Source organism: Anabrus simplex, chromosome 1 (assembly GCF_040414725.1).
Source record: "Anabrus simplex isolate iqAnaSimp1 chromosome 1, ASM4041472v1, whole genome shotgun sequence".
Classification (NCBI taxonomy): Eukaryota; Metazoa; Arthropoda; class Insecta; order Orthoptera; family Tettigoniidae; genus Anabrus; species Anabrus simplex.
In genome coordinates this window covers 581,556,536-581,831,567 of record NC_090265.1, presented here as the reverse complement: position 1 = coordinate 581,831,567, position 275,032 = coordinate 581,556,536, and the positions used below count along the sequence as shown (strand labels likewise).

At 38.1% G+C, this 275,032-nt stretch overlaps 1 protein-coding gene across 1 annotated transcript; it reads right to left on the bottom strand.

Moving 5' to 3' along the window:
• Positions 1–66,901: 66,901 nt before the first annotated feature.
• On the bottom strand, positions 66,902–259,193 carry RhoGAP54D (Rho GTPase activating protein at 54D). The gene is made up of 9 exons (XM_067144916.2): positions 258,745–259,193; positions 222,551–222,715; positions 211,577–211,746; positions 187,836–188,045; positions 179,519–179,742; positions 178,891–179,055; positions 114,128–114,394; positions 93,254–93,349; positions 66,902–68,336 (listed from the first exon to the last, which is right to left on the bottom strand). Exons 1-9 carry the CDS (start codon positions 258,861–258,863, stop codon positions 67,653–67,655), a joined length of 2,100 nt encoding a protein of 699 aa, XP_067001017.2. The 5' UTR covers positions 258,864–259,193; the 3' UTR covers positions 66,902–67,652.
• Positions 259,194–275,032: the final 15,839 nt, after the last annotated feature.

Here is a 275,032-nt window from a genome sequence, read left to right as displayed (position 1 = left end):
CCTGAATCTAGGGAATGGTGAGGGCTTAACATGTCAAAACACTTCCATAACCCTCTCAGGAGCAATAACAACAAAGTATGAAATTTTCAGTGATATTGTTGCAGTAGTTTTTGAGTCTATAGAATACGAACAAACATTCATTTTTATATATAAGACTAGCTGTTACCCACAGCTTTGCTTGCGAGGATTTTGTAATTTAATGAAAATTAGTTTTTGAGTCTATAGAGTATGAACAACCATTCACTTTTATATATAAGACTAGCTGTTACCCACGGCTTCGCTCGTGAGGATTTCGTAATTTAATGAAAATTAATTATTCCTCGGTACTGCACTAAGACATTATCTGAAAATACCTCAAGCATAAAAACTCACCGAAAAATTGTATTTCATTTACCCTAGAACCTCTTTGTAAACCACGTTTGTGGCATTGTCTTTTCCAGCTAAGGTGACCAGGCAGAGCTAAATCTGGAACATGTGACATGGAACTCGACATGTGAGAAACAGTCCTTTTTAAGTTGAAAAATAAGAAAAGGGGTTTCCTTATTTCTAAAGGACATTCCAAATACCAATTTTCACATCTGTAACATCTTAATTTTTTAAATATAAGTATCCTCATAAAGAGAATTAAACTCCTTCTTCAATTAGTTTCGATCTCCAGCTTAAGTTGATTTTACGAAAAGAAAAAAAGAAGTACAGGTTTCTTTATTTTTAAAGGAAATTACAAATACCAATTTTCACGCCTGTAACATGTTAAGTTTATGAGATCTACTGTAGATACACTCATTTTAAAAACTGCCCCACTTCTTGGCCGAGTGTTCAGCGTTGAGGCCTTCGGTTCACAGGGTTCTGGCTTCGATTCTGGGCTGGGTTGGGGATTTTAATCACGTGTGATTAATTCTTCTGGCTTCAAGGACAGGTTTTTGTGTTTGTTCCAACATTCTCCTCTTCATATTCACTCAGCTCACCACATTACCAACCACAACAGGAATATGCAATAGTAATTACATCCCTGTACATAGGGTTGGCGTCAGGAAGGGCATCCAGCCATAAAACAGCGTAAAACCCACATGTGTGACATAGTTCGACCCCACAGGTGTGGGAAAACTGGTAGAAGATAGATATTCCTTTTAAAAAGTCACCTGCTTTTTTTTTTCACCCCCTTAAAAGTGGATTTTCCAAAAGAGTGTGTTCATTTATTTTTAAAAGAGATTCCAAGTAAGGCCCGCCAATTTTAACATCTGTAACTTTGTGATGTTTGGGACATCACTGCATGTTTTCAATTATTGAACTATATAATTAATTGATAAGAGGTATATATTTAATAACTAATAGGTCATGTTTAAATTAATATATATATGGGGTTTTATCATCCATTTCAATCATCATTTCATTTCTTTGTATCGCGGCTATAACGTATTCTGAACGAACAAATTATTGGGTAAAGTATTTCAACATCATTCGTATTTATAACTTGCAGTAAATTTTCCAATAGCCGTTGTGAGGTGACCAGAGTCAGCAGGCTAAATTCAGCACATTTCAAGGAAAAGTACGTCATCTAGCTTACGAGAGATCTTACCCTCAGTTGATACATTATAAACGCCAACTTTTCGAACTTGGAGAGCTGACGCCTTATTTCAGCCGGAAAGTTCAGCCTATGTGAATGAACGTAATGAAGCAACTTGATGGATTCACAGCAATACATAGGAGTAGGGATGAAACCTCGAATCTTACTGGGCCATGTGATATGGTTGATGGAAGGAGACTTTTGAACCGATATATACCCGCCGACAAGAGCTGGAGAGGACATTTGGATATTCTTATTCATACTCGTGAGCAGATTGTCACTTGTATTCGGACATTCTGATTCTCACTCTTGGAAGACACTCTTACTACGATTCTACGTCTGCACATCGGAGAAGATTTTAATTTAGTTCAATTCGCATCTGAGTATATACTACTCAAAAGTTACTCTCATTGGGACTTGTTATCTCAATGACGAGAGGTAGTCAACGGGAGACCGGTTTTGACCAGTATAGGGGAGGAGAGCTTTTATTATGAATTTAGCTACGCTACTGTTCCGTAATACGGAAGAATACAAGTGTATTCTCTCCATGAACATAACCCATGGTGGTTTTGCACTTAAAAGTAGGACTCATTACGACTTTATGTAAAGAGTAAAGTAGGAAATGTAGAAGTAGGACTGGAATCCAACAACAGATGAGGCAGCCTGTACGAGAGATCCACCCATATTCAGCTTCAAGACAACAGAGTCTACATATGGTGAGCTTACGGCATAAGTTACTGCAAGTCTTCGCGCAACAGTTCATTTTCTTAGAGTTAATTTCATTCAATTTTTCTTTTCAGATTTCGTTAATACGCCGTTACGTCACGTTTTTCATCCTAATAAATAGCTGTTTTAATTTGTATGTTCTGAAATTATTATTAATGATCCTTAAATTCCAAGTTAGAGTACTTAATGATTTGTGTTCCGTTCACCTCACCCCTGGGAGTTTTTGAGTCTCATTACGTATTATTATTATTAATTATCAACTTTTGTTTTCAAGCCATAAGCTTGAAGACTGGCGCCCTTTGGATACTCTTTATGGAGAAACAATGACATATCATTTATTTATTTTAATATTAAAGTGACCCGCCACATTATAATTTTGTCAGACATCTGTGGGCCGAGTGGGTACGTCACATATTGTCGCCGCAACTGGTATAGAAGGATAGAATCAGTAGTTTGGAGGTAACTGTTGTGTATCCACAGTATATTTTTCTTGTGTGTTTGATTTTGGGGGTAGCATGGCTGAGCAAGAGGAGAAAGACATGACGCTGCGTAGTGGGCACGTGCTGAAGGGTAGTACTTTAAGTAATTCTAAGGAAGAGGTAGATAAATGTGTAGAGGAGGAAACTGATTATAGGAGCGAAGATAGCGAAGGAAATAAGAGTATGAATGACGAAGTTACGTTAGATTCAGACGATAGTACGATGGGGAGGGGGGGCAAGGCGGAGGTTAGCCCTAACATTGAGAGTAATAATAATCAGTTACTTGAAATGATGCAGTTAATGTTAAGTAAGATAGAGGACAGTAAATCTGAAATAAAAAAGAAATGGAACAAAATAAATTGAAATAAAAATTAAATGGAACAAAATAAATTTGAAAAAATGAAATAAAAAAGGAATTGGAACAAACTAAATCAGAAATTAAAAATAAAGTAGAACAAACTAAACGAGAATTAAGTAAGGCATTGAATGAGCACAAGGTCGAAACTAATAAAAGGATGTACGAACATAGCAAACAGTTACAAGAATTATTTAAGCAAAATGAAAGGTTTAACAAGCAGATAGAGGAACAGAAAGAGACAACTAAGCAAAACAAAAAAGAGGTAGAAAATAAATTTGTAGAGCAGAGAAGTGAGTTGTTGGGATTAATTGAAAAAGAAAGCAACAACACCAGAAAGGAGTTAGAGACACAGACGACAAGTATTAATAATAAAGTTGAGACCCAAAAGGAAGAAATAAGAGAATTTAAGGAACAGGTACAAAACAAGATCGATACGGTTAAGTGTATAATAGAAGACAACACTAGGGAACAAAGAGAAAAGTTTGCGATGGTAGAAGGCAATACGGTGGAAATTAAGACGTTGAAAGAAAAACAGAACACTGTAGTGAATGAAATTGAAAGAGATAAAAATGTAGAGAACTGCATAGCGATGGCAGAAGCACGCATACGACGAGAAGTAAGAGAAAGACAAGGTAACACTGAGGGGCAAAGTCACGGAGGGACTTGGTTTCTCAGAACTGACGCATGCGAGGTGCGAGGCCGACGTTGAGTACTTTCATCCCAATGACGCTGCGAGGCTCGTGGTTTCCCAGGCTGCGAAGCGGATCAGTTGCCGAGCACATGGCTCGCAGCCTGTGCGCTACTGTTGAAAGAGGAAGCGGATTATGTGTCAGTACTGGAGGGTTTTCTTCACCCCTATAGCAGTATCAATGGAAACTGTTGATGATCTTGTGATGTCAGCCTGTATCGTCCACAACCTTCTCCGGAATGAGCGAATTCCTTGCCCAAATTAACACTTTATTGGCTATTTGGAATTAACAGAAGAAAACATGATTCCTCTGGCAGCTGACAACGGAGGTAATTCTATACATGATGCTTTCATGATAAGAGGCAGGTTCAAGAAATATTTTTGTAGCAGGGAGAGAGAATCGGTATGACAAAGAGAATATGCTAACAGGGTGGAGTGAAAGTTTTTTTTCTAACTGACAAACATGTATTTGTTTACCTATAGTTTACTTTTTCTGTGACCCAATTAGCATAATAACGGAATGAACATCGTTATTAAAATAAAACACGTGATTTTATTAAATGAACAATACTGAACTCAAATTTTGTAAAATTATATATATCGGCATATTTGATATTAAAGTAATGGATTTATTGGTTTATATACCATTTCTAAATCTGTTACTTATTTAATCCTTTGAAACTGAACTCATTATATTTGTTATAAGTAACATCAATAATAAATAATAATAATAATAATAATAGACACCCTACCACCGATCCACAGAGGCAGCTACCACATCAATGATAAAACAAAGAATCTCAAGAACGGAGGTTCCAAATGACAGTAAATTAACATTAATCGTCTGGTACCTCCGTTTTTGGAGTTTCTATTTTTACGAACTCTTTCCTTCTCAAGACCATCGTATAATACATAAAACTAGCAATATTTATTAGCTGTTCTATCCAACTTTAGTGATATCATTTTCCATAAGTTGTCTTTCACAACGTTGTTTTTGTAGCTCTTGTGTTGTAAGTTATACAACACTGGGTGTATTCGAACTTCTTTAATCAGTTCCTCGTTCACTTCGTCCGTAAAGCTCATCGTGTTGCTTAAAACAGTAAAAACAAGAACAGAAACAATTTCGCCTCGCACTGCTGTCGCCTCGCACAAATCTGGCCGGACGAATCAGTGCGCGGTGACGCTGCGAGGTCTCACTGCGAGGTTGCGCACACTGCGCACCGCGCAGCTTGAGAAACCACTTGCATAAGCTCGTGTAGTCTGGATTTGTGCGAGGCGGGCCTCGCACCTCGCATGCGTCGGTTCTGAGAAACCAAGCCTTTACAGTAAGGAAATCGAATTACAGAAGTTCAATGGGAAACAAACTAACCCACTAGAATTTCTGAAAATAGTAGAAAAACGGATTGAGGAAGGGTTCATGGACTGGGAAGAGGCGATTGACATTATTGATCATGCTTTTGTGGGAGAGACGCGTTCCTGGTTTTCAGTCTATAAAAGTAACAAGAAAAGTCTGAAGGCATTTAAGACGAAGTTCACAGACAAATACTGGAACGAAAATGTTCAAAGCCGTGAAAGAGAAAGGGTAGTATTTGGGAAATTCAAACATAATGAAGGTGTCTCTATGACTGAGTACTTTTTGTCACATGTTATGATTTGCCAGAATTTAGACGGAATCACGGCTGATTCAGATGTAGTCAGATTGCTGTTACGACATTTTCCTGACAGGGTACGCGAAGCAGCGTATATGCAAAGTATTAAAACTATTCAGGAAATGGAGCAGTTATTAGGGAGTTTTGATGCACTAGGAAACATTGGGCATAGAACAGGAAACTCGCATAATTTTTTTCCTCATAGTGAACCAAGGGACAATAGGAGACAGCCAAATTACGAGAATCGTAATCAGTTTCAGCCAAGGCATAACGGTAGGGGTGGAGCACCTGAAAATAGAACGGGAAATGCCCTACAAGTCAGAGGACAAGTTACTAACGAGCCAAGTGTAGGTACACGATCGCTGCCTTTAAACTAAATGCAGGCTGTTATGATGGGTCAGAATTTCAGCCTTACCAGGAAGTAGTTAGGAATTGTGTTATGAAACTATTGCCATATGACCTAGATGTTAAGGAAGATCTTATGTGTGAACCAGATAATAATTATTTAGATTCGGGTGATGAAGTGATTAATCCTGTGGTTCAATTAGAAGTTTGGGGGGCGTATGTTAATGCGTTAATTGATACGGGAAGTCAGAAATCATGTATTAGTTCAGAATGGTATGACTCTTTAGTTAAACAGGGTATTATGATGGAAGAGATGCCTGTTAAGTCTACATTCATTATTACAGCTGTTGGTAAAAAGTCGAAACAGATATGCAAGCAGGTTGCGGTGCCGATTTGTATAGAGGGTTTAATTTCAGTACAGGTATGTTTGGTTATTCCTCACCTGGTATTTGATCTCATCTTGGGATGTGACTGGCTGACTGTGAAATCGGCTCAGTTAAATTACAATGATGCAACGGTAAATCTGAAGTGGGATAATAAGTATGTCAAACTCGAACTGAAAAATGAAATTCAGTGGAAAACGAATGTTTGTGCTATGTGGAGTGTTATTGAGGTTTCTAGATATGAGGAGAAACCCAGTGAGGGGTTTAATTTATCCCAGTTGTGGTTGAAAGAGGATCAGAAGACGCCTTATTTGAAGCTGCGAGTAACAGTAATTTAGAGGAAGTTCAGAGGGACGAATTGTTGGCAGTGGTATGTGAACACGCTGAGATTTTTTCTAAGAAACCCGGTAAAACACATGTTTATGAACATTGTTTTTCAGTGCTGGATGACAGTCCTTTCAGCGGGCCACGGTATGCTATCCCACACAAATATGCCAAGGCAGTTGACGATCAAATACAAGCTATTTTAGCTGATGGGATTATTGAACCGTCTAATAGCCAGTACGTAAATTCTTTAATCGTTGTGCCTAAGACTGATGGGAGCGTCAGACTTTGCATTGATGGGCGAGATATGAATAGACGTATTTGTGCTGACCAGTTAAAATCACAGACTATTGAAGAGTTAATTCAGGGCTTTGAGGGTTAAAAAAATGGTTTTACTTTGAAGTTAGATAAGTGTGTTTTTGGTAGACAGGAGGTTACATTTTTGGGACACCGTGTATCTGCGATAGGGGTTACGCTGAGCGTACAAGGATTGAGAAGATATTGAATACCAGTACACCTAGAAATATCAAGGAATTAAGGTCGTATATTGGAGTATGCAATTTCTTTAGACGTTTTGTACTAAGATTTGCAAACTTACTTGAGCCGTTTAGAGACTTGTTAAAAGCCGGCAGTAAGTGGAGTTGGACAGAAGATCACCACAAAGCTTTTAATGATTTAAAAGACGGTTTCAGGCAAGCGGTTGTTCTTAAGTACCCCGTGGCAAATAAGAAGTATGTGTTATTCACTGACGCATCTCACTATGGTCTGGCTGGAGTATTATGTCAAGAGGATAACAACGGAGTCTTAAGAATTCTGTCGTTAGCGTCTAGAGGTTTAAGTGGACCGGAGAAACGGTATTCCATTACCGAGCTTGAATTCTTAGCTATTGTGTATTCCTTAAGTAAATTTAGGATGTATGTTTTAGTTGTAAAATTTGAGATTAGGACCATGTGCTTATAAATTATCTGACGGCGATTGCATTTTAATGGGTTCGTACAACATTAGGAGTTTACGTAAATATATTACGAGTCCGGTGGACTTCTCGTAGAGCTGGTATATAGGTCAGTGAGCCAGGCCACGCTTATCTCTTATATAATATACACCTGTCGTAGCGGGGAGTGACTGCTCTCTGGAAGGTGGAGTTTCCCAAGTTTTGTTTTGCTTGCTACACGATGTGTGTGTATACGATTGACACGAGTTCATTACCAAGGTTACGTCTGTTTTCTTTAAGTAATGCCATGTATGAGCAATCTAGTATTTGATTTAATATAACGAGGATCATTAATATTGCAGTTTAAATTTGTAAATTCCCCGTAGACTATATGATGTCTTCATAAAGACTTGCAATAATTTTACCCTAGGCTAAAACCACGTGAATGTGTTAGCGTGTGTGAAGTGATAGTCATACAGCAAGAACGTGTAGCGTGTGTGAAGTGATAGTCATACAGCAAGGACGTGTGAACACTTCAAAGAGTAATACGATGCATTTTGTTTGTGTAAATTTTGTACAGATCTAAATTGAATTGTCAAGTGTTGCATACACTGGATTCATGAAATTAGCAAGAGATGACGAACATTTGAGAAAGTGAGACATCAGAAACTCGCTAAGTTGTAATATTGTGTTTTTAAAGGAAATTTTGAAGTGTTATATATTATTTGTTATTAAGTTGTAGGTGGAATCATCAAGTTGTAATTTTGTAAAATATTGTTATGTTGTATACAGTAATGAATGAATGTACAGTTGTTTTGAAAGCAAGTGAAACGTAAGTGGCAAAGTGTAGGTGTGAGCCATCAACGGAAGTGCTACTTGTTTCAGGCTTAGAGGGGCGAATGTGATGTTTGGGACATCACTGCATGTTTTCAATTATTGAACTATATAATTAATTGATAAGAGGTATATATTTAATAACTAATAGGTCATGTTTAAATTAATATATATATATATATATATATATATATATATATATGGGGTTTTATCATCCATTTCAATCATCATTTCATTTCTTTGTATCGCGGCTATAACGTATTCTGAACGAACAAATTATTGGGTAAAGTATTTCAACATCATTCGTATTTATAACTTGCAGTAAATTTTCCAATAGCCGTTGTGAGGTGACCAGAGTCAGCAGGCTAAATTCAGCACATTTCAAGGAAAAGTACGTGATCTAGCTTACGGGAGGTCTTACCCTCAGTTGATACATTATAAACGCCAACTTTTCGAACTTGGAGAGCTGACGCCTTATTTCAGCCGGAAAGTTCAGCCTATGTGAATGAACGTAATGAAGCAACTTGATGGATTCACAGCAATACATAGGAGTAGGGATGAAACCTCGAATCTTACTGGGCCATGTGATATGGTTGATGGAAGGAGACTTTTGAACTGATATATACCCGCCGACAAGAGCTGGAGAGGACATTCGGACATTCTGATTCTCACTCTTCGAAGACACTCTTACTACGATTCTACGTCTGCACATCGGAGAAGATTTTAACTTAGTTCAATTCGCATCTGAGTACATACTACTCAAAAGTTACTCTCATTGGGACTTGTTATCTCAATGACGAGAGGTAGTCAACGGGAGACCGGTTTTGACTAGTATAGGGGAGGAGAGCTTTTATTATGAATTTAGCTACGCTACTGTTCCGTAATACGGAAGAATACAAGTGTATTCTCTCCATGAACATAACCCATGGTGGTTTTGCACTTAAAAGTAGGACTCATTACGACTTTATGTAAAGAGTAAAGTAGGAAATGTAGAAGTAGGACTGGAATCCAACAACAGATGAGGCAGCCTGTACGAGAGATCCACCCATATTCAGCTTCAAGACAACAGAGTCTACATATGGTGAGCTTACGGCATAAGTTACTGCAAGTCTTCGCGCAACAGTTCATTTTCTTAGAGTTAATTTCATTCAATTTTTCTTTTCAGATTTCGTTAATACGCCGTTACGTCACGTTTTTCATCCTAATAAATAGCTGTTTTAATTTGTATGTTCTGAAATTATTATTAATGATGCTTAAATTCCAAGTTAGAGTACTTAATGATTTGTGTTCCGTTCACCTCACCCCTGGGAGTTTTTGAGTCTCATTATGTATTATTATTAATTATCAACTTTTGTTTTCAAGCCGTAAGCTTGAAGACTGGCGCCCTTGGGATACTGTTTATGGAGAAACAATGACATGTCATTTATTTATTTTAATATTAAAGTGACCCGCCACATTATAATTTTGTCAGACATCTGTGGGCCGAGTGAGTACGTCACAACTTCTTCAGTTTCTGAGATATTTGCATACTCGTATAAAGAATTCAACTCCTTCCTCACGTCTTTTCATCCCCCCCCACCTCAAGTGGATTTTCTGAAAACAAAAATTTTTCTTTTATTTTAAAAGAGATTCCAAATAGCAAATATTATGTCTGTAACATGTTAGGTTTTTGTGATATATTGTATATAATCTCGCTGCTGTAGACTCGTGGAGCTGACGTTGCCATTTCTTTATCCGATTCCTAGAGCAGGGGTAGTGTGGTGCCAATATTTCCATAACGGTTGATTTTAGGGCCTTAAAACATGGTTTTGGGGCCCGTGGGGCTTACCGAGTTTTCTTCTTTGCTTCAAGGGGCTTAAGTTTTGCTTTGTCTCGTCCTAATACGACAAAATCAATATTTTGCCTACATTAGCCTATTATTTTTGTATCTTCCTCCCTCCCCCCTCGAATTGTTTCAATAATAAAATACAGCCTATGTCCCTCAGGGATAATGTATATTCACATTAGTAAAATAATTTTTAGAATCGGTCCAGTATTTCCTGAGATTAGCTATTACATACAAACAAATTTTCTTATTCTTGAGGCGCCTTCTCCTAGTGGAGGTTGGCGGTGATATTGCAGCATGGAAAGCATCTTCTGAAGTGCCATTGTGCCATCTTCGGATATCCTTCAGCCATGAATTCCTCCTCCTGCCTCTTTTCCCTGTATCTTACCTTCAATGATGAGTTGTAATTATCGGTACTTCTCGCCTCTCATAATGTGCCCTAGATATTGGGTTTTCCTTTTTTACACTTAGTAATAGTTCTTTTCGTTTCTTCATGCAATGAAGGACTTCGTCATTTGAAATTTTCAGCACTCAAGGTATTCGGAGAAGGCGGCGAAATAGATACATTTGAAAAGCATCAATTCTTTTTCCTAGATTTTGGTCAAGGGTCCAGCTTTCACATCCAAAGAGAAAAGTGGAGAACACACAGCACCGAATCATTCGCATTCTCATTTGCAGAATTAGATCCGATTTTGTAAATAGCTTTTTCATGCTAAAAAATTGTCTCCAGGCCTGTTCTATTCTACTCGTAGATTTTTCTCTCTCTCTCTCTCTCTTGGAAACACATTCCTCATCTAGCACACTGCCTAAGTATTTGAAGGAGGTTACTTATTTAATCTGATTGCCTTCTATTGACAGAGTTGCTTGGATTTTTCTTTTAGAGAAGACTACAACTTTGGTCTTGGAAGCGTTGACGAACGTAGGTGGTTTGAAAAGTTCTCGGAATGTACTAGAATTAAGTATCTTACCTCGGTGGAACTGCTTTTATATAGCCTCCTTGTAGACTAATGCATTTGGTCCAGCGATGTTCCAATGCCTTGATCCCATCTCGAAAATGAGATTCCTCCAGGCCTGCAAAATACCTCTCCAATTCAGCTGTCAGTTCTTCCCTCGTAGAAAATCTCCGTCCACCGAGCAAAATTTTCAGCTTGGGGAATAGATGAAAGTCTGATGGTGCCAAATCAGGTGAATAAGGTGGATGTGGCAACAATTCGTACCTCAGTTCATGAAGTTTTGCCATGGCAACAACACTTGTGTGCGGCGGAGCGTTGTCCTGATGAAAGATGACCTTTTTCCTTGCCAAACCAGGCCTTGTTTTGCGTATCTTTTCCTGTAGTTGGTCTAGGAAGTTTGCATAGTATTGCCTCGTAATTGTTTGGCCAGTAGGAAGATTCAGCAGAACGCCTTTTGCATCCCAGAAAACTGAGGCCATGTACTTTCTGGCCGAACGCACTGCCTTTGCTTTCTTTGGTGGTGGTGAATCAGCATCTTTCCACTGCTTTGACTGCTGTTTTGTCTCTGGGGTATAGTAGTGGACCCAAGTTCCATCTGTAGTCACAAACCGGCGCAAAAAATCTTGTTGGTTGCACTGAAAACGGGCCAGACTTGGTTCGGACATTTCCAATCTGGTGCGTTTATTGTCCAATGTCAAGAGCCGCGGCACCCATCTTGCGGATATTTTTTTCATACCCAATTCTTCGGTAAAAATCTAGTATACCCATTCAGAAGATATCCCTACAGCTTCAGCAATCTCCCGCACTTTCAGTCGACGATTCTCCATGACCATTTTATGCACTTTTGCGATAAATTCTGGGGCCGTAACATTTTTTGGCCGTCCACTACGCGGATCATCATCCAAGCTCTCCCGACCAAATTTAAAATCGCTGGTCCACTTGGCAACAGTTGAAAATGAAGGAGCAGAGTCCCCCAGTGTGTTTTGAAAGTCAGCATGAATTTCCTTTGCTTTCATACTTTTCATTACAAAGTATTTAATCAATGCTCGAATCCCAGTTTTTTCCATTGTCACAAATCATTACGCGGGAACAACAGAGTCGTCACTACCACACTCCTGCAGCTAGAGCACTGACGCGCCGCGTGTTCACTCACAAAAGATGTGTGATTATTGCGCGGGAACCTCGTTGCTCTAGCACTGACATCTAGCGGTGATTCCGAGAACTTTTCAAACCGACCTCGTATAGATAATGTTGAACAACAATGTTAGTAGACTGAGGCTGGTTGAGTGTTCTTCAGCTATAACTTTAACAACTTCAGCATAAATTCTGTCTGGATCAGTGACTTTACCATTCTTCTGAAGTTTAATGGTATTCAATACTTCACTCTTTGTTAATTCAGGACTGGCTTCATTGATTCTTCCGTCAGGTGTCATCTTTGAAGATATTCGACGCATTCCTTCCATCTTTTAAGTTTTTCTTCAACTCCTAAAATAATCTCATTATTTGCGTTCCTTAATATTTGCCCGCATCGCTTCCTTTGTAGACCACTCAGCTCTTTCGCCTTTTTATATAGGTTAAAGTGATCATGTTTCTCCTGAAGTTCCTCTATTTCCTTGCATTTGTCAGACATCCAGGATTCCTTTGCTTCTCTGCATTTTCTACTTATCTCTTTGTGTAGATTTCTGTATTTAACAGGGTCTTTATATTTCCTTCTTTCTTTCATAAGCTCCAGGATTTCATCAGTCATCCAGTTTTGCTTTTTGTTACTGTTGACGTATCCAATGTTATTTTCCTGGACTTGAGTTATGCTATCTCTTATGGAGTTCCATGTGTATTCTCCTCTATATTTTGAGACTCCTCTATCACTTCCATATTTTCTTCCAGAGTAGCACCAACACTAGTTCTGATATCAAAACTGGCCAATTTTCTGATGTCTATGCATCTTGATATTTTAACACATCCTGTAGGGTTTCTAAAGCATTGCATTTTAAAGTCCATTTCTACTGGGTTGTGGTCACTGTTAATGTTGGCACCAGGGTAGGTTTTTACTGATTTCACAAATTTCTTCAGCCTTTGTTTCACTAGAATAAAATTGATCTGATTTCTGGCAGTCTTTTCTTCATTATCTGCGGGTGAAGTCCATGTGTATAGCCTCCTAGGGTGAAGTTTGAAAAAGATATTAGAAACAAAAACTTCATGTTCTGTACAAAACTGCACCAATCTGTCTCCCCTTGTGTTTCATTCACCAAGACCCTAGCTCCCTACAATATCACCTTCAGCACCGAGGCCAATCTTTGAGTTGAAATCACCCATGACCAATGTTATCTCTCCTTTCTTTTTAAGTTTCAGTGCTTCATTCAAGGTATCATAGAATGATTCTTTCTCTTCATCATCTTTGTCAGAAGTTGGTGCATGAACCTGGATGATATTCATAGGTGATTGTGATGTTTGCAACCTTACTAACATTACTCGATCACTAATTGGAACAAAATCTAAAACTGATTTTGCAAACATTGATGACACAATCACACCAACTCCATACCTGTGGTTAATATCATTTCCTCCTGAAAAGTACAAGGATCCTTCTTTTATAATCTGAATCCCTGATTCAGGCCATCTTACTTCACTTAACCCAAGAATGTCAATTTTCAGTCTGCATCTTTCTGCTTTCAAGTTTGCAAGCTACCGTGTCATATATAAGCTGCGTACATTCCATGTAGCAATTCGAACTTTGTTGTCATACACTTTGATCTTTCCAAAACTGTCAGGCTTTCTAGTCATAGCAGCATTCAAAGCATCCCCCCCCCCCGGAGATCCGAATGTGGGAATAGAAACTCCGGATAATAATTTTTCGTTGAATACAGCCATGTCATGTGAACTCCAAGGGATATCCTTCAGGATCTTTAAGGCAGTGGTTTCCTGTTGCCTTCTATATCCTCATGCCGTTGACCAGTTGTAGGTTCTTCTGCCTTTTGGGACCATTTCCTGTCCCAAGGACAATAGAGTGCCCTAACCTCTACCCGCTCATCCACCCTCAAGGAGACTGTTAGCACTTGGTAGAGGGGATCTTCTTATACCGGAACTCGGTCCCTTCATTCATTAGCTGCCTGCATATAACAAAATTGTTGTAAACAGTCGTTGCTCCCTCTCTACTGCGGGGAGGTGAATGTCAGAATTTCACCATCATTGAAACTGAGACCATAATGGCTTTTTTCAGTTTCTTTGGATCTTCAGAGAGAAAACAAAAGTAACTCCTTATATATTAATCCATATATATAAAACTGGATGTTGGTATGTTTGAAGCTAATAGACTCAAAAACTACTGGACCAATTTCACTGAAATTTTCACAGTTTGTTCTTATTACATCTGAGAGGGATTATGAAGTGGTTTGAATGAAATCTAATTGGTAGTTCAGCACTAAGGGGTAAAAGATAAAATAGGGGAAGATAAGCAAACCGCAAGACAAGTCCGATCAGCGGGTTGTCTCACCAACAGTTATGTGAAGATTATGTGTTCCTTAAAACTTATTTCTGTGGGGGCAGGACCCCTTCCCAGCCCAAGGGGAGAGGATGAAATGTAAAAGTAATCGAAACAACCGATATTAGTGTCGTATCCATAGTTTTCGTGATCACTGAGATGAACTATGACACTCAAAATGCTGTTTAAGTCAAGTTCATCCGAACAGTACCCCTAGGGGTGGGTGAAATATTAATGTAGAATCCATAGTTTTTGGGGTCGCTGAGATGAATAACCTGAGCGCAAAAATGGCTCCTAAATCAGTTATGAAACTCCATTCTAAGAGTAATCACCTAGGTAGGGCCTATGTCCCTAGATGCCATGACGAGTGCACATCTTGCACTCCTTGAAAAACGTTTTGTTGTGTATGGGTCGATGTAGTATTAACACCGTAAGTAGAATCAAATGTTTGATAAGTTTAACTGCAGTTTATAATTGTAGCATAACTATTCTTATTAGACAATATCTGGCTTGCTTTTTCTGTCTGCAAGTAATTGCAATAAAAATCTGTATACTGACTGGAGGGTAATTAAAACGTGACTATGGAATGAGTATGTGGGAAAGTGGGTGTGAAATTTGTTGATACTAGGGCTGATTGCATAAACCCTTTGATTTTAGAAACGAAATCAGATGGCGACGTTAAGCCTTGAGTGGACCCATTGGTGCTCTTAGATAGGAGCAGGTTATGTGCTGGCACCAGGTTTCACCCTTTCCCTACTATATCAGGTCATTCAATTCATCTCATGAACTCCTCTGATGAGGTTGACATCAGCAAGGGCATCCAGTTGCAAAACTTGCTATAAGGATTCATCTTGTCTCATACCCAACCTCGTAGAGAAACAAGACAAAGGTTGGACATGCATTAGAATTGAACAGTAAAGTGTACCAGTCTCATTTTTGTTACACATACTACAGGATAATTAAGAGAGAGAATTTTCATTGTGAATGGTCCGTATTGAACTGTGATTACAATTAAAAGTACAATAGTTCCACCTTTACCGAGTTTGATAGCTGCAGTCGCTGAAGTGTGGTCAATATCCAGTATTTGGGAGATAGTGGGTTTGAACCCCACTGTTGGCAGCCCTGAAGATGGTTTTCTGTGGTTTCCCATTTTCACACCAGGCAAATGCTGGGGCTGTACCTTAATTAAGGCCACAGCTGCTTCTTTTCCACTCCTAACCCCTCCCTGTCACATCGTCGTCATAAGACCTATCTGTGCCGGTGCGACGTAAAGCAAATTATTACAAAAACAGTTCCACCTTTTCCAATACAAATTCAAGTAAAGTGGCTTACTTTACAGAAGAAACATTTATCAGCCAAAAGCACGAGTCGCACAATATATCAAATAGTTCATAGAAATTGTAAAAAAAGTCGTAAAAACATAGGGAATTTGACACTATAAAGATGAAGAAGAAATAGTCACAATTGTGGAAAAAGTTTCAGATAATGCATAAATTAATACACTTAGCTGTCAAGGGAAGAACTCAAGATGATCAATTTGGATGGTGAAGAATCTTGAGACTTGTAATTATTTCTTTATGAAGTTCTGACACCTTGCACTGCGATGTATTGGACGTATTGCATAACTTATGTATACCGAAGAATCTTTAGAGTTGTGTATCACTCGTTATGAATTTCTAACAGCTGTATGTTATCAAAGGTAGTAGTGATGTTAAGAAAACAATTTACGCACACGTACATTGTGCAACTCATACTTTTGGCTGATGGTGACCCTGATAATAGGTCGCAAGTAGTACCTAATAAATGTTTCTTCTGTAAAGTAACCCACTTTACTTGAATTTGTATTGAAAAGGTAGAACTATTGTACTTTTAATTTTAATTGTAGTACAGGATAGGAAAAAGTTGTGTGTCACGGCAAAAGATCGTTTTTGGAGTGTTACTGTGATCTCCGAGTTTTGATAATCCCATCACAAGGGAGTAAAGAACAAAAATCTTACAGCACCAGTTTCTAATATCTTCAACCATTTCATTATGAAATGCCATCACGTACTGTTATTGATGGTGACACGCTGATGAAATGTTAATCAGTTTCTCAGGTACTTTGAGTTCAAAGTTTATATTCCTTGCAAACCAGGTATCAGAGGGAACTTGTGTTTAACACATGTAAGAAACAATAAGTTTTACAATGGCAACATGTACTGTAGTAAAACTTGTGATGAAGAAAGCGACCGGCCATTTTCTACCAGAGTAGTCATCCATCTTTCAAATACTACTGAAACATCACTGCAGACAGCTGGTTTGGATCAGGTTCTTCAGGTTCCACTTTTTTTTTTTAATTAACTGGTCTACATAATGTTTCCATTATTCCTCACTGAGCATCGTCAGCCAATACTCATATCTGAGTTTTTGTTTCTCACCTGTAGTTCCATAATCCTTAGTCCACACGACGAAGGTGGCACTGATGGCTTATCAGACCAATTCTTGCATAAAACATGCAGCCACACGTGTTGCATCTGATGGAAGGTGGGGGACATGGCAGTGTTTGACGTGGCTTCTTTCTGTGGCGAATTTCCTCTTCCTGTCTTCGATGTTCCTGCTCAAACTGTGCAACTGCAGCTGAGATGGTAGAACACCAGCGAGGGTGATACAATGCGAGAGTATGCCAAGTATCTGGGTTTATATCTACTCTTCTCGTGGTCTGCTTAAGTTGGTCTTTATATTGCTTCAGAGGAGCACCACGATTCCTCTTGCCAGTGCTGAGTTTACCATACAGGCTTTGCCAAGGCAGTCTGCTGTCACTCACACGATGGATATGGCCTGCCCATCTAAGCCAATGACCAACGATGGTGGCTTTGATACTGTTTAGCTTTGCTTTCTTGAGAACTGCTATATTGGTTATATACTCGTAGTCATCCCAATTTGATGTTCATGATGGATCTAAATTCTTGGTGATGAAAGCATTCCAGTTTCTTGATGTCCTGTCAATATAGGGTCCAGTTTTCACACCCGTAGAGTCATTTAGAAATAACAACAGCTTGGTACACCATTATTTTCATGATCATATACAGGATGTATCAGAACTATACCGACAAAAAAAATCAGTGATGCTCTTCGTGTTATGTTAAGAATAATGGTGCAATCGAATTGGCACAGAAAATTTTTATTTTCGAGAAAATAAGGTTACTTTGTTACTTCTGAGCGCACAATTCCAATTGATGAACTTGCCGTATTTGCTGTCCCAGAGAGCCAACTGCTGGAGTAATGTACAAGTTTCTAGTTTAGCATAGTCACTTCCCAGCCAGAAATAGCCACCAAAAAAAAAAACACCAACTTCCCAGCCCCATTAATCAGTGTACAGTTTGTTCACAAAATGACTACTATGCAAACCTCATAAAGATGAACTTGAACCAAGAATACAGGCAGCTTTCCAGGTCATTCGCAACAAACCAGACATCTTATACAGAGTCCAAAAGTCACTACTACACAGTTATGAACTGTGCATCGAAGTGTGTTAAAAAAGACCCAAGGTCCACATATGAGGAACCTCAGTTATGCCCTTTAGGCACATTACGAAGAACAATTTTATTCATGGTTTGCTTACTAATGACCCATATTCTCAGAAATGGCAATATATAAATATAAAAATTCCATTTCCGGAGTATTCAGTCCAGGATTGAAGAGGTTAATATGAAGAGCTTCCCTGATTATTTGCTGGTATTGTTCCAATACACCCTGTATATAAAATAAATTTATAAAATATTAAAATATGCCAAATTCAATTTCTGAGAGATTTAGGCTACAAAAGATAATAAATATCTCACAACTTTTTCTTAAGTGCCTTTCCATCTCTGGATTCTGTTTCCTGCTATCTACCCTTCTTCTCACATGCTGACAAACTGGTGTTCTGTAACAACATAGCTGGTGTTTTTAATGTTGTGAATGTCTCATGAACCTTATGAATGGAAACTTTTGATTGATAGTTGAAAAAGAAGTTTAAAGGGGGTCCTGTAGCACAAGGGCAATTTACTACCTTCTATTCCTGTGTATCATTCAGTCCATTTAAAAGAATCATATGACACTTTGAAAGTTCTGCTAGAGAAGGTGAGGTATGTGGAACATAAACAGAGCATTTGTGGTGATCTGTAAGTGCTTTCCATTCTTTTAGGCCGGCAATCAGGATTTACTATATATACCTATTTCTTTTTTTTGAATGGGATAGTAGAGCTAAATCAGAGCATTGAAGCAGAAGAAATTGGCCACAAAGGAGCAATTTAGTTTCTGGAGAAAAAAGTGTGAAGGATGAATCATTGATTTTTCCTTCTAATGCCCTTCCACCACTCCATATTAAATTATGCCTGATTAAGCAATTTGTTACTGCTGTGAATAAGGACAGTGATTGTTTCAACTTTCTTGCTACAAAGTTCCCACAGAAAACTGAAGCTGAGATAACAGCAGGTATTTTCAACAGACCCCAGATTTGTGAGCTTATGCACGATGTAACCTCTCCTCAGTCAGTGTCCGAGTTGGCATACAAAAAAGTGCCATAAAACTTTCTTGGCAAAAAGGAATCTGAGATCAATAAGGAAATAGTGGAGGAAATGTTAACATATTTAAAAAATCTGGGGTGTAGAATGAGTATTAAAATGCATTTTCTCCACAGTCATATTGATTACTTCCCTGTGAATCTTAATGCAGTAAGTGAAGAACAAGGTGAGCAGTTTCATAAAGACATTAAAACAATGTAAACCTGCTATCAAGGCCCATGTGGTGTTAATGATGGCTGATTACTGCTGGTGTTTGAAAAGAGACACTAGTGAGGGACATACCTGAGCTTCGGAAAAATGTTTTCTTCTCCCTAACAGTGAAAAGAGTTTAGAAATATATCTACTGAAACTTTTCTTTCTTTTCATTAAATTCAATAGGTATTTAATTAAAAGTAAACCTACAGAAACAGTTTTGTCTTAGTTACAGGGCTATGTGTTCAATACGTATTTAAAATATAAGTACAATCGAAACCCGTGTCGTTGTGGTCGTTGTACGCGATAGTCACAAAATCTTTTTTCTTTTGCTACAAATGTCCTATTGTAAGTTTTAGGCTGCACACTTCCATGGTTAATTAAGAGAATAAAGTAGAAACTTCCAGAAACCTAAGTGAAAAGACCACTGTATTTGCAATACAGTATTTTTGGAGTGGGACCAAGAGGAATGTTTCTTTTAATGTTTACACAGTATGTACAGCAATAATGTGTCAGCAAAATATAAAATAATAACTGAGGAAAAAAATATCAACAATGTAAATTTATCATTAATGTTGCACTCGGTCTTGGCTGTCCTTCCAAATTTTAGAAATCGTTGAGTGTGATGCACCCAATTTCCTTGCAACGTTGGCGTTCATTTCCCCCTTTTGTAACTGCCATATTATTTGTGACTTTTCTTCAATATTAAACAATTTCCCTCTCTTTTGCAACATCTACACAGTGATGCTTGCCTTGACAATTTATTTAACAGAGACACTAATTTGAAATCTACAATCTACTGAAAACAAGAGTTTGAAAATAAGCTTTACACTGTTGTCAGCAATCCCCAAACATAAAACAAAAATCAACATTGGACATTATAGTCTATTCATTTCACTGAAAATGTGATGAAAATACACTGTTTTATAAGATATGTTGTAATAAGCAATGTCGTACTAAGCAATTTTTTAAACACAGTGATTATGTAGGATTTAGATGGAGCCATTATATCAATAGGTCATTAAAAGTGATGTTGCAATAAATGATTTTTGACTGTAGGCCTACATTATTTGATTAGATTTTGTTTGAAAACCTAGCCCAAGAGTAAAATTGAAATCAGATTTGAATTTGGAGCATTCATATTATACCGTATATATCCAGGTGGTAAAATAAAAAAAGTAAATGATAGACCAGTGTAAACTAATGAGGCTCATAGTATCATCCTAGAATTGAAAAGCTTGCTGTTCAGACCCTTAAGTGTTGGTGATGATGGAGGTGATCATTATTTTAAGAGGGAGTACAACTAGGCAACCATCCTCTATTAACACTAACCAGAGGGAAAATTGGAAGAATAACTGAGGAAAGAAGTATCAACAATGTAAAGTACATTGAACACTTCAAAAAATCAACAAATTCAAAACAGTTGATCTACCATATTCATTAACCTTTTCACTGCTAATATTGTGAGCGACTATCAGAACCTTCCATGCTGAATTATTTTTTAAAAATAGAATGCCCCAAAATACATTAAGTATATGGAACCGAGCCAAAAGTACACTTTCGTATAAAAAGTTTGATATTCCTCTTTCACAAGTGTTAAATTATCACCAAATTTCACATTGTTCTTTCAAAAATTATGAATGTCAGACATTTGAGCTATTTTACAAATCAGGCTTGTCCATAATTTAGCCAAAGCAATCAAAGAACATTTCATTATTTAAGAATGTAACAAAAATGAAATCTAACAAGGAAAGGTCACGATGTCCGCACCACCGACTTTGTTCAAACTTTGTAGGTTGGTAGTACTGCATCAGAAAAACACACTGGCAAAGTAGTAGCGCGCAACTCTCAAGTTTTTTTGAAAAGAGCAATTTTGAAAATGTCGAAAAAAGTTAAGAGAGATTTAGCATGCCAGATACCATGAAGCGAGAAACTGTGGCGAGGTTCTCCACTTCAGTTATGAAGATGGCAAATTTGAGTCGCGCTGCTACCAGCTTTTTACACCCTCTCCCTTTTTTTCATCTATTACATATTTATTTTCTTCCATTACTGTCAAAATAGATTTTAAAATTTTATTTCCCAATTATTCGGCCGCTTCTATAATCTCTACAGTCACTGGGATCCAGTAAGCGATTTATACAAAGAAGGTGCTCGACGTATGCCATGGCCCTTTTCAACTGTTTATTTGTTGTTTGTTCTCCAGGGAACTCATTTGCTCTTTGCGTAGCTTCACACTCAAAAAAACTTCCGTTCGAACATAATTCAACATTGAAATAATAACAATAAGTTAATGTATTGATTAGGTGGTGAAATTAATAAATTAACTTATTGTTATTATTCCAATCAAATATTATCAATACGGATCAAGAATGATATTTATCACATGTAACATAATTCAACATGCGAGATCTTCATGCCGATCAAACTTATGATGATCATGTCTGGTTACATCGCACACAACCGTTACATGACACAACGCAGTCAGACAATGACTTTTCTCGACATTTTCAAAATCGCTTTTTTTGGAAATTTTTGAAAGTTGTGTGCTACTACTTTGGCAGTGTGTTTTTGTGATTTAGAACTACCAACCTACAAAGTTTGAACAAAAACGGTGATGCGGACATTGTAACCTCCCCATGTAAGTCAGGGTTGGCGAAAATAAGAAATGTATAGAAAACATTAAGTACCCAAATATCAACTCACATAATTTACACCTAAATGTTTCATTATTTACAGCAGACACTCCAATATGTCCATCTTCAAAACTTTACCAGTGTGTAGTATATTTCGAAGAAGGGGGTGAACACAGAGGGCCACTTCACATTTGACGCACGTGTACCGGGTTTCTCACCTCTTCCTCTTGCCAGTTGTTGTGTTGGAGCAGATATGGCAGCATCATGTAGGAAATTTCTTCTTTGGAGTTGGTTGTACAGGGTGTGGGAAATGTCAGTCTGAGTGGTTGGTCACCAGATATAGGACGTCCTCTTTCACTAGTTTGTCTAGGAACGTGGTACTTCTAGATGAGTTCCTTTATAAGCTGTAGCTGGAAATCTGCTAGGGATATGTTCTGTCAAGTTTTGACATTATAGAGGGCATGAGAATTTAGAACGGTGATGTCAAGCTGGTGGAAAAAAGAACTTTCGGTACCATTTCAATTACTTCTGCACATACTCGATAGAACTGATCATCATATCTGACCATTCAGCAGGACTGTTATAGTCAAAAACGAACTGGGATTTCTCTACAGGCTGTCTTGTCTGTCTGTCTTCCCTGTAGGTCTTATGTTGTCAGTATGTCCTGTGGTCAGCATACTGATAGCTCACTACAGTAATTAGAATGAAACAGAATTAAAATATTCATGAAATAAAATACTCGATCGTCGGACTATAAGGTTTCTCCTTGTACTGACCTGATTACTTACACATACAGTTGTTGATGTAACGATAATAGAATGAGAATCTTTAATATCTCTAGGGTGTAGGGTAATAAGCTTACTTTGACAGCATAACATATAGGTTCTGGGAAAAGGACACTGACGTCTGGTTTCCAAACTAAAATTTGAGGTTATCTGATCTACCATTGAAATAAAACAATTAATTGTTTTTGATACTAAACAAAATATATTTTTTAAATTTTGAATTTAAATGGTGAGACTTACTGCGATAATTTAAATGACAATATAAAACTGTGAAATAACAACAGGAGGAAACTCTAGGCATTAAATTTGATATCCTCTGGACCGGACATTTAAGAGCTGTACAAGAAATTTATCCCTCATTGTTTCACTTAACAGTACCTTGAACACCTTGAGTGTCATTATGATGTATTCCTTTGAATTGGTATCAGGTGTAAGTTTCTCAAACCTAATTTGGTGAAGTATCCTTTTAGTTTCACAAACGAGAAATAGCGTGGCTTGAAAATATAACCACACTTCACAATCAACTGAAAAGTAATTCACTGATACCTGTTAGTCTGCATTACGACGAGTCAATATTCGGCTGACACAAGAACTCGAACGAACAGATACACGAAGCACACTTCGAACATTTAATCCATCTGGTCACTGACGACTACGTATCCATATCACTGACTGTGGTAAGGCTCTGCCTCCCACTGACTCACTGACCAACTGTGGCCTCACTCTCCATATGACAGACTATCTCACTGTTCACCATCCATCTGACTGACCGCTATAGGATACTCCTCCTTTGTAGACACTAGGTGTCACATGGTATTACAACCACGTCATGGTTAAAACAGTCCATGATATCATTCAAACTTTGCTCCCAAGTGTTACAGATTGTGTTGAAATAGCCTCAGGCAAACTAGGAACTCCCTAAACTATCTCATGCTCCTAAATGCAGGTGATGATGTGCAGGTATTTAAACATGACTCAGCACAAACTGTGACAATTACTGCACCACGTAATGCAAGGTCTTAAAAGTTGTTTCACAAAATAAATACATATCTTATAATAGAAGAAAATAAAGAGAAATTCCATCAAGCCCTTCAACAAAGCCTACATGACACAACTGGTGAAAATCTGGCAAAAATGCTAATGGATACGGCTGAAGTAATTGGAGGGTTGAAAAAGAATAACACTCGTGATAAGAAACTCAGTGACGATACCAGGAACCTGCTAAAGAGGAGGAGAGAAATGAAAATTCAGTCTGACTGTGACAAAATACAGTACTCTGAGCTGTGCAAAACCATAAGAAAGAGAATTAAAGCCGACTTAAAGAAATTCAACGAAGATACTCTGAGAACTTGCTTATCTGAAAAAAACAAGTTTGAAGTCTGCTAAAAGGAAGCTACAGATCGGGAAGAAGCAATTAATTGCATTAGATGGAGACAACGGACGAATTACTGACAGGGGAAGAACTTCTTGAGTTCATCAGGAACTTTTATAGCAAGTTGTACGAGAAGGCTGATGATAACCTGTCCTTGCCTGACTTATCCAACATTTCCCAAGTCCCGGAAGTTCTCCCATCTGAGATCAGACATGCTATAAACAGTATGAAAAAAGAATCAGTCGCAGGTAGCGATAACCTTTCAGTTAGCGTTCTCAAACTTGCTGGTGATGAAACTTTAAGCCACTTGGCAAAAATATTCACGTCTTGCCTACACAATGCATTCATCCCTCCATCTTGGAACAGAGCAATGATAATTCTCCTGCACAAAAAAGGGAACATACATGACATCAGAAACTATCGTCCTATTAGCTTGCTTTCTGTCCTTTACAAGGTTTTCACCAAGGTACTGACAAATAGAATCAGTTTAACGCTTGATTTTGCCCAACCAATTGAACAAGCAGGTTTCCGCCGAGGTTTTGGAACAATCGACCATATACTCACCCTTCGTGAAGTTATCAGCAGAAGTAATGAATATCAAATGCCGCTCTGTCTAGCCTTTGTGGACTTCGAAAAGGCTTTTGACTCGGTGAGCCACGCTGCTGTTATGCAAGCCATAGCTGAACACGGCGTCGATGCTGCCTACATAAGAGTTCTCCAGCATATCTACGAAACCTCTTCAGCCTTCGTGAACATCAATGTGCCAACCACGGATTTTCCCATTCAAAGAGGTGTTAAGCAAGGCGACCCCATATCTCCCAAGATGTTCTCAGCCGTATTAGAAATGGCCATGTCAAAAATCAACTGGCAAAACACAGGAATCAAAATCAATGGGAAAAGGCTGAACAATTTAAGGTTTGCAGACGACATTACACTTTTGGCCAACGACATCGATGAACTACAAACTCTAATAAAAGATCTTGTCTCAGCCTGTCAAAAAGTGGGACTATCCATGAACCTTTCTAAAACCAAAGTAATGCTTAACAAATGGGCCCCAGGAGGATAGCTGCATGTGGGAAATACCACATTACAACAGGTCAATGAATTTGTCTATCTTGGGCAACTTGTAAACATGAAAGGGGACTTAAGACCGGAAATCTTCCGACGTATCAAACTAGGATGGCAAGCCTACGGAAGAAATTCTTCAGTCTTCAAATCCAACATGCCACCCCACCTAAAGAAGATAGTCTTTGACCAGAGTGTTCTCCCCGTACTGACTTATGGTTGTGAAACCTGGACATTGAGCGAGTTTGTTAAGCAAAAACTCAGAACAACCCAAAGAGCTATGGAACGGTTCATGCTAGGCTTGACGAAGAAAGACAGGAAGAGAGCAGATTACATCAGGTCCGTCACAAAGGTCAGTGACATTTTAGAAAGGGTATTTACCCTAAAATGGCAGTGGGCAGGCCATGTTGCTCGGAGAACTGATGGTAGGTGGACAAAACTTGTGCTTGAGTGGTGTCCGAAAGATCATCTCAGACCAAGGGGAAGACCACCGGACAGATGGGATAAAGACATCCGGAAGATTACTGGGATCAATTGGCAGAACATCGCTCAAGACCGTCCCAGATGGAGGGACCTCATGAAAACCTACCTTGCTTCGGACTTAAAGAGGCCACATCGTAAAAACGATTGAATATGGCTGATAGTGATAGTGATAGTGATAATAGGCAGCAAATCTCTTACACTATATTTTCTTAATGCTAACATACACACACACGTATATACATACTAAATTAAATACAATGAAGCAAGCGGTGATTAATTAATACATAACGAAATCAGATTATAGAATTGAATCAAACAATAATAATAGTTACAATAATAATAATAATACAGGTAAAATAATAATAATAATAATAATAATAATAATAATAATAATAATAATAATAATAATACAGATAAAGGTTTGTAACAGGATTTGAACCATTACAATACAAACTTCCCTATGATTGAACCACCTGATGGCAATCATGTTACCTGTCGCTTTTGATTCAGTTTATCCTTTCTACAATTTTTTAGTAAATTTCAGCATACCCCTCCTGTTTTTCCCGATGGTACCACATGTGTTGGTTTTGTTTTTAAGTAAGTGATCGTACAGTTGTGGACTTGAATACCAGTTATCTATCCACAGTGTATGTCCTTTCTGCAAGAACCTTTTTATTAGTGTCAAGACAACTACATCTGCTACCCCAAATTCACGTTCAGGAATTATTTCTATAGTTGACCCTGTGTAAACAATCAAATCCAGCACATATTTGGTCTCACAATCGCAGATAACAAATATCTTTATTCCAAATCTGTGTCTCTTTGATGGGATAAACTGAATGAATGAAAGCCTGCCTTTGAAAAACGTCAAACTTTCATCAATGCAAGTGTTTTTCAATGCGGTGAACATTTCTCTGAACTTGTTTCTGAGATGGTCAATTACAGGCTTTTTTTTATACAGCCAGTCACCTTCATACTGACTGTTGTTGTTATTGAAATGTAACAACTGCAATTCAGGTGTGGCTTCCCTACATTTCTGTAGCTTTGAACTTTGAGACGGTGACATTGTTTGCATAACAAGTACAAAAAACTTTTTTGTTTCAACTGCTATATGCTCCATAATTTCTTGTGAAAGGAAGCACTGAAATACATCTAAAGCCACTGGTTCATCATGAATCATACCGAGTGATATACCCGATGAACTGTAGTCAAAATTGTAATACAGAACTAAACATATTACTCGTGCACCATTGAAATATATCAGGTTCTGAACTAAATCTTTTTCTGGTTTGTGGAGCTGGTACTTGAGGCTCAGCACTATCACTGTCACTAGGACTATAATCACTGATATCTGAGTACTCATCTTCTGATAAAAACGCGCAGTCCACTACTTGAAGCCATTTTTACAAACCTTGGACACAGGTGCTTTGCGGGACTGCCAACCTAGGCTGCAAACTGAGCTGAGTGCATTATTTTGGATATTTGACCGCAGATAGCATTAAAATGCAGTCTCCGTTTTGATGGTCCATTATGTTGCTAAAAGATGTAGCTTGTTGCCACTCAAGTTTGAAAATCAGAAGGTATCCATTTCCTTTTCAGAAATTTAGCTGAAGTTACCGACGAGATATCTCGGGCGCATCAAGGACGTGACGTACTACCGCGCCCGAGATATCTCGGGTGTAGCAGTGTAAGGGTTAATCATATATGTTTTGAGAAATTTGTACCATTCTCCTTATCAGCAACATTATGAGAACTTGAAAAACATCCTTACTTTCTAGTACCCAAGTTGATAGTAACAATTATTAAACATACATTGTTACAAATCTAAAAACCTAGTGCTAAAATACATTCTTCTTAATTATGATTTTTTTAGAATATAATTCCTTAAATGTTGCTGTGTCCATTCTTGAAATTAATGTTTGAAAAACACACTTAATATGTAATGTAGCACCAATATGACGTGGATGAAATCATCTGATTATGAACGCATTAAAATTCATAGTAGTGAACTCTTATTGTTATTAAAATTTCAAAATGGGGACGTTTTGGATTCATACTGTTCTTATATTGGGCCAACATCATCACAAAATAAAGCCGCTTCGTTATGTATCTTTAAGCTTGTTAAAAGGGGCAGCACAAACAAGTTTTGTAATACATAGATAACTCAAAGACAGGCAGTGAATTTTTATGTTAAAAAAAAGTTTTGAATTCATCTTAGCTGGACTATAAGATTTTAATAACATTAAGCATTCACTACTATGTATTATAATCTAAATTCATTGAGGGCGTCATTATGACTCCTTAGGTGAGAAGTGTTTTTCAGAGAAAGCTGTATAGGTACACAGAAAAGGAACGAGAAAATTTTAATATTAGTGTAACGACAAGGAACTCTAGACAAACAGAGGAGAAAAGTTACCCAATTTATATACACTAAGCAGTACGACAAACGTAACACGCTATAAATGATGTGTAATTATCTATTTAATCAAAGTGAAGCACTTCAACCAATTTTTTATGACGTGCTTGCTTTGCGAGCAAACAATGAAGTGTTATTTGCTTATTAAACTAGCCTCAATTTTTTTTTCCACGCAGCCTGGAAATCATATCGCTGTACGTGAGTCAATAATGTTTTCCCACCCTTGTAGCGCATATTGTTGTACCTTTAATTGTTCCCCTTTCAATCACTCAGGGGTGTAGGATCTTTCTGTGGTTGTCTTCATCAGCTGCCTGGAGTAAACATGCCGTTAAGCCCTGAACAAGCTGTGAAAGCTGTTGCTTTGGTAGGAGATGGTCGCTGCATGCATTACATTGCAGAAGTGTTGAGGACTACACCTTCTACGATTTCCAGAACCGTACGAAGGTACAGGGAAACTGGAGGCTTTGCAAGGAGACCAGGATCAGGCCCAAGAAGAGCAACGTTGGAGAGAGATGACCGCTTCTTACAACTTCAAGTTCTCTGCAAACGTCACACCACCGCCGTTGAGGCACAAAATCAACTCCACCAACTAGTGAGAGAACCGTTCGAAGAAGACTGAAAGAAGCCAATCTTAAGTCCAAAAGACCTGCTACGGGTCCGGAACTCACCAGAGAGCATCGCACAGCTCGACTACGTTTTGCAAGGGAACATCTTGGCTGGACAGTACAACAATGGGATCAACTGTTGTCCACCGATGAGTTGCGATTTGGCCTCCGATCACCTGACGGAAGAGAGAGAGCCTGGAGAAGGCCAGGGGAAAGGCATACCCCTTGCACATTTTCATTCAGGGCGCCTTTCCAGGGTGGTTCTGTAATGGTGTAGGCAGGAATCAATACAGCTGCAACCACGGATTTGGTTTTCGTGGAAAATGGGAGCCTTATTGCACATTGATATGTGGAGGAAATTCTTCTAAAGCATGTTTTTCCTTTCGTTCCATTTATTGGTGATGATTTTACACTGATGCACAACAATGCATGCCCACATGTTGCAAGAATTGGGCAAGTGTTCTTGGATGAAAAAGGGATTTGTGCTATGGCTTGGCCTGCTCGAAGCCCTGATTTGAATCCTATTGAGCATGCTTGGGACCAGCTGAAGAGAAGAGCCTGTGAGCACTATCCAGAGACCCTAAAGGACCTACGAAATGACCTCCTGAAAGAATGGGAGATGATTCCTCAACAGGACTACCGCATTAACCAGGAGCATGCCTGAAAGGTTGAATGCCGTCATTGGTGCAAGAGGTGGCATTACACGCTTTTGAAGAAGCGAATAGAGGTCCCCAAGATCGTCTCTGAGGTCTGTGAAGTGTATCACATCAAAACAGAAGTACCGGGTGAGTTGGCCGTGCAGTTAGGAGCGCGCAGCTGTGAGCTTGCATCCGGGAGATAGTGGGCTTAGTTATTGTGTTCCGACATGGGCTGATATACATAAGCATTATTGAAGTTGAACCGTCTGATCTTCAATCTGTAAAATACATAATACAAATCGAATTAAGGTTGAAAAATGGTGACTAACAGGAACATTTTTTTTTTTTGCTATTTGCTTTACGTCGCACCGACACAGATGTCTTATGGCGACAATGGGATAGGAAAGGCCTAGGAATTGGAAGGAAGCGGCCGTGGCCTTAATTAAGGTACAGCCCCGGCATTTGCCCGGTGTGAAAATGAGAAACCACGGAAAACCATCTTCAGGGTGGAACAACATTTAGATTAACTTATGAAGAATGAAAATTAACTTATGTTATGTGGCCTGTTTGTATAACCCGTGTTCTCCGACTACAGAGTCCAGCTCTCGAGTGACTTGCTCCCATAGTCGAGACGCAAGGCCTACAAGGAAGTGCAATGGGGAAATGGGGCAGGGATTGCAGGAGAATGGGTGTGCGGAATAATGGGGGCGGTGACTGAAACCGAGTGTAATAACTGTGAGTTCTTATGTTCCTGTTTTTTTTACTACAAATGATCGGAATATAAGTTTGCCATATTACATTATTTTTTCCATTTATCTCATTTAAGTTGAGGGATGGGTTCTTATATTGATCCAGATTGATGTAAAAATTCTCTAAAATGTTGAGTAGTGGACCTTTTAGTTCACGCTGTAGTATGTTTAGATCTTCATCTATTGTAGTATAATTGTGATTATAGTCTTTGTGATGGTTACTCATGGCAGAGAAATGATTATATTTTAACACGGTGCGATGTTCTGTAAATCTTACGAGGAAGTTCATACCAGTTTGTCCGACGTAACTTGACCTGCATCCCTGACATTCCAGTTTATATATTCCAGAATTTGTGTATTTATTGCTAGTATTTACTGTGTGAGAGTTAAATAATATTCTTTCATTAGTGCTGCTGGTTTTGAAAGCAAATTTTAGGTTCTGTTTTCTTAGGACTTTGGTGATTATGTGTATATTATTATTGCTATATGTGAATGTGGCATATTTTTCTCTATTTTTGACTTTCGTTAAAGTAGTTATGAGCTTGTTAGTATGCTTATTGATTAGCTTATACATTTTGTGCTGAATCTGTTGTTCAAAGCTATTTCGCAAATGGTCCTGATTCCTTTTTTTCAAATTTTTCTTTGACAGCAGGATTTTGAAAGCTCTTTCTAACATGCTATTTTAAGCAGCTTTTTTGTGAGCTTCAGGATGTATTGCAATGATGGGCAGAATCGAATACTTCACAGAATCGAATACTATGCATCTGAGAACATTTAAGAATCAAAACTTGCATTTGAAACCAGATTCTCGAATCCTACATAACTCAAGTAATGCTACGAATATTTACCTATTATGTATTCGAATGCTTCTCTCGGATGGAAGAAGGAGAAATTCTTGAACACAATCTTATTGAATGAGCTTATAGGCCAATATCGTGTTGTAATGTTGGTTATACAAGGCTATTTGAACACAAATCACTCACAATCAATTGTTAACTTGCTTTATATTTCCTATAAGGATAAACAAAATGTTCTTTTAGAATTTATAATATGTGCCACCGACACACACAGATCATATGGCAATGATAGGATAGGAAAAGGCTAGGAAACGACCGACCTTAAGATATAGCTCCAGCATTTGCCTGGTGTACAAATGGGAAGACACGGATAACCATATTCAAGACTGCAGAAGTAGGATTCAAACCCATTAACTCCGGAATGCAAGCAGACAGCTACATGCCCCAAACCACATGGCCACTCTCTTGATGAAATAAAATGTTAGTTAACTCAGTTGATATATAATATATACATATATGAATGAAAATACACACTAGATTCGGACATTTTGACAGCAACCAATGACATCAAATTTATACAAAATAGCTGAAATTTAAAATTCATTATATGTTCATCAAGTAAGGCTAGATTAACAATAGTTAACTTATTAAAACACTTCCTGGACACTGAATATTTCCCGATGTCCAGAGTTCACTTACATTTCGGTAAGAATTTGTCCCAGGTATGCTTACTCACACATCTTGTAATCTTGAGACTCTTTCTTCTATTAATAGTCTGACAATTTGTATCTGATTACACACACACCATACAATGTAACATTATTAGTTCTGCATACGTAGCGCCACGGACTTGGCAGAGGACACAAAATAAAATATAGAAGCAAAAATGGTACTGACAACAGCGTACTCAAGTTTTACATGAAAGAGTTTTTTCAGAAAGATAATTTTGTCGACAATTATTGGAGTGAGTCTGTTTCTTTGGTGATTTTTAAAACACTCTTTCTGATGGAACAGATGTTCCAGAGATGCAGAGATATTTCAGCTGCATCCCATGTAACTCGGAAAAGTATTCTTGTTAAGTTTCCAAATTCCAGTGGGTTTTTAGATCTTTCAAGGTATGGCATTTCCATATATTGGTTAATGGTTCAATTAATGGAGGTAGCTGGAGTCACAGTAGTTTTAGTATTTGCTAATTTGGCGTCGAACTGAAGCCACAGGGAGTTGCTATCATTTACTTCAGCAAGCGTCAGATTAGAGTTGGATGAGGACATATTTCCTTCCGTGATGGATATTTTGAAATTAGAAATAAGTTCGTCTGCAAACCACTTCTGTGCATTAGAAGCATTTTTTTCTAGATCAAATGCCATTTTCTTCAACCTTGGATCTAAAAATGTGGCTTTTGCAGCAATTTTGTTCATCTAGTAAACCCCTAAACGTCTCCCAATAACATCTAGCAATACAGCCTTCAAATTATTCCCAGTTTCAGTCACAGATTGTTTCATCTTGATGCTGTACTGCAGTTCTCTAATTAATGGGATTACCTGTGACATTCATCATCATCATCATCATCATCATCATCATCATCATCATCATCATCACTGTACAGTTCCAGCTTCCCAGGTACTGTTAATGAGCCTCTTCTACTTCTTCCTGTCCATATACAACTTGTCATGGAGAACATCATCCACTGTCCATCCTCTAGTAACTAGATCAACCTTGATCATGTCCATCCATCAGGTTTTAGGTCTTCCTGTAAGTTCTTTCCCCTCCACCTGTCTTTCCAAATTTATTCTGGCTGTTCTTGTAGGCTCCATACTCATCACATGCCCGTACCACCATAGTCTGGATGAACCGATTCGGTCTTAACTTGTCCATCTTGGTGTTATGGATAGTAGATCTAAGAAATTTCATATTCGATGCTTGCAGTCTTGATGAATCTCTTTTTTGTGAGGGTGCACGCTTCAATACCATAGGTCAATATTGGTATGAAATAGCTGTTGAACATGATCAGTTTGGCTGGTTTTGGAATCATATCATCCCATAAAAGTGTTCTTACTTGTTGGTAGACTTCTGATCCCTCTTGCACTCTGTAATTTCCTTTCTGATCAAATTATCTCTAGCTGGTGGTCTCCTACTTTTACACTTGCTGGTCACCCTTCTCTGTCGACTGCCATCACCACTGTCTTGGTCTTGCTGATACTGAGATTATATTCCTGGAAGTGGGACTTCCATACGTTGAGTGTGATCTGTACTTCCTCTTTTGTTTCACCCCAGATCATGATATCATCAGCAAAGGCCACTGCATTCAGTTCACCTAGCTTTCCCTTGATATTCTTCATAACATTGTCCATAACAGTGATGAAGAGTAGTGGGGACAGTGCACTTCCTTGCTGAACTCCACTCCTGGTCTCAAACCATGATGATCGACCTTCCCCCAATTTGTACACAGCTAGTACAGTCTTTGTACAACATCTGAATTTTCCTTACCAGTCCTTCAGGCACATTTCATTTCCTCAGGCACTCCCAGCTTATCTCTTGTAACGCTATCATAGCCTTTTCTATATCCAGGAATACAATGACCAGGTTCTTGCCTTTCTCCCAATACTTTTCCATCAGCATGCGGGTGCTAAAACTTAGATCCATTGTTGATCTGACATTGTCAGGTATTTTTCTCCTGATAATTCACTTGTCATTAATTTCACAGGCTTCAGAAGTGGAATGCAATCTGCCAAGATGTTCCATTCATCAACCTCCAAATTAGATGGTGCCTTGGGAAGGTGCGATAGTGCCATGAACAATGGATCCTTGATTTTTAACAACCGTTCGATCAGGATGATGATGATCCATCGCGTACTAGTATCTTGTTTGACCTTCACCCCAGATCATGATATCATCAGCAAAGGCCACTGCATTCAGTTCACCTAGCTTTCCCTTGACGTTCTTCATAACTTGAATGCTCTTGAAATTCCTCCAGTTTTCTGCATTCTAAATCGATGTGTTTAGAGTGGTTCGCTAAATGTCTGCACTTGGCGAGCAAATTGTGTAGCAATATGATTTGATTGATAGCTTCATTCAAGCTTTAATTTAAGATGTGGGCAATACATGGATGGTGATATTTCTTTACATGCTCATTCACTGCATTCTTCATGTTAGCTGCATTGTCGAAGACGATAGTGGTGATCTTATTTGTAACTTTCCAGTCTTCAAATACGGCAAGCAGAATTGTTGCAATATTCTTTCCCGTATGCTCTTCTTGAAGCTCCCTAGTCGCTAAAACTGCTGAATTTAATTTGTCCTCAAAAATGAAGTGGCATGTGACAGTAATATAAGTTATATTGCTTTATGATGACCACATGTCTGTGGTGATAGTGACATGATTCACACAATTTAACATAGACACAACATTTAACTTAACTTCGTCATACAGTTCTGGCAGTAATTTAGAGGATAATGATTTCCGACTCAGTAATGTATAGACAAGAGATGTGTTTTTCAGTAATATATACAAAGGATTCAGTTTCTCAGTATACTCCACAAAACTACGATTTTCAACTAAAGAGAGAGGTTGGTAGTCCACTGTAATCATTTTAATGATGCACAAGTCACTTTCTTTCCTGTTAGCATCAGAAAGCACGTTTCCACTAGATCCAGTTAACCTTAATTGAAGTTGACGATGATGTTTCATAGGAGGGGAAGGAATAATTGTAGAATTTTGGTGCAGTTCAGTTCCTTGTGGTGCTGGAGCCTGTGGTTTAGAATTCATTTGGGATGAAGAACAGGTTCTAGGAAATGGCTGTTGATTTACCTCAGATGAACTACTGTGACTGCTAGGTGGTTGCGTGTTTAATTCTAATGTCCTACTAGTAGATGGCTGTGATGGCGTACCATCCACATGATTGAAATAATCAGATTCTGTAGGCCTACTACACAGCTGTAAAAGCAAAGTTGGGTGAAGTCTTTTCAAGTGCAATTGTAAGTTTGTAGTATTTCCAAAATATTTAAAATCTTTTTTACATACCAAATACGTCACATATTTTTTTTTTGCTATTTGCTTAACGTCGCACCGACACAGATAGGTCTTATGGCGACGATGGGACAGGAAAGTGCTAGAAGTGGGAAGGAAGCGGCCGTGGCCTTAATTAAGGTACAGCCCCAGCATTTGCCTGGTGTGAAAATGGGAGACCACGGAAAACCATTTTCAGGGCTGCCGACAGTGGGGTTCGAACCTACTATCTCCCGAATACTGGACACTGGCCGCACTTAAGCGACTGCAGCTATCGAGCTCGGTGTCACATATTTTTGCTCTTGTGATTTTTTGAAATAGTTCCAAACTTCAGATATTTTCAAACCTGGCTTTATTATGCACTAAATGTTTGAAAGAAATGTAACGCTAAATAAATTTCAATAAAAGACTAATGTTAATACAATACAAATCGTTACCAAAACAAATGAATGACACTCTTTGTTCAAACTCCAGAGAGAGACTGATTCAATGCTTAAACCGCCAAGAGCAGTAGACAGGAAGTAATAAATGTAATAATGTTCCAATGTTGATCTCAATACATGTTGCGCATTTCTCTCTTTACTCCCTGACCCCCCTCCCCCCATCGTGAATACATAGGTAGTTCTGAGTTATGTCCAGATATAGCGCTACTATCCTCACTGTTCTCGAATATTGTGATAATCCGAAACCGAGACCACATTGGTCTCTCTCTCTATTAGTGAATACCTTGAGTGAAAGTATTTGAATACTTGTATCAGGATTCGAGATGTCTTGAGAAATTGTAAGAATCAAATTCTTCGGCATTTTTGTCTTGAATACTCCTATCACTAATGTATTGAATTTTGTTCAATAGTGTTAGCAGTATAAGTTGGTTTCCAGTAAATGTTACATGCGAGGTGACTATTCTTATGACGTGATAGCGTTATGTCTAAATAATTAAGCAAGTTATTGTTCTTCATTCCCATAATGAATTTAATATTCTGATCTAAATTGTTGAGTAGTTCCAGAATTTCATTTCCTTCGTTAACGCTGCTATCTATGATGGCTAGCACGTCGTCACTTAACATGTCCAGTATTTTATAGCTTTGATCTTATCTATGATGTTTGTGTGTTCTAAGTGGTCCATATACATCTTTGCCAAAATACTCGAGGACAGGGCTCCCATAGGTAAACCTGTCTGTTGGTAGATTTTATTCTCAAAAATGAAATAATTATTACTTCAAGAGAATTTTAATCATCTATCTCACCAATGCTTAATTTACTGAACTTGGTTAAATTATTCCGTATCAAATTTATAGTGGTTTTAACAGGGATATTGGCATACATATTGACGATATCAAATGAAAGGATCTTGTAGTGTTTTGGTACCTTTATATGTTTTATTCTTTCGCAACTATGGAGTTCTTTATCGATGTATTCACTTGGTTGTGACAATGTGTGCTAAGGAAATCTTGAATAAATTGAGATAATTTGTATGTCGGGCTACCCCTAAAATTGATAATTGGTCATATAGGGGTGTTAGCCTTATGAATTTTTGGTAACTATTTCGCTACAGGTAACCTAAGGTTCATGACAATGAGATTTTTTTTTCAAATTCATTGAAAAGGAAAATACTATTATTGATTTCAATTCTTTTTGCAGGTTATTGAAGAGATCCGTTTTGATTACGTCAAATTTGTTTTCTGCAAAAAATGAATGCATTTTATTAATATAATCGTTCCTCTCCATGATTACTATTGCATTCCCTTTATCAGATTTAGTTGCTATTGGGTCATTAATCTTTAATTTTTCTTTGAGGTTTTTAACTTTCTTAATAATGGGGGTATAGTGCGCATTGGTATCACCTAAATATCACTATAAAATTTGTCACAAATGGAACATAATAATTACTTTTACACATATCAAGTGAAAAATCCCTGGCAAATTAAGAAATATATGTTTTTTGGAGAATATACGTACTTTACTACTTTACAAGTACATATGGTGTTGCGCTCACAGTGACACATGTCTTTTGTCTTACACTTTGAACAATTTCGTGTGTGATATCTGTGTTCACTGAAGTTCTTTGCTTTCGTTTCATTCTTCACTTGTCAATGACATCATTTCATGAATTGTATCGCGATATGCAGTATTTAATAGGCGACAAAATGATATGGCCAATGTACATAAGAAAAATTCAGTGGACTAGTGATTTATTGGTCCAGGGATCGAGCTACTTTCGTTCGAACAGAAATAAAAATATTTATTGGTCCAGGGGCTCCATTTTGCTGTTTGTACTGGCCTAAGGTAATGAGAATCTACAGACATAGCACTCCCATTCCACGGTGCTAGCCCTGGACCTGAATAAAGTAACAAAAGACGGCACCAGCAGCGAATGGACAAAGTTAATGAGAATCCACAGACATAGCCCTCCCATTCCACGGTGCTAGCCCTGGACCTGAAGAAAGTAACAAAAGACGGCACCAGCAGCGTAGTACGACATAAACCAGTCCTGTCTACAAGCCTTAAGTATGTTTTCATATTTCTCAAATAACGACGGTATTTTTTAATTTGCCAGGGATTTTTCACTTGATATGTGTAAAAGCAATTATTATGTTCCATTTGTGACAAATTTTATAGTGATATTTGGGTGATACCTTTGCGCATCATACCCTATAAAAGTTTGTTATATATAACATATTTTATCTCTTCCTGCTTAAGTGTAATTTATTGACTGCCATTTCTGTTTCTACTAGTGGTAATTAAACTATCATGTCTGGAGGTGAGGGTCAATTATGTTTGGGTCCACTACAAGTCTAGCATCAACACAATGTGACAGAGATGCCAACTTTCAAGAAAGGTAATTCGTAATGCTGTCGATATGGCAAGGGGGGGGGGGGGCTCGTAGATTTTTTTTTCCGTAATCTTACTAACTTACATATCATTTAATTTAAAGCTTGTAGTTCCTGTTTGGTAAACGTACACTGGTGACATGCTTTTTCTTTTCATATCATGTGCATCCTCTGCACTAACAGAGCACTTAACAGTTCGGAGTTCATATTAGCACGAAATTCAGTCTCGTTCGTCTTCATCATGCGCATCCGAAACATCGCGGCTACACACACTACAAAACACGTGTGAATGAGATTTTGAGAAATGCATTAAACAAGGCCATTCTTCCGAGTATACCTCCCTAAATTTTTCAACTATATTTATTACTAGCGTCACTAATCACGGTAACGTAATCACACGTATTTTCCTGCACAAGAAATCGCTTCATTGTTTCAAACCTTTCGCATTTCGTAACACACGATTAGCATATATACTAGAAGAGCAATATATGTAAATTTGGCAACCAAAATCGCAATAAATACTTCTTCAACAGTCACGCACACAGTGTTCACAATTAAACGGAGTTTGTCACCACTTTACCGCCAAAACAAAGACAAAAGAACTCGCATGGAAGTCTGATTATGTGACGATCAAAGACAACAACTCCGCAAGATATACCACTTCACAGGTGCCTATATTTCCGGAACTGGAAGCACACACTGCGTTCGGCGCGTGAAAACTCAAAATATTCTTAAACGAGGGACAGGAAAGGGGTATAAATTATTACTGAGAAATCCGAAAATAATATTCTGAGAATTCAAGCCGCCTTGTGTATCTTTTTGAACACTTCATACACTTAGATTTAAAAATCAACAAAAAATCGTAATTTGTGGTGTGTGATTCGTAAAGGCGTAATTATGATGGGTAATTCGTAATTATTACGATTAAATCGTAATAGTTGGCATCTCTGAATTGTGATAGTGCATATAGGACGGAGCTTGTTCAGAGGGACCGAAGGACAAGGAGCTCCTACAGACAAAAACGACTAATCAATCTGAACTAGAGATGGGCACTATCGACTGAAAACCGCTATCGACTAGTCGGGCGATAGTCCCTTCGAACTATCGACTAAATAGTCGAATGTTTTCAGTCGAATGAAAGTATTCATATAACGCACCTAGTCAGTCTATGAAAAAAATTCGAATGTTTCCAGTCGAAACTCTCCGTATCAAAAGTGGAGAGTCGTACTTTTACGAATTCGCCTCATTTTAACGCAATTTACCAATAATTAGAAATCACTTGTATAGACACGCATTAAAATCCGATTTACGCACTCGTTCGTACACGGGGCTAATAGACAGAGAGATGCCCTTAATACGAACCAACATCACACGAATGGCCTTTCTTGGTGCTAAATGGACAGTGAAACGTAGAAAGACGACAATGAGGCTCTATTCCCGAACAATGTTAACAATAATAATATGTAAAACGCGTTGCTGTAATACACAATCAAGATATACTGTAGATGAGAACAGCCAAACGCAATACTACTGTATTTTCTAGAATATTATTATAGTTATTCAGATTATTATTATTATACCATAGCGATACACTATGGTTATACCTTATGTATGAATAGGGCTTAACGTAATTAACGTAAACAAATATGCAACGAAATAAAGAGCACATAAACGACAAGAGAAAATCGCCATATATCGTAGGTACATATGAAGTTAACATAATTATATATTACATATCCGAAGTGACCATAAACCGATAGTTCCATTCGCTTCCATGTCGCTGTGACTTGAGTGCGACTGAATTCAGTCGACTTGTTTTGTGCTGACTGGACAGTGAAACGTGGAGATGCGTGGCGGGAATGCGACTGAATTCAGTCGACTTGTTTTTTAAAGTAGTCGACTGTTACGATAGTTTAAACTATCGACTAGTTCGATAGTTATCAGTCGAAAGTGCCCATCTCTAATCTGAACAAGTGATTTTTCCGTAACAGGCAGTCTACCATATAAGCTCCGTCCTGTGTTAAATAGAAGTCCACCGTGGCAGAAACAAGAGTTCTCATAATTAACTCGCCTATCGGTCCACTTCACTAACAGAAGCTATATTTTAAATAATGCAGCGCGATTTAGCATTAAGACTCACAAGTGGACTTTTTAAAATTTTCGCACTATATTTTAATAAACTTTTACAACACTATTTTATGTATCGTATTTTTCTAGTAATTTTTTTCCCTTTTTACAATTTGTTTTACGTCACACTGACATGGATAGGTCTTATGGCGACAATGGGATAGGAAAGACCTGGGAGAGGGAAGGAAGTGGCAATGGCCTTAATTAAGGTATAGACCCAGCATTTGCCTAGTGTGACAAAGGGAAACCAGGAAAAAAAAAAAACCATCGTCAGAGCTGCCGACAGTGGGGTTCAAACCCACTATCTCCCAGATGCAAGCTCAGCGCTGCGCGCCCCTAACCGCACGGCCAACTCGCCCAGTGGTAATGTTTTAGAATGTCTATTGTTAATTTGTAAGCCAGCTGATGATGGTCCTATGGAGATCAGAACATGTTCTGGTGTTATATAAAAAATTTCATTACCTATTAATAGTTTAAAGTCTTTGTTAACAGTGTTTTGAAAGGCGGAAAACTATAATTTCCTCGTAGGTGTCAATTTTTTATTATTTAATACCCCTCGATCAACGGTGTATGTGTGTATCAGCAATACCTCCTGGAAGGCACTACCACCCACAGTGAACAGCATAGTGGCCAACAGTGGATGTTTAACCCGCGGTTACTCGCATGGTGAGCAAGGCGCTCACCTCCGTAGCATATTACCTTTTGTTGGAGTTTTACGAGACCCCTACTTCTGAAACTTCCTATACCTTTCAAACACGTTAGGAAGGGAATGTGTCAGTCATTTCCATTATCTTTGGAAACGAAGACCCTCAATCCATTATTAGGTACGATAGTGCATGTTTGGTGAGCGGTGCGCTCAGTAGCAAGTAACAGTGCTACACATATTGCGCGCATTGTAATGAGTCAAAGTTTGTCTTACGATTGTGTTTAATTTGAAATGTTTATACTGTGACGGTTGTTAGTGAATTTACACAAGTTATACTGGCATCCACTGATCAGATAATTTTGTGTCTGGGTGAAACGGTGGAGGAAGTGGACTTGAACAACGAAAGTGATCATAAATCTGAAACAGAGAGTCTAGAAGTTCTGAAGAAGAAGATAAACTTTTGTTGAAGGTGTATTCCGCTCATTTTCAGAATGGATGGAATCACCAACTGGGGCCTCCAGGGTCCCGTTACAAATGTTCCAACACGGAAACAATATTTGCAAAGTTTTCCAGGAAAGATGCTGAAAGCAACAGAAGTGGTGACTGTAAAATTTTTTGTTTCCTATTATGCACGATTATATGTTTGAATTATTTAGTTCGTACTAAGTATACTCCTCCTACTTCAAATTTGTTTAAATTTAAGTATTCATGTTCCTAGATAAATAACTATTTGTTTAAACTTAAGCTTTCATGTTCCTAAATAAATTGTTTGTCTACCCCTTAGAACCACCTCTTGATAGGGGTCGGGAATGAGGCGAGGTGATTTTATATCGCTTGTTTACGGCCGAATGCCCTTCCTGATGCCAACCTCTGTAGAGGAGCTAATTAAGATGGAATGAATGATGGTGAATGAAAATGGGTAAGTGGGTGGAAGGTACAGGCTGTGGCCTATGAATATAAACTGTCCCTGCATTTGTCTGGAAGCATAAACAGGGAACCATAGAAAACCATTCTCAGGACAGCTGACGGTAGGGTTCGAACTCACGTGTCTCCCGAATGCAGAGGTTGGCTTCAGAACACTCCGCTCAGCCGTGTTGCTAACTAAATAAATATCTCAAATTGACATATTAAAAATACCTCTATCTTTATATGGACATATTATGGCCTTTAGGTGAGCACTGCACCCACTGGTGAGTAACAGCGCACGTAAAGACATAACGAGTAATGCTGGGTTAATGATCACGATTAAGGTATCTGGCTATAATTGTCCATGGTAACAGACAAGCCACACCGAATCCAATCACATCCACACTCAATGCAGGAGGTACCAGATGCATATCTAGCTGGTCGGTACAATGTTCTTTAACATCAGTGAGATATGGGAGCAGGTCTACCAGAGTGGCCTTGTTAACACCATGACACTAGATACAGCGTCTCACCTTGGCACGCAAAGTTGTTAACTGGGCCCTGGAGGACTAGCTGCAAGCAGCTGGGTCCGATGAGTCACTGTTCCAGTTGTTTCAAGCTGATGAGAGGGTTTGGATATGACTGAGGGCCCATGAAGCCATGGACCCCAGTTGTAAATAAGGCTTCATACCAGTGTTGCCAACTTATATTTTCAAAATCCGCTAAATACTAGTAAAAATCCGCTAAAATTCCGCCAAGAAATCCACTCTCAAATATTGAGTAATAAAAATTACCAATATTAATAAATAATAATAATAATAATAATAAAAATAAAAGTAAATGTCTGCACTCACCTGATCTGTGAGTTTCACTGGGATTAACCCTCTGCCCGCGACCCGGCGAGCTAAAACTTGTAGGCGTTTTACTGCCGGGTGCAAACTAGGTGAATCCCCTACCTCAAGTACCACACACAGAACAGGCCAGTTTATTAAACGGTCTTCCTTCATAGCATAAATATAGATGCTACTCTCTCACACTTTCATTGTCTGTTGTCATTCGTCAACGAAGAGATAAATAACCTTTCCCCACGCATTACAAATTTATGATACCATGATCTCATAACATCAAATCCAAATAACATGTTTTCCTCATGTCACTTCTAGCTCCTGACAAGAAATACGGAATAGCTCAAAGACAGACTGGAGTACAAATTTTAAAAGACGTAAAATGGATAAAACACTAGATTCCACTATAATAACTCTAGGATTCCGCCAAAAATCCGCTGTCCGCTAAATAGTATATTTCTCCGCCGACAGTCTTCTAATTCCGCCAAATTTAGCGGAAAATCCGCTAAGTTGGCAAGAATGCTTCATACAGGTCACCGACTAGTGACAGCTATGATGAACTGCTTGAAGACCGCTTGCAGCCCTTCATGGACTTCACATACCCCTACAATTATGAGATGTTCTGGCAAGGTAATGCACTCTGTCATCAAGCCCAAGTTATCTAGAATTGTTTCGAGGAACATTTTGGAGAGTTTCAACGATAGCTGTTGCTACCTCGTTTGCCTGATATGAACCTTGTTGAGAATTTACGGGAATGGGATCCATTCACACCCAAGACCTGCATCTACAAACAGGAGGAAGCTGTGGGTTGGTAGTTATTCAACTGGCATGGGTCAGATTATCTCCACAAGTGTTTCTTCCACTTATGGAATTGATGGCACGAGTTGCTGTACTTAGCTGAGCTAGATTACCTCTACAATACTGGATCCCTACCCCATGACTTTTGGCATGTCAGTGTATATGTCTCATCCCCCAGAATGAAGTTTAAAGGTATAAAAGAATAAAAGAAAGAAAAAAGGTATTTACAAAAAATGTTGTTTATGTAGAAATATTTCACTGAAGAGCGGTCTGGTCCTTACAGTCTAATTAGTGTTTTCTGTATGGAGTCTTCAAATGAAAACCACGGCCTTGATATCAATAGCCATGTTTTGAACCTTTTTTCTATTATCGTCCAATAAATGTCAACGAGACACATTCAGTGGCCACAAAGTCTTGATTTTTTAGTAAGTATTAAAGCTACACCTGTTCCTTTAACACTCCAGTAGGCTTATATCTCTTTCTTAACCCTGGAATGGTATGATGCTTAAAACTTACATCATTGGTATGATGTCGTATTGTTTACGATCTTGAGAAAAAACACTTTTTTTGGTAAAATGGAAATGAAAAATCAAAACTTATAGAACATATTTTAATTTTACATCCTTTTAAATATGAAAATACATTTAATATAAAAGAAAAGTTTATTGAGGAACAATGTCAAGCATTGTCTTGTTGTCGACGTCACCTAGCAGTTAAGTCCGTCTGAAAAAATTGAAAAAAAAAAATTGAAATTAGTATATTTAGTTTTTAAAAATAAATTGTATGTTTAAACAGAGGGCTAAATGATCAAAAAGTTTTGGTAACAGCTCAAAATAAATCTTACTTGCAATGATATGATGTCTTTATGATGCTGCAGTTGATTCAGGCGCTGCAGATTTTGCAGATATCACCGCGGTGCTCCGCGCAGAACGCAGTGTCGCACTTGTTGCAGTAGTTGGCTGTCATTCTTCGCTTGTCAGCTGGGCATAGTTTACAAGTTGTTCTCTTCTTATCCATCCTAGGAAGAGCTAGATCTGCTGCTTCTTTTCGGCCAAGAACACTGAAGACCATACTTCTCAGCTCCCTCGGAAGATTTCTGATAGTCAAGCGCTGTTCTAGCCATGGAAAAACCAACTGCTGATACAACTGATTCAAATAAGCTGATCTTGTCATGGTTTGTTATTTTCTAGAACTCAAGACCCTGTTCAAAATAATAAGTGAGTTGACTCCTCCGATGTCGATCAAGTCATAAAAAATGCAGAGTGGCCTTCTTTTCGTTTTCCTTGCACTAGATCTGACTGGAACCATTTGGTTAAGAGCATCTACTCCTCCTTTGGTCTGGTTTTAATGGTCAATCATAACTGCTTTACCATCTTGATTCACTCCCTTGTCTTGGTGCATTGTGGAAATAAGGCAAATTACCTTGCTCTTCTTAGCCTTGTACAATAGAAGTGTTGTCGTGTTGCTGAACAGGTATTTTGCGTTACCAATCTCCCTGTTCTTTGTTGATCTCATACTCAAAGGTACCTCTGGTTTGTTTAGGCGGATCGTTCCTAAAAGTGTCAGCTTGTAAGGAGCCTTGAGCAATTCATCAGCCAACGGAACGGTTGTGAACCAGTTATCCATTGTTATGTTGCGGTTCGATCCATGAAATGGAGCCGTTAACTTTTTCACATAGTAGTGGGAAAGTGGACCTTCGACAGTTGTGCTCTGTTTCCCTAAGTATGGCTCAGCAACTAACATATACTTAGAACCAGCATCACAGACCATAACAATTTTTAGCCCGTATTTAGCTGGCTTTTTAGGCATATGCATTTTGAATGGACATTGCCTCTGAATGCAAGCAGCTGTTCATCAAGGGTGAGATACGGGCCAGCCTCGTAATTGTCTATGCATGATTTCATGAAAGCTTCCCAAAGGTCCCTTATAGGTGCGAAGCGATCCGTCGCTACTCTCTCAGCTCGGGTAGTTTTGTCATCGAATCTGAAACAATCTAATAAAAACTGGAATCGCTTTTCACTAAAGCAAACTCTGTAAACATTACCACTTACAGAAGGATGAAACATTATTGCTGTATTTACGCTATTGTCCTTGTGGAGAGCAGAGAATATTAGAATTCCCAAGTGCCTTTATCTCTGTGGGAGAGGTTTGACCGTTTGAAAACTGAATTGTTTTGTAGTTGGCTTGCTTTCTCACTATTTCTTCATTTGTATGAGTAACGACTGAGTTCACCATAGTGTCAGTAATGAACAACTGAAACGCATCTAAAGGGGTTAGAACATCTTTACCGTTGCCTTTAGGCCGTTGTCGGATATTTACAATATTTCTAGGGGTATTTCTTGTACTTACGGTTGGAGGATTTTCAGTCCAGGAATAACAATTTTTTCCTTTGATTAATTTTGTCGTTCGTTGTGGAGTCGAGCTTAGAGATCCTGAAGAACCAGTAATAGTAGTAGTAGCAGCAGTAGTATTACTACTATCAGGTCTTGATTCATCAGATAGAGTTGTAACCGATTTTGTCCCACAACTACCAAAGGGACGAGGGGTGTCAGAACTAGTGTAGTAGTGCTGTGTGGGCCAACCACTCCTGATGTGTACATTGAATTCTTTTCATTTGTTGAATGACCACGACGTTTTCTCTTCAATTGTTCACAAAATTCATCATCTGAGGATTCATCTGAGGTTGAAGGTATATAGTCGTCACTCCCAGAGTATGCTAAAATGTTATTTTCTGACTCACTTCCGCTATCTCCTTCATCTTCATCGGTATCAAAACTATCACCATTTAAAAGTTTGTCAATCTCCGATGGTGACAAAGCTATTTTATAAAAAACTAGTAGTCTAAAAAACAGCGTAAAACTCAACAAAAACAAATAAAAAGATATAATTAATATAGCCTATGGTACTAATTTTCAACACACCAAGTCAACAACAACGACGAATATTTGATCTAACAATTAAACTTAAACTGAAACACATCTCTATGCAAAATAGTTACACCATCGGTATGATATCGTAACATTCACGAACTAACGTCAAAAGCTCTAAAACAAGAGCTTCCAGCACGATGGTTGCACGTGCACTGACCTTGTGAGTTGAGTGGGGGAAGACAATGGGAGGGCCGGAAAAGTCCGCGCAGAAACCTGTTCTATGCAATCAAATTTGTGTTACGTTTCATAAAAATTACGACATCATACCATTCCAGGGTTAACCAGCCCCTATATGATTACACAAGACATGCTAAATACATACATTATAATGTACTGTCAGAACACTGCTTGCCCAGGTACATTACAAAAATAGCTTGCCTTGGCAAGAATTAATGGAGATATAGGAGGAACAGGAAGACACAGTGGTATTAAATTCTTTCACAGTTCACAGTAAAAACAAAATGATCGGATCACAGTGCAAGCTGCACATTAAGGATCACAGAGGCACTTATTTTATTCACATATGGTTACAGATTGAATGGTGAAAGATATTACAATGCACAATGAAAATAGAGTAACTATCCCATGAAGTTCGGTAACTTATATCAAGTTTTATTTCTACCCCTTCACTTCCATTTCCGTTATGCAAAGTTCCTGATTTATTCTCATGAACTAAACAGCTTGAAGTACCAGTTGTGGGCCGATGACCTAGATGTTAGGCCCCTTTAAACAACAAGCATCATCATCACAATCAAGTACCAGTTTTGAACACACTGTGTCAATGGAAAACTACTAACAAGATTTTTTTTAAGATTAACTAAAAGATTGAAGCATACTAGATAATTATTGTCTTAAAAGAACCTATCTTCAAGGTCTTGTTCCCTGAAGTATGCCAGAGCAGTGTCAGTTAAAATACGACCGTATGCCATATCTTACAGCTAGTGACATAGTGATATTGTAACTGGATCATTCAGAAAAGGGCAATGTAGACACTTCTATATGTATACTATTTTATTACAGGAAGTAATGAATATTACAGACATGACAGAATTCTGAAGACATTATAAATACAATATAAACGGTATATAATGAATTTTCTTGAGCATAAATTGTAACTGTGAATATTTTGTGGGCAGTTATTTTACTATCATATACAGACCTAGTTCAAACAGTCTCAATTGTCTGAATACAATACAAAGGGAACATTCAAAGAAAATTTGCGAGGATAACTCAAAACAAACTGAAGACCCAGATGTTGCACATAATTCATTTAGATGTCTAAGATATCCTAAACAATAAACTAAAAGAACTACCCATAAAATATAAGGAAAAAAGTACAACCTCTTTAAAATCTTAATCTTCAACTGTACCCTAATGAAACATTCAATGTTAAATGACTAATGAGCAATCCTTTGGTCGACACGTGACAGACTAGAACTTTCGTGCAAAGTTTCATAGGAAAACGACGGCTCATGGGTATTAGAACAATAGAAACCATTCACAATGCACATAATATAACAAGTTATATACAGGTTATTTACTTTTCATAAATAACTTATGCTAAAGTACATAAGTATACTGTTGTATGTTTTCAAACCCATTTTTAATGACCAGTGATGAGGAGTGTAATGCCTCTCGAGTTGTATTGTGGATATTGGTAGTTACGAAGGTCGATCAAATATAAATGGGATTGTTGTTCCTGAACAAAAACAGTTGGCAGGACTGACCCCGCGCTTCGGCTACGCTTAGGCGGGACCGTTAGGAATGGGAAGAGCGTGCTGTTAGATATTTCCTGCCGTTTCATCAGTAACGCTCATGATGTCGGGGCAAGAGGTGCAACCCTCCACTGCGCAACGCATAATTATAAAATTTCTTGCTCGTGGAGGAGTTACAACAGTAGAAATTTGCCAGAGATTGACCACACAGTTCAGTGATCAAACATTGTCAACGATGCGTGTGTTTGCCCGGCATAAAATGTTCCAGGAAGGACGAGAATTTGTGGAAAATCAGCAACATGATCACCGTCCTCGGACCAGCATTACAGACGGAAACATTAGTGCAGTTAAAGACATTATTGACGACAATTGACAGGCGAGAGTATCAGAGATTGCAGAACAAGTCTGAATCAGTTATGGGAGCTGTCCAATCATCATCACAAATGACCTACAATTCTGTAAAGTGTGTTCCAGGTGGGTCCCTCGCATTTTGACAGAAAATCTGAAGTTGAGACGTTTGGAGGTCTGTCAGAGGCTTACAGCAAGGTTTGCGGATGGTGGTGCATTTTTGAGTCGGATCGTCACCTGCGACAAAACATGGATCCACCACTACACTCCTGAATCCAAACAGGCTGGTAAGGAGTGGCGGAAGAAAAGGGAGGCAGCACCAGTGAAAGTCAAGACTCGACTGTCAGCTGGCAAGGTTCTTGCAACTGTTTTTTTTTTCGATTGGCGAGGCATTTTGCTGATTTTTTTGAATGAGGAACGCACAATCAATGCTGCTTACTATTGCGAGCTGTTGAACAAGGCGAGGGTTGCATATCGTCGCAAAAGACGAGACCAACCGATTCGACAGGTCATCCTCCTCCATGATAATGCGCGGCACCATACTGCAGTTCTATCTCCAAGCTACAGGAAATACACTGGACTACACTTGATCATCCTCCTTACAGCCCAGACTTATCGCCCTGTGATTTCCATTTGTTCGGACCACTTAAATAAGCTCTAGGAGGGCAACGATTTGAAGATGATGAGAGTGTGGAAGACTTGGTGCGTAACAGACTGATGACACGACCCTGTTCATTTTATGATAAGGGCATCAAAAAGCTGCCCGTATGCTGGGACAAATGCATTTCCAAAGCAGGAAACTATGTGGAAAAATAAATTGTAACTGCCTTGTGCTTTTCAATACATGAATTTAAATAAAAAATAAAATCCTGTTTATATTTGATCCCCCCTCGTATGAAATCAGTCATGGTAACTATTCAATGAAAATCACAGCATTAAACACCGAAGGACACAGCCTAGATAAAAAGGTAAGAAATCAAATTACAATGATACAAGAGAAGATGATATGAGGTAAATACATTAAGGTGGTAAGGAACCAATGCTTACTAAAAATCATAGCATTAAATACCAAAGGACAATAACAATACGAAAGCCTGAAGACCAAATGTGAGAAAACAGAAGATTTAATCAGTACAAAATGCAATACAGAACTCTCACATCCTTGATATGCATGCTTATTGGTGGTAACATCTGCAGACAACAAGCAAAGTGCAGTGGCAGGAGTGGAGTGAAATGATACTGGACACAAGGTTTGGAAAGAACTATAATACTAAGAGGGCTAAATATTTAATTAAATAAATTTTTAAATGTGTTGTTGCTACATGATAATGGTAGTTGAATAATATTTCAAATAATTTATCATTTGCAAATCACAATGTTAATTTGTATACCCAACAAAATCTAGTTTTATGCCAGTAATTTGAATAGGGTAGTTATCCAATTTATTGGAATGAAATTCTAAATGCGATTCAACTAAGTTCATCAACTTCTTGCTAAGCATAGTCAACTAAGTTCATCAACTTCTTGCTAAGCATAGTAACTGAACCTTTATATTTTATTCTAAATTATAGCACGAAGCAGAGTCTAGATAAAACAATCATCTCCAAAGGATGTTACACTAAAAAGAAATCTAAACGTATTAATGAAAAACATTAATACAGGCCGTTTTATATCGTATCTCCTTCATTAAAGTAAATTTACTCAGTTCTGACACATCTGCGTATTTTATTTCAAAATTTGGTCTGTATAACCTTTGATATTCACAGACAGGTCTTTTAGCGATCATGGGATAGAAAGGGCTAGGATTGGAGAGGTGTTGGTCTTAATGAAGATACAGCTCCAGCATTTGTATGTGAAAATGAGGAAACAATGGAGAACCATCTTCAGGTCTGCCATCAGAGGAATTTGGACCCATCCTCTCTCAAATGCAAGCTCACAACTATGTGAACCAAAACATGTAGCCAACTTGCTCTGCATAACCTTTTGGAGTAACATTATAGGAATATAAATGACAAGAATCCAAACTATACTGATTAGACCTGCAATAAGATAAAAGGGCAATTGCCCATTCTCAAATCCTTGCTGACACAGCTGGTTATGTACTGAGTCATGTTGCCACTCTGTTGATTTAGCTCTCAGTGTTCAGTCAGTTGGCTGTATCAAGTGTGTTTCTTAAATCCAAGGATTAACCAAGTTTCATTTACATGTTGAGGAGCATATTTTTATATCTTTTCTATTGGTCGTTTTCTTACTACAATGTTATTAATTTTGCTGTTTTTAGAATCAGTAACAATAAGAACATATAGCTTATTAAATCTTATATATCTATACAGCAACGTTCTGAAAATGTTTTCCCAACAAAATTTAGATGATAGTAGGGACTCTAAAGGAATGACAAAATATTTGCACGGTTCTGTGCTCCTTTTTTCAAGATATACAGAACTTCCATATGAGACATTGTATTTCCTTATACTGGACACCTACATTTCTGTGTTCACTAGATCATATTACTACTAATGTCCTATCTGCCAGAAATGCTGTACTGTACAGGTCAATCATTCGTTTTTTGTGGTATTGTTATAACAAAGTTGTTGACTTGAAGCAATACACTTGGGCAGGGAAGAAGGACATGCATCTCATATATGGCAGAGCCTGGTCATGGATGTGACGAGCTCAGTGTCTTTAAAGGAGATTGTTTCTATTCGGAAGGTATCCAGATTATTGTGCATTAAATTCTTTAGATCGATGGAAGAAAGAAGCCGAAAGCAAGCATAATGATGGAAATCAACTCAACAGAGAACTTCTGGAGCAGCAGGTTGTGCTAAGATTTCCACTGATGGGGCCGTAGAAAGAAAGGGGAAGATAATGAAAATGAAAACCCACAGCCTGTGTCCAGTCATTCAACTGGGTCAGGAATGAAATTAATGAAGCCCCCATCTAGCGGCGAGGATAGGAATTGTGCCCGCTGCCGAAGCCTGTCGCACTCCTCTGGGGCAATGATTGATGAATGACAGATGACATGAAATGATAATGGAGAGTGTTGCTGGAATGAAAAATGACAGGGAAAACCGGAGTACCCGGAAAACCTGTCCGGCATCCGCTTTGTCCAGCACGAATCTCACATGGGGTGACCGGAATTTGAACTGCGGAACCCAGAGGTGAGAGGCTGGCGTGCTGCCGCCTGAGCCACGGAGGCTCACGCTTAATTAATCAGGATAGAATGTATTACTAATGTAAAAATCATGTAAATAAATTCAAAGTCTGGGATTTCCCAGAATTTTAAATTTAACAGTAAATAAAAGGTGAATGGGCATATGGTAGATTGCATATTATTAGATTATTTTCTTTGTTTGTTTTCGGGAATGCCCAATTGGGGGTATCAGACAGAGCAGGAGTTTCCAAATGGCGGCCTGCGAGGCCATATCTTGCGGCCCGTGAGGGCTTTGTCAAACAAATATTTTGAGAAATATGAGGAAAATTTACAAAAATATATTTCATAGCTCATTCAAAAATGTATTCATTTTTAAACCCTTTATATACCCAAGTCAGAACTAATTCATTCCTTAATATTAATTCCTGTTTTCAAGTATTCACTTGTCTGAAAAAAATATTTTTGATTTAAAAAAATGTAAAATACAAAAATATCAGCAGAAAATTACGCCCCCACAATGCTAGTGCTAGGTCTTGACCATTATAAAAATGGTTATGGGATCCATATCAAATCTTGAACTCCCAACAATTTGCTTTATGTTGTACCAACACAGATAAGTCTTATGGCGATGATGGGAAAGGGAACGGCTAGGGGTGGGTAGGAAGGGGCCGTGGCTTTAATTAAGGTACAGCCCTAGCATTTGCCTGGCGCAAAAATAGGAAACCACGGAAAACCATCTTCAGGGCTGCCAACTGTGATACGAAATCTTGAACTCCATGCCAGCCTCACCGTGGACATTTTATGCAATGTAGCATGCAATTAATAACAAGAAAAACTTTAATTGCCATTGGTGTAAGAAGCAGTTTCAATTATTCATTCTTTCATTGGTAGTACTGGGAAATACACAGTGCTGCACACTCAAATAAATTTTCAGTACTCCTGGAAGAACATTGCTGGGATTTTAGGCTCTTATAACTATACATCACTGTTCCTTTCACACTCCTCCCACTAAATTGTCCTTCTTGAAGTTGTGTTTTGACTACATTATTAAATTTCATTTTTTCCTTTACTTTTCTTTTTTCCCTTTTATGTTATTATAAATTTGTATGTCTTCCCCTCCAGGATTTTTAATGCAAATGCGTGTCCACCGACCCAGAACGAGTTTATAACAATGACTTGTGACTAGGGCCTAGATTCTCATGTAATTACAATTTCCACTCCTTTTTTTGTACATATCTAGGTAATTATTAAAAAAATTCAAAAATTGTGTCAGCTCGTTTAATTTTCAGGCTGTAGTAATATAATTGTGGAATTTCATCTCGTATAAAATATATTTCATTTGCTTAAGTTGGCTCTAGAATTCCTTTAAAATTAGGATTTCTAACCTTTGTCTGTGAAATACAGTAGGTCAGAGTGCCTCGACTGCATACAATAGTGCTAATCCTTTCTTTGAATGTGGGATGGCTATGTGCCTTTGCTTGGCCAGAGTTTCTAACAGACTCCATGCAGTCATGAAACAAAATCTAGGTTAATCAAACTCTCCATCTGTTTCCTTTGCAAGATCATTAGTGGTGAACAAGAAGAGCCTCATATCATAACCAGCTAGTTTCATCTTTTTAAAATACACAGCTGTGACTTCCTTCTCAGTCTGCGAGAGAATTTTATCGAAACAGCGCCACATCACAGTGGAAAACATGGAGAAGTAAGTACTGGGTGGCACACTGTTAATCACGATAAGCCGGGCTGAGTGGCTCAGACGGTTAAGGCGCTGGCCTTCTAACCCCAACTTGGCAGGTTCAATCCTGGCTCAGTCTGGTGGTATTTGAAGGTGCTCAAATATGACAGCCTCGTGTCGGTAGATTTACTGGCACGTAAAAGAACTCCTGCGGGACTAAATTCCGGCACCTCGGCGTCTCCGAAGACCGCAAAAGTAGTTAGTGGGACGTAAAACAAATAACATTATTTAATCACGATAAAAAAGTTACCATACTATTTGTGTTTCTTAATAGGAGTTTAAAGATAGATCTAGGCTATACTAACTTAGCAATATTTATTTATTTATTTAATTTTCAGAGCATGAGGGCAACAGGAAATTAGTTACAATAATACAGTGTGAAATATACTCCACGATTTACAGTGTATAACATTATTTTTAAATATTCAAAGTATTTTGATTATGCCTTTAATTTGATTATTTAATGCTCTACATATCGATTTTCATTAAATTCTGTTTAGCCATTTGCAAGTGGCTCAGCGTTGATATGGGCTTAGAATATTTCTGTTATCACAGCTGGTACAATAAAAATGTATAAGACATAAATGACTGAAAATTTAATTGTATATAACTTTAGTTATGTAGTATTTATTGACAGGACCACTAATAACAAATATTTGAGAATTAAATTTTAGGCATTCCCCTAAACTACCATTCTGCTCAGCATGAATACAATTATTTATAGCCTAGATTGTAGTGGCTCATTCCCTGACTTTACATACCAATTTTTATTAAATTCCCTTCAGCCATTTTCTTGTGATGCATGTACATACATACATACATACATACATACATACATATACATACATACAGACAGAAATGACTGAAAATTAAAAAAGTGCATTTCCTTGTTACTATGGACTCGTCCGATACAGAAATACCATTCATTTAAAATTCTGAGCAATGTACAGACAAAACTCTTATTTTATATACATAGATGTCACCCACCCTCGAGCGCCTGCCTTACAGCCTCGTAATGATCTCACCAAGTTATTTTATTCTTATACACTATTGAGGGATAACTATAACAGACCAGTTGTCTTTGTGAAGAGCTACTCTGAAAGAGTCAATATCCAAGGAAGTATGAATTATTATCCATTTTGTAGTGTCCAATGGTTGATAGTGACTGGCAAAATAAAATCTTTGGTGAAGATTGGTCAAGAAAACCAGGTTCAGTCCATGCAATGATTATTAAGGGTGAGATAATATTTCCTTGTGGTGTGTCACCGACCCATTTTCGGTTGAGAAAACTGAACCTTGGATTTTAAAGGAGGCTGACATTGAGGTTTTTCCTTTGGTTAGTAAAGGCACCTAGGCTGAAATATTGTAAGAATGTGTGAGCCAACAATGAAGAGAGTGATGGAGTGCAATTGAATATAGGATTCTCCAAAGTCAACAGACTCTTTCAGTGACAATGTGACGAACAATGTCTATTCTGAGCAGCTAGTGGAAAGCTGCATACAATATTGCTCTCGCAGAACTGGCTTAAGGCTCATGAGGGAAAGAAAGTGTCAGATACGGACACAACTACCGATGCTAAAACTATTCTTATGTGCATTGCACCAGTACAGGAAGGAGGATATCATTGAACAGTGAAGATATTCTTAAGTTGGTCTTCATGTGGTGATATTGCAGGACACAAATTCAAGTGATCTTAGTACTTAACCCTATGTGGACCAAGGAGTCAATTTATGTCCACACTTTAGAACTATTCTATTATAGTACAGAACATGTTCAGACCATAGTGTTCTCATTTTGTGTCAGAAACAAATTAGCAAAAACGACCATTATTTGTGGAAAATGCAACTTGTATGTTTGTGGAAAACACAGTCAAAAGACAAACATATGCTATGAGTGTGTGAGTGAGGTGGATGAATCTGAATGAAGATGTGAATGATGTGAAAGAATTTGTTCACGTATTAACCTTCATAAATTAATTTAAAATATGTATTTAAATTATGTATTTGTTTATTATTATACAATATTTCTTACTTAGTTCACTTAATAAAGAACTAAAACTTATGCAAAAATTGTAAATACAACCACACGGGTAAAATATAATGATGGCCATTATTTAGCCCTCCCTTAGTCCAGCATGTTAGGAAAAAAAAGAAGCAGCTTGGTCCTCCTAGGGTTAAGCTGGAAAATAAAGGTACACGTGGAGGGATGTCAGCCAGAACAGCGACAGGAGTTTTGTTAATTATTAGATAAATGCCGTTCTGGCTCTGCAGTGCTTGCGAGTGGACCAATTCAGTCTACCCCTCAGCAAGACTTCCCAGTTTCCAAGCTAGTGAGCCTGAATCTCACTTGTATACTACTTTATTTTTTAAATGCTATTTGTTTGGGGCGTCGACCTATAGAGATCTTTTGCCCCTACTTGCACCGTGTGATATGTTTTTTTTTGTTTTTTTTTTTGCTAGGGACTTTACGTCGCTCCGACACAGATAGGTCTTATGGCGACGATGGGATAGGAAAGGCCTAGGAGTGTGAAGGAAGCAGCCGTGGCCTTAATTAAGGTACAGCCCCAGCATTTGCCTAGTGTGAAAATGGGAAACCATGGAAAACCATCTTCAGGGCTGCTGATAGTGGGACCGTGTGATATGAACCTATGTGTAATTTGAATGGAGGAAGTGTAGTGTTGAATGTGAGGAAAGGAACGTTAAGGACGACACAAACACCCAGTCCCCAGGCCAGGGATATTAATCATTTACTGTACAATTAAAAAACCCTGACCCAGCCGGGAATCGAACCCAGGGCCGCCGGGTGAGAGGCGGATGCGTTGCCCCCTACACCGCGGGACCAGACTGTCTACTACTACAGAGCACCCTAGCATAGCATATAGAAAAGGAAGCGTAACCTCTCCACGGGTTACCGTGAAAATATATGGGGGTAGTGCTTCTGGTTTTAATTTCTACCACTGTCTTGGTATCTCTACTATTCACCGTAAATGGGTCTAAGTTATCGCAAAAATGAATTTCACACATGAAATAACTATGAATCTGTCTTCTGTCTTAACTTCGGACAGCCTTTTCCCATTTCAAGAAGAGAAGCGAGTCTAAAGAAATGCCTACCTGAAGATCGATCATATCCAGATCTACAATTGGGTACAAAACATGTAGGCATATTGCAGCAGTACTTCCTGCGCTGAGACATGGTCTTCAAGCACAACAGCGATGTAAATTACTTTTTTTTTTAAAACATAACACTATTTGCACTATTCAGTAATGAATACACCAGTAATATAAAATGCCTAAATCTCCTAACGATAACTATTGAGAGTAATACAAATTCCGATAACTTGACAAGTCTCATCTGCTGCTGGCACAGGCGATTGTGCTGCCACTAGTGGAAGGACCACCACTCTCTTCAGTCGGCTTATGGGTGAAAGGAGATGAACGTACACTTCCACTTCTATACACTAAGACTCTAGCTTAACAAACACTGTTTGCTCAACATTGCAAACAAGAATGATTTCTGAATCAGATACAAGTAGCACAACAGACCTTACTAAGGCTGTTATTAGAGCAATGATTAAACATTTTAAATTACATTGTCATTATGATACATTTGTATACAAAGACAGTAAACATATAAAGTAATGAACATCACTCTTATCTATATATTAATACAGAATGACCTCAAACTAAAGCTTTTTTTTTCTGAATACTGGCAGTAGTCTTTAAATATGCGTGACTAAACATGTTTAAATTACTGAAGAATAAATCACTGGTTTAATTATTCTGCATCACCACGAAACCAAGTGTCCACTACAGAAGTGAAATACAGTAGAAGTCCGTTATAGCGAGAATTCACAACAGCGAAATGTACTCGCTATAATGGATTCTCGTTATATCCGATTTTGTATAAAAGTCGGAAAACCCTTCATGCACTTTAAAATCGGTATGAAACGGCAATCAGTTTGTTCAAAACTTGCGTTTCCGTAGATGATATTCACACTACGGCTTACTTGTTTGTTCGTAATCCGATACTACGTGAAAGTGTATGTTTAATTTCATTCTGAAAAAATATAGTACCGTATATCTCCGAATCCAAGATGAACCCCACTTTTTCCTTCAAAAAATTTAAATCAGGCTCAAAAAGAAGTTTGTAAAATCATATGAATGCCTTGTCTTACAGTGGGCCTACGCATTTTTAGACTATTTTTAGACGCCGAACATTGACTTTCGTCACGCCGTATTTCTTTATTTTTGGCTGCTGCACAATTATTAATTTCCACGGGTTTAAGGACCATTAACTCAACATTGGCATCATAATACCGAAGAGAACTCGTTGAAAATTTTCCGGCAATACCTATTCCATGCGTCTCTACAATACAACGATCCATCAGGAAATTATTCTTGCTTTCTATAAAACTGTTACTTTTACGCAGCGTCAGATATAACCGGCTGCCGCTACATGCATGTTTCGCTTGTCGGGTTCGGCCAAATTCAGCGGGTAGCGATGTATTGGCCTAATCGCGAACGTTGAAAGTCAACGAACGAGTTTATTGCGCCACGGTATGGCAATTCCGCCCTTGCGTTTTTCGTGCACATACCTCACAATATCATCTTCGACTTCTTTAAAGCGTCCTTGTTGCGGACCACTGAATGCATTTTTTTGTACAGTACGCATTTTTTTTAGCTCTTTGTCTTCACGCTAACGCCAAATATTGGCTTTAGTTAGGCCTATGCCGTATTTACTTGCGGCTGCACAATTATTCTACATTTCCGTGTGTTTAATAAACATTAACTTATAATTGGCATCATAATATCGACAAGAACCCGTTGAAAATTTGCCAGCAATACCTTTTCCACGTATCTTTACAATACGACTATCCATCACGAAAATATTCCTGCTGTCTATAAACCTTAATTTTACTAAGCGTCAAGTACAATAGACGCGTTATGGCTTCGCCACTGAGTAGCCATGGCTTTTCTAAGAATTCGAAGGGTCGCATGCTTTGATGCCATTCTGCAGATTTGAGAAACACACAGGTTCTGTACAACCGGTTGTCGCGGCTAGCGATGTGTAGTAAAGTGGCGGTCGTTTATTGACAACGAGTTCAGTGCGCGTGTGAAAAGAAGCAGCGTGGTTACCGCGGTAGTTGCCAGTGGTATCCATTAACTTACTGGTGTTAGGCCGCGAATGCAACAACCCTTGAGTTCTCGCATGAGATTCTGAGAAAAAATCTTGGATTCGGAGAAATACGGTATCTCTCCAGAGATATCTGTGGCAAACACCTCAGGTTCCTTCTTCAAACAGTGTCACCTAACCTAACCGTATATGTAGCCTATCATGAAAACATATTTGAAACCCATGTAGAGAAATAACCTCCTCGCGAAAAATTGACATGTAAATAGCCGTAACAAGACGTGAGAAGATATGAAATATCCTCTGAAATCAGTGATGTACGGTACTCTGCCATATCTTGAGGTGTATCACATTCTTACTTAATTTCCGTATATAACATTAAAATTAAGATATCGTTTACTTCAGTCTTTATTTTTAACGAGTTAACAACTGCTATCGGCCACGTTATTTACTCATTTATTACGAAAACGTGTTTTCCTCTTTCATTTCGAATTTTCTTTAGAGGACAGCAGTCAATGGGTATTACTAATAAACTCCAACAACGCCTTTGAATGTCGAGAGAGCTCGCAAATGCACAAAGTGAGAAAACTATACCGTACCGAAGATGATCGATAGCATTTTGTTGCAAACGTTTCGGTTTTCTTATTCAAACAGCGTCACGTATCCTAACTTAACCGTACTATACGTATGATGAAAACACATTTCAAGCGCCAGTAGGAAATTAAGCACTCTGCCATATCTCAAGGTGTAACCCATTCTTACCTAATTGCAGATTTAGCCTCAAAATTAAGCGGTGGTTTAGTCAGCCTTAATTTTAACGAGTTAACAACCGTTATCGGACACGTTATTTACGCATTTATTACGAAAATATGTTCTCTTTCATTTCGAATTTTCTTTACGGAACAACTGTCGACGGATATTACTAATCGACTCCGACATCGCCTTCGAATGTCGACGAGAGAAATCGCTAGTGCACATAGCGAGGAAACGATGCCGAAGGTAATCGATCGCACGCAATATCACCGCTGGGGTGCATAAATATCGGCAACGGAAAAAATCGCGCGCGCTTTAATCGCTCGTAATAACGGATGCGCCAGTGATAGGGTTCTCGCTGTAACCGAAGGACGATACACAGTTTAATATAGGAATTTTGAAGGGACAGAAAATGTCGTCGCTATAACGGAGTTCTCGTTATATGCCATACTCGCTATAGCGGACTTCTACTGTATACATTGGCCAACTCCATGACCTGGGTATTTTACCTGTGGAGGTTACTGCAGCCAAACTCACCATAGCATTCACACCATCAAAGTGATGTAAAGAAGAAGAATTGCATGAACCTACAAAGCAGCAAAGCCAATTTAACTTCGCAGTCCTGTACAGACTGTTGTACAAGGTCATTTGTTCAACATGAACGTTGCATACTCCCAGTAGTTTAAACCTATTTGCTTTGGTGATATGTTCTTTGACCTCCACTCAGTAATGAACCACACAATTCCCATTTCAAAATATTAATAATGTAAATCTATTAACACAGAACTTTTGCACTTGACGAAGTGAACAATAAAAGCATAAATATGATCACTTCTGACAATCTTCAAGAAACTGTGGTACCCTGTCAAATTTTTATACAGCCTAACTTTAAGTGGCTTATCTCTCTCACATTCTGAAAGTAAAGGTCAGCACTGTCATCAATCTGTTGCAGAACACGATTAAAAATAATAAAAAAGTGGTGTATGGCTTTTAGTGCCGGGAGTGTCCGAGGACAAGTTCGCCATGATGAGAATGAAATGCTGATGAAGATAACACATTATCAAATTAACAAATTATGGTTAAAATTTCCAACCCTGCTGGAAATCGAACCCGGGACCCCCGTAACCAAAGGCCAGCACGCTAACCACTTAGCCATGGAGCCAGACACAGAAGACGGCGATTTCTATTGGTTTCATGAAAAAGCACACAGTACAAACAATGCACAAGAATTCTTTGCAGTTAGACATACTTAAGGGAAGCAAAGTGTGAAGTGTGTACTCCTACCATGAGTAGATGACACATCTGAATCATTTCAGAGAAGGCAGTTTCCAGTATGTTTACTGCGACAGTAGTACAGCCTATCCCTAGTTCTAGCAAACCTTCTAACGCCTGAGAGTGTTGGAGTCTCACAGAGACAGGCTGAACTGAGCAATATCCACTTAAATTACTGATTTATTACTAGATATCATTACTGTTGTTCAGAGTGTCCCCTTGGGACTTGGACTGTGTTAAACTTAGTTGAGAATTGCTTCTGTATTGGCATGGCACATACTGGGCTAGATTCTTTCGTTTCTAAGTTGCCACTACTGTCTGATTATGTCATTATCAACCAACCAGCCTGCTGCCTGTGTATGTCATCAACCTATCAGCACCCAGCTCATCTCTATAAATACTGTGAACTTGAACCTTAAGTATCTATCTTGACCTAATCTTGGAGTGTGAAAGACGTAAGGGAGGCTATCCTCCCAAGAGACGAGGCTGGGATAGCAGCGATAAGGTAGGCAGCAATCTTACCTAAAATTAAACTTATCTGCATGTGGCGAAGGGAAAATAAGGCTGTTCCTCTCTAGCATATAACAATTAGGATGTGCTGCGATTACCTTTAATTTTAATGTAGGCTTCTTAGTTGGTATTACCATATTTCTTGCATAATTAACGCCCTAGCATAATTTACGCATCCCAATATTTATCGGTCCAAAGTGGAGAAAAAGAAATGTTCCTGTATTTGACACACCCACTTCTTCGATCATCCATCACACAGTTCTGGATGCATTTCGAAATAAAGATGTTAACTACTCAAGCAGCAGCCTTCCTATTGCAAAACCGGGCATTCCAAATACTGCGCAACATGCTGTTACCAACCAGTAGGAAGTACCACTGCACTAGTTCAGTGAGTGAATCAGGGCACAAGTGACCAGTGATGCTCTATTCCAGTCTGGTGCAAACAATTTTACGAGTGTTTCGGGTACGGTACATGCGCAGTTTCGATTTGCCATAAAATCAAACTATCAATAAGAAAAGGACACTAGTGCTATTGTACACAATACCAGGAGCGTAAAACAATAATGTACTGAAATGCTGGCTGTAACAGTTGATGGCAGAAAGTTTGCACCTTACGTTGTTCTAAAACGAAAAACAATACCTCAAGTAAAATTTCCACTAGGGATCCACATTCATATCCAAGAAAAAGGTGGATGGACAAGTCACTCGTACAAGATTGGGTACAAACAGTTTGGGAAAATCTAGCAGGCTCCCCCTTTCGCTGCCCGGCCCTTCTCATGTTGGACAGTTTTCGTGGTCACCTGATGGAAGACACTAAGAAATTATTGGAAACCATGAAAACAGATTTGGCAGTGATTCCTGGTGGACTGACGTCAGTACTTCAACCCTGGGATGTTTTGATAAATACACCATTCAAGGACAATGTACAAAAGCTCTATTAGTGCGGGATGGTGGAGAGTGTGCACGAACTAACTCCAACAGGCAAGATTCGGACACCACCTGTGGAATTCCTTTGTGAGTGGATATTGCGTGCTTGGGACATGATTTCTTTGAAGGTGACTGAAAAGAGCTTCAAGAATACAGGAATCTCGAATTCGTTAAGATAGGAATGAAGATGACTTCTTATGGAGAGATGTGAGCAGTGATAGCAGTAGCAGAAATTTTTCCTGCAGTGCTGGTAGCAAACTCGAAGACGATAGCCTATAAAAGGTAAGACATTTCTTTTTTGCCAGTACGGTATGTCATTATTATGAATTGTAGTTTTATCAGTTAATATTTATTTCACTTCAGGACGTACTGTCAACTTGTAATGGGAAGAGTATTTTCCAGTGTCGATACTTCAAACCCACGTGTCCAACTTACTTAATGTACCTTATTAGACTTTTCAGAAAAAATGCATGCCGTAATTTTACACTAAATGACAATAACTGCAAATGAGTTGTGTGTATATTACATTTGGTGTATCTTTCTAACGTACTGTAAATAAATTGTAAACAATTTTTCAAATATCTGAATTCCTTGAATAATTTACACATCCAAAGTTTTTGCCTGTATTTTTTGTCAAAAAAAAAGTGCATCAATTATGCAAGAAAATACAGTATGTAGGCTTCTAAGCTGACTACAGACAGAGTGTAAAACCTTCTTGTGGGAACTATGTAAATTTAAGTCCATACGAGTGTGTACCCTCCTTTCCTTTATTCATTTTGCTTTCTGGTAACTAAGTTTTCTAACTCTGAATTTCTATTCTGTTTTGGACTTTAACTTCTTTCTGATCTTAGTCACCTAGTAGTATGGCTTATCCCCTGAGTCATTAGGCCTCCTGCCCTGTCAGGTTTCATGACAAGTCATGTCATGGGATTGTCTGAGGTGTTCAAGCATCCCATTTCATTTTGTTCTCAATTTTTTGATTATTTTTTTTCCATTTCTTGGCTGTTTAGTATGAACTTTGGCTCCTGTGTTTTCTGGATCTTTCGATCCATAATTTGTGGCAAATTTGCGGGTGGCTCCCCTACCGAGTAAGAGCAGCGAGTGTAAAAGCTAAATAGCTTCTAAGTATCATAATAGATGTTCTGATGTTAGCTCTTAGGTGTAATTGGAGGCACCCAATTGTAATTTGACGTGTGGCTTTTACAGCCATTGATACTGAAAATTGTGGTTCAGGGTTGGAGAGCCTTCTGACATGTCGCTCCTTAAGGTCAAGGGTTTGATTCCCCTACAACACAATGTTTGTTTTGGAAGTTCTAGCTTCTAAATATATAGGTAAACTCTAAGGTTCTATTACCCCTCTGGAGGGTAATCTTGTTAACAGAGGCCCTAGCCTCAGTTAGGTGACCAAAGATTAATGTAAAACCATTGTTCTGGTGAAGATTTTCAATGTCTTGTGTTGTTAATTGGGTTCTTCTTACCCCTGGTCATAGCTTATGATATTGTTAATATCCTTCTAAATTCTACTTGTTAAAGGTTGTAACTATTTGTTACATTGTTGTTGCTTTTAAAAGATTTCCAAAGGCAAAGAAAAGAACAGAAAAGTTAACTTTAAAAATACATTCTAAATTAGAAATTTTCTTGGTGTGTTTTCTTTCTTTCTAGACCAGTGGAATCCCAATAACATTTGGCATTTACTATTACTATCAATAAAAGTGAGAGGCCAATTATTGAGTTGCAGTTTCCTTAAATGAGCAAGTAATTAATCATGGACAGCTATAAGTAGCCATATCTCCCATGAAAGCTAGCAGAATATTAAAAAAATTAGATTGCCGGAAGGCAAAAGAACCCCTGGAGAGCCTGTTTAGGTTTCACATGCGGGGCTTTAGATACGATTTTGCTTTCACTCAGATCAGATGAAATATCACTTTCATGTCAAATCTCTTCTTCAGTGTTATTTCCGAATCTAGAATGATTTCAATTAACTCAGCTGTCACTTGCTTATACTACTATTTTTTTGCAAGCGGCTTTACGTCACACCGACACAGATGGGTCTTATGGCAACGATGGGATAGGAAAGAGCTAGGAGTGAGAAGGAAGCGGTTGCGGCCTTAATTAGGTGCAGCCCCAGTATTTGCCTGGTGTGAAAATGGGAAACCACAAAAACCATTTAGGGCTGCCAACAGTGGGGTTCAAACTCACTATCTCCCGGATGCAAGTTCACAGCTGTGCGCCCCTAACCGCACAGCCAACTCGCCCGGTTGCTTATACTATGCCTGGAGCCATGGCAAGGAGAATGACTGACACCTGATGAAATGTTTGTGCTTTCAGAGGCTACATTTAGGTAATAAATAACAGTGCAAGCTGTAAACAAGCCACATTCCTGTTCTATTCATAAAAGACCTATCTGTGTCGGTGTGACGTAAAGCCAATAGCAAGAAATTAATTCTCTAATCTAATAAACTAAAGCACATTAGATACAAAAGTGCCCAACATGATGACGAAGTCCCTTCTTTTTTAATCTTCCATTTTAATTTTAATTGTAATTTAATTTTAATTGAGCACCCTTGCAAGGGTGATCAAAATATAAGCTAGTACATATGGCTCGGCACGACACATGAATGTCTCGTCATTAGAGTTTAAGACCTGGCCAATGCTTGCGTGAACATCACGTCAAATGGGTTAATAGGATTCAAAGAGTTTTAATGGTCAGAGAGTGTCAAATTTCGCCCTGCAGTTCTGTAACCAGCTAGAAGCCAGTGAAAGGAACCTGCTGCATTGAAATATGAACGCTCGAAAAGTGCTACTGAAACAGCGAAATACTAAGCAGCAATCTTTGGAACAGAAAGCTAGTGACTAACCAATTATGCCACTTAGGCTGGTTTTCAGAATTTCTGTCAAAGTGTTTTCCTTCAGAATTCGCTGTTACGAATTTGCACCACTCAGTAAAAGCATTACAATTTATTTCTTTGAAAGCATTTCTATGCAAACTCATCAGCTAATTGTCATTATATTACAGTGAATCTCGATTATCCGTTCCAGGCAACTACATTTTCCTGGATTATTCGTTCAGATTACGGTGGTCCCGAAAATAAATCACGCTGTAAAAATCCCGCATTATCCGTTCCTCAAAGAAATGGTTTCCCGGATCAACCATCCAGAAATTTCAGTCCCATCAATGCTAAATCCTCGATAAAGCATTTTTCAAGAAAGTGTATCTCATGAAAGGACGGCTACGGCTTAACTATGGATCTTGGCGTTAACATTCCGTCATTGCGACAATTAGAGCAACAACTGTACTGGAAAAGTGATTGGCGGTGAACTTGCACAAAGGACCCTCTTGGCATCGCAATCGGGTGGTATTGTTTAGAGAATCCTCGGAAATCATAATGCAGAGAGTGGCCACAACAATTAGAAGGAGACGGAGTGCATTACGACAGCTCTACTTGAAGACGAAATGTGTTTTGTCAAATGTTCGTACTTGTAAAAAGTCTACATTATGTCCAGGGTTAGATGTTTAATTTTTTGTTTTTGTTTTTTGATTGTATCACCGAGCAGGTTTTCGGCACTTTCCTCGGGACATTGTATAGTCTCTGGGCTTTCAGGCAGGAATCAAAACTGCTCTTTCTTAACACAAATCTAGTATTTTAATACCATCGTATAGGCCTACGATAATGTTATCGAGACCACAACAGATGTTGCACCTTTCAGGCATGAGAGGTCTTGGGATTGCCTGTTACTGTTTTGGTCCTAATAAGAGACTGGAAATTTTACGTTTTTGTGTGAGAATGTCATAAAAACAGGTTGTTTTATTTGTGCAACTTTGCATTTAAAAAGTTTGTAACATTTCCCATTAGTAGTGACTTGTGCAGTGAGTCCGTTTTCCAGTTGAGTTCAAGGTCACAAATAACCGTGATTTCTGAAGTTTTGAGGATATTTTTTCTCCCTCCAATTTGATTGTGATTAGTGACGGACAGAATTGAATATCATGCATTCGGGAACTTCTGAAAATCGACACATTCTAAACCATATTATCGAGTTCAACATAACCTTTAAAAGTCGATGTATGCCTAATATACGTGGTACAAGATTTCCAAGAACTAACTACGAACAGTATGCCGGCGACCAAATTACAATGGAAGATAAAAAAAAAGGACTTTGCCATCATGTTGGACGCTTTTGTATCTGATGTGCTTTAGTTTATTAGATTAGAGAATTAATTTTTTGCTATTGGCTTTACGTCACACTGACACAGATAGGTCTTATGGCATGATGGGACAGGACCAAAAACCATCTTCAGGGCTGCCGACAGTGAGGTTCGAACCTACTGTCTCCCGAATACTAGATACGGGCCACACTTAGAGAATTAAAAACTACTTGCGGTCGATTGTTGTTTGGCTTGGTGTAATTTGAATTTTAAGGGTTTAGCTGATCAAAGTTGCTGATATAAAAGAAGTTTTCACAGGAAACAATTGAAGGTTTCCTGGTAAAAATGAATGTAAAGTATAGTGATTTTTTTTTTTTTACAAGTTGCTTTACGTTGTAAAGCGATTTTTAAATCGGGTTGCGGTAATTAATGTTTGATGCCGGCCCCGCGGTCTAACTTACCTGCCTCTCTCCTGGAGGGCCTGGTCAGGCACTTTTACCTGGATATAAGGGCTGGTTCCAGGTCCACTCTGCCTACATGATTACTTTTAATTGAGCAGGTATCTAATGGTGAGATGGGGACCCCGGTCTAGAGAGCCAGGAATTACGGCAGAGAGGATTCGTCACATGTTTTTTTTTTTTTTTTTTCTAGTGGCTTTACGTCGCACTGACACAGATAGGTCTTATAGCGACGAGATTCGTCACACTGACCATGTGTCACCTCGTAATCTGCAGGCCTTCAGGATGAGCAGCAGTCGCTTGGTAGGAAAAGGCCCATTGGGGCTGTAGTTTGATTGGGTTTGGTTTGGATTGGTTTGCTTGTAAGATTATAATTATACATTTCATTTTTGTGACGTTTAGCCAAATTGCTGATGGTTTCCATTTGTTCCTGGATTTTCTGTTTTCCCGTGTTGTACGTTTCTTTTTCCAGGGTCCCTCCAAAAACGGAGAATCGAGGTGCCGCTTTTATTAACACAGAGTGCCAAGTTATTTATTTATTTATTTTTTATTGTATAACATTTAGTGCTGAGAATGTCTCAGGACATGAACAGCTTGCCTGGTGCAGGTCTTTCTATTTGAGGTCCACAGGTGACCTGCGCATCTGGATGTGGGATGATAAAATAGGGAGAGGGCGAAACCTGGTGGTAGGCACACAGCCTACTCCTATTGAATAACACCAAATGGTCTGCCCAAGGCTTTACATCTCCATCCGATGGATGAATCGCCTTCAACAGCGTTATATGCTCTCACTCCACAAGAACACTGCGGAGAGGTTTGGAATGGTAAGACAGGAGAGGTATGATCTCCTCCTACATGTCAATATTCTGGTGGGGTGAAAGAGATTTGGCATATTACATATTATTATACCGTTTTCTTAAATGTACTGTTTAACAACATATCAACATATTTTCTATATACATCCATAACTGCTGATATGGCAGATAGGACTCCACAAGTTGCTCATTATAGTCAAAGTTATGATAACGGACCATTTAACAGGCTACTGTTCCTATGCCCCTTGGCTCTGGGAAGATTCACAAAGAGGAAGTTGGAATGTTTAAATGTGCCAATTTTTACATTAGTTGTACATGCTAGATGCACAGTTATGGACCACCTTAAAGAGCTAAATCAAACCAGTTACTTGAATTACATTTTTCAATTGACTTCTTTAAGAAAATAACAACAGAAGACGAACAACCTTCCTTTAACTGATCAATCCTCCAGGCGAGTTCACTGCCTTGGGTCAAATTAAATGTAAATGATCAGGCCTTTAAGCAATGTCTAAATTTAAGAAAAGAAAAAAAATAATACTAAATGCTCACTCTATTTATTTTTCTCTTCTTCTTAACTATCAAAAGGAAAGGAAGTAGAAAAAGGATCTGAACAAGTCAAGCTCAGGAACCACTGCAGAGGTCATATACCACCCCATCGATTACACTTTAAAAATACTGTATTTTAGTTACCAATGATGATAACTACCAGAAGTAGTACAGGTATAAATACCTACTGGCCACATACTGCACTGTTTAGTATTACTAAGATGCATAGCTTCTACAATACCTGTTTTATAAAGATGTTTCATGAACACCTTCTTTACAAATTCTTGACCTTGAAGTGGAAGAATACTTGTCACTGAATCCTGTTTCTCCAGAGCCAGAGATAAGTTCCCCAGGCAAGGAGGGGTCACATTCTTCTTTTTGTTCATTATCTGAACCATTTGAGCCCAAAGGGTCATTGCCATCAAGACAGTACATTAGAGAATCACTTAGCTGTTCCCCACTTAAAAGTTTATCTTCAGACTCAGAAGATGTATCAAAATCTCCTGTGCGACTGGAAAAACTAAGATCTACTGGACTGGCTGTCAACACACTACGGCTCATCAAGTAGGACTTAAATGTGCTTGTCAAGGAATCCCCACTTTCACAGCAATAACCTGATAGTTGACTACTCAAATCCTGTACTGATAATCCTGTACTGTTCGCTGTATTTTCAACACACGATAGATGATTGCAACTGCAGAAGCTACTAGCTAAGGCATTTTCTTTATCACTTAAGATGGCCTCTTCTGCATTTTTATTAGCAGTTTCACTCTTCTTACTACTTGAATCTTTAGAGGAAGAACAACTCCGATGCTGCTGTTTCACTTTAATACTAGATCGACCAATATTTGTTATGTTTGCCAAGTGACAGATGTTGGATCCAGATAATAGTACAACAGGCTTTCTGCATCTTGGAGTCATCATCGTTTCCTATGAAAAGACCAAAGTGACCATGTTAATCAATTACATCTTTTAATATCAAATTTCAAGAAATAGATATATAATACATAAACAAAAGAATGCTGACCACAGAAAGAAAATTGCCAGTCAAGAGAACATTTTAAGTGCTTCTAAAAGCAACTGCGAATGCCTTCTCAATTACTTGCCACATATATGCCTAAGGTTTTTATAGCTTACATTACAGACACACAAAAAATTGGTTTTTGAAGAGTTTGTTTTAGATCCCTTTGTCACTCAAATCTCTCCCACATTGTATACACATCTTCATTTCCCTTAACCCTGTGGGTGGAAGAAGAAATATTTCATAGCTTACTTTGGAAATGCTTAGGTGTTCGCCTACGCATTCAGAATGAACCATCAGATGATTAGTCAAGATAATTTTCTTGATTATGATACAATTGTAATTAAAAAATATGTTCAGTTTTACTTTAATAATGTTACTTTCACTTGAAATCAAAGTGAAAATAGCAACATTCTCTATAACAATGGATGTTTGTTTCCGAGTAGTCTATGCAAGCAAAATCTTTCACTTCATGAATTCCAGAAGAGAAAATGTGCGAAGTCATAGTTGATAATCCTCATATCTTTAAAATTTAAGACAACGCAAACAATAATGTGTGTCTTCACAAAGCTAAGAAAGAAAGTGTAACACTGACTTAGGGTTGCTGGAAGCAACTGTCTGCAAGGAATGTTTGTTTTGGTTTTCTAAAAGCAATGAGATGATCTCAGATCAAACCGAGTTATAATGGTATAAGGTTATATAAGGTTACAAAGAGATATTGTAGCAAATGTTTATGTCAAAAAGAGTTTAATTTATGTCAAGAGTTTACTGAAATATATGGACATTCAGCAGTATCAAAGGATGTATGTTTTCCACTGTCAATACACTGTATATTAATATTGGTTATTCAGGTTAACATATTAATCACAGAAAACAGAATGTAAAGTTGATTCAAGATGAGTACGGGTAATGATTTATTTAATATGTAGTTAAGATATGTCATTAATGTTTGAGAACTGTTAAAATTGTTATGCAATGTAGGCCCAGTTTTAAGAGAACGATTCTTTTTTTTTTTTTTCCATAGCCCCACATTACATCAGATTTTACACTCGTTAAGTAAGACTAATGTACTTTTGTTGCATCAAACGCCTGCTGAAATTTTAGTTGCTGTACCTAAGAGCACTGTTATCCTAACATAAGAAAAATACATATTTATTACTAGTTACAATTACTTGACCCTCATTATACAGTGTCATTTTCAAAGTGGCAATTACTTTCTATACGTGTTCTAGGAAGGTGCAAAAAGGCAATGACTCCACTGAAGCAAATAAACAATTAAAAGATTCCAAAAAAAAAAAAAAAAATGTTCAGACTAAAATATGCTCCATAGTAAAAGAAAAGTGACCACTCAGTCCAAATTCACAATTATTCTACGTGTCATAGTCTCCTCATCCAAAGGTCAGCAGACACTTCAAATTCACCTGTGCAAAAATAACAGAGGAAAAACAAAAATTCTTGTAAGAATATTCAGGTACTCCAGGAATGATTGTTAAAGAAATGTGCTTACATAGATTATCTATCTGGTTTTTGTTTGTTAAAATATTTGAAACAAGCTTTATTCCTATCATTTTTAAAAGGATGACAATGTCACAGAAGCATGATTTCCTACACAAAGTACAACTAGACAATCATCCTCTATATAACATTAATCGGAGAGAAAAGACAGAAGGGATCCGACACTTCAGAAAATGAAGATATCGGCCAAAGAAAGACAAGGGCCACGAAGGGGATGAAAATGAAGGACTCTCTAGGCCTATACGGTTGGGGTCGGAAAAGAACAAGAGTTGACCAAGGAAGGTCAAATATGATAGATGAAAGTGAGGAGCCTTGCACAAGTAAGTGGAAGCAATGTGAAAGGATCTTGACAATGTTGTGAGACGGACAGCGGGCAATGGTGTGATGATGAACGGAGTGAAAAGTCAGATTGTGAGTTTCACAAATAGGAAAAATCCTCTCAATGACAGCACTTGAGTCAGTTGCAGGGAGGAAACAATATAGGGGGTAAGTCAATTCACTTCAATTTCAAATGTTCTTCCACTTACAAAACCCTTTTTTCCATTATGTATTCTTTCCTTTTTTTTTTTTTTTTTTTAACAGACTTAAAAGAACTATATGTACCATATATCCACAGAGACATGTTGGTAAGAATATACAAGGTCCATTTTGAGAAGACCCCTATTCGACTCAACCATCTTTAAGCCCCATTTTAAGAATACTTGACATAGAACTCTTCAAGATTTTTATCTTTAAATCAAGATGAAGTCAAAGTTCCTTTTTACAAGTGTTTCTTAAATAAGTGTACTCTTATTTGAACTGTTACTAGCAAAAAGTTTTAGTATTAGATTTTAATGACTTAGACGTTTTAATCATTGTATTCTAGACAGGATGGCCTAAGCATCAGGAGTACTCCTTAAAAACCTGTGTTTTAATTGTTTCAATTTTAATATTAGTTAGTAGCTAGCAGCTGGTATCTCCAAATATAAGATGAAACATGTTCCATGAATAAAATGATAATGAAATAATAATCAATGGATTATTTTGTGTATTGAACAGGTGGGCCCTCAAATTGTACTTGCTCATACATAAGCAGTAAGTTCAGAGCTATATGTTGGAGAGATGGCGTGGAATGACATTAGAAGACGAATAAGTTTGTGCAGTGATGAAGATGAAGTAGGAATTCAAGATTCAAGAGGACAAATTGGAGAAAATATCCATTTATAAGAAGAGGAGTTAGGGATTGAAGTAAGTAGCTAAGGGAGATGTTCGATAAATTTCCAAATTCTTTGCAACTATTTAACAAAATACTATTTTATACAATTCTGCTTTACGTCGCACCAAAACAAATAGGTCTTATGGCGACAATGGAATAGGAAAGGGCTAAGAGTAGAAAGCAAGCGGCTGAGGCCTTAATTAAAGTACTGGTAATTAAGACCTGGTGTGAAAATGAGAAATGACGGAAATCCCTCTTCAGGGCTGCCGACAGTGGGGTTTGAACCCAACTGCAATATTTAAGAAGACTACGTAAACAACAGATCGGGAATCCGCCACCTGGGAGACTGCCCTAAATGCAGATCAGTGGTGGTTCATTGATTTATTAATTGATTGTCCGAGGATATGTTCGGCTCGCGTGGTACTGTCTTCCTATTCCATACCATAGGCATCCCGTGCATCCGCTTGAGAGATGATGATGACAACGTAGGGAGAGGGTGAAACCCAGCGTTGGCACATAACCTACTCCTGTCAAATAACACCAAGGGGTCTGCTCAATGCTTAATGTTGCCATCCGACAGACAAAATCATCATCAAGAGTCGTATGCCTTCACTCTATGTGAACATTCCAGAGAGGTTTGAAATTGAACCCAGGCTTTTGGCACGCGATCTAATGATTAGAATAGTTTTTTTTTGTGTTGTACTCTTCCCAGTTAACAACAACAAAATTATAGTAATCATGGTGTTAAATAAATACCAATAGGGAGGGTGTGTAGAACAAACAGTGTCCAATTTTTAACAGTACTTATGTTTTCTATGGTCTATATGGAAGTAAACTAAATCAGTGAAAACAGAAGACTTTAAATGCAGTTGGTCATTGGAAAACTTGTATATCCTTTCTCATGTCTTGCATTATCATCATCAGAATGTACATTTTCAAATGCATATCATGACAAAAAGTTTATTTTGAGTACTCTAGTTATGATATAAATAAGTATCTACTCCAAGATTACAACTGAGGATAGATTTTCCTACTGACAGACCTTGCAATTTCAGGTTACTTCCTGAGTACTCCTGTAATGTCTCTTTTGACTTATCATTAATCCATTACAATTCCTACAGCACAACTCCAACTGATACCTCACCGTTTGAAAATTAATTGTTCATAACAAATAATGATGATGATGATGATGATGATAATAATAATAATAATAATCTTAAAAATAAAACAAACAAAATTAAGATACTTCAAGACACTCACACCAGGCTACAGACCAAGATCAATAAAAGGTCTAATGAGAGGGTGTTTTCAGTTGAAGAAAGAAAGACAGCATCTCTCAGAATGAAGAAATAGTGGGCAGATAGGAAATCAAAATATCCTTTGTATAAATGACTAGAGTGGTCCAATGTGGGCCATAAAATGTTAAATAATAAATAATAAAAATACGGCCTCAACTACAATGTTGAGAAGGCCCTTTTTTAATATCATTTTGGCTCCCTATGGGTCAATTTTGTTGCATTTCATTTTATTCTACCAAATAGCAGAGAAACCAGAACTCTGCTGGGTAACCTGAGATTCTGGGAGGGTTCAACCATGATCTTGAGATCTGCAGGCCAAAACTTGACAACTGATCCAAAGAAAAAGCTCAATTTTTTTTTTTTTTTAAAAAAAGCAAGTCTTCATGTTTATCTTACTCAGATAAGTCATTGCCTTCCGTCATATTTTTTACTTTAGCTAACAACCTAAAAATTTAAAATTAAAAATGCTAGAAATTTTGTATATAAAATATTGTTACAAAAAGAGTGAAACAACTGTATACACGCTGAGTGAATGTTAATCAAGCCATGCAGATATGAACTAATGTACAATACATACATATGTTGCAAAATAACACATTCCAGTGCAAGCCAAATATACATTTTAAAGGAAGACCAACTTCTTAGAACAAATGGTTGCTGCTAAAAAGAAAACTAGGTATTTTATTGCTTGTAAGGCTCATAAGATACTTCTACATTATAAAAATGAAAACCAGCACCTCTTCTTTTGTATGCAAAACTTAAGATTGTTTTACATGGAAGACAGGGAAAGAAAGGATTCCTCTATTCAACACTACACAATAATGAAAATAGGGAGAAAAATACTTCAAGTATAATCATATTCACTAATACAAAATTTAAAACACAATTCTTAAAAAATGCATTTAAAGGCAACATTAAATTCATGATTATTAATTATATTTCCACCAATGACAAATATCCTAGATTCAAATCTTTCATGAAATTAAATTTCTTACTTCCCTCAACAGTACACTGCATCATGACGACTTAATGAAGACATACTTGCTCGCAGACATGCCACAGTATCACACACAGGGGTCTTCGGGTAACCTTGTCTTAAATTAAAGCTATTGTTGAATGTTACCAAACACAACAATCAGTATGTTAACTGTTTATATGAATGCTGATTATGATTCACTCACTAGTCCTATGTAATTTCTTCAATTGGAGACAAGTTTTGATTCTACCTTGATTGAACTGACCACCACACCCATATTTAAATACGTACAGCAGTGGAAAGACAATTTGGCCAATCTTCACTGACGAGAAATATACAGGGCCAACAATAGGCATTCTTTTTCTTCTTCTGTCACCCTTATCCAGGGAATTTCTGGGTCAGGTAGTGGATCATTAACCCTCTCCTTCCACCACACTTCTTTGTACACGGTTCCCACCTCCAATTGTCGCCTTCCAATATCCACCTTAACACATGGGTAACAGATAGATCCTGAGAAATCTCGTAGTACGCTCGCAAGGGGTTGGTGACCGGACCCCGAGAAATCTCATTTTTGTGCACCTCACATTTCCTTTATAGTTGCTACAATGTAGTGGCGAGATTATAAGTTTAAAATGGTATATTCATGGAATACAGTGTATAAGGTAGCTATTGGTGCAACTTTCTTTCTTTCTTTCTTTCTTTATACTTTCATGTAGTTAACAAAATAATATTGGAAATGTAGAGCTATTCCTGTGACAACATGGCATGGTGCATACAGCTGCTAATGGATACTGATATTTGTGATGATTATGAATTATGTACAGACCGGTTATCAGATGTACTGAGAGAGTGAAGTAGGCATTTCTAATGATGTTAGTGATTCTGAAAGTAATTTTGGAACTTCTATATCAAATCATAGACAAGTCTCGTGTGTTGGAACACAACAGTGACTCTGACACAGATGAAGACATATATGCAGGTAATTTAGGTCCCTAGTCACAAAGAGTACTGCTTTGAAAGTTACCATCACTCTGCACAGAACTATTAAACAACCTGGTGAGAACATATTATACGTTTGAGGTCGATATCTTGAATACTTTTCGACTTACAGCAGTTTGAATGCAGCAGTGTAATACTGTTTATGGAAGCTTGAACTATCCGGTCAACAGGGAGTAGCAGCCTCTGTTCGGAGCCTGTCACCAATGTGTCAATCTGGTCCTCCAATCTCTTTCTCGGTCTCCCTCTTGGCCTCTTCCTGTCACATCTCTGCTCCAAACTTATTCTTCTGATTTCATTCTTTTAACAATCCCAAACCACTTAACACAAACCTTCCCTATCTTGTCTCCCAGTCTTTAACACTGGACTTCTTTCTAAACTCCTCATTCCTAATTTTGTCTCTTCTCGTTTTATCTTCCATACTTCTGAGGAATTCCATTTCCAATGGCTGTATTCTACTTTCCTCCCTGGTTGTTACTATCTGTGTCTCAGCAGGATAGGTCAATGTTGGCACAAAATAAATCTGTACAAAGTTTTCTTAAACATAATTGGAACATCATCTTTCCACCCAAATCTCTTACCCTATGGTAGAATCCACTAACAGAGCCATCATTCATTATCATGCTTCCTAAGTACTTGAAGCTAACCATCACTTCCAGTGGTAATCCTTTCAGTCTGATTACCTAATTTCTGCACCTGTTTCCTCTTGTCATGATCAGGGTCTTGCTCTTGTCTCTACTTATTTTAAGACCCCAATCATTATTTTCTAAGAAGTGCTATATGAAGCATCAGTTGAGAATACCGTAACAGTATGCTTGAGGGGTTATCAGCCAATGACTATTCCTCTTATGTTCAACTTTGAAGTCCCTTCAACAGCATCTATCACAAGAAAACCTTTAGCCGCAATAAATCTGCAATGCTCTAACCTAACCCCATGGCACTACAGCCCTGAAGGGCCTTGGCATACCAAGCGACCGCTGCTCAGCCTGAAGGCCTGCAGATCACGAGGTGTCGTGTGGTCAGCATGCCAAATCCTCTCGGCCGTTATTCTTGGCTTTCTAGACCGGGGCTGCTATCTCACAGTCAGACAGCTCCTCAATTCTAATCACGTAAGCTGAGTGGACCTCGAACCAGCCCTAACATCCAGGTAAAAATCCCTGACATGGCCGGGAATTGTACCCGGGGCCTCCGGGTAAGAAGCAGGCACGCTACCCCTACACCATGATGCCAGCACACATTTGCAATGCTCTGCTGATTGCAAATTTCACTGAGTATATACTGAGTGATCAAAAATCATGGGAAGACATTGAATGTGATATTAATAACGAGTTGCTCCTCCATGAGCCCTCAAAATGGCAGCGATACGACGAGGCATAGACTCTGCAAGGAGTTGGAATCGTTCTGGAGGGATCTGGACCCAAGCATCATGCACTGCTACCCACAATTGGTCTTGTGTAGTTTGTGCAGGGTTCATGGAGTGTACACCAGCATCAACAGCATCCCATAAATGCTCTACTGGATTACGATAGGGGATCTGGAGGGCCAATCCATGGTCGTAATTTCACTGGAGTGCTCATCCAACCACCTGCATGTCACCACAGAGCGGTGACATGGCGCATTGTCCTGTTGAAACATGGCAACTCCATCAGGGTACTCTAGGGGCAGAAAGAGATGCAGATGGACTGAAAGAATGTCCACATAACGTGCACCTGTCAGCGTTCCCTACAGCCGGACAATGGGCCTAAAATGCGACCATGACAATGCCACCCCGACCAGAACTGAGCTACCTCCTGCCTGGACACAGCCTTGTTAACATGCAGGATCACAGCTTAATGGGGCATACGCACACCCTCACGTGCCCAGAAGCTCGATACAACTTTAACCGAGATTCATCGGACCATATCACACACTGCCACTGTTCCACGGTCCATTGCCAATGTTTGCGGGCCCATGCATATTGTTGAGCTCTGTGTTGAGGTGTCAGCAAAGGGATACGAGTTGGTCGTCGACTGGTGAAGCCTGTGCGATGCCTCCTTACAGTCCTAGCAGAAATGGGTTCCCAACTCCCGACATTCAACTGGGCGGTGATCTGACTCACAGTAGCCTGTCAAGCACCCAATATGGTTCTACGGAGGCAACGTGATGTCCGTTTGTTAAACATCTGTGGTCTTCCCATGCGGCGATTTAGGTGGGTGGTAACATTCTCTGAACGATATCGAAGATCCACCCTCGACACTGACAACTTCGGAAACCCGAATTTGCGTGTAATCTCCGCAATGCTATGCCCATGCGCCGATCATCATACCACGTTCAAAGTCAGTTAACTCGCGATGTGTTGCCATCTTCACGTCACTCGTGTTTGCGATAGACTGCTCAACTAAGCCGCAGCTAGCTGCAGCGCTCGGGGGTCATACACCTACCTTTCCTAATGGGATACCCCTTCCCATGACTTTTGGCCACCCAGTGTATATAGAATGTGATGAAAGGACAAAACTGCTCCCGGCTCAAAATGTTTAGACTTGGATATACCATTCAACAAACCCACAGAAAGCAAATCACAGCCTCTTGTACTGAATCCTGAAATGATTTTTTCACGGAACACAAAGGATCTTGGACGAGTAAAAGTTACATTGATACGCAGCTCTCTTCCATTAAGTAATGTTCATTACGATCATATTAACAAAGTAAAAGGAAGGTCACCTCCCTGAGATCTATGAAAAAGGAGGATAAAACATTTCACTTTCTATGCACATGACTAGGGGATAGTGTATGCTTATATCCCTAGAAAGTAATTATACTAGGAACAGCTCATATTTCAGTCAGGGGTAAGTAAATCCTCATGTAATGGAATGAGATTCCCACAGTTCTAAAGATCTCATATCAAACAGCTTTTCCAGTGAACATACTTCTACCACTTCCTACATTATTTATTCCATTGAATATATCAACATATACACATACACTGACTTAATAGGATATGATGATGTTGGTCATTATCTACAATCATCTGAATGTCAATCTTTACCTCATTGTGCATTAGCAATTACTAAATGAAATACAGACACCTAGTTTACACAATACCTTTAAATGAGAAAATATACACAAAAAGCAAGTAACATACAAACCGGCAAGCAAGCACTCCAAACAGCAACATTTTACAATCCCTTAGTATCCATTATCATGCAAAGTGCAGCATCAGGCTTGGCATGGAATACTTACCTGCATAGCTTTGGGCATTTTCTGCGTGGATCTGGTAATGGGCGACATAGAATTATTGCCATCAGCAATCGGGGTTAGCAGACAGCTACTGTGGTTCAGACTGGTCCTCAGAGAATCATTGGAACCCCTTCTAACAGCAGACACCCTCAGAATAGACTGAGAAGCTGGAGTACTTGTTAACAGAGTATTCCAAGGGGTGGTCAGTTTGTTATCAGCACTATTTCCCACTAGAATATGCGGGGAAAAGAAGCCAGGCAAAGCAGATGGAGAATCAATGGAAAAGTTACAGTAGGAGTTTGGCAAATATTTAAAAGAAGAGGAATTACTCACAGGCCCGATGTCTGTACCTTGATGACTTGAACCTTGAGGTTGGTGAGAAGGACTAGAGGGAGGGGACAGTGAAGGGGACAGTGAACTATCCAACTTGGTTAGCCGTGGCGATTTGGAAGGAGGACTGCCACCCTCTTCATAATAATGAGATGTAGTAACAGTGCTGGAGTCTGCAGTTGCTTTTCGCTTCTCAGCTATTTGGCCAGCAAGAGAGCGCAAAACAGCATTTCTCAGGTTTCCACACATATCATCTTGACAACTACTGCTCTCACTGTCCGAGAAAACCAGCCTATTGACTAAAGACATTTTACTGACTCTTTTAGTATGTTGAAAACGTCTTGTGCTCCAGTTAGTGTCAAATAAAGATTTTCTAAGGTCAGGCATACTATCCAATATACCGCTTGATTTTGATCCTTCTTCCGAATTACTCTGGTATAATTTCATCTTTGAAATTGGCGTATGAGGACTCTGAAATTTAAACAAGGAAGACATGCAAGGAGATATGATGCAAGTAATGAATGAATCAATCAATGAATGAATGTAAGCATAACAGTATTATTATAACTAAACAAGGGAACCAAAAAGTTGTTCTACAAATATGAACATACAAAATCTCTCCATCAAAAGTAATAATACTAAATGAAGAAAATAATATCTGGAAGATTTCTAAAAAAGAGATCATGTTTCCTCTAGGACACTGACACAACAAATAGTGATTACTGTCCTCACATTTTTATTCTGTAATAAAGCAACTTTTTAAAATTAAAAGAAAATAATTCTCTTCTTTCAGCAAGTTCTTTGTAATAATATAAAGCCATTCTTTCAATACAATCGATACATTTCAAACAATGCATCATAAATCAAGCCACAGTTTGGGGACATCCCTCAGCTTAAGCATAACACTCATAATGTAAGTCAGAATATCACAGATCCTAAACTATAACAAAAGCCAAAATAACTGAATTTAAAAAAAAAAAACCTTATTTCACAATTTCAAGTTGATAATTCTGTAGCCCAATTAATTAGTGCATTTATTGCGTCCCTGGGTGCAAAATAAACTGTCTACCCATAGTCACAATGTCATCTACATGCCTCTGGTATTCTATACAGATGCAAGTTACTAGAACAACCTCAACCTAATTAAGTTATATGAAGATATAAAATGGTTCAACCTTTCAATAGTAAGTTTACATTCCTATTTAATTAAAATTGATACTGGTTTCGACCAGTATTCTTGGTTGTCATCAGCTGATTTTAGTGCTTCACTAACAGCAACTAAGAATTATTTTAACTTCGCATTTTATTTATCTGTGCATTGTTTTATACTTACTTGTGATCGGCTGATGATGACCAAGAATACTGGTCGAAACTGGTACCAATTTTAATTAAATAGGAATGTAAACTTACATTTCTTATTTTAATAGTATTGAAAGGTTGAACCATTTTATATCTTCTTTTAACTTAATTGTGAACTCACTTCAATATGGAACACCATGAAATTCTTATCTTTTAACCTCAACCTACTCGCAGACGGTCTGCAACTGCTAAGAGCCTATCAAAATGCTGGTCACAGACAGTATGAACCAGAAAATCTAGAAACAGAGAGAGAATTTCACCATGTGGGTATTATTGAGTAATAGCTCACCTGTAAACTATCTGCTTTGCACAGTACAGCATCCTAAACACCTTCCTATATTCTTACCCCTAAACCTAGGCCTTCTTTCTGCAGCATATAGTAGACAACAATGCTATAATGCTCCTTAACTGCCCCCCCCCCCAGGGTGTTAACTCTGTCTCTAGCTGTAGAGTTGCCTCAAGCCCAGATAAAGGAGAAGATATTCTAAATAGTAGACCAATGTAAACTCAATAATCCTGTGCCAGGTCTTATCTCAGTTCCACAGAGTTAGTTCTCTGAGGTTTAAAAAAATGCCTACCACCACTAAGAATTGAACCCTGAATCTGCGAGAATTTTCAGAATCCAACAAGAACTGAACCCTAAACTTGAGCTCTAGACAACCTATAAGTCTACATACAGAAGTTCTTTCAAACACAAGTTTAGAGATAAAAGATCTCAAAGTCTATAGCAAATTTCACTAACAGAGTTACTGATGGGGACTCGAACCCACGTCATTCCGTGTGAACCGAGCATGCCTTTACCACCACAGCTAGGCAGATCTCAAACACTATTAACAATGACTGAATTATTGCATCTCAACATTGCTACTAAGAATCAAAATCAAAATAGATTTGAAGCCTAGCTTTCTATGTATGTATTGCTTTGAGATTGGAACATGCAGAATTATATCGTCAGCTGTTACATCTAGATTCAAGAAACTGTGAGTCAGCAAATTAGCTGGCGTGTAGTAGCATGTATTGCAATCACCTTGCAAAGCAAGCAACTCTTCACATATTCTGATCTCCTGATACTAACTGCATTAGCAAGTTCAAGCGGATTAGCTCTCTCACAATTAGAGTTCTTCCCCAACAACAGTCCGTGTATACGACAAGAGAGCAGTAAGTTCGAAACCTCAAATACCAACAGACTTAGCTGAGATCGAACACGTCAACTTGAGTTCACAATGCCAGTGATTCACCGCCAGAGCTACTTAACCTAGCAATAGGAAGCTATTAAGAGAGTTCAAAGAACCAAGTCGCCAAGTCAGAAGGATTCAAATCTGCAACCCAGATGAATCGCAGTTTCCCTATTAGCTCAATAACCCTTTCCCTGCCAAGCTAAAATGCTGTAGTACTGCTAAAACTGTCAACCTAAAGTAAGGTGAAACCTAAGGTCTTACTGAAAATTTTGTATTCGCCTCAGTTTTAAAGCTATATAGATGAATTTTTATTTTTAATGATTCATGATATATCCATATATATGTCCTGTGATTTATTTTGTTGGCGCTTATGTCTTTATGTTTAAAAAACTAATGAATTAGTAATTTTCACTTTCTGCAATTAATTTTGCAAATTTTAATTAGTATTTGGCATAGTAATAATTATTTCACATACATGTTAATGTCACTCTTAGAATCACTAAACTGTGTTGTCTTTTAATGTTAAAAGTTTTAAATTTCTATGAAAAAAAAATGTCTAAATGATTTTAGTTCTTGAAATTGAAAATTGATATCTGGTTTGTAGTCATGGTGACTTGCATTTTGCTGGTTAACATTAACATCATTGACATCTTCACTTTTGACAGTAGTAGTAGTTAGTAGTAGTAGTAGTAGTAGTAGTAGTAGTAGTAGTAGTAGTAGTAGTAGTAGTAGCAGCAGCAGCAGCAGCAGCAGCAGCAGCAGCAGCAGCAGCAGCAGCAGGAGCAGCAGCAGCAATTTGAGGAGGGAGGGATAACAGCAGTACGCCTAATATCTCTCACATGAACTGTTATTGTCTGTCTCACTCTTTTCATCACTAGAAGATATATCCTGTCACTTCCTGACAACATAGCCTGAATGTATTTTTAACACAAGCGTTCTAAATAATATTTTGCCATCTTACCCTACACAAATCCGCAGTATAACACGCAAAAAACACAAAATAAAAGCAATACCTCGCATCAAACAAATTTGCAGCGCAAAGTCTGTTGCGCACGTAACAAGGTTAGTGTGTGCCCACCTCTCAAAGAAATAAAAAATAAGAATGTTATATTCTCTTTGTCAGAGATAAAATGGTATTTACTTGTAGTTAGAGATACCATAGATCAGCCAACATGCATATGCGAGTCATCTGTTGCGTTAAACCTGAACAAATGGTATTTGAAAACCGGCCTTTATGGCATTGGATCTTGTAGTCATCTTCTGCGTTAAACCTGAACAAATGGTATTTGAAAACCGGCCTTTATGGCATCGGATCTTGTAGGATCACAGCAGTTTTACAGTTCACAGAGCATCGGCTTACATCGGATCTTGGCAGCTACTGGGTTAAAGCTCTTTAGCGTCTGTGTCCATAAGAGCCACACAGCACCCAAAAGAGTCCTATCGCCATCATAAGAGCAATCCAAACTCAGTAGCCTCTGTGCTTATAAGAACCCTTTTGCCCTGTGTAAGCTCCGTGGCCTTGAGGCAACCCTGTGCCAGATCTCATAAGAGCAACGTACATGCATTAACCCTTGCACCAACTCCCTAGGGTTAGTCCCATGAGAGCAATATACATCGTCTATTTTTTCCAGTACTCCTAGCTCAGCTCCGAGATCTTCAGTTAACTCTACATAGTTAGTCCCATAAGAACCCCAAGAGCTTCTATAACAAGGGTTCACTGTTCCCCAAGGGAGGTCAGACTGACCAGAGATGAAACTGAGGTGACTGGCACAAGTAAGTGAAACAATGCTGCAGTCAGTCAGAGGCCTCACGGTCACCAACCCAGGCTCATAAACTGAGAGGCTCAGTGTGAAATACTGAAAAACCTTTCATTTAACTCCTTGATGCTGACCTCCATGTCATATAGGCCTCCTTTTCTTCACATGCTGCTGACCTCCATGCATGCTATAGACCCCTGTAGGCCTAAGTATATTTAGTTCTAGCTTGTTTTAAAGTTGTCGAGATGGAAATGGCGTATCTTTAAAGGTGAAGATCTCTGTCTTCCTTGTATGTATGAATCAGCCCAAATCAGTTTTGTTTTTCTTTCCAACGAGTTTGAAAATCAAACCACTCTCTGCTTGACAGCATATAGACTTATATTTCTGCTGCATTCTAGCAGATGTATGTAACACCACAAAACGTTTCCTTATGCAGATTGATATTATAAATCACCTCCTTTTCACTGATATGCACGTTGACATCAACTGGTGAGGATTCCTATAATTCTTTCAATGCCTTGAAACCTAAGGTAAACAAAGTCAATGAATGCAAAGTACACTCTTTTGAGTCTCTACGTAAACTTTTGAAAATAATCTCAGCTAAACTGTTGTAACAGTGACTTTTTAAAGAGATTCTTAGTGCTCACACCTGAACCAGCCCTGTTCGCTGGGTAAAGCAGCTTTCAAATGTTCCCAGTAGCTGAGGGTTTAATGAATGTATAGTTGATTCCATCCTGTATGCTGCCATTTCCTTCAATTTTTGAACTCAAGCTATCTCAAACAGTACAAGCATCACTTTCAATACTTTTCCTATGGATATCAAAATTATTTCATTATATATTACATGTAGCACGGATTTCATCATTCATGGCAGCAACTTTATTTTTTTACAATCTGCTTTCCGTCGCATCGACACAGATAGGTCTTATGGCGATGATGGGATAGGAAAGCGCTAGGAGTGGGAAGGAAGCAATCGTGGCCTTAATTAAGGTACAGCCTCAACATTTGTCTAGTGTGAAAATGGAAAATCACGGAAAACCATCTTCAAGGCTGCCAACAGTGGAGTTCAAACCCACTATCTCCCGAATGCAAGCCAGCTGTGCACCCCTAACTGCGCAATGATCTCGCCTGGTGCACCTTTATTATTTGTTTTTTACTACTGCTGTGTCCTTCTATATTAAATGAGTTACAAAACTGTCCATTAACGTATTCCTTTTACATTGGGTGAAGTGCATAAAAAGTAGTATTTATTAATCAATAAAATCCCATTTAAGCATTTCTTACATGTACATTTTTTACATCTGTACACTACTTTTGAACTTTCTTTCGATTTTCCATATAAAAACTGTCCCACTTCTATGTTTTTAATTTACACATTTTTCTCACTTGTAAGTCAATTCTTCCTGTTCCTCACAAGATTTTTATCGCACTATATAAGAAGTTAAATTGACATTAAAATTTGCAAAAAAAAAAAAAGAAAGAAAATATTCTTGTATTGGATTGTACAGTTGCTCAATAAAAAGAATGAGGATATGGTATTAACAAGTTCCTCGCAGGTACACTTTTCTCAGAAACTACTGAACCTATAGATATAATGTTTGTTATAGGGTTTGTATTTATAAGGGGTAGTCAAACGTAAACAGGTCACCTGCTAAAAAATATAGAACATTTAGTACCTTGAAAGTTACCACTATAACTGTTAAGACATTTATCACACTGGGTGATGAGACAGTCAAACCAACTTTTGAAAGCTGGTGAGCTGTTGGCAGAACCACATCTGTATCCAGTAACACACATCATCGTCCAATGCAAACTGATGTCAACAAATGTCTTTCTTCATTTATTGATCGTGAAAGTCTATGTCTCAACAAAGGCATTATCTTTCAGGTATTTGTGGGAAACTCTTCAACCCCCTACTGCCCAGATTTCTCCCCATAAGATTTGCACATCTTTGGGGAGTTGAAGAAAGACGTTTGTGGTCAACAATTTGCATTGTACGATAACTTGTACTTTTTGGCAGGTGACTTGTTTTCACATGACTGGGGAAGTGAATTATATCTGATAACAATTTAAATTAGCGAGCCTCCGTGGCTCAGGCGGCAGCGCGTTGGCCTCTCACCGCTGGATACCGTGGTTCAAATCCCGGTCACTCCATGTGAGATTTGTGCGGGACAAGGTTTTTTCTGGGTATTCCGATTTTCCCTGTCATTTTTCATTGCAACAACACTCTCCATTATCATTTCATAGCATTTATCAGTCATTAATAAATCACATTGGGAGTGGCGACCCCATTGTAATAAGAGCCTATATATGTTTCATTCATTACATCCCTGACCCAGTCAAAGACTGAAAAAGAGGTTGCAAGGAACATACAATACCATGCACTCATTCTTGTTTTTTAGTGACTATACAGTTCTGCGACCCACTTACGGTGTGACAGCTTTTGTAGTTTAAATCTTGTGCATCAAGTGACCAGCACAGCAAGTGCAACAGGCTGTTTGACAAGACTGACACCAAAGATACAGACGGAAGGTTTATGATGCAAGAGGGTGTAAACTGTTAAACAGCACAGCACACACAGCATACTATTTGGCATCAATAAACACAAGGATACCAGCAGAAGGTTTATAATGTAACACGATGTAAACTGTTATAAGACAGAAAAGTGAAATTCATACCGATAAGTGATGATGGAAAATAAAAGTATGACCTTGTTCACAAAAATAAGAATGTAGCTGTCAGCTTGCATTTGGGAGAGAGTGGGTTTGAACCCCACCATCAGCAGCCCTGAAGATGGATTTCACCGTTTCCCATTTTCACATAGGAAAATGCATGGGCTGTACCTTAATTAAGGTCACAGTCGTTTCCTTCCCACTCCTAGCCATTGCCTCTCCCATCATTGCTGTAAGAGCTATCTGTCTTTGAAGATGTAAAGCAAAGTATATGTAAAAAAAATAAAGAATAAATAATAATAAAATAATGAGGAGGAGTGGGGGGGGATATAGTGCATTACAATAGATTATGATCTGATGCTTTTTTCTTTTTTTACTAATGGCTTTACGTCGCAATGACAGATAGGTCTTTTGGCGATGATAGGATAGGGAAGGCCTAGGAGTTGGAAAGGAAGCGGCCGTGGCCTTAATTAAAGTACAGCCCCAGCATTTGCCTGGTGTGAAAATGGGAAACCATGGAAAACCATCTTCAGGGCTGCCGACAGTGGGATTCGAACCCACTATCTCCCGGATGCAAGCTCACAGCCGCGCGCTCCTAACCACACGGCCAACTCGCCCGGTGATCTGATGTTACAGTAACAGTCTTTCTTTTGCATGTCTTGGCGTTGTGCAACAGGAGCCTATTAAAAAAGAGAGCCCTTTCATTTCAGGATAAATTAAAAACAATTGATGAGGTGAGAAACAACCCAAATGAAGCAAAGGTGAGCAATCCAAAGAGCTTTAATTTGGCATATTCCATAGACTATGCTTCTCCACAAAGAAGTTGAAATATGTTCAAAGCTTCTCAAGGGGGTCCTAGCAGTGAATAAACTCACACATTTTCTGTAAGTACATACATATATATGTAAAAGGGCTTTTTTTTTTTTTTTTTCAAGGTCTGATCAATCATGAAATTACAACCTCAGTGAGAATCCAATGAAGCGTTGCACAGTGTCGCTAGTATGCACGTCGATCACATCGCGTCACACTTGTCAGTTCTGAGCGTGCAGTGAGCACGTAAACATGCCTAGAAACATAGAGTCTCCCGCCAAGTGTGAAGTGTGTGCTGTCATTCGATTTCTTCATGCTGAGGGGTGCAATGGAACTGAAATTCATCGACGAATGAGTAATGTGTACGGTAAACTTTCATGAGTGACAGGAAAGTGCGGCAATGGTGCAGGAACTTTGAAACAAGATGTACAGACGTTCGCAATGCAGGCAGTCAGGGAAGGATGCGAGTGTCAACCATGATCTTGTTCAGCGAGTGATTCGAGAAAATCATCTGAATTTCTGTGCTGAATGACTCGTTTCCCAAAATTTCAAGGTCAGCTGTCTACACCACTGAGAGTGAGTGACTTCAGTACCGCAAACTCTGTACAAGATAGGTTCCCAAGATCCTGTCCAACAATCATAAAACACAGTGAATGGGTACTGCCTTAACATTTCTCCAGGGCTACCATGCTGAAGGAGATTATTTTAACAAAAGAGTCACAGTGGACTAAACATGGGTCCATCTCAAAAATGAAGAAACAAAAGAGCATTCCAAACATTGGATGTATTCTCATTCCCCAAGTAAACCAAAGAAGAAAAAGTGAAGCTTTTCCATCAGGTAGTGTATTGCTTCTGCATTCTGGGACCGAAAAGGAGTTTTGTTGGTGGAATTCATGGAACGTGGCATGACCATCACTGCAGCCTCATATAGCATGACTTTTTAACGTCTACGAAAGGCAATTCAGAACAAGCGAAGAGGAATGTTGTCATCAGAAATTGTCCTCCTTCATGACAATGCTCAGCTGCACACTGCAGCTGCAACAAAACCGCCAGACTTTGCTCCCTCTGATTTTTCTCTCTTTGCTCACACAAAACGCTGGCTACAGGAAAGCACTTTGGCAGAGACAACAAGCTGGAGACCAGCATAGAGAAGTGGCTGAAGGCACAGGGGGCTGGCTGCCTTCTATGAGGAGGGCATTGGAAAGCTGGAACCATGCTATGACAAATGTCTATGTCAAAGTGGCGACTATGTATATAAGTAGCTGGACGGTGTAGCTAATGTCGCAAAGAAAATACTTTTTATTTTCTCTGTGGTTTTAATTTCATGACCGATCAGACCTTGGGGGAAAAAAAGCCTTCATTCATTCATACATATATCTTTATTATAGACCATTATACCTTTCAACGTTCAATCTGCTAGCCTCTGTGAATTAACCAAACGTCTCCACAATCCTCTATTTGTAACTAGTGTTGTGGCTTCATTTAGTTTTGTAAATTTTATCTTTAAATCAAACCTTCATAGACTTATTCTCACTCTACTTCTCTTACCACCCCATGACCAAGTCCATTAATCTCCCAAGTAAACTATCCTCCACCCCTTTCATCTCATATGACTTGACCACCAAAATCTGTCGCTGCATACAGCTTCATCCATCAAGTTCATTCCTGACATAGCCCCCATCTGTTTTTACAAGCAAACATTCTCGCTACTTCCACGTCTAACTTATGAATAAACTCGTATGAAGATGGTTTTGCCCAGGAGCTTACTTCTTTTTTACAAAATTCAGTTCAACACAACTGCAAGCTTTGCTGCACCTTGAATCAATTTCTCTTAGTATAGTCTTTGGAAAATATACACATCCTAGACTTTAATACTATGCCAGTTTTATATTCCCAACCTGACTTCAGTCCTCTTAGGTTTCTTCCCTACTGACATCACTAGTCTTGGAAGGGCTGATTTTCATAAAATACTCACTGCACCATTTTCAAATTCAGGATATTAGATTGTAGGCTTTCAGCACAGTCTGCCATTAAGACCAAGACGCCAGCAAAGGCCAAACTTCTCATTACATTTCCACGAAGGTGAACCCCTTCCTGCCATATACCCAGTTCACATTGTTTCCGACCACCTGTATAGCCCATCTTTTCCATCATATCTGCTTCTGCTTACAACACGTCTGAATGACTGGAGCTGACTTTCTTAATTATTACTACAGTACATGCCTTGATACAGTCACTAAACATACAACTTTTATGAGAAATCTAGCATTCTTGAACTTGTAGTTTGATGTTTATACTGTAGACACTGCAACTTACAAAAGTTCTCCAGAAGGAAGCAAGTTATTCCAAGCCCTCGCAATAGGTTTCATACTTTTTCCTTCTGAAGAGAACTTGTACATATTTCAAAAACTTTCCTCATAGGGATGTTATTTTCTAGGCGCAACAGTAGATTTCTATTTAACTGTTCCTTTCAACATATTTTGACTAAACATCAACAATTTCCACTTTACTTAGTTCCTATCAGCTAAATGGTATTATCACTGATGCATGCGTTATTACGAGTGATTTAGGGTGCGTATTTTTTTTTTCCATTATTGATATTTATGTACTCCAGCGCTTATATTCAATGTGATCGATCATCTTTCGGTACCGTTTTCTTGCTACGTGCAATAACAAGCTCTCCCATCGACATTCAAAGGCGACGTCGGGAGTCGGTTAGTAACACCATCAAATGGTGTACTGTAAATAAAATTCTAAATGGAGGAGAAGAGCATGTTTCCTGTAATAAATGTGCAAATAACATGGGTGATAGCAGTTGTTAACTCATTGGAAATAAAGGTTGAAGTAAACTATCGTTTAAAGCTATGTACTGAAATTAAGTAAGATGTGATACACCCAAGATATGGCAGAAAGAATCACAGATTTCAGAGGTTAGTTTATATTTTCTCGTGTATGGTTAGATTTTGGAAAGGCTATTCCCATGTAAATTTATAGCGAAAAGTTTATTATTACTGTACTGGCGCTTGAAATATGTTTTCATGATATATATATATACAGTATATATACACATGCATACGTTTAAGTTAGGTTAGGTGATATTGTTTGAATAAGCTGAAATGTTCACCACAGAAGCCTCTCGAGTGATACTATTACAATTTTTTTTGGAAGGAAATTGATCATACACGTAAGACACAGTATGAAAAATCATCCATGAAAACACAAATACTGATTTGATGTGTGCGGGTTTCTTCCCCCAATTTTTACGGAAGATCAGATATAACGACAATCTGCTAGAGTGAGTAAATTTTTCACCGTTATGAATTCTCGCTATAACGGACTGCTACTGTAATTCCTGTAGTATGCTACTGTAACCAGAGAGATAAGTTATTTATAAGGTTCAACCTATTCAATACTAATTACGTGTTGTACAGATGTTATTCACAACATTTATTCAACATGGGACCGATTTCGACATTTAAATGTCATTATTAGCCATAAAACAAATCACAAACAAATGAGCAAGGACACATTAATTAACTGGTGTAGTGACACGTTGAAATATGTACATTAGAAGTCTTTACACGTCCAATCGCACCATGTGTTTGACAAATAGGTTGAACCTTATAAAATAACTCATCTCTGTGATCTCAGTTCAATATGGAAACAACAATGAAACTCTTATCTTTGAACCGTAACCACATTTGTACTTGATAGTGAAAGTAGATTACACTAATATAGGACGATAAAAAGGAAGAACTAATGGACTGAATACTAAATAAAGAAATGGGTACAGATAAATGTACAAAAAAAAAAAAAAAAGGTCATTTTAAACATTAATAGACTAATGAGCAGGGCTAGGATTTCTATGTAAATACAAACACGTTTGTTTTTACATTCGTTAAAGATAAAATTACGTTATATGTTTACGAATTAGGATGTTGGGAGTGATTTAAGACATTTGATTTTCCATATTTGTTCATATTTTGGGATAAAGTACATATTTTTACATATTTTAGAAAAACTCTCAGATCTTTACGTAACTGAACGCTTTATCTGAAACAAGTTCCATTTTGTTTTCAAACTTATGCTTGCCAGATAATCACTTAAAATGTATTTTATTAGCATCTCTATTTCGAAGCTGGATTCTTGAATTTCTATGGGATACCGAAAACAAGTTGTGTGGTATGCACATTCTTTTGTATATTGCTCAGCTTCGGCTTTGTCAGTCAACCCCCATGACGATAGAAATCCTTATACCTGACCAGAGTAGGTTTGGTCCAGACAATTAGCAGAGCATTAGTGCAAATTAAGTTAACCTGTTCTATTCAGTGGTTTACGAACCATCAACTGCCGTCTATGAGTTGTGAGTGCATCTTCAGTGTGGTTCATATATTTGATAATTTGCTATATTAAATAATTAAAATGCCCCCAGATTGTAAGCCCTCATCTGTAAAATTAAGACTGTATGTGATTTTCTGAATGAAGGAGCATCAACAGATGGTAACTTTTTGTAATGCCTGCCAGAAAACAGTCTTAAGTTCTCAGCAATTTCTAGTACAACACATTTCGACAAACACAAAGCCAACAATACGTTAAAAAGCAAAGAAAAACATATATTTCTATCAGATATACACCTTAATGTGAATAGTGAATTTAGTAAGGACCTTTGTCAAACCCTTATCGGTGCAGATATGCCACTCTACAAGTTAAACAACCTGGGCTTCAAGGAGTTTCTGGAAAAATACACAGTGCAGAATATACTAGACCAGTCAACATTACGGTAGAATTATGCACCATTGATCACTGAAGAAATTCTGGAAGAAATAAGGAAATCTATGCAAGACACCCCATTATGGGCATCACTTAAAGGAGAATGATTGGGAATGTTTTCAACGATTTAATGAACGGTGACCCTTGTAAAGCTGTTCTATTAACATGTGAGGTCTTCTTGTATACATATAACATCAGCATAGCCAAACTGTTCAACGATGCCATGGCAATTCTATGGCGGCATGGTATTAGATATGAAAATGTGCTTATGTTCCTGAGTAATGCAGCTCCATATATGGTCAAAGTTGGTGAAGCATTGAAAGCAAGGATGTACTTTTGAAGGCCGCTAATAGGATTCAGATGCTGAGACACATGTACCCTGATACACCATTGCCACCCAAACTGATTGCAACTCAATAGAGTACGTGGTTAGAAGCAATAGCATTCTATGGAGTTAACAGTGAAGCCATCAAAAATATGTTAAGTGTTTTACACTCTGACAGCACTGCTTCAATTGAATCTGCAAGGTCAGCTATTAGTGACAAAAACAGTGAAAAATGACATAGCTTACATCCAGGCAAACTTCTCATGCATCACAATAGCATAAAATGCTCGCCAAAAGCAAGAAGACAATCTGCCCAAAAGCCTTGCCATTGTAAGGGAAATGAGTGAACGTTTCAACTGCTTCAACAGAAAAGTTTGGAGAAGTTGCGAAAGTGCCGTTAAACACAGTGCTAGCCAAGAATCCAGGATGCAGTGATATGTGTAAAATCAGTGGAATTTTAAGTGGTGAACCAAGAGCAAAACTAGATCTGGTTTTATCTCCTGAAGACGTTACAATATTAAGAATACTCTCTATAACTTCGTTTGGTGTTGAGCAGAGTTTCGCTGAGTACAAAGCAATTTTAAGGGATAACAGATGCAATTTCACTTTTGAAAATATAAAACAATGTCTTGTAACTCACTATTTCTTAAATAGGCAATTCTCAGTAGAATTAAGATGTGCCCCACAATCCCCCCCCGCCAAAAAAGAATGTAGCAACAGCTGAAAATAAAATACCAATTATATATATAAGAAGGTTAAGCTTTTGTTTTGTGACTTTCCTTTAAATTGTGCGGCATTTATGTAATCCATATTTTGAGATTTTTAACCCACATTTTATTCCATATTTTGAGATTTATTAGCCCATATGTATGTACAGTGAAACCTCATTAGTGCATTCGTCATTAACATGTTTTCCCACTTAGCACGTCATAAATTCAAAGTCCCGATTCCCAGCGATTTAATCTATCGCATCACGAATTTTCGCTATTACCGCTTAGTAGTACGATCACATTTTTCCTAGCCCTAAAACCATTTGCCATCCCTTGTGAAAACGTGACTTCAAACTCGGGTAAAAAGAGCCCTCGCTACAACAGCGTATTAATAGGAAACGGCCTTGAATTCCTGAAGTTCGTAAGATAAGTTGCACCTTCAGGGAGCAAGCCGTTAGCCTCAGGAATGTTCGGTTTTGCTTGCCGGTTAGCAGTGAAATTGTTGAATAACACAGTGAGCTTGTTTGTGCTTGTATTTTGCATTCCATTCAAAAATTAGAAATTGATTTTGTGTTGAGTGGTACAGTGAAGGGTAGCTAATATTTGCTACCTGATAGCCTACATCTGGATTAGGAACATAAATGTGTGAAGTTAACCAGCATGGTGCATATTTGTCTTGTGACAGGGTAGCTAATATTTGTCGCCTGATAGCATACATCTGGATTAGGAACATAACTGTGTGAAGTTGACCAGCGTAGTGCATATTTGTCTTGTGACAGGGTAGCTGTGGATTCAGAAAAAATCGTAAAATTCCTTACTAATGAGGACAAAATTAAAATCCATCAGAAAGTGGACTGGCACCCGTATTATTAAGCATGCAGAGGTACCAGGAATGTTTGAACTCGCACCTTCGAGTTGGTCGAATCGAAGTTTTGTCGGTTTCAAAATTGCGGCCAAAATCGCAGTCGCACATGGTCAAGTGTAACCTCCAATTCATTGTATGATAGTATGACCTGAAAATAATGTAACCCATTGCTCCAAAATAAAGGCTTCTACCTTACTCATCTTGATCCCTTCAGCCTTGTGTTTATTGAAAGACTGAAATAATGGTAACTTCACTGTAATGATCTGCAATAATACTTTGATATTTTTATTGGCCTCTGTGCAAATGTTTTCATATTTTTGTTGTCTGGTGTTTTTCACACCTTTCAGTGCACTGTTGTTATTTTATAACCCAAGCAGAAAAGGTTTTCATATTTTGTTCTCTCGTCTTTTTCATGCCTTCTAATAATTATTCTCCTCTCATCTTTAGAAATGGTAGATATAGTTTTCATTGTACCCACGGATACAAGTCATAAAATACTGTCATGTTGGAAAAAAATCATATCTAGTGTTTTCATATCCCTGTTGAATAGGTTTTATTTGTGTATTCAGTAGTATGTTTTCTTGCTTAACATATTGTTCCTTGTCCCCTGCAGGAACATCTTAATGAGGTTTTACCGTATATATTTAACCATTTTTATTCCATATAAATGTCAGCCCTGATAATGGGAGAGTAAAATGCACAACAGCTTTTAAATTCCCCTGCATTATCAAATTAATATATGCTTACATTCAATCAAACATAATGTTAGTTGGAATATCTAAATAATGTATAACTGATTTATGTTAGTTACACCTTAAAAATACACAACACACTACTGACTTCAACCCACTTACACTTACTGATTCCTGGCTTAATGATCGCTGACCACCAAAAAGTCTGATACCATGGAGATTTTTCTGGCGTTTCACTGATTTGTTGAAAATATGTTTCTGGAATAAAACATTGAATATGAATTGGCTACCCTCAGATAACTGAACAGGTACGAATAACACTGGGATATAATAGTTGGCAAACTCAATATGGAATCCAATTTTCTTTGAGGATCAAATACCTAACCAAGATTTCTTTCACTGGATGACCCACATGCATTACAGAAAATCATGCAACTTACCTGTATTATGTAGCCAGGAAAGAGTTCACACTAAGTACAAGCTGACAATTTTAATGCAAATCCACACAAATATTTACAAAGACATGCACACACACATACACACACAAACTGAAACAAGCTACTTTCTGTGTTATATGCTGGATGTAAGTATTATCAACAGCGGAGACAGAAGAGGTTTATGGATAAAATGAAACAGATGATCTTACGAACGATTTCTATAAAGTCATTCTTTCATTCTTCACCCTTTTTTCTATCACATCATACTGACATGAAAGCTTCTTATAACTCCTTTACGGAACATCTTAAGATGTTTGGTACTCCAATTACGACAGTACAGCCTAAGCCACTGACGAGCACAGACGTGTTAAGTGGAGGGTCCCGGGAGAGCGAGAGGGGAGCGCAGGTGCTTGAGTGCAGGAAAGAAGTGAAGAGTTTACTGACAATGATTGGTGTGGAGCAATATAAGGCGTTCAGAGGAAGATGGCAGGGAAGAAGAAAGAAGTGAAACCAGGAGGGTGTAGAATGGAAATGGGAACGAAAGGAGAATTAATGCTGACAGCGGCGGTGATTACAGTATTGCTATGGATTGGGGGAGTCGAGCTGAACCCAGGTCTGACTTTCAGTGGAGATATGAGTTGGGAAGACATGGAAGCAATCAGAAGAGTTGTTAAAGAGGTGGTTGTAGAAGTCTGCCCCTTTGAGCAACTTAAAAACATGATACAAGAGCAAACGAGGGAGCTCGAAAAATGAAGGAATGGTTCCGAGAAAGGGCAGACGACACAACATCTCAAGAGAGGAAAAATGCTGAAGAAGTTGTAGCATTAAGGGAGAAACTAGGACTAGAAGAGGAGACGCTGAAACTGAAAGCAAAAGTGGAAGCCAGCAGTCTAAATCACAGGAAGAAGTGCCTATTTATATATGGTGTGCCAGAGAAGGAGAACAAAATGCTCACAATTTAAGTGGTGGACCTAATTCAGGAGAAAATGAAAATTAACTTTAGCGAAGTGGACATAGACGATGTGCAGAGAGTTGGGAGAGTTAGAGGTAACCAGACTATTAAAGTACAACTGTTTTCTACGTTGACGGCCGATATTGTGGTTGGAAATGCGGGCAACATGCAAAGCAAAGTCACCTCCATACAGACCATGAAGGCCCTTGGAAGAGTGGAAGGTAAAGGCTTCCACCATTGTTAACCTTGGCACGTGATGGGGTAGAGTGGCTAGCTCTACGCCTCGGCCAGGCAGGCGGGCAACATGCAGAAGGAAAAAATATGGACCAAGAAGGACGTGGGAAGTAAAGCGATCAGCAATGCAAAAATTCTCAAAAAACATATGATACGAGCTAGACACCAAGGATTGAGAGCAGTTATCAGAGGACAGGAACTAGTAGTGTCAAACGGCAGCTGGAGTAGAATCTGGTCTGTGAATAAATTGATGGACATAGAAAAGAAGATAAAAACAAGACGAAGTAACAGAGAGGAGTATACTGATTAGTGGGGAAGATAGGCAATTTATAGACAGTAATATTGGAGAAAACGGGGAAGGCAGTAAGGTCAATACCAAAAGAAACAGTGAGCTGTGCGAAGGAAGACACAGAGAGGTGCCAAGTGAAAATGTAATCAAACAGTGATAAGGAAGGAGTAGTGGATAATGGGGCGAGAACAGGAAGGTCCAGGGATACAGATATGGTCACAGCTAGAGACAAGGGAAGTCAGCAGAGTGGAAACAGTGAAGAAACGGAGGCACAGAGGAGAAAGGAATGTTCAGAGGCAACCTGGAAGAGAGTAGAGCGGTACTGGAACGAAGGGAGGAGCAGAAGCTTAAGAGACATGTGGGGAATAAGAGGAAATGATGCGGGTATTGTTACAAGAAGTAAAAACGCTAATAAAGTTAGCAAGAAGTAAGAAAATTGTCACAGAAGGTAGGGTGACAACATAAGGAGGGAGAGTCATATCTTTATGTTAGTTATGTAAGGTGTAGTTGGTTTGTAGTGTGTAAGTTGAAATTAGCAAGTGGTGTTCGGTAGTAGTGTGAGCAGTGAATTATCAGAGCAGATGCACTGGATGCAAGAGTATGGTATTAGAGTAAATAGAGACGTTGATAGCGATTGTGAAATTATTGGTGAAATGGTATTTGGAGTTGTGCTTGTGTACGAAATGCCTAGCGTCTTGGTGCATTAATTGATAGTATGCTAAGAGTAAAGAAGTCATTTAATAGTAATTTAATGTAGAGTTGGGAGTGATGAAATTGGACTGTTACGGTAAATGTGGGTGGAGGAAAGTGTAGAGGTTAGTGTATGTGAAATGCCTAGTGTCCTCTGTAGATAGTATAATGAGAAATGATACACGGAAGTAATTCAATGTGTGTATTAACTGTAAGCGAGCTAAGAGTGAGGAAGTCATTGAATTGTTATTTAACCTGGAGATTAAGAGTGGTGTAATCAGTTTTGCTTCAGTAAGGGTGTTATTAGGTACATGTGGTGGTTGGGTGGAGAAAAGTGTGAAAGTATTATGGTATTCAAGTGAATAAGACCATATAGCAGTGGTTCAAGTTGAAATTAGCAAATGGTCATGTTTCGGAGATGGTGTTATATGGCTGTTGTTGTTTGGATGAAGAAATTATTGGTGAAATGTGATTTGGAGTTATGAGAGCGATTATAGTAAGTGGTGGTATGTGTATATTTGAGTTGCCTTGGGTTGTTAAGAGGTAATTGTATATGAAAGGCCTAGTGTCTTGAATGTGTATTAACTGTTAGTAAAACCAAGCTCGATAGCTGCAGTCAATCAAAAAAATCAAAATCTCTTTATTTGCAAATGAGGTGTTTACCTCGGTGGCAAATGGTACACTAAAATACATTATTGTCAAGCACTAAATATTAAATTAACAAGAGAAGAAAATATTCCTATAATACAATATTATACAATTTACGCTAACAATGTTTTCTATTAAACACACAGCTCATCCTTAATAAATTTATATTGTTTACAAAATTCTACTTATAATATTTCCTGTACTACTTACAAATATAGTCAACTGATATACAGTATGTGGAATTACTACAAATGATACTATACAACTGGTATAAGATTAATATTTACATTGCATTTATTTATTTACTTTTTTTTTTTACCCGTTCTGGATCCTAAGTAGCATAACGACCTGCTGCGTCTTAACTAGAGCCCCTTTTGCCACCACTTTTCAGAGTTCCTGAAGGGCCTTCACAGCTACCGTAGCGGTCCCAGGGCCCTCGAAGTCCCCACTGTACTTCACCCCTACAGGCAGTCCCCTACTTTGGCTGTCCAAACTCCTTAGACCAAGGGATGGAATTAATTTATTCACACACATTTTTTTATTTACAATAACCTTGACTGGTCGAATGCCCTCTAACACTTATTTTCTCTGTTGCTGTTTATTCTCTTCTTGAATATCTGTACAGATTTTGGAAAAGGATCAAACACTACCCCTGGTAAACTGTTCCACTCCTTCACACCCTTCCCAATAAATGAAAATTTACCCCCCCCCCCCCCCGCTTCTGCTAAAATTCCTTCTAATTTTATATTTGTGGTCAGTCCTGCCGATATAATTATTTTCCAACTGAAGCCTCTCATGGATATCTCCCCATGCTTCTTCTCCTGTATAGGCTCTATATAATCCTATAAGTCTAGTTTTCTCCCTTCTCTTACTTAAAGTTTCCCACCCAAGCTCCTTTAACATTTCTGATACACTACTCTTTCTCCTGAAATCCCCTGTTACAAATCTTGCTGCTTTCCTCTGCACACTATCTATTTCTTTTATTAGGTATTCTTGGTGAGGATCCCAAACACTGCTTGCATATTCCAATAATGGACGAACCATACTCAAGTAACTTTTTTCTTTTAATTCTTTGTTGCATCCTTTAAGTAGCCTCATTATGACATGTAACGATCTGTATGCTTTCCCAACAATGTCATCAATATGACCCTTCCAGTGCAAATTACTTTCAAATCTCACACCTAAGTATTTGCACTTGCCACCTTTTGGGATAACTACCTCATCCAAAGTATATTCAAATTCAGTTTTAAAGCTCCTGTTTGTAAAAGTTGTAACAGTTGATTTGCCTCCATTAATCTTCATATTATTTTCTTCAACCCATTGTTGGATAATTTCAAGGTCCCTTTGTAATTCTGAACAATCCTCAATGTTGTTTATTTCCCTATAAACAATTATGTCATCTGCATACAATCTTATTTTTGATGTTATATTGTTCCCTAAATCATTTGCATATATTAAGAAAAGTAATGGACCGATTATACTACCCTGTGCAATTCCCTTCCAAACTTTCTCTTCCTGAGATACATTATTTCCTACTTTGACTTTCTGAACCCTTGAATTTAGAAATGTTTTTATCCAACGTGTAACCCTTACGTCCAATCCTATTCCCTCCAATTTCTTTAATAATATTCCATGTTCCGCTCTATCAAAGGCTTTGGAAAGATCTATGGCTATGCAATCTAACTGACCTCCTGAATCCAACTGATCTGATATGTCCTGCTGAAATCCCACCAGTTGTGCCTCACAAGAAAATTTCTTTCTAAATCCATAATGGCTCCTTATGAACCAATTTTTATCATCACATATCCCTCTGATGTATTTTGATATTAAACTCTCCAGTATTTTACAAACTATACTGGTCAGGCTGATTGGTCTGTAGTTCTCTGGTTTCCTTTTATCACCCTTTCCTTTATAAATTGGTATTATTATAGATTCCTTCCATTCCTTTGGTATTACACTATTATTTATGACATAGTCAAAGAGAAATTTTAAATAAGGCACTATGTACCACCCCATTGTCTTTAATACCTCCCCAGTAATTTGATCACTTCCTGCTGCTTTTCCTTGCTGAAGCAGTTGGATTTCTCTGAAAATATCTTCATTTGTGAATGAGAAGCTTCTCGTTTCCCTCTGTCCCTCTCCCTCTCTATCTTCTGTTTCGGTTTCCAACTGTCGACAATCATCTACTGAATCTCTAAATTCCCTACTAAATAGGTTTGCTTTCTCAGTATCTGTTAAATAGTGTTCACCCCCTTCTCCCACCATTGTAGGAATTTGGATTCCTTTTCCTTTTTGATTCCTGATATATGAATACAGCTTTTTCCATTTCCCTTTGTGGTCATTACCCTCTTGAAGTATGCCAATCATATAATTCTCTTTTGCTTCCTTTTTCACTCTATTCAGTTCCCTCATTAGCTGTTTTCTAGTTTCTCTACTCTCCCCACCCTCTTTGATTTTCCTGTTTACTATTCTACATTTTCTTTTTAATTTTCTTATTTCCCTTGTATAATAAACAGGGTCTGAGGTCATTTTACCCTTCTTAACAGGTACAAATCTCTTCTCTCCTACCCAAATGATTCCTTTAAATTTAGCCCAAAGTGTATCCACGTTACTCCCTTCACTTATCCAACAACTGAATTGTGATTTAAGGTAAGTCCCAAATTCATCAACTTTAGTTTTTCTGTACAATTTCTTGTCTTGTGTAACCCTCTTATTAAGCCTTTTTGGTACGAGTCCTACATCCATTATTACAGCCTTATGGTCTCCTATTCCTTCAAGTCGCTTAAGTATGGCCAGTATCCAGTATTCGGGAGATAGTAGGTTCGAACCCCACTGTTAGCAGCCCTGAAGATGGTTTTCCGTGGTTTCCCATTTTCACACAAGGCAAATGCTGGGGCTGTACCTTAATTAAGGCCACGGCTGCTTCCTTCCCACTCCTAGCCCTTCCCTGTCCCATCGTCGCCATAAGACCTATCTGTGTCGGTGCGACGTAAAGCAACTAGCAAGAAAAAAAAAATTGTTAGTAAGCTAAGATTGAAGAAGTCATTTAATGGTAACTGAATGTAGAGATGGGAGTGATGTATTTGGACTGTTAAGGTAAATGTGGTATTATGTCACTGTGGTTAGTGTTTGGAGGGTGAAGTTATTGGTGCAATGCTTATGGTTAAAGAGAGGAGGTGAATGAGGTGGTGTGATGGCACACGGTGGTAGTTGTTGTAGAGTGAACGTATGAACGTATTGGTGAAGTGTGACGTGGAGATATGTTTATAGTTACGTTGGTATATGGTCATATAATTCTGTATAGTAAATTTTATTTTTGGGGGTGATTTAGAGCAATGTTGTTTCACAGAGTATTTACTTAAAGGGTAGGAAACACTGGATGACTTTCTTATTGCACAACTGAGTATGAAGTGGAGCGCTATGCCCGTATAGTAAATTTAATCTTCAGTGTGGGGGTTGATATTGAGTAAGTTTGTTTCGCAGAGTATTTAGTTGAAGAGTTCGAAACGTTGGACTGCTTTCTTACTGCGCAATTGAGTACGAAGTTGGAACTCTAAACAGTGCAGTGCTTGTGTGGTAATAGAGATTAGGACAGCTCAGTACATTGAATAAGTGTAGTAGAGACATTAAGTAATTTAATGGTAGAGGACTGCCCTGTGTAAACAGAAAAGTCAGCGCACTGAGCAGAAAACGTGATCTTGCCGGGGTTCACCAGGAGTGGAATTGTGTTGCCAGACTGGCTTACTCAGGCAAGCAAATCTGGGACATGGTTAATGTTATGTAACCCCAGCAGGTACGCAACTTTATTAAGTCAACTGGTTATCAGCATCAGTCGCTCATTGCCATTGCCTCTATCAGTGGCACATTTCATTTTAGTGTGCCTTATTGTATTTAATTCTGCCATTCTATTTTGCCATTTTGATTTTGCCTGTTTGTCACTGTAGAGATGTAGGTTTGTGAACTACATGTGCCGTTTACTGCCGTAGTGCCATGACCAATGGATCTCCAATAAGGAGTTGTTCATGGGCCACATATCAGCATCTGTTGTTCATTTTAGTTTATTCTGGCTATAGGCTGGACATTGTTATTTTTCTCATTTATCAGATCAAATGGGTATTTTTTTACTGTAGATCTGGAGAAAAATAATAAAGAATAAAGAATATTACTCCAATTATGAACTGCCATAGTATACCTTTCTCTTGATCCCTTCAGCGTTGTGTTTATTGAAAGACTGAAATAATGGTACCTTCATTTTAATGAACACAGTAAAAATAGAATGTACAGAATTATAGCATAGAACAAAGGGAAAAAATGTTAAAAACAGATGTAACATTAAATTAAATACTACAATAGAACTGCCATGCAATGAGAATGGTACAGGGTTGTGGATTCCCACTGGTGCCTGGTTGGCCATATTTGTTCTGCATTAACACATCTCTTCGGCATGTACTATAGGTGCACAAGATGACCTAATAAGCTGAAAATATATTTTTAAGTACAATATAATTGTGAAAGCTAAATATATACTTTGAACTGGCCCACAAGTAAACACTCTACATTAGTGCAGTTGTGTGTAGATGGATCAAGCAATCTTCACTGACAGGTTTCAAAATTTGTGCCAGACATTCAACATCATCTCCAAGAGAAGAGGACTGAACAAAAGACAAGTGCTGGAAATGGATGGTACTCCAAATTGCAATGAGAGTAACTTAGTATCCATTGACTGCCTCACTGAAAGAAAAATTTTGTCCTCTAATATTGTCATCTTCTATTAGCATTTTCAAGAGACATGTTTGATAAATTTACTGCATTTATTTGCATATTAGACCTCTTTTTTCCTCCCACTTTTACAGCCAAAAAAGTAAGGGGGGTCCAATATGCAATAACCTCAAATTTTGTGCGGTGAATACATGACTTCTAGGCTATAAATTACACATGTAAACATTGTACACTATTCTTTTTGTATGCATTTGAGTTATACTGGCTACTTTCATTGGAAGACAGTATTTCTAAATGTAAAAAGACAATAAATAGCATACCTGCCAACTTCTATAAATCAAACAAGGAAGATATTTTAATTCTTTGATTTCATCGCATATAAGGCGCCAAGGTCTTGATGAAAAAAGGCCTACAGTTACAAGGTGTCTGGGCCCATGGCTAAATGGTTAACGTGCTGACCTTTGGTCACAGGGGTCCCGGGTTAGATTCCTGGCAGGGTAGGTAATTTTAACCATAACTGGTTAATTTCACTGGCACGGGGGCTGCTATCATCATTTCATCCTCATCACGACACACAGGTCACCTAAGGGCGTCAAATCGAAAGACCTGCAACCGGCAAGGGGCCTACAACTCCAACGAAACTACACACAGATTTGTTTGTTAAAAATGAAGCCATGTTTTCCAGTGTTGACTTAGTTAAATGTAGCAAAGGCTTTTCAGTCTATCAAACACATAGCAAATACAATGTAAATTAAAACACTAAAAGCATATCTGTAAAACACACACTAACATACAAAGAATGACATGTTTCGTTCTACAAGAACATCCTCAGATTCTATCAAATCACTTAAAATAAGCTTATATATGTACAGTATTGTTTACGTAGCGTAAACTTGTCAAAGATAGAGAGATAAGTGATAACATGAAACAGTAATGACAAAAAATAAATTATGTACAATTATAATATAGTGAAAAACTTACGTATTTATCTAGACTGCCGATGTTAAGTCTGTTGTCACCAAACACTATTTCAGTCCTGAAAGTGTTTGGTGACAACAGACTTAACATCGGCAGTCTAGATAAATACGTAAGTTTTTCACTATATTATAATTGTACATAATTTATTTTTTGTCATTACTGTTTCATGTTATCACTTATCTCTCTATCTTTGACAAGTTTACGCTACGTAAACAATACTGTACATATATAAGCTTATTTTAAGTGATTTGATAGAATCTGAGGATGTTCTTGTAGAACGAAACATGTCATTCTTTGTATGTTAGTGTGTGTTTTACAGATATGCTTTTAGTGTTTTAATTTACATTGTATTTGCTATGTGTTTGATAGACTGAAAAGCCTTTGCTACACTACACACAGAAACGATGTTAACAGCGAGCGTACAAGAAACTTGATCTTTTGTTCCAATTAATGGAGTCGCTAGTGTGCGCTAGTCTCTCTCGCTTGTAGGATGATTGCCGTCCCAAATTCCCAGCTTTAAAACATACAACACACGAAAACAATGGACGATACACTTGCCAAATAAATACACTTGAAAATGACATTGCGCAAATTACTCAAGAACGCAATAGTTTATTCTAGGGGCAGATTATTGACTGTACCGAGGTTATATTGGTCAAAAATAGGAAGAACAAAAAATAAATTGAAAAATTGGAAGAGAGTCAAAAGAAACGGAAGGTTTCTGGGTAAATCGGAAGGGTTGGCAGGTATGAAATAGTGAACACAACCTTCAGGCCTACGTATCAAGTAAATATAAATAGTTTTAGTTACTTGTATCATGTAATTCATTTCATCCCTCATTAATTCCTCTGATGATGATGATGTCAGGAAAGGCATACAGTTGAAAAGCTCGCTATGAAGATTCGTCTCACTTCATACTCAACCTCATAGTGAAAAGGGGTAAGGGTATTGTATTATCATAGTATGCAATATCGATACAAAAGAACTTAATGCCCAATCACATGTCTCTGTCAGTTGAGCAGTAGGCCTACCACATAGTAAACCTGAGTAAACCTGATTAATGCTTTCATTTGAATTACTGTCTTGTGCTCCCAACTTCCCTGCCACCGGCATGTCGTCATTCCAAATGACGTCATCTTCACTGCCATCTCATCACCCATGCACTGCTATCGAGAACATTCAAGGTCCCGTCTTTTTGAAACTTTTAAAAATAGTTTTGTTCCCACCCCTTCTGAATAAAGCCATGCTGTAGAAGGTGTGCCCAACCACCAGCTTATAACTAGCGTATGTTACGATTTGTACTTCCAAATATAATATGTAGGTGGTTTGAAAAGTTCTCGGAATGTACTAGAATTAAGTATCTTACCTCGGTGGAACTGCTTTTATTTTTCAACATAGTCTCCCAGTAGACTAATGCATTTGGTCCAGCGATGTTCCAATGCCTTGATTCCATCTCGAAAATGAGATTCCTCCAGGCCTGCAAAATACCTCTCCAATTCGGCTGTCAGTTCTTCCCTCGTAGAAAATCTCCGTCCACCAAGGAAAACTTTCAGATTGGGGAATAGATGAAAGTCTGATGGTGCCAAATCAGGTGAATAAGGTGGATGTGGCAACAATTCGTACCCCAGTTCATGAAGTTTTGCCATGGCAATAACACTTGTGTGCGGCGGAGCATTGTCCTGATGAAAGATGACCTTTTTCCTTGCCAAACAAGGCGTTGTTTCGCGTATCTTTTCCTGTAGTTGGTCTAGGAGGTTTGCATAGTATTGCCCCGTAATTGTTTGGCCACTAGGAAGATAATCTATCAGCAGAATGCCTTTTACATCCCAGAAAACTGAGGCCATGACCTTTCTGGCCGAATGCACAGCCTTTGCTTTCTTTGGTGGTGGTGAATCAGCATGTTTCCACTGCTTTAACTGCTGTTTTGTCTCTGGGGTATAGTAGTGGACCCAAGTTTCATCTGTAGTCACAAACCGGCGCAAAAAATCTCGTTGGTTGCACTGCAAATGGGCCAGACTTTGTTCGGACATTTCCAATCTGCTGCGTTTATTGTCCAATGTCAAGAGCTGCGGCACCCATCTTGCGGTTAATTTTTTCATACCCAATTCTTCAATTAAAATCTAATATACCCGTTCATGAGACATCCCTACAGCTTCAGCAATCTCCCGCACTTTCAATCGACGATCCTCCATGACCATTTTATGCACTTTTGCGATAAATTCTGGGGTAGTAACACTTTTTGGCCGTCCACTACGCGGATCATAATCCAAGCTCTCCCGACCAAATTTAAACTCGCTGGTCCACATAGTAACAGTTGAAAATGAAGGAGCAGTCCCCCAGCGTGTTCTGAAAGTCGGCATGAATTTCCTTTGCTTTCATACCTTTCTTTACAAAGTATTTAATCACTGCTCGAATCTCAGTTTTTTCCATTGTCACAAATCACTACGCGGGATCAACAACAAAGAGTCATCACTACCACACTCCTGCAGCTAGAGCACTGAGCGCCACATGTTCACTCACAAAGGATGTGTGATTATTGCGCGGGAACTTCGTTGCTCTAGCACTGACATCTAGCGGTGATTCGGAGAACTTTTCAAACCGTACTCGTACATAGAGACTGGAAGATTCTTATGTTATTAGTAGTCCTATTAATAAATACCACATAACTGAAGTTATACAGATTTAAACTGCTTATCTTTATGTCTTTTACATTTTCTTTTTTTTTTTTTTTTTTTTTGCAAGTTGCTTTACGTCGCACCGACACAGATAGGTCTTATGGCGGCGATGGGACAGGAAAGGGCTGGGAGTGGGAAGGAAGCGGCCGTGGCCTTAATTAAGGTACAGCCCCAGCATTTGCCTGGTGTGAAAATGGGAAACCACGGAAAACCATTTTCAGGGCTGCCGACAGTGGGGTTCGAACCTACTCTCTCCCGAATACTGGATACTGGCCGCACTTAAGCGACTGCAGCTATCCAGCTCGGTTTCTACATTTTCACCGTACCGGCTATGATAACAGAAATATTCATGAATTGGTATTTTTTTACTAAGTCCATATCAATGCCAACCCAGGAGAAAATGCATACACTGAATTTAATGAAAATCGGTATATAAAGTCAGGGAATAAGAAACTACTGCCTAAGATATGAACAATTTTATTCAACCTGGATGAAATGATAGTTTACGAGAATGCGCCTAAAATTTAACTTTTAAATACCTATGTTATTGGTCCTATTGAAAAGTACTACCGTATAATCCCAAATACCACCCGCCACCGAATAAGACCCACAACCTAAATGAGACGTCAAAATACGGAAAAAAATAAAAATCAAATAACTTACATACCTATTTAATTTTCTTCAAAATATACCACGAATATAAATTCAAACAGCTTACTATTAATAAAATCATCACAAAAATTGTAAATAAAATCTGTCCAATACTCAAATCATTCAGAATTCACCATTACCATCTAAAGTTCCACCATAGGAACTTTGTCGCTGGCATCTTTCCACAAATAGTCGTCCTCACTACCGTCCACTGAATTTGGAATTCCACATTTCATAAAGCTCTGGACACTAGATCGTTGGGATCCAGCTGCATATTAGTCCCACTTCAGGCCTCTTCAATCGTCCGGTTGGTGTTAACGTGTGATCACCATCAGACATCCACTCGATGTACAACTGTTTCATTGCAGTTTTGAAAGGCCAGTTCACGCACACATCCAACGGCTGTAGAATAGAAGTGAGTCTCCGGGAATTATCGTAAGATTGGTTTTTCCTTTCCTCATCATATCTTTTACGGCGTCAGTTGTATGTCCTCGGTAACTGTCCAACACAAGCATGTTTTGTTTTTGGAACAAAGCTCCCGGGCGACGTTGCCGAACGCACTTCACCCAGTCCTTAACTAACGCACTGTCCATCCAGCGGACTCGTGTTCTAACAACACCGGACGGCAAGTTTCCTTTCGGAAGTGTTTTCCTTTTCAGAAACATATATGGAGGGAGTGTGGTTCCATCCGCTAATACGCACAACATTACCGTGCATCGTTGCTTTTCATTACCACCTGTTCTGATGGTTACACTTTTAGAACCCTTCGTTTAGACTGTATTTCCCAATGGCATTTCAAAATAGACAGGTGTCTGGTCAACATTCCCAAATTGCGAAAGTGAATAAGAATGTTGTTTCCTCAAATGAATAATGTCACGCTGAAAGGCCATTAATTTTTTTCATATGCCCCAGTGAGACGTTGTGAAATAGACGTATGTCTCCGAATGCACAATCCCTTTCTCCGATAAAAGTTTGCAGTAAAACTGCATTCCGCCCGCGGAACGCTCTGCGATCGCCGTTACTTTTTAGAAGTTTTTCCTTCTTCTTCCGACGAATACAAGATTCATCAATATCGTGCCTTCTGCCAATGGCACGATTTCCATATATTTCAGCTTTGCTTACAACTAAGTTTCTCACGCATAGTAAATGACTGCAGAGGCCGTTTTGAATCCATCGCTTACTACTGAGACAGCACTTTCATGGGACAGATACGGAACTCGAATGTGAGTGAGGTAGACTTCCGTAACCAACAGTCTCGACTCTTGCAAAGTACAATATCCCGCGAGATCAGCTATTCGCGCACCCAGTTTGCCAGCAACACTTGCGAAACAAATGACGATTGAGCATCCGCAGCAGCGGCTTTCATATTTACCCATATTCTTTGATTTACCGTATTTCATTGCCTTACATTTCGCATTTACATGCAACTGTAACCGTACCGAGAAGAAAATCAATCTTGTTTTCTAGAACGCAACTAAAACACAATAAGACCTGAATGCACATATATATGTGGTATATTGAGTACGGTAACCATATTCAAATCTATTTTAATACTCCATGTAAACATAGTAAATATTCACGAGAATGAACGGCTTGAATACGACTCGCACCCAAGATTTAGAACCAATATTTTGGGCAAAAAAATGTGGGTGGTATTTGGGATTATACGGTACAAAAAAAGTTATAGAGAATACGACTCCCGATCATTTATGTTTTATTCAGTTTCACCGTGCCGACTATGATAAGTGGTATTTCATAGTTGGAAGAAAACTAAATCTGAAGGCCTACAATATCAAAATCTCAAAAAATTGATCAACAATAACATTACATTGACCATTCTTTGTTGTGATTTTCTTTGTCTCTTATACTGCCACTCATCTCCGATAGATGGGATTATTGTTGAGTACCAAGTATAACAGCCTGGCAGAATATTGGCGGGAAATAACTGGGGAGTGAGATAACTTTATTCTTTAACATTCCATTCCTCTGGTTCATACATATTCTGATACTGCTGATACATAACACACTGGTTCAGCATAGTATACCAGCTATTCGATCTCTACCTTGACACGCTGATTGGAATGATCAGTGTGCACACTTAACAGAATAATGGCAGAAGTTCACTTATGACCTGTTCTAGAATTACAATTTATGCCTATTCCAAATTATAGCACCACAATTTACTAATTAACTCAAAGTTCAACCCTGAAAAGAAACGTTTCTTAAGAAAAGCTTCTTCCGCTTCATTTTTATTAAATTCTAAAATTTTATTCCAAATTAGCAGCGAAGAGGGTGTTTCTCCTCTGGCTGAGGAAAAGTCAGATAGGTTTTCCCCTGGCAGTGTAGTGAATTGAGATTCTCTGACTCACCGGGTACTCCTATTAAACAGATGAGTAAAGGGGCATAGGGTAGTTTCTGCCCTGGGACTCTACACTATCCCCCCCTCCCCCGGAAATGAAAGTGTTTATGGCTCACGGCTGTCAGCGGCCTGGTCATTCCAGCACTGGAACATTGGACTGTTAGTTCGGCAGCCTATTACTGTTCATTAAAAGTGAGAAAATGTGTGGCTATCATTTGATTATTTCATATGATAGCATTGCTTTTAATCGCGACATTCCTACTGGCGTCACTGTAATGAACTATGTTGACTTCAGTTGGGAAAACCACCAAGACAGTCTTTCTGAGGATCTAAAAAAGGCAGGTAGAGAATGAGTGTCTGCCATTATAATGAAAACTACCCAACTTGATTGTGACTGATGGTAGGCAAGAGTGTCTACCATTACAATGAAAATTCCCTAACCCAGTCTTCACATAAGGAAAGACATTCAGCGACTTCCCCATCGCATTTCTAGGGTAACATTAAGAGCTATGCAATTTAATATAGTCTTACTTATAACGTGTACACCACCTAAACTAGAATTCTGTATGCAATGTAGAACTCTGCAGCAAAGCACAGGTACATCAGCTAGTCCTCTATATAACAATTTGAAAATACAGTACCAGCCCAAGAAAGAGAAGGGCCACGAAGGGCGTGAAAAGGAAAGATGCCCTAGCCGTCAGAACCTAATAGCTTTGGGGTCTGAAAAAAACAAGAGTTGACCAAGGGTGGTCAGATGGTACATGTGTAGACGGGGAGCAAGTATGGACTCAGCTAAGGGTCCCGTGGTCGCCAACACATGCACCAAGTTAAGAACCCTTTCCAGTCACCTCTTTACTGTGGGTGTTATTCTACTGCCCCCACCCACAGGGGGGGAGTGACAGGAAGGGATAAGATCTCCTTTAACGTACTCTTAACAACTTTATCAACATCTTCCAAGAACCGTCATACTTTTCTTGCAGGAATGGATAGTAAGTGGTAAGTCAATGTAGGATAAAATGAGTAATTTATAACTCAAAATTCCTGATCTGGATGAAGCCAGGGATAGATAACAAAACGAGTTTTTGCTGAAGGAGTGCCATTGTTTTCTTGGAACCAAATAACATTGTATCTGCATAATTTTAATAACTTTAGATTTGTCTGTGTTTACTGTTAGATCAAGTTCCAGCATTTGCCCGATGTGAAATTGAGAAACCATAGAAAACCTTCCTCAGGGCTTCTGACAGTAGGGTTTGAACCAACTATCTCTTAAATGCATTAAGAGGAAGAGGGGCAAAAGCAGGTTGAGGGACATCGGACATCCTGTCTCAGTCATGTGGTATTGGAAGGTGTTCATAAACGCCAGCTTCGTGCTGGTAGATTTACTGGCACATAAAAGAATTCCTGTGGGACAAAATTCCAGCACCTTGGCACCTCCAAAAACAGAAGTAGTTAATCGGACATAAAAAAAACATTGTTATTATTATCATCATCATTATTATTATTATTATTAGACATGGTCTGTTAGCATACAACATGAATTTGCAATCTGCATACACCTCTGCAACTGCCTGGACCTTACAAGAGTCAAAATAACCATGTTTACTGATAACCTCTGCATACAAATAAGCAATTGTTGGATTGCAGGACACACATGCAGGCAACACAGTCTGACTTCAGGCATGAAATTCAATACCTGGATATCACATGACAAGTGCCATTTATCATGACCAGTATGGCACAGCTGTGTCCGAAAGTCAATTCCCTTTTATCTTTACGTCCGCACTGACACAGACAGGTCTTATCGCGACGATGGAATAGGAAACACCTAGGAGTGGGAAGGCAGCGGTCGTGGCCTTAATTAAGATACAGCCCTAGCGTTTGCCTGGTGTGAGAATGGGAAACCACAGAAAACCACCTTCAGGGCTGCTGACAGTGGGATTCGAACCCACTATCTTCCAGATGCAAGCTCACAGCTGCACGACTCGTAAAAGCACGGACCTTTCGCCCGGTAAGTCAATTCCTAGCGCCCAATTCATTGAAGTAAGCTTTCACGATGACCCTTCAGCAATAACATTCAGAATGGACAACTTCAACATTATAAATATTTATAGTGGAACCTCAATTCTCCATACTGGGAGGGACCGTGGAAAAAAAAAAAAAAAACACGGGGGAAAACTGAAAAACTGGGAAAGATTTAAAACCATTAACACTTTGCACCCCTAAGCCAAATCAAACTACAGCTCTAATGGGCCTTTACCTACCAAGAGACCACTGCTAAGCCCGAAGGCCTGCAGATTACGAAGTGGCGCATGTTCAGAGTGCCGAATCCTCTCGGACATTATTCCTGCCTCTCTAGACCGAAGTCGACATCTCACCGTCAGTGTTCCTTAATTAACGGCAATCACACAAGCTGAGTGGACCTAGAACCAGCCCTCATATGCAGGTAAAAACGCCTGACCTGCCTGCGAATCAAACACGGGGCCTCTGCGTGAGAGGCAGGCAGGCTAGACCGCGGGGCTGGCTTCAAACATTAATTACGTGATTTAAAAATCTCGTTATTTTACATTCAGTTTTACCAGGGGAAACTTCATCAGTTTCCTGTGAAAACTTCTTTCATGTCAGCCAAATTCATCTAAATATCTAACACCACCAAGCCAAACAACAACTGATCACAAGTAGTTTTGAAATTCTCTAATCTAATAAAATAAAGTAAATTACATTAGATACAAAAGCGCCAAACATGATGACAAAACCCCTTCCTTTTCTTTTTATCTTCCATTGTAATTTGGTCACTTGTATACTGTACAGTTCGTAGTAAATTTATGGAAATGTTGTACCATGTAAATTAGGCCTACATCGACTTTTAAAGGTTATGTTGAACTCTAGAATATGGTTTTGAAGTATCGATTCTCAAAAGTTCTTGAATGCATTATATTAAATTTTGCCCATTCCTAACCTTAAAGAAATTGGAAAGAGAAAAAATTATCATCAAAACTCCAGAAATTTCCGTTATTCATGACCTTGAGCTCTGCTGAAAAGCGCGCTCGCTGAACAAGCCAGTACGAGTGGGAAATGATACAAACTTTTTAAATCTTACACTAAGGAAGTAACTGCAGTTTTTATGACGTTTTAACACAAAAACGTAAATGTAAAATTCTCCATCACCAAAACAGTAAAAGGCAATCACAATACCTCCCATGGCTTTATGTATGTTAGGTGCAACATCTGTTCTGGTCTTATCTGATAATATTAAAATACTAGATTCGTGTTAAGAAGAGGCAATTTCGATTCCTGTCTGAAAGCCCAGCTTTATGATTTCCGAGGATTCCCTCACAATACCAGCCGAATGCGATGCTAAGATGGTCCCTTATGCAAGTTTGTCGACGATCAACATTAGAGTACATGACACAAATATTAGATGACACAAGATGTGACTCCTACTACAAACTGAAATGTGAAGAATGGAGAGCCCCTGCCAAGCAGCCTTCAGTTAAGGAGAGGAAGAAAGCTAGACATTTTACATATGATGAAAAATTAAAGTTTATTGAGAAGTGGATGGTAATCCACACAGGAAACGTGTGCAAATAGCACAGATGTTGAACATTCCTACGAAAACTTTAAACATAATTATAAACGACGCGTATAGTTCGCATATCTAAAAAATGTTTTTCCTTGATGTTTTGCTTTGTTGGTGTTCTTAAAATGCATCATTTCATTATTTATTTCATTAATTATAATTCTAAACACTTGTTTTTTTGTTTTCAACATAACTATTATGTTCAAACCTAATCCTAAATTAAACAGCGTAATTGTTTTTCATTTTTTAGCATGTTCCCTCTTTAGGACGTTATTTTTTTTGGTCCCCATAAAAACGTCGTAACAAGTTCCGGCTGTAGTCGTAACCAGTTCCGACTGTATACAATATTTTTAAGAATCTACAAGGCTGTAAATAATGCTGAGTAAGACAATGATACAAATCATAACAGATTCAGCATACTACAACACACACTTCCATTGTGCATGCATACAAAATAAACACAGAAGAGATCAACAGTCCAGTTTGTTTTCATCAGCAGGTAAAAGAGAAACTACAAAAATGGAGTAGCCAACTTTCAGTTCTTTTATGCAAGCGAATCTACGGGTCATCCTTCGACCTGCTCTTTATCAATACTTGCTTCAAATATCAGTACGACATATATTCATCAGATTTCTTCCCTACTTACATTTCTACTGCAACTCCCTGAAAGGTGGATGAACTTAACAGACCCATTTAGAATTGTACAGAATATCAATATTAATAAATAATCTAATGATCACATAAAAATGCACATTTTTTATAATAACAATACCTGCATTAACAACAGTGCAGTAATAAAACTCGCCCATGAAGCACAGCAATTTCTAAATAACAAGTATGAGATTGATAATTTTTGAATTGTAATTTTAATTTTGCCATAAGTGAGCAACTTCACTGGTAACAACCAAACCAATTTATAAAAAGGTATAACAAGTGATGGATGATGACTGCTATTTCAATTATTAAGTCAATTTTAATCAGTCAATTCATTATGTTCTCATTTTGGCACAAATGAGAGAAAAATGGAAATTGGATTCAGACTGAAACAATGATGGGGAAATTATATCATGCCCAATGCATATCATTTCAAAAGCCCCTCTGACAAATTGTACAACAGATGGTCAAATCTCCAGGTAAAAAAACTTACTGGTTTATATCTGATAGTTTACCTGGTGAACTTCAGTTTTGCATGAAGCAGCCATGTTAAGTTGCAGAAATTTCCATACAGATCATACAATTATAAAAGCTTGCTTGCTAAGAAGATTCATCTCATTTCATACCTGACCCTGTAGAGAAAGGGGCAAAGGTGTGTCATCCCCCACTGCCCCCCAAAACACAGTGTCTATTAAAGTGATTGATAGTACATCTGGAAATGAAAGAATTTTTGGACCAACACACTATGACAGTGATTAGTGGCAAGTATTCATGTTTGTATGTGTATGAGTGCAACACCCACTTAAGTATCAAGCAACCGGTACATCCATTGTTTGCATTTTTAAAATATACCCATTGACTTTATGAATGTATTCTTTATAAAAAATATGTACATACGTGTTAAAAAGAAATTTAAAATAACATTATGGGAACAAACAACACTCTGCTTACAAGAACACTGCTATTTCAGATCATTTCTGTCTCCTGCATATGATTTCTTAGCACCCTGTACTTGAATGACATGTTAACGATTACATTCATACAAGAACAACATACAGTAAAAATCCAACTATCCGAACGCCAGATACCGATTTTCATGGCAGCACAATGACTTTAGAGCTTCCCTCCCCTCTACCACCCCTATTCCCAGTCAAAACAGCAATAGGAGTCACGGCCCAGTTACAGGTCAGTAGGCTAGGCATGACCCAAACACATTTAGAGTGAAAAAGGACCCCTTTCCCTATCACATAATTCCATGTACTGACCGTTGGAGAGAGAAGAGTGAAGGAGAGTTCTTACAATGCATGTGACTGTCTGTCACCTAGGCCCCCTCCTACCCTCTCTACCACTCCTCTCGGACAGCAGTAATGTACATTACTTTGTTTGGGTCATATCCTGCCTACTGTCCTATACTACTGTGTTGCAGCAGGTCAGTACAGTTAGTGCATTTCCAACATGTCAAAGCAACTAACTTTGTTGCACAAGCCTGTTTAAATATTTTAAAACTGTCTTTAGAATGTACATATAGAAGTAAAGTTCTTTTCAGCAGTGCAATATGAAGAGTTCCTTTTAACTCTTTACTGAATGTTGAATTTGGAAATACTTCTGAGTTCAGATATTTGGAAACTTTGCTGTTTAATATGTGCAGTAACTAAATGCAATTTCACATGTTGCCAGACTAATGTTCATTTCTAACCCGATTATCTACATATGGATTATGTCAATTCCCAATTATTACAGATAATTGGAGTTCTACTGTATTATGATAACTTATTACTTAGGTTTCCATTATGAACTCAAAATAAACTTTCAACGTATTAGGTCGTGTTCAGCGCATAATACATACTGAAGATATGCTAAGTACAGAACAAAAATGGCCAACCAGACACCAATAGGATTATGTACTGAACAAAACCAATACCTTGAAAGTTTATTCTGAGTGCAACGCTGTCATAAAAATCCAAGATTAATTCCAATATGAACTTTCCAGGATGCTCCTTAATCCAAATACCATGCCTCACATGCTGATAAAACATTTGCAAAGCCAGCTGTTTCAAAAAAGCACACCAGCATTAAAAGGAAAAGAAATTCAGTTTAATGGAATATGTAAATGCAAAATGCATAGTGTTACCAAACAAAAAAGCAGACAGAGAATAGTATTTAAATCAGACACCTTGATAGAGTCGCCCAGACTCTTACTGCGGAGGTGTCGTTTCTGTCCACGGGCAAGCTGCACTGGAGTGCCCTGGCCATTGCCCTTGTTGAACTGACGAATGAGTTTTCTCTTCTTTGATGACTCGGGCATTGACTGAACATGAGCATACAACTGAGCCAGAGCAGACTCCGTAGGATTAGATGAGTGTGCCTGAGCTGTCAGCTCATGGTCGACGAAACTGAACACAGTATTCGCGGCAGTACCATCACGCTTCCCATCGTTCAGCTGTACACAAAAGAAAGAAGATTATACTTGCAAAGCAATAAGAAATAGCTAATCACATATATAGAAGTTTTTAACAAAAGTTTCATGGAGAGTGAAATTCTAGCCTTTCTAATTACCGTATTGTCCAGAGTATAAGACAATCATGAATTATTGGAAGGTATTTACAAGAAAAATTAAATAATGTGAAAGTGTCCACTATTTTGTTGTAAAACCTCGCGGAGGAATGATATGGGTCAGATCTGCCTGGGACTGCCGACTTCACTATTTGATATTCATCCTACCCACTCACAGGTAGTCAGGAATGATTCAGGAGCACGAGACCAACTCGTCTCTGTCATCGCTCTGCCCTCTCGCCGGAGGCCTGCCAGTGGTGTGAGGGGAAAGACATGGAAGGTAAACCCAGATCCTTACGAATCGAGAGGACTCTAGAGATTTCTTCTTTCAAGAAGTATATGAAGGAGCCAGCCTCACAATTTAAAGTAGACCGACTGAGCTCAGTGGGTGAGTCTGGCAGTTGGTTCAGTCAGAGTTTCAGTGCTGCTGAGCAAATGTACTGCTATGGAGCACTGCGAGTGCTGTGTGCGAGCAGTGAATGGAGTACTGTTGTGTGAGAGTACTCCCGTGGAGTACACAATTCAGCCTGTCAAGTTGAGCAGTGCAGTAAGTGTTCTTTTTTTTTTTTTCTAGGGGCTTTACGTCGCACCGACACAGATAGGTCTTATGGCGACGATGGGATAGGAAAGGCCTGGGAGTTGGAAGGAAGCGGCCGTGGCCTTAATTAAGGTACAGCCCCAGCATTTGCCTGGTGTGAAAATGGGAAACCACGGAAAACCATCTTCAGGGCTGCCGATAGTGGGATTCGAACCTACTATCTCCCGGATGCAAGCTCACAGCCGCGCGCCTCTACGCGCACGGCCAACTCGCCCGGTAGTAAGTGTTCTCTCTGTGGAACTGAGTCTATCGTTTTGTTCTGTCACTCAGGAGTTGATCTGTGTCCAGCTGCTGTAAAGTTAACGTTTGTGTCTGTAATGCAGCATGAGAGAACTCAACAAGGGATTGGCAACAGATAGTGTGCGACGTACAGAAATGTGAGACTGTATTGTGCGCAAGCCGTGAATTAAGCAGCTGTGATAATGTACTGTGCCGTTTCCATATGGAATGAAGGCAACAACGCGAGTGACGACGGAGAACACGAGGCCCGGAAACATGGCGCCGGAACAGTCTGGACCTGCATTCATCTATATACATCGAGAATGCAAGAAAGTGAACGTGAAGACAGAGACTTACACTCATTTTGAGAGCAAAGATGTGTAAATGTATGTATATAATGTTAAATTTAAACTGTGTGTACATTATAAAGTGTATTATACAAAATGAAACCAAAGGGATTGCAAACAGGGTAATGTCATGTAAAGTAAAATATCGAGAGTTGGTAAGAGTGGCGGTGGCAACACCTATATATCGATAGGCATTGGTATGTTCTTAAGATGAACTTGCACATCTAAGGTAATATACTTCTGTTCCATATCTTTGTTCTAATGAGAAAGGCGGAATACAGAACTTTGTCATTGTTGTTGGCTTGCTGTTGGCGTGCAGTCAATGTATGTGACGCTTGAAAAAGGTCGTTGTTAAAGCAAGCAGATTGTGAGAATATATTGATGGAAGTTGAAGTGTATACAATCTGAGTCGTAAAAAGGAGTCGAAATATGCGACGTGTATTTTAATTGAGTGTCAATAGTGACAAATAGTAATGAAATACTAGCAGTTATACAGAGCCAAGCCATTACATGGAAACCAGTGCTGTACTTGAGAAGTTAATGTCGGTATCTTGTGAATAGTTACGTATATCAAGGAGTGTATGCATTGTTGAATATAATGATTCTGTGTGAATTTGGTAAACTAATGCTAGCTTGTTTCAGGTGTGATCTACATGAGAATGTAATAATGATTCCAAAAATGAATCCAGGTAATAATAATAATAATAATAATAATAATAATAATAATAATAATAATAATATGGAGAGCTAAAATGTGAGAGCGGGTTTCAGCCGAGACAATGGTGTGGTTACGGGGAAGGATGACCTAGACCATGCGCTACCTACACCCTGGTCTGCAAGTCAGTAATCATCCACATATTCATAATGCTCTTTTATGGTTAATTTTGTCACAATTCTTAGTAGCTATAATGAAAGATAGTAGTGTTAAGACATGTCCTGAAGTAGTTCGTTGAGACGTGAGAATAAGTGCACAATAAGCGATTTGATATTGAATTATTTGGCATGTAGCAATTTACATACGCGTTTGGCGACAAGATGTTATAAATTTCACGGTATCATGTGCGTGAGTGATTATTTATGGAAGGGAGTCGACTTCGGTGTTGTTTACATTATGTTGTATTGTAATTACTGAAAGGTTTACGGGTTTATGCGAGCATATGTGACGTGTTAAAGTATAATCTAGGCACATCTATTGTGAAGTTAATGCTGGTAACACACGGGTAATGGAAATGTGATTTGTTGCGAGTAGTGAGATAGTGAACTTCGTTAATTCAAAGAATTATTCTTCGAGTAATTGGTCGCAGCATGTTTATTATTATCATGATGATGAGCAAGAAACTACAGCATATCGTGGTATTAGAGAAGACATTGCGCAGGTAAATAATACAATTTGTGTGAAGCTACGAGTGATAATAATAATATGAGACGATATGATATGAATATAGTAATAATGATGTGAGTGCCAAGTGAATATTAAGTGCCTGCAATGTTGATAGTTATGGTGGTAATTAATAATTCAGTGCGGCGTTATATCGTGATATGCTAACGAAGCTTGTGGTGAGCTCACGTGTATTTAAGTGATTTTTATAGAGAAATCTGCTGTGTAATGATTTTTTTTTTTTTTTTGCTAGTTGCTTTACGTCGCACCGACACAGGTAGGTTTTATGGCGACGATGGAACAGGAAAGGGCTAGGAGTGGGAAGGAAGCGGCCGTGGCCTTAATTAAGGTACAGCCCCAGCATTTGCCTGGTGTGAAAATGGGAAACCACGGAAAACCATTTTCAGGGCTGCCGACAGTGGGGTTCGAACCTACTATCTCCCGAATACTGTGCTGTGTAATGAAAGTCATGAAATTAATTTGAGATGTGGTAGTGAAAGTTCACCATGTAATTCGTCAAGAAGAGCGTGCCATTCAAATTTGTTGTGTTTACTGTGGAATCAAACCATGTTAATGGATATGTATGTTACATATGTAAGTGTATTTTGAGATTGTAATGTTGATGATTACTAACTGTGAGGCTATGTCGACTATTATGATTCAATCTATTGTCATGACATTATGAATACCGCATTCAAGATTCACGTTCCGCTATTATGATTTTCGCCCAGTACGGTAGTGATATGCTTGCGGCGTATAGGGAACTTACCCCACACATGGCTAGGAGGATGCGCACCATGATATCTGTTAGGTTAGTAGTAGCACTTCATGGACATAGTAATTAATTATAGGTAGTGTAGCTATCATGTGATACTTTGATTTGATATATGAGTGTAAATATTTCTTGTTGATATATGTGTTGTTTCCCCATCATTCATATCATCCATTAGTGCTAGGTCAAAATGATCCTCGAAGGTATGTGCGAGGATAGGTGTGCAGTTATTGTTACGTTAAGGCGAGCATCCTCAGGACAACATAATTTGATTAGTGATCATTTAATTTCAGTTTAGGTTAATCAACCCATGAAAAGGCATTACTGGCTGGACTCATTCGCCGTAAATAAATGCAAAACTTCTTATAATGTACACCAAGCATGGTATAAAATATGACACAAAGAATATTATTAAATAGGTTGCTTCATCCATATAGAACACGTACAATGAGATCTCAAAAATGGTTATCAATCTCAAGGTCAATATTAATTGATGGGTATTGTGAACTTGTGTTCGTATTCACAACTAGCTTTTGGAAAGTAAGAATTACTTAAACCAATATCACTGCATTATGTTGGGGTAGAGACAGGCCAGTGATTGGTTTCGATTGCAATGATTTCATGTGTTGGAAGGTTAAATGCACGCTTTGGTTTCGTCTTAGCTTAGATAGGGATATTTCAATGAATAAACAGAATCCAATCCAGAATATCTCCATTCTTTCATTAGTAATTAGCTGTAAACAACCTTTCCTGTAAATTAAATTCCAACTTCATGGTCACAATGAATTATAAGATAGTTCTAACCTTAGAAACAAGGTCAGTGTTGTTGTATGCATCGTACGAGTCATGATAATAGCGAGTATAGGCAAGATATCGACGAACTGGAAACCATATTACACAGGCACGTCATGAAATTGGAAAGATACTCCACAAATTAGACTCCAGAAACCTGGTCGCCCAATAGGATTCCCAACTCGACTTCTCGCACCCGGTGCGATTCACCACCACTAGAGTTCAGAAACTCGAACCATCAAAGTTACGCACCAGTCCAGACACCTTAGCTAGCTGTGGCACTGCGACTCTCTGAAATAGCCCCACAACGAGAAGAACCTGTCAAGATCCTGAGTGCATAGGCTCATCCATGGGGCGCGCAACACAATGGTGGGCTCGATCCCAGACCCCGGATCTCAGACGCTTGTCAGTTGTGGTACAGCAAGTATAATTGTGGAATTGTTAGAGTATAAGTAACAGTAGTATATGTCTTTTCACAAGAGTTTAATCCCGATGTAAACATGGTATGTCCAAGCCTCTGCCAAAGAAAGAGTTGTGATTTGCTGAGCATGTAGTATCTAACTCCACCCCATCAACGTCTCGCGTGTTCGGATGTACAGGGCTGCACATCACATAGGACAACAGTGCAAAGATCTGAACTTCTGAATAAACGGCTAAACCTGGAATCTGTTCACTTAGCTTATTGAACACATTCACAATGCACTGACTATGGTCACTTCTCAATGGTTTTCCACTTTTGTGCTCCAGTTCTCTCACTAAGAATACCGACTCACTGACTGCTGGCAGATGCAACACCTTATCACCGCCCTGTACAGCTTGGGACTTTCCCCCACTACGAGAAGACTTCCTGTATTACACCACGCCTTGTGCCTTCATTTCTAGTTATTTAATCACCATTTTATAAAAGAAGCATTTGTATATACCGATATATATGACAACCATATTTTAATTTGATTACGTACTTTTCCAGACCCTCTAAATGTAATAAACTAAAATAAAATTAATGTGACATACTACTTTTCTTCGAGTTCGCATACAGTCAAATGAGTGGGACGGCTGCTTCTCCAATCAACTACGTCCATGTCCATGTGTAAAAGCAAGGTGCTCCGCCTATTTGTTTACATCAGGATTAAACTCTTGTGAAAAGCGGTATAGAAGAGTGTGTAATGTATACTGCATAGCTAGTGTGATTGTGTTAGTTTGTAAGTGGTAAACAACCAGTGACAGTGAGAGTAGAGAGAGTGAAAAAGGGTGTACTTGTGTGTCTGTATAGTGTGTAAAAATTAGAAACTAGCAGTCTTAGAATTTGCTGTAAATGCTACCAGTTGTTGAGTCTTTATTTACCACCCATGCCACATTACAATAATGAAATGTAATTACAACATAGTCAAGCTTTCCTATACTGTACTTAAATCATTTAATAAGCCCTAAAGTAAATCTAGGAACAAGTTTTATTTTAGTATTTAAAAAAACTATTAAGGGTTTTACTCAGTTTTATAATGTACACTGATACATTGATATGTAACCAATTTATCAGCATTATCTGCTGATAAGCACTGCAAAGCAGTAGTGCGACATTGTAAACACAGTCCCGAATATCACATAATTTGTTTATATAACCCTAGGCTTGCCTTGAATTCAGTTACCAGAACACTTATCTCATATTATGCTGCCTCCCATGTCTATTAGATAAATCTGGCTACATTTCTTTATTAAATGTTTCTGTCTTTGATCCTCTGAATTTTCTCTTTTAAATGTGCCAGTATTCTTAAACTTTTCTTCCTGTTTCTGCAAACATCGTCATTTACACCCAGGAACACCAAACTTTTGAATAACCTGTACATCATCACCACATTATGACTCAGGGAAAACCTGCAATTTGAATTCTCAACTACCATTTATTTTACTGAGGTGACGAAGACACTCTTTTTTACATAATCTGCCATGACTGGAACAGTTACCAAGTCAAGAAACAATAGATCACACGTCCAAAGTTCCAAAACTTGAATGACCAGGCCACAGACAGCTGTGAACACTCCTCTGCCATTATTCCATTAAGTATGCACACTGCTCATTCCAACCAGCACCTCAGAGTAGGGATCAAATAGCTGGAATACTATGATGAACCAGTGTGTTATGTATCAGAAAATTTATTAACCAGAGAAATGGCATGCTAAAGAAGAAAGTTATGTAACTCCCCAGCTACTTCCCGCCAATATTCAGGCAGGCTGTTAAGACTCGGTACACAGCAGCAATCCCATCCATTGGAGATGAGTGGTAGCAGAAGAAACTAAGCACATCACAACAAACAATGGTCAACGTAATGTTAGTGTTGATCAATTTTATGAGCTTTCGATATTGCAGGTCTTCACATTAAATTTAGTTTTCTTCCGACTCTGTGATGTTAGGGCATCTAATGTATAGGAAGTCATCCTTCCTTTCTTTCTTCTTTTATACTTCAAGCGATTGTTCTTTTACAATTTTTTCTCACTTTCATAATCATCTTCACAATTTTCCTTGACGATATGGACTGATCATCATGCATTTTAACACCTTAAGACAATAATAACAAAAACCATCACCAGTTAACACATCTGAACAATATCTCCATGTCAGTAATGCTCGCCGTTGATATGGACTAAGCAACAAAAGTCTAAATAATTCATGAATTCTCTTATCAGAGTCAGTATGGTAAAACTGAAGAGTACATAAATGATCGGAAATTGTATGCTCTATAACTTTTGTTATGTAGTTCTTTTCAATAAGACCGATAATATAGGTATTTAAAAATTCAATTGTAGGTGCAAAACAGGCTCTACAGCAAATAAAAAGTGGAACTATCTGAAAAGAGTTTGAACACCAGAAAACATTGCTTGAGTAAATGGAACGAAGTCCAACAAAATCTCAAGGCCATTTATCTGTGCAGGTAGGGATTAAGAGATCGCTGTGTTGAAACATAATCGAAAAGGAATTGCATCTGTATACTTACGAATTTACTGTTTTGAACGCGCTAAAACGTCCAGGCAAACCTTAGTATGTTAACCTTCTGTCGGGTGCAACCGATCTGACAGGCACACGTGTTAATTCTTATCTCCCATTCCATATTAGCCAGTTCGACACTAACCCTCCACACGTGCTGTTGTTGCAAAATTAATCTGCCAGGCACACTGCGCTTGATTGTGCACCATTATGTGAGGTAGATATTCTCAATTTATTTTGATCGGAATCTTATTTTACTTGCTTGATAATGAAAAAAAAAATGCTCTTGTTTATAAATATTTGCAATAATTATTGTAATATTATCCATCATTGTGCTTGTCAGGCACATTGCGCCCGAACATGATGTATACTTCTATTGTATTTTGTTACAGGATTTATACTTCAGGATGTCAAGTTCGATGAAAGTGTTCGACCTGAATAAATCTGATGACCTTGCAGAGGTAATGACATATCTGAAAGACAATGATGAAGATCTGAATGAGGATATTGATGACTAAAGTGCTACAAGTTCTGAAGACTATTTAGAAGACCGCGATGGTGATTCTGAAACTGAGCAAGAGGACAATGGAACAGATGAAGAGGATGAAACCACTTCAATTAGTAATTACTTTTTGGGAAAGGATAAAATATCTAAATGGAGTCATAGCCCATCTCTGAAAAGTGTTAGAAGAAGAACCCACAATCTTCTTACTCCCCTTCCTGGAGTAATAGGAAATGCTAGGTTGGCAAAAACTGTAACAGAGTGCTGGAATAATCTATTTACAGAAGAAATTTTGGATACTGTAGTCAAATACACAAATCAATACAACAGCAACATCAAAGATAAGCTTGTTCAGGAAAGAGACATAAGCAGTAATGATGTGATAGAAATAAGGGCTTTTATAGGACTTTTGTACTTAGCAGAACCTTATAGAAGAAGTAGGCAGTCTAGAGGAACTACCAGGCACAAACGGAGATGGAGTTGAAAAGTTTAGCCTGGTGATGAATACCGTACTTACTCACAGTATTAGACCCCCCTTTTCCCCATTTTTACACCCAAAAAAAGTAAGCGGTGTACAATATGCGATAACCTCAAATTTTGTGCAGTGAACACACAATACATACACAAAGAGCTTTAAATTGTACATGTAAACCTTCTACATTATTCTTTAACAAACCAATGAATGTATTTGAGTTATACCAGCTATTTTCATTGGAAGGCAATATTTCCAAATGTAAAAAGTCAATAAATGGTGAACACGTCTTATAAGCCTACATCTATATATATAAAATAAGAGTTTTGTCTGTACATGGCTCAGAATTTGAAAAGAATGGTATTTCTGTATCGATCATGTCCACAGTAACAAGAAAATGCAGTTTTTACTCCGTAATTTCTGTCTGTCTGTCTATCTGTCTGTCTGTATGTATGTACACGCATCACGATAAAACGGCTGAAGAGAATTTAATAAAAATCGGTATGTAGAGTCGGGGGGTGAGCCGCTACAATCTAGGCTATAAATTATTTTATTCACGCTGAATGAAATGGTAGTTTGGGGGAAGGCCTAAAATTCGATTCTCAAACATTTTTATTATTAGTTGTCATATCGATAAATACTACATAACTAAAGTTATATAGAATTAAATTTCTGATCATTTACGTCTTATGCATTTTTACCGTACCGGCTATGATAACATAGATATTCATGAATTTGGATTTTTGTTGCTAAATCCATATCAACGCCGAGCCCCGACAAAATGGGTAAACAGTATTTAATGAAAATCGGTATATAGAGTCGGGGAATAAGAAACTACAGTTTAAGCTATAAACAATGTTATACACCCTGGGTGAAATGGTAGTTTAGGGGAAGGCACCTAAAATTTAATAAATACGTATGTTCTTCGTCCTATGGAAAAGTACTACATAACAAAAGTTATAGGGAATACAATTTCCGATCATTTATGTTTTATTCAGTTTTACCGTACCGACTATGATAAGAGTGGTATTTCAGAACCGGAAGACAATTAATAATGTGAAGGCCTACAATATCGAAAGCGCGTAACACTGATCAACAATAACATTGCACTGGCCGTTGTTTGTTGTAATGTTCTTTGCCTCTTATGCTGACATTCAACTCCGATAGATGGGATTACTGCTGCGTACCGAGTATAATAGCCTAACTGAATATTGGGGGGAAATAGCTGAGGAGTTGGATAACTTTCTTCTTTAGCATGCTATTACTCTGATTCATACATTTTCTGATACTGCTGGTACGTCACACACTGGTTCATCATAGTATGCCAGCTATTCGATACCTACTCTGACGCGCTGTTTTGAATGAGCAGTGTGCGCACTTAAGTCAGAGGCTCAGTTAGTAGCACCATGGCACTAAAGCCCTTGAAGAGCCTTGGCCTACCAAGCGACCGCTGCTCAGCCCGAAGGCCTGCATTTGACGAGATGTCGCGTGGCCGGCACGACGAATCCTCTCGGCCGTTATTCTTGGCTTTCTTGATCGGGGCCGCTACTCACCATAAGATAGCTCCTCAGTTCTAATCACGTCGGCTGAGTGGACCTCGAACCAGCCCTCAGGTCCAGGTAAAGATCCCTGACCTGGCCGGGAATCGAACCCGGGGCCTGCGGGTAAGAGGCAGACACGCTACCCCTACGCCAGGGGGTCGGCCAGTAGTAGTATGAACTGGTCTAGAATTACAATTTAGGCCTATTCCAAATTATAGTAGGCCTACCACAATTCATTAAATAACTCAAAATTCAACCCTGAAATGAGCCATTTCTTAAGAAAAGCTTCTTCCTCTTCACTTTTATTAAATCTACATTAATTTTATTCCAAATTAGCAGCAAAGATGTGGTTTCTTCTCTGGCTTGGAGGAAAAATTGCCTCCACGTCAGATAGTTCTTTCCCTCGCCATTGTAGTGAATTGAGATTTTCCGACTCATCGGGTACTCCCAGGAAACAGATAAGTAAACAGGCATAGTTTTTGTCCTGGGACTATCCACTATTCGAATCGCCCCCCCCCCCCCCAGAAAAAGACGAAGATTGTTCACGGATCACGGATGTCTGCGTTTTGGTCATTTCAGCTCTGTAGCTTTGGACTGTTAGTTCGGCAGCATAGTACTGTTCGTTAAAAGTGAGAAAATGTGTGGTTTTTCATTTGATTGAGTATTTCATATGAAAGCATTGCTTTGAATCGCGCCATTCCTACTGACGTCATTGTAATGACCCATGTTCATTTCAGTTGGGAAAACTACTAAGAGAGTCTTTCTGATAATCTATAAAGGCAGGCGGAGAGTCAGTGTCAGCCATTATAATGAAAACTCCCCAACCTGATTGTGACTGACGGTAGGCAAGCTGGCCTACCATTACAATGAAAATTCCCTAACCTAGTCTTCATATGAGAAAAGACGTTGGTGACTTGCCCGTCGTGCTTCTAGAGCAACTTTAAGAGCTTTGCAACTTAATACAATCTTGCTCACAACGTTTACACTACCTAACCTAGAATTCTGTATAAAATTTAGAATTCCGTGGCGAAAAACGGGTACATCAGCTAGTATAGAATAAATATAAACCCTTTTAGTTGTTCATATCATGTTTTGTTTCATCTCATTAATTCCTCTGATGAGGTCGACGTCAGGAAAGGCATACAGTCGTAAAAACTCGCTACGAAGATTCGTCTCATTTCATACTCAACCCCATAGAGAAAAAGGATAAGGGTATCGTATTATCACATTATGCAATATTGATACAAAATAACTCAATTTGTCTCTGTCAGTTAAGCCCTGATCACTGCTTTCATTTTAATTGTCTAGTGCCACTAACTTCCATTCTACCGGCGCGTACATCATCTTTGGGCGTGTCATCATTCCAAGTGACGCCATCTTCACTGCCATCTCCTCAGCGATGCACTGCAGTCGAGACCGAGAGCATTCGAGGTCCCGTATTTTTGAACCTTTTAAAAAGGTTCGTTCCAGACTATAGAGTCCAAACTGGGTGAAGCCATTCCCAAACTGGTTTTTTTTCTTTTCCTGCTTTATGTCGCACCGACACAGATAGGTCTTATGGCAACGATGGGACAGGAAAGGCCTAGGAATGGGAAGGAAGCAGTCGTGGCCTTAATTAAGGTACAGCCCCAGCCCAAACGGTTTCTGGAGATGATCTCTGATATTCCCAGCTGGTATATGTATAGAAGAAGCCACTCCTTGTGAATAAAGCCGTGTCGTTGAAAGCATGCCGAACCACCAGCTGATAAGTAGCGTATGTTGCAAGTTGTATTTCTGAATGTAATGCATAGTGACTGGAAGCATTCTTTTAATAACTGCGGCTGTTGAAAGCCAGACCCTTATTTATAAGTATATTTCATACTTGTTCTTGTTCTCTACATTTATCACATCAGGATTTACCTAAACAGCTGTAAATGGGATAAGAGAGACCGCATTGGTTAGGTTAAGTATGGTATCGCCCGGATAGTGCCAAAAGTTCCACGACGAAAAGAATAAAAATAAATACACGAGTTTTTTCCGTATTTAAGGATATCTACAGGTGTGGCGGTAATGCATTTTATTATAATGTTTAAATTTGTACGTTCATTGTCTCCCACATTTTGTGTGGCGGTAGTGCGTTTTATTATCATAATATTTAATTTTGAACGTTCCTTGCCTCCCATTTTTTATTAATGCATACCCCTGTATGTTTTGTTTGGTGTCTCCGAAAATCATGCAAAGTAAGTGGGGATATAAAAAAATCAATATTATTATTATTATTATTATTTGTTAGGTACGTTGGAGAATAAAACAATTGTGATTAGATTTATTTTTATTATAAGATATTAGAATCATTCTGTATTGATGGTTTTCACTTTACAAAGGAAAAATTTATAGTATCCTATTCAATACATCTATATATATATAAAATAAGAGTTTTGTCTGTACATTGCTCAAAATTTGGAAAGAATGGTATTTCTGTATCGGTCATGTCCACAGTAACAAGGAAATGCACTTTTTACTTTTCCGTAATTTCTGTCTGTCTGTCTGTCTGTCTGTATGTACATGCATCACTAGAAAACGGCTAAAGAGAATTTAATGAAAATCGGTATGCAAAGTCGGGGAATAAGTCGCTACAATCTAAGCTATAAATGATTTTATTCACGCTGATAGAAATATTAGTTTAGGGGAAGGCCTAAAATTTAATTCTTAAATATTTTCGTTATTAGTGGTCCTATCTCACTGAAAACAGGTATAAAATGTCGAAGAATGAGTCACTATAATCTAGGCTATAAATCATTTTATTTACGCTGAATGAAATGGTGGTTTAGGGGAAGGCCTAAAATTTAAGTCTCAAATATTTATATTATTGGTGGTCGCATCGATAAATACTACATAACCAAAGTTAAATACAATTAAATTTCCGACCATTTATGTCTTATACATTTTTCCCGTACTGGCTATGATAACAGAGATATTCATGAATTTATATTTTTGTTGCTAAGTCCATATCGACGCCGAACCACGAGAAAATGGGTCAACAGAATTTAATGAAAATCGATGTATATAGTCGGGGAATAAGAAACTAAGTCTAAGCCATAAACAATTTTATTCACCCTGGATGAAATTGTAGTTTAGGGTAATAATTTTTAAATACCTATGTTTTTGGTCCTATTGAAAATTACTACACAACAAAAATTACAGAGAATACATTGATCAACAATGACATTACATTGACCATTGTTTGTTGTGACGTTATTTGTCTCTTATGCTGCCTCTCAACTTTGACAGATGTGATTACTGCTGCGTACCGAGTAAAAGAGCCTGACTGAATATTGGCGGGATATTAGAAAACTTTCTTCTTTAGCATGCCATTCCTCTGGTTGATACATGTTCTGAGACAGCTGGTATGTAACATATTGATTCTTCATAGTATTCCAGTTATTCGATCCCTACTCTGATGCGCTGTTTTGAATGAGCAATGTGCATACTTGAGGCAGAAGCATACTTAACAGTAGTAGTAGTAGTAGTAGTATGGCCTGGTCTAGAATAACAATTGAGGACTATTCCAAATTCTAGCACCACAATTCACTACCGGTAAATAACTCAAAATTCAACCCTGAAAAGAGCTGTTTAAGAAAATCTTCTTCCACTTCACTTTTATTAAATTCTACACTCACTTTATACCAAATTATCAGTAAAGAGGGGCTTCTTCCTCTGGATTGGAGGAAAAATTTCCTCCAAGTCAGATAGATTTTTTCCGCCGCCAGTGTAGTAAATTGATATTTTCGGACTCATCGGGTATTCCTAGGAAACAGATTAGTAAAAGGGCATAGTTTTGCCCAGGGAGTCTCCACTATTCGACCCTCTCCCCGCCGATAAAAGACGAAGAATGTACGTGAATCACGGCTGTCTGCGGCTTGGTCATTCCTGCTCTGGAACTTTGGACTGTTAGATCGGCAGTGTAGTCCTGTTTGTTAAAAGTGAGAAAACGTGTGGTGTTTCATTTGATCGAGTATTTCATATGAAAGCATTGCTTTTAATCGTGCCATTCCTAATAACGTCATTGTAATGTACATTTCAGTTCGGAAAACCACTAAGATAGTCTTTCTGAGGATGTAAAAAGGCAGGTGGAGAGTCAGTGTCTGCCATTATAATGAAAACTCCCCAGCCTGATTGTGACTGATGGTATGCAAGCGGGTCTACCATTACAGTGAAAATTCCCTAACTCAGTCTTCATATGTGAAAAGATGTTTGGTGACTTCCCCGTCGCGTTTCTAGGGTAACGTTAAGAGCTATGCAATTTCATACAATCTTGCTCACAGCGTGTACACTACCTAACTTAGCATTCTGTATACGATGTAGAATCCCGTAGCGAAGCACGGGTACATCAGCTAGTTCATTAATAATTCCATCATCGGCATTTTTCCATCACGTGTCACATACATTTCACCTGGCATGTTGGTCTCCTCTCAAACTTGGATTCTCAAGCTTTTTCGCTCCCTTCCTAGCCATTCGCGGCGATGGTGACTCTACAAAGACAAACTGTCAGTTCTGAATTTTCAATATAGTGATTTCGTCCTGTTTTTTAATTGTAGCAAACTGCCAAATTTTTAGACTAAGAGGTCCGCAACCTCACTATAAGCAATTATTGTTCATTTTGTCTGTATCATTTAATTTCTTTCCTTCTTAGGGTTAACACACTTTTTAGAATCAATTATGAGTAATATTAATGGTTTTCTTTTTCCCACTGAATTTGTCTCAACGAGTTATTTACTGCTCCATCTAATGATGGAAATGTTGTATGGTGTACTGTTTTTTATTTCTGTCATGTCTCTTGTTTTTCATTCCTTCATTATGTTTTTAGCACAACTTTAGCTTGTATTATGTAAATAACTTAACCCCTCTTATTTCACTGAATATGTCTCAAACGAGTCTAAACATGTTTGAATTTTATTACTCCATCTAATGATGGAATTATGTTATTGAATAGGAGGATACTTTAAATTTTTCCTTTGTAAAGATTGCTTTTACCACGTTTTAAACCTACTTCTCTCCCAAAAAACCCCATATTGGACCGACTTATGAGATAGTAAACGATCACTTTGTTAATGATCTCGCTAGCCTATATTAATAGGCCTAGCAACAACCATGAATATTTCTAAACTAAAGTAAACTCGTTTCCTCATCCCAAGGTGGTGCAGCTCTTGTTTAGACAGATCCCCGGTGGAAGAGACTTGCATGTACCATTTTCACTGCAAATCAATCTTACTGTCATTCATAAATCTCTGGCAATACGGCACCGGGAATCGAACTCAGGCTGCCGAGAACAGCTGCTAATTGTGTTAACCACTTCGCTGGCGGACATTCTTAACTATAAAACATAGACATGTATACGTGACTGATGTGTGGTTGTAATGCGTGGGTCGGACACGAAACTATTCACCTATTTGTGCGATGTCATCAAAGCTGCAGTAGCCCTATGCTGCAGAGGTGGACATTTCTGAACTGCGAAACACAGATTTACCGCATGACTTCCATGCGTTTTCATTGCATGGGTCGTACGGACGAAACTATTCACAAATTTGTGTGATGACATCAAAGCAGCATAAGGCTTGTAGTTGCTTCAAAGCGGAATCGTTATTGTTCTCTGATGAATTAGGTTTGGGGGGGGGGGGGGGGGGGGGAAGTCTTGTATGCAAGATTTTTTTTTTCTTTTTCCATTTTCTTCATCGCGAAAAGCCAAGGGGGGTTCTAATACATGAGTAAATACAGTACTGAAAGATTAAAGACTCTAATGCGTTACCTACGTTTTGATGATTAAGATAGTAGCTTAGCCAGAGGAGCAGAAGACAGACTCGCACAAATCCATGATATTTTCTCCCAGTTTGTGCTCTACTGTCAGAAAAATGATTTGCTTGGTGAAAATACAATACTACATGAAATGCTTACAGGTTTTCGTAGAAAGTGTCCTTTTCGCCAATACATTCCATCAATGCCCAGCAAATAGAGGATAAAAATGTATGCGCTTGTGAATGCGAAAATGTTTTATTCCTATAATCTAGAAATTATGCTGGAAAGCAAATACAAGGACCTTTCATGACAAATATAAGCCAGATGATGTGGTTTAACGCATGGCCAAACCTTTGTTTGGCAAAGGTTGTAAAATAACAACTGATAATTGGTTCAGTAACTTAGAACTTACTGAGGAACTAAAGGAGAAAAGACTATCCTACATGGGTACATTGAGAGAGAGAGAGAGAGAGAGAGAGAGAGTAAAACAGGTGCCACTTGAACTTGTCACCACCACAGGACAGGAAAAATATACCAGCATTTTTGCCTTCAGAAAAGACACAACCTTGGTGTCTTACATTCCAAAGAAATGAAAAAACTGATTCTTGTACCTTCGCTCCATAATGAGTGGAATGATGCAAAAATTGATCCTGACACGAAAGAAAAAAAAAAGAAGCCAGTCAGTAACTTTCTATAACTCAACAAAAGGAGGGGTAGACACTGCAGACAAACTGCATGCTACATTTGATGTGACTCAAAAACACCAAGCAATGGCCTATGGTGATTTTTTACTATGCTAAATATAGGGAGCAACAATTTACTCACGTATCAGACCCCCCCTTTTTCCCCCCAATTTTACAGCCATCAAAGTAAGGGGGGTCCAATATGCGATAACCTCAAATTTTGTGCAGTGAACACATGACTTCTAGGCTACAAAGAGCTACAAATTGTACACGTAATCATTCTACACTTTAACAAACCTATGAATGTATCTGAGTTATACTGGCTGTTTTCATTGAAAGGCAGTATTTCTAAATGTAAAAAGCCAATAAATGGTATACACGACTTTTACGCCTACATATAAAGTAAATACAGTAGAACCTCGATAATTCGAAATCGGTTAATTCAAAATCCCGCCTAATTCGATTTCAATTGTTTAATTCGAAATACGGATAATTCGTAATTCGAAGTACAATGTCGGCCCCATTACTGAAATTCAGATTTTTAATTCGAAACTGCCTGTACATTTAAAAACAATAGTATGTTACAGAGTAATTTCAACTCGAAATTTATCCGTTCCGCGTCAAAATAGAACGCGCGTTCCAGAACATGGAGGGGTAGCTTTTCGCACTTACACTCACTTCGGTGGGTCTACAGTGCACTTCATGATTGCTAAGTTGAATGAAATCGGAATTCTTTTGTATTCAACCTTTTAAGGAACGCTGTAATATCACACAACAGGCAGTGTGCGGGAAAACAGAATCCGCGAACACTGGCGATGCCGATAGTTGATGAAAAAACGTGGCTCATATAATAAATTCATAGGCACCGAACAATATTGTCATTGCCGGTGAAACTGCATTGCTTTATTTTCATGCGAGCCCAATTGCCAGCCGGGATATCGTACAAGGGTGAGGGATGGGGGTCATAGTAGTGCGTTGCAATGCACATGGAAGCGAGATACTTTATCCCCTCGCCATAGGAAAGTTTGATAAGCTACAATGTTTTAAAGGCGTCAGGCACTTGCCATGCCAGTACAAAGCATCTAAAAATGCAAACAGTACAGAAATCCAAAAAAATAATGCATGTGCACAGGGAAACCGGCATAATTTATCCTCGTCTTTGAATTGTGCGATTTTTTTTCTTTCGTTGCGTGAGGTTATGTTTGTAACATTGTAAATGCACCTTGTTAGATACATTTCGGAAATAGTTTTTTTCCATGGCATTTGAAAGGTTTAAACTGTGAATCGAGGTGATTGCATGTATTAATGGGTCTTAGAATACTTTGTGACGCGGCAAGTGTTTACGTTTCTGAAGTACGAGAGAAGTGCCATGGCGGGAAATCATACAAGGATAGAGCCATAGGAAAGTTCAATTTTAAGGGCATCGGGTAAATACAAGGCATCTAAAATGCATACAATATAGTAATCCAATTAATAAAGCACTTGCACATGGGAGCCAGCATAGATTTCTCCTCATCTTTGAATCGTGCTTTTTTTCTTCTTTCTTTCGTTGCGTGAGGTTATGTTTACCAGTGAGAAATCCGAGTGCATTATTTGAATACTGTAAATGCACCTTCTAGGATACATTTTGGAAATGGCATTTGAAAGGTATAAACTGTGAAGCAAGGTTAACTGCATGCAGTAACAGGCCTTAGAATATTTTGTAACGCGGCAAGGGTTGGTACTTCTGAATTGCGAATTGGCGGTTAATTGGAAATCACGTAATTCGAAGTCCGATTTTTGAGTCCCAACGACTTCGAATTAACGAGGTTTTACTGTATAATTCATTTCACTCGTATCGCGTCGTTCGTTTCATCTCATTAATTCCTCTGATGAGGTCGACGTCAGGAAGGGTATACAGTCATAAAAACTCGCTACGAAGATTCAACTCACTTCATACTCGACCCTACAAAGAAAAGGGATCAGGGTATCGTATTATCATGTTATGCAATAGTGATACAAAATAACTCAAAGGCCAGTCATTTGCATACCTGCCAACTTCACAAAATCAAAAATCAGGAGATTTTGATATGAAAATCAGGAGAAATCAGGAGATACAATATTGGTCAAAACTGCTTATTCTACATATAGCACAGTACAGTACTATGATATATTTATAGCACTTATTGTCTCAAAGCCCGACTGTTGCTGTACGAGGCTACAAGGCTAAAAATTACACATTTCTATTCCCTCACAGGAAGTATGTGAATGAGATGATCGGTCTCTGATAATATTTCGAAAAATAGCATGAATTCATGCTCCACACGTGTGAATGAGTCATGCAATCAGATGCCATTACCTAACAAATGCATAGATTGATATATTGCATCAAGCTTCCGTGCGATTATGCGGAGCGCAATGCTATCTGTATAAAATAACTAGCTGATGTACTCGTGCTTCGCTACGGAATTCTCAGAAAGACTGTCCTTACAGTTTTCCCAACTGAAGTGTCAACATGGGTCATTACAATGACGTCAGTACGAATGTTGCGATTAAAAAGAATGCTGTCATAAGAAATATTCGAAAAAATGAAAAACACCACATTTTGTTACTTTTAATGAAATTATTATGGTGTTGATCTAACAGTTCAAAGTTCCTGAGCTAGAATGACCAGGACGCACACAGCCGCGAACACTCCTGTGTAATTATTCCGTTTAAGTGTGCACACTGCTCATTCCAATCACTGCCCCAGAGTAGGGATCGAATATCTTGAATACTTTGATGATCCAGTGTGTTACGTACCAGTAGTATCAGAAAATTTATGAACCAGAGGAATAGCATGCTAAAGAAGAGTGAGATCTAACTTCCCTGTTACTTCCCGCCCATATTAAGGCAGGCTGTTATACTCAATACCGGTACGCAGCAGTAATGCCATCTATCGGAGATAAATGGCAGAAGACCACACAAAGCACATCACAACAAAACAATGGCCAATGCAATGTTATTGTTGATCAATTTTATGATCTTTCTATACTGCAGGCTTTCACATTTAGTTTTCTTCCAACTCTGTGATATTAGAGCATCTAATTCCCATTCTTATGATATTCTTCACAATTTAATTTTATTTTAGTCAGTACGGTAAAACTGCATAAGACATAAATAATCAGAAATTGTATTCTCTATAACTTTTATTATGTCAATAAGATAGGTGATTAAAAACTACCATTTCGAACAGGGTGAATAAAATCGTGTACAGCATAGACTGTAGTTCCTTATTCCCCGACTTAACATACCAATTTTCATTAAATTCTGTTCTCCCATTTTCTCGTACCTCGGCGCTTATATGGACTTAGCACAAAAATTCAAATTCATGAATATCTCTTATCATAGCCGATACGGTAAAAATGTATAAGACATAAATGATACAAAATTTAATAATATATAACTTTAGTTATGTAGTATTTATCAACAGGGCCAACAAAAACATAAATATTTAAGAATTAAATTTAGGCCTTCCCCTAAACTACCATTTCACTCAGCGTGAATAAAATTGTTTATGGCCTAGATTGTAGCGACTTTACATCCCGATTTTCATTAAATTCTCTTTGGCCATTTTCTCGTGATGGGCGTACATATATACATACATACATACATACATACATACATACATACATACATACAGACAGACAGAAATTTCGGAAAATTAAAACTTGCATTTCCCCTTGTTACTGTGGTCACGGCCAGTACGGAAATATCATTCTTTTTAAATTCTGAGCAATGTGCAGACAAAACTCTTATTCTATATCGAGATAAATTACAATTTGTCAGAATTGTCTCCAAATGGCTCCTAAAATCTCTAGAAAAGTCACTAGTCCTGTCACTAAATTACTAAAAAAGACTCCATATACGACTAGTCTCTAGAATCGTCTAGACTGATGTGAACGAACACAAAAATAACACGCGAGAACGAGAGATTGACAATCGATATACGCAACGCGATATACAGGTTTCAATAAACATCGCACATTCGCGCAATTTTGCGCATGAATAAACGTCGATATTTCGTTTGAAAGCTGCCAATGAGCGAAGGAATTCCGGCCACTGGTGTAAAAAAGCTGAAACAGCGGGATTTGAAAACAAATGTTTGAAGTTCACAAAAAAATAAGCTAAAATCGAGAGAAATAATAGAACATTCGAGAGGCAGGAAAAACTGTCGAAAATCGGGAGTCTCCCGCCTAAATTGGGAAAGTTGGCAGGTATGCATTTGTCTCTGTCAGTTGAGCAGTAGGCCTACCACACAGTAAACCTGATCGCTGCTTTCATTTTAATTGTCTTGCGCCACTAGCTTCCCTGCTACTGGCATGTCGTCATTCAAAGTGACGTCATCCTCACTGCCATCTCGTCAGCCCTGCACTGCAATTGAGACCGAGAGCATTCGAGGTCCCGTCTTAATGAACCTTTTAAAAATAGTTTTGTTCTTGACTATGGAGTCCAAACTATGTGAAGCTATTCCCAAATGGTTTCTGGAGATGGTCTCTGATATTCCCTGCTGGTGTATGTGTAGCAGAAGCCACTCCTGAATAAAGCCGTGTTATTGAAAGCATGACAAACCACCAGCTGATAACTAGCGTATGTTGAAAGCCAAACCCTTATTTTGAAGTATATTTCATGCTTGACTCTACATATATCACATCAGGATTTACCTAAACAGCTGTAAATGAGATACGAGAGACCGCATTGTTTAGGTTAGGTAAGTATAGAGGCACTTTTTTTTTTTTGCATTAACGATAAACGCAACAAAAAATATTTTGAAGCGATTTCGAGATATCTTAACGAATCGTATGATTATGGTTAAGAGAGCAGTAATTTTATCCTTGAGAATTACAGGGAAGTAAAGCGAAATGGCCAGTTTAAAGCGAACTTGCTTATTTTTCCATAAGTGGGAAACTGCAGCGAAATTAATGGAAAATCTGGAAATTGTATTCCAATATTCGATTTTGTGAAGGGAAATGGAAGACAGATTTCTCAGTTCGACAGAAATACCTGTTCGTTTTAATATTCTAAAATAATATCCCTTAATGGTATGGCCATACAGGGTGTGAATGCCATGGCAGCGTAGGGTGAAAGGGTAATTTTTTTATGTAACCTTAATTAGGGTTATATTTATTCCTAGTCAAGATTACATAAAGAATCATGAATTATAAATAGACCTGTAGTTTCTATTTATATAACATATATGTTCATGTAAATAATTCACAAATCACACGAATGAAACTTCTTTCAGAAAACAATTACAGGCAATTTCAAGATACGTGCAAAGCCGTACTTTGCAAAATAACGCGAAATGTTTCCTTTTTGCAAAATAGAGCATAAATTAATGCAAAAATATCATACCTCTAGGTATGTATAATCAAAAGAAAAGATTTTCATGATTATTAGTCCATAGTGAACTGTGAATTACAATAGTAGTTAAATACTTTATATTTAAGGTACAACTTTTCAATACAAATTATTAACGATATACATTTATATTAACAATCAGGGACTAGTTTCGACACTAGACACTTTCAACACTACTATTTAACTACTATTGTAGGTATGGTATAGTCCGGATAGTGCCAAAAGTTCCACGACGGAAAGAATAAAATTAAATAACAGGAAAGTTTGCCGCATTTATGGATATCTACAGGTGTGGTGGTAATCCGCTTTATTATCATAATGTTTAATTTCGTATGTTCATTGTCTCCCATTTTTATTAATGCACACCCTAGTATGTTTTGTTTGGCGTCTCTGAAAATCATTGAAAGTAAGTGGGGACATAAAAAAATTAATATTATTATTATTTATTAGGTACATTGGCGAGTAAAACAATAGGGAACATGCATGATCTGGGATTTTAATTAAAAATGTGCTAATCTGATTCAAAATTGCATGCAGAATTCAAAAATTTGGTCAAATAACTCCAAATATGATAAAAATCCAAATTAAAGTACGAAAATGTCACGTGACGCAAGTACGCGATCTCATTGGTCTGACGCCATCGTACAGGTTCGCCGTATTAGCATACAAAATAACAAATAGTGTGCTGTGAGAAACAGGATACAATCCACGTATTTCAACTTTATGTTAGTGTCTGGTATGGTTAAATTCGATACATATACATTGCATAATAATCTGAGTGTTATAATTTGGACTTCAAGCAATTCCTGAGCACACAGTGAGGCAGAAAACTTATAAACAGTGTATAGTCCCGATGTGCACTTGCATAATACCGCGAAAAAATACATAAAAATTAATATGGCAAAGGGCCGTAAAACACGGAAGAAATTGATTTTGGCGAGCCGGAAAATGCCAGTGATATATCGCAGAAGTATACAGTTTATTGCTGTGAAAATCATTTTAATGTAAGGTGAACTTTTAACCACTTTTCCACAAGTGTATTCCAATGGTAAAACTTTAAAGTTAAATCTATGATGCTTTAATTAAATGCACCAATTACATCTTAGAAACTGAAAGCAATAAACACTGCATACGTAAATGCTGATTATTAAAGTACCGTATAAACTTGAATACCACCCGCCACCGAATAAAATCCACACCCTAAATTTGAGATGGCAAAATATGGAAAAAAATTTTAAAATCAAGTAACATACATACCTATTTAATTTTCTTCAAATATACCACAAATATAAATTCAAACAGCATACAATTAATAAAATCATCACAAAAATTGTAAATAAAATCGGTACAATACTCGGATCATTCACAATTCACCGCCATCATCTGAAGTTTCACCATAGAATTTTCGTCGCTGGCATCTTTCCAAAAATAGTCATCCTCACTACCGTCCACTGAATTTGAAATTCCACATTTCTTAAAGCTTTTGGACACTAGATCGTTGGGAATGCGCGCCCATGCGGTCTTCATCCAGCTGCATATTAGTCCCACTTCAGGCCTCATCACTTGTCCGGTTGGTGTTAACGCATGATCACCATCAGACATCCATTCACTGTCTTACTAATAACAAGTCCTTATTCAGTTGTTTAACACTTGTATAGTTATACAGCGAATAAACCCCGTATAAGCATTGTATATTTTTCTTACTAACAAACGTGGTATACGGATTGTATTACTATACAACACATATACACTCGATCCAAGTCGTAAAAATCTCTTCCTGCAGTTCACCGACGTATTTTGCACGTTCACTGCCTTTATGATCGCTTCTGCTGGTTACCTATGAGCAAATCTTTCCGGACAGTCGTGCAGTAGCACGGCATATTGAAAAGGCAGTGGCAACACAAAGTGAGACGGCTGGAAATATTACAGAACAAGGAAAGCATTTGTAATTGAATCGGTGAGTTGAAAAGGGGACACATTCCAAAATCATTACTTTGCAGGAGAGAGGAAAAACTGTTCAGTCGCTAAAAGAAAGGTTTGATCAAAAATGTTTCTACAGTTTCGAGCCCGGACCCTCCAGGTGAGAGGCAGGCAAGTTAGACAGCGGGGCTAGCTTCAAACATTAATTACCGGTATGCGACTTAAAATTCTCGAAACTTTACATTCACTTTTACCACGGAAACTTTGTCATATTCCTCTGAAAACGTCTTTCAGTTCAGCAACTTTGATCAGCCAAACTCTTCGAAAAATCTAATACCCGTAACGCCAAGCCAAACAATAATAGACCACAAGTAGTTTTTAATTCTCTTATCTAATAAAATAAAGCACATTAGATACAAAAGCGCCCAACATGATAGCGAATTCCCTTCTTTTTTTTTTCTTTCCTTCCATTGTAATATGGTGACACCAGTATACTGTTTGTAGTCAGTATATGGAAATCTTGTACTGCGTGAATTAGCCTAAATCGACTTTTAAAGGCTATGCTGAACTCGAGAACATGGTTTTGAATGTAAATATCGAATCTCAAGTTCTTAAATGCATTATATTCAATTCTGAAAGTCGCTCGCTAATCACAATCATATTGGAAAGAGAAAAAATATCATTAACACTTCCAAAATTACGATTATTTGCGACCTTGAGCTCAGCTGGCAATCGTGCTCACTGTACGAGTCGGTACAAGTGCGAAATGATACAAAGTTTTTAAATGTAACATACTAAATGAAATGACTGCAGTTTTTATAACATTTTAACACAAAAACGTGAAATTCCCAGTCTTATATTAGGACCCAAACAGTAATAGGCAATCGCAAAACCTCCCATGGCTTTATGTAAGGTGCAACATCTGTTCTGGTCTCGATAACATAATCGTAGAGGCCTATATTAAAATACTAAATTTGTGTTATTTAAGGAGGAGCAGTTTCGATTCCTGCCTGAAAGCTCAGTGATTATACAGTGCCCGGAGGGAAGTGCAGAAAACCTGTTCCGCGATACACTCGAGAAAAAAATATCTAACCCTGGACATAATGTAGAGGTTTTGCAAGTACGAAAATTTGACGAAACTTGTTCCATCTGTTTCCATCCAATTGTTGTGGACACTCTCTGCTCTATAATTTCTGAGGACTCTCTAAGCAATACTATTCGAATGCGATGCTAAGATGGTCCCTTACGCAAGTTCACCGCCGATCGTTTTTCCAGTACAGTACTTCCTCAAATTAACACAATGAAGGGACGTTAACACCAAGATCCGTAGGTATGCCATAGCCGTACTTTCGTGAGATACAGTTTCTTCAAAAACACGTGATCGAGGATTTAGCGTTGATGGGACAGAAATTTCTGGACAGTTGATCCGGGAAATCGTTTCTTCAAGGAACGGATAATGCAGGATTTTTGCGGGAACGTATCATCGAGGTTCTACTGTATTAGGCATTTATGGGTACATCATATATCTGCGTATTCAACTACAAAGTATGGAAATAGGTTTGTTCCAACACGATTCCGAATCGATTCTGAACTGTCTGCTCACATGCGCAGTAACTCGAGGACATTCCAACATAATCGAGAATCGGTTTTGAACTCCCAGCTTGCTGTTCCAACATACAACCTCTGTCTGAAAAGTTTGGTGAATGGTCGCCTAGTTTGTACACCATGCTAGTTCGAACGATGCGCTCACACCTACGCATTGGCGAGACATAACACCAAGTGCCCCCTACCGGTCAAATCAACACAGTTAAACGGAGTTGAACGCTGCAACACTTCGCACGGAGTCAGTGTGAGGACTCGTGTCATTGCACAATGGAGTGCAAAACGGAGCAACGCATTAACATGAAGTTTTGCTTCCACCTAGGCAAAACAGCAATGGAAACACACGCAATGTTAGTGCAAGTTTACCACGCTCAAGCAGTGCGTTTTAAACTCTCTCGAGATGGAAAGGAAGGTGTTGAGGACGTGGCACGTTCGGGTCGACTAACCACAAGCACATCTCCAGACAACATCGAACGAGTTCAGCAGACCCTTGCGAACGATCGGCGACTGATAGCAGATGAAGTTGGTGTAGCCAATGACAGTGGAAGGACCATTGTTCACCAACATTTGAAAAAGCGGAAGATTTGTGCCCGGTTTGTACCGCACAACCTGACAGACGAGCAGAAGCAAACTCAGATGGAGATTTCATTGACATTTGTGACCAAAATCCAGAGGTGTTGAAAACCATCATTACAGGAGACGAGTCGTGGTGCTACGAGTATGATCCGGAGACCAAGAGATAGTCAATGGCGTGTTATTCAGCGTCTTGTCCGCCTCCCAAGAAAAGTCAGCGCACGAAGACCAAGATTAAGACAATGCTGATCGCCTTTCTCGACAGCAATGGAGTCATTCATCATGAACTTGTACCCCAGGGTACATCTATCAATGCAGAATTCTACGAGGGAGTTTTGATACTGCTACTGCAACGCATCAGATGAATTTGGCCTGAACTGTACCAGAGCGAACAGTGGAAGCTCCTCCACGACAAAGCCCGTCCGCAGACCGCGATCCGTGTGACCCAGTTTCTTGCTGAATGGCAGGTTGACTGTTCTTCCACAACCTCCGTATTCTCCGGATTTGGCGCCGGCAGATCTTTTTGTTCCAACGTCTTAAATTAGACCTGAAAGGCCACCGGTTGGACAGTGTAGCAGGTATCCAACAACGCGTGACAAGGGTTCTCCGGGAGATTCCAAAAGAAGCGTTTGCTGCCAGCTTCCAGCAGCTTTATAGTCGATATCAAAAGTGTGTTGTAGCTAACAGAGATTACTTTGAAGGAAATGTAAAGGAGTTTTGTGTGTAACTTACGTTGTCTTTATTTCATGAGACCATTCACTGAACTTTTCAGACACAGGTTGTAATTCAGAACTGATTTGGAACAATTCTGAACCGGTGAAAGCGGTTCTTGGTCCAGAGCGACAACTAGACGTCCTGGTCATGCGCACTAAAATCTGCTTAGCTCCATCTGAAGAGTCGTCAGGAAACTAAAGTATTTGCTACAAGTTAACCTTACATTTCTGAGAAAGTAAGGAAAATGAGTGATTTGGATGGTGACAACAGTCTTTTTTGAGGATAGTTCAAGAGATGAGGATGAGTTAGAGATGAAGATTCGGAGAATAAAGAATGAGAATTATTTTTATAAATAATAATCCAAGTCTTATAATTAGATTAGGCCCATAGTACTGAATGATTTAACTTTATACTACATCTTTTTCACGAGATTTCAATCCTGGTGGAAACTTTATCTGTATACCTCCGTCCAGGCATGTATTACGATTTGTTGAACTTATTTCCGATGTCTCGATTTCAAACATACGCAATAAAGCAAAGGAAACTTCTGACTTAGCGCATCTACGTCCCGTATCTAGACAGGTAATATAATGGCGAGCCGTTTGAAACTATATCAAGTAAAAAAAAAAGGGAGAAATTGTTGTTTTCTTTCTGCTCTTGGGAACATAAATGCACATTTACGGTACAGCATGAAATTATTCGATTTAGAAGACAAGTTAAGGAGACTGAAAACACCTCGGTATGTTCTAATCCACTACAGTAGGAATGAGTCAACTATGTAACTTTCCCATTGATTTTAAAGCTTACTTCATTTATTTCTAAGAGTTTGTGATCTGATACCTATTACAAGACTGTATACACTTCTAAAATATCTAGAATAAATAAATATTATCGAGTGAGAGGGTCGCACGGCTATGAGCTTACTTTAGGGAGTTAAGAGTTCGAACATCACTGTCGGCAGCTCTGAAGATGACTTCCTGTGGTTTCCAATTTTCACACCAGGCAAGTGCTAAGGCTGTACCTTAATTACGGCCACGGCCACTAACTTCTCATTCCGAAAACATTAGATGTGTTAGTGCGATATTCAACAAAAAAAAAAAAAAAAAAAAAGAAAAGAAAAAGTGATTATAGCACAGTTATGTTAGAAATTAACATTGAAGCAAGAGAGGAGAAAAGGGAAACAAGGGTAGTTAAGGCAGACACTGAAGCAGTATGTTCTAACTTTGGGGAAAAAACAAATTGATAAGTGGACAAATGGAAGGGGAAATGTAGAATTGCTATGGGGAGGACTGCAAAATCAAATTCTTAAAGGGAAAGAGTGTGCCAACCGTAATTAATTAATAAATTACAATATTATCATTGTCATGTATTACATTTATAGAACCCATCATCAGTTAAACCTATCACTAGTTATTGTAGTTACAATAAAGCCAAATAAATTATTAATTTCACTAGCTGTCTCTAGACGGCGCTGATTACGCACAGAACTATTCTGTTTGCGTTCCAACACGCTGCAATAACGAACTGGTTATGAACGGTAATCGTAAGTGCTTGCACATTCACAGTCGTTGGTATCGGTTCTGAATGTGTTCCCAACTGTATGTTGGAACAAAACCTAATCATATTACGTACAGTTTTCAAGTCACATCATTTTTATGTTAAGGAATATGTCCCTTTTGATACTCAAATTTGAGAAAGATCTCTGTAGAGGCAGATAATGTATTATAAACTCGCAATTTCAAAAGTCTATTAAACAGTAACACATTATTACACAAAAATATGCCCAACCATAATTTTTTTAAATAGTTATTCATTGTCATTCTGTCTCTTTGAAGTGTTTTACTTTACGAAGATGTCTAGTCTCCATAAATTCTGAATGGGTATGTCTTCTGTGTTTAAAATATCGTGAAGATCATCAAAGTTATCGTCCATTCTTTCAATGTATGTTCAATGTTAAATGGATAAGTCGAATATTTCACCACGATTATATCACTGCAAACAGTAAATACCACGAAAATAAACTGCTCACTCGTTTCTTTTTCCGCTATTCGCTGCTATACAATGCTTACACAAGGATCCTGTCTATATAAGCAATTCAATGAATAACTATAAGAGATGTACGTACAGGAGGCTTATACACGGTTTATTAGTAACGAATTTCACATAAACGGTCTATAAACCTTGTATGGCCGGACTGAGTGGCTCAGGCGGTTGAGGCGCCGGCCTTCTGACCCCAACTTGGCAGGTTCGATCCTGGCTTAGTCCAATGGTATCTGAAGGTGCTCAAATACGTTCAGCCTCGTGTCGGTAGATTTACTGGCACGTAAAAGAACTCCAGTGGGACTGAATTCTAGCACCTCGGCGTCTTCAAAAACCGTAAATGTAGTTAGTGGGACATAAAGCAAATAACTATTATTATTATTATTATTATTATTATTATTAAACCTTGTATAAAAATTATACACCGTTTATTAGTAAGACTCTGTGAACAACCGTTTCATTGCAGTTTTGAAAGGCCGGTTCATGCACACATCCAACGGCTGTAGAATAGAAGTGAGTCCTCCGAGAATTATAGCAAGATCACTTTTTCCTTTCCTCATCATATCTTTTACGGCCTCAGTTGTATGTCCTTGGTAACTGTCCAACACAAGCATGTTTCGTTTTTGGAACAAAGCTGCCGGGCGACGTTCTTCTTCTTCTTCTTCTTCTTCTTCTTCTTGCGTTACGGCCTCTGTAGGACCACGGACAGCTCCTTCATGGATTGCATTTTGTTCTTCTCCTCCCAGAACCTCTTCATCCTTTCTCTTCTCCAGTCAACCCACTCCTGGTCGCCAGTCCTCAACTAACGCACTGTCCATCCAACCGCACTCGTGTTCTAACAATAACACCGGACAACAAGTTTCCTTTTGGAAGTGTTTTCCTTATCGGAACCACATATGGAGGGAGTTTGGTTCTATCTGCTAATACGCACAACATTACCGTGCATCGTTGCTTTTCGTTACCACCTGTTCTGATGGTTACACTTTTAGAACCCTTCGTATACACTGTATTTTCCAACGGCATTTCAAAATAGACAGGTGTCTTAGTCAGCATTCCCAATTTGCGACAGCAAATAAGAATTTTGCTTCCTCAAATCAATGAGGTGACGTTGAAAGGCCGTTAATTTTTCTTCACACGCCCCAGGGAGACGTTGTGAAATAGACGTACATCTCCAAATTCACAATCCCTTTCTCCAATAAAAGTTTTGGATCCATCTGCGGCTTACAGTAACACCCTGTGTTTTGAGTTCTTTTGAGATCTCTAGTGCTTTCAATTGACACATTTCAGTAAACACCATATCCTAACTCACATTTTTCTATCACAAATTTGTGGAGTTGTTTTTCGATTTCCTGAAACACTACACTGGGTGTGCTGGGTGCCAACTGATGAGCCCAACCTGGCACGTGGGGGCGAGGCGTTGGCGACCAGGAGTGGGTTGACTGGAGAATTTATAATGTCCAATAACGGACCATTTATATTGGTATCACAGAACGTTCTGTGATCACCGTTACTTTTTAGAAGTTTTTCCTTTTTCTTCCGCCAATCACGAATACACAATTCGTCAATATCGTACTTCCTGCCAACAACACGATTTCCGTATATTTCAACTTCGCTAACAACTTAAAGTTTCTCACGAACAGTTAATGACCGCAGAGGCCGTTTTGAATCCACCGCTTACTGTTGAGACAGCACTTTCACGGGACAGATACGGAACTCGAATGTGAGCGAGGCAGACTTCCATAACAAACAGTCTCAACTCTCGCGAAGAACGATACCCCGCGAGATCAGCTATTTGAGCATCCTGCATGCCAGCAACATTTGTGAAACAAATGACGATCGAGCATCCGCAGCAGCGGCCTTAATATTTACCCACATTATTTCATTTGCCGTATTTCATTACCTTACATTTTGCGTTTACATGCCACTGTAACCGTATTGAGAGAAAATTGATCTTGTTTTCTAGAACGCAACTAAAACACAGTAAGACTTGAATGCCCGTTTACATGTGGTATATTGAGCACGGTAATCATATTTAAATATATTTCAATACTCCATGTAAACGTGGTAAATGTTTACGAAAATGAATGGTTTAAATACAACCTGCACCCAAGATTTAGAACCAATATTTTGGTATTCGGGATTATACGGTATTCTCCAAACCTAGCCCAAGTTTTCGGTGATCCATGTCAAAGTAATAAATCAAAGGGTTTCTGAACCAAACTCACAGCTGTAATTATACACATTTATTTTGGCATGCGGCAGTTATTATTTTACTTCTTTATACTCTTTAGTTTAACAAAAGTGCCTTTGCTGGCGGGACCTAGTGTTTACAGTGCACTATGTCTTCTGGTATGGGCTAGAGCCATTTTGTTGCTTTCATTGAACTGTCTCAGCTCTATCCTTGACTTTGACAAAATGAAAGTGACTGTGGTATGAGTGATGCAGCCAGTTCCTGCTATGAATGGTGTGAAAATATTGCTCATAGGGTCGGTTGGTGCATGCATTTCAGTGGGCTTGGCAGACTGATATGTAATAGCAATTTCTGGCTCGGTGAGGAAAGCAGCGGGAAACTACCTCACTCCTCGTTTCCCTAGTACGCCTCTTCAGTGATGCCTAGGCCATCTATGACAGCTGATGGCGGAGCTGTTGAGGATCAAACCAGCCTTCAGGCTGAGGACTAAATATACAACAATTTAACAAAAAGTAGTAATGTACATCATGAAGGGAAACAACGTGAATTTAACAAATGTATATCTCTACAAAAACCAATTCTTGTCGGCTGGGGTGGTCTCAGTCTTATAAGTTAACTATGCTCAGTTATGATAATTATCATAATATGAATTAAATAACATAATAGCACACTGCAGTGAAAATACATTACCGCTACAACAAATAATAGTGATATTGGTGTTTAAATTACTGTCACCGAAGTGAAGAAATGAAAGAATATGAAGGAAGCGTGTTCGGAACATTGTATTAGAAAATATCGGAGTATGAAAAACAGGGTTTTCGGTCCAGTACAGTTTTATATCAGGATTTTGGACTGTTTCCACACTTGCATGATCGATTTCTTTGTGAAAGGCCTGGGCACCGCACTTATCACTTGACTCGCGTATAGATTGGTCTGCTCACACACATACTGATAAAATTCGTCATTCATGAAAATGCTCATTAACTCAAAACATCCTGCTTATTTTCTATTTGAACGTTTATAGCTGAATTCTCTGTAAAGGGTGGAACGGGTAGACAATAACTAGGATGATATGCATCAGGCACTTCACTTTCTTTATAGGCCTATTGGATTCGGGAATCGGAATTTCCTCGTCACTCTCACTTTCACTGTCTGAGTATTTCAGGAATAAGTTCATCACAAGAATCATTGTGAACAATATCTAATAATTAATCTTCCGTAAGAAATTTTGTTTTATAAGCCATTATACTACACTTGGCAAGAATGACATGCACTGCATTGGAATCTCAAGTACCGTCTTGACGCGCGAGGAAGTGCTGAGATATTCCCGCTAAAACAGCTAAGATAAACATGAGCCCACTCAATGCGAGGGTTATCTCAAAAAGGTCAACCAACTTCCTGCTACAACCAGTAACGCTGACTAAGGTGTAAGAATGCATAGATGACGAATATAAACAGCATTGCTTCGCGCAGAACATTAAACGTCTTACGCCGTCCATGGTCCGCAATGAGTTAATCTTTATCATATTCAGCTTTTTTCTCCAAAGGGTCTAATCATTAGCAAGACACTTTACAAGTTTTTAGGCCCAGATGTAGTGTTTGGTAAGTTTATATACTCAGCAGAAGATGCAGCACAGTTATGACATTCTACATTCTATGCAGCAATGTTCCTCATCTAGAATTACCGTATTTACTTGTGTATTATAACCCCTTGCGTATTAGACCCCCCCTGGCTTTTCAGATGTAGAAAATGAAAAAAAAAATCTTGCATTTAAGACCCCACCCCAACGTAATTCATCAGAAGAGAACAACGATTCCGCTTTAAAGCGGAAACAAATCTTATTTCAGCTCTGATGACATCGCACAAATTTGTGAATAGTTTCATCTGTATGACCTACACAATGAAAATGCATCGAATCCATGCGGTACATCTGTGTTTCGTAGTTAAGAAATGTCCGCCTCCGTACCGTAGGTCTACTGCAGCTCTGACGACGTCGCACAAATGGGTGAATACATCTAGCTTAGTGTCAGACCCGCGCATTGCAAGCATGCATGAGCCATACAATATGTCAGTGTTTTATAGCTAATAATGTCCGCCAGCGTAATGGTTAGCACAGTTTTGTTCTCGAGAGTCTGACTTCGATTCCCGGTATTGTACTGCCAGAGATTTATGAATGGCAGGAAGGCTAATATGCGGTAAAAGCGGTACATGTAACTCCCATACACTGGAGGAAACAAATTTACTTTAGTTGAGAAATATTCGCGGTTGTTGCTATTTATACAGCAGGCGAGATCATCAACAAAGTGGCCGTTTAATATCTCGTAACTCGGGCCAATATCCGTATATGTTTGGAGAGTAAGTTTAAAACATGATAAAAGCTATCCAATTAAAGCGATTGTTTTACTCGCCAACGTACCTAACAAACATGAATGAGAAAGCAGCAATTCAAGAACGTGCAAGAAAGATGGAAACTGCGTTTAGATTATGTCAAAACACCTACAAATCTAAATCACTCTCCTACCAGGCCAAATTCAAGCACTACAACACGATAGTCAAATCTGAATGTTTATACACAGCTGAGACAATAGCCACGAAGGGACTCTCAGATTTGGAAAAGAAAGAAAGGAGGTTCCTTAGAAAGATTCTTGGACCCATAAAATCGTCAGACAAGTTTACGTTTCGCATGAGACCAAACCGAGAACTATACCAACAATTTGAAAACACCACCACCACAATGAAAAGGAGGAGATTGACGTTCTACGGACATATTAAAAGGATGAGATCGGAGAGACTCGCCAACAGAATCTTCACCTTCCAGGAGAACAGGAAGACACAAGTCCCATGGGTAAAAGAAGTCCACCGAGATTTAGAAAAATGTGGGATCATGGCAGAAGATATAACAAACAGAAAAATCTTCAGGGCAGAGAGTTGCGGAGGTGAAGGACCTAGCTGATGAGAAAACGAGGAAGAATAGAGTATTCTCGGCAGAAGAACAAGCACGAGCAAGCCAACGGATGAAGGAATACTGGCGAAAGAGGAAGGAGAAAGAGCTTGAGAAAGCAATGGAAGTTGCGTAATCACAGCCCATAGATGGCTGAAACGAAAATAATAATAATAATAATAATAATAACAATAATCATTTTATGTCCCCACGTACTTAAAACTATTTTCGGAGATGCCAAACTAAACATACTAGGGAATGCGTATAAAAAAAAGAGACAACGAATGTACGAAATTAAACATAATGATAATAAAACGTATTACCGACACATGTGTAGATGCATATAAATTATAAACAGAAAAGTTTTCCATCTATTAAATACATAGTTTTATTTACAATATAATACATACATAATACATACAAGACAATATAATATAACTTTGTATTGAATAGGTGGAAAACTTTTCTGTTTATAATTTATATGTAATCTCAGTTCAATACGGACCAACAACATGAAATTCATAACCCTTGACACCTGTAGACATCTATAAATGCGGTATATTTCCCTGTTATTTATTTTTATTCCTTCCGTCGAGGAACTTTTGGCACTATCAAGGCGATAATATACCTAACCTAAACAATGTGGTCTGTCTTATCTCACGGACAGCTGTTTACGTAAATCCTGATGTGATAAACGTAGAGAACAAGCATGAAATGTACTTAAAAATAAGGGTCTGTGTTTCAACAGCCGCAGTTATCAAAAGAATGTTTCCAGTTACTATGTATTACATTCGGAATTACAACTCGTAACATACGCAAGTTTTCAGCTGATTGTTTGGCATGCTTTATATAGCACAGCTTTATTCGAAAGGAGTGGCTTCTGCTACATATACACCAACTGGGAATATCACAGACCATCTCCAGAAACCATTTGGGAATAGATTCACACTGTTTAGACTCTATAGTCGGGAATGAAATCACTTTTAAAAGGTTCAAAAAGACGGGACCTTGTATGCTTTCGATTGCAGTGCATAGCTCAAAGAGAATGAAGCATGACTGACGTGACTGACGAGATGGCAGTGAAGATGATGTCACTTGGAATGCCAACACGCCAGTAGCAGGGCAGGGAAGTTGGTGGCGCAAGGCGATAATTCAAATGAAAGCAGTTATTAGGTTTAATGTGTGGTAGGTCTACTGGTGAACTGACAGAGACAAATGACTGGCCATTAAGTTCTTTTGTATCAATATTTAATTATATGATAACACGATACCCTTATCTCTTTTTTCAATGGGGTCGAGTATGAAGCGAGACGAATCTTCATAGTGAGTTTATCGGCCGTATGTCCTTCCTGATGTCAACCTCACCAGAGGAATGAATGAGATGTAACGAATGACATGACATGAGTAACTAAAACAGACTTTTATATGTACCGTAGGCCTAAAAGTAGTGTTCAGCATTTATTGTCTTTTTAAGTTTAGAAATGCTGCCTTCCTATGAAAATAGCCAGTATAACTTGAATACATTCTACGTTTGTTAAATAATAGTATAGAATGTTTACATGAACAATTTATAGCTCTTTATAGCCTAGAAGTCATGTGTTTGCTGAACAAAATTTTGAGTTTATCGCATACTGAACCCCTCTTCACTATTTTTGGCTGTGAAAGTGGGGGGGGGGAAAAGAGGTCTAATTACGCGAGTAAATACGGTAGCGTGCCTGTATATTTTCTGGATCTCACCTTGTGCTCAGGACATATTTTACATTTCACTATGCATTTTCCACTTCGTTGCTTCACTTGAACATAACCTAAAGCACTGTCACCATAATTTTATCTGCCAGCACTCTAACACGAATATAGGCTAGTGTATTGTTTAATATATGTGTAGAGAAATGAACTAGACATTTAAAGTTTCTTTTTCATGGGTCTCGGAAATGGAAGGCCAGTTGTCCCAACCATAAATCTATATATTTCAGGAATGAAAATGTACCATTTCATTGCCCTGATTATTCTAAAACGGAATGTTAAAACCGTCATTTTGCCATGAATAACGATAAAGTGTCATAAATCAAGCGGCAGAAGATACAATTTAGAATATACAGAGGAGTGGAATCAAAGAGGCCGTAAATATGAAGTAAAATATACAAACGGAATCCAAGTGGCCGTGAAATAGATAAATGCATTACTTTCAAACTGTTAAACCAACAGTAGGAACAATCTAACATTGCACTGAAATAAGACACGAAGATTTTCAAGAAGCTACTTACGAGAAGAAAATAGCGGATTTTAAGAAGAGAATTCCAAAATTATTGAGAAAATCAGTTAGAATATAAAGTCATAACGCTATACTTCTCATATATATATATATAAAACCCTAAGCAAAATATTCAGAAAGGACAAAAATAAAATAGTTGAGCGCATATTAGGATTGAATTAAAGATTGACGAGAGTTAATTAGAGAAGATGTAAGAAAAACGCTAACTTAAAGCATTTTAACATAAAATAAGATGACATTTAAGCCACCATTTGTAACATTGAAACTAAAGTAGTAGAATGTACGTCATATTCTACCTTTAAGAACATGGAGATAGTACAAGAAGTAACTAGGAAGAACATGAAAACGATATCTTTGAATGTTTCTTATGCATGTCTATGAAAACATCGTGATGGCCTGTTAAACTGGAGATGGGGTTAACGACTGGTGGAAATCAAACCGACTCTTCCCGAGAGCACAAGACCAGTTACCATGACTCGGAGATGGCACCGCTATAATCCAGAGATGATTGTCCCGTAGGACGACGAAATAACAACTATTCCAGCCCAAAAACACAGACAGAATAAGATAAGTTTCACGAATTCTATTCAAAATTAGTTATATTTGTATCACTTAGTAGTAAATTGTTGATTGTGTTGTTATAACGGGATAGGTCGATATATCTTCGAGAAGTGACTTAAATGTGTAGTTTCAATGCAAGTGTATTGATAGTGGTGTTTGAATGAAGGTAACATTCGCCAATGAAGTGTTATGCTAACAGTTTTCAGTTATTTTCAAAGAGTTGTGACATAAATGATGTGATCTGATGTATTTGAAGTGCGAAATTGGTGCATATCGAATTGTAGGTTACCAAGATCATAAATAACGTCAACTTACTGCCAAATGTAAGTAAATATAGGTTAAATATGTGAGTATTTTGACAAAAGAAGTGCATATTGACAGGAATGGTAGTTGTTGATCCATAAAACATTAATTTTATTGAGATGTGGAATTATATGAGTTGAGCGTTACTTTGAATAGATTAAATGATGTTTACATATGCGGCGAAAAAGAGATATGATGGAAATATGAGGTAAGGAATGTGAGTGTTGTGAATATTATATTCTTGGATATACTAGTTGAGGAATTATGATAAATATGTCGACGTATGAGGAAAGAATTTTACGTAAAGTTAATTAACGTTAATTTATGTAACGCAGATATGGATCAAGGTTATATTTTACGCTAGTAGCGACGTAAAATATGGGATACCGGTACCCTATAAGTGATGGTAATTGGATAAGAGACGTATAGGTTAATAATAGAGTATGATCGTCAAAAATAATTTCAAATAACCTATAGTAGAATATGATGGCATCTCCAAAGAGAATTTCACATGTTATTTAATATTTAAACTTATTTAAGCTGAAACAGCAGATTATTGATGGCAGATATGATATTATTGTCTTCATAATGTTAGCTTATCGCTATTAATGAGTTAGGAAGTTTTATCTATGGTATTCCTTGACTACTTGCAACCATATGATTGAATTTATGAAGCGATACGACCTAAATATAACCTGTTTGCAAACTTGTTGATACTATATTGGAGAATTTTTACATATTTCTTAATCATAACGTTATTTGCTTTACGTCCCACTAACTATATTTACGGTTTTCGGAGACGCTGAGGTGCCTGGTATTTAGTCCCGCGGGAGATCTTTTATGTGCCAGTAAATCTACTGACACGAGGCTGACGTATTTGAGCACCTTCAAATACCACCGGTCCGAGCCAGGATCGAACATGCCACATTGGGGTTAGAAGGCCAGCGCCTCAACCATCTGAGCCACTTACCCCGGCTACATATTTCTTAGGAAATATCTTGAATATGTGTCTAGTCATGATTAACAATAATATTTTTTAAAATTTAATATATTATGAAAGGTACCCATTGAAAGCTACAGAGGTGAAACATTTCTTATTCTGCGTATGTTTAATGATGAATTTAGTCGCGAATATGAAAAACAGATGAGATATTTTCCCATAAAGAAACATTCTTGGATTTTTAATATTAAAACTTGGTATTATGTAAAAACTTGATATTATGTCAGAACTTGATATTCTGCTAGAACTTGGCAATCTGTTAGAGTCTAATATTTCATGAGAATTTGATAAGTCTTAAGATTTTATTCCCAAAGAATTTCATTTTATTTTATTCTTATTATATAATTTATATAATTTCAGCTAGTTACAACAGAAGACACCACAAATAAGATAAAATTGAATACAAAACTCAAGAATACAAACCTCCGCTTTACCCATACACAAAACAAACCAACAACACGCACATTTTCAACTGAGGAAAGGGCACGAAGATCGGAGCGTCTGAAGAAGTACTGGGAGGACCGCAAAGCCCGAACAATCCCTTCAAAGAGACCTGAACGACGGACTGACTAAAGTGATCCTATGTGGTCATAAAAGAAGAAGAAGAAGAAATGATTATTTCCTTAATGTCAATATAAAGAATTATACAATTTTAATTTTTTTTATAAGAGACTGAGAAGATGACGAATGTAATTCATGCCAGGTCAGGATAACTTCCATTGAATAATTTCAATCCACATCAAATTTTGGGAAAGGAATTATTTTTATCTACGAAGATCTGTGAACCAAAAGATATGATAAAGATAATAACTTCAAGACAACTCTTACGATGAAATACCAATGTATGCAACAATGATATTGGAAAATGATTTAACTTATCTGGACATACTATATCATTTTGAATAAATGTAAGTAATTAGGAATTTAATTTATTATTGTTATTTATAGATTACAGGATTAATTTAAGACTTTCATATTTGATGAGTAATTGAATTTAAAGTCGGTTATATTTTTGACGCAAAGATCCAATAGGTAGGAAAGGTGATTCTCAGTCGGATTCACGTTAAAAAAATTTTGCTTACAGTTATGAATTTCACTGGTTCCGTATTGAAGTGGGATTACAGTAAATACAATGACGTTTTATTGTGATTCAATCACATGTCAAATAGTCAAATGGTACTAGTTTCGGCATCTATGTGCCATCATCAGCCTTGAGTACAAATTAAAACAAGATATATATTCCTACAACATCTAAAACACATTTTAACTCATTATAAAATAACATACAATTAATGTGGTGATACATGAAATACGATAAAATTATGATACAATTGGTGTGATATTCTTAAAATTCCAGCTGTTCGTTACATAATTCAGTCTGTGTGCATCCGGGATAAGTTAATTTTTGCAGTTGTATGCTGTCTATGTGAATGACATTTGTTCCTTTAGATATTAGGTGGTTAAGGCCACGGCCGCTTCCTTCCAATTCCTAGGCCCTTCCTATCCCATCGTCGCCGTAAGACATATCTGTGTCGGTGCGACGTAAAGCAAATAGCAAAAAAAAAAAAAAAAAAAAAAAAAAGATATTAGGTGGTTCCAGGGACGTTACTTTGATCATATAAGATCGTGATGTAATTAGAGATGAATTTCCACTTCAATTTAAACCTGAAGGAGAAATAGCCAAGTTAGATGTTGGAAGCAATGTGTGGAAGTTACTAGAAACATTAGAATCGTTGAATGATGATTGACTCACCTTGAGCAGCATGTAAACGTGTTGTTACACAGGCGGAGCCGGACGAAGTGTGTGGGCAACGGTAAAAGAGGCGAGGGGAAGGAAGGAGGCGGAGCACTTGTGGGGGAATGGAACTAAGGCGGGGCGGAAGGATGGGGTAGTGGGGGTAATTGACGGGAGTGTGTATTCCGGATTACTTGGAAAATCGAACTGTTTTTCGATAGTGTAGTATTTTTAAGCCAATCGATTAAAAGATCGAAAAGAATATTGGGTTTCTCGTAAATCTCATTTAAATTGTAATTGGGGTTAAAATATTGGTCGCAGTTGATGTAACAACTTTCAATTATATTCATTATGGGTCCCTTGTTTACTGTTTGAAGAACTTCCATATCTTGTTCAATGTCGGTAAATTTGTGATTAGTGTCGTGCATATGTATACCCATGGCGGAGAACTTATTGTGTCTCATCGCGTTGACGTGTTCCGAATATCTAATCATAAAGTTGCGTCCTGTTTGACCTATGTAGGAGCTGTTGCATTCACTGCATTTTAGTCTATATATTCCAGATTCGGAGTAGATACTGGGGGTATTGATTGATGCAGAGCTGTGTAAAATTTCGGAGGTTCTATTGTTAGTTTTGAATAACATTATTACATTGTGTTTTCGGAAAAGGTTGGTGATTTTGTGGACGTCATTATTATAAGTGAAGGTGGTTGAGATAGTTTTTTCTTTTTCTTCTATGAATTTGATTTTAGGGCAGTACCTATATTTATTTATTATTTGTTCTATAAACTGCCTGTTGTACCCATTGAACTTGGCAATTGCCCTTATGGTATTAAGTTCGTTATTAAGATCTTTCTTTGCCATGGGTATGGCGAAGGCTCGATATACCATGCTATTGTATGCTGCACGTTTGTGCATTATGGGATGTATGGAATCTTTGTGTATAGTGTTAGCAGTTTGTGCAGGTTTCCTGTATATTTTGTAAGACAGGCCAGATGTATTTCTAATAATGGTTATATCTAGAAAATTGATTGCTTTATTGGTTTCTGACTCTAGTGTGAATTTAATGTATGGGTCAATACTATTCAAGTCTTGAAGAGTGGATTCCGCGTTCTTGATTGATTCATCCATAATGACAAATGTGTCGTCTACATATCTAGCCCACATGATAATATTTGGAAAATTGTTATTATTGATTTTTGTATGTTCTAAGTTATCTAAATAAATATTAGCCAAAATTCCTGATGAAGGTGATCCCATCGCCAGTCCATTCTGTTGATATATAAATTTGTCAAAAACAAAGAAGTTATTGTTGATGACCAGGTTTAGAAGCTGAATGAAATCTTGTATTTCTAGTTTGCTAAGAGAACTATGTTTACTTAGATTATTTTCAATGATTTTTGGAAGTTTATAAATTGGTATGCTCGGGTACATATTTTCTATATCAAAGGAGTGGAGGGAGTGGTTAGGTTGTAGGTTGAATACCTTTAATTTCTCAATCAGTTCAGTAGTGTTTTTAATGGATTTGTTGGAGAGAAAGTGATAATTTTTTGTTAGGAAATTTTGAATGAATTGGGATGCTTTGTAGAGTGGACTGGGTCTGTAGTTGATAATGGGTCGGATAGGAATATTAGGTTTGTGAATTTTTGGAAGGGCTTTGACTGTAGGAAGGCCTGGATTCATGGTTATCAGTTTAGATTTTTCATGGTCTGTAAAAAGAAAAGTTCTTTAAATTTTGCTTTAGTTGCCTCTGGATTTTTTGGGTAGGATCTTTCTTGATTATTTTGAATGTGTTGTTGTTGAAAAATTCTTTAGTTTTGGATACATAATCAGTTTTATTCATTAACCCTTTACTGCATACTGTTGCCCTCAGGCAACATACAACTTTTCACCTGTATAAATGGATACAGATTGTGGACAGATGTAGTTTTCCGGCACACCTTTAACTGTGCAGTCATTTAAAGACATATACCAGTGATGCCTTGTTTTTTTTTTTTACATAACATAAGACAAAACAGCCCTACAACCAAAGGTACTCCTTCCACCCCGTCAGCATCCACGCGTACCAACCACCGTTTACTTTACGTGGGCCCTCCCCATCATATTACCACAGGCTTCAGGAGTACCTCTGGCTCAACCTCAAAGACATTACCGACCTACACTGCCCTCCTAAGCCAAAAAGACGTAACGGACAATTTTTCACATTTTGAGTTATAGATATATGTGTATGTTTTGAACCATGGGGAATCCAAAAAACTAAGCCAAAAAGTTGTATCTCCGCTAGTTTATGAGATACAGAGCTATCGGGTTGCCGTATCTACACCTAATTTGCAAGGTTACTAAGGCAAATAGCAGTAACTTACACATACTACAGAAGAAAGCAGTATCTACATGTAGTTACTGCTTTCTGGCTTAGCACATGTAAGTTACTGCTTTCGTCCTTAGCTATTTCTTCTATATGATTCCACTTACGTATTTTTTCCACAGTAACTGAAAAGTGAAAACTGCCTTGGACCCCAAGAAATTATAACTATCATTAATACATGCCAAGTTATTTTAGCCGTTTCAAGTAACTGTTCATTTTAGGAAATGTTGAAAGGATAAATGTTAAAAGAAAAACTCGCCACGAAGATTCCAGAAGGAGTAGAAGTTTTGTATATTCATTTGTCAATGATGGAGAAAAGAAGATAGTCTGTAAAACCTTCTTTCTTGGAACACTTGGTTATGATCCAAAAAATGATAAAGCTATATTTAACACACCAAAAGAAAGTGACATTGTCCCAAAACCAGACAAGCGTGGGCAGCACCCTCGTGCAAACAAAATTGACACAGGTATTATTCGAGATCACATTATGAAATACAACCCATGCGTCTCTCATTATCAGAGGGAGCATGCTCCTTTAAGAAGGTATTTACCTTATGAAATTAACATTGTTACAATGCATAAAGACTTCACAAAAGAAAATCCAAGAGTGAAGTGTTCATATGGTAAATATCGCTCTGTTGTAGCAGATATGAACATTTCATTTACAACATTAGGCCATGAGGAGTGCGAAAAGTGCGAGACCCACAAGAACCATGACAATGATCATTACAAAGAACCAAATCCTTCATGCAATCAATGCCAAATTTGGTTACAACACAAAAGAAAATACACCGAAGCTCGCAAATCATACCAGAGCTATATCGATAAAGTAAACGCTTTAGAGTACAATGAGGTAGTGAGTGGAAAAAATGTAGTTTACTCTATGGATCTGCAAAAAGTTATTATGTTACCAATGATTGAACAGTTTAAAGAGGTCATTTTCACAAAAAGAATTGTAGCTTTTAACGAATCCTTCGTTCCTTTAGGGACTCAAACACCTGAAGCCGATTGCGTGCATATGGCGTGAAGGATGTTACTAAGGTTATGAGTAGGTTCCCACCTTCCAATACTTATCAATTTCTAAATAATAGGTTTATTAATTACATAACATAAACCATATAATCTCTAGTACATGTTTCGTTCCGATGGAACATCTTCAGCTAAAATTTGACAAAATGGCAAGACAATTAAAATACATTGATGTTATGATACAAAAGCTAAAAGATATAATAAAATGGCACGAAGATTAAAACATATAATTATGATGATGAAATAAAGTTCATTCATGTTGGTTAAAAATTCAACAAGCCAGTGTTCAAATGACGAATTAAAAACGGCGATAAAGTTCTTCCTCATGTTAGAGACGTGTACATTTTGTTAATCTTGAAGATAAATTGGAGAAATACAAGATTTTCTTAATGTATATTTATCGGGGGAACTCTTGATATAATAACCGTAGTTGAATACGGAATAAATATGAGATTTATAAGCTGTAATTTAGCCAACCAGGCAAAAAAACAATCAAATGCCTATTTGAACTTAAAGATTAAATTGTCAAAAATTGGCAAAGACATAAATTTCCTAAAACAATGTTTACATCAAAAACTCGTTCCTAAATTTCTAAATTCAGTACAGAGAAAACCTTGTACAAAAAAATGGCATAAAGCTACTCAAGAAAAAACTAACGACTTATGGCTCAAAAATGAAATTAAATTTCTATACAGAAAAAAGTCTTTTTTAAACTCTAAGTTATACAATGCTCATCTAGAAGCTTCCTACCTTATGGCCCCTATTGAATGGGATTCCTTTTTGAAATATGGTGATACTAAAATTCAAAATATCTTAGATAAGAAACAAGAAACCTTGAACAAAAAACTTTATGGTCTTACTCTAAATAAAAAAAACAAATCAGTCAAAAGAATCCTCCATTAACATCGAACCCAATTCCACCTTTCACCCCCCAACTAAGAATCTAACTGACGTTGTTTTCGAGGACAAAGAGTTGCAGATTATCAACAAAGGACCCAAACATAATTGGCCTAATCCATACAACCAAAAGCAATACATAACAACCATTGCTGAAGTAGAACAAGTCATAGCTCAGCTTCCAATAGATCGACAACTTGAAACTAAATTCGAAGTCAAAAAGAAACTTGAAGAATTATTTAAAGATCAGAAAGTTAACACACCCCATTTACCCTCTACAGATATAAAAGGCCTAAAACAAAAAATAAAAGATAATGACCTTATAATCACAAAGGCGGATAAAGGTAATGTGTCAGTTATTATGCATAAAAAAGAATATATAGAAAAAACCGAAACATTTTTTTCAGATAATACTTTCACAAAAATTAAAAAAGACCCGACTAACTCTGTCCAAAGAAAACTAAAACAAATACTTAAAAACATTAATTTCATCCTTAATGAGAACGAAATATCAAACCTAATTAATATGAATCCAAGACTACCAACAGCAAGAGCTTTACCTAAGATACATAAACCTGACACACCCATTAGACCAATTATTAACTTTAGAAATAGCCCCACCTACAAAACCTCTAAATTTATTAATAGCTTCCTAAAAAAGTACTATACTTTCCAAAGCAGAACCACAATCAATAATTCAATAGAATTTTGCAAAATTATCAAGAACACAAAATTAAAACCATCTTTCACCTTGAACTCATTCAACGTCACTAATATGTATTCTACAATCCCCACGAAAGAAACTCTAAATATAATTAAGAACAACTTAAAGACATACAGAAAACTTAGTAACCATGAAATAGAAGAATTTATGTTACTCCTAGAATTTACACTTAACAATAATTACTTTTCCTTCAATAACACAGTATATCAACAAAGTGGTCTTCCTATGGGATCTCCAGTGTCAGGTATACTTGCTGAAATATACATGGATCACTTAGAAAAACATAAAATTTTAAATGATGAAAAAGGTATCATTATCTGGCTAAGGTTTGTCGATGACATCTTTGCAATTATAGATGAACAAATCAATAGTAGCACTAATTTATTAGACCAGATCAACAGTTTAGACCCTTTCATAAAATTCACGTTAGAAACCGAGAACAATAAAAAACTAAATTTCCTTGATTTAACAATCGAAAGGAAAGAAGAAAAGTTGGCCTTTACAATCTTTAGAAAACCGACTCAAACTATAAATACCATACGAAAAGATTCGTACCATCCTGAGGCACATAAAAGGAGTTCCTTTTTAAGCATGTTAAATAGAGCATTTAACATTCCCTTGTCCAAAAACGACCTCCAAAAAGAAATTAATCTCATTTACAAAATAGCGATAAGCAATGGATACACAAAACACTACATAGATAGATTAATGAATAAAATGAAGAATAAACCTCAAACGCAGCTGGTAAAAGAACATAAAAAGAAAAACTTCGCCACCTTTACTTATAATAACGGGAATATTTACCAGATTACTAACATTTTTAAGAAATTCAATTTTAAAATTGCTTTTCGCACCAATAACAACAATCAACGTTTAATTTTCAATCATCAAAGCATTGCAAGTAATAACAAATACTTAAATTCCGGGATATATAGGCTTAAATGCTCAAATTGTGCCAATTCTTATATCGGACAAACAGGCCGTAATTTCTTAGTAAGATATCAAGAACATATTAACGCCGAAAAACACAGGAAGTACTCGGCCATGAGTCTTCACATGACCGAATATAAACACAGTTTTACATCGATAGAAAGGGACTTAACCATTCTACGAACGCCAAATAAAGGCATTTTAATGAATATTCTTGAAAATATCTATATTGAAATTGATCAGAAGCGAAACCCCAACCAGAATGTTAACGAAATTACGGAAAATATAAATATATTATTAGAAGAGGCTACCAAATTTGATTCATCTAGAAAAACCATCAAAAAGAATCCCAACAAACAACCAACACACCTCCTTCCGATTAGCTCCTCCCCACACAATTGTCCCCCTACCTTTCCTTCCGTTTCCCCTAGCCTATCACAACGCCACTCCTCAGTTAGCTCCACCCTACACAACATTTCACCCGCTCTCCTCACGTCACTTACCTCTCCTTCCAATACTCCCCGCCCACCGCAAGTGCCTTACACACGTACACAGGACTCAGTCAGCTAACAACACGACATAAGGGAGGACGTTAAATACGACACGACTGTCTATAAGGTAATCGACTCCATTATCCTTAATTCTCGCGAACATACATTTTCACAAGGTTTTCTCCTTAAAATATTTTCTAATTTACTCGTTCTTTTCTCGTTTCAGACTCATTTCAATAATCTAACCACAACTCAACTTCAACTACGGTTATTTTATCAAGAGTTCCCCCGATAAATATACATTAAGAAAATCTTGTATTTCTCCAATTTATCTTCAAGATTAACAAAATGTACACGTCTCTAACATGAGGAAGAACTTTATCGCCGTTTTTAATTCGTCATTTGAACACTGACTTGTTGAATTTTTAACCAACATGAATGAACTTTATTTCATCATCATAATTATATGTTTTAATCTTCGTGCCATTTTATTATATCTTTTAGCTTTTGTATCATCATAACATCAATGTATTTTAATTGTCTTGCCATTTTGTCAAATTTTAGCTGAAGATGTTCCATAATCGGAACGAAACATGTACTAGAGATTATATGGTTTATGTTATGTAATTAATAAACCTATTATATAGAAATTGATAAGTATTGGAAGGTGGGAACCTACTCATAACTTAACCTTAGTTGTGCTGAGCCAATACGGAATAAATATGAGATTTATAAGCTGTGAAGGATGTTCTCGAAGAAAGAAACACGATATTATGAATGCTTTGCATAGTTTTTTTATTCTTAACAGGGATGCTACCAAGATAGTGATTTGGATGGACAACTGCGCATCACAAAATAAAATAAAAATTGGGCTTTATTTTCCTACTTAGTTTGGCTGGTAAACTCAAAGGAAGTAGAAGCTGAAGTGGTGGAATTAAACTACCTGGAAGGAGGTCACACTTTTATGTCTGCTGACAGCTTTCACCACCAGGTAGCAAAAAATTTAAGGCAAAAGGGTAAAGTTTATGACTTTGATGACTTTGCAGAAGCCGTGCAAAACTGTAATTCTGGAAAAGTTTCTGTATCAAAACTCACTAGTCCTTCAAATTTTTTTGATGCGTTCGACTACAGCTCATCTCATGTTATTACGAAGACAGAGCCAAGGCCTTATTTGTCTGACATTGTACAGGTCACATTTCAAAGAGGAACTTTAAATTTGAAGTACAAAAATGATTATAATGAGGAACCCATTGAATTAACGTTTTAAAAAAAAACAGTACTTAAAGAAGAATCAGGTCCCAAGGCCACCTACTAGAACAACTTTAAGAGGTATCAATAAGGAGAAGCAGGAGGAAATCTTCAAAAAATTGGTACCATTGATGCCAGAGAGTCGACGCAAGTTCTGGGAAAACTTGCCACTATGTGACGTACCTGACTTACTTTTAGAATGTGATGATTAGCTTAGTTTAAAGAACCTATTTTAAGCCTTAAATATTTGAGTTAAGAGGTCTATTGTTGCAAACATGTAAGTGGTCTGTTCACTATGAATAAAATAAGATACATTTCCAAATGTGATATTTGTTATTATCCAGAATATGTTGCTGCCCTTAGATTCTGCCATGACAACTCCTTCAAAATATGAAGGCAAAAAGCAGTAAGTGTAAGTTACTGCCTTTTCCCTTAAAAAGTAATATTCCAATATATTTAGTGCACTAAGGAAAAAAGCAGTAAGTGCATTTACTGCCTTTTGGCTTAGTAAATACACCAATCAAAAGCAGTAATTGTAAATTAAACTGTGAAAGAATAATATGTTCCCAAAGCAAACCATAAACTTGATTTTAAAACTAACAAATAGGTATATATAGCGAAAGAATTTTGGTAATGTGACATTTCTAACGTAAAAAATCTTTCAAAATGTTAAACACTTAAATTTCTGGGTTCCATGTTGAATGCAGTTACGTCTTTTTGGCTTAGGAGGGCAGTACGGTCGTGCAAGTATACTTGCGCCCTGCAATACGTACCCATGGCCAGCAGGCAGTAATGTTCGGTCTTTGAATGTTAAAAGCTTAGCGTGAAATCGTGAAAAATCGTATATATACCCCGTTATGGCAATCCACATCACATACGAGTGTTAAGCTATTAGCCCCAGTTAAAAATTGCTTGTAAATCTAAAACACTGAATGTAAGTTGAACATTTAAGCTTGAAATTTTCTTCACCAAACAAAAATGAAAAATAATTCATGCAATGAAGGGTCAAGACAGTAGCTTTACCTTTATCTGCCTTTGTAATTATTAAGTCATTATGTTTTATTTTACTTTTAAGTTCTGTGATTTTTTTGTGTTCAGAGGTAAATTTGTCGTCATTAGAGTTAGTGGAAATAGTTTTCCTACTTACGTTTTTAGCTGTGCCTATCTTATCTAGTTTTCTTTTTATTTCAAATGTAATTTCGTCTTGTTTCTCCAAAGGCATTTTGTTTATTGTAGCTTCTGATTCTATAATCATGTTAGTCATTATGTTTATTTTATTCATGTTAGGCCAGTTTAGGTTAGGGCCTTTTGATAAGACGGCGATTTCTTCTTTATCAAAGTTTACATTGGAAAGGTTAACTACAGGGGGATGAAATTTCTCGATTATATTTTTTGTCAAATTGAATTCTTTAGGTTGATTTACAAGTGAAACCGTTTGTTTCTTCTTTTTTAAAATGTTTAATTTTCTATCTAAAGTAAGCTGTTTTTGCAAAAGAATATCAAACAATTTATTGTCAATTTGACTTTGAAATATGTTCCATTGTGCTGTAGAAAGCAGATGAGCTGCTTCAAGGTGAGTATCATACAATTTATTTAAGAAGGATTTTTTCTTATGTAAAAAAAAAATTTCGTTTTTCAGCCAAAAGTTGTTCGTTTTTTACTGAGTTTTGATCAAATGTGGTGCGTAACGATTTTTTAAAAATTGTTCCTTTCGAAAAATTGGGTGTTAAATCATGTGTAATACATTGCTTCAGGAAATTGATATCTTTGCCTAATTTGGCAACTTTGATTTTTAGGCCCATATATTGATAGGCCTTTCTCTTTGCCTGGTAGGCTGTTTCCCTTACAGTTATGAATTTCATTGGTTCCGTATTGAAGTGGGATTACAGTAAAATTAAATTCTTTCAAGGTCCACCTATTCAATACAATGACGTTTTATTGTGATTTAATCACATATCAAATAGTCAAATGGTACTAGTTTCGGCATCTATGTGCCATCATCAGCCTTGAGTACAAATTAAAACAAGATATATATTCCTAAAACATCTAAAACACATTTTAACTCATTATAAAATAACATACAATTAATGTGGTGATACATGAAATACGATAAAATTATGATACAATTGGTGTGATATTCTTAAAATTCCAGCTGTTCGTTACATAATTCAGTCTGTGTGCATCCGGGATAAGTGAATTTTTGCAGTTGTATGCTGTCTATGTGAATGACATTTGTTCCTTTAGATATTAGGTGGTTCCAGGGACGTTACTTTGATCATATAAGATCGTGATGTAATTAGAGATGAATTCCCACTTCAATTTAAACCTGAAGGAGAAATAGCCAAGTTAGATGTTGGAAGCAATGTGTGGAAGTTACTAGAAACATTAGAATCGTTGAATGATGATTGACTCACCTTGAGCAGCATGTAAACGTGTTGTTACACAGGCGGAGCCGGACGAAGTGTGTGGGCAACGGTAAAAGAGGCGAGGGGAAGGAAGGAGGCGGAGCACTTGTGGGGGAATGGAACTAAGGCGGGGCGGAAGGATGGGGTAGTGGGGGTAATTGACAGGAGTGTGTATTCCGGATTACTTGGAAAATCGAACTGTTTTTCGATAGTTTAGTATTTTTAAGCCAATCGATTAAAAGATCGAAAAGAATATTGGGTTTCTCGTAAATCTCATTTAAATTGTAATTGGGGTTAAAATATTGGTCGCAGTTGATGTAACAACTTTCAATTATATTCATTATGGGTCCCTTGTTTACTGTTTGAAGAACTTCCATATCTTGTTCAATGTCGGTAAATTTGTGATTAGTGTCGTGCATATGTATACCCATGGCGGAGAACTTATTGTGTCTCATCGCGTTGACGTGTTCCGAATATCTAATCATAAAGTTGCGTCCTGTTTGACCTATGTAGGAGCTGTTGCATTCATTGCATTTTAGTCTATATATTCCAGATTTGGAGTAGATACTGGGGGTACTGATTGATGCAGAGTTGTGTAAAATTTCAGAGGTTCTATTGTTAGTTTTGAATAAAATTCTTACATTGTGTTTTCGGAAAAGGTTGGTGATTTTGTGGACGTCATTATTATAAGCGAAGGTGGTTGAGATAGTTTTTTCTTTTTCTTCTATGAATTTGGTTTTAGGCCGGTACCTATATTTATTTATTATTTGTTCTATAAACTGCCTGTTGTACCCATTGAACTTGGCAATTGCCCTTATGGTATTAAGTTCGTTATTAAGATCTTTCTTTGCCATGGGTATGGCGAAGGCTCGATATACCATGCTATTGTATGCTGCACGTTTGTGCATTATGGGATGTATGGAATCTTTGTGTATAGTGTTAGCAGTTTGTGTAGGTTTCCTGTATATTTTGTAAGACAGGCCAGATGTATTTCTAATAATGGTTATATCTAGAAAATTAATTGCTTTATTGGTTTTTGACTCTAGTGTGAATTTAATGTATGGGTCAATACTATTCAAGTCTTGAAGAGTGGATTCCGCGTTCTTGATTGATTCATCCATAATGACGAATCTGTCGTCTACATATCTAGCCCACATGATAATATTTGGAAAATTGTTATTATTGATTTTTGTATGTTCTAAGTTATCTGAATAAATATTAGCCAAAATTCCTGATGAAGGTGATCCCATCGCCAGTCCATTCTGTTGATATATAATTTTGTCGAAAACAAAGAAGTTAATGTTATTTTATAATGAGTTAAAATGTGTTTTAGATGTTTTAGGAATATATATCTTGTTTTAATTTGTACTCAAGGCTGATGATGGCACATAGATGCCGAAACTAGTACCATTTGACTATTTGACATGTGATTAAATCACAATAAAACGTCATTGTATTGAATAAATGGACCTTGAAAGAATTTAATTTTATTAAAACATTTTTGGGTATAACTTATCCCCTGAGACGTTCTTCATAGTTAGCTGTAGATGTTTTTGAACGCCAGCATATGGCTAATTGGAAGAAAGAGTAGATACCCAATAACACAGCGTGGCGCAATATGTTATAGAACCATAATACTGTAATGCTAGCTATATTTTTATGTTAGTGCTGAAGTCCGATTTGTTACTTCAGTAATGGTAAAAGCCCGAAAACGTTATTCTCTAATATGGAAATCAATCTAGAAGTAAATGGCAAAGGTGATTTAAGTGATTTCTATCTATGTTCATTGTTATCCTAACACTATGAGTTACAGTACATTGCACGTATATAAAAGATGCCACTTACCAATTTGCTTTTGATGTGCGTATTTCTGCAGCCACAAAACAGTCACCATTTTTCAAGAATGATGGCATTTACACGTGGTAGATTGTTTGACTGTGCTGTTTTGAACCCTTCTTATGTTATTTTGAAGTTATTCACGATCACAAATAATAAACATTCGGCTTTTAGTTACAGCTGACGCACAATGGCTGGGAGAGCTGGATCATTGCCTATATTATACACTCAGGGCCTTGTGATATATAACTAGACCTGGGATTTTAGGCTCTAAAAAATTTAGTTTTAGGCGCCTAAAATAGGCTTTTAAAACAAGTAAATAGGCTTTTAAAAGAGAAAATAGGCACTTAAAATATGTTTTAAAAATGTGTGTGGAAAGGCACGAAATAGACTTTAAAATATTACGATATACACTTAAACTGCAACATGATACTTTTTTTACTTTAACAAGCGTGGTATCCCTATTCTTAACCAAAATACCGTATTTCACGGCATAATCGTCGCCACCGCGTAATCGTCGCATCCTTTATTTTCAATACAAAAATCGGACTTTAAACCTTTAATTACATAATCGTCGCACGTCCAAATTTTGTTCACTAATCTGGTTAAAAGGTAAATGGAACTGCAACGTAAGTTGCACATGAATGCGCAATTTAAATATGTGTATGGTTTATGGGCAATTTGGCAACACAGTCACGTTTGCGACATGTTGCATAACGTATAAATAAATAAATAATACCGGTATATGTACGACGCATGACTTACCGGTAGACTATCGGCAGTTTGACAACGTGGTCGCGAGACAGTGTACTATTTATTCACCACCTACATATTATGCTTACCGGTAGGCTATCGGCAGTTTGACAACGTGGTCGCGAGACAGTGTACTATTTATTCACCACCTACATATTATGAGTTCCCATTTGAAATACGTAAGGCTGTAAGTTATCGCTTATCGGCAACGTCGCCAGGAAATACCGGCTAGGTAGGTTGAATGGACCTCGAACCAGCCCTCAGATACAGGTAAAATTCCCTGACCCGGCCGTGAATTGAACCCGAGGCCTCCGTGTAAGAGGCACGCACGCTACCCCTACACCATGGGGCCGGCTCCTGTGTTATTGCGCACGAAGTGAAATCCAAGACGATAACGCAGATTTCCACGGAATTATTCAGCCGAATTATTTACGATGTCTCAGTTGTCATCGCTAGACTCTTATCTTACTACTACGTCATAAGTGTCCGGGCATGGGATGAAAACTTTTATCCAAGCAGTCAAGATAATTATTATCCAATGCTATTAAAGTTTTATTTTATAAACTCGTCAGTAATGTAATGTAAAATCATCAATAACTGGGAAGAAATATTAACCTAATTACCGTATGTTTAAAAGAAATTGAAAAAATGAATGTTTGTTACTGACGTCTCGGAATACAGTCAACTATACAGTAGATCTAGCTAGAGCTCCGGTTTGCGAGCTTTGCGCAAGTGCAGTAGTGTGTCGCAACCAACGAGGTAAACTGATAAATTGTTGCATGCTTCCTTGCTGCCTAACAGTATTGGCTGCTCTGGAATGGACAGATCACAGATGCATTTATTTGTTTCAGATTTACGTGATTACTGTAGACATGTGTGCGTGAGAATTTAAGTTTTTAATTTGTGTTTTGGGTGTTTGCAGAAATAATTTGTTTTAATAGTGAACAATTACGGAAAGTCATTTATATCGCAAAACATTAACGTGTGAAGCATTTATAAGCGATTATGGGTAAATATAGAAACTATTCTGCGGGCTTCAAGCTAAGCGTAATTGCCTTCGCTGAACAGCACGGGAACAGAGCTGCAGAAAGAAAATTTTCTGTGAGTGAAAAGTTGGTGCGTGACTGGCGGAAAGTAAAAAACAAGCTAAAAAGCACAAACCCTTCTAGACGCGCGTTTAGAGGTCCTAAAACAGGGAAGTTTCCTATAATTGACGAAGAAGTGTTTAGGTACGTCAGTGAAATATGTAACAATGGCTGCAGTGTATCATATGAAATGTTACAAATTAAGGGACAGGAGGTAGCGCGCAAACACAACATACCGGTAACTCAGTTTAAGGCGACTCGTGGGTGGATTAAGGGGTTCATGCGACGACACAATCTGTCAGTGCGAAGGAGAACAACACTAAGCCAAAAGTTGCCTGCTGATTACACGGACAAGGTTGTAAATTTTCACCGATTTGTCATACGTTTGCGCAAGGAAACTTCGTACTTGCTTTCTCAAATCGGTAATGCCGATCAGACTCCAATCTTTTTTGATATGCCTCGCAACAGCACTATTGCGCTAAAAGGATCACGGAGTGTAATAATGAAAACCAGCGGTAGTGAGAAGTTGCGATGCACGGCAATGCTAGCCATTACAGCTGACGGGAGAAAGTTGCCGCCTTACATCATATGCCGCCTAAGAATATACAGTTTCCCCGTGGAATTCATGTACGAGTGCAACCAAAGGGTTGGGTGGACGTAGAGCTCATGCTGGACTGGGTTAAAACTGTGTGGAATAGAAGACCTGGTGCACTACTAAAACAACCAGCTCTGCTTGTTTCAGATGGTTTCCGAGGTCACCTCGTGAACGAAGTGAAGCAAATTCTCACTACAAATAAGACATGACAGATAGTCATTCCTGGTGGCCTAACATCTGCTTTGCAGCCACTAGACGTATGTGTTAATAAACCCTTTAAAGACCACTTACGTCGATTTTACAACGAGTGGATGATGAGCGGCGATCAGCAATTGACGCCCGCCGGAAATATCAGGCGTCCACCCTTGGACTTGTTATGTTCGTGGGTGAAGAAGAGTTGGGATCTTATACCACCTGAACTAGTCTCCAAGAGCTTCAAAAGGACTGGGATTTCGAATGCACTAGACGGTTCCGAAGATGATGCAGTGTGGCAGGGAGACGAAGAATCTGATACTGGTATTAACAGAGGCGAGGACGGCGCGTCAGATAGCGAAACCTGCGATAGCGACACCGAAGATTTGGAATAAATTGCGTACCGGTAAGTCCGCATTTCACAACAAAGCAATAATTTTTTGCAAGTGTAATATTTTAACTTTAATACTCAAATTAATGACAAATTAACTTAATACGTTCATTTTTATTTTCAGGTTGGAAAAATGTTCGCCGAATTGTTGCGAAAAATTATGAATTTTGTTTTAGACTATTTTAATTATTTTGATGTATAAACGCGAGTATTACGTGCATCTTAAATTTGTATCAAATACAATTTAGTTATAAATACATTTTTTGATGTAAAATAATGGCGGACAGTGCATAGACGCAGAATACGAGGCTCGTGGCGAACGTGGATTTAGCAGGTGAATATTCGTAGTGTGGCAGCTCAGAGTGTATAACATTATCTCTACCAGTGCAGTGGTTCTGAGTGAGTGTTAGTGAAGTGATTGGTGAAAGTAAAAGGCAAGAAATCCAATAAATTAATAATGCCACGCAAGGTAAAGCAAGTGCCAATGGAAGCCGTAGTTAAGCAGGCCGTACAGGAAGCGCTGAGCAGCAAGGAGACACTTGGCACGCTTGCCAACCTTATCCAGGACCAGGTAACAAAGTCAGTTGTTGACCAATTAAAAGAAACTATCAATTTTAATACGAGTGTAATTGAAGAACTTAGGAGGGCTCTAGAGGAGCGGGACAAAACAATCAGTGATTTAAAAACTGAACTGCAGGATAAAACTGACTGTTTAGAACAGTATCAGAGAAGGCAGTGCCTACGTGTGTTCGGTATACCGGAAACTGCGGACGAGAACACTGACAATTTAGTTCTTGACATTGCGAAAGAAATCGGGGTCACTCTTTCTGTGGATGACATTGATAGGTCTCACAGGGTTGGGAAAAACCAGAATGGGCGTCCGCGACCTATAATCGTCAAGTTTGTGTCATACCGTAAGAGGAACGCTATGTTCACGAACAAAAAGAAACTTAAGGGCACGAATAAAACCATCCGCGAGGACCTAACTCCAGCAAGACTCCGGCTTCTTCAGGACGCTGTCGCAAAATTTACCGTCCAGAACGTATGGTCTAGAGATGGTATTATATACGTAAAACAAGGGAACCGTAAAATAGCCATAACTAATCGTTCAGATTTGAACAGTATTCGCTAGTCACGAGCAGACTCTGTGTAATATAAGGACCGCCATAGTTATTTTAGTTCACTTAAGTTAATTTTCCACATAGTTGTAGTTTTGATTAGGTGATAATCTTATAGTTGTAGTAGGTACTTCTTACTATCAGTTGTCATCATTTAACTTTCAAGTTGGCAACATTTAGCAACCAGGAAACAAATGTCTCTAATTTCAGCCTCCTTTCACCACTGTCCCAGGCAGGTCATTACCCCGTCGTGCCAGCCCCCTCGCAGAATACCGCTAACCGTCTCAAAGACATTTTTGCGCCCTACCCTACTTCTCTACAAATAGCACATGTCAATACACAGAGCATTGTCCCACATTTCTCAGAATTCTCCGAAATATTTTCAACCTGTAATCTGCATGCTATAATGATTTCAGAGTCATGGCTGCGTCAATCTATACCTTCAGCGCTGGTTAAAATGAGTGGATACACTTTAATTAGGAACGACAGAGAGGGAAAGCCTGGAGGCGGAGTCGGAATATTTATACGCGATGATTTGAAATACAAGGTAATATTTAAATCGCCAAGTGAATACTCTCACAGAGCGGAGTTCTTGTTTGTAGAAATTGAAATTCGTGGTACGAAGTGTTTACTCGGTGTAGTGTACCGCCCACCGAAGACTGGAAACATCACAGATTTAGAAGAAGCGCTACAGGATTTAATATTCAGGTATGAACATATGATTTTAATGGGAGACTTCAACACTGACCTGAAAAATGAAACCACTGAGACTAGGCGACTAACATGCATGTTTGAATCAATTAATATGACAATTCTGCCCTTGCAACCCACACACCATGTTGCAACCTCGCACACACTCCTCGACCTAATCATTGCAAACAATAATGACCGTATATTGACACATGGACAGATGCCTGTGCCAGGCCTTTCCCGCCATGACATGATTTACGCTGCATACTCTTTAAAATGTCCAAAATACAGGCCTAAGATAATCAAATACAGGGATTTCAAAAATTTGAACGACGAAGCTCTCATTGAGGACGCTCTGAGCACACCATGGCACACAATTCAGTATATAAAGGACATTGACGACAAAGTATCTCATTTTAACGAACTTCTCTTAACTTTATACGACAGACATGCCCCATTACGTACTGCTCGAGTAAAGCGACCCTCTAACCCGTGGCTCAATCAAGAAATTCGTGATAAAATGAAAGATAGGGACTCAGCCTATAGCTACTATGTGAAACATCCAGCGCAGGAAAATTTTGAGAATTATAAAAAACTTCGAAATAAAATCACGCAGATGATAAGAAACGCTAAAATACGCTACTCGTACGAAATTTTAAATACACATGACTCTGCTGTTGCATGGAAGACTCTCCGCGATATGGGTCTAAGTAAAACGAAGACAAAGGACAGTAACTGTAATGTACCTTTGGATGATCTGAATGAGTATTTTAGCTCAAGAAACGTCCAGACGAACGGAAATACCAAGAGAGCCACTATTGACAGAATATTTTCAAAGGGAAAGCATGGTGGTGAAACATTCTACTTCTCTCACGTGACTCCAGATGATGTAAAGAGCGCCCTTAATGACATAAAATCAAAGTCTACTGGACACGATGGAATAAACCTGTCCCTTTTAAGAAGAATTCTAGACATCATTCTTCCTACAATAACGCATATTATTAACACCTCTCTTATGACGGGAATCTTTCCTGGGAACTGGAAAAATGCCATCATCCGACCCTTGCAGAAAAACAGTACCCCCACAACCCTTGACGATTACCGCCCTATTAGTATTCTCCCTGTACTAGGAAAAGTACTGGAGAAACTAGTACACAAACAAATGACAGCCTATCTCTTACATCATAACTTACTCGACAGATATCAATCAGGGTTTAGATCGAACTACAGTACCAGCACAGCATTAGTAAAAGTAACTAACGACATTCAGCTAGCAATGGATAACGGACAAATGACAATTCTTATTCTTCTCGACCTTACAAAGGCATTTGATTGCGTAGATAAAGACATTTTACTAGCTAAATTAGAAATGATGAAATTTTCTAATAATGTATTATGCTGGGTACGTTCCTATCTCAGTGGACGTAAACAATGTGTGTCAGTGGGAGACAATGTGTCTAGGTGGCGAAATACTGAGATGGGGGTGGCACAGGGTGGGGTGTTATCACCACTTCTGTTCTCCCTATACATGAATGACCTATCAGAACAACTGACGAACTGTAAATATCACTTATACGCTGACGATATCCAATTGTTTATTCATACCAAGCCGAATGACATACAAGAAGCAACCATGAAATTAAACGAAGACTTATTTAACATTAACGAATGGACTAGTAGCCACTGCCTGAAAGTAAACCCATTAAAATCGCAAGCCATCATAATAGGATCTAGAAAAGCGCATGCCAAGTTAGAAAGCATCAACATACCGGTTGTCAAGATCAATGAAACACCTATAGCACTGAAAGACTCTGTTAAGAACCTTGGAATAATTTTTGATAAGTATTTAAGTTGGTCAGAGCACGTAACAAAAATTTGTCAACGTGTATTCGGTTCATTACACTCACTATACAAACTGAGAGATTTTCTACCTGTCAAAACCAGGAAACTGCTCATTCAAGGACTAATACTACCAATATTTGATTATGGTGATGTAGTCTATAATAACATAAGTTGTTCACTTGGTTCTAAACTTCAACGGGCGCATAATGCCTGCATTCGATTCATTCTAAATGTTCCGCTCCATTCTCACATCAGCCCATTCCTCCATCAGCTGTCCTGGTTAAGATTATGTGATAGACGTAATTACCATGCTGTTTCTCTTCTTCACAAAATACTGCGAACAGGTAAACCACATTATCTGAGAATAGATTTCAACTACCTCTCTCCCTCAGGCAGAACACCCTCAAGGTCATCAGTACAAACCCTGCTGTCCATCCCCACTCATCACAGTAGTACGTATAACAAGTCATTTGTACCGGGGACCATACGTTCCTGGAATTCTCTTCCGGCTGAAATTAGAGACATAAGCAACCTAAAGCTATTCAGAAGAATGTGCTGGAAATTTTACCTACACTCAGATTGATTTACTCTTAGAAGTACCCTTAAATTTTAGATTATTAAGTTAAATGTATAAAATGTCAATGTAAGGTTAGAAACATTATAGTTTATATTTTTCGAGATATAGCTTTAATAATAGTAAATATTATAAATTAATTTTAAAATGTTAAAATGATTTTTATGATGCTTTACATTTCATACAAATTACATTTCACATTAACTTTAAATTATAATTAACTTATTTTTAAGTAGTTATAATGTTCAGTATATTATGTTTATGCAGGTGGATAATTATATGGTTTGGCATAATAGCAGGCTTCATAGCCTGAGCCCCGCCATGTACAGAAAGACATTAATAAATAAATAAATAAAATAAATATTCATCGTATAATGGTCGCACCCTACAATTTTTTTCGAAAATTTTGGTGTAAAAAGTGCGACGATTATGCCGTGAAATACGGTAACTGCAAAATTAAGGCAGAATAAAGAGTCATTTATCAAAAACAATATTAAAAAAGTCATGTGTCAAAAAAACGTTATGGATTTTATGATATATCATTATCAGTACTGATCTAAAACCTTAATACTAAAATCACTGTACACAATTACAGCATTGTAGGCATCCAATAACGGTGTAAACGCGAATGGAGTATGTGTTTATTATTTGTGACGAACATTCCTACAGTACTTTCATTCGTAATTTACTTTACAGTACATAACAATAATCTTCTCCAATTTTTCCACAGTCAGGCTGTATCTTTTGTCTGTTAAAATAATTTTGAAAGCAGAAAAAGAGCGCTCGACACCCACAGATGTTAGAAGGGCATATGAAAATTTACCTACATTTTTCAATTGAATTTCACTTGGTAAGTCTACCTTTTCTCCATCCATTACCTTATGTACGCTTTTCAGCACTGAATATCCTGGGTTCTTCTGCAGTACACTAGACCACTTGTCTCTTATTTTATCCCCTACCTTGCCCCTAGCACTTTGTATGTTATTCTCAGCTTCCTCAATTACAGCAAATTGCTGTTTGAGACTGTTTCCTTTCTCCTCCATTTTTGTAATGGTGACTGGAAGAAATGAAAAATTTGCCTGAATATATGCAATGTCTCTCTGAACACTGGAACAATCATTTAACTGCTCTTTGACAGACGACACACATGCAGAGTTGTCCGTTAAAGGCAAATTGTCTATCACAGTCGACATTTCCTCAAGATGTTCTGCATAATACAGGGCAGCTTCCATCCAGGAACCCCATCGGGTGAAGATTGGCTGTGGTGGAAGGGGAATAGAGGGGAGTTTCTCTCGAAAGATGGCTATTCTTGATGGAGCCTTACAGGACAGTTTCTTCATTGTTGAAATGAGAGTATTTACTGCAGGAAACTCGGCCCTAACTGTTTCTGCGAGTCTATGCAAGGCATGGGCCATGCAAGTAACACAAATTAAAGAAGGATAAAAAGTTTTGAGGAGAGGTGCAGTGGCAATCGTGTAGGAAGCAGCATCGGAGACGAGGAGGACTTTAGAATCATCAACACTCCCAGGATACAACAATTGCAACCCCTTGTTGATGAAGTATGCAATGCTTTGACTATTGACTTTCTCAAGCCGTTTAGAGCAAAGAAGGTGAGCGGTAGATGCCTGATTGGGTTCCAGCTTTCCTACTATAAGGTTAGCAATGTACCTGCCACAGAGTCGGTGGTTTCGTCCACACACAACCATGTGCAAGGCTCCCCACTATCCTACCTGACTGACAAAATGACCTCATTGTAACAAATATCTAAATAGTTTTTCTTTAATGTAGATGCTGATAGGATATGCTGCTTGGTGTATTTGTGTAAAAAAATCTCTGAAAACCGCATTATGCTGCAACTATGGCTCTACAGTACACGTATCAGCATAGAAAAACCATTATGGGTTGTACAGTAGGAGATATAGTTTGTGTGAGCAGAGTCAGTCTGATGTTACTTTTCATGGCTGCTTTCGCTTTGTGACTGGCAGTATCTGCATGCTGCTGAAGGTGGCATTTTTTCTCACGTGAAATCTAAAACACAATAAAGTGATATCAATTAGAGACTAAGATGAGGAATAGAAAAGGTGAACTATTGAATAAAATTTGTAATTTTGAACCACCTAACTTAAGCCATTATTACTCTAAAGTTAATTAAGAACAAGAACACTACAGTCCCCGAAGGGCCTTGGCTTTCAATAACGGTTGCTGCCCAGCTCATGGCCTGCAGATATTGGGTGGCGTGTGGTCAGCACGATACATCCCTCAGCCGTATTGCCTTGCCTCCGTGACCCCTGCCTACTGTAGCTTTTCAGATGTCCTCACGATGCTGGGTCAACACCGTTCCAAACCTCATAGATTTCTAAATTACTGCTGGTACTGGAAATCGAACCCAGGTCGCCTGGACTAGGTCTCTACAATTAATTATAGGAGCCAATATCAAAACCTTAGTTTTAGATTAATATGAAATTTAAGATATATGCACATACCTGTTTATTGCAGTACTGGCAGAAAATAATCTTGCCATCAAAAGTCATCCCTGGAAATTGTACTAGCCATTGTTGTATAAGCGCACTCTTAGATGATTTCGTTTTAGGCATGATGAACTATATTCACTTAAACGGATGTTCTTTCACTGACGACTTGACACAGTATGTTCTTTCTTACTACCTGCTCCTTATTCTTCCTAGATAATCCTCCCCCTCACCCCTTCACTCAACACAGTACGTCCTTTACTACCTGCTCGTTCTTTTGAACTAATCCTCCACCTCCACCCTTCACTCAGCATTCCTTTGGTGACAGTTGTCTGGGAAGAGCACATTTCTGTGAAAAACCCATCCTCTGCTGTTCTGCTCGTGATTGTAAAAATTACAGTTCAATTTTATTGTAAATGTAGAAAATAGGCATTTTAGGCACTAAAATATTAAAATAGGCTCTAAAGGTCCAAATAGGCATTTTAGGACACTATAAAACTCTGTTAATGTAAGGGATTTATCATGAAACATCAACATATTTTTAAAAAATCATGTTATTTCGTAAGGAATGAAATAGGCATTTGCCTTAAAATCCCAGGTCTATATATAACGTAGGCAACGGCTGGATGCGGTACTGGATTGTGACGTCACAGCCAGCCGCTTACATCAGAGGACGTTTTACTTTCCTTGCAGAAAAAGACTTTTAAATATACTTTTACTGGTAGAAAACAAGGCAACTTACCACAACGTAATATGTTTACGTACTATTGGTGTACAAATATTATGAAAATTACACATGTTCCCAATACTGATTGGATTGTTTTTATAATGTTTTAAACCGGCTTCTCTCCCAAAACACCCTATATTGGCCCTAGTTACAAGATATTATACCATCACTTTGTTAATGATCTCGCCTACCTATATTAATAGGCCTAGCAACAACCGTGAATATTTCCTAACTAAAGTAAACCCGTTTCCTCATCCCAAGGTGGTGCAGCTCTTTCTCAGACAGGCCCCCTGTGGAAGGGAGTTGCATGTACCAGTTTTACCACAAATCAACCTTCCTGCCATTCGTAAATCTCCGGCAATGCAGTACAAAGATATGAGACTCAGGCTCCCGAGAACGGCAGCTAATTGTGCTAACCATTACGCTGTCGGACATTCTAGGCCTACACTACGGAGGCGGTCATTTCCTAACTATGAAACACAGATGTACCGCATGATTTCGACGCGTTTTCATTGCATGGGTCGTACGGACGAAACTATTCACAAATTTGTGTGATGCCATCAGAGCTGCATAAGGCTTGTAGCTGCTTCAAAGCAGAATTGTTGTTCTTCTCTGACAAATTACGTTGAGGGGTCTTGTATGCAAGATTTATTTTATCATTTTCTTCGTCTCGAAAAGCCAATGGCGGTCTAATACGGTATATACCTGGGCAATGAATGGACTGGAACCAATGCGAATGAGAGTTTTCCTGTAACAGCTGTCAAATGAACTTATTATAGGAGAGATAGCTAGACGTATGAAAACTGTCGGCATACCCTTGGATCTTCAAAGGAAGCTGAAGAAATTTCGACCAAACCGAGAGGAGGTAAATCAAGATGAGGCAAATTTAGAGCCCACCATAAAAACAAGAAGATGTGCAACATGTATGACGGAAACTGGACTCCGTAACTTAACTATATATGAGTGAAAAAAAAAAAAAAGTAAATGTGTGTTTTGTGTACCACATACTAATCTCGTTTGTGACTCGTGTTATGGTAGTTATAGTAACGACCAAAATGTACAGAATGAATGATTTCACTATGGTGATTATTGTAATGACTATTCTTCGATTTTCCATTGTGGGTTATATGTAAAAACAATGAAGTTGTTGTGTTTACCAATGATAATGAGAAGGAATATTGGAAAAACAGCATTTATTAAAAATATTTTTACACATAAAGATTGACTTTCTTATGTAAATATAAGTGATAAGTATAATTTAAAGTCTCTAACTTTTACAGTTTCGTTAGACACCTACTATGGGATGAGAAGGTATCACGAAGAACAAAAATGACCCTGTACAAGTCATATTTCATTCTCATCCTTACATATTCTCTGGAAACCTGCACACTAACTTCAAAGGATTGTAGTAGGATTCAAGCCTGTGAAATGGGATTTCTTAGAACTGCCCCCCAAAAGACACGACTAGATCACGTGAAAAATGATGAGATCCGATCTAACCTAGGTCTAAATGAATCGATGGAGGAAAGACTTAAATCATCTAGCTTTAAATGGTTTGGGCATGTTAAATGAATGAATAGCACAAGGTTACCATGTGCTTATTTAGAAAAGAGAATAACGGGTAGAAGATGAGCAGGAAGACCTAGAAGATGATGGATGGACCAACTGAGGGAAGATGTGGAGAGAAGAGGATGGAATTGGGAATCTGTCATGGACAACAAAATCTTTTTGAATAGGCTACTTTGGAAGATGCTCTTTTTCAAACACACAACCGGCTCGCTGGAAGGGCAAACTGATGATGATGATTATTAAAATAATATAGAAGTTTTCTTCAGCAAATGTCGTAAATTATTTTTGTTTCTGATTTCTAAAGTGTGTCTGTCAAGCTCATTGCGCCCACTGCCGCTATACTTAATATTGCACCCATCAGAAGGTTAAAGCATGCAGGAGATGTGGACGCACAAACATGTGACAGCAACCGATTGGTGCATCAAAATAAAGGTTTCCAGTATTTCCTATGATGGGCAGTTCTTCTCTTCATTAACAAGGGTCAATTCTGCATCAGTCTTACAAATATTTTCCAGGCCAGTTTTATTTTGCCCATCCAGTATGTTTGTATTTAATGACTGTCTGTCTGAAAGACAGTCGCCCTGGACGAGATATCACACCTTCTTCCAGAAGATGGTCCGCTGTAAAACAACAGGATTATGGTTCCTTCTAGCCATCAATCAAAGAACGAAAAGGAAAAATTTGAAACCCACAAATAACGATGGTATCAGTTGCAGGGAGGGAAGAGCTATGACCTTCTCTGATTTGCTTTCACTGTTTTAACTTGTTACAAGTTAACTTTTAACATTAGTCCTTGTACTTGCTGTCATGTGTTTTAATTTTAACTAGTCATAGTTTAACATTTGTCTTGTAGGTGCTATCATATGTTATATATTGCTATTTCGTAAGTTGTATTTTGCCTAATTGATTAGTTGGCTGATGATGACACGCAATGAGCGTCGAAACTAGTACCAATCTTCTGTAAACGTTATGTGATATATATTCACATCGATAAACATTCATTGTATCGAAAAGGTGGACCTTTAACATTATTTTACTGTATCCTACAGTCAGTGAAATTGTGAACAGAGCAATATTCCTTGGTTTAAAACAATTTTTAAATATTCATACAAAAATAAAAGGGATTTACGTCCACATTGACAATAGCACTGTATGTTTAAGCACATACCTTAGTCTCTGCGTTCAGCTTCCGCTTTTCGTCTTCCAGCCAATATGCACGAATATCTGTAGCCAGCTTAGGAGGGATCTCAAAAAGCTCCGGTCCCTTCCGTATCATGAAAGCCAAGACTATCGACATTGTCTGGGCATTGGTATGAAACGCTTCTGGTGTTAACTACAACATAAGAGAAAGAGAGAGAGAAATGTTTACTCTGCCATTAAATTGCTGCAAATGCACCAGTTTGATAGAATCTAGTAATTGAAAGATGAGAAGGAAATCTCTAAGAAAAACAAGTTCAGTTGAACATCTGTTATGAGTCAACAAATAAATAAAACAGCATATTTTGTGCAAAATAATCATTAAGATATCAAAAGCAGCAGTGAGATGAGTACTGACCCCCAGCAACCATTAGCAAGCAGTAACATTAAGTATATGAGTTAATATAACAGTACTTTTTGAATGTTGCAAATCTGATGCTGACAGTTACAAAACTCAGTAACGAATCTAGGGTTCAGAAAAAACACAACAAAATCAAAATATATTGCCTCCTCCAGGCTAATGTGAACTCTTATAAAATGAATTCCTGCTGCAAAACCTGCTGATGTAAACAAAGAGATGATAGTGAGAAATCTCTCACCTTGCGAGGACAGAGCAAGTGAGGAGTGAAGATTGTTGCAAGATTGTCAGCTGACATCTTGTTTTTCTTCTCATAACTGACTGTGAGATGAAGCAACTCCATAAGATCTCTCAGAAGCAAACGGTTTTCAACAGGCAGCAAAAGAAGTAACAACTGGATGGAGCGTAGCAGTCTCAATTCACCATTTTTAGGTACAGGTGAACTGGTAACGGTGCCTGAAAGTTCTGTAAAATAAATGTTAATTACAAATCAGTGTGGTTCCATTTTTATATGGAGGATATTACACAATGCAAGTTTAACTTAGAACACAAGAAATTGTTTTAAAACAAAAATAACAAAAGAATGATTTTGCAATTTTTATAGGAAATTTTTCCTTGTATAAATCTTTGCATGTGTAAACTTTGTTACAACAAATTTCGATATCTCTAAGATTCTTTATCTCATGTCCAATTGGCAAAGTAAAATTGTGTTAATAGTATGATAGTTATGTAGCTGGGTATTTCCAGACATCCAGTAAGTGCAGTAAGTTAAAATCCACTCTTTATTCTTCAGCTCTAACAGCTATAGAAAACATGGATGCTTTCATTTCAACTCATCTGTACTCAAGTTGTTTACTGATGAAGCCCAAAACCAGTTGTCTCTTCTAATTAAAATAAACAGTATCAGCACTAACAGCATACAACTGTTAGCTTTCTTTCTCCTAAAACCCCTTCTCACAAGAAACCCTTCATATCAACAACTTACTACAATTCTTAACATCATATGATAGCCAGGTGATCTTTTCAGATAGACTGGCTGCCAGAATATTGTTGCTCGCTTAGAACCACTCAGGGACCACGTGTAGAGTACTTTAATGTTATACCTACGGATGTGAGCAACATCAAATTATTAGCGGATTTCATCTACCGCACAGGCAGTGGGTCACTCTTAACACAGTTCGGAGAGGCCATGGAAGATGCAGGGACTCACGCTTCAAAACTGGAACTGCATAACATCTCCCAAATTCGACTGTGGTGCCCCGCGGCAAACCTTCGCTCACATCGTTGGCAGCTGCAAGCTACATGCTTACTCGGGTAGCTGGGATGATTTCTTTATACCATCAAAGTCAGTGTTAGAGTGGATGGAAGTACTGGATATCCTGATATGAAATCGTTTTCTTGTTACTGTAATATACCATATTTACGCGAATAATCCCCGCATATTTTTTTTTTAAATTTGAGACACGAAATTGGGGTGCGGGTTTTATTTGCGTCAAGTTTGCCAACACGCTCCTGGCACACCTAGTTTTCCATGCTGAGTGTACAGTTATGCTTTGTGCAACCGTAGGTGGAAGAAAACTGTTCCCATGTCATATATAAAAGGAAAACAATTCAGACTTTTAATTCTAAACTGACTGTACATTTTTTAAAATACTACCGTATTTTACAGAGTAATTTAACTTCAAAATTTCTCCGCGTCACGATAGAACGTGTCTTCCGGAGCGTGCAGGGGTACCTTTCCACACTTTCACTCACTTCGGTGTGTCTATAGTGTGTTTCATAGTTGCAAATAGAGTGAAATCGTAATTCTTTCGTATTCAGTGTTTTAAGGAACAGCACAATATCACGTAGCAGGCAGCACGCGGAAAAGCAGAATCCGCAAAAGTTGGCGAGGGTTGGCATTTCTGAATTACAAGATGGCTGTTAATTCGAAATCACGTAATTGGAAGTCCGATTTCTGTATTACAAAGACTTCGAATTAACAAGGTTTTACTGTATCGCAAACCTAACATCAGATTTCGCCGGTGTGTCCACAAGTGTTTACATTGCACGAAAAGAATTATCCACCATCGGTCGGGTTACTGTCCAGTAAAAAGAGGCCACGTGTGAGAAGTGTTTTAGACGTGAAGCATGACGAACTTGTAAGTAATTTAGGAGAGGATTCTAGAGTAGAACGCAGCCGGGAAGGCGGTTTGAAGAGGGCTGCGCAGTAACATTCACGATTACGATCGCTTTGTAGTATAACATGTTTTCCGCAGAGCCAATAGAATCATTTCAGTAAGAAGTGCCTGTTTGTGCAGGTCATGAGTGAATGTTTCGAGTTTTATTTGTAATTATCATAATCAACGAATTTAGGGAATTATTTGCGTGTGTACAATGGATCCAGGAAGAGCAAAAAGACAAGTATTGTATCGACAGGTGAGGGAAATAGTATTTAGAGTATTTAGAAATAAAAATAATGCAGTGTTCCGGTCTCCATGGATAAAACCCTAAGAGGAAGAAGCCAGTGACGGACCTCGATGATTTCAACAAAAATATTCTGCGTACAACAATATTGGATATGTATTAAAACGGCGAATATCATACGGCATTGAAACTGGCCCGTCCATTTACCTTCCTTAATATCTCGAAAATTTTCCTCAACACTTTCTCGGGGTTTGATGTTAAAAATTAATTTGGACTTTCAGGAAACTTTTAAGCCCACGAAAAATATAGGTCATCGCTTTGGAATTAAAGACATAACTGGATGAAAAAACGTAGGCCTATTTGGTCATTTTCATGGAAAATATATTTCACAGCACTGGTAATGTATTTTTACCATCTCAGGCGAAGCAGCTATATCCGTAAATTGATATGTTCATATTTGAGTAAAGATCACGTGCACCTCGCGGAGTGATACGAACTGTTTGTTTATGCCTATGTTACTCTTTCGATTGAAGGAATTTTAGTTCATTTCTTTCTCAAAATGAGCCTTCCTAAAATGAGGGTGCGGGCATTATTCAACGGTGGGGATTATTCGGGTAAATACGGTATTCAATTGTATATATATATACATGCCGGTATATACCGTATTTACTCGCGTATTAGACCCCTTTTTCCCCCACTTTTACAGCCAAAAATAGTAAAGGGGGGGTCCATTATGCGATAACCTCAAAATTTTGTGCAGCGAACACATGACTTCTAGGTTATAAAGAGCTAAAATTGTACATGTAAACATTCTATATAAACATTCTATACGTACTATTATTTAACAAACTTAGAATGTATTTAAGTTATACTGGCTATTTTTGTCAGAAGGCAGTATTTCTAAACGTAAAAAAGATGATAAATGGTGAACACGACTTTTCGGCATACGGCACATATAAAAGTCCGTTTTAGATACTCGTATGACGTCATTTGTTACATCTCATTAATTCCTCTGGTGAGGCTGACGTCAGGAAGGGCACATGGCCGTAAAAACTCGCTACGAAGATTCGTCTAACTTCATACTCGATCCCGTAGAAGAAAGGGATAAGGGTATCGTGCTATCATATAATTAAATATTGATACAAAAGGAACTTAATGGCCAGTCATTTGTCTCTGTCAGTTCGGCAGTAGGCCTAGCACACAGTAAACGTATTCACTGCTTTCATTTGAATTATCGCATTGCGCCGCCAACTTCCCTACCTTGCTACCGGCGTGTCGGCATTCTAAGTGACGTCATCTTCACTGCTATCTCTCGCCAGTCGCGTCAGCCATGCTTTGTTCCTCTCTTTGATCCATGCACTGCAATCAAGAGCGTACGAGGTCCCGCCTTTTTTAACCTTTTGAAAATAATTTTCTTCCCGAGTATAGAGTCTAATGGCCGGTTTCTGGTACAGCACAGTTACCTGCGAGTTACCTAAAAGCGCTTGTAACTTTAACTGTGCTGTTAACTTTAATGAGTTTCTGGAAACTTAAATCCAGATTTATAAGCCCTGGTAATAAACAGTACAGTTATCGTCATGTTTAGTACCTCTCGTCCTCCAATAGATGCCTCTACGCAAATGTTTTAGGGTTATTTTGGTAATATCTAGTTACTTTTACTAGCAGAAGTTTTCTACAATGAAAAATGGTTGGCAAATACGTACACAGTCATGTCAATCAGTCTGATTCAGTATGTAACAATCTCTCATAATATGAAAATACGTACGATCTAATGATGCAAAAATTAGGTATATATTACTTCATCTTCATTCTTATTGACAGTATGCAGACATCGTCTTAAATTTCACCCTGAACGTTGTTGCCAACCAGATTACTTTTCATTGGACCAGAACAGAACAAGCGTAAACGAAAATAATCACATAAATGAAAACGTGCCGCACACTTTGGTACCTATCATTCCGACACTGAAGTTCTGCAATGATAGTGGTATATCCATCTGTTCTCGCTGGCAACTGTTGCCGGTTTATTTATTTATTTATTTTTATTTTTTTTTTTTTTTACACTGACCACGCAACATGCATTGACAAAAATACTCTCGTAACTGCTGACGTGAAGTCCACTTGAGAACTTCAATCGAACGTAGCGAGCTAGCCCTGACTCAGGGTGTGAAGTGTGTTGAAACAGATAAGATGACAAACTACAGCTCCCTGCAAGACTTTTAATTAAAGTCCAGATGTTTTATGTTTATTAGGAGTCTATGAGACCTCATGTCACCGGTTAAAGGATATAACAGCATTTACAAAAGCAATGAAAAATCAATATTTATTATTCAGCAGGTTAATATTAAATGCATACCGGTACCTAAGATATTTATTATTTGGTACAAATGTAAATATTAATGGTAAATCCTCCATAATTTCAGATTGTGTTCATTACCGTAACTGTTGGTGGGACTCATGATTCAAAGCATAACGAAAGAGATCTTAACATTATAGCTGCACTGAAAGATCAATTAGAGCCTGATGAAAATCCGTTCGACTCGAGTTATATTTTATTTGACGATTCATTTCCCGTATTGAAAGATATATCTATAGATGAGGCGTCATGCTCCGAGGAGATTATAACCTAAACAGCTGGGACAGGTGACACCATACACGTGTAATCAGTGACTAAAGCCAGTGATAATGTGGAAGTAAACGTACTAACCGAAATATTGTCGAGTCCAGCACACCCAAGCACGTTAAAACTACAATGAATGACTGTAAATATATTATAACCACTTCATTATCACTTTCTAATGTTTACCAAAGTAATATAAGACCTTGTACGAAACGGTATGGAGTGGCGCCTCACAGCGGTATTTGTTGGAATCAGTTCTAACATAGAGGTAACTACAGCACTAGCTGCAGTTACCAGTCTTTGCGGAGATAACTGTGAAGAAGCCGATAACTGTTGTTTCGGAAACTCATTTTAAACGTATCACCATGTTAAGTCACTGGTAACTACCCATCTACAGATAACTGTCATTTCAGAAACCGGCCATAAACAGTGTAAATCTATTCCCAGATGGTCTCTGATATTCCCAGTTGGTGTATATGTAGCAGAAGCCACTCCTTCCGAATAAAGAAGTGCTGTAGAAGGCATGCCAAACTATCAGCTGATAACTTGCGTATGTTACAAATTGTACTTCCGAATGTAATAAATAGTAACTGGAAACATTCTTTTGATAACTGAGGCTGTTGAAACACAGACCCTTATTTTTAAGTACATTTCATGCTTGTTCTCTACATTTATCACATCAGGATTTGCGTAAACAGCTGTCCATGAGATAGTCAGACCACATTGTTTAGGTTAGATATATTATCGCCCTGATAGTGCCACAGACGATAGTGCCAAAAGTTTGACGGTAAAAATAGATCTCAAAAACATATCAGATGTAAGGCTTTTCAGGCATTTGCTCTATTAACCAGCGTTTCATCTTCCCACTCTGATGTGTCTAGTGTCAGACCTAAGATGAAACCCTGGTTAACAGAGCAAACGTCTGAAAAGCCTTACATCTGATATGTTTTTGACTTTTTTGACATGCTCTATTGGTGAAAAATATCTAATTCCCTCCATGGGAATTTAGAATTTTCCACATTCGGTAAAAATAAATAACAGGAAAATATACCGCATTTATGGATATCTACAGGTGTGGCGGTAATGCGTTTTATTACCATAATGTTTAATTTCGTACGTTCGTTCTCTTTTTTATTAACGCATACCCTAGTATGTTTTGTTTGGCGTCTCCGAAAATCATTTAAAGTAAGTGGGGACATAAAATAATAATAATAATAATAATAATAATTATAATTATTATTATTATTATTTGTTAGGTATGTTGGTGAGTCAAACAATCATTTTAATTGGATAGCTTTTATCACGTTTTAAACTTACTTCTCTTCAAATATATAACTATATTGGCCTGAGTTACGAGATATTAAACTACCACTTCGTTAATGATCTTGCCTGCTGTATAAATAGCAACAACCGCGAATATTTCTCAACCAAAGTAAACTCGTTTCCTCATCCTGAGGTCGTACATCTCTTTTTAGACACACCACCAGTGGAAGGGAGTTACATGTACTGTTTTCACCGCATATCAACCTTCCTGCCATTCGCAAATCTCTGGCAGTACGGTACCGGGAATCAAAGTCAGACCCCCCAAAAACAGCAACTAATTGTGCTAACCATTACGCTGGCGGACATCATTAACTACAAAACACAGACATATAGCAGGACTGATGCATGCTTGCAATGTGCGGGTTGGACACGAAGCTAGGCCTATTCATCTATTTGTGCGACGTCATCTGAGCTGCAGTAGACCTACGCTACAGAGGCGGACATTTCTTAACCGCGAAACACAGATGTACCGCATGGATTCGACGCGTTTTCATTACGTAGGTCGTACGGACGAAACTACTCTCAAATTTGTGCGATGTCACCAGAGCTGCAAAAAGACTTGTACCCGCTTCAAAGCGGAATCGTCGTCGTTCTCTAACGAATTATAGACGAGACTTATTTTTTTCATTTTCTTTGTCTCGAAAAGCCAGGGGGGGTCTAATACGCAAGGGGGTCTAATACACGTGTAAATACGGTACATGTTATGCCATATGCTAAGTAAATAAAAACTACAATTCTCAAGAATGCATTCCCTAATGTACTCTCAAGTAAATATCTGGAATACAAATACAGCATGAACTTGCAGCCACAACAATGTTGCTGGAGTCAGGTTTAACCTCTCAGCACGATGGATTTAAATGCCTGGTCGTCTCTGTGCTGTAGGAAGAATTATGAGCACGGTGTTTAAAAACTTTCTCAGATTCATACAAGGTTTAATTCAAAGCAACACAACTGTGGTACTATTTTACGGATTTCAATAATACTGAAAATTATTATTTTTTATGTAGGACATCTGATAAATATTTAATAGTTTGAACGGTCCCTGATATGTATTAACTGCCTCGTTGTTGAAATGGATAAAATTACTAATTGATTCAAATCTATCCATTGAAATAACAGGCCCAAAATTTGGCATAGACAGAATAGAGTTTTTAGAAAAATAGCTTCATAGCATGGGCTTTTGTATCAAACCCATTAGCATATACAGAGCAACCACAACGTATAACTCGTCCTTCGTGACTGGTTTCCAATTCCACATTTTGTACGTAGGTAATAAACCCCTAGATAGGATTCTTTGCTCAGCATATAAATTTGTTTCATGAATACTATTAGTTCCACCAACTTGTCCATAAAAATCATTTTGTAAACCTTCACACCACCACATTCCCCAGCAGCTTCATTCTGAGGTCCTGGGTTCCTTATAAACTGTTCTACTTGACTCACGTAATTAGACACATTTTCCCAAAGAAATGTGTTCGCCATGAGATGCACATTACCATTCTGCGCACTATCACTTGGATCTAATTCCGAAACGAGAACTTCGCATACAGCGATGCCATCCAGATCACTCAAATCACCATCCGAATCAAACAAACTTTTGCTAGGACCACTCAACTGATCTAAAACATACTCTATTTCCACACTCAATAACCCACACTTGCTTGTAGAAGCCATCTCCACTCACGAACGACGGAATCCTGAACAGCGTGTGATAAGAAAAAAGGACAGGGAAAAACAGTCTCAAGAGAGTCCCGAATAGATAAAATTTATGATCATGTTGACAGTCAGGTTCTTTTCTGAGGAAATGAAGGTATAATGCAAGAAGTTTGCATAGTAGTCACCAGATAGCAGACAAAAAACAGTGCTTGCCCCTAGTGGCAGAGATAAACATTCCTTGAAATATCACTCGAAGTTCAGTGACATGACAAAACACTATCGAAATAGGGATCAAGGTATATCATTCGAAAGCTCAAACCTTCCTTGGAAGATCCAATATTCATATGCACAATAACATATGAAATTCAGTTGGGTAAGATAAATCACTAAACTTGTAGGAAGGCAATATAAGTAACCACTTTCTTAGATGATAAGATCAAAGGAATAAAATAACAAAACAAACTGCCTGACGTGGGGAACAAAAGTGAATGGAGGAAAATTGCAAAGAATAATACTACATTATCATATTATTCACTCCTCAAACATTTACCAACCTGCTATCTGGCAATAAACTGGGTAATGTGCATCAGTAAGTAGAGGTTCTGGAAGCTCAGCTAAGAAGTTCTTCAGTACTGAAGCACAGTCATGGACTGAGAAATTACCATTTTCCAAATTTAATGCAACACCTTGATTGAGCATTGTCTTCAATTTGTTCTGTCGAGCAATATTCCCAGTACGCCGGAAAATACCTTCCTGGATAATGTCTGAAAGAAAAGTAGAAAGAAATAATAATATTCAGTAACAGATGTTTTAAGTGACTGACTGGAATTTTCCCAACATTTGGAAACAGACTAATCTATAAACAAGGTCAGGATATTTAAAAATTCTCTCCTAGATCACTATGTGACAAAGAACAATTTTCAAGGGTACACTCACAATTAACTCCGTTATGTTCCATATACAATTTTAGCATATGGGTAAAAGGAAATAGTATTATCACTCCCTTCCTTATCCATGGCAGTTAGTGAGTCAGCTGCCAGTCAGCACTGTGAATGATTCTGGCAATTGCCAAGCACAAGTTTGTATCGTCCAGTACACGAATAATAATGTTATTTGATTTACATCTCACTAACTACTTTTGCGGTTTTCAGAGACGCTGAGGTGCTGGAATTTAGTCCAACAGGAGTTCTTTTACGTGCCAGTAAATGTACTGACATGAAGCTGACATATTTGAGCACCTTCAAATACCACCGGACTGGGCCAGGATCGAACCTGCCAAGTTGGGGTCAGAAGGCCAGCGCCTCAAACGCCTGAGCCACCCAGCCCGGCTCCAGTACACGAGACGTAGGCGTGAAGTATGTTCAACCGTCTTGCTATCTGTGTCAAAAGACGAATACAGTGTCAGGATTGTTCCCTATGCACGATATCAAGCAGTGGAATTGTTATAAGTATTTGCAATTGATGAATATCATGTCTGCTCCGTACTGATTTTAACTAATAAAATAATTATTCCTTTAACTGGAATATTTTATATTTCCACCATTCAATACTTAGTAAGGTATAAATACACACACATTAGAACATGTATCAATCTGTAAGACCTCCTTCAGCAAATGAAATATGTGTTTATTAAATAATAATTAAACTACTCTGTTCCATTCGAGCTGAAGATACAATACAATTAAATGCCCAGCATTAGGCAGTTTTCGGCCTGCTATAAGAAACGGATTTACTTTAAGTGGCAATTCTTCTTCAGGGAAAGGAAATCTGGAGAGACTAAGCTCGGAATCTGTTAAGCCTGCCTGCAAACTTTCAAATGTAGTGGATACCTGCTGATGGCGAGTATTTTAATTCAGTTCTGTGTGTAATCTCCTGAGTGCTGTGTATTTTAAATTTAAAGTAAACAAGCACGTTTAAAAGCATTTTCCAGTTTAATGACCAATATTGCTGTAAAATATTGAACAAAAGCTAGCTAGTGGACCTACCTGAAGTTCATTGACAGCTTTCAGGGCATTTTCCCCGAGGCGATACATAGTGAATAGGCAGGTAGAGGAGGGGGAGGTTGTTGCAACAGGCGAGATAAAGACCACTTGCTTAAGGGAAAGGAGTGTATTCACCGCCAAAGGCATCTGGTAAGCAGATAAATATCTCACAAGCGTGTAGAGATAAGGAAGTCCCCGTGGTAGTTCCACAAGAATGAAATTTGTTCACTGGACTTAACATTTGTACAGTAGGTCCAACAGTTGTGACACCAATTCTGTTCAAATAGATTCTTACAGCATACAGTTCTTAGAAACATGTATACTATTTTGAAGCAGAATAACTCGCCCTATTCTGTTCAAGCAGTTTCCTTTTCTTTTTTGCCAGTTGGCTTTATGTCACACTGACATAGATAGGTCTTATGGCGACGATGAGAGAAGAAAGGCCTAGAAGTTGGAAGTGACTGTGGCCTTAATTAAAGTACAGCCCCAGCTTTTGCCTGGAGTGAAAATGGGAAACCACGGAAAACCATCTTCAGGGCTGCCGACAGTGGGATTCGAACCCACTATCTCCCAGATGCAAGCTCACAGCCATGCGCTCCTAACCGTACGGCCAACTCGCCCGGTTCAAGCAGTTCTGACCCAGGCACTGTTTGTATTCTCCATTTTCTGGTGCATTCTTTTTCCGAAGGCCATCAGTGAACATTAGGGGTGATGGGAAATGTTGATTATACCTTCTTGATTAGAAAGTTCATAAATTTTGTATTTAAGCACTTAAAGTACAGTATTTTCTTTTGTTAAAATATAAGAAAAGCTAATAGTTGTATGATTAGTCACTGTATTCTACAATGGCACCGTGCAACAGCGGTGCGCTTAAACTTAAAGAGAGATGGCACTAGTCGTTCTACTCATTCTAATTTTGGCATACACAAAAATTCAATCATATCAGCCCTTGGACATGAATAAGCAACCTTCTCATGAGCATGTGAAAACATGCAATGGCCATGAAGAAAGTGTATATTCAGTTTATGTCATCTATAGAAAGATAGGAACATGTTGTTTACAAGTTGTTTTAGGTCGCACCGACACAGATAGGTCTTGTAGCGATAGGAAAGGGCTAGGAGTGGGAAGAAAGCGGCCGTAGCCTTAATTTAAGGTACAGCCTGGTGTGAAAATGGGAAACCAAGGAAAACCATCTTCAGGGCTGCCGACAGTGGGGTTCGAACCCACTATCTCCCGAATACTGGCCGCACTTAAGCGACTGCAGCCATCGAGCTCGGTGATAGGAGCATAAAAAGGAACACACAATAGGATAAACACAATGACAGGTAAGTGAGGGAAGTGGGAGAAATAGAAAGAAAACAAAAAGAACAAGGACAATCTCTATATCTTTATACGCTGCTATCTTCAAATCAATTAACTCTCTATCAATCCCAGTTCTCTTACAGCCATTTCTTGTCAAACCCCGATAATCTCATTCCAGCTTCCCAGCTTTATCAGGAGAACAGGTTTCGATATGCACTGAGGGGCAATCTTGACAGATTTTCAGTCTTGATGTGAGAATGAAGGATGAGAAGAAAGGAAGAGACAAGAAAATACATTTTACAATCTGCTTTACGACGCATTGACACAGATAGGTTTTATGGCGATGATGGGATAGGAAAGGGCTAGGAGTGGGAACAAAGTGACCATGGCCTTAAGTAAGGTACAGCCTGGTGTGAAAATGGGAAACCACCAAAAACCATCTTCGGTGTTCGAACCCACGATCTTCCAAATACAAACTGATAGTTACGTGACTCAAACCGCACAGCCACTTGCTCGGTGACAAGAAAATTATGAATAAAGAGACTAGGAGCACAGGACAAACACAAAAGGAGATAAGGAACCCAACATGTCAATATAAATAATGGAAAGGAACAAGCAAGAACTCAAGCTATACGCAGAAAGACAGGAACATCAAAAGGAACAACAAACAGGATAAATTAAACGACAGATCAGCTTGGGAAGAGGGAGAAATAGAAAGTAATCAGTTTATGACTATTTCAGGACAACATGTACTGTATTTGATTATAGTGTGAGTGAATGCAAATACACAGGCTGAAAAGATATCATAGAAATTAAGAAGACTAATGTATGATGAGGCTGGCGAAAACAGCAGCCATACAGAATAGTCCAGAAACAAAAAAATTCATACATCGCAAGAAGCTCATGGTAGTGCTTACACTTCCTAATTGTAAGACTAGTGGTTCAAATACCAGTACAGCAGTATCCTCTTTTGAACACTTTTTTTTGCAGCACACTCAACGTCTGATTATTTTTTCTTCACTTTCTAAACCTTAAAATTATTAATTTTTCGTCACCAATCATTGCAACAACTGTAAAACAGGTCATACAAACTAGTGAAAACATCCTATAGCCATTGACGAATAGTATACAATGGAACCTTGATTATCCATTCCCGGAAACTATGTTTCTTGGATAATTTGTTCAAATTATGTGGTCCCGCGAGCATCCTAATTAAATAATGTTTTTAAAATCCCACATTATCCGTTCCTCAAAGAAACTATTTCCTGCATCAACCGTATATGCACAGCATAATGTTGAAAAAGTTTGCATCATTTCCCACTGATACTGGCTTGTGCAACGAGTGGCTGAGCAAGCCTTCCAGCTGAGCTCAAGGTCACGAATAAACAAAAAAAATTGGAGTTCTGGTGATTTTTCTCTCTTTCCTATTTGCTTGTTATTGATGAGCAGAACTGAATATAATGGATTCGAGAACTTTTCAGATTCAAAACCATATTCTCGAATTTAACATAACCTTTAAAATTCGATGACCTAATTTATGTGACTCAAGACGTTCAGAAACTTACTACAAACAGTATACTGATAACCAAAATTACAATGGAAGATTTTTAAAACAGGATTTCACCATCGTGTTGGGCGCTTTTGTATTAGACGCGCTTTATTTTAACAGATTAGAGAATTTAAAACTATTTTTAACTGATAGTTGTTTGGCTTGGCAGATGTGGTTGAAATATATATTTTTTCCCCTTGCATTAGGATGTTACTATGTAGAATGGAAATTCATTCTGAAAAATAAAAACACATTTCTTTTTACTTTTTTTCTTTTGCCGATTGTGGATAATCAGTGATTATTTCAACTTTCTAGAAGGTTTTAGGTGAATATATAGATAGCATTCTGAAGGATGCTTAGATCATTTTAATTTTTTTTAATTTATGCATGACAACATAAACAATTATACATTTTTCTTACATATGGTTAAATTTGCTAAATATTTTTCATGAGCAAACAAACTGAAAGCAGCTCTTGGTGACTACGAAAGGGTAAGAAAAGGAGTTATACTGAGAGTCTTGTGTTTCCAAGATATGTGCAGGAACACAATACTGAACTCCGATAATTAGGAGAAAGTATTTTCTAACGTGTCTCAAGCACAAGGAATGCACCAACCATCGCCTCCCGCCCCTACAGCCAATCATTCACCCCCGCGTACCTCAAGGCCAAAAACAAGTGTAAACGAGAAGGAACTGGAAACAACAGTTAAATAACTTTCTGCTTCAGTACAGAATTATCCTCCAAAGTAGTTCTGTGGAAGAAAAATGTCAAAAGTGAAACCATCACCAAGCGTTCTTTTTTCACAATTTGCTTACATAGCATCGACACAAATAGGTCTTATGCCAACAATGGTATAGGAAAGGGCTAGAAGCGGTGAAAGAAGCGACCGTGGCCTTAATGAAGAAACAGCCCCAGCATTTGTCTGCTGTCAAAAATAAGGAATCACGGAAAACCCACTCTCTCCTGAATGCAAGCTCATAGCTACATGACTCAAACCGGGCAGCAACTTGCTCGGTATCATAAAGTATATTTTTAACTCAGCTAGTGAATGAATTTGGAAAAGACGAATGTAGAAAAGATGGATGTGTTCCATTTTGTAAATTCTGCAGTACTGAAGTGAGTGTGGAAAGGAGGTTTGTCGTTCAACAGCACATTAAGCAAAACAACATCTGAAAGCTGCGATGAATGCGAAGAACAAGTGTTCCCAGGTTCTTCGGGAGGCAAAGTACTACATCCAGTAAATCAGTATGTATAGGCCTATATCTATATACATTTCGAAGTAAATGATGAGATAATTATTTCTGCAAATGAAGAGCTGTGCAGGATATATATTTTTTGTAAAACATTTGTTACACAGTCACCAATTCAATTTTGTCAAATATTTTAGTCATTTTTTACTTATTTTATAGCATTTTTTCCATATATTTAAGGGCATTTTATTGATCATTTCGGGTGAATTTTTAGGTCAATAACATCTGCCCCCTATTTATTAGATATTTTTTGATGTGGTTGGCTGATCAAAGTTGCTGACCTGAAAAGTTTTCATGGGTAACCGATGAAGTTTCCCCAAATTCAAGATTTTTAACTCATATAATTCATGTCTGAAGCCGTCCCCACCGTCTAACCTGCCTGCCTCTCACCCAGAAGCCCTGGGTTTGATTCCCGGCCAGGACAAGTATGTTTTTACCTGGATATGAGGACTGGTTCTAGGTCCACTCTGCATACATGATTACAATTGTGGAGCTATCTAACGGTGAGATAGTGACCGTGGTCTAAAGTGCCTGGAATAATGACCAAGAGGATTCGTCACACTGACCATTCGTCTCCTCGCAATTTGGATGCCGGCTTAGCAGCCATAGCTTGATAGGCCAAGGCCTTTTAGGGCTGTAGTTTTGTTTGGTTTAGTAGTGTTTGTAAGATATTAATTCTACATAATTCATTATTGTTTAACCGAATTGTTGATGGTTTTATTTCGTTCCTGGATTTTCTGTTTTCCCATATTGTACTTTTTTTCCCCGGGGTTCCTCAAAAATGGAGAATCGAGGTTCCACTGTATTATGAAGTCCTATTACTTCACCAATACACAGGTCAACAATGAAAAATCACCACAAAAACTAATGATTGTATTAAGTAGGTGTCAAAGTGTCTGTAACAAGTCTTTATATTTTTATTTACCACACTTTGTTTTCTATTTATACGTAATTTAATTTCACGTTTTAAAAACCTGTCGTAGGCGGCAACTTCTTGTGTGTGCTTCCTCTCATCTTACCTTATTCTAAAGATAACTTCTAAAATATGCCATCCAATTTAAGACATCCACATCAGTGGCAGTCTGTATGTTGAAGGGAAAGTTTTGTCTACTACTGATGCCTATTGGCTGTTCTTCTCAAAGCGTACTGTGGGGTCTAGGAAGATATTTCTTCTCCTTGCAGTTAATAGCAACAAAGATGCACGCTTGTTTGAAACATCTTCATAATGTAGTCAAACTTCTTTGTATACTTCCCATTGAGCTTTGAGCAAAGCAGACGCAATATATGAACACAGCATGAGATGTCAGCTATTTCTTTGTAACTCTCCTTTCGGACAGTAACCCAGCAGATGTCTCAGAGTCTCCGCTTCTCCACAATGTAATTAGGAAGCGTCCGGTACACAAGCAAGAGAACAAGTTTCAGGGCATCCTTCAAGCTGAATGTGTTAGAATATGTAGCAGAAAGTAGACAGAGACCAGTGAGTCATAAACACGTAGTGCAGCCAGGTGGATTCATTACTGGTGTAACCAGAGGGACAAATCATAGGGAGAAGAAGAAAAACCCACATTAATTCCATCCACGGGGAGAAGAAAGGAAAATAGGAAAATGTGAACATAAAAATTCTGGAGTGGGTTGAGGAAGCAAAAAACAACTGTAACATTATAAATCACAAAATGATGCAGTTTAAAGTGTGTTATATTGCACGAAGTCTTGGTATTACGCAGAAAAGCAAGTAGAGATAGGTAAAAGTGCTTTTTGTGTCTGAATGGACTAAGTTTGCAGAGGAGGCCATCACTGTGCCAGCAGCTCTATCAGATTATACCAACAAAGTGATCAAATTTCACCACTTTGTTGCAAGACTTCAGACACTACAACGCCGCACAGCTTTGAACTCCACACAGCACTAGCAGATGTGGTGTAGGCGTGGTGTTTAGTCATGTGACCAATGAGTAAACTGCAGTAATGGAGAGGGCAAATAAAAAACTGTTAAAGGTACTAATATCATCTTAATACGTAGACTTTCACGACCACTAAATGACATTATGATAATTATTTGAGGATATTAGGTCGTGTAATAATAAATAAATACCAGCTGACGCGTTTCAATCCTGCGACCAGGATCGTCTTCAGAGCAACAACGAAGCAAAATGGCTACGGTCTCTCCATAGTAAACAGACTCAAGATAGAGAGACCCTGTTAGAAATGTAGTTCATTCCAGGGCCTCCAGAGTCACGGAGAAAGATGTTGACGAGTTAACTATGGAGGGTAGCCATGATCTACTCAGTATATAGCCGTCACCTTTGTTAAAATTATTCGGGCATTTAGCAATTTCTATCGCTTCACGAATGATTCTGGGAATTAAATGTTTCTCTTTACAAACGACAGAAGTTGCATCAAAAATTATCTGATGGTCATTATGTATGGCATGTTCTGCCACAGCAGACTTCTCTGGCTGGCAAAGACGTAAGTGCCTGCAATGTTCTTTAACCCTTGTTGCTACTTTCCTACATGTTTGGCCGACATAAACCGATCCACAGGAGCAAGGAATCATATATATTCCAGCGCAGTTTAAACCAATAGGATCTTTGACAGATCGCAAACAATTGCCTATGGTAATATTAGGCTTAAAAATGGTCTTGATATTGTGCTTTCTGAGAATATTGCCAATCCTATCCGTGACAGATTGCACGTATGGCAAGAAGGCCAGACTCAAAGGACGAGAATCATGTGACAATCTGCCTTTTGGCTTAGGATGTAGCACTTCGTCAATCTGTTTCCCTGAATAGCCATTGCTCAGAAATGTTCTGGATAGGAACTCAAGTTCACCGTTTAATTTATCATCCTCACAAACTTCCCTTGCTCGGCTGATAAGAGTGTTAAGCATAGCACGCTTTTGGCAAGGATGGTGATGAGAGGACCCATGAAGGTATCTATTAGTATGGGTAGGTTTACGGTAAACCGCATGACCTAAAGTTCCATCTGATTTCTTAGAAACCAAAACATCCAAAAACGGCAAACATCCTCCACGTTCAGTCACCATGGTAAATTTAATGTTTGAATGTATGCTGTTCAAGTGATCCAAAAAAATATATAATTCGTGATCACCATGGGGCCAGATAACAAATGTGTCATCGACAAATTTCAACCAGATGGACGGCTTGAGCGTGCAAGATTGAAGACAACGCTCTTCAAAATCTTGCATATAGAAATTAGCGTTGTCTTTGAGGACGGACCGCTAATCTGAGAGGAAATTGACAATGCTGCTATCCTAAAGTTTTAAATTCATCGGCGTTTCTCCATCACTTATCACATACATTTCACCTGGAATGCTGTCTCCTCTTAAACTTGGTTTCTCAAGCTTTTTCATTCCCCTCCTAGCCATTCATGAGATGGTGTTTCTACAAAGACTAGTCTGACTACAGACTACGGTCTGAATTTTCAACCCAGTGATTTCGTCCTGTTTTTGAATTGTTATCAAACTAAAATTTTTAGTCTAAGAAGTCCACAACCTCATTATTAGCACTTATTGTTTTGTTTCCGTCAACTAAAAATTTTAATTCCTGTAGGAACGGCAATAATTACAGTGGCTGAAGTAAAATAAACTCGTGTATCTACGTCTATTCCTACGGTAAATATATATGTTCATACAACAAATCTTAAAAGATCAATTGCTATTATTGAATTTGTCTCAGCGAGTTATTTATTGCTCCGTCTAGTGACGTAAATATTGTATATTGTTATGTCCATCTGTCTCTTTTGTTTTTCATTTGTTCCTTTATTATGTTTTAACAAATTTTTAGCTTGCATTACGTAGATTATTTACCCCCACCCACTTATTTCACTGAAGATGGCTCAAACGAGTCTAAACCTGTTTGAATTTTATTGCTCTATCTAATGATGGCATTATTATGTTTTGTATTGAATTAGGAGGATACATTTAATTTTTTCCTGTGTAAAGTCAAGCAGTAAGGTTATGACGTCATAATGACGTTTATCCTAACTTGTAACCACGTACACTATCCTAACCTCATTGGGTTAGGTTAGTGAACCGAGGCTTTGCTTTGTTTCAGGTGGGTGGAGAGTGTCCTCTCTTCCCTCCCTACCAAAAATAGGGTGATGGGCGAGTGAGAGATTGCTCTCTCACTGTCCCTAGAGGTCCACCGCCTTAGTGGTCCTCTACCAAAAATATTGCCCGGCTTGTTAGCCGTGGAAGACTGGTGGAGAGCTCGTCTCCGCTTGCGGCTTTATACCATGGTCGTGCGCGTGGGGGTATGGAGAAGGAGTGGGGAACTGCGCAGAGTGGAGAGGGAGGTGCGCGCGAATTCATTCCTGCGGACAACAGCGCAGTCATGCGGGAGAGTTTTGAAGTCGCCTCAAATTGCGATAGTCATGTTGAATAAAGGACACTATAAATTTTCCAGCTAAATCATTCCTGTTTGCCAGCATTTCACCCCAGTGTGCTAAATTGGGCTCATCAGTTGGTAAATAGCACACCCACCAACACGCATGGCTAGTGCACTGTGGAGCCCACAGTGTAGGCTACTTGGAGCCACCGGCAGTGCCAATGTCTCATCATCAAAAACTAATGTCTGCCTGGCCATCAGATGATAAAGATGTTGATTCCCATAGGGAACCTGAAATATTTGTTCCGAATGAGTAAATTTATAATACCAATATAGTTGGTCCGTTATTACATTACAAATTTTCCAGCTAACTCATTCCTGGTTGCCAGCGTTTCACCCCAGTGTACTAAGTTGGGCTCATCAGTTGGTTTACTCATTCAGAACAAATATTTCAGGTTCCCTATGGGAATCCAACATCTTTATCATCAAGTCATGTTGAATACAAAATATCGATCAGGGGAGGTGCAAGCGCATCCATGCCTGCGAATAACAGCACAGTCATGTGGGAGAGTTGTGAAGTCATTCTGAATTGTGATAGTCATCTTGAATGCGAAATATCGATCAGTTTCACGCAACCGTGCGGTTAACAGCGCAGGCATGTGGCAGAGTTGTGAAGTTATCGTGCATGCCATTACATGTCACCTCGTAATCTGCAGGTCTTCGGACTGAGCAGCGGACAATAAAAAATCATTATTATTATTATTATTATTATTGTTAAGGGGTTACCCGTGGAGCAGAAAGAGGTTAAAGAAGGTGCGGGCTTGAATGGGTCTAACTACGATGTCAAGAATAGATTTAAAATTTTAACAAAGGTTATATTTCTTTAAGAACTTCAAACTTAACAATTTTTCATAACAATGAAACAAGCCCCACGCTTCACAAATTCTGAGCTCCCAGCCCAAATTTACAATAGAGCACAAATTTATTCAAGGGCAGAAATCCCCTAATTCACAGAGCACTTGCTCCCAAATTACAATATCTGGCCTTCCAGAGGCACTCTTCACAGTTATGAAGCTTTGAAAGAGCTAACAGGCTCTCAGTTTTCCAGGCCTACTCGATGCACATCAATTTACCTGGCCTCTCCAGGCACAACTTACAATTTGAAAATATCTTTATGGAGGGTTATTTAATACCCATGAAAACAGAACAGGTTGGACAACTGGCCCAAACACAAGGTGAATGGAGGCACACTGCGCTCCAAGATAATGAACACTTAAAAACCTAAAGGGCTCTAGGCCGCTGAAACAGGGGCTATTCCCAAACTACTGAGGTGACTCGTATAGAAATGACTATAACAATTTACGGAAGGAAACCGTTACAAAACGAAGTCACCTCAAACCAAGATGAAGGGGAGCTCGAGAGGGCACATCACTCTCTATCCCCAATTTACAGTTAAAGATTTCATGAAATTTTTACATTAGCCGGAAGAAATTTACATTTTAGAAACGTAGGTTACATGGTTAAAGATTCAGACCTTCCCCTTGGAATAATCTGCGGAGGTAGCTACAACAAGAAAGATGTAATTATGTGGCCATTACGTTATAGATGTTCTGCTGCCGACGAAGAGTCCGCCCGCCTCCTGCTAAACACACACACACTCCCAGATAGACGTCGATCAATTGGCCAAGAAACGTGAAAATCCGCAGTTTATGAACCCTCAGGGAAGGTTCGAGATCATTCAAGACTAAACCAGCCACATCCTCTCAATTTTATTGGTAGATTCAAAAGTAACACTCAACATAAAACAAGAAGCCTGTGATAGGTGGAAAATTAATTACAGAAAATAGTGATTGGTTGGATTCAAAACTGGCAGAAAGAAGATGAAATATTGCCAACCCAATAATAAATGAACATCAATCCAAAAAAAAAAAACAACTTAGGAATACAAAGCTTCTTTGAATTATAAGTTCTTACACCTTGCACCAGGGTGCATGATCATAGTCTTCAGTAGTGTCATCTGTGGAAGAATATCCAAACTTCTCGATGCATAGCAAACAAAACTAGTAGAAACTCAGTCAGTTTAGGAAACTTCACAATAACAAAATTACATCATATTTCTGTGGTGACATCTTCTGAGTAAAGTTCTAAGTAGGTGTAGTTTCAGCTTAACTGTTTTACCAACAGAGGAGTCCATTCAGGCGCTGAATTTGAATATGCGGCATTGGGGTGTACCTCCCGGTACAATTATTGATTAAACGAAATTATAATTTTAGTAATTAACATTACATTTGATATGTTATCTGATGGTATGTTGGAAATTGAATCCACCTCCCTTCTCACAGATAGCATTTAGCTTACAGGGCCTACTTTTACGGCCAGATGCCCTTCCCTCCTCCTTATCTGTGTTACGGTTAGATGACCTTCCCCCTAACAGATGCCAATTTGCATACAGGACCTAGTTTTACAGACAGATGCCCATCCCTCTACCTCATCTGCTGTAGTTATACAGCAAGATGACCTTTCCCTCGCACACGCCATTTTGGTAGGACCTAATCTACAGGGCCTACTTTTACGGCCAGATGCCCTTCCCTCCTCATGTGACCCAGTTTTACGGCCAGATGCCCTTCCCTCCTCCTCCTCAGCTGGCCATATTTTACAGTCAGATACTCATCCCTCCTTCTCATCTAGCCCAGTTTTACGGTCAGATCCCCTTCACGCCTCCTCATCTGACCTAGTTTTACGGATAGATGCTCTTAACTCCTCCTCATCCGGCCTAGTTTCAGGGTCGGATCCCCTTACCTCCTCATCTGGCCTAGTTTTACAGACAGATGCATTTCCCTCCTCCTCCTCCTGATCTGGCTGTTTTTTTACGGTCTGATGCCCTTCTCTCCTCATCTGACCTAGTTTTACACTTAGATGCCCTTAGATGACGTCAGAGAGGTTTGTGGTGAGATGATACTTAAGATGGATTTTTTTAGTAACCGCATGTCCTTCCTAATGTCAATCTTATTAGGGAAGATAATAAGGCCAAGACCAATTTCTTTTTTGCAAATAATTGGATGCCCTTCGAAGATTTCCGTCTTCTCTCTACGGTGTTTCGGGTTTGTGGTGAGATGAAACTGATAAGATTTTTTTTTTTAATAACCAGATGCCCTTCCTTTTGTCAGGGTAGATAAAACGAATGACATATGATAGTATGACAAACTTTTTTCAGCGTTCATCTCACTTCGTACATGACACTGTAGAGAATCTAATAATTAGAAATGTTATACTACAGTAAAATGCCATTATAAAAAACGCCAGTATAACAAAATGTTCAGAATAGCAAAATTATTTTTAGGCCCCTTCCCTTTTCCATATTTAATTTGTGTTAGAATATTTCATTGTAACAAATTTCGATCTATCAGTATAGCGAATTAAAATGTAGCCTTTTTGCTTATATTTAACAGCTTGTTCCTTCAAAATATAATTGAAATTCATCCTATTTTAATCACCGCGTATTTCGCCAAACATGTCTATCAGCTAATACCAGGCGGTACATTCTACACAACACACAGGCAAAGCTACTCTATTACAAATCATGGAAAGGTAAGCAAAACACATTACAATTCTGACGAGCGGGTTGCCTACCTAACAGCACATGAAGATTATCTTATTCAGTTTTGGTGTACAAGTACTGAACGTCATTATGTAGGATTAATTTCTTATACATAAAACGCAAATTAAAGCCAATTTTCTATTAATAAAAATATCTTCAAATATTAGGGTGCGCAGATTGGATTAAGTGTATTTGTTACAGTATTCGCATTTACAGGATATGGTTCAGGTAGCCATTTTCCACACATGGATGTAAGCGACTGGTCAAGCTGGATATCTATTTCAAAGTAACCAATACGCAAGAAGTAATGCTATTGTCTGGGTAGGAACGCCACATTTACAATCAACCAATGAACGTTACGGTTTCACATCCTGTTATTGCATTTTGTTTATTCACATCTCATGACGCATTCATTGTTTATCTTTTGTTCGTGAAGCAACGTGTTTACTAGTATGCCAGTTAACTCTTTCGCCTATAGATCAAAAGAAGTGAAAGCAGTTTTCTTTAAAGGAAAAATATAAAATACTTTTATAACGAATGCCAGTTTAACGAAATGTTCAGAATAGCAAAATTCCTTTCGAAGCAAAGAAATGAGAAATAGCGAAGATGTATGACATCAGCCCTTCAAAGTCGTGAAATTCCTTACTAACGAAGGCCAAATTAAAATCTGTCAAAGTGGATTGGGCATCCGCATCTTGAAGCACACAGAGGTCGTGAATGTTGAACTCGCACCTACGAGTTTCAACTTGATCACTGAAATTGGTCAAAGTTTTGTTTGATTCAAAATGGCGGCCAAGTAATTCCTGCCAGTCGGACATGGTCGAGTGTAACCTTCAATTCACTGTCAAAGAGTGTGACCAGAGAATAATATTTAATAACCCCCTGCTCTGAAATAAAAGGTTTATACTAACATTTGTTTTAGAAAAAGTGTGATCTGTAATGATACTTTGTTATTTTTATTGGCCCCCGTGCACGTTTTCATATTTGCAGTTTGGTGTTTTTCACAACTTTCAGTGCACTTATTTATGAGCCGCAGCAGAAAAGGTTTTCATATTTGTTCTCTCGTGTTTTTCACACCTTTTAATAATACTTTCCCCTCATCTTTAGACATGGTAGATATAGTTTACCCTGCACCCGCGGATACACGACGTAAAATACCCTCATGTCGGAAAAGGTTGTATTTAGTGTTTCTATATCCCCGTTGCATAGTTTTTATTCGTGTAGTATGTTTTCTTGCTTAACACGTTTTTTTTTTTTTTTTTTTTTTTTCCCCCCCCCCCCTGTAGAAACGTCATAACAAGGTTTTACTGCATATCATAAATGTCATAAAAGAATAATAAAACTACACTATTCATATAATAAACACATCCATAAGTTCAAAAGCAAATTTTAGAAATAGTCCAACCTGCATGATGGCAAAGTTTATACAGATTCTTTTTTTTTTTTTGCTATTGGTTTTACGTCGCACCGACACAGATAGGTCTTATGGCGACGATGGGACAGGAATGGGCTAGGACTGGGAAGGAAGCGGCCGTGGCCTTAATTAAGGTACAGCCCCAGCATTTGCCTGGTGTGAAAATGGGAAACCACGGAAAACCATCTTCAGGGCTGCCGACAGTGGGGTTCGAACCTACTATCTCCCGAATACTGGATACTGGCCGCACTTAAGCGACTGCAGCTATCGAGCTCGGTCAGATTCTTTTTAACAGAAACATTTTAAGTTTACTTCGACAGCAGTACTCGACAGCTTAATTGAATTTTGCAACAGAACCAAGGATTCGGAATTAGAGGAAAGTAAGACAAAGTAACATATAGCCTAAGTAACATGAAAGACATGTATTCCAACATACCGATCTCTAAAACAAAAGATATTATAAGTGATAGGAATCCGTGTGATGATGATGATGATGATGATGATGATGAAGAAGAAGATGTGCCACAAAGTGTTCAACAGAGGTTGACTCTTGTGCAGGCAACAAACATGGCACGTAGTCTTCAGGATTTTCTTTTGTCACAAAGTAATGTGCCAGAATCTGTGTTAAATTCAAGTGCAGTGGTTGCTAACTACCTTGAATATTCATTTGTGTCTGGGAGTGTTCAGAAGAAAATCACAGATTTTTTCAAAATATAAAGTCGAGGAAATAATGTACCGGCTCAGGGTAAAATTTGAGATGCTGAAAACTTCTTGCAAGTACCTGTACTTTATATCATTATTTCATATATTTATCCTGGTTTTCCTCTCATTTAATAAATACAGTATTAAGGTTTTTTATGTGTAAATTCATGTTGAAATAATGTAGATTCTTCAGCAGGTTTAGTAATGAGCGAATTCTTAAGAACTGACTTATTTCAGTATAACAAAATTTCACTATAACAAATTAAATTCTGAGGCCCCCAAAATTTTGTTATACTGGTATTTTACTGTACAGCCTACTTTACCCTGCTAGACTCAATGGCGAGGACGGTTGAGACGCTGGCCTTCCCGTTGTAAACTCTGCAGGTTCAATCCTGTCTCAGCTGTGTGTGGGTGGAGAGAGGGGGGAGGACTGGAAATGTACTGTGTGCAAGATAGCTGCATGCCTGACAATTTTTGTCATTAAAACGTACATTGTCTGTTGTTAACTTACCTTTGTCATATATTATTGTTGATTAAACAGAATTATAATTTTAGTAATTATCATTACAATTGAATACATGCCTCTGGTCGTAGTAGCGAACAGGTTTTGGAAAAGTAGAAAAATTATTATTAATCAAACAGAATTATAATCTAATAATTATCATTACATGTAACAGCTGTTAGTCACATCGTGTCAGTCATAATTCAAACCTCATGTCAGCAAGCCCTGAAGATGGTTTTACGTTGTTTCCAAATTTTCACATCTGTATTTTGTAATGAACAGAAAAGATTTGAACAGTCAGCATACAATCTCTTGTGTTCTGAACACAAAAAGAACATTTACATGTTTATTTTTTTTGGTGAATGACAATTTTAACACATCTAAAAATGTGTTGGTAATTGTGCGACATTGAAAGGGTGAGTTAACCACACCTACAAGGTTATGATATCATAATAACATTCTTATTGTCAACTACAGGATTAATATTAATCTCTACCAAGTAGTGGAAGTGAGCAAGATGTCGTCACGCCTAACAATTTTCAATGCATACAATCTATATTTGTGGTGAATGATCCCCAACCATTTTATCACTTCTAAAAATAAAAAAAATAAAAGTGTCAATAATTGAGGCACATTTGAAAGGGGAGAGTACACCACATCTACAAGAAACTTTACATGTTCATCTCCTTCAAGGCGAGACAATAAATAACTACAGTCCTAGCATTTGCCAGGTGTGAAACAGTGAATCTACGTAGCCTACTCCTGTTCAATACCATCGAGAGGTCAGCTCTAGGCTTTACGTTTCTATCCGACATACAAATAACTATAAACACTCTTCTTCCTCCTCCTCCTCCTCCTAAAACGCATCTCTACTTAGTTGTGCAGTGGGGTCATCGTGAGGTCTGCTTACGGTTTTACATATCCATCCGACAGATAAATAACTATGGGGGCCTTGTAAAGAGATGGGAAGATTGGAAGGGACAGGCAAGGAAGAAAGAAGGAAGCGTCCGTGATCTTAAGTTAGGTACCATCCCGGCATTTGCTTGGAGAAGCGGGGAAACTACGGAAAACCACTTCGTGTATGGCTGAGGTGGGATTCGAACCTACCTCTACTCAGCTGATCTCCCGAGGCTGAACAGACTCCGTTCCAGCCCCTTGTACCGCTTTTCAAATTTCGTGGCAGAGCCAGAAATCGAACCCGGACCTCTAGAGGTAGCAGGCCGTGCCGTTAAGTTAGGTACTATCCCGACATTCAGCTGGAGAAGAAGTAGGAAACCTCAGAAAACTACCTCGCAAATGGCTGAGGTGGCAATCAAACCCACCTCTACTCAGCTGACCTCCCGAGACTGAGTGGACTCTGTTCCAGCCCTCGTACCACTTTTTCAAATTTTGTGGCAGAGCCGGGAATCGAAACCCAGGCCTTTAGAGGTAGCAGGCCATGACGTAATGTTAAGTACTATCTCTGCATTACTGAATGCGATTTAACTATTTCGTAAGAAGAATAGACACGCAACCTGCGCACCCAAGTAGCAGAGACAATACGATTATTATTATTTTTGTCTTTGTTGTGTAGTGGATAATGTGATTAGCTATGACTCAGCTAAGTGCACCGTGGTTGTCAACCAGCGCACTCAAGCTGTAAGCCAGTGGGTGCCCCTTTTAGTCTCCTCTTATAACAGGTAGGGGATACTATAAGTAATATTCTAGACTTTAGTAGGTTACCACACAATAGTGAGAGACGATACATTAGGGAATAAAACACTGATATGAAATAGCATCTTCTGGCACAGTGAAAAAAGCGATAATAGCTCTCGCTATAGACATTATATATTGATATTATTCGCAGCATAACACAACATAAATTTACTACGAACGCTGAACACATTTAATGGTGTATAATCGTAGATTGCATGAAGAAATTATATACACTTTCACTTACCATAGTTAACGTAATATAAACTTTGAAGAAAAGAAATGGATTATAACACACATGCACAGCGCGCACGGTAGTAGCTGAGACAATACGATTATTATTATTATTATTATTATTTTGGTATCTGTTGTGTAGTGGATAATGTGATTAGCTGGGACTCAGGTAAGTGCACTGTGGTTGTCAAACAGCGCACTCAAACTGTAAGCCTATGGGTGCTCCTTTTAGTCTCCTATTATAACAGGCAGGAGATACCATAAGTGATATTCTAGACTTTAACAGATTACCACACAACATTGAGAAACCACACATTAGGCTTTAAAAGCTGATATGAAATATCTTCTCAAAAACGACGTATTTACAGAAGCATGAAGTTTTTTTTTTGCTAGTTGCTTTACATTGCACCGACACAGATAGGTCTTATGGCGACGATGGGACAGGAAAGGGCTAGGACTGGGAAGGAAGTGGGCGTGACCTGAATTAAGGTACAGCCCCAGCATTTGCCTGGTGTGAAAATGGGAAACCACGACACGACCACGACCAGGGCTGCCGACAGTGGGGTTCGAACCTACTATCTCCCGAATACTGGATACTGGCCGCACTTAAGCGAGTGCAGCTATCGAGCTCGGCCATTAATGTGTTTAATTCTGCACACGCACCCGCGCGCGCGCACACACACACACACACACACACACACTCACTCTCTCTCTTCAATCAATTTTTAGTAATCAATTGCTTACCTCAAATTACCATAATATATCGTCGCTGCCGGGACAAAACCTATGTGAAATATTTTAGCTTAGCACTTTGGCTGGTAAGGTTTCGTCATCTAAGGTGCAATATTGTATGCATATGGTCAAGGAATTCTCGCTCTTTATAATGTATGCGCTGCGGGTCAGTATATCTGCAAAAAAATTATCACATAGGAGGTTTTGTCCCGGCAACGACGATATATAGTTGCATATGAAAAATAAGGTAATTAAACATACATAAAACTTTTGTATGTCGACTGCAGTCAGTCAGATATCCTAAGAAATGAATGTGTCTTGCACAACATTGTGTCTGCCTGCTGCTGCTGCTGCAGCAACAGGGAACGGATGTTTCAAATTTCATCATGACAGCACACAGGTACAGGCTGCTGTTTTCGCTGTGTTAGAATTTCTGACATACTGTACTAGTAGAATAGAATTAACGACTTAAAATGTTGCGCCGACCGTGCAGTGTAGGGGTTACATTCCTGCCTCTTACCTAGAGGCCTCCGGCTTAATTCCCGGCCAGGTTAGGGATTTTTACCTGCATCTGAGGATATAGTTCGTACCAGGTTCGATTCCCGGTCAGGTCAGGGATTTTTACCTGCATCTAAGGGCTAGTTCGTGGTCTGCACAGACTACATTGGATAGTTTGTGGCCGGGTTTGATTCCCAGTCAGGTTATGGACCTGCATATAAGGGCTTGTTCGTAGGCTACACAGCCTACGCTGGATAGTTCGTGGCCGGGTTCGATTCTCGGTCAGGTTAGGGATTTTTACCTGCATCTAAGGACTAGTTCATGGTCTACACAGACTACATTGGATAGTTCGTGGCTGGGTTTGATTCCCGGTCAGGTAGTGGATTTTACCTGCATATAAGGGCTTCTTCGTGGTCTACACAAACTACATTCGATAGTTCATGGCCGGGGTCGATTCCCAGTCAGGTTAGGGATTTTCACCTGCATCAAAGGGCTAGTTCGTGGTCTACACAGACTACATTGGATAGTTCGTGGTCGGGTTCGATTCCCGGTCACTTTAGGGATTTTTACTCACATCTGAGGGCTAGTTCGTGGTCTACATAGCGTAGATGGTTTGTAACCCTTGACTCGGCTTGGATTCGAATCCAAGGGACCCTCTGAACTGAAGACCACAACGCTGTCCATTCACCACGGAGTCGGAAAATAATAATAATTGCTGGAGCTGAGTGTTACAGCCCCCAGCATTTGCTTGGTGCTAGCTGATAGATTTACTAGGATAACTCCTGCGGGGTGAATTCCGCTACCACGACGTCTCCGAAGTAAGAGGAAGAATCTTTTAAAAAAAATTAAAAACAAGAAGATAGTGGAGGAAATGTGAAGGTGCTGTACAGTCTGGTTAAAGGAAAGACATCTGACAAAATGAACATTACAGCACTAGAAACAGTAAACGGGTATGTAGTCAGGAGCGAACAAGAGGACAGAAACAAAGACCTATTTCGATACACTAATGAATGAGGAAGAAACTACTGAAGAGGTGGAAGAAAGGCTGAGGACTGCCCTAAAAAAGCCAGCTATGATCGATGAAGTTACTGGTGACAAAGCAACAAGTATACCTGGAGTTAATTTGAATAAAGGGCCCGGAAGTAATAAAGTGACCTCATTTTCTCAAAAAGAAAAATTTTCTCTGCCAATCCAACTGCACCATCGTTATTAACATAACACAAAGAGCATCCCTGATTTTTTCTTGGTACAGTTCTGTTACACCCTGTATATTTCACTCATGCTTCTCCTGCTAGCTTTCTTACCTGAGCATTTGCACTCAAGAATTTCTATTTAGTGATCCAAACCTCTACCTCTGTCTCTCCCCAGATGGCTACATCATCAGCAGACAGCAATATGTCTAGTTCTCCATCTCGTTCTCTTTTCAGGTTTTTAAGAATATTGTCCATGACAGTAATGAATGGCAATGGTGAGTGTGTGCTTCCTTGTGGACACCCTGTGTAGTTTAAAGCATTCTGAATGTAAATCAACAACACACACACAACTTTGAGAGCAATATGGTATGAAAATCATGTTCCAGAGTATTGGACAAAAGGTATTATTATCCACAATGAAACAAAAAATTTGAAACTAGACTACGAGCAGTGATATAACCTGTCCTGGAAGAAGAACAGCATGGATTCAGAACCAACAGAAGAACAGAAAAAAAAAAGAAGTAAAGACTTAACTGTATTCTTAGACCTAGATAAGGCATACAAAAGGATGATGATGATGATGCTTCTTGTTTAAAGGGGCCTAACATCTAGGTCATCGGCCCCTAATGGTACGAAATGGGACAAAATGGAATGACAAATTAAAAGTCCAAAATCTTCCACTGACCAGAATTCAAAACATGAGGATGAAGAATGAATGGATATGAATTTAAAACAATCAGTGGATCCAACCCGCAATGCCTCACTTTCACAGAAACTGGCGTGAAACAAAAGTATTACTGACCAAGGGACTGCATCTATAGCATAATACTGAATCGATGATGCTTTAAGTCTAAAGGGGTCCAAAATCCAAGTCATCGGTCCCTCATAATGGTACTAATTGCTAGGAAAGTGGAACCATGGTATTTGTCATGTTGCGGTACTAATCAAAATTAGTGTAGACTCGCGGCATTCCACACAGTATGGTACTACTCACAAGTAATGAAATTCGCACATGGAATACAGACCTATGGTGTTTCGGACATTGCGGCGCCATTTACAGGCAATGCAAACCTATGGTGTTCATCACATACATGTACTAACCACAGGGACCCGCACTATCCCGTCGTGTTCCTCATATAGTGGGTACTAATCATAGGCAAGCCAGAACCATGGTGACGCTCACCCATGGAGTCGCTCCTAAAATGGTACTAATCACAGGTACTGTAGAAGCCGGCAACGCACTCTTGCTACTAATCACAAACCTATTTGTTACCTAACATAGTGGTACTACGCACAAGTAAAAGCGACCCATGGTGTTCCCCGCGTGGTGGTACTAATCACAAGTAGTTTCGTGGTTCTAATACAATTATCTCTTGGTCGCCCCTTACGACAGACAGGGGATACCATGGGTGTATTCGCCTGCGTCCCCCATCCACAAGGGGTTGTGTGTTCGGTCCGCGAGAGGTATTTTAGTTCTCTCAAGTCCGCCGGCAAGCTCGTTAGCCCCCCCACCACCACCATCTGGGACGTGCCACGTGGGAGTATCACCTCTCCCCCTGCAACGCCAGCGTAACAGGTTCGTGGCATACAAAAGGGTGCCTAGACCAGGCATATGGAAGTGTATCAGAGAACTGGGAGTGCCTGAATATCTCATAGGCAACATAAAGATGCTGTACCACAACTGTAGCAATTGTGTGTATGTTGAATATTTACATTCAGAATGGTTTAATACTACACAGGGTGTCCACAAGGAAGTGCACTGTGACCACTGGCATTCATTACTGTCATGGATAGTATTCTTAAAAACCTGAAAAGAGAACGAGATGGAGAACTACACACATTGGTGTCTGCTGACGATGTAGCCATCTGGAGAGAGACAAGAGTTATATGTACAAACTAAGCTAGATGAATGGGTAACCAAGTTTAAAAAGTATCAGATGAAAGAACAACAAAAACTGTTGCTCTCTGAAAATGAGTAAGAAAGATACTGGCTGCCACATAAACCTTAAAAGTGAAAACATTCAATGTGTACAGGTATTCAAATACCTAAGCAGCATGATTTCCAGCAGGAGTACTGCAGATAAAGAAATATTTAACAGACTGGCCAGCAGTTCCAACTTCAACAACCTCATATATGGCATCTACCTTTGGATAACAATGTGCCCATGAGAACCAAGATGACTCTGAACAGACTCTGTGCCCATTCTCATGTACAATCTAGAAACATGTACAATGAAATTTCTATGAGCTACCCTCCAAAACTACACGGAAGGATAACATCAGAATGAAAGTGGAAGTGGACTCGACAGAAGAGAAGCTAAGGAATTTGAGACTAACACAGTATGGACATGCAAAGTGAATGCCTACTACAAGAACACCGCGTGCATGCCTAGAAAGAAGGGTTGAAGGAAGGAGGTCAGTGGGAAGACCTAGGAAGAGATGGCTGCACCAGCTGAGAGGACGTGGAGAGAAGAGGAGGAAATTGGCAGTCAGTGGTGAAAGAGGAGGCATTTTTGGACAGACAACGATGGTGAAGACCCGTTCAACACCACTCTATCCGGCACACCAGAAGGATTCTATGACAATGATGAATACAACACAAAGTTTTAATTTCACTCATACATCTCCTCAGATCGTATTAAATACCACTCACAATCCTCATACTTTCTTTGTTGCACTGGCAACGGAATACAATCTCAAGAGATATGGGAGTGAAACCTTGAATGGATGCGTTTGGAAGAATACAGTTGGTGAAAAGACGACGTGAGTCACAGATCATCAAGGATCCTAAGCAAGACACAAATCCCATGAAAGTTTCTAATATTAATGTGAAAAATTTCTAATTTACTCTTCCCTCCCACATGCTTTCCTAATCTACTCGTGCAATCTTTGATGATAATGCAAAACAGTATGCTAGGCAGACGGACTTAATATGGACATCCAAGGTAGAATCATGGTTTCCAAGCAGAGAATAAAATTGTTATTGGTTCATTTTACTCTCACAAGAGTACAAGAGTCTTCTACAAGACTCATCATTAGGACTGTGTATTTTTATGTTAGGAAATGCCAATTGGGTAGGTGTTGTACAGGTGAAAATATGAAGGCTTCTAACTTACTGCTTATGTGCTTTTCACACCTCTGGTGATTATTCTTCACTTCACAGAAACTGTTGAAATGGAACAAAAGTAATACACTGCAAAGCTGGCCTAGGGTATAAATTACATCTTTCTGAAACAAATTTTTAATAAAGACAGACATAAAAATTCTACATTGAAATCTTTAAAAGTGAATGCAGTTCACTTACTATCTTCCTTGCTAAGGAATTCAATAAGTTGATAAACTTGACAAATTCCTTCTAAGGTGAGAGGGGCTCCTTCCATGACGCCTTTTGATGATGATTTTGGTTTTTTGGCAAATGGAGTGAAAGTCCATTTTGATGGTCGATATTTTGTCTTCTCAGCAGCACAGTCATAGCTGCAAAGGCAAAAAAAAAAAAAAAAAAAAAAAAAATTAAAAAAAAGGTAAGATTTAATCCAGACATTCAAGCTAAATGATCATTTAATACTTACAAAACACAAAGTTTAGGATGGGTGCTAAAGGCAGTTACAATGAGTAAACCATTACTGCACGTGTGTACACAAGTTTTGCATCAATACATTTTCGTTATGTGACACATGCTTGCTTTCATACTGCCTCTAATGATTCCTCAAGTACCTAAAGCACCATGTCTACAACAAAAAAAGCTAAAATACAGCACTGAATGTCCTTGTTTACAAATAGGAAGAGAATAAAATTTGGTACTATATATTTTTTTTCTGAAAAGGTCACAGTAGGTACTCGCATATTATGTACGTCCAACCCTTAATGTATAAAAACCATAACCTTTCATGGGTAAATTATAGTGTACACAGAAGAAAGAATATCAAGAATACTGATCTTACAACCTCCTTTCATTACATTTCCCCCCCTTGTTTTCTAGATATCTAAGAGACTATAATACAGGCCACCTCCATATCAGCATCAAAGTCAAGTTTTCCTTCTCAATTTCTTTCTCTTTCTCTGGCCATACTGTGATGTACACATGTTGTCTACATGTAAGTTTATGAACAATAATCTTCAGTTTCACAGTTGCCTCTTACAAGGATTTTAATTTGGAAATTCAGTGTCTTAAACTTGCTGGAGCATTGATTCCACTCACTTGTATCAGGCTCCTCCTGTCAACTATGGTATCCATTTTTCCTTGAACCATTTCAACCTCAACCATATTAGTTTTAACACACAAAAGGTAAAAGCTAATGCATGTGGGCGGTCTGGATGAATAGTTTGAAAAATATTTTCCGAAGCACATTCTTCAGTAAATAATTCATTAGACAAAATACCATGACCTTCAATTTAGATTTAATGCAGGTTAGGGACGGTCTCGTCGAAACCTGGCAGTTAGGTATAAAAAGCCTTTTGGTGTAACGGGCCCACCATATAATAGCCTGCACGAAGCGCCAGAGTGGATACAAACAGTTAAGGAGTAATCCAGAAGCAAAGCATATCTCTAATGTCACCAAGGAGGTGCGAAAAGTCAATGTAGGTCAATGATGCACAGTTCGACCTAGGAGCTCCCAAGATAAGGGTCTCAAAAGAAGAGGAAGATGGTTACAAATAAAGGTGTCACAGAATGGCAAAGATACAATGTATTATAAAAGAGAAATAAAGAGATCACAGAGAAGATGCAGGCTGGGAAGAAATAGACTAAGGAACTTACCCAGGAAATTGAATTTAGTGAAGTCAACTAACATGATGGCAAGTATACTTGGCAGTCATACAAGTTTTAGGGTATGGTACTTTAAGGCAGAAACAGATTCTAGGAAGGACATTCCAGGAATCCTTAATGAACAAGGGGAGTGAACAGTATATGTGGGGATTTACAGAAGGCAGAGTATTCAGTCAGCAGCATATAGCTGGATATAATGATAATGGCCAGGTAGAGAAGGCAATACTAGCAAAGTACTGAAATTTGCCTATAATAACAAAGATGTTTACAAAATATACAGAAGTTGAAAACTAGAAAAGCAGCTGGAATAGATAAGATTTCTGGGGATATACCAAAGGTCCTCCCCTGCGAACCATGTGATCTTGCCACGGTGGGGAGGCTTGCGTGTCCCAATGAAGCAGATAGCTGAGCCGCAGGTGCAACCATATCGGATGGATATCTGTTGAGAGATCAGACTAAGAAATGGTTCAACGAAAGGGGGGTAAGCAGCCTTTTGGCAGTTGCAAGGGCGGCAGTCTACATGGTTGACTGATATGGCCTTGTAATAATACTCAACATGGTTTAGCTGTATTGATACTATACAAGAGGGGGCGATCATCAGGAAGATGGATACCGACATTCTGCGAGTCGGAGTGTGGAATGTTAGAAGTTTGAATCATTGTGGTAGGTTAGAGAATCTGAAAAGGGAGATGGATAGACTAAAGTTAGATGTAGTTGGTGACTACCGAATTATCAACACAAAAAAGGGAAATGCAGGAGTTGGTTTAATAATGATAAAGAAAATAGGGCAGTGGTTAAGCTACTACGACCAGCATAGTGAAAGGATTATTGTCGTCAAGATAGACACCAAACCAATGCCCACCACAATAGTGCAGGTCTATATGCCTAGCAGTCCAGCGGATGATGAGGAAATTGAAAGAATATATGAAAAGATAGAAAATTTAATACAATATGTAAAAGGTGACGAGAATCTAATTGTGATGGGAGACTGGAATGCAGTGATAGGCCAAGGAGGAGAAGGTAATACAGTAGGAGAATTCGAATTGGGACAAAGGAACGAAAGAAGAACTTGACTGGTTCAATTCTGCACTGATCATAATTTAGTTCTTGCCAATACTTGGTTTAAACACCACAAACGACGGCTGTATACGTCGACGAGACCTGAAGACACTGGAAAGTATCAAATAGACTTCATTATAATCAGGCAGAGATTCAGAAACCAGGTATTGGATTGCAAAACTTTCCCAGAAGCAGACATGGACTCTGACCACAACTTGTTGGTCATGAAATGCCATCTGAAGTTGAAGAAATTGAAGAAAGGAAAGAATGCCAAAAGATGGGATCTAGACAAGTTGAAAGAAAATAGTGTAAAGGATAGTTTCAAGAAACATGTTGCACAAGGACTATTATAAATGAAAAGGCTGAAGGAAACACAATAGAGGAAGAGTGGACAGTCATGAAAAATGAAGTCAGTAGGGCTGCTGAAGAAATATTAGGAAGGAAGAAAAGATCAACTAAGAATCAGTGGATAACTCAGGAGATACCAAACCTGATCGATGAACGACGAAAATACAAGAATGCTAGAAGTGAAGAGGACAGAAAAGAATACAGGCGATTAAAGAATGAAGTGGTCAGAAAGTGCAAGGTATCTAAGGAAGCATGGCTGAAGGGAAGTACAAGGATGTTTTCTTTTTGCTAGGGGCTTTACGTCGCACCGACACAGATAGGTCTTATGGCGACGATGGGATAGGAAATGACTAGGAGTTGGAAGGAAGCGGCCGTGGCCTTAATTAAGGTACAGCCCCAGCATTTGCCTGGTGTGAAAATGGGAAACCGCGGAAAACCATTTTCAGGGCTGCCAATAGTGGGATTCGAACCTACTATCTCCCGGATGCAAGCTCACAGCCGCACACCTCTACGCGCACGGCCAACTCGCCCGGTGTACAAGGATGTTGAAGATTGTATGGTCCTAGGAAAGGTAGATGCTGCATACAGGAAAATCAAGGAAAGCTTTGGAGAAAGGAAATCTAGGTGTATGAATATTAAGAGCTGAGATGGAAAGCCACTTCTAGGGAAAAAAGAGACAAAGCAGAAAGATGGCAGGAACATATCCAACAGTTGTATCAAGGTAAAGATGTAGATGATTTGGTTCTGGAACAAGAAGAGGCTACTGATGCTGATGAAATTGGAGACCCAATTTTGAGGTCAGAGTTTGACAGAGCTGTGACAGACATAAGTAGGAAGAAGGCACCTGGAATTGATGGCATTCTCTCTGACTGCCTTAGGAGAAACCAGCATGGCAAGGTTACTCCATTTAGTGTGCAAGATGTATGAGACAGGAGTAGTGCCATCCGATTTTCGGCAGAATATTGTTATATGTATTCCCAAGAAAGCCGGTACTGACAAGTGTGAAAACTACACCACCATTAATTTAGTATCTCATGCCTGCAAAATGTTAACGCGTATTATTTACAGAAGAATGGAAAGACAAGTTGAAGCTGAGTTGGGAGAAGATCAATTTGGCTTCAGAAGAAATGTAGGAACACGTGAAGCAATTCTGACTTTACGTCTGATCATACAGGATCAAATTAAGGACAAGCCCATGCACATGGCATTCGTAGATCTAGAAAAGGCATTCGATAATGTTGATTGGACCAAGCTATTTTAGATTCTGAAAGTGATTGGGATCGGATACCGATAACAAAGAATTATCTACAATCTGTATTAAAATCAGTCTGCAGTGATAAGAATGAGGGCTTTGAAAAAGAAGCAGTAATCCAGAAAGGAGTAAGGCAAGGCTGCAGTTTGCCCCCCCCCCCTCCTTTTCAATGTTTACATAGAACAGGCAGTAAAAGAAATCAAAGAGGAATTTGGAAAGGGAATCACAATCCAAGGAAACGAAATCAAAACCTTGAGATTTGCCGATGATATTGTAATTTTACCTGAGACTGCAGAAGATCTCGAGAAGCTGCTGAATGGTATGGACAAATTTTTGGGTAAGGAGTACAAGATGAAAATAAGTACTGTAAGTCCAAAACAAAAGTAATGGAGTACAGTCGAACATAGGCAGGTGATGCAGGAAATATTAGATTAGGAAATGAAGTCTTAAAGGAAGTAGATGAATATTGTTACTTGGGTAATAAAACAACTAATGATGGCAGGAGGAGGACATAAAATGCAGACTAGCACAAGCAAGGAAGAGCTTTCTTAAGAAAAGAAATTTGTTCACTTTAAACATTGATATACGAATTAGAAAGATGTTTTTGAAGACTTTCATGTGGAGCATGGCATTGTATGGAAGTGAAACATGGACGATAACTAGTTCAGAAAGAAAGAGAATAGAAGCTTCTGCAATGTGGTGTTACAGAAGAATGCTGAAGGTGAGGAGGATAGATCGAAACACGAATGAAGAGACACTGAATGGAATTGGTGAGAGGAGATTGATTTGGCTAAATTTGACGAGAAGAGATAGAATTATAGGACACATCTTAAGACACCCAGGACTTGTTCAGATGGTTTTTGAAGGAAGTGTAGGTGGTAAAAACGGTAGGGGTAGACCAAAGTATGAAAATGACAAGCAGATTAGAGCAGATGTAGGATGCAATAGTTACGTAGAAACGAAAAGGTTAGCACAGGGTAGGGTGGCACGGAGCGCTGCATCAAACCAGCTATGGACTGATGACTCTAACAACAACAACAACAACAACAACAACAACATACTAAAGGTAAATAGTACCAAATCTGAAGTACATATTTGATTATTGTCTGCATGAAGGAGCTGTACCAGATGAATGAGGAATTGCTATAGTACCTCCTATGTACAAAGAAGAGAGAGATAAACATAAAGCAGATAATTACAGGCTTGTCAGTTTGACATGTGTTGTATGTAAGCTAAGGGACAGCATTCTTTCTGATTATATCAGACAAGTTTGCAAAATTCTGGTTTGTTAGAGCACAGTTTGAGTTTAGGAAAGTTTATTCCAGCGAGGCTCAACTTGTAGCATTTCAGCAAGATTTACCAGATATTTGAGATACAGGTCAAATGGTCTGTATCGCTACTGACCTACTCACAGCCTTTGACAGGGAAGATCATGAAAGACTAATGACTAAAATGAGGCCTATTGGAGTACACGAAAGTGTTATTGAACGGGAGGCTAACTTTCTAGAAAACAGATTTCAGAGAATTACACAGTAGGTGAAGCATTATCTGATCCTGTAATGGTTAAGAGGGGGTACCACAAGTAAGAATTATTGAACCAGTATGTTCTTATATAGATTATTTATAAATGATAAATTATAAGAGTAAAGAACTGGAATCATAGATAAAGTCTTTTGTGGATGCTGTTACAATGTATAGAGTAATAAATAAGAACCAAGAATGGGTTGCAACTGCAAAAAGACCTAGACATGATTGTGAGATGGACAGCAGACAATGGTATGATGGTAATCAGCATTAAAAGTCAGACTGTAAGTTTCACCAATAGGAGAATTTCCCTTGGTTTTAATTACTGTATTGATGGGGTGAAAGTAACTCATGGGAATCACTGCACCTAAGACTAGGTAAACAACGATAGGAATTCTGCCACTTGGCCAGCAGCTGTAAATGCTGATCAATGGTAACTGACTGATAGAAAATTTTTGATGAATGGATAGAATATCGTATTGGCAAGAGTAACATTTTTAAGAAAAATATGGTGGCTAAGACGCAGTAACTATCCAAGACATTTTAAAATGAAAATAAATAAAATAACAACAAATCATTCAAGATAGTACACTGGGCAAGATGTCACAGATTCAGGTGGCTTGGAGATTCTCTTAGGAAAAAGTAAACAATGAAGTTCATTGTATGTAATAATTGTTTGACATGCAGATGCAGTAGTCCATACGTAGATTGAGACAGTTAATATGTTTTTCCAGACAAAAGTAATGTGCATTATTACCAAACAATGAACAGTGAAAATATTTCAGCAATGGTTTGTTAATTTACTGAGGAGACTTGAAGAAGGCTGCATGATAATTATGGTCACTGCAATCTATTATTCTAAATTGAAAGAAGAAATTGTCCTTGAGCAAATCACAGAAGTCATTGAAAAGGGAAAGCCATCATCCTTGATGACGCCATAACTAAAGTTGAGTTACCGGGTATTGTGAAACAACACTTAAACCAGTAAGGCCTAAAGGATTTATGAGATGGATGAAATCCCTACCGGTACTGAAATGGATCATGAAGCTGACAGCGATGAGCCAGACTCAGTGGCTCTGATGGTAGTACTACTGGCCTTCTGAACCGCAAGTTGGCAGGTTCGATCCTGGCTCAGTCTGATGGTATTTGAAGGTGCTTAAATACCTCAGCCTTGTGTTGGTAGATTTGCTAACACGTAAAACAACTCCTAAGGGACAAAATGTATGCACCTTGGCATCTCCAAAACTGTAAAAGGAGTTAGTGGGAATTAAAACCAATAACATTAATTTTAAATTAGCTTAACCATCACAATGACTGAGAAGAACAGGAGATGAAAAGCTGTGGTTAACAAATACATATACAAAAATATGCTTGAAAGTAATAAAAAAACTTAGACAAAGAATGAGTGGGAATATCGTGTGACAGGGGTCCTGGTCTAGAAAACAAAGAATGACGGCTGACAGGGTTCATCACTCTGACCATGCATCACCTTGTGATGAACAGGAGTGCCGTGCCATGGGGTTGGTTTAGCATGTACTATTATCAGATTATTATTATTATTATGGATTATTACGTACAGATAGATGCAATACTGCGTTCATATCATTTCACTTGGATTTGAGTGTGATTCTATCTTATGTGCAGAACATTTTATTTGCTATGTCAATTTTCTTTAAGGATACCATGGTATCAGTCTGCTAATTTACTCTGATGAGGAGTTTTCAGCTTAAAAGATAACAGCAGCTGATGAAGCAAGAAAGGGAGTGAAACGGAAGGACTGCAAGAGGCGTAATTGAGAAGTATTGCTTGTGGAGGGAAACATGCGATGTGACCTTGACTGGCATATAGAGTTGGCCTGTACCTTAGCAAATTATTAGAAACAACACTTTTCTAAACACCCTGTCATGCATATTAGTCACCATTCACATGCAAGTATTTACTCAATCCAACTCCTCCTATTACAGAAGTCAGAAAAATATTAATACAAAATAAATGAAAACATAGCCTAATTCATTGTATTTCCTTGCTATCTAAGAATACATCAACTGGACTGTTATTAAGCGGATGAAAATTCAGTAACTTTGTGTGGAATACTAGAGAGCCTAATAGTATGCTGCTGCCATTCTATCCAGTTTATTATTAAACTAGCTGATGTACCCGCGCTTCGCTACAGAATTCTACACTGTATACAGATTTATAGGTTGGGTAGTGTACACGTTGTGAGTACGATTGTAATAGATTGCATAGCTCACAACGTTACCCTAGAAACGCGATGGGGAAGTCACCATACGTCTTTTTTTTATGTGAAGACTGGGTTAGGGAATTTTCGTTGTAATGGCAGGCCCTCTTGCCTACCATCAGTCACAATCAAGTTGGGGAATTTTCATTATAATGGCAGACTCTCACTCTCCACCTGCCTTTTCTACATCCCCAGAAAGACTACCTTAGTGATTTTCCCAACTGAAATCAGCATAGATCATTACAATGATGCCAGTGGGAATGTCGCGATTAAAAGCAATGCTATCATATGAAAAAGCACACATTTTCTCACTTTTAACAAACAGTAGTACAATGCCAATCTAACAGTCCAATGTTCCAGAGCTGGAATGACCAGGCCACAGGCAGCCATGAGCCATAAACACACTTTATTTTCTGGGGGGAGGGGAAGGGGAGAGGGGGCGAAGAGTGGAGAGCCTGAGGACAAAAACAATGCCCTTGTATTCTCTGTTTCCCAGTAGTACCTGATGAGCTGAAAAATCTCAATTCACTACACTGGCGGGGGAGAATCTATCTGACTTGGAGGCAAATTATTCCTCCAAGCCAGAGGAGAAACCCCTCTTGGCAAATGAATGTAGAATTTAATAAACGTGAAGATAAAGCTTTTCTTAAGAAATGGCTCATTTCAGGATTCCCAAGTTATTTGGTGAACTGTGGTGCTATAATTTGTAATAGGCCAAAATTGTAATTCTAGACCAGGTCATAAGTGAACCAATGTCATTATTAAGTTAATTGTGCACAATGATCAATCCAATCAGCGCATCAGAGTAGGGATCGAACAGCTGGAATACTATGATGAACCAGCGTGTTACGTACCAGTAATATCAGAAAATGTATGAACCAGACAAATGGTATGCTAGAGAAGAAAGTTACGTAACTCCCCTGCAATTTCCCGCCCATATTCAGTCAGGCTGTTATACTCGGTACGCAGCATTAATCCCATCTATCGGAGATGAGTGGCAGCATTAGAAACAAAGTACATCACAACAAACAATGGTCAACGTAATGTTATTGTTGATCAATTTTATGAGCTTTCGATATTGTTGGCCTTCACATTTAGTTTTCTTGCAACTCTCAAATACCACTCTTATTATAGTCAGTATGGTAAAACTGTATAAAACATAAATGATCAGAAATTTTATTCACTATAAATTCTGTTATGTAGCACTTTTCGATAGGACCAATAACAGAGGTAGGCCAATAAATTGTAGGTGCCTTCCCCTAACCATTTCATACAGGGTGAATACAATTGTTTATAGCTTAGACTGTAGTTTCTTATTCTCCGAATCATACCGATTTTCATAAATTTATGTTTACCCATTTTCTCGTGGCTTGGCGTTGATATGGACTTGGCAACAAAAATACAAATTCATGAATATCTCTTTTATCATAGCCGGTACGGTAAAAATGTACGACATAAATGATCGGAAATTTATATAACTTTAGTAATGTAGTATTTATCAATAGGACCATTAATAACGTAGATATTTGAGTATTAATTTTTTTTTTTTGGTAGTTGCTTTACGTCGCACCGACACAGATAGGTCTTATGGCGACGATGGGACAGGAACGGGCTGTGAGTGGGAGGGGAGTGGGAAGGAAGCAGCCGTGGCCTTAATTAAGGTACAGCCCCAGCATTTGCCTGGTGTGAAAATGGGAAACCACGGAAAACCATCTTCAGGGCTGCCGACAGTGGGGTTCGAACCTACATCTCCCGAATACTGGATACTGGCCGCACTTAAGCGACTGCAGCTATCGAGCTCGGTAGTATTAAATTTTAAGCCTTCCCCTAAACTACCATTTTGCTCAGCGTAAATAAAATGCTTTATAGCCTAGATTGTAGTGAATCATTCCCCGACTTTACATACCGATTTTCATTAAATTTTCCTCCACCGTTTTCTCATGATGAGTGTACATACGTACAGACATTAGTAAAAAGTGCATTTCTTTGTTACTGTGGACACAACTGAGCAATGTAGGCTACAGACAAAACTTTTATTTTATATACTGTATATAGATTGAAGACTGATGGGCTCAACTGCAACAAAATTAGTGTAAAAAGTATTTTATACAAGGGCAAATCACTGAATAAACATGTATGAGGCATAAATCCTATGGCAAAGGGCATAACTGTTCTTCCACATTTTGACAAGACTTGCAGTGCATCATTTGTGTCAAAGGGTGAACTTTCATGACCCAAGTACGGACTGTAGATGTAAAAGGTGAAATAAACTTTGCGAACGTTATCATACATTTACGTGTAACCTACGAGTTGAATCCATAACAAAATTCAGAATTGGAGACTCCAGTACCATCGTTCAGCAGGTTTCTCTTCTTTTCCTTTTCAAGAAAGGTGGAGAAGTGGAGAATTCTACAAAGCCTGCCTAATAATGATGGTGACTGTAGTTTGTTTCAAATGTGCTTAAATATGTGTTAAATTGAATATAACAAAACTAGTAATATAAATAGAACATTAGTTCTGTAAATCACAGCAACATTAAAAAGCAGTAGAATGATGTGTCTTTTCCCAAAACTCAGGTGTTATGCAAAGATATACATCATGGCTAACACTTACTCAAAAAGCACATACCACTCAGTCAGGCAGCAGACTCTTAAGGCCTACAATAATCCAATATATCCGTGTCACAAAGTAATTAGGGCTGACAAATGGAAAAAAATGACAAGAGCTGCCTGGTATTAGTGAAAAATGGAAGCAATGCCTGACTTAACAGTCTTCTCATTACTGACATACAAGACTCATGCCCCACGAGAAACAAATAAAAATAAAATACATGCCTGTAACAGGTTATACATTTAGAGCATGAAATAATACTGAAGGCATGAAAAACTGTTCCCCAAAACCATTTTCACATGTCAAAGTTTGTGTTAAAAACATCACAGGCTGAAAATCATAAGCTGATAAATAAAATTCCTGATTAAGTAACATGGAGAACATTTATGTATTTTAATTACCCACACCAATATAAATAATGTTCATTTTAGTACCCATGCACAAGTTAGTTTTGTTATACAGTGTAATGAATAAGGCATACCAGATAAATGGTACGTTGCTATCATGCTGACCAAATCGTAAATACTCCATACACACAGAGGCGTCCTTCCACATACTAGACAGTACATGCAAGATGGAGTTAGAGTACTGTTGACCTGATGACAGAGGATTGTTCTTTCGTCCTTGGCTGCAATTGCCCTGATCTCTACATGACAATGCACAAATCTGAACATAAATTTCATACACCATGCAAAATCAAATCACAGCTGTAACGGCTTCACCAGAAATACATTTGATTACATCAAAATGTCCAAAGAAATATCTAACCACAATAAAAATTAATCAATGCTTTGATTTAGGAATGTAGTAATATTTTGAGATAAAAGTTAAAAGCAAAATACATCAAAAAGGTGTATTGTAGAACTAATGAAATGTGCTGCTGGGGAGACCTGTGAAACAGTCAGGATACAAATCCAACAAACAGGAAACTCAATAGTGTTACCAATCAGAAAACATATGCCATCCAAAATATTTACAGTAAAATGTGTTCTTAAAAAAAAAAAAAAGAACAGGATAACTGGCGAGTAGATGGAGTGCATTAACTCGTACATGGCTGAAACTGAGTTATCAAGCGCACCTCGTGGAGGAATGCACGATGCAGGCTCGTGTATAGTGTGCTAACTTCGATCTGTGTTGATTCACTAAAATCATGGTGTTGGGTGTGTAAAGAGCATTATGTCTAGCAGGTTATAATTAAAACGATTTTCACTACTCTATAGAGAAAAAGTTAAAAAGCTTGATCGAACATAAAATCTTGAGGGATGACTTGTTAAAAGATTGATCTCTACTTATTCCTTACTTGCTTCACATTTTGCCTCCTCTACACATGTCAATCATCATGGTACGCTGAAAAAGGTGAGCCTCATAATTTAACTTGTTCTAAATTTCTTACCCTTTGTTCATTTCTATTTAAGTCTCCTTTTCTTTTGGCTTCATATATCCGCATCGAACTGAGGAACTTAAGTCTTACACTGTATCCTAGGACTTCATGTATGTCGCTTTTCAACGTGCCGATAAAACAAATGCCTAAGACCTTGCTTAGCAACAACTGAACACAACATGCATCTCTTAAGATCAATCTTTTAACGAGTCATCCCTCAAGATTTTATGTTGGATCAAGCTTTTTAACTCATTACTCTCCATCAATTCAACGTCTTTTTACGTGATTCCAGCACAACAGGAATATACAAAACTGTGACGTTACAAATGAACTTCAACTGAATTTACTTCTTCATAAAAAGTGTTGATATTTCTACGTACATCCTTTTGACTGTGAATAACGTCTTATATTTCTTATGTGTGTTTATAATTGTTTTTAATTTAGTCCTTTTGCACAATTCTCTTAATCAGCTGATGATGACACTTTAAATGTGCACAATTCTCTTAATTAGCTGATGATGACACTTTAAATGTGCAGAGACCGGTCCCAAAGTTAACATGCTGTAACTTAATATTGGTACAACTTAATACCAGTGTATTGAAAAGGTGAAACCTCTATACTTCCTTTTCAGTATTGTGACAATCTAGTGATACCGATAGTGACCTTTAATTTTCACTACTGTACATTTAAGGTAAAAAAATGAGTTAGAAGACAGCGACTGATTTTCTAACAATCTATTATGATGCTTTCTAGAGTTACACCCATTGCATTCTATCCCTGACGAGTTGAAAGTTGTTCTAAATTCTGATGTCCGGCTCCATGGCTAAAAGGTTAGCATGCTGGCCTTTGGTCACAGGGGTCCCGGGTTCGATTTCCGGCAGGATCAAGAATTTTAACCATAATTGGTTAATTTCGCTGACACCGGGGCTGGGTGTATGTGTTGCCTTCATCATCATTTCACCCTCATCATGATGCACAGGTTGCCTACGGGTGTCAAATTAAAAGACCTGCATCTGGAGAGCCGAACTTGTCCTCGCACACTCCCGGCACTAAAAGCCATACACCATTTCAATTCTGATGATTCACTGCATGACTCAGACTTCAATGCATCATCATCATAATGATTCCTCCAATTCAATCAATCAACTGCAATCATGATCTAGGAAAAGGTTAAGGAATGCTTGTACCGGTATCAAAACTGATCCAGCTGTTTTTAACAAAAACCTGTCAGAGTAAAAACTATGCAAGATACAAATGTGTCAAATAATGAACTTCTGAGGGTCGAAATGTATTAAGTGTATTAAAAACAAAACAGTACCCAACAATTCACAGGATAATAGGGTATATAAGACAGGTAAGGGCTGAAAGAAAAAATATCAAAAACAAGGGAAAAGAATACCTAACAAAAACAGGAAAAGTAGTAATGTAAAGCGAAATGGAACCACTCAAATTGTGTAAAAATCAGTGTACAGAAAATGTATCCCTCTCTGAAGAAGACTGAGAAACTTTATTTAAAAACGATTGGGAACGGGGAGATTTTAACAAACGAATGGCTTATATTGGCATTTTAATGGAAACATTACCAAATTTATTTTTTTTGCTAGTGGCTTTACGTCGCACCAACAGACAGGTCTTATGGTGATGATGGGATATGAAAGGGCTACGACTGGGAAGGAAGCGACCATAGCCTTAAGGTACAGCCTGAGGTGAAATTGGGGAACCACGGAAAACCATCTTCAGGGCTGCCGACAGTGGGATTCGAACCCACTATCTCCCAGATGCAAGCTCACAGCTGCGCGCCCCTAACCGCACGACCAACTCGCCCGGTAGTACCAAAAAAGAGAGCCAGTATTATGCCTGTTGCTCACGGTAAAATTTTCCGTCAAATTTATTGTACAATAATTTAATTTTATAAAATTTCTGTTGCTCACAGTCAAATTCAAGTTTTATAAAACCTTAGACAAAACTTTCCATAAAATAGGACATGTTCTATTCCGTAAAATTAATTTTACGAAACGAACCAATCAGCGAAGCTGACACGATGATGCTAGCGCTACGTCGTGAGAAGACTGTGAAGCTCGACTGTAAACAAACACTTCTTTCTAAAATGGCAGGATCCGGTTGGACTAAGGAAGCTGTTGGTGTTTTACTGGAGGAATACCAGAAATATCCTTGTTTGTACGAAATTAAAACGCCACTTTACCACAACAGAAATGCAAGAAAAGAGGCAGAAAACAATCCAATCGCCGAATTCCTATATGAATGCTGGTCTTCTAACCTCAACTAATTTTCAACCAAGGACAGCAATCCTCTACCTTCTTCTCTTTTCTTGATCCAATCCCGAATCCAGCATTTCCTGGCATTTCTTTTCTTCTTTTTTACCACTGTACAACATATAATTGCAGCTAAAGCATCAAGTTTTGCTTTGTTTGTTGGAGCCATACTCTCAAACACACTGTAAGTTGAACAGCTGATTCTTGGTTTAAAAGTTTATCAATAGATGGCAGCATATACACATCTAAGTTCAGAAGTGAGTTCATAGATGGCCATCCTGATGCTTCCACGGATTTTATAAACTAATTTTACCGTGAGCAACACAGCTTGTTTTCACCAAATTTTTATAAAATGAATTGTACAACAAATTTTACGAAAACATTTTACCGTGAGCAATAGGCATTAGTGAAGGTGCCCTGAAACACCACTTCAGGCAAGTAACACTGCAGTACCATACTGAAGTCCATGGTGAACACAATACAGTATGCAAATCATGCTTTAAGACACCGTTTTTAGAAACACCATGGTTCAGTGAAAAAGTGCAGCAGAAGAAATGTTCCAACCTGTCTGGTATTATTGACAATGATCACAGGGGATCAAATTCGTCACCCCAAAAAGAAATATCGCCCGATGTTCTGAAAACATGGAAAAGTTCCTTGACACCATCCCAACATATGAAAATCACTACGCAAGCAAAGATACTAATGAGAAATACCTGCCCATCATACCTCACACTTTTTGGACCCTAGAAGGAGTACAAAGAAAAGTGTGCTGAGCGACCTGTAAGTTAAAGCATCTTTAAAAGGGAATTTCATAAGTTAAACCTCTCAATAAAAAAAACAACTCAATGATATCTGCAGCACCTGTGATAAACTGATGCTAAGCCTCTCAGACTGCAGAAGATAATGAGAATATTAAGCAATAGCTTGAAGAGCACCAGAAGCAAGCAGAATTAGTTTACAATGTAAAAGCCAATGTAAGATGCCCGCTTGTAACCTAAATCTGTTTTCCCTGTCTTTTCCTTGTATTAAGTTTAGTGGGACATGCTACTTAAATAGTGAGGCTCGAGTATGTTTATCATACACTGGAATCATCTTGAAACATGTGAAGAGCCCAGGATAAAATGTGGGGATGTCCAGTTTGGATCATTTCTCAGGAAATGGTTTTAAAAGTTTAAAACAATTTAATTCAGAAGCTAGTTAAGAACAGTACCTCATATTTATTCTGTGCATGAACTATAATATACTGAACTATGGTGAAAAGTTGCAAGGACAATAATTCTTATTAGAAGAACAATAGTTGGAAAACTCACTTAATGTTTTACTCTACAGGGAAAAAAGGGGTCTTTGACAAGACTAACAATGAATAAACGGGGCTCATTGTACTTAAAAATATAAACTCTCAAAGAGGACATTGCCTAGTATTACGTAAATTATTACAAAACAAATCACATCTCAACATTACTTCTGAAATCACAAAATGATTTACTGTACTTTATACAACAGTTTTCACAGAAATGAACAATGGTTCTCTTTTTAAATCCCTCATTTCATGAAGATTCACTTTCTTGGCATTCTTCATAGAACTTCTGGGATTCAGCTCCACACAAAAAAATGCAGGTCTCGCCACTTCTCCTGTGTTATCTGCAAATAACCTAAAATGTAACAAAAAATGTGAAATCGTGTCTGAAGGTCATAGGAACTTACAATGTAAAATAAAGTAATATCCTTACCATTACATGCTCTGTCAGGGTACAGGAACTCTCCCTCTGATAGGTGTGCATTTATACGGCGTTTCCTTTGCGGGGGGTACATCACAGAAGAGTACCATGGACCATCGTATGTGTCCCTATGAAATATCATTCATGGATGGTTCTCCTCTATTCGCAACTCCCTGAGGGACCTTGATTGAAAAGGGCTCTTCTTCAGATAGAATGATTCTAAGAACATGGTCCAGTCTCATACCATTGAATAGTAAACTTATTTAAAATGATGTTGGTTTTGATAGTGTACTCCTGATTATGTTGCTCCAGTCTTCAGGCATTTCAGTTCGTGATTCTGAGTTTATCAGTCTCATATTCATGTCACATTCCAGGTAGGAATAACCTTGAATCAGGAATATGACACGAACAGACCTGAACCTCTTCTTTTCATGCAGCATGTGATGAGAGATATCTTATCAAGGTGTAATTTTTGTTTTGGCCACTGCACAAATCACAAAACAGCTCAAGGTGGTTAACATAAGCAGATAACTCAACCTGAAAATAGTGGCCCTAAAAAGATACTAATTTGTTAGCACCTTTTCTAGCTGTAACTTCTGTGTAAGTATAGAAAACCGATTTAGAATCCGAGAGCCGGTTAATATTGAATAAGTAGAATGACAACTGGCGCTTGTAGTACACTATGTTAAGATGAGATGTTCGGCAAAGGAAGATTCACTAAGTTTTACAATATTAAAATTCTTCCACCGTCTTTATACCTTTTTATTTGCCTTTTGGCAAATTTTTATTTGTCAACAGTATATGTTTCGTTCCTTATTTAGGAACATCCTCAGCTGTTATTATAGCTTAGGTGAATTGCTAAGATTTTAAACACATTAATTTGCAGGTACATTGATTCACTTAAAAACTACTTAAGTACCAATTACATGATATTAAAAACAATGTAGGGGTTAGTGTGTTAATGATATGAGAACAGATGATTACATAGTTGGTCAGCTTAAAAACTATGTCTATTCATTTGAATTGTTGTTAAAAAAGATTTTCATTCTGTTACATTAAAATGTCTGTTTGCGGTTAAATTTTTTTTAAATGTTTGACTTCATAACACTGTTCAAATTATTGAAAGTTTTTTCTTCCGTTCCTTCCAGGTAAGTTGTATTGTATTATGAGTTTGCTTATAGTGCCTAATGTGGAACTTTGAAGCTGATTGCTGATCAATTTTTGTGAAGGGAGCTTCGTTTCAATTTCTGAAATGAAATAAAATAAGGAAATGGGAATTTGTTTGAAAAGAAAACATGTGTCTTTACATAATAACTAAATTTATAAAAAAGTTCTTTACCTTGCTGTTGTTAGACTCCAATTCTACTGTGACCCTGGAGGGACGTCTGATGCTGCTTCATGTTTAGTATAGTAATGGCGTGTGTGTGTTACGTTGTATGCTCCTCCTTACGGGGAGGCAAGGCTGCGGAGAGGGGAGGGGGCGTGTCAGTTACTGTCACAGCTTCAACTTTAGAAGGGGTGGGGAGAGGGGATGTACAAAATGGCGGAGGCTCGGTCTTATTTATCCTTTTACTATTTGTATTGCATCTTTTGCCTAAAATTTCAAGACTTGATAATGTCCCTTCAAATATAGGGTTTCTATTGTCAATAGTTTCATTTAGGTTATTGTCCTGATTGCTTTTTTGTTCTAAATAAATATATAGATTTTCTAATGTATTAAGGAGAGCTCCTTTGTTTATTTTGTGCAATATAGTTAAATATTGTAAAACTTAGTGATTAGATTTTGATATGGAAAATGAAGCTGATTACTTGCAAAGGAAGATTCTTCTGGTACTCCATCACTCAGCTCTCAACTTCTTCCGACTTCCTGCTTCAGAATTTGGACTTGTGATTTCGCTGATAAAATGTCTGTGTTCTTAAAAGGTGTACTTTCTTCTCAACTTCTAAACTCACTTGATTCTCACTGAACATCTCGCAATTTTCTTTACGTTAAGATCATCAGAAAGGTAAACTTTAGACGTTTTCTCAGCTGAGTAATGGCTTTGTCGGCCCTTGAAGGACTTGATATGCTCGCAAATTTTGTCATGAATGTCCGCTGGAGGTTTATGTGGTCGATTTCTGTGTTTCCCTCTGCCATCCTTAGGGGCTAACCCACATTTCAAAGAGCGCTGAATAGTTTGCAGCTGTTTTTTTTTCTTTATTCCGTTAAGGGATAAGAAGACTTTCTGACACACCAAAACATCAGCAACCTTTGCATCTTCATCAGTTCTCCTCATTCTGAAGGAATACGAAGCATCGTGGCATTGTGCTCCATCCTCATTCTTCCTACTCCTTTGTCGTGTTATCCACTGGACTGTAATCAGGCACGTCAATTTAGAAGGGTACTAGGGAGGTACATTCAGGGAAACGGTGTTGTCTAGGGAGCGGTGATAAGGGTAGAGAGATCTGGAAGGCAAGTAGGAATGACATAAAAATGTTAGTGTTGAACTGTAGAAGTAATGTAAAGAAAAGAAACAGAACTAAGTAAATTAATAGATATATATTTACCAGATTTTGTAATAGGAGTTGAATTATGGCTGAGAAATGATATAATGGATGCAGAAATTTTCTCACGGAACTGGAGTGTGTATCGTAGAGATAGGATAGGAATGGTGGGAGGAGGAGTAATTCTGGTGAAAGAAGAATTTGTAAGCTACGAAAAAGTTAAAGATGAGAAACATGAAATTCTAGGTGTAAGGCTCATTTCTAAAGATAATAGACAACTTGATGTCTTTGGAGTGTACAGACCGGGAAAGGATAGCACTGACACGGATTCAGAATTATTTGATGAGATAATCAGCTATGTGGGAAACGACATGGAAAGAAATGTGATTGTAGCGGAAGATCTTAATTTACCAAATGTCAATTGGGAAGGAAATGCAAATGACAGGAAGCATGACCAATAAATGGCAAATAAGCTAATATGGAAAGGACAGCTGATTCAGGAAGTGACGGAACCAACTAGAGGGAAAAATATCCTGGACGTGGTGCTGATAAAACCAGATGAGCTCTATAGAGAAACCGAAGTAATAGATGGTATTAGTGAATCACGAAGCTGTTTTTATCATAGTTAAAAATAAATGTGATAGAAAGGAAGGTTTTAAAAGTAGGATTGGAAAGAAATACGAGTTAGAAATGGCTGTGGAAGTAAGGAGAAATTGAAGGAACTTACTAGGAAATTGAATCTAGCAAAGAAGGCAGCTAAGGATAACATGATGGCAGGCATAATTGGCAGTCATACAAATTTTAGTGAAAAATGGAAGGGTATGTATAGGTATTTTAAGGTAGAAACAAGTTCCAAGAAGGACATTCTAGGAATAATTAATGAACAAGGAGAGAGTGTATGTGAGGATCTTCAAAAGGCAGAAGTATTCAGTAAGCAGCATGTAAAGATTGTCGGTTACAAGGAAGGACCTTTGAGGGCACCTGCTAAGTCAACAACCTAGACGCCGATGCAAGATTTGTCGTAATAAAACACTGAAGGCCTGTGCGAGGTATAATGTTCCCCTTCATGACAAGTGTTTTGTAAATGACCATGAGCGAGTCTCAGTTCCACTGTCAGTTATGGAATCTGAAGTTACGTGTTTTGGGTACTAAATATTATTATAATATAACAGAACAATGACAATTATTCCTTTTTGTGACATTATAATACTCTTTTATAAAGATACGTGAATTGTAAGTAGAAATAAATTGTTGCTAAGGTTGATATTCAGAATATCTTCTCTCCCTGTTTCCCGAGCAAGTGCTTAGCGGGTCGTTAACGACCCATGTGTTTATACAGGTTCTAAACAACTAAATATGGTTTTGTTCATTTCTACATGAATAATGGGTCATACTAAGTGTTTATATGTACAAGTTATCAATATCGCAAGAAAAAAATAATTTGGGCATAAAAGGGTTAATATAAGGAAAGATCTTCATTGAGATAATCACATCAATAGGATTGTAAATAAAGGATAAAGATCTCAGCACACGGTTATGAGGGTGCTTAGGGGCTGTAGTAAGGTTGTAAAGGAGAGGGCTTATAAGTCTCTGGTAAGACCCCAACTAAAGTATGGTTCCAGTGTATGGAACCCTCACCAGGATTACTTGATTCAAGAACTGGAAAAATCCAAAGAAAAGCAGCTCGATTTGTTCTGGGTGATTTCTGACAAAAGAGTAGCTATACAAAAATGTTGCAAAGTTTGGGCTGGGAAGAACTGGGAGAAAGGAGACGAGCTGCTCGACTGAGTGGTATGTCAAAAATCAGATGTAAGACTCTTTTCAGGCGTTTTGCTCTATCAACCAGCGTTTCGTCTTAGGTCTGACACCAGACTCATCAGAGTGGGATGTGTCAGACCCTACCCACTGACCCTGGGCTGTATGCAGATGAACTTATCAGAAGCCCATTATAAGAGGCACAGTCTGATAATTGCATACAGGAGATAAATCTCCACAATGGAATTATTGCCCGCCTAGCAATTCTGAAAGGAAATTCTAAGCTCTATTTTGACTCATGTTGTGTCTACATACCAGTCTTGCTCTTCGTTCTACCTGGATCCAGTCTTAGATCGAAAGCTTAATTTTGACAATAACAAGTGATTTCCCTGTGTTTTCCCAGTACATTTTCTGCATTTTTATTTCCCTGTGCTTTCCTTGTTTTCCCTGTTCTTCCAGAAAACTGATAGCCTGGACTGACAAGGAAATAAGCAAGCATGAGCCACTCAGGAAAACCATGACATTCAACATGCAACAGTGCCTTCCTACATCATTTTTACAAAGTTCAACTGCTTTCTATAAGGGGACTCTGGACTTTCAACAATTCATGACTGAGATGATGACCACGGATACTGCTTTGTATGGCATGAAGGCATTGCATGCAGAGGTTGGAATGATGTCAGTTCTTGTCAGTAGGATTTCTTAATGAATCATGTCTAGGCAGAAGTCAAACGTGTAACAATGTTTTGCAACACCTGTGGTGGACAAAGTAAAAACAGTCATGTCGCAGCCATGTATATAGCTGCCCTACAGCATTCAGCCACCCTTGAAACTACTGACTATAAATACCTGGTGCCCAGTCATACACGTATGAAAAGTCTTATAGAAAATTGCAAAAGAAAGTTTAAAGGTAATACTGAACACCCACATGACTGTGTACAGCTGATTAGAAAGACTGTAAAGAAGAAGCCATTCACAGTCAAAGAAATGCAAGGAAATTAGTTTCTTCAATTCACCTCACTACGGAAATGCCCTCTGCAACATCAACAGGTTAATAACAATGGAGACCTGCTGAAATGGAGGGAAGTCAAGTGGCTACACTACAAGATGGATAAATTGGGCATAAGGCATACAATGAAGTTTTACCAATCTCTCTGTTGAAGAAGGAGGCCTTGCTGGATTCTGAAGTCTGTGTCACCTATTATCCATCCCTTCTATTAGGCACTCACTACAAGTGTAACTGTCCAAGAAGTGTATCCAGACACAGTTTCAGTAAACAACAACATTAGTTTTGGGTGCAGACTACATGATCAAATAATCATACACTACTGTAAAATAAGAGAGCTTGGTAATTAAAAAAGGAAACCTGTACGGCACTGGTTTGAACTGAACTAAACGTATACCATTACTAAAATATTTTTGTCTGTTGAGTTAAAGGAACCACACTTATAGACCATAACAACCACTTTGAAGCTACCTTTGTCCAGTCCGTCCGGCCATTCTACTAGACCGATTTGCTTCACTTTCCTTTTATTCTCTCCGGAATTGCCTGCCAGTAAATGATCAGGCATTGATAGGTTTCTAAGTTCAGTCAATTTTGAGTAATCCTAAAATCAAATCACTAAATGACCATACTAAGCGGGTTGCACACAGTTAAGAAGCAATACCCTTACGTAAAGATATTAGCAAAGCTAAATGATTAAAAATGACAAGCGCCTATAGAAAAATCTGTAATTTCAACTAAACCTGGTACACATACGATTTAATCCTATCTGGAGAGAAATACTATGGGGGTAAGACACATCTAGCACCCTTAGGGGTGGAGTGGGGAGGAAGTGACATGTACGAATCATAAAAAAACGACCGATATTAGTATCACATCCATAGCCTACTCCTCGGAATCACTGAGATGAATTGTGACACACTGGCTGCCATTGAAGTCCAAGAAGTCCAGCCTCCATCGGCATGCGGGTCAGAAGGGATGAAAAAGAAAATGTCCAAAATGAACTAGATTAGTTTAACGAATACTGCATTGCAGTACGGGTCCACTAGTTTAAGTATTAAAAAACATTTGTGAAAAAGGTACTCTTTGTCCTTGTGGCAGCCTGCAAGTGTTGTAGGAAGATACCTAAATAATTATAGAATAAATTCCATTCAATCTATGTCCAGTTTCTTTCCAAGTAACTTCAGCTGTTTTCTTTTTTCTAGAACTAAAGGAATAAAGACGTGTAGTTTTTATAATAAAACTAAGAAGTATTGTATCGCACTCACTTTAGTATAATTTGTCTCTTTTTCAAGTTAGAAGTCAAATTTAAGTACTTAGAGTTGGTTATTATTTTACTTCAAAATAAAACAAGTTTGAAATGCTTAATTTTATCAATATTCATGCTATTGTTCATTGTTTTACAATGTGCCCTACAAAGAAAACACATAAAAATAAACAGTAAGTTTGACATGTGTTGCATGTAAGCTTGGGAAGGCAATCTTTCTGATTATATTAGACATGTTTGCGATATTAATAACTGGTTCGACAGAAGGCAGTTCGGTTTTAGGAAAGGTTATTGCACTGAAGCTCAACTTGTAGGATTCACGCAAGATATAGCGGATATCTTGGATTCTGGAGGCCAAATGGACTGTATCGCAATTGACCTGTATAAAGCATTTGATAGGGTGGATCATGGGAGACTACTGGAAAAAATGAGTGCAACTGGACTAGACAAAAGAGTGACTGAATGTGTTGCAATATTTCTAGAAAATAGAGCTCAGAAAATTAGAGGAGGCAAAGTTTTATCTGACCCTGTAATTAAGAGGCGAATTCCTCAAGGCAGTATTATTGGACCTTTATGCTTTCTTATATATATAAATGATATGAGTAAAGAAGTGGAAACAGACATAAGGCTTTTTGTGGATGATGTTATTCTGTGTAGAGTAATAAATAAGTTACAAGATTGTGAGCAACTGCAACGTGACCTCGATAATGTTGTGCAATGGACAGTACGTTGATAAACGGAGTTAAAAGTCAGGTTGTGAGTTTCACAAATAGGAAAAGTCCTCTTAATTACTGCATTGATGGGGTGAAAGTTCCTTTTGGGGATCATTGGAAGTATCTAGGTTTTAATACAAGGAAAGATCTTCATTGGGGTAATCACATAAATGGGATTGTAAATAAAGGGTACAAATCTCTGCACATGGTTCTGAGGGTGTTGAGGGGTTGTAGAAAGGATATGAAGGAGAGGGCATGCAAGTCTCTGGTAAGACCCCAACTAGAGTATAGTTCCAGTTTATGGGACCCTCACCAGGATTACTTGATTCAAGAACTGGAAAAAAATCCAAAGAAAAGCAGTTCAATTTGTTCTGGGTGATTTCCGACAACAGAGTAGCGTTACAAAAATGTTCCAGAGTTTGGGCTGGGAAGAACTGGAAGAAAGGTGACGAGCTGCTCGACTAAGTGGTATGTAAAAGTTTCAAACAAATTTATTAAAAAACCACCATTCCAATACTTCACAGTCTTTAAGTTTAAGGTACAAATATTACATATATGTTAAAATGGGACATGTTTCACTTAGGCTGTTTAAGCATCTTCAGCCATACTTAATCTAAAGCTAAATCAGGGCCCTGAACTGGGTTCCTCATTAAAGTATAATACCTGCTTTAATACAAGATAAAACAGTCATAAAAATCTAGTCAAAGGAGAAAGCGATGCTTAAAATGCAACTAAAATTCAATAATGAACTTGTCATAGTATTATATGTACAGGGAATGAATACTAGTTTTTATCTAAAAAAGTACAAGTTGGTTATTTGTAGAACGAGACATAGTCATAATGATCTGACACACATTTGGATTGTACAGATTATTTGATATTAATGAAGTGTGGATTAATTAAAATATCGAAAAATAAATCTTCCATTGTTGTTGATTGAGAATCAGGTACGTAGAATTACAGTAGAGTTGTTAACTCCAAGTGGTTGCGTGATAAGGTCAAATGGCGCTTGAAGCATCAGTATAGAGGTGTTGTCTCCTTCTAGAATAATCTTTGTAATAGATTGTAGTCGTGAGCTGTTTAGCGTAGATTCAATAAATAGGGAGTTCAATAAAGTCTAAGATGTGGAAGAATTCGCAATGTAGCGCGTGTTGAAAACTGAAATGTGTAAGAAAATAAATGTAAGTTTTGAAACATAGAGAACATTCTATTAATGAGTGGAAGTTTAATAACGCTTACCCCTAGTGTTGACAGAGAGGTGACTAGCCTTGTTGGTTGTTTGAGACGATCTGGCAGTTGTTATTTTACTGCTACGTGTATTGTAGGGGTGTGTCTGTGAAGGCGGAGAATGAGTCAGGAGAGGGGAGGTAGGCGGAGCATTGAGGACATTAGGAGTAGGCAGAGGGGGTGTGGCGTGAATCGGTGACTTGGGAGTGGCTACTATTGTGTTAGGGAAATTGCTGACGTGTTTATAATTAAATATTTTCATGAAATTATTTGTATTTATGTTGAAGGCTGCGAGTAATTTAGGGATTTGTTCAATTAATGGGCTATTTGTGTCAAGAACATTATTTAGATTACTATTAATGTTATAATGCTGGTCTAGAAAAATGTTAGCATTTTCAAACTCTGTCTTCAGTTTACTCTTGTTGACGTGTTTTATAATATGAAGGTCTTGTTCAATCATTCAATATTTTACAACTTAAAGATTGTAAAGTATTGGAATGGTGGTGTTTTCATAAATTTGTTTGAAACTTTTACATTCTGTATTCCAATACGGCTATCATAATGAGACTCATAACATGTAATATAACAGCCAACCAGGCAAATATGAAAAACGGATATCTTAATCTTAAAGTCAAGGTCCACAAAATCTCCAGGGATATCTATGTATTTTTTAAAAGAATGTTTGAAGCTTGGATTAATTCCAAAGTTTTTAAAATGCTTACAAAGAAAAAACATTCCTTCTTATAATTTACAAAATACCCAGAAAAGAGTTAATGATATTTGGTTGAGAAATGAGGTCAAATTACATTACAAAAATAAATCACTTCTGAATCTACAACTTTACAGAACACATTCGGAAACTTCAAGTATGCCCCACTTAGAATGGGACACTTTTTTCCAAATTTGTTAATGACAAAGTATCAGTTATAATAAATAAAAAACAAGAAACCCTGGCTAAGAAATTGGAACTCCTAAAGGACACACAATTAGCCAACTCCTCTAAAACAACCAAGTCACATTTGCCTCATTTAAATGATATTCCTTTGACAGTTGATCTGTCTAACACTAGTTTTTCGGACAGTGAAATGGCTCTCCTAAATAAAGGGCTGAAATTCAATTGGCCTTATCCTAATAATACGGACAATTTATTTAATCACCACAATTGCCGAAATTGAGTCCAATATTTCAAAACTTCCCGTTGATAAACAAAATGACATCAAATACGAAATAAAAAAGAAACTCCCTTCTTTAGCAAATGAACGAAGATCCAGGTCCGATCCGATTCTCGAGAAACAGATACACGAGATAGAGTAAAATTAAGAAGAATAATATAATCGTTACGAAAGCAAACAGAGGTTCCACAACCGTGTTGCTTAATAAAGATGACTGCATCAAAAAACTGAAGACTTCTTTTCTGCTAATACATATACCATAATAAATAAAGACCCAATCCCTAAAAATCCAACGAGATTTAAAGAATTTATTGAAAAATTTGTCCTTTCTTTTACAAGAACACGAATGCCACAAGCTTATTTTAATGAAACCTAAGCTGCAACGGCCAAAGACTTACTAAGAATTCATAAAAACGAAGTACCCGTATGCCCTATCATAAACTGCAGAAACAGCGCCACCTCTCTTACACAGTTTCTTGAGTAAACACTTTAAATTCAATAACCTTGCCTATGTCAAAAATTCCATTGATTTTTACGATAAACTCTCTAAATTTAAATTACAACACAATCATATAATGGTTTCATATGACATTATCAATATGTATTCAAATATACCTATAAACGAAACTAACAACATCCTTAAAACTAATCTTTCAAAACAGAATAACTTAAGTAAATTCGAAATAGAAGAATTCATCAATATACTGAAATTTGTTCTAAAACAATAACTTTTTCACTTTTAACGACAAGATCTACCATCAAAAGGGCCTCGCAATGGGCGACCCAATTTCGGGTATTCTTGCCAATATTTTCATGCACAACCTAGAAACGAATAAGATAATTAACACAATCAACGGTCTTCAATTGTGGCTGAGATCTGTAGACGACACATTAGTTACCATCGACAAACATCGGAATATCAGTGATAATATATTAAAGTATCTCAATGACCTTGACAATAGTATCAAACTCACTAAAGAAGACGGATCCAATACATACATACATACATTATCATTATAGACTGTTATGCCTTTCAGCGTTCAGTCTGCAAGCCTCTGAGAATTTACTAAACGTCGCCACAATTCTCGATTTGCAACTAGTGTTGTGGCCTCATTTAGTTCTATACCTCTTATCTTTAAATCGTTAGAAACCAAGTCTAACCATCGTCGTCTTGGTCTCCCTCTACTTCTCTTACCCTCCCTAACAGAGTCCATTACTCTCCTAGGAAACCTATCCTCCTCCATTCGTCACACACGACCCCACCACCGAAGCCGGTTTAATAATTCTTTAAATTTCTTGGATTTAAATTTAACAAGGGCTAAGGATAAAATTATATTCCAAATTTACAAGAAACCTTCGTCCGCTCCGTTGACTATAAGGAATGATTCTTTGCATCCACATTCTCATAAGCAGGCAACTTTTTACAGTTTAATTCACAGGGCTCTAAAAGTCCCACTTTCTAATGCTAACAGAAAGAAAGAATTTGGTTACATTAAAGATTTAGCTGAACTCAACAGCTACAAACCAGATATGGTCAATAAAATTATAGGTAAAATCAAACTAAAAGCCGCTACAAAATTAACTCCTGAAAAACCTGAAAAAACAAATTTTGCTGCTTTTACCTTTACTAACCCGGCTATATACCGTATAACCAATCCGCTAAAGAAATATGACGTCAAAATCGCATATAAAGCTCATAACACGAATCGTAATATATTTTTTAACTCCAATACCGTAAATTCAATAAACTATAAATTTTCGAATTCCGGAATTTATAGGCTCAAATGCGCCTAATGTAACTTTACGTACATAGGACAAACAGGGCGCAGTTTCAAAACTAGATATTTGGAACATTACAATGCTTCAAAACATAGAAAATATTCCGCTATGAGCAATCATATGAAGGATACCGGCCATAACTATACCACGATTGAACAAGACCTTCATATTATAAACACGTCAACAAGAGTAAACTGATGACAGAGTTTGAAAATGCTTACATTTTTCTAGACCAGCATTATAACATTAATAGTAATCTAAATGATGTTCTTGACACAAATAGCCCATTAATTGAACAAATCCCTAAATTACTCACAACAGCCTTCAACATAAATACAAATAATTTCATGAAAATATTTAATTATAAACACGTCAGCAATTTCCCTAACACAATAGTAGCCCCTCCCAAGTCACGATTCACGCCACACCCCCTCCGCCTACTCCTAATGTCCTCAATGCTCCGCCTACCTCCCCTCTCCTGACTCATTCTCCGCCTTCACAGACACACCCCCTACAATACACGTAGCAGTAGAATAACAACTGCCAGATCATCTCAAACAATCAACAAGGCTAGTCACCTCTCTGTCAACACTAGGGGTAAGCGTTATTAAACTTCCACTCATTAATAGAATGTTCTCTATGTTTCAAAACTTACATTTATTTTCTTACACATTTCAGTTTTCAACACGCGCTACATTGCGAATTCTTCCACATCTAAGACTTTATTGAACACCCTATTTATTGAATCTACGCTAAACAGCTCACGTCTACAATCTATTACAAAGATTATTCTAGAAGGAGACACAACACCTCTATACTGATGCTTCAAGCGCCTTTTGACCCTATCATGCAACCACTTGGAGTTAACAACTCTACTGCAATTCTACGTACCTGATTCTCAATCAACAACAATGGAAGATTTATTTTTCAATATTTTAATTAATCCACACTTCATTAATATCAAATAATCTGTACAATCCAAATGTATGCCAGATCATTATGACTATGTCTCGTTCTACAAATAACCAACTTGTACTTTTTTTAGACAAACACTAGTATTCATTCCTTGTACATACAATACTATGACAAGTTCATTATTGAATTTTAGTTGCATTTTAAGTATCGCTTTCTCTATAGACTAGATTTTTATGACTGTTTTATCTTGTATTAAAGCATGTATTATACTTTAATGAGGAACCCAGTTCAGGGCTCTGACTTTCTTTTTTTCTTTTTTTTGTTATTTGCTTTACGTTGCACCGACACAGATAGGTCTTATGGCGACGATGAGGCAGGAAGGGGCTAGGAGTGGGAAGGAAGCAGCCGTGGCCTTAATTAAGGTACAGCCCCAGCATTTGCCTGGTGTGAAAATAGGAAACCACGGAAAACCATCTTCAGGGCTGCCGACAGTGGGGCTCGAACCCACGATTTCCCGAATACTGGATACTAGCCACACTTAAGCGACTGTAGCTATCGAGCTCGGTGGGCCCTGACTTAGCTTTAGATTAAGTATGGCTGAAAATGCTTACAATGCCTAAGCAAAACATGTCCTATTTTAACATATATGTAATATTTGTATCTTAAACTTAAAGATTGTAAAGTATTGGAATGGTGGTTTTTTTAATAAATTTGTTTATGTTTCGAGCTGTCAGCGGAGAGATGGCGTGGAATGACATTAGTAGACGAATAAGTTTAAGTGGCGTCTTTAAAAGTAGGAAAGATCACAATATGAAGATAAAGTTGGAACCCAAGAGGACAAGTTGAGGCAAATATTCATTTATAGGAAGGGGAGTTAGGGACTGGAATAAAGTACCAAGGGAGATGTTCAATAAATTTCCAATTTCTTTGAAATCATTTAAGAAAAGGCTAGGAAAACAACAGATAGGGAATCTGCCACCTGGGCGACTGCCCTAAATGCAGATCAATATTGATTGATTGACTGAACATTGGCACGAATAATAATAAAATGCTTATAACAGTTAACACACCTATACACGACAACTTGAGTGCGTAAAATATGTAAAGTCCAATTACTCACTACAGCCTTTTAAATTTAAGAATATTTAAAATGAAGACTGGCATCCAAATATTTTAAAATTTGTTGCAACAAAGATCACAAAAGCACCAGAAGGGAAATGGTGATTTTAAGGAACTCCTCAAACTTCAAAACTCATTTATGTCAAAAATAGCATCTCCGGAGTTAACACACTTTACCCACTCACCTGCCGATTAACACAGAAGCCCTGAATAAAATGATTATATGAACACATAGAAAATATAATAAACAGGAGAAATAATAATACAGAAATTCATTAAATAAAGGAGATACAGAAAGTAACAAAGAGTTGTAAACAAATTAATACTTACTATTTTCTGTAAATTAGTAAATTATATACATAAAATAAGAGTTTTGTCTGCACATTGCTCAGAATTTAAAAAATGGTATTTCTGTATCGGACATGTCCACAGTAACAAGGAAATGCACTTTTTAATTTTCCGTCATGAATGTACGTGCATTACAAGAAAATGGCTGAAGTGAATTTAATGGAAATCGGTACGTAAAGTCGGGAAATAAGCCAGTATAATGTAGGCCATAAATCATTTTATTCACGCTGAGTAAATAGTAGTTTAGGGGAAGGCCTAAAATGTAATTCTCAAATATTTATGTTCTTAGTGGTCCTAACGGTAAATACTACATAACTTAGAATTAAAGTTCCAATCATTTATGTCTTATACGTTTTTACTATACCAGCTATGAGTAGAGATATTTTCATGAATTTCGATTTTTTTTTTTTTTTTGCCAAGTCCATATCAACGCTGAGCCATGAGAAAATGGGTAAACAGAATTTATTTAAAATCCGTGTATAGAGAGTCGGTGAATAAAAAACTACAGTCTAGGCTATAAATAATTTTCTTCATCCGTAAGGAAATGGTAGTTTAGGGGAAGACGCCTAAAATTAAATTTTTAAATACCTATTTATTATTTATTTACATAGTTTACACCCACATTGGAGCACTTAAATCAAACCCAAATACATTTACGTTAACAAAGAATTAACTGAAGATTTAGCTTGCATCATCTACTTCCTTTCCCAAAACCTCTTCATTCTGGCTGACCTGGCTGCCCTTTCTTCATCAGATTGACATATTGTGTTGTACAGTTTTTAATGACAATCTTATTTGTTTGTTCTTAACAATGCTTTTTTCTTCTCTATTTTCAATTTGCTTCATTGTAATATTCAGCTCTTCTAAACCATTCTGAACTTCTTTAAACCAATTAGTTTTTGTTTTACTTTTCCTTTAAATACCTATATTATTGGTCCTATCGAAAAGTACTTCATAACGTTAGTTGTTGAGAAATTTCTGTTCATTTATGTTTTATCGAGTTTTACCGTACCAATTATGATCAATAGTATTTCAGAGTCGGAATGAAACTTAATGTGAAGGCCTACAATTTTGAAAGCTCATAAAATTGATCAACAATAAGATTACAGTGACCATTGTTTGTTGTGATATGCTTTGTCACTTTATACTGCCACTTATCTCCGATAGATGAGATTATTGCTGCGTACCAAGTAAAACAGCCTACCTGAATATTGGCGAGAAATACCTGGGGAGTTAGATAACTTTCTTCTTTAGCATGCCATTCCTCTGGTTCATACAATGTCTGATACTGCTGATAAATAACACTCTGGTTCATCATCATAATATTCCAGCTATTTGATCCCTACTCTGAGGCGCTGAATGGAATGAGCAGTGTCCACACTTAACGGAATAATGGCAGATGAGTGTTCACGGCTCACGGCTGTTTGCGGCCTTGTCATGCCAGCTCTGGAATTTTGGACTATTAGATCAGCAGCGCAGTACTGTTCGTTAAAAGTGAGAAAATGTGTGGTTTTTCATTTGATAGAGTATTTCAAATGATAGCATTGCTTTTAATCATGACATTCCTACTGACATCATTGATGACCTATACTGATTTCAGTTGGGAAAACCATTAAGACAGTTTTTTTAGGATGTAAAAAGGCTGGTGGAGAGTGAGAGCCTGCCATTATATAAAAACTCCCTAACTTGATTGTGACTGATGGTAGGCAAGAGGGCCTACAATTACAATAAAAATTCCCTAACCCAGTCTTCACATGAGAAAAGACATTTGGTAACTTCCCAGTCATGTTTCTGGGGTAACGTTAAGAGCTATGCAATTTAATACAATCTTACTCACAACGTGTACACTACCTGACCTAGAATTCTGTATACAATGTAGAATTCCGTAGAGAAGTACGGGTACATCAGCTAGTATATACATAAATCTGCATATAAAATTACAGTTTTGTCTACATATTGCTATTGCTCAGAATTTTTTTTTTTAATGGTACTTCTGTATCAGTTGTGTCCACATAAAGAAGGAAATGCAATTTTTAATTTTCCATGTCTGTCTGTATACTGATGCATCATCAGGAAAGGGCTGAAGAGAATTTAATGAAAATTGGTACATAGTTGGGAAATAAGGCCCTAAACTTTATGGTGGTTTTACACATGCATAGATTCACTGGCGCCATTTCATTCACCAATCCTACTGGCATGCCAGAACAGGTTTATACGCAGCCTCACCAGTGTCATTTTGAAGTGGGTTTAGCCGGTAAAGGTTATTAGAAGATATCGAGTGAACTTGAACTTATTCATGATGCCTGCCAAATAGTTACAACACTGTTGGTTAAGAACATGATAAATGATCTCGAAAAATCAAAACGCTGTAACAGTCGCATGTGGATGAGAAAGCCGATTGCACGAAGGGATGATGTAGGTGCATCTGGGCGACTTTTAACTGAACTTCATTTAAAAGATCATTTATGAATGAGAAAGATCTTTTTTTAAATTTTTTTTATTGGAATGTGTGACACCAATGATACGAAAGTAGAATGCCACAATGAGAGGTGCTTTACCGTCAAAACTGAAGCTGGAAATTTCACTGAGATATTTAGCATCTGGAGATTCTTTTGCACCTTTGCAGTATTTGTGTCAAGTTCCAAAATGCACAATTCGAGCATCCCTGTTCTTATATAAACTGCAGTTCACGTTCCACAAACAAGGATATTGTTCATATGCTTGAAGGAATTGTATATTTTTTTCTGAATTTCACTTTGCATACATTATTAATTAAATTCTGAACCCATGACAACACTTCACACAAAAGAAACTTCAGCGTATTTTAATCGCTTTTTGTTTACACATTGCCAACGAATCTCCTGTGGTGCATAAGTCATCACTGGTGCAAGGAAAGTTGGAACGCTACCAACGTTTCAGATCCATGCATACATGGATTGAACTTGCACGCCATTTAAGGTTTATACATTCAAGCCTTTTTTACTTGCACGCCGCCAAAAGCTACTGGCGCCAGTCAATCTATGCACATGTAAACCCGGCATTAAGCTATAAATAATTTTATTCATGCTCAGTGAAATGGCAGTTTAGGGCAAGGCATAAAATGTATTCCTCAAATATCTAGGCAGCTTAAGGGAAGGCCTAAAATACCTATGTTGCTAGTGGTCCTATCGATAAATACTAGGCCTACATAACAACAGTTATATAGAATACAATTTTTGATCATTTATATCTTATACAATTATACCGTTAACAGAGATATTCACAAAATTAAATTTTAATTGCTTACTCCACATCAACACAGAGCCGAGAGAAAACGGGTGAACAGAATTTCATGAAAACTGATATATAAAGTCAAGGAATAAGGGACTACCGTCTAGACTACAAATAATTTTCTTCATGCTGGGTGAAATGGTAGTTTAGGAGGCAGATTAAAATTTAATTCTCAAATATCTATGTTATTAATGATCTTATCAATAAATAGCCTACTACATTAAAAAATTTATAGAGAATACAATTTCCTTGTCATTTACGTCATATAGTTTTACCATACAGACTATAACAAGATATTCATGAATTTACGACTTTTGTTGCTTAGTCCTTATCAGTGCCGAACATCACCAACATGAAAATACTGTTCAGTCATGTTACCTGGCGATGGTGGTGGTTTTTGATGATTGTCTTGAGGTGAAATCACAATCAGCAATAATAATAATAATAATGTTATTTGCTTTACGTACCACTAACTACTCTTTTAAGTTCTACAGAGACGCCGAGGAGTTCTTTTACATGCCAGTAAATCTACCGACACGAGGCTGACGTATCTGAGCACCTTCAAATACCACCGGACTGAGCCAGGATCGAATCTGTCAAGTTGGAGTCAGAAGGCCAGCGCCTTAACTGTCTGAGCCACTCAGCCCGGCCAAACAGCAACAAAATAAAATATTGTTTTTATAACAAACCAGCTGTAATACCTGGCATTACATGGGCACATTATTGTTTGTTTAGTACCTGTTGATTATGTGTGAAGCAAATTTTTATATATTTCCTTTATTGTGACGTTGACTGATATTTTAAAAACTATTTTGTAGTTTAGGAGTTATTTTTGTGTGTTTAATTTCAAGTTTTATGTATAGATCATTTTGTTAATTTAACTAATCTCGAACAGTTTTGACATTTTCTTTATCACCACTTCTCACCATGCCTACTGCTGAACTGGTACTTCTGGTACTTTAACAACATCCAGGGTGTCACAATACATTTCAGCGACCACGGAAAGTATCGAGATAGTAATTCGTATTTGTACGAAGTTCGGGTGAGAGCTATTCTGGAAGATACTGTACACAAACATCTACAATCTAGGTCATTTTGGTCATATTTTCTTTCACACCTTTTACTTTTAGGATTTGTATTACCAATTTGAAGAAATATTTTATGTTTTCTTAATTGTGACCTTGTTATAGTTATATGTATAATTTTTTTCTTTTCGCAAGTTGCTTTACGTCGCATCGACACAGTTAGGTCTTATGGCGACGATGGGACAGGAAAGGGCTAGAAGTGAGAAAGAAGCGGCCGTGGCCTTATTTAAGATACAGCCCTAAGCATTTGCCTGGTGTGAAAATGGGAAACCACGGAAAACGATCTTTAGGGCTGCCGACAGTGGGGCTCGAACCCACTATCTCCCGCACTTAAGCAACTGCAGCTATCAAGCTCAGTTATATGTATAATTTTACGTTTTAGTCTGAGATTATACATTCGCATGAAAGTATTTCCTTGTGATAGCCCAGACTGTCTGGGAAGTAGTTGATTCTTTCGAACGGATATTAATAAAAATAATTTATAACGTAACATATTTACGCGTCGCATTATAGACACAGAGGGGTCCAGAAAAATGTAGACAATCTTTGATAGTCAATATTAATGAAACAAAATGACATACCGTTACAATTCTTGCACAGGGGGGAAGGTGTTCAAATCGAATCCCATTAGCAGCCAAACAACGCTGATGCCGCTGAACTGCTGACCGAACTACGCCTGTCAGTGTTGCTGGTGTGACAGCCGCATAGGACGCCTCCATCATTTCTTGCAGCTCGTTCAGTGGAGCTGGCTTCTATCTATAAACTTCATTTTGCAAGGTCGCCCATAAGTAGATCAAGAGGTGTGAGGTCTGGAGACTGTGGTGGGTACTCAACAGCTCCTCTTCAACCTATCCATCGTCCAGGTATATTTTCCTTCAAGTAGGCTCTGACATCTCTGTGGTAGTGGGGTGGAGTGCCATCTTGTAGGTAAAATCTTTTCTTTCCAAACACCACTCGGGTGGCAGGTAAAATCGATGTTTGCAACTTATAAAGATATGCCTCACCAGTTACGGTACCTTCAAAGTAAAATGGGCCAATCAAATCGCGCGATGACAGACCACACCACACATTAACACCAGGTTTCTCCACGTGAACGTGAGGATTTTCAGGAGCCCAGTACACGCAGTTATGGCGGTTTACAGTACTGTTCAGTTTGAATTGCGCCTCGTCAGACCAGATAACAATCCCTGCAAACCGTTCATCCTCGCAAAGCATGCCTTCAAACCACTCACAGTATTCTATCCTCCCATCTGGGTCGTCCTTGTTCATAGCGTTCAGCGATCTTGGAATGCACACTTTCCACTTTGCAGCCTTCAGAATTCGTTGTACAGTTGATCGGCTTACCCCGCTTTCACGTGCACCCTGATTCATAGATTGAGGTGACCTAGTAAAATGTTGCAACACAGCAGTGCTGGAAGCTGGACTTGATGTGTTTGGTCGGCCAGATCTTTCCTTATGCACATCCTGAACAGTACCGCCGGCTTCAAATTTATCCCAAATACGATAAATTGTTGTACATGGTGATGGCTGAGTTCCATACACATTATACTACTGCTGTTATACCTCCATCGAGTTTTCGTTCTTCCAGTACCACTTCAACTCAGCCTTGCGTTACTCAAACGACATCTTATTTCTTTCATTGCCGCACTGTCATCTGCTGGAAAACGCGTGCCATTCACAAGACCATCTTCTGTTGAGAAAACAATGGACTATGCTACCGTGCAAGAATTGCAATGATATGTCATTTTGTTCCAAAGATACTATCACAGAGTGTTTACATTTTTCTGGACCCCTCTGTATAATTTACATGATTCCAACTGTCACGGGGGGGCAGTCAACGATCAGCCGAGGGACCCCTAAAACTGTGTAATCAACATTAATCTTGGTCAATATGGACATATTAGTTTTCACCCCTTCTGAATCACCATGCCGATGGGTGCTGAACTTGGACTTAAACAACATCCGGGGTGTCAATATTCATCTCCGTGACCCCGAAAACTATGACCTTCAATTTAAAACCACCCAGTGTGTCAGTATTCATCTAAGCGACCTGAAAAACTATGGATTTGACAGTAATATTCATCATTTTCGATTATTTTTTAATGTCATAAGTAAAATTCTTTCAAGAATAAAATTTACTGTGTCCACCTATTCAATACAATTATTTTCTGTAGTGATTAAATCCAACATGAATTACATATACTAATTAGGTACATGTTTTGCCCTAGTTTTGGGCATCTTCAGCCTAATAATAATCTTAAGGTCAAGTCCTTAAACCAATTAAACATTAGAACTTAAAACTGAATACAATGGTCTTATGCTTAACAATTTTTTTTACAAAAAGTTGAGCTTTAGGTGATATTTACATAGATTTAAAATGTGTACATTAATTAAAACCCAGAATTTGTGACAAGGAAGCAATTAAAATTTTCATACAATGGCTAGAAATTGTCCAAAGCATAAACTGGAACTTCTCCAACTGTATGGATGAATCATTAGGTTGATAGTTTATACAAATGTGTTCACATTGACTAGAAATTGACCAAAGCGTAAATTGGAACTTCTCCAACTGTAGGGATGAACCATTAGGTTGATAGTTGATACAAATGTGTTCATTCAAAGGTGGTTATGAACATGTATGTCGTAAGTACACAGCTAGAAAACCAGAACCGTGGTATAATGTCGATCTTGTTAGGCTTGGATATCCCATTAGAAATATGCGTGGTTGGATGGTATTATTTTAGAGGTTAATAATATAATAAAATAAATAAAAACAAATAAAATAAAATAATACCATAATACCATAACTTTAGATACCAGATGCATCTCGTATGGGCAGGACATTCTGATGTCTAATTCAACAGCTCCTCTTACTACACTTTCATTAAAATTAAATTGTGGCATTGAATTTGTATCACAGGAAAATCACAAATTAACAAATTGCTTACAGAAAGGAGATGAGCTTTGATTAAACTTGAACGTGCTCATTTTTCACCTTTGGTCTGTAATGGTTAGATTCTGGTAACCTAACATAAATGATTATTCAATCCCTAATTTGTCTGATGACCTAGCTGTTTACTTCGCATGCACATACGATGGACTAGAAACATCTTAATTGGAGCTAAGATGGTGTTGTCACCTCCCACTCGGAAGGCCAGCACACAGTGAGCCATCTAGTGACGAACGAGAGTACCACTTATTATAGACCAATTGTAAAACATTCTTAAATTCAAACCATTATTAGAGAAGTCTTGATTGTGAATAGATGTGAATTTCTTCTGAAGACACGGAGCAAAGATCTCTGTGAAACGTAAAGAATTTCACCTCATTTTCTGACACGGCAAAAGCCTATACGCTTATTATCATGTCTACAATCTAACTCTTATACTGGTGTAGGCTTTCAGGGCCAATGTCTACTGACAAGCTGATATCTTTCTGAAATATTAGGCTGCAATGACATAAGAAATGAGTCAACGTTTAAACCACACAATGGCAGACCTTGTTTGATGAAATAGCATTGAGAAGGCTAGGTGGTAGCTTCACAATCAACTTTCCTCTATCTCAGATTGGCATTTCTAAGACCTGTACAGTGCATCCCAGTGGTTTGTTCTTCTGCCATATGGCAGCAAGTAACAGTCACCGAACTCTACTTACATGAATGATACTGATAGGTGGTAGCCAGAACCGTAGTTCCCTCAAATTTCACTTCATGATCAAGGAAAGAGAGTGCGTGCCCTACCGCTGCAGACTTTTCTGGTTGGATGAGACGATAATACCACTTATGTTTTCTCAGCTTGGTATTAATATTGCATTTGATGACCCATGCATAAACCTCCGTATGAACTGGGAATACAGTACATACCTGTATTGGAAAGAAGGTCAAGAGGTCCTTAGTTGAGTGTAACTACTGATATATTTTCTTAGGTACCATAAAAGGGGGTAACTTCAGCCACTTTTGCGTATATTTTTAAAATTTAAACGTGAAATATTTCCTCTAATTTTCTGAAAAATGTAAGTTCTGCCATGTTTGTTCTTCATTTTTAAATATGAACATGATTCTAATTGTTATTCAGTAATGTTTTTTTTTTTTTTGCTAGGGGCTTAACGTCGCACCGACACAGATAGGTCTTATGGCGACGACGGGATAGGAAAGGCCTAGGAGTTGGAAGGAAGCGGCCGTGGCCTTAATTAAGGTACAGCCCCAGCATTTGCCTGGTGTGAAAATGGGAAACCACGGAAAACCATTTTCAGGGCTACCGATAGTGGGATTCGAACCTACTATCTCCCGGATGCAAGCTCACAGCCGCGCGCTTCTACACGCACGGCCAACTCGCCCGGTATTATTCAGTAATGAATTATGATTATCGAAAGATTGGCCGGAGTTACTCCATGTTTTCGGATAACTTCGGCCATACATAAATAACTCAAGAAACAAGGTTTTCTTCCACTTAGTGTTACTTCGGCCGCCATGAATGTTTTTTTTTTAAAACCTGCAGAATGCCCAGTATCAACGATCACAAACAAATTAGAACAATTTGTGTGAAACAGTTATCAAATTTACAGGATATTTCCAAACAATTAACTTTTACCCCAAAGAAACTATTTTATTTAGCCTAAGCATAGAAGCATCGTATGATATTACAAATTATATGTTGTAAGTTATTGCATAAATATTTGAAATTGTACAGAAGATAATAAATAAAAGGTACGAAAATCATAAAGTCCAATTGTATGGAGAAAAAAGAAGGTCGAAATGGAAGCAATCTTGTAGACTGTCTTCATGATACACTGTCTTCTAAATTAGAAAATATCTGCGCCGTCAATCAAGTTCTTAAATGTGTATTGTCCATGTCAACTGATATCTGTCTATGCAACAACATAGTCTGTCTACAGGCACATTTATCATTGAAAATCGGAACCGTCTTTCCCCTCCCTGTTTGGATAAACTTCCCCTTACTTCTCAGAGGCTTGCCGAACCATTATAGTGCCTTTATTAATCTCTTCTAAAGCGTTCTTGAGGTAAACAGGATTGTAATTACAATACCTGCGGTTGCATAATGTTTTCCTGTGTGTTCTTGGCATAGCCGAAGTTACCACGGAAGAGGACAACTTTTATCACAAAACTATTCCCTGAAAAACCTATTTGAATAAAATGCATCAAATTGTGTTAATCAGTTACAAGACGTACTTGCATTTTGACACCCATAAACCACTGGAATGCAGAATCGAATGCTGGGGCTAGGGAACAGTTTTTTTCTGCTGTTACCAGACAAGATAATAGTCGGGGCTGCAAAAGAAATCTATTGACTCAACAATAAGCCCACCAATGTTCTTTGGACTGCCAAGTGTTGATAGAGCATTCTATTGTGTGTGCATTTTAGATGTTGCAATTAGTACATCTTTTTCAGTACAGGAAGCAGGAGAAAATCAGCTCTTTGTCAGTGGCCAAATTTACCCTGTATGGCCGCATTTACCCCACTTTACGGTATTGTAAAGGTGGTCTTGATGTTATGAATGTTTAAAATCTTGTCAATCCTATTCGTAATCAATGGAATGTATGGGAGGAATGCCTTTCTCTCATGTGACTCTTCAGATCACGGAGGAGACTCAACAAACAGTGTCCACTGCACTGACTTACAGTAGCGCTCGTAGAGATGAAATGACAAGCTGGTGGATGCTCGTACTTAGAAAACTCTCTCTTGCAAAAACATCAAAGCTTATCAATAATCTCACTGCTTTGTTTTTTAAATAACAATCAAAGCCAACACTACCTATGGCCGGTTTCTGGTACACCACAGTTACCTGTGAGTTACCTAAATGCGCTTGTAACTTAAACTGCGCTAATAACTTTACTGAGTTTCTGGAAACTTAAATCCAGATTTAAAAGCCCTGGCTACAAACAGTACAGATATCATTTTTAGTATCTCTCGTCGTCCAATAGATGTTTCTACATATGTTTTTAGTGACTTTTTAGTAATAGGTCTATCTAGTTTCTTTTACTAGCAGAAGTTTTCCATAATGAAAATTTGTTGGTAAACAAATTAAGAAGTTAGTGACTGGTGGTATTTGGCACAATACATTGCAAAAAATGAAATATCCAATAATTCTAAATGTACAAAACATTTTAATCCAATCGAAAGGAACTTGTTAAAAAACCTCATTCTTCAAAGAAAGAATTTGACTGAAAATAATTAGATGGGGTACCGATAGTTCAGAAGAAAAGGTCTTGGGAGATGTAAAGTCTTCAATGCATCCAGCCAGATGGGAGGTCAGACTGCAAAACAATTAAAAGAACTTTCATTTCATGGTGAAAAGAAAAGCAACAAAGCATAATAATGATGACGGGATAAAAAAAGCAACGAAAAATCGGTGTTTATTATTCAGTATGTCTAGGCCTATATTAAGTGCATACCGGTATATAAGATGTTTATTATTTAGTGCAAGCAAGAAACAGTTTGAAAATTAATCCTTGAACAAATCTGAGATTCAGTGCAGATGCACTGAAGATTGTGCTGTCACAGTTGAGCCTGACCAGTGCGCAACAATATCCATGATATGCAGATTTTTATCGCAGACAGTTTGAACATCACAGAATATAAAAAGTAGGAATTTCTATTTCTGTACCGTTCTGCATTTTCACACCCAGAGATTAAATCTTCACGTGAGTCCATTTCTGCAATTTATATTGGGTTTTTTGGCATGTAGGCCAAAATAAAATTTGCCACGTAGAACAGCAATTTGAGACATGTCGCTGATCTATATATATGTATATAACTTGAACGTATAACACAATATTGTGAGTAAACCGCAATAATAACACCTATGTGTTAAGCCTATATATCAAAAGAAAGGTCTCCATCTCAGGATTACTAGATAAATATTATTTCATAAATCCTTTATTTGCGTAGTAATTTATTCAAATAATACGATGCTTAGGTCGTTGCAATTAACTGTCTTCGCCGGTGGATGGCTCTTTTTCCATGCCAGCCAGAAGTCTCTGTGAAAGTTGTCTATGCAAATCTTTCTATGTTAGTCCGGCTCTGTGATATCAAGTCGGAACATCTTTTCTTTCTTTTTTTCTTTTAGAAGGTCTAGGAGGCTACAGAAAAACATTTGTTTATTCAAGTTTAGTACAAATGATTAGAAGCAGAGGTGAGATTGCAATTGCTGCTGTATGAACAGGAATTACAGCTAACCAGATGGTAAGACAATTCACAAAACATTTGGTTTGTCTGTTCCAGGAACAGAAGGTTCAGTTTCATGTATTAAATGGAACAGCTCAGATGCAGACATGTTGCAAAAATAGTTATTATTATTAATATTATTATTATTATTATTATTATTGATGGAGCTTCAATGATTCCTGCATTCGCAGTAAATTGCACTGATCGCCTACTAAAGGACTTTGTGAGGTGTGAAAAAGAAATCTGGGGGAGATTTTTGCCAAGTTCTTCCTGTGGTACCCACAAAGGTGGAGGAGCTCAGATAATGAGTCATGTAACCGGAATACTCAAATTTGGCTAAATATTAAAGAACTGCACTTGAAAACAAATGTGTGTGTAACAAAGCCTTCCTAAAAGGAATTCGCAGCATAGCTACTACAACTAGGAAATAATTAAATTAAAAGAGAAATAAAAAATGATATAATGACTCTCAATGACTTCATAAGCAACGATTCACTGGTAAGTCATGTTTTTGGCAAATGCATACATTTTAATTCTTCAGCTTACTACAACAGAGTGTTAAGTTCCTTCAATGACTGTAACAGCATAAATGAAGACGTTCTTCACCTACTCCTAGGTACTCCCAGGTAGTTTTAAAGAATACAACATTTTTGATACTCTGTTGGCAGATGATGATGCCAACACAGATTATGTAAGCAGCATACCCATAGAATACCTACACTCCATTATGCCATCTGGAATGCTTCCGCATGTATTAAAATTGAAAGTTTGTGCAATTGTAATCCCTATAAGAAACATCCACAGCGCCTTTGGTTCAGTAACTAGAGTGTGTATGATAGATTCTTACTTTTTATTACAAGTTGCTTTACGTCACATCAACACAAATCTTAGGTCTTATGGCGATAATGGGACAGGAAAGGGCTAGGAGTGGACAGGAAGCGCCCGTGGCCTCAAGGTACAGCCCCAGCATTTGCCTGGTGTGAAAATGGGAAACCACAGAAAACCATCTTCAGGGCTGCTGATCGTGGGGTTCAAACCCACTATCTCCTGAATGCAAGCTCACAGCTGCATGCCCCTACTGCAAAATTATAAAATTAAAAGTCATTACAGATGCTTCCAGATTCAGGTTATTTATCTACCTAGGAATGATTTGCTGTCTACTGACAGTAACCTGCCCAACTTCAAATTTAAAAGGAGGCAGTTCACGTTACGACTTGCTTTCGCAATGACCATTAAGAAAGCACAGGGTCAAAGTTTTGACAAAATAGGTGTCTATAACTCATGAAACTTTTAGTGATACTTCTTTGTACGGGGGTGAGGAGTAAGGAGGGAGCTAGCCCGGTTCCGGTAATAATGCCAACTGAATGGAAATTAAATCTGAATTGAATCAGTAGTATGATCGATCGATAGGAATTTTCTAAACCTTTATTATCTTAAGCCAACAACTGTCACACACACGCTGTATAACATCATATAACATTTCTCGATGCAAATCTTGTTCCTAGCATGAATTCTATATTTTGGCTTTGCTGTGTAAAAAACAAAAGTATAGAACATAAAAGTGTACACCAGATGTCTCGCGGCGATTCATAGTTTGTGTTCAAAGGTTGCCAATACGAGTCTCGAAGACTGCCGAGGTCTACCGATTCAGCACTAGGGAGTCCAGGTATCACTAAAAGTTTTGCATTTAGTAGAGCTGTGAGTGATGTCAAAAATAAAATTATAACTATGCAATAATAGGGTCAGAATTACTGGAAGATCAGAAAAGAAAAAAACATAAAACATCATAGAAGACCGGACAGAAATTGACTACAGGGGTCCAATGTGGCTGTAAAAACACAATAATAAAAAATAATAATAATAGGGTCAGTTCACCAAAACTGAAGGGTAGGCCTATTTTACAAAAAAAAACATAAGCTAGTTTACAATAAAATGCTAAAATCAGTCAATGAATAAGACAGTCTGTAAAACTTCAGCTGTATTCATGCAAGTTTTATAAGGAGGTGATGTAGAATAAAGCATCCAAAACTTACGTGGAATTCTTTTAGAGAAAAGATGTGTTCACGGCCACGGCCATGGCCAGCAACCCACCAACCCACCCGAAAAAATACATTCTTACTTTTATAACCTAACGAAGAGTAGTGCATGCCATTTTCCATTGCTGGAATGGCTACGCGCATTGCTATTGGCTAGGCAAAGATATCAAGGATAATTTAATAAAAAACCACCTATTCAATACTCTCCACGTTTAATGTGGTTATTGTCTACATGATTTTATGTAGACTTATTTGGTCAGGTACATGTTTCACCCATTATTTTGGGCATCTTCAGCCTGTAAACAACCTTTAGGTCAAGGTTTGGGACCTTATTTAACCAATATAAACATACCAATATATACACTATAGGCCTATACAATATATACATTATATACAATATATACAAACATTAATGAACTCTTAAGATGGGTAACATAAGTTAATACAGTTAAGTTTTTTGGTCCTAATCTATCTAATATGAAAAATGTCCAAAACTAAAATGGATCTTCTTTTCGGTAAAGAGGATTACATATCGGGGTTTATGTGACCCCTATATCATATTAAGTTCTTGACGTACGTGTCTGGTGGCAGGATGTGTCGTCAACAATAAGTGGAGATTTGAACTGATTGTTGCTTGTAGGTTGGTCAAGATTGAAAATATAAATTTAAATTAAATGTGTTTTAACTTGGCAGTTCTATTCTGGTTAACTTAAAATGTTCAAAAATAAAAATAAAATAAAACGGATCTTCTTTTTTATCATGTCTTGAGAAAGGGTGATATTAAAACTGGGGCTTATTTGACCCACGATTTTCATCTTCATATTCTTGACGTAACTAATATTTAAATGTGTTGTCATGCACAAGTGGAGATTTAAAAAGCCGATTGTTGTAGGTAGACTGGTCAAGAACGTTGTGAATGAAACTGTTAGCGTCTTGACTTTGGGTCTCATGTAACGTCAAGGAATAGACAAGAGTACAATATTAAGCTGTTTCATAGTTTTAGGCTGCTGCTTAATTGAGAAGGAACATCCTAGATACTTGATACAGTCTTGTGTGAAAAATTGTTCCCGTTGATGTGTTGCTTGGTCTTTGGGAGGGATCTTAAGAATATTTGTTCAATTAATACTAGATGGACCTGTCTGTTCCGGCAGAAATGGTGATAAGACTCTCCACGTTTAATGTGGTTATTGTCTACATGATTTTATGTAGACTTATTTGGTCAGGTACTTGTTTCACCCATTATTTTGGGCATCTTCAGCCTGTAAACAACCTTTAGGTCAAGGTTTGGGACCTTATTTAACCAATATAAACATTTCTCGATGCAAATCTTGTTCCTAGCATGAATTCTATATTTTGGCTTTGCTGTGTAAAAAACAAAAGTATAGAACATAAAAGTGTACACCAGATGTCTCGCGGCCTGTCTTATCACAATTTCTGCCGGAACAGACAGGTCCATCTAGTATTAATTGAACAAATATTCTTAAGATCCCTCCCAAAGACCAAGCAACACATCAACGGGAACAATTTTTCACACAAGACTGTATCAAGTATCTAGGATGTTCCTTCTCAATTAAGCAGCAGCCTAAAACTATGAAACAGCTTAATATTGTACTCTTGTCTATTCCTTGACGTTACATGAGACCCAAAGTCAAGACGCTAACAGTTTCATTCACAACGTTCTTGACCAGTCTACCTACAACAATCGGCTTTTTAAATCTCCACTTGTGCATGACAACACATTTAAATATTAGTTACGTCAAGAATATGAAGATGAAAATCGTGGGTCAAATAAGCCCCAGTTTTAATATCACCCTTTCTCAAGACATGATAAAAAAGAAGATCCGTTTTATTTTATTTTTATTTTTGAACATTTTAAGTTAACCAGAATAGAACTGCCAAGTTAAAACACATTTAATTTAAATTTATATTTTCAATCTTGACCAACCTACAAGCAACAATCAGTTCAAATCTCCACTTATTGTTGACGACACATCCTGCCACCAGACACGGTACGTCAAGAACTTAATATGATATAGGGGTCACATAAACCCCGATATGTAATCCTCTTTACCGAAAAGAAGATCCATTTTAGTTTTGGACATTTTTCATATTAGATAGATTAGGACCAAAAAACTTAACTGTATTAACTTATGTTACCCATCTTAAGAGTTCATTAATGTTTGTATATATTGTATATAATGTATATATTGTATAGGCCTATAGTGTATATATTGGTATGTTTATATTGGTTAAATAAGGTCCCAAACCTTGACCTAAAGGTTGTTTACAGGCTGAAGATGCCCAAAATAATGGGTGAAACAAGTACCTGACCAAATAAGTCTACATAAAATCATGTAGACAATAACCACATTAAACGTGGAAAGTGTTGAATAGGTGGTTTTTTATTGAATTATCCTTGATATCTTTGCCTAACGTCATCTTCAATACAGAACAATAATGAGAGTTGTTACTTGTAAATTGCTATTGGCTGTCGTAAAATGAGTCGTTGCATCATTTGCCATTAGTGATTAGAAGCGCATAGCGTTGCCAACCTCCAAAGTAAAAAACCACGGTCTTGTCCAGGCCCTACCCTAACCAGTGCAGACCAGTAGTATTTCCTCAGGTAACGAGAGGCCCAAGGCCGCTTCTCGACTCTAACCTGGGACCTTCTACATGTCCTCATATCACTGGTTTTATCCAGACCCTACCCTAACCTATCCAGACTAATGGTCTTGTCCAGGCCCTACCCTCACCAGTGCAGACCAATGGTGTTTCCTCAGGTAACTGGGGGCCTGAGGCCGCTTCGCAGCTATAACCTGGGGGCTTATGCCCCCAGACCCACTTTGCTCACTGATGGTCTAGTTCTTAAGTAGAGTGGTTGGTAGCATTGTGCTCCGCTCGATCACATCATCCGCGAGAAATAAACATAGGACAGTCATACCGCGCATAGATATTTGCAATGCAAGCGGTAACCATGGTACTAATGTTGCGTAAACACCACTGAAGTTTTAATGGGCAGCCAAATGAAATCATTTAGAGGGAAATGTAGCCTACTTTGTTAAAGTGATTAAAACATGACTCTTACAGGTCTGCACAAAAACATAACGATAAGGCAATTGCAAAGGTTGAAAAATTCATATGTACAGTCGCAACAGAAGTGTAATTTACCTTCATTCATCACTTTCATTTTTAGTCTTTGTTCGCAGCAATTGCTGCGACAGGCCACTATTTTATGTAGGTTAATGTCATAATCTAGTAAAATTTGGAAAGCTCCTCTTGACCTGTTTTCTTTACCTGTACCACATCTGAACTTCAATTCCATTAAGGTGATCGAATGGATTTTTCAGAGCCCTAAACACTCATAGCATTGGTAACGCACCCGAAACAGCCAAATCTTCTTTGTCTGACGACACAGAATCTGAAGATGATGGGAAAGATGAAGATGAATACTGCTTAGGCTATATATAAGTTATACTGTATCGTAATATCTTCTATAGTACTATGTAGGATATAAGTTATATCGTAACGTAAAAAAATAAAACAAGAAAAGCACTATTCAATTAACCACACCAAATGATGGGGAACCCGAACAGCATTTGATGTAAACTTCAGCCAAACAATTCAACACCACTTATATTATCTCCCGTTCCTACAGACTGCAGGGTTTCTCTGTCAGACGTAAACACCTCATCGACCTCAGTCGGGATCGAATCCACTACCTTGAAAATGGAAGGGCACACACTAACTGAGCCACTGAGGTTGGCATACATGAAATGTAGAAAGATGTACCAGTAAATGAAAAGAGTAAATCATTCTTTGAAGGACAACTCAAATAGCCTCACCCGCAGTTAGGTGAATAGAAGCTACATTATTGCAGAGCAAATACGAAAATTCAACATACATACACAACCTTTACCCACATGCGTTACTATAAAGTACTTACTCGTCTGTATTAAGATCCAACACGAAAGACAAATGCATCCGCACCAAGGTTTGAAATTGATCTGGATCCTCCTGCCTTAATTTTTCTGCTAATTTTGTGTCACTGGAGTCTAAAGCCATTTTTCAAGTAAATATAAATGGCTATATTTAAAGCTGTGTCGCTCATCTTGGACACATGCTAATAGTTCAGAATTACAATGTTACTCATATGGTGTTTTCCTTTGCTTCCATGGTATAACTGAACGTTTCATGATAGTCAATAACCTCTAACGAGTAGGCATTTACAAAACATAACGTTCAGTCATTAAGTCAAGTAAACCGACAGTTAGCAAGTGCACATTTCAAACGTAAATGAATATACGGGCATAATTCGCACATCACCTTAATTTTCACATAGCGTCAACATGAAAAATTCGTAATATTAAATAAACCGTTTTGAAATATGGCGGAAGTATTCCAATCCAGTCAAAGAGTACAAATCCAGCTGCCTATTGGTCCGTTAGAAACACTCGCCAGCCATTAATTAAATGCTTCTAAGAGCAAATAAATGACCGTAAAAAATGCAAAGAGGAATCGTTGCACAGCTAAAAGCATTGAACTCTGTCAAGGATTTGATATTATGCAAACCGTTGCCTACGCTATAATACAAGGCCTTGAAATGCACTAATGAAAACGGGTGCCATCTCAGTTCACCATTCAGCCACTAGGATCGCGCTGTTGCCCCCTTGTGTTCGCATGGCCGTGTATGTCTATAAGTAAATTATATCCTAAATAAAGAGAGCTGAATGTTGTAGGTGTCTACAGTTTTAAAACTTTCCTACTCAGGGGCTTCTTATCGAGTTTCAAAACTTTCTCACTTCTACTTGAGTGGCTCGAAGCAATGTTGTCTAATATAGGTCTCAGAAATTTTTGGAGTAGAAAAAAAGGTAGTTTGTCGTCTTTACACTCTCTACACTTAGTTTCACTGATGAACCTGGCTTTCAGAAAAAACGTACACATTTTTAGTAACTGTCGTCGGGGTAAATACTGCACAGCAGAGGTAACAAATTCCGTCATGCGCTGCAGAAGAGCCACAAACGATGATTTCGGGTATCTGAGGACTCCTCGATCTGGAAAGCGAATAAGACACAATTTTGGACTTTCACTAGCTGGAGAAGTGATATGTTCTAAACAGCCTTCACAGTCTGTTTGTTCTTCTGCCACACGCACTAAGTATCCTGCTACCATAGCTAGAGAAATACCAGGTATTGTAGCTGTTGAATCTGAAACAAATTAATCATATTTATGTACTAGCGAACACTTAAATAAAAAAGTATTGTTCACACAGATCTGATGTAATTTACCTTGCAAGGGTTTTGTAATGATAGACATTACGTGTTCAGGAAGCTGCGAAATTTGCACATCATCGCGACTTTCATTCCTTCTCTATCTTTCATCCATCTGGCACATTCTTGGTTGTAGTAAACTGGTTCGTACATTGCGGATCTTATTTTCATCCCTCAGCTCAACATTGCCATGTTTTGATGCCGCAATAATTCTTATATGGAGCGTTGTTTCGATTGCGTTAAGGCATGACCTTGCGTCCATTGTGTCATTGTATCCCGGTTTGCGTCGTAGGTGGCTAGAGAAAAGCTCGATATCATCGCTTGTTAGATTCCTCGTCAAGACATAATGAAAATTTATACTTATGAGGTATTTTACGCAGGCCACAGTGGATTGGGTAGTCAAGACCAACGCTTGATACATTTCCCTCGTGAATCTTTTCTCTTTCTCTGGATGCATTTGAATGTTCTTGATATATGACAGGAAATCATTTATTAACCAACTGAGGCGTTCATCTTCAATGCTGGAAAATGCCAGTTTGTTCTCATTGCTGGAATATGTCCCATACGAGGTGTTGCAGACATCATGGGCATCGAACCACTTCATAAAATGCTCCATGAAAGGAATTGTTTCTTTTAAACTGTTCCTGTCTTTAATGCTCTCGGGACAAACCACCTCCATACTCTTCAAACCAGCGATTGTTTCAGGGGAAAATACAATTTTGGCTCTTGCTACATTCATTTTCTCCAAATTTGTAGGGTAAACTACTTTTCTGGTTAGTTTCCTCACCGGCTTCATAATTGAAGATTTCTGGAGTTTGAAAAGACCTCTCAAATGATCGCCGGTCACGATAGCATTGTTTACAAAAAAGTCTCGTGACAAATGTTGGGATCGCACGTTTTTTATGACGTGACTGGGATCGAAACTTAGGAACAGAGGCCTAGTTTTATCAGCTGGATGTTGTATCTCATGCGTAATGCTTCCTCCACATAATGTTTCGAACCTCGAAACATTACCTGAGACTTGTCGGTCACAATTCTGATCACTCTGAAACCACACTCTTCAACAGCATTTAACGCATCCAAGGTTAAATTTGCAAGTTGTGAGCCCGTAACGGATGAAGTGAAATAGAAAGACACCGGTATTCTGTAATATGTAGAGAGTCCCTTGAACAAAATGCCAACCTATCTTCGATTCCAAGAGCGTCAATGTCAATGTCATTCAGTCCAATAAACATATCTAATTTCCTGTCATACATAAGTTTCGGCTTTATGGACATTTCATCTATTATAAGGTAACCAAACTTTTCGTTATCGTTCACTAACGACAGTTTTTCTGCCAGTAATCGGGCTTTAGTGAAGTTATGCCCGTTTCCCCTTTTGAGTATCCAACATACGATTTCAACGTTCTTGGATGAGAAAAATGCAAAATATCGAGTGTTCTGAGAAGCCGATAACCAGTTGGCGACCTTGAAGATAATAGCACACAAAGTTTAACTGTAATCTCCTGGTATTTACATTTCTTTTTTCCAAAGCTCTGAAGTTGTTCTAACAAAAGTTTGCTTTCATATTACCTCCATCAGCTTCCTTCTGAATTTTAGAAACTCGACTTGCAAGATTTCCGGGATCCTTCTTTACCTTACTAAGTTCTGCTTCCAAGTCACGAATTTTTACGCGCAACTTCTTAATAATTGTCACGTGCTTTCTATTTCTTCTGATCTCCTTCCTTAATTTCCTGGTAATGTATTTTGGTACTGTTGATTTTAGGACGGGAGAAAACTGTGTACCTACTGTTGTGCTGCCTACATTTGTCAGGTCAGATTCTCCAGTATTATCAGGCACAGGAGAATCCGATTGTTCCACACATTTTCTCTTAGTTCTTATATACTCATTTTCACTGTCCATTTTTTCAAGCTGTCTTTTCTTAGGAGCTTTCCTACATTTTAAAGTGACTTGTTTGTGTTTGGGGAACTCTGTAAAAACTGAATGGACTTTATTAGGCAGGAGTGTCTTTTTAGATGTACTTATACTAAAGTCTTCTTCTCTGAAGTGTTTACTGCACACCCTCGATTTTTCTGTAGGAACCCAGAGAGATCCCGGTTTGTCTCCTCTGCGAGATATAGCAACAAGCCACCGTTCTTTTAAAGCACTATTCACTGGAAACTTGTGAAATGAAATTCCACAACCTTTAATTTGTCGTGAAGGACAATAAGGAACACAGCAATAAACCATGATTGACCCTGCGAGTGCTTATTATCACAAGAATACACACATTCATAACCAACTCAATACACACGTTTAAAGGCGTGAACCTGGTAAACAGGGGGCAAGGTAGCGATCCTAGAGGCCCGCCAATGAACTGCAGTGTGACCACTTCTATAGCGTTTTACGGGCTCCATTTCCAGGCCTTGTATTATAGCGTAGGCAACGATGCAAACAGACATATAGATTGGGAATTCGGTGTTCGGCTGTTGTGCAGTGCACACGTCTCTAACCGGTCATTGGTGCAGCGGCTTTTCGCTTCTCACGGCTGTAGATTAGAGTGTTTTGTGAATATTGAATTTTCACGACCGCATTGTAATCGAAACAGACTTTCAACGTATTAGGTCGTGTTACGTACATCGTATGTTGAAAGTCTGTTTCGATTACAATGCGGTCGTGAAAATTCAATATTCATTGAAATGCCCCACAACGGGCGACTTAAACGCACTCTACAGTGTGCTAGCAGCAGTGCCAGACCTGTAGCTCAGATCCTTTCAAACAGAACAAAGATGGCCTAGGCCACCATAGCTCAATTGGTAGAGCAACCGACGCGAAATCGGGAGGTTGTGGGTTCGGATCCCACTGGTGTCCGGCTGGCCATTTTTGTTCTGTACTTAACATCTCTTCAACACGTACTACATGTACGTAACACGACCTAATACGTTGAAAGTCTGTTTCGATTAGAGTGTTTTGTGTTTGTACCTTGGTAATTCTTCCCTTGTAGTTGTTCCGGGGATAGCAAAGTGTAATCACCTTCGGTGAACTATGTCTGTAGATAGTGGAGGTGGCCCTTTAAGGAGACCTCCCGATCTTGGCAATCATTCCATGAGTGAGGACTTACGAATGGAGAGTCTTCTCAAGATACAGTACGTTACACGGAACAAAGTCAGCAAGTCCCTGAATCTAAATACTACTCATCTTGGTCCCTACATAGTATACGCAGAATCGACCGAATCTCACAATAAAATAGGAAATATTCACCCTATGACTCTGGATCGGATGTTCTTTGAGCGGCAAATTGAAGAAGTAAAGGGCATCCATAGGGAGAGTAAAAAGGGGATACAGATTACTTTCTTGTCCAGTAAGGCCGCAAACGCCTTCCTTTCCCATCCTATTCTTAAAGAAAAAGAAATGAAAGCATTTATTCCGTCCTCGAATATTCATCGAGTAGGGGTAGTGCGGGGGGTAAACACTACTATTTACGAATCCGACACTCTAACCTATTTAGAATCTCCATATCCTGTTGTGAAAGTACAACGTCTCAATAGACGATCCACGAAAGATAGCAAAACTGAATATCCCTACAGGTACTGTGAAGGCCATATTTGAAAGCCAACGTATTTCGAAAACTGTTTCCATTTTAGGGTCATTTTACAGGTTTAGGTATTTATATTTTCTCCCTTATTATTTAAACGCTGTTAGTGGTATGGACATACCGCTACAAATTGTCGCTTAAGGGAGCCTAGGTGTGGTAAATGTTCCCTTAATCACACTACCGAACACTGAACACAACAATTTAAAAGCGCTAATTGTGCAGAAAATCATCCTGTGGGGGCTGACTATTGTGAAATTCACAAACAACAAACAGAAATTAAAAATGTGTGAGAGTTGGAAACAAACCATATTTAGAAGTAAAAAATTATTTTGCCCCATAAGAGTTCATATCCAATCCACTTATGATGCCACAATACTTCCCTTCTTTACCTAATGGAAATCCACAACAATCAGAAGAAACATTCCACCAAAAGCGGAAATATACTATGGTGGTTAGTAATCCTCCCCGCCCACCCATTAAACCAGTTTTTGACAGGACAGCTCATCCGAAGGCAGTTACAGAAAATTTTGGCACTCCACTTGTGAGATACATACCTGCTAATACTAACGAGGCTGCATCTCCCTCATGGAGGCCCAGTCAACAAGGGCGACCTTCGGATCAGGGTGCACATATTTCAGCATCCACCTCCTCTGTAACGGCCCTAAATTGTAATCCAAATGTTAATTCTAATGACAAATGTCGAATCATTTCTAAGAAATTTGAAGTCTTAATGGAACACATGGGACGAAACGTCCAGTGGAAACAACATTTAAAGTCTTTACATGACGAGATTCTTGTTTTATTGGGATATTCCACAACATCCAAGGAAAACATACGATTATTTCAGTGGAATTTTCGGAGTATCTAAATAAGAAACATGAATTAGTGAGTCTGTTAAATTCTTTTGATCCTGAGTTAATTTTATGGAGCGAAACTTGGTTGAAATACCATTTTCATTTTCATATGAAAGGGTTTTCGGCGATACGGAATAATGCACCCATCTCTGGAGGTTCATGTATTTTAATCAAACAAGATATCTACCTTCAGGAAATTCCACTAAAATATATTAGACAGGGAACTCAAGCCATCACAGTTCAAATTAAAGATTGGTATGTGGTTTCAATATACTCCCCGCCGTGGATAAAATATAATTATACTCAATGAGATCTTTTTTCGCAATTTCCACGAAAAACACGCTCATAGCTGCATACTTCAATGCCCACAACCCTCTTTTGGGGAGCATATCTAGCTGCCCAATAGGGAGGAATATCGCAAAAATAACCGTAAAACAGGAATTGGTTACCCTCAACGACAGCTCTCCTACTCGACTAACAGCCCCTAACATTAACAAAAGTGCTGTAGACCTAACAATTTGCACAGTTGATTTAGCACATAAAACAAATTGGAAAGCCCTTTATGATACACATCAAAGTGACCACTTCCCAATAATAATAGATATAGGGCCACAAATTTACGGGAATGTCTCTCACTTTACTACATCCTGTAATTTCTGTTCTTTTGATCCTGACTTATTCACAACCTTTATCGCTGACAAAATACGCACTACGTTTCCAAATACACATATTATTAACCATGATCTACTAAAACATTTTTATTCATTCCTATTTAAATACCTATCATCACTTCAAACACAAGCAGATTTTTAAAAAGCAGAATTATTCCATTCACTGGTGGGATTCCGAATGCGCTTCCTTAGCCCGTCTAAGACAAGCTCCTTAAAAGCATATCGTAAATAAGGCATATACGATCAATATATTCAGTATAAAAATAGTCGCTTCTATACAGTATATTTTTAATCAAAAAGACGAACAAAGTGGAAGGTGTTTGTCACATCTCTCAATAAACAAATTCCTATCAAAGATATATGGGCGGCCAACAAACATCTAAGCAATGCTAACACAAATATTGTCTCCCAATCGCACCCTGTCGAAATTGCCCAATTTTATCACCAACTGACACCGTATTACGTGGAACCTTCCTACGAATATAGTTTAATACATTCTTCCGTGAAATTCTCTAGTCTACTACAAAATGTCTCCCTAAATGAACTCGATATGGTACTCGATCATCGAAAAGATTCTAGCCCAGGCAGAGATTCTATAACTTATATAATGCTGAAGTGTCTACCTCACCACGCTAAGCAATCGCTAGAAAATAAATTTAACGACATACTCGATAGCTATACAAATCCTGACGATTGGAATTATTTTCAAATCATACCAATATTAGAAAAGGTAAACATCTTCAAGACGTACACGGATATAGAGGGATCACGTTGGGATCCTGCCTACGTAAAACTTTCCAACGAATTCTCTTGGATCGTCTCCTATGGTATTTAGAATATTATTATACACTTTCAGTCTATCAGTTTGTTTTTTTGAAAGACGGAAGTACGACAGACGCCCTTAACATATTCTTTACTGACTTATCACTCGCTCGAAGTCGAGGTGACGTTTTGACAGCTCTGTTTCTCGACATAAAAGGAGGATATGATAATATGGACATCGGAGTACTTCTAGCCAAATTACATAAGTGGCAATTTCCTATCCCGTTTATTAATATCATAAGGCATTTATTAACTAAACATCACATTTTTGTAAATAACAACGGACATATTCTCTATTCTAAGTACAGTTACAAAGGTCTTCCACAAGGTGATATTTTGAGCCCGATTTGTATCTGTTATATACCTTTGAATTAAAACAGGTGATCACTCAATACGCTATAATCATACAATACGCTGACGATATCGTTATATATCCCATTAAAGAATCGGTAATAGAATCCCGTACTACCATTAAAAATACATTAACGATGCTCCATAGATGGCTTTTACATCATAGTTTAGAAATAGAATGTAAAAAATCCTCTGCAATGATTTTTACGAGGAAACGACATTATGATCATACGCCAATAAACTCTGGCCCCCATGAGATTAGTACAAAAATTCGACCAAATATCTAGGAATTAAAACTGATAACAAAACTCTGGAAAGAACATATCGAATATATTCTTTCCTAATTAGAAACAAAATATAATATTATTAAATCTCTCATTAAACGCACATGGGGATTGGATCCATATATCTTTCTTACGGTATATAAAAATATAATCCGATCAGTATTTGAATATAGTTGTCACTCTCTTGATATAGCATCTACTAGCCACCTTCGTAAACTTGATACTTTTCAGTTTAAAATAATTGTAATAATCATGAAGGCTATGCTTTCCGCCCAACGAATGCACTTTTAGCTGAAACATCGGAACCGCCATTAATATTTCGACGATGACTACTCCAAAGCAAATATATTCTAAGCAAATTAAATAAATGTCGTCACCTAATTCTCCCGAAATTACAGCTGTAACAAGACGATTATCAAAACCGGAATTGTAGCGGCATAATTTTGAGGACTATGTGAAATCACCGCTACACCGGAAATTTGTTCGTGTGGAATTTATAAGAAAAGGTGAGTGGAAACTATTGTTTAATCTTGCCGTAGGGAACGGAACGCTGCGATAACTAATTGTTGTACATTTATGGTTCTTATTGGTGTGAATTTGCACTAGAACGGTGGGCTGATCCATCACCATTGGATATTATGTGGAGCTTTGTTGTTTCGAAGTAGGTATTGGTCAGCGCGCGACTCGACTGTTAACTGTTGTCCACAGCGCGCCATTGTGTAAGCTGCTGGTACCGTTTTGTTGGGGGCCATCTCCGCTTGAGTAAGGACATAGGCTCGCTCCCACCTTGTGGAATCGAATCGAACCGAACAGCCGAAATTTCCACTCGACCGCTCACATCTAGCGGAACAGAATCGAACGGGATTCTACGGGAATCTTCAGGCTTGCAATGGACGGTCTGATAGAAGGAGTGAGGAGGCAGAGATCGGAGAAGTTTCTGGGTGCATGCAATTAACAAGAGAGCCGAAAGAAGACTATGCAGACTTATTTGAATGTTTATTGCGCGATGAAGCTAAGTCTCGACGGTAGCTCAGAGTTATTGTATTGCAATTTCAATAACTATTTCAGATAGCAGAATTTAACAGAAAAATTCAAATTTACAGGAGGAAATGCTACCTCAGATGCAATGGGACTCCGTGATCATTTTTAAAACAACTTTAATATACCAGATTGTGTCCTGTGCCAGGATGAAATCATTAATCGAGGTAGCCTCACAATTATTTTTTTACAATCTGCTTTACGTCGTACCGACATAGATAGGTCTTATGGCGACGATGGGATAGAAAAGGGCTAGGACCATGGCCTTAATTAAGATACGGGACGAGCATTTGCCTGGTGTGAAAAATGGGGAAAACACGGAAAACTATTTTCAGGGCTGCCGACAGTGGTTTTCGAACTCACTATCTCCCGAATGAAAACTCACATCTACGCCACTCTAACCGCACGGCCAACTCTCTGTAACATTAATTAAAGGCAGTGAAGTGTAGTTATTGTCTACAACAGAGCAATTTAGTATACAGTAGCCTACTATTTGTTAGGAACACATATACGACAGTTTGAAACCTAGGGAATGGGGCTTAGAAATCGTTCACTGTAAATATAATAAACACTTAAATATAGATCCCATATGAGATGTGGTGTCAATTATCGTACTGATATACCGTATGTGGACTCCAACATAACATGATTTTGTGAAGAAGTCAACAAAAATTATGAAGTAAATTGTATATAGACTACAGTAACCTACCACAAAATTTAATATTCTAGCAAGTTTGGTTTTTCATAGCATTGCTTATTTCCTCCCAGGCATTATTTTTACGTTGTTGTAGTAATGCTCGTGGGTTTTGTAGTAGAGGAAATTATATTTTTGAATTAAACTGGTAAGTTTTCCGTGTCTTGTATTAATAAATTAAATTAACTAACACAAAACAGAACGTTCCCGACCGTATCCAAGAAACAGCTGACTTTCCAGCTGAAGGTGATACACATTTGCCGCCAAATGTTCATCCGAAAGATCTCGACCCGACCGTCTACGAAGTTGCACGAATCTTGATAATTCTGTTCGATTCCACTCCGATAGTCGAAAAATATTCTTGGCAGAGAATCCTGTTCCGTTCGGTTCGATTCGATTCGACTCGTGGCGATCGCCAGCTCTATCTCCCATTTAAACACATGTTAAAAACAAATTCTGTTCGGTTCGATTCCATTCCATTCCACTAGGTGGGAGCGGGCCTTATCTCGGCGACAGTCTTTTGTTACTATGGTTAGCAAACGGTCTGTGTGTGTGTTCAAACATCCCTAAAGTGAGATTTCGTGGTGAATGATATTATTGTTAGTGGTGGGTGGATGATAGAAAATGACTAGTATTTGTGTGTTCTTATTTTAAAAGTTTAAAGTGACCTTCTCTTCACACCGAAGCATGCCTTAATACAGGGATAACTTCGCCTCGGATGTAAGTTTTAAAATCTTGACAATGTGAAAAGGCCTCATCACCTCGGTAAGTTCAATTTTATATGTTATATAAACTGTCTCGGTGAGTTTGAAGAATGTGGCTTCGTTAAGTTCGGGCGAACGAAATTCAAAATGTCGGCTCGGCGTATAATATTATATTTTATTTTTGTCTGAAGATACCGTTCGCCTTCCGATCATATTAAGTTTTTGAGTGAAAATGTTGTGGTTGAAATTTATTAATTCCGCAAGATATAACCATGCCCCAGCTGTTATGCTATTTTGGGGCGAAGTATAATTTTAATTGAGAGGACATACTTTTATGTCTCGAGACCGAGTGTTTGAAAACGACCTGTCCTTTTGTTGTTATTAATTTAAAATTCTTCCCCGTGGAAAGGAAAGAAACCAAATGGAAGATTTTTTACTAGTTATGCAGTCTGGTTATATAGTTACACTACTAAGGGTGTCTGAAAATTTAAGATTAATGTTACGTTACGTTTATTGTTAAATACAAGTGAATAGTGAAGCGTGCTTTGCGTCGAATTGAATTTTATTACATTTTCTTTTTTAAATTAATTTTCTCCCTTAATAATAATAATAATAATAATAATAATAATAATAATAATAATAATAATAATAATAATAATAATAATAATAATAATAATAATAATAATAATAATAACAATAATATTTATATTTTCCTTTCTTTAAATTTTGATTAATGTTACTGATCTAAAGCTACACTGCATTTGAATTGCATTATTGTTGGGGTATGTACCGTCCTTTGTTTTTCTGATAACGGTTTGATTAGTTTTGCATTATTGCTGCGTGGTCAGTGTGTTGTAACAATACTCGTGATGTGCTGACGTACTTTGTTGCATGGCGTACCTATGCTGTTGATGTGATAAAGTGGGTCACGAGATGAGTTTTAATTGCTTCTATATTATTGTACTACCTTATTATCATTATTATTGATTTCCTTCTATTATTCATTGTTTCTTTTGATGTGGGCTCTTTCTTAATTTTATTTTTTGCCTCCCATAATGTTTCTTGAGGTTATTGTCGGTCTGTTAGAGGACGCCGTTAAATGTTTAAATATGAAACGCTTCTGTTTTCACTGAAGAATTTCAAACATGTTATAATTTATTGTTTGGGTAATTTTATTGGGACGCGTGTACGCGCAAACAGGTGCACCTAAGTTATTAATGACTTTGAAAATTATCATTATTATAACTTCCTTAAAGAAAGATGGGTTCGAGCTCAAACAAGCAAATTGTAATGAACCACTAAGTCAAACTGAAGTTAATTCCGTCTGGAAAATATTGTTGAATTATTTTAAACATTGGTTGTAATTGTTGGTAGTAATTCTGTAAATGAGCCTTGTCATTAGTTTTTCCTTTAAAAAACTTAATTGTTTTCGTTTTACTTATATATTTAAATTGCACCAAACACCCTTTATTCTTTTTCATTATATTAAATTTTGATGTTTTAAGTGTGACGGAGAGTGTCATTATAGTGAATTGCTCTACCTCATATTCCTTCCATCCTCTGTCATGGACGCTGACCTATTGGCCTCGTCCAGAATCCCATCGCTTCCCCTTCCTGTGTTTGTGTTTTATTGAGGCGCTTCTCTCCGTAGTTGGCGTGATTCACGCTGGGAAGCGCCTCTTATTTCTTTGGTGGCCGCGGTGACAGTCGAGGCCTTGGGCTGCTGTATTGTGTTTTTTACTAGTTCGATTGTCAGAAATGCCATAGAATGTTAATGAAGAACATCAACCGGATCTATTATGGGCATTTAACCAATTCGGACATTTTCGTACTGGTATGGTACAAACATTAAACCACCGGAAATACTCCATACCTCTTCGAGCTAGTACATTTAAACCCGACATTCTTCACACTATTTTCGAAGACCGTCCTTCAATACTAAGAAAAACAGTCACGTCACGAACAGTCTATTTCACTTAGCTTTAAGCAATGCCGAGCACTATATAACTTTCTACACGGATGGTTCAAAACATATATTTCCACTTGGTGTAGGTGCTGCATTTTACCCGCCACAACTGGCTGTGGGAAAAACTACATTCTACCACACCTAGCTTCTTCTCTTCCTCCTTTCACTTACTCCAGAGGCCACTCTCCACACAACACATGATGAAAGTCTCAAATGTTTTAGCAAAGTAAGAGAATTTTTGAACAGAGTAACTGGAGAAAATCGGAATAAGACAATCGTTGATTATTTGTAATAAAAGAACACTTCCTTTTACACAGCACTTGTCTCTTACCGTGTAGTACTGTCTGTATTTATTGACAAATGCAGCAAAATTTTCCAATGACAATATTTGCTCACGATAGGAATGTGGATTCAAAGCCGGTTTAAAAATATCCACACATTTTTTAAAGTATCATTCACTCCACTCTGATTGAACACATCAATCATACTCTCATGAATCAAAATAGTTTTATTAGATTCTACGAGTTCTTTTAGGTTATCGATTTTTTCTTCATATCGTGGAATAAAGAGATAACTTGAAAGAACACTTCGGTATGTGCTTGTCATTACAATAGAAAATATCATCCAAAAGTATGCAATCTGTCAGGAGGAGAGGTGTATGCGGTACAATCCCAATCAAGAAGTTCGGGTATCTGATCACAATAATTAGGGGATTTTTACTAATAACTATATCACGAGGGTGCTACAGAATAGTCCAAATAAACGATGCCAATATGCATGTGCAACACCAAATAATCCAAGTTTCTGTTCTTAGTGGAAGTAGGATGTATTCGTAAGCTGGAAGTAACTTGGCATTCTAAGTATCAGCATACAGAGGATCTTGTTCGTGTGGGGATAGGTAGCTAATATTATCCATATGCCTAAGTCTTATATATTGAGTGCTCAGTGATATGTCTGCCTTTCCATAGGTCAGATCCCCCAAGATTGTGTAAGCGTACTATTCAGGTGTTCTATTCCAAATGCTGTCCATCTGAAGAAACATATTTGAGAGTACCGTTCAAATGCGCGATCAGTGTCTCCGTAAATAGACCATCAGAACATTTAAAAGTAACTCTCTCATCTACTTTCCAGTTTCCTACTTGTTTTGCATTTGGTGCAAAATCAAAGCAACACGAATGAGAGCACCTTGTAGGTTTTCATTCTGTCAGGAAATATGTTTTGCATAGCTTCTTTTCCATTGATATGATGCAAGCTCATTGCTCCATTTTCTTGGTCTGTAAATTGATTGCATTTGACAGTATTTAGAAAGAAGTTTCCTAACGTATTTTCGGACAAATACCGGAATATTATGTCAAGTATTTTCTCAGACCATCATTTGATGAAGTTGTCGTGATAGTCTTCATGTGACGGTAGCCTCACTGCGACCGTTAAAATAACGGTCACTCTAGAAGAAGGTGTCCAATTTGAGAATTGTTTCAAAATCTTCATGCTGCATTTAAGGAGATTTATATCGAGAACATTCGTAAATACAATGTACATATTCTGATTTTCAACCTGGGGAGCCTTTAGATCTCCATGTTTTCCATTCTGCGATAGGACTGAAATAAGACTTATAAGATTGACTTTGTTCAGAAAACTGTCGATTATACTACAGCGTACTCTCTGCGTAATGTACAAGTAAAACACAGTGGCGACACATTTCAAGTTTATCGTGTAGGGTTTGTCCACTAGCATCGTTTGGAACGCATCCTCTTCAATTACCAAAGAAGGGAGTGAACAGCTGCTCAAGGCAATCATCAGTAGTACAAGTACAATCACCTCGCTAGTGTGTAAGAGAAGAGAAACAAAATGAATAAGCAAAATGGAAGGAAGGAAGGAAGGAAGGAAGGAAGGAAGGAAGGAAGGAAGGAAGGAAGGAAGGAAGGAAAGCTTTATGACTCTGCTATATTATTATTGACTCCTTTATGTGTCATTCACCTTTTGCAGCAGTCATCTGTCTATTGGGGATTGACATAAATGTTTATATTTTTCTTATTCAAACCCGCAATTCAGCCAAACTAAACAAAATGTTTTCATGCTATTATTTGCGTTCTGTTCAAACGTGGCACTGCACTTGAAAAGTCTGTCATCTCGTGGGGGCATGTGTCAAGGAAGTTGAAAGAAAGCTGAAATGTCTTCCATCATTAAGAATAGAAGACTGTTTTTCCGGATCAATAAGTAAGACTGGACGAGAAGCAACATTGCAAATGTGAACAGAAGCAAAATTATCTAAGAATAAGGAATATGCATATCGACAGTGCACGTCTCGTAACCTCAGAAATGCAATTTTACAGGAGGCACAGAAAACTTCCTACACTACCGATTTCAACGAAATCACTTCTTTTAATTGGGTTCATGAGGTAGGGAGTCATAGCAATGATGGCAGTCGTTCGGAAGGACTGTTTTCAGCTCCTGGAGGTACTAAAATTTCTGGGCAGTTACCTTCCTCCTTCGTTTCTGAAGAAGGGGATATTCACACTTCCCCACCGATGTAATTCTTTGGGGAAGCATAGTCCAGTCGTTGTCGAAACTGAGAAGTACATAGTACATGAGGGATCTGATCTGTGTCACCTTGTCCGTTCCCGGTCTGATGCTGTGGTACCTGAAAAATGGGCATGGTATATAGATACAAAGAAACTACTCCAAAAAACGAACTTGAGATTTGACAATAATTACCTTCCCAATAAAAGTAGACCTTTGGTGAGCTTTCGCTGAGAAATCTCGGAAACGCGAGAGTAGGCCATCCGCTTGACTTCATAAGGGAAGGGCTTTCTTCTGGCTTCTTTTGTTATCGAGAGGTAATCACAGAGGAGATATATCTCGATTTTTCAGTTTCCTTTCAAGGCAGCTAAGCACAGAATCACACTTCAATTGTGAATGTCCTATCTCCAAGAATTTTTGGACCGCAGTCGTCGAAGTTCTGATTGAAAAATCCAAAATTCCGTTTGGTAAAATTACGTTATGAATTTGGTAAGTGCACCCATTGCTATACAAAATTATTTATTTTGATTAATCTCAGTATGTCTGAAGGTAATCTATAATGCATGTAATGCACGTGGAAGCACTTGAGTCAGAATCTACCTCAGAAAACCAGTAACACATGATTTGAAGGCTCTGTAAATTATAGAGAGTGAAGTTGTGGCCGCAAATTTTAATTCTGCTGTAAGACTCGGTGCAACTTTTATAGGCTGCAAATCCATCGTCAAGACCACCACATGGTTGTCTTTGTGCATTCTCCTGTCAAATTCCTATACTTGCCGAGCTCTATCCTCCCTTAGGATATGCTCCTTCCAGTCACTATCACTCAAATTTCCGACTTCGTACTTTACACACTATTTACAGTAAGAGCTTCTTTTCTTTAAACATTGCTACAAATTTATTCCTGGTGACAGCCTTTTTCCCAGATGTCCCACATCAAAAGCTGTACATACTGTAAAGTTGGCTAAGAGAGGATATATTTTGTTCCAAAACTAATTTGGAGCTTTATTTTCTGGCATAATGTGACGATAATGTGGGCTAAGAATGAAAATATCAATCAATATGCGGTTTCTATCAACTCTCTCTCTCTCTCTTGGGCTAAGATTTATTCCTTGCCTGGTTCTGAGTATCTGTTAAATCACACATAACATGCTGATCCTGTCTCCCCCAGTCGAGGACTGAAACTTCACGCAGCCCAAGAGTGGCAAGGAACATCGTCTTGCACCCCGGAATAAGTTCATTATCAACAGTTTGGTAATACAAAACCGAATTATTTCTTCTAGAGATGTCCTCTGTATATGTTCGTGTTGGTTCAATACGCCGCGTGTTACAACGTAAAACTTTTTCTGTTCTCTTGTCATAACCGACCAGAATTTACGAAAAATGTTCCCTAGATTCATCAGAAAGTATGCCACATTATTTCCTTGGTGATTTCCTACAGTATTCAGATTGACACCGTGCCCTTAGTTCCGTCTCAGGCCTCTTATCA

Bases quoted from the DNA above. Each gene is read 5' to 3' on its own strand.
- RhoGAP54D (XM_067144916.2), bottom strand. From the start codon at position 258,863: ATGGCTTTAGACTCCAGTGACACAAAATTAGCAGAAAAATTAAGGCAG. The intron at 188,046-211,576 runs GTAAGTGAACTG...CTTTTCTTTCAG, and splicing joins ATTCCTTAGCAAGGAAGATA to ACATTATCCAGGAAGGTATT. The intron at 114,395-178,890 runs GTATGTGCTTAA...TTTTGTGTACAG, and splicing joins AGCTGAACGCAGAGACTAAG to CTGAACGATGGGAAGCGTGA.